Raw genomic sequence first — 280,258 nt, 5'->3', positions numbered from 1 at the left:
TCCAAAGACAAGAGGTAATTTTTTATTTATTTTTTTTTAGAATGCATGACATCTCATAGACTCTGAATGGTAAATTGTATTTTTGATAATTAAGAATGAAAAAAATACCGCAAAATTAAATTGGAATTTGGAAAATTTCAGTATCACAGATTTTAGCAGTAAATTGAAAACGGGGACAGCTTTACTGAAAGGACAATGAAACAAAATATACAATAATTCTAGAAGACAAAATGGAGCAAGCTGCTACCCGGGTTTAAGGTTCATTTTTCAGCTGGACATCACTAAACATGTAGCTAGAGTTACAATAGAAATGCTCAGACTTTAAAGAAAAATGTTGCTCACACTCGGTTGCCACCCAGTTTGACTGTAACCAATTTGAAAAATCAAAATGGAGAACAATTTCCAGATGTGTAAACATCACAGGGACACACCCTGAGTGACCTACTTATGAAGAAATGTGGGTCACACACCACACAGTTCAGATTTATGTGTTTAAAAAAACAAACAAACAAAAAAAAACATTGAATTATTTTCTGTTTTATTCTCTCCAGTTCAGTCATGTAGTACATGATCTTGGCGTAAAATACAAATGCGGCCCATGAATAGAATAGGAGTGACTGGATTTGATCTCCGCTGCTCATTCTCTGAAATGGATTTAGTCCAGAACCTGCTCATTGTCTGCAGTGATTCCTAATGTTCCAAGATTAGCTCTTAAGAAAAGCTGCATGAGAACCATTTTCTTTTGAACCGTCAAACATAATGAGTTCAACAGAAAGGAAGTCGTTTTACACATGGTCTCGCACATCCACTTGACGGTGTAGATGATAAACTGGGAAAATTGCAATTTTCTGCTGTTAACAATAAAATGTTGGTGGCTAACTGGACTGGTCAAAGTGGTGCAAGTGTAGCTACGGCTCCTGATTCAAACACTAATTTTGCTCCTTATCAAGCAAAAATAAACACAACCTCAAATCCTGCTCATCTCTCATTATCTCTTTCCTGGACCGCAAGTGCTGATGTGATTCCCACATGTTAAAAACAAACATAAATAAATAAAAAAATACGTTAGTGCTGAAACAAATCGGACATGCAGTCTAATGTGTTCTGGGGCTGAGAAGAATTTACTTAGAATCTAATTTTCTAAAGAAACAAAAAACACAAACAAACCAATCTAAGAGCTTGTTTGTGGTCTTTGTAAAGTCTGGCTTATCAATTAATCTGTTTAGAGCCTTGTCAGGGAGCAGTTCTTTCCATTCTGCTTTTGTTAATAAACAAGGACATTCCTTCAAATAAGGTTTGACACCAGTCCATCTACAGCCCCCTATGGGGCTGTTAGCACACTTGGTAAAGACATATAATGTAAAAGGCCATAATTGCAATGCAAAAATGTAGATTTTTGGATCGTTATCCTGCTTAAGTACCGAATACTGACCGTGATTCCGTTTTTTTATAAGAAGGTTTTCATCTATTCGCATAAGATGTCCAGGGCACTTGAAAGAAAAACAGGCCTACACCATCACAGGTCCTCTGTTAAATCGTTCCTCATTTGGTTAAAATCTTGTCAATTTGGAGTCAACCCTTCTAACAGTAAATCCAAGATTAAAAGCTGGGTCAGCACTGGTAACGATGCTAAAACCTGTTCCATCAAAAATGCTACTGTGGAAAATCAGGTTGAGTTTGCTGAGGTTTTGTTCTTTGCAATATTAAAATCAGGCAAAGCATATGTACATGAAGGAGGAAATGTGCTTAACCAAACCTTGACGTTTTTTAAAACAGTTAACAGTTTGATTAAACCTGTTCAAAAGGAAAATTATAAACTGCAGCAGAACAATATGGAGATTATAGATTGTGAGCAGTGTGTGGACGTTCTGCAACACACAATTTCTTCCACACAATGTCATTTGCTTCAAGAATTCCCAGAAGGTTAATGAGAATCCTTTAGGTGAGATCGGCTGTCCCCTAAGACAGCCCGGCTGCTTAGTTTGAACATAACCTGCTTCAAAACAGTGTCGATTTCAAGCATAAGCTGCCATGCCTTTGTGCCCTGATGAAAACCGAAGCGCTTTTAAGAGAAACTGGATTTGAAAGCCAAACTCTCTGTGTTGAGCCAATAATCCTGCTTTGTGTCCGAGTCCTCCCGTTCACCCAGGTGCAATGACGTACGCCGACGTATACGTTTCGGCCGTGTTGACTTAGCCTGTAAGAGGAGGACACAGGCGCAGTCAGGCGGAAACACAACGGTGAAGAGGGGAAAGGAAACCAAACACATGTTGAGCTTCTGACAAACACAGGAGCCAGGAGGCGTTTCACAAAATAAGAACAAGGCAAAGAGAATTTGGCAAATGATTAACAAAAAAACAAACTGGAGATTATAGAAGTACAGGAAAGGTCTCATTATTGGGTTTACCAGGTATCCTCTTCTACACACACAGTGGACGTTTTGACCTTAACCATCTGGATGTGTTTTAATTAAATCAATAAAACATCTAGAAAAATCTCATAATTAACTACACCTACAAAACACAGTCCTCTTTGTGCCCTATTGGGATTTTATAAGATCATTTAAAACACAGTAGGACACACTGATGGAGTGGAAGGAAAAGGATGCATTAGCTTCAAAGAAATTAACAAACAAAAATTGTCCCCCAAGAGTCAACGCTTTGTGCAACTACTAATCTCTGCCATTACAGCTGGAAGTGTTAGTGGTGTGCGCCTTCACCAGCTGTGATGAAAACGTAAACCATTCCCACTGCGTAATGCTGCCACCATCTTATTTCACTACAGGGGTAGCTCGCTCAAGGTGATGCACAGCAATAGTTTTCCTCTGCGCCGTCTGAGTCCTCATGACTTTTCTTGTCATTTTTCAACAGAGGCTGGATTTCCCCACTAATAGTTGTCCTCTTAACAGAGAGCTGTAGATTTCCACCTGAGCTGTGGACCTCTGCAGCTCACCCAGTGACACTATACAGGATGTTACTCTGATTATTGTCTATTTCTGCCCAGTTTGTCAGCCTGACAGGCTGATTAGCTCACGGCTCTTCCTGTTCCTGCTGAAGGCCAACACGTGCTTCTGCCTACAGAAACTCCTGCTCTGCTCTCGCTCAGTTGAAGATCGTATGTCATCATCCTTGTCACAGCCTTTAAGCATCGATGGCTGATATCCTCACTGCGCGCCTGACCTCTGACCCTTACCTTTTCCTGCTCCCCGACTGCTCTGATTGTATCTCTGCGTGCGTCATCGACTCCTGCTTCATGTCACCAGATTTATATCTCAGCCATATTGGATTGTTCTGCCTCAATGCCCTTCTCTTTCCCCAACCCGAACTGTTTATCCGACCACTTTACAAAGGATTACGAACAAAGTGACCATTCACTTTCCCATGGTGAAACCAGACCATTGTAGTGGTGGGTAGAAATAAGCAAATCTTGCAACCTGAGTCGCTGTTGTCTGTGGATTCATCGTCCAGTTTCCAACGTAAAGATTTTGCTTCTTTGTGCTGCCATTTCTTGTGAAACAATCCCTGATTTCCAGACACGTCGCTCTCTCAAAACGTAAAGTATTCCAATCCAGTAAGGTTCTGATTCTCAGAAACGGAAAGCTTGGGAAACCACCTCTTTTTGATAGGCTTCACTTCCTGTATGTCTTACGCATCATGAATTGCCCTGTCTCTTTTGCAGAGTCTGACCTAAAAGCTGCCCCGAGAAGCAGTCGCACTTCTTTTCACACATTACCTCAGCTGTTGTCAACAAAGACTGTTTGACATTTTCTCAGTCGTGGCGTCCATTTTGGGTCCAGAACATACTAAGATTTTTACACAACATCTCCGAGGGGATTTGGAGTTGTACCTTTACACAGTTGGCTGATTGAGACGTTCAAAGTCTGGGATATTGCTTCATAATGTAACCCTGCTTTAACCATTTCTGGCGTGTTCTTTGATCTTTATGCTGTTTGAACACCAATGTTCTCCTTCAGACCTTTAAGGTTTGACGGCTTTTAGATGTGTTCCTCGTCCTACACGCTTGAATTAAATGACTCCCTCGCTAGCATGCGGTCAAGATCTACAAAGCCCCGCTAATGAGACAGTATTGGAGCCAGGTGTGCTGAAGCAGAGACGCATCTAAAAGTTGCAGGACTGGAATTCGAGACCACTGCTTTAAGGCCTCCACAGAACAGCTGTGTTAATACTGAGAAAACTGCACTTACTTATTGGACTCCTGGAGGTAATTGATTGCAGTGGATTTTATCTGACTTGTTTGGTTTATATATATATATATATATATATATATATATATATATATATATATATATATAAATAATTCATCTTGCATTTTTCATTTTAGAATGATGTGCAGGTCTGTCACAGAAAATCCCACCTGTTTAGTTAAGCGACTTAATTTACTTAATTTGATCACTGAGGAGATAGAAAGAGAGAGAGAAGTATTCAAAAGTGAAGCATCTTAGAACCAAAATGTGCCTAAACTGTCCAAACAGGAAACGAGATCAAGGAACTGAAACAACTTGTATAGTCCACTGAGGGATCAAACCTGAGACTTTTTAACTCTTTAAAACTTTCACTCACATCCGCTCTCTCCAGTTTACGAGAAACTTGTCATGCAAATATAAAAGGAAAAAGTCCAACAGAATGACCAAATTTGGAGCTTTTGCAACAGATGCATCAAGGTACACCACGAGCTGTGATGTAGGAATAGTTTCTCTGGAGGCTTCTAAGTATAGATTTAACTTTTCCCCTTAAATCAAATTGGAAAATATAAGGAGAAAATTAGTTTTCACAGTGTTGTGCATATCAATCTCAGAAGAGTGTCAGATGTCGTCCTAAACAAGGTGTACAATCATACGATTATTTTTGCTAAGAACATACTTAAAAAGAAAAAATATATATAATGCAATGCTTTGTTTTTTGGAGATTCATGAACAGAAAGCAAAGTATTTCACGCTGCGGTGCTCTGACGCACTCAGGACCGTCGTGACGGAGGTTTCTGAAAGTGATCCGACTATCTGACACTCACTGAAAGAGAACCAACATGTAGTCCAGGATGGAACATAAAGACATCTTTTTCATCAGGTGAAAAAAAACGTATATATGTATATATATATATATATATATATATAAAACCACAGGATGTTACAACAGTCATGAAAGTACTTCTCTATTCTCACAGTATATCACTAATTGTAGCTGTTCTAATTTGTGCAAACTGTTTTCCTGTAGATTGGTGGAAGGAATAAGTTGTTCCACTTTGTTTTCCTGTGTATAAAAAAAAAAATCACATCCTCTAATAATTTTAACACCACCATCAACACTTGGATTTGTTTCTTGTTCAGAGTGAATGGTTCTTATACTGACAGGAAGTGAAAGTTTCTGAGGGAAAACAAATCTATCTTCAGTCCTGTTTGTGTCAGAACATCTTTGAGGAAAAAAAAAACAAACTTTGACCAGATGCAAGAGAATAGCATTTTGCACCAGCACTCAATCAGAACTACCTGCAGGTGCACAAGATGTTCAGGATGGATCTAGAGCCGACATAAGACATTACAGTGACTTAAAACCACCAGACTACTCAGTTTTTTTTAAAGTGTAGTGTCATGATGTTGTTAAAGACAACAATACTTTTGTCTCCATACGCTACTACTGTCTTACATTCAACCTTCATGTCAGTCAGCATCGTGTATTTAGATTTCACACAAACATCAGTTGATCCAGCTGTGTAGTAATGTCAAACAAGCTTTCTGTTTCAGGCTGTTGGATTCAGGGAGAGAACCAGCAGGTGGACTGTGCAGATGCTCCCTCCCACATGACTTGCACAGACGTTAGCAACGTACTAGCAGCGCCATAGCATCTGGGAAACAGTTGAAGGCTTTGCATATACTTTTGAAAGATTTCGCTGTGTTGCAAAAACAATCAACACAGTGAGCTGTGTATCGACAAAAAAAAAAAAAAAAGAAAAAAAGTCCTGATAAATTGTGACGGCATGCTGCTATAACGTTATCTCCTCCCACGCATGAATGCCAGTCACACAGGGTGGACGTACCGGGAGACATTCATTAGCTTTCAGTTTATCCATACTGCGGTGCTTGTTTTTCTTGCGAAACCTTTTGAAGAGGTGAGAGATGGCGCTTCAGCAGAACTTTCCCTGAATTTTGGGCTGCTGTGTGAACAACCTTTGCAAGCTGGTGTCACAGTCAGGAAGTCCCCTGTGAAAGCAGGCCACTTCAAATGGGAAGTGCTGTGTTTTTTTTTTCTTTTTCAGTAAATATTTCATCACTCTGTCTGTATGAGCCAACGGCTGTTTGGTGTTCTGAAAGGAAAACGATTTAGAAGATGTAACATTCTGTCTGTCATGTCTTACATTTTCTGTGCAGCTCAACCACAGAGTGACAACTCGATTCAAAGTCATTTTACTGCGCTTCTCATTAGGGTCATGTGAATCGGCTCATATTTTTTTTATTACTCTGTGCATGCTATAAAACATTCTCCCATGAGGTCATGTATAAATTCAGGCTGGGTAAACTGGCAAGACATGAGACCTAAATCCAGTTGAAACCTGTTTTTCCACACACACAGTGCAATGAGACCCACTCCCTTGTTTTTCTTCCTCTATCTGACATTAAATAAGACTAATAATATTTGGTAACACTTTATTTGAAGGGGTGTGCATAAGACTGACATGACACTGTCATAAACATGACATAACACCTGTCATGAACATAAAGAAGTCTTTATGAATGTTTATGACTGTTGTCATGAAGTGTCATTTGGTAAATAATGACACTTTTAATGCAAAGTTGCTCTAAAAGTTGCATTAAAAGTCCATTAAAAGTGCCAACTTTGCATTAAATTATCATAATTTACAAAATTGTGGAAAGTTGGCACTTTTAATGGACTTTTAATGCAACTTTTAGAGCAACTTTGCATTAAAAGTGTCATTATTTACCGAATGACACTTCATGACAACAGTCATAAACATTCATAAAGACTTCTTTATGTTCATAACAGTGTCATGTCAGTCTTATGCACACCCCTTCAAATAAAGTGTTACCTAATATTCTGTTTTAATCAGTTATGCTAAATGCAGTAATAATAAACAATATATACATTTTTTTTTCTCCAGAATTTACAAGATGGCATATTTAATTCACTGGCGACTCCAAAAACTTTAACTTGATTGCCTTTATTCCTCTTTGAAGCAGACCCGTAAGTATAATTGGTAGGTGTCCTCCAACTTGAAGACCAATTTGTACCCAAGATTCAGTTTTCTGCCTGATCTGTCTCAAGATGATGAGATGAGAAGATGCTGCCACCTCCGTACTTCACATTTGAAGTTTCTTCTTTTATTCCCCTCCAAATGTAGCAATGGTCATGATGACCAAAACGCTTTAATTTTAATTTCACCAGGCTACAGCACACGCCTCCAAAAATGGGTGGCTCTTTCCTCTCTGAGTGGAAATGTTTTTGTTCTGGGACATTTATCTGGGATACGAAACTCGTCTCAAAATGCAAGGTCAGGTGTGCCTCAATTTAGCTCAAGTGTTGTGAATTAACCACTAACAAGCTTAGAACGACATCGTCATCATCTGGGCTGTCCCAAAGTTTTATGCTGAATGCATAGAAAATTGTAAAAATTTAACATCTGATTAGGTGAAAAGATACAACTTCCCCCACTGGTTAAATAAAGTCAACCTAAAGCTTTCTGCATTCAGATATTACGTATCTGCAACAATGCCGCACCTGTATTCTTTGCCTTTGAGTTTTGGCTAAAACAGAAATGGAATGTTTTTTTTTTATTTTTATATTCTATTTATCCTAATATGTATAGTGCAAATACCACCATCAAAGTTGAAACGGAGTCATGGGAAACTGCCATTAAGAAAGAATCTGCTGTTGTCGACAGGAAGCACTGCCAGTATTTATCTGAAACGGCAAAGACGTTTGCAGAACAGAGCGATCTCTGCTGCCCTCTTTTATTTACCTGTTCTGAAACAGCCAAACGACGACGCAGTCCGGGCAAATCAATGACGCTGACCCATGAGCCTTGTTGTTTTTGAACTTTATTAAACCATTTTAATTCCTTTCCCTGAAAATGTGCCTGCTCTCTGATGTATTTCTTCCCTCACTCACCTGTGATGATGGCATCAGATTGAAATAAATCTAAGCGACACACAATGGATCATTTGTTTCTCAGGCAGAAAACAACACAGATTAAATCGGGGAACTGGTGGCCAAGCTTCTGACAGGCCTCACGACGAAATGCTCTCCATGGTGATGACACGTACCCATTTCCTGTCAAATGTTAGTTAGGGTGTGAAAGATGGATGTCTTTCCAGGGAGCCGTCGTTTTTGCCAGATGGACTGGAACCTCACCTGTCCGTCAGGAAAGGAGGTCAGAAAGTTGCAGAAAAGTGGCGCACGCCCTTCCCTCTCAGCCCGAAACTCCCACGGACGAATATATATAAATTTTTTTTCTCGTTATGGTGGTGTTGATGCTATTTATTTAAAAAAATGTAACCTTAGAAAATCAGTTGAGGGTTGCAGAAAAGGTTGGGGCAGAGATTCCTTTATCACAGACAGAGACCCTAAACACACAGTCGTAGCTGCAACAGAAAGCATACGGCCTAGTCAAAGTCCAGATCTAAATCCAATCTGTGACAAAATTTGCAAAAGTTAAACAAATGCAAATTCTTCTTCAAGGCACTGTTTATAACTGCAGTAGATTTATCACCATGCTTGACTAAACGTTACCACATGGTTTGCTTAGAGCCGTCACATTTAAAATGAAAATACTCAAACGTCTTGTTTATTATGTGACAGTTTACTTCTAAAAGGATACAAATGTTATATTTTAAATAAATAATATCAGTAGAAAAATTCTGAAAAACACTTCCTTATAACTCCACATAAATAAAACTAAATTCTCTCTTGTTTCTTCTGTGGCTTATAATTGTTTAATTCTTAATAACATTAGACGGCTGTGCACAGTAAAATGCAAATATCCTCAATAATCGGATTATTGCGCAGCATCAAACGGCACAAAGAAGGAATTAGTGGAGGTCAAAGGTGAGCGGAACGAGGAAGGTGAACGCTGGAAATGGGTTCCTGTGCTCTGTTCTATGTTTTTCTGAAACCGTAACTCGGCAACCGCCTGCAAATGAGGTCTGTACATTTACAAAAGTAATAACTCATCAGCTGCTAAGCATAGATGTGTGATTCAGCGGCGTACTGCAAAACAATAATTATCTAAAATGAACAGGGCAGGAAATGTCTACTGGTCTAAACATAGGGCTAATGTCCAGCTTAGATGGTTAATTTGCATTAACTTCTGAAAGCACAGTGAGATAAAACAGTGCCTGGCACTTATTGTCCAACTCATTTACACAATTATTGAAGAAGCAGGAATAAAAAATAAAAAAATCGGTATAATTAACATAAACTTTAATGATGGAAAATGCAATTAGTTTATTTTTCTAAATGCACTCGACCTCTGAAATCGATCTGTTTTACATGCACATCCTTATTTTCAATTTCCGATAATTGCCTTTGAAACCACCTATAATTTTGTTTTATTCTTTTTTTATGATTCTATCCCGCTGTTTCTTTGTTGTTGTATTTTTATGTTAAGTAAAGCAAGCAAATTTAACTTTATCAGCAGTTTTGGCCATAGAAGGTAAACTATAACCCAACAACACCAGGGGGGCATTTTCAAGGTTCCCTGCAGAATAACCGCCCCGGGAATATTTATCTAGTGTAACGATCAAGGTTTCATTCTTAATTTCCCTGCCATTTGTCCAGTATAAAAATAAACATATCACCACTTTTTATGTTAATTCAAAACAGACATGTATTTTTTTTTTGTGAAGTTTTATTTCTGCAATGCGTCTGAAGCTGAAACGATGACCCCCACACCTCTAGGATAGGAAAGAAGTTTGCAGCTCTAATTCAGTGCAAATTGACTTTTATGCTCTGCAATTATCTCAGCTTTGGCTTTCAGGAGCAACTCTGCCAAGAACAATCTCAGCCACAAACACCTAATACCAAGCAAATAAACAGCAGACGTTTGGTGTGTCTCTATAAATGACCTCTTTTAATTTGTTGCCTGGGGTCTGTGGGAAAACCCAGGTGCCTGGGGGAAACCTGGAATTCTCTGAAGCTCAACTAATCATTTTCCCAGCGAACCGTGTCTGATTGGCGGTTTGTTTAGACAAAGTTTGCTTTGTGCTCCCGCAGGTAGAAGATCGGTGTGTTTTGAAACCTGCGTTGTGCCTCTGGGGACGAAGGATTAAAAAGAAAACATTCTTAAGGTGTTTAAAGAGGAAAATTGATCTACATGTTTTTACAGTTTGAGTTCTTATCTTCGCCTTTTGAAATTAATCTTAGTTGCGGAAAATGAGAAAACAGACACGTGCAGATATAAACACCCTTAAACATTTATTTGAGTTTTAAGTTAGTACCTACGAATTAATCGTTAATAGCATGTGTTAATGAAAATTGGATTCATGATGTGAGTAACAAGGATCCAAATCTGTTATATTGAGAGTTAAAACTTGTTTTTTTTTTCTTTTGAACAAAGAGATCATAAAATGAAATAATTCCAAATTGTGATTTTACTTTTATAAAACGTTTTGAATTTTAAAAAAAAACACTATTTGTTTTTCTACTTCTTGGAGATTTGTTTGTTTGTTTGTTTGTTTGTTTGGGGACAGCTATGTACTTTGTGCATTTTAGTATTTATTATTTCTTGCCAGATACTGAAGAAGAAAAATTAAGTTTTACGTACCCAGAATAGAAGTGGATAGAATTGATGTTTTAAAAGGGAAGTCTGTGTTTGCATTTAGAACTTAAGCAGCTCAAAAAGTTGAAGCCTCTTTTAAAAAATATTGCCCTGCACACTTTTATCCGTCCTGCTAAAGATTTGCAAAACGTCTCAAAATAGATTCAGCTCAGCTTGCAGAAGTTTATTTTCAGACTGAAATCATTCAATCTCCAATTTACATATCTCTCTAAAAAAATAAAATAAAAGTCAATGTGGGGGGGCGGGGGGTTAATGAAAGATGAATGTCTTCCCAAAGAACTGCAGTTTAGGCCAGATGGACAGGAACCTCACACGTCTGTGAGGAAGTGGGTCAAATATTGGCACACACTCTTCCTTTTCTTTACTCAGTTCCAACATAAGTGGAACTGAAAAATGTCTAGGTACATTTTAATAAGTAAGAAATAACTGGATCTATTAAAAAAAAGATTTACATGCCAAAAAGTTGTTTTAGAAGCACGATGCCATTAGCTATATTGCACAACTCTTAATTTGTTAAGATTGCTAAAAGCTACAGTCACTTAAATGGAAACCAGTGTGTTGAGGTTAAGTCAGACAGGCGACATAAACGCTCATTGTTAAGCATAGTGGAGGACCTGTGACTCTTTAATTAAACTAGAATTCAAACTTTTTTTTTTGTTTTTCTGGTCTTCTCTCCCACCTGCAGCACTGGAGCTTTATCACACGACTTTTGCAACTCCATGTTTAAATTTTTCTATCGGTTTGTTTTCATTTTTGTGTGAGAATTGATTATTAGTTCCCATTTGCAATATTACCTACCAAATACAGTCAATTCTGAATAATTGAAATAATTTCAGACCTTGCTGTGATGTGTTTTGACCTTTTATGCACATACAAAAAGGTTTCCGATAAGTAAATATGACTTGTAAGAAATTAGTTTAATATGAATTAATATGACTAATAAGAAAGTAGGACAGATTTTGCTCTCCACCAATACAAACCGGGGAAAACTCAGCAAGACATTGTCACAGCGGTGCAATCTTTTCCCATTTTTGTTACATCCATTATCCAAGTTCACCTGATTTCTCCACAGGACCCAAAATAAAGGTTGCGAAATTCATACAGATGCAAACTTGTCCATTGGGTTGGGCAGATGCAAATAGTTTTCACCTGTTTTTGCATCACGTCTCCAGCTGCCCGCTCTTAACTCACAACGGAAGCAGGTGCAGAAGTGAACAGAGAGATCCAGAATAAAAAAAAAAATCTTTCCTAACGGATAGTTGCAGGTTGACATTGAGGCACTCCTCTAACCTTAACAACAACAAATGACCGTATCAGAGAGGAATCGTGTTCCGGATGGTGTTTCTAAATCAGAGATATGAATCTTGATGATGCATCGCTGCAGATTGTAAGAGACAGTGAGATGATTCATCCTTTAAACTCCTTAAGGAAACACAAACAAGGACTGACTTCAGTTAGATGTAGTTTGTGCAAATATATTGTGCTGATTTTTAATATGACCTCAGAATAAAAATAAAATGTTACGCTTTCTTGATCGTGACTAAAGTGTAGCATGTTATTTAAACATAAACACTGCTTGATAAAAAATAAATAAATAAAAAAAAAGCAATTCACAAAGATTTCAGGCAAACCACTTCCAGGTTTTATAATTTCCCTGTACAATTTTAATTGGAAAGAAATCTAACAAGTTACATTTTCCATGTTTTCCTGAGCTTCAAATTTATCACTAGTTTTTTTTTTTGTTTGTTTTTTTTTTCTTTTTCTGCACAATCCATGTCACCACTTGATTCAGCCTCTGCACTAATGTCACCGTTTGTCATGGCTACATGATCATAACAGTGAGAATGATTTCTAAATCTGAGCTGACAACCCCAGGTTAAAGAGAATATATTAACCCTTGTGTTGTCTTGCGGGGTCAAAAGTGACTCAGTAGCATGTTTAGCTGTACAAAAAAATACCTTAAATTATCTTTTTCCAACTTGAAATTTTATGACTTTTCCTAAATTGACCCCATCTTTAGAAAAAGTGATACTTTGTTTTTGTTTATGCTTCCATTTGGGCTGTACACCAGTAGGGTACAAGGATTGTCTCATGGGTCATTTCTGACCCGTGAATTATAAAACAATTTAAAGAGCAGAAAAAAATGTCAAAGGTCACACAAACAGAATGTAAAGATCGCACGAGGGTTAAGAATAGCAACAAACTAAAATAGATAATAGTATTTGGTACAGATGCTGCTTTGTTAAGTTTTAAACCGCAACGGTTGTATTAGACAATTATTTACAATCATGGTGATGAAATGGAGGAACAAGGCTGTGTGCATCACCAAGGGTTCTCTTTCATTTAGCAGAAAAATCGTTGCTGAAACTGCTGTAGTATTTTGCTTTTCACACCATAAGTCACAGTGTTAACATGCCAAGGGAGTCAAAACAGGTTTCCAGGCTAACAACCCTTGTCTTCATATTGGATTAAGAAAAAAAAAAAAAGACATGCAAGACAAACCTTTATTTGTTCTTTTAGATAAACCATCAATTGTATGAACCCTGCCATTCATTTGGCAATTTATTTTTAATTATTAGGTTAATGCCTGGGGGAGATGAAACTGAAATTCCTGCAGATTTACAAGACTGTCACCACAGCGTCGGTTCCCGGCATTTATCTTAAGGAAGGATCTTCATTCGAGTTCTATTTTAAGGACTTTTGCTTCTGAAGTTGCCTGAAGGAGTTCATGCGAACTTACAAATGACAGCCGGGGTTCGAGTAGAGTAAACAGCTCGGTCAGACGAGGTCAGGTGTTCACATAGCAGGTACCTGCTGAGGCCTGTTGGATTGTGATTAAAGCAAGGTGAGGTTTAACTTCTTCTGGCTGGGTTTGTGTACAGAATAAAAGGCACTGGGGAGGTTTTGGCTCCCTTTTTGGCAATTATATAATCCAACCCTGTCTATAAAAGCTGCACGACGTAAAGTTCTCAATGTTTTCTCAGCGAGCGGCCTAAGGGAAATAGTTTGCCACTGTTCAGACCTGCTTGTTGTGTTAAAACCGCACCTGACTGTTGGGCTGATGAGCGTAATTATAGCCAGAAGTGTCTAGAGGAGCTCTGGTGGAGAGGGAACGTGGGCAGATCCGAATGGCACAACGATGGAAGAGCGAACGCAGAAGGGAGGAAGCCGGAGAGGGCTCGTGTCGGAGATTTCTGTCGCACCCAGGAAGCTGTGACAAATCGGCGAGGCGTCCAAGAAATCTACACGAGCGGGAGGGCGGTGCCACAGGCTAGACTGCTGGGTCTTATCTTTTGAACCCAGCAGTAGCTTGAATGTGGTAGAGATAAAAAGCTGCTGTTTCCGTTCTGAGCGTGCGTTGTCAAGATAGTTATGAACAAGTTAAACCTTCCCTCTTTAGAGGAAATGGTTCCAGTCAGTGAGTCATGATTCAGGAGTTCTCAAATGCCCCAGGGCGTGAGGGTGGCAGAGTAAACGTTGTCCCGTATCCTGACAATTGAGCGTTGTACTTTTGGTGTTTGCTGTGTATCACACGAGTTCATTTTAGCTTAATGTAGGTCACGCAGATTAGGAGACAGAAAGAAAGATTAAATCAGAAACAAGTGCATCACTCAGGATAAGCTCTTAGCAAAGGAGGGAAACAACCCGATCAGAAAATTTGCTCTTTGCTCACAGACGATCAGCAAATGATTGGCCAGAGTGTGGCCGCTGGCACACTGCGCTGTAACTCTTACCGTCATCGTTCTGGTTCTGCTCTGCATCCCCAGAACCAAACATGAAGAGGCAGCATTCAGCTTCTAGGCACCACACATCTGGAACAAACTTCCTGAAAAACTACAAAGATGCCGAAACGCTGAGTTCTTTTAAATCAAGCAACATTTGCTTGATTTTCATGATGGCATTGGACGAAACGTAATTTTTATTGCTTGTTTCATAATCGATTACTGCATGATGTTTTTATGGCGTAAAGCACTTTGAACTGCCCTGTTGCTGAAAGGTGTTACACAAATAAACTTGACATGCCTTGACTGTTAAACTGTCTTACATGTATGATATTAAAATATCGGCTATGAACAAAAACTAAAAGAGGAACTGTGCAAAAAATATCTTCGCATCTACTTGGGACGACTGTGTTTTAATAAGCAACGTCGTTTCGGAGCTGTAAAGTTGAGGATTCGATCCCAGCTTCGCCTCGTCACACGAGCAAGAACCTCAACCCAGGTTGTCTACCAATCTGTGGTTTGAGTGTAATTACCTGGAATTGACACCTGATTTGAGTGATGAGTGTGACTAGAAACATGCCACATAAATTTAGTCCATTTACCATCTGATTTGATATGCTGTAGAATTACCTTTTGTCCTTTGGAGTACGTCTCTACTTTCGTTTCACATTGTTGGTTTTCAAGTTCTGCCACATATTCTCAAATGTTTTTAGCTCTAGACTTTGACGGAGCCACTTTTAACATACACTTTGATCTTTTCCATCTTTTGTAGCCTCTAACAACATCCCTTCAAAACTCCATTCAGCTCCACCAGCTGCCATCAGCTCACCTTAGATAAGAGTCTAAACAGCTTCCCTGTTCTCACTGAAAAAGACCAGCCAACATCTTGTGTGTTTAAACGCAAAAAACAAAATACTAAGGGTGTTTTACTGTGTCCGTTTCCTGTCACACGCACGCACACACACACACACACACACACACACCCCCCCCCCCCACACACACACACACACACACAGCGTTTTAGACGTTGGGCTGTGCTGTGTCCTCTGCTTGGGGGCGGGGGGTGAAAAGTGCAAATGGGACTTGTTGTGACGTTCTCTTAATTTTGACTTTCCTCTTGCCTTTCTCCTGTAAAGGTTAGATTTGTGGAGTTCATGACTCACTTGCCCCGTCAACAGTTTCTCACACCTCAGCTGCAGATCTCTGCAGTTATCACAAGCACTGTGGGTGGTTTAGGCAAACAATCCCCACTAGGGATCCAGTCCCGTATTATTTCCATTTGCAGATGATAAATTAAACAGTGCTCCCTGTGACTGATGTAAGCTTCTTCAGTATCTTGTCCTCCCTGTTAGTAGACCAGGACCTCTAAATTTATATGTGTGAACAAATGACACATGGGTGAGTGTGGAGCGTAAATGGTTGCCCAGAGGTATTAAAGTAACTGGGACTAAATACAAAACACACATCTGGAATAAATGAAAAAATAAATAAATAAACATGCATAATTTTAGTTATTCCACATAGCTATTACTTCGTGTTGGCCTTCCACAAATCCAAATACATTTGTGATTGCAAATGGACGAACGGCAGACAAATGTCATGCGACCCAGAAAGTTTTACAACACGCTTTGAATTATATCCCCGTGCAACTCTTCACTAGTGAGATTCAGACAAGGTAGTAAATTAATAAATCTCATTGTTGCAGCAAGAGCATGAGAAAAATCCAGCAAATTATGATTTATGATAATCCTGACGTTAGGCTAATTAGCTTTTATTTTTGAGTGCTGCAGAGCGCTTTGTGTTGACAGAAACAACCACCTTTTTGCGGTGTCTGTGTTTGCGTCACAACCCAGTGTAATTAGGGTTTCATTAAACGGCGCAAGCAGAACGTGGAGAAGATAAGAAGGAGAGTAAACGCGGCTCCCTGGGTGCATTTGTTCAGGAATTACAACCCCTCAGAACAGAAGGACCTTGGATGAGCCCGTTCCTGGCCTGAATCTCTGGGAGTAGCCGGGGCTCATCGCTCTGCAGAAAGTGCAGCCTTGAATTCTTGCCTTCAGACATCTCGGTGTTTACAGATTTGCTTCTCATCACGTCCCAACTCTCTGGTCCCTGCGCTGATGCAATTTCTAAAATATTTATCGGGGTTACACGTAGAAGACTAGAAGACGTCCCCTTCTCAAGAGTTCCACCTCTAACCCAACATGTTTCAGAGAGTTTTTTTTTTCTTTTCCTTTCATATACTCCTTTCTAATAGCAAGAGAGAGGGTTGCGTGGGAAGTGTGATTAGTTTAACTTTCTCCAGAGCCAACGCGTAAACTGAAGAAAACAGTCATTTATCGGACATGCTTTTGTTGTTGTAGAGTTGTACAACTTGTTCTTCACAAAAACTTATAAAATTTGATTGAAAAGTTGCAGGTACTGACTTGCAAGCACTGGCAAATCACGACTTGCCGTTCAGTGATCTCTTTCCCTTATTTAGAACAATGATCATCTTTAGGTTTTAATAGAAACTCTGAGTCTGTTGGCACCGTGGACCCCGTTTGGGCATAACATGCATAGTCATAAACCGCAACAGTAAAGTAAACAACAAACGTGCAGATCAGTACTTGCAAGAGAGAATCAGTAAACATTATAAATAGAACAAGACACTTGCTAGCATAAATCCTGTCTTGTAGGGTTAAGGTGCAGCTAAAGTTCAACAAGTTTTTTTTTTTTTTCTTTTTTTTTTTATATATATATATAAATAAAAATAGTGTTTTGATTGAGTCCCTGCAGACTCCTCCAGAACCAAGGAATCTGAGGCTTGGTCACATCAGTTGACCTACACATGACCTAGCTGCCTCAAAGTGGACCTGAGTTAAAACTGGAGGGTGATCAACGGCGGGGAGTCGTGGAAGACTCGGCGCTAATGCTTCCCCGGGGAGCGCAGAAATGTTCCTGGTTTTCCCAGGCAGGAGCAAGACTCATTCTCAGTGTTCATTTATCCTCACATGTAGAGTTTGAGGCATCAATGCTAGTTTATTAGACTGTAAACCTCCTGTTATGTTATGTTGTGGGTCAAATTGACCCGTTTTGAAGTTTAAAAATAAAATTTTTTTTAGATGTTTTTTTAAATTAAGTGTTTTTTTTCTGCATGAAACTTTTTCTATTTGTCTTAATAGGTGCACTCTATATAAAAAAAATGTCCAATTTTATTGGTTTCCTTGCAACTATGAGACATATTTCGTCACACACATGCATGCACATGTGCACAAGCCCTCTTTCTCACTATTTTCTTTACTTCACCGGGAAACTGTGAGAAAGCAGGTGTTCATGCAACTTTTGACGGGAACCTTTTCTGTTCCCGTGGACAAACTCCACCCACACTGGGGGGAAAACATAAATACTCTCTGCATGACTCATTTGTATTGATTTTAATCAGTGGGTCAATTTGACCCTCAACAGTATATGTGTCTCAGGTTCAAATATAAAGATCACCCATTGAAAAAAAAAATCAAAATGTAATATAATTTTTTATTTTTTTTTTTTTACAAAAGATCAATTTCAAGGAAAATATTGTTTTGTGTATGTGTGTAGTATTTACATAAAAAAATGTAAATGACATTTTTTATGTCCAAATGAGTAAATTGTCGTCATTGATCCTTTATTTGCGAGAAATAAAAAAACATCATTGCACAAATATTGATTGAAATTGTTAGTACTGGAGTTAGTAATAATCAGACACAAAATTGTTTTGATGGATTTTTTTGGTTTCTGACTCCACGGGTCAAATTGACCCAGGAACATTATTACTGTTCCTCAGAAACGAACATAACAGGAGGGTTGACTCTACTAAACGGATTCCTCGTTCTGACCATGACCTTGGATTCCACAGTGTAAAGGGGACATGTCAATAAATTATTATTTTTTATTCCTTCATCTGAAAAATAAATTGTAATAGAAATGAAAATTAAGCTCTTTGTGAAGAAAATACCTCTGGTTTTGCCCATCTCTGAACATCCAGAAGCACCCAACACACACCACCAGTTTATCAGACATTTAACACACACACACACACACACACACACACTTGCAGGCAAGTGTTAGCCAATTAACAAAATTGCCTAACACTAACTTACATGTTAGCCAATTAACCTAACATGTAAGTTTTTGTGTGGTGGAAGTGAAGCTCAAGAGAAGAGACACAAACTCCACACCGACAGACGCCGGCCAGGATTCAAATCTCCTCGGCTGCGATGTGATGACAATAACAGCGAACTGAATACTTCTTCTCACTTATCACCAGACAGCAGGACTGCAGAGGAGCCAGTCTGCAACCGTCAGCATCAAGCCATGCAAACAATGTCATCTAGACCAAGGTATTTCCAATGAATTCATTCCAGTCTTAGACCAAATTATTCGCTGGACAAATTGAAAAACAAGACATCAGGGAGATGCAAAATAAATGCTATTCTTCAAGGACAGTGCTGCAATTTGCTTTTTTTTGTTGTTGTATTTTTTATGCACTTCTTCCCGTCTTTAGCTGTGCAACCCTGCAAGCACTAAGTACTTATACAGCGCCTTGCAAAAAGTTTTCATAGCCATTTTACTTTCAGATTTGGTCACGATGCAACCACACTCTTTCATGTTTTCACTGGAATTTTATGTTATAGATAAACACGGTGCAGCGTATAACTGCAAAGTCAGAGGGGAAACTACACTATTTTTTGTTTTTTTTGGCCTAGATGCAAAGCATTATGTGCGACGTGAGAAGGAGCTCTGCAAAGCGAGTGTGAACACAGCGTTCCAGTGGTACAACGTGATGCCGGTGCTTTTCTTCACAGAGAAAGGGGGGCTGGTCAGAATGGATGGGGAGAAAAATGGAGCTGGATCTAATGGGCAATTCTGAGAGAAAGTCTGGTGGAAACAAAGAAAGACTTAAGAGGTTCAATTTACAGATGCACAATTACCCTAAAACTAAAGGCAGAGAAGAAAGAGCATTCTTGTGTTACAGCACAACAGGCATGCCGCACTTGTTGTCGGATTTGTATTCGCAAACTTTCGAAATCGCTTTTTTTCTTCCTGCTCTTAATTATACGCAATACTTACTTTGGTGTTTGTCTAAAGTCTCACTAAAACGTCCTGAATTTCCCCACTGTGGGACAATAAAGTATATTTTTATGTCACTCTGAATACATGGAGTTTTATGGTTGTGATGCGTCAAAACATTACCAAAAAAAGCTGAAGGCTGTGATGAAGTTTGTAAGGCCCTGAACAGGATGGATGGGTAGATTTCCTTGTTTTTGAAATTAATTAAACGTAGCGGCTTCCTAACAGTCGTCTCACTTGCGCGGCTCCAGTTTCACCCACACAACGAGCAAAAAGGCAAACAATCGGGATGCATTAGCAGCATCACACTGGAGTATCCGTCCAGTTCCAGGAAAGCGGCCAGAAAGGCGAACCATGTGCCATTTTCCCTCTCCTGGGTTCACGTTTGAAGATTTTTGTTGTTTCCCTCTCTCATTCGAAAGTCAATTTGTCTTCTCCGCGACAGGAGAGGAAAACGGATTAACACACGACTACATGGAAATCTAGCTGACCTATGATGCATCGCTCTCCTTTGCCCTGCTCAAAAGTCATTCGGCTTTAACGCGGCTAATTGGTTCGTATAATCTGCCTTCTGAGTCAGAACACACAACCTCCTCCTCCTTCCTGCCTCCAGGGAGGATGAAGATGTTCCCTCCGTGTGTTCTTTTATTTTTGGACATTACTACCAAGACTGGTGATCCTAAAACTATTAACAGTTTTGATATTAGGGCAAAAAAAAAAAAAAAAAAAAAAGTCTTTACGGGAAAATACATAAGAGAAAATAATTTGATACCATCCTGTTATTGATTTTTCCCAAATGTCCAGCTTTTAAGACGTTATTAGCATAATCCAATATCCACGCCACGTAGCAAAAGATTTATAACCCCAGACCTGCATGTGATCGATCAACACAAGCAAGTATACAACAGGAAGTCGGTGGAACATGTATCTTTTTTTTATATCAGTTTTGAACTGAATGTTCTTTAGCTCTAAAACAGCCACACTCGGAGGTGAAAAAAACAAACTGTGAATAGGAAAATTTCAGGTCTCCAACTTCATTTTGTCCTCTACTTTGACTGGGCCGTTCTAACACATGGCTGTGCTTTGATCTAAACCAACCAACAGCAGCAGCTGTGACTTTGTGTTTAAGGTCGCCATTCCTCTCCTAGCCGCTTTCAATCTTTCAATATTTGCATGGAGTTCACTCTGTTTACCGTCATGTTACGTGCGCCGTGTCTATGTGATGTTGGGTGTTAGCTTTTAACGCTGCAGCATGTGGTAAGTTTGTACGTCAGGCTATCCTTTTGTGTGGTGGGAAACTGTGATATTTGGCACATACTGAGCTGGACGTGTTTCATGTTAATGACAACAACAATGAGAATGGGGTTCTTGAGGAAGCAGGGCGAGACTAGCAAAGCATGCGCCACAAAATGCTTCGGTGGTCGGAAACAGGAAATGACACCAGCCGCCTAGGTTACATTTCGACTACCTGCTTACAGACTCTTTCTGCATATGGCATTGCTTTTTTTTAACAAATGCATTGAATACAAGTACAAGTAACCACAAAGCTCGAACATGTTTATTTAAACCCCATCTCCTTTTCTGTTGATGCGTAAAGAACACCGTGTACCTGTAGACAGTAGTCTACTACTAGTTGTGATTCTCAAGAATCTGACTGCTCGCCTCTGGCCCATGCGCAGAAAGAACCTGAGGAGCAGGTTCCCCGGTTGTTCCAGTAACAGCTGCTGCGCTGCCTGACCCAGATACCAGACCCGACTGGCAGAGTGGCTGGGTGGCTGTACAGAACACGCTTGAAACTTTGGTCGCAGTGATGAAGGATGCGGCATGTTTGCTGGTTTTCGCGCTGCACAAATGCGCCACCTCGCTCTGTGTGTGTAGTGATTGTTAGCTGCTGAGTTTTAAAGTTTCAGTTCTCTTCTTTCACACAGCCCGAGTAAGGGAGAACAAATTTGATACACGCCAAAAGCAATCAAGCGTGACGTGTCTTTGCATGTCTAAATACTCCTGATAAAATCCAATGGAATCAAATGGCTTTATACGTCACGAGTTATTAGGGTCATACTAATAAAAGAAAAAAAGAAAATTACGAGAACAAAGTCATGGTATTATGAGAATAAAGACGAAATAACCCTGACTTTGTCGTATTAATTGACTTTCTACAGGAACTGCAGAAATGAACTACTCCGGTAGGTGAACTTTGTGACAGGAAAAGTAATTCACAAACATATTCTTTATGGAAGAGCTACACAAAGAAAACCATAAGAATTTACATATTGCCACAACCCGTGCACGTAGGACGAGCCAGTGTGTAAAAAGAAAGTCTGCTGATGAGAGAAATGCAACTTTTTGGCCTCCGTGCAAAAAGCTAAATGTGTGGCAAAAGAAAAGAAAAATACCCAGCAGGTGATAAATGGTTGTAAAAGCATGATAGTGTGGGTAAGTTTTTAATCAGCATTGAATGGGAAGTTGGTCAGACTTGATGGGAATATGGATGGAGCTGTAAACAGGGCAATAAAGAAATAAAACCTGGTAGACGTTTTACTGCAAAAGATTTGAGAGAGGCGGAGAGATTCACCGTCTAGAAGCACAGCGACCTTAGATATACACCCACATGGTTGGGCTGGATTTTACTTTCTTTTTTTTTTTCCATGAATTTAAAATAGATGTTCACTGAGCTTACACCATTTTGCAATTAAAAGGACGATAAAAACTTTATTCTTAAATCTGGCTGAAGACTTGTAGCTGTAAATGTGGTGAAAAGGTGTCTGTAGATCCTCCATTTATTACTTTCCTTCCACTTCAGAATCCATGGTACCTTAAACTTTATGGTTGTAATAGTTACAAAAAAAAGTGAACAAGTCAAAGGGGAATGAATATTTCTAAAAGTCCCTACTGTTTTCCCTCGTATATTTGGCTAATATGTGACGTTCGATGTTGTCTGGTTCCGGCTGCTGCGTCTCCACACTTTACCCAGCGAACAGCCTCTAACCTGATCAGGCTGAATTACCCCTTTAAAAAAGGCCGAATGAGGGGACATGGTTGTGCCACAGAGGCACAATTAGATTCTGTTTGAAATGTCCCATCTATCCTGGAGGAAACAACATGTTGAGTAAAGCTGCTCTGTAACAGCACTGTTCAGCATCACTTCTGCACTTCTGCTTTATACTATGCCAGTACAAACAAACGAGAGAGAGAGAGAGAGAGAGAGAGAGAGAGAGAGAGAGAGAGAGAGAGAGAGAGAGGTACAGGACAAAAACGCTCATCAGTAATACAGGGAAGCCTTTGGGTGGAAGGATTTCATTTGCTTACGATATTCCTAACTTCCCCTGCCAGTGTAAATATCTAACTTGGTTATGTTTTTATGAGCGATGGCTTAGGGATGTGTAAAGCTGGCAGTACTTGTATTAAAAAAAAAATAAAAAATTGAAAAGAAGCTGCATTAACATCAACATCAAGTCTCAGAAGCCACTTCATTTAGCACAGCCGTTAAAACTAAAAGCACATCGGTCGATCACACGTCAACAACTCAAAGCACATACGCTTCTAATGGCGTTAAAGACGTCTTGATGAAAAAACAAAGCATCAGAATGTGGTTGAAACAGGATATGTGTGACGTTAGACACCTCAGCCTAATACGATAGCCATGGTTATTTTTGCCAGACTTGCTGCTCTGCGAATTTCAGAAACTGCTGATCAACAGCCCTCCATGCACAGAGATAACTCTGGCTTCAGTGAGTCTTATTGATTTCAGAGGTTAGGGCGGATTGTGCGGTGACAGAGAGGCGTACGTACCTCAAATAACCACGTTTCAGAATACCATCTCTGAATGCAGAGATGGGCTGCAGCAGCAGAAGTCCACACCATGGGCCACTGCTGACGACGAGAAGCAGAAAACTGAGGCGACAATTAAAGCAAGCTCAGTAAAACCGGACAATAGAGAGGAAAAAGTGTCCCAGTGAGTTTTGATTTAACCCTGACGGCAGGATCATACGACATAAAAAAATAATCGTGTTTTGGACTGTTGGAGGAAGCTGGAGTACCCAGACAGACGCCATAGATTTGAACGTAGGACCTGTTTGCTGCAAGGCAGCAGCAATATAAACTGCACTGATATATTTAATATTATGGTCAACATGTTTTTTATTTTTTTTAATTCTGATAACAGAAGATACACTGTTGAGAAACCCAAGCCATCTTCGGTTTTATAAATGGGACGGCTCCCACTCCTTCCTCGTGTGCCACAAAACCTCAGAGAGGTCAGAGGAAGTGGCACCTCTGCGTAGCTTCTGTATAATACGAGATACGTTTCCTGGGCAGGTCACAGATCAAAACCCCAGCTTTGTTGTTGTGTACAAACAATAACATCCTATCCCAGAACGTCACATTTACAGTACGTCAATGCAGCAGAATCATCCTGGGTCATTCAATGCGGCTCGATTCAGCCGTTATCATCCTGACTTCCTGTCAACTTCTCAGACGAGTGCATAGGTGTCAGCTGCTGTTTCTGAGGAAAACAGAACGGAGCGCGTCATGAGACGTTCATTAATGCCATGTCGTGTTTTTGCGAGATATGCATGTGTGCTCCGTCAAATAAAATAAGTATTTAAACATCGCTGCTTGTGATAAACTCTCAGAAAGCTGTTTGTGATAACTATCGTCAAAATGTTTTTCAGCAGCTTTGTGGTCTTGAGGTGACTCAACTGGTTTCTGCACAGGATGCAAGCAGCGGGTGAGATGAGTTCTTACCAGGAGGATAAAGGTTCTTGTGACGCATTTTAAGCCCACTTGTTATTGATTACAATGCTTAAAAAAAACACACAAAAAAAACACAGAAATTCTAGATTATTTTTAACATTTTCTTTAACGACGTTTGCGTCGCTAACGGCCATGCTACCAATTTCCATCGCCGTATGATCACGCAATATCGAAATGCAGTGTAGAGTTCAGTTTTGGTCGGCTGGTTGTATTCCACTGATGGAAAATGAAGATCTGAAGATCTTCCCCTTTTGATTGGTGGCTCATTTTAGCCTGCTGTCGGCCAGAGGGCAGCAGCTTGTCTCATTGGAAGAACAGAAATCTATTAGAATCCAACAGGACATTTTTATCGGCATCCACGGAAACCGTAATATATCAAGATCATCTTGATTAGAAGTGCTGACAAAACTGTCAAACGTTGATGTGATGGGTGGATAGTTCTAGATCAAACTGGGGTCATTCTCAGATCATCAGGTCTATGACACATATGTGACCTTATGACTTTCAAACTGAGGAAGCCTGACGCACGAGAGGTGAAACTTCTTCAGCAACCAAACACAAAGAGGCGAATCTACTCTGAGTGGAACAGCAACAAAGAGGATTCCTGAAGAACTCAATCTAAAGCCTGATCATGGTGAAAAGTGTCGACACAACTAAAGATTTAACAATAAAGAGGGGGTTGTGTAGAAATGAATAAAATAAAATAAAATAAAATAAATTACACTACCCATTTTCCTGCAAGTGGGAGTTCAATATGTAGCAGCTGCTGCTCTCCAAAAATTAATCATCTATGACCAAATTGCTAAAAAAGAAAAAAAAAGGTTGCAGTGACACACAGAAGTGTTTTTAAATAAGTATGACTGATGCTTCAATACATTTTTTAGTTGGAAAGAAAGTATGTTTGGTGGTGGCATCATGGTTCTGACTGGTTTGTTGTGTCCTGATCAGTTTATATTCTAATTATATTTCTATTTTAATTTTAAAAAATCATCAACCCATCAGCCTAACATCCTAAATGCTGCCATCTTATGCTGCGCTGCTCCTATGAGCTTAAACTCATTCGTGATAATCTGATCGGAGAAAGAAAACACATTGCAGTTTTCTATGCAGTCGGTCCAGAGCCTAAGAGCAAATGCCGCATTCTTTTGGCAAGCACAAATATGTAGCAACAGACTCCTTCAATGTATCATTAGCCGGGGGGGAATTATTTCCTGTAAACGGTTACACCAGGGACTAGTTTTGTTTTTTTGTTAGAGTTATGACAAAACTCTTAATGAACAATAAAGCACCAATTCATGTGTAGAGGAGGAACTGTTGCAATGAAATAGTGGACTTCTGAAGATGCATGGTGGTGCAGTTTTTGTTTTTCTATGCAACATATGAATGTTACACGCAGGAGTGGCTTCTCTCTAGGTACTCCAACTTCCTCAGAAACACGCATGTTAGATCATTTGACGTTGAGGTGTGCGTGTGTGTCTGTGCGTTTACAATTGTTCTCCCTAAGGGCATGTACTGTAGAATATCACGTGACAAACTACAAAGGTATTTTTGGTGCACAACTATTTGTGCCTTGTGACAAGACGCAGATACTTGTGCCTTGTAACACAGGGGCAAGACTGGATTTTTGAAAGACTGAACAAATTTCAAAACTCCTATCGGATTGATTTCCTCTGACTTCAACTTCACAATTTACAAGGCAAGAATACCTTCATAGTAGACTACCACAAAGTAAAACGTTTGTTTTACATTTGTCTTTGACAGATACATTTTGTGTTTTGTATTTTGTTACAAGGCACAAATACTTTTGCAGCACATAGATGTGACATATAGAACAGCATTTGTGATTTGCATCAACAGTTTTGCGTAGCTGCATTCAGTGACTTGTGTCTCTCCATTAGATTTAGGTCTGGACTTTGACTAGGCCACAAGGATAAGTTTTAATCTGCACCATTCTATTGCCATTTTGGCTGTACGTTTGGGGTTACTGTCCAACCGGTGGGGGAATATACTGTGTCACCATGGTGACGGTGTGTACTTTTATTTTTTTTTCTCCACACATAGCATTTTGCGTCTAGTATAAAAAGTGTGTTTTTGTCTACAATGAAGACTTTCAGTCATCACCATTAAAAGTAGCAATCCACTTTTAACAAAAGAAACTTTTTAACCAAAACATTTATTATGATTAAGTTGCTTTTGGATTATTTACTTGAGAGTAAAAATAAATAAATTGGTACAGACACCAACTGTGATTATGTAAAATTAAGCTTGTTCTCCTGGGAACCTGACTGCACACACTTCTCCAATCACTGAGTGATACTGAATCTTATCAGTTGTCTTTTTTTTGCTGATTTGATGCATTTCGGAGGAGAGAGGGGGTGTGTTTACTTAGAAAGATGTTACAAATGCTCAAGCTTCATGCTTAGGAAATCTCTCCAATGCAAGTAGGTTGTGTGACGCAAGAATAGCAGCTCCACTGACGAAATAGGAACCCGTCATTTATTTTATGATCTATTCCTTGTAACTAACACCGAGTGCCAAAACGACCTGTGCAACAAACATCAGCTGACTCAGAAGAAGCTACTTCAGAAAAGCAAATTTGTGGTACATCTAGACAAGAAGATTAGGCTTGTTGTTGCAATGGGATATATAATTAGAAACAAAACAATTTACTTTAGGAAGCCTGAAGCAGCACCAATCTGAAGGAAGTCGGAGGTCTACAGAGATGTCAGCTGCTGATAACCTGGCCTCAGACATGTGCAGATCCTGGGTGGAGGGAAGGTCAGCCCCGACGATGCTCTTTGGAGGCCTCATTGCTCGTTGCAGACAAAACCTGTCCTGTTTTGTGGATGAAACCACACAGTGATGGACGTGCACAGAATAAAGGCATTGTAGGAGATGACCAGAAGATGCTGGGGAAGATTGAAACACAGACTCTGCCCGGCCTGCAGGGACAGAACAAACACTACTAATTTGTTTGCAGAAATGTTTAATTGAGTCAATCCAATCCAGTCTTACGGACTCATTTACAATCAAGATAATTCATTTCAGTGCATCCCCATATAATACAATCTCGTGAAATTTAGTTTATAATAATAAAAAATTGGAAATCCAATTTCTGGTGCAATGAGAGATTGACTTTCCATCAGTCCTTCATCCTAGACAAGTATGTGACGACAGTGGAAGCGAACATCCAGTTGTTAATAGAACCCTGTTCAGCTGGCCTCATAAAACATAAAAAACATCCCTATTATTCTACGCTTTCTTTGTTCACCCTGTTGCCAACTCGTCAGCCAGGAAAGTCACTTTTCGCTCTCCCCAAAGGAGCTGGATGACCAAATGAGACGGCTGCTAATGAGACGGGCCACAACATCTTTGCCAGCAGTAAATTGTCTTAAACATTCCACTTGTTCCGACTTTAATTGGTCAATATTTAGAAGCGTGGTCAACACGGACTGGACAGCTTCATTCACTTCCTCCGCAGCCATTGCCAAACTACAACCATAGACAGACTGAAATTATGAAACAATGTAGAAAATCAACAACATTGCTAATAACTCCTTCTGCTTTCTGACTGGCACGGACGAAAGTTTTCCTGAGAAATCAAGCTCAATGGGGGAAAATCTAGACAAAGCACTGAAGAGAGATGAGAATCGAGCAGAACTGTGTGGGAAGGCAAAAAGGCCGTACTGCCATCTTCCACAATTCACTGGGATATGCACTGGAAAAGGGAGTTTTGTAGGACGTTATTTATATGCAATTAAAATGATTTATCTTTTAATCAAGCTCGTTAGTTTTTAAATCTAATTTTCAATATTTGTCAAATTGCAACAACGTTAAATATTTTATTTCGGTAACATTTCCTCCCTAGCAATCCTGCTCTTCTCTTTAACACAATATATATATATATATATATATATATATATATATATATATATATATATATATATAAAACACATTGACCCACAGCCACTGCCTTATGCTCTTTCTGTGCAAAACGACTGAACAGGTGTACCTAATAAAGTGACCAGTGAGTGCTATACTAAGATAATTCTGTTTTAAGAAATTTTCAAATATTTTGCACTTTCAATTAAATTTAATTTGGAAAGTTTTACCATTTGTGTCTAAAGTTTAAGTCAAAATAAAATAGAATGGTTTGAACGGCTGTTTAATTTAGATCAGTTATTTTTTTTTAAAAATCTATCAAATTGTAGCTAGTTTTTTTTTCTTTTTTTTTTTGAGTATGTACAATTTCACAATTATTTGTAATTTTCTCAATTAATTTTTCCATACCCCTTACACTGACATAATTTCGACAAGGAAATAAGATTTAATGTACACTATTAAATGGATGATCAGATGCTATTTTTAGTTCTAACAGTTTATGTCGACGGTGAAATACAGGTCAACCGTAAGATAAATTGCCTGTTATTTCCAACAAAGCGCGGTCTTATTGTAATGTTTCAACCTCGAAAACTATTCAGGAAAGGGAAAAGGCTTTATAGCTCCTTCCCACCTCTGATTTTATTTGTTTAATTAAAAAAAAGCAAGCTGTTCTGCTTTAAGCCACTACTGTCCCGACCGCTTGGTGTGTGTCAACTGAAAAGTGATTATGGTCGTAAATGCAGCAAAAAAGAGGATATGAAACTGGGAGCTGCGAGTCACACTGCGCCTCCTCGCCTGCGCGCCCTGGACGCCCACATTGACAACAACCCAGACCTGTATAGGAGGAGCTGCCGTTCAAACTCAGACTTCCCTGTCAAGTTTGTGGGTGTGATGAGGACGTGAAGGTGCAAGACTCCAGACATTAGACCAAACTCTCTCTCTCGCTCATGAGTTCTTGTTTTTCCCTGGTTTTAAAAAAAAATGGAGGTATGATGCCGTGCGTAAAAGTGAACGGACGGTGGACACAATGGATTCGTTGTTCAGCAATGAAGAAGACGCATTGATGGAAAGTGTCTGTCCTTCGGAACCGAGAGGAGAATGTCTGCTGTGAACGAGTCGCTCGCAGGAATGAACGCCACGGCGGAAGAGACGCCTTCTCGGTCGCTCACCATCCCGGCGATCATGTTTGTAATCGGGGTGATCGGGAATGTCATCGCCATCGTAGTCCTGCGCCTGTCGCGGAAGGAGCAGAAGGAAACGACCTTCTATACTCTGGTGTGCGGGCTGGCGGTGACAGACCTCCTGGGCACCCTGCTGGCCAGCCCCGTCACCCTCTTCATCTACGTGAACAACAACTCGCTGGAGGGAAAGCTGTGCCAGTACTCGGGCTTCATCCTGCTCTACTTCTTCTTGGTGCAACTCAGCATCGTGTTCACCATGTCCGTGGAAAGGTTCCTGGCAATAAATCATGCCTACTTTTACAACGAGTTCGTCAACCAGAGACTGGCCGCGCTGACGCTCTTCGCCGTGTACGTGTCGTGCCTCGTGTTCTGCGCGCTGCCCGTCGCCGGGATCGGGGAGGTGAAGGTCCAGGAGCCGAAGTCGTGGTGCTTCATCGACTGGCAGAGCAACAAGACCACGGTGGGAACTTTCAACCTGATCTACGCGGGAGTGAACTCGGTGATTGTGCTGGCCACGGTCTTCTGCAACGTGATGGTGTGCGGGGCGCTGATCCTGATGCACAGGCGCTTCATCCGCCGCACCTCGCTGGGCACGGACCCGCGGCGCATCGCGGAGCTGCGACGCCGGCGGAACTTCAGGCGCTTAGCCGGAGTGGAGATTCAGATGGTGGTTGTGCTCATCGGAACCTCCGCCGTGGTCCTCATCTGCTCGATACCTTTAGTTGTAAGTATGGGGGTGAGATCATAGCATAAACTTTGCTGCTTTTGGGTATGAGCGCGCGCGCCAGAGCTGTCACAGGTTCTACAATGTAAGAAAGCATCGGAATTAAACAAAATACGGTTTTATTGGCATTAAAAGTAAACAGAAACTGAAATGTATGTGACAACCGCGGACTCTCAGAACTTTGTGTTCTTATTTGAGATCTTTGTGGGCAGATGAGGCATGTCTCTGAAGCACGTGTGGTTACGCACGCGCTCTTTCCTTTCAGTTGGTAAACCTTCTGTTGGTTTTCTGGCCGCATATCTATTAAAATGGGGGCGTAAGTCTTACGAGTTGGCAGCTTTCTGAAGCACAGGACCCCCCTCTAAAGCTGCAACGTGTGGCGGCTATTGATGTGAGAATATGACCAAACGCCCAGGGCTGCACTGCAGAGGGGGCAGAAGGAATAGGATACTTATATATATAAAAAAGGTACTTGTCATTATCATTGCCACTTTGCATCTTCACACAGTGTCAGAAAATAGTATTGTGCAAATATATTGCTGCATAAACCCTGTACCTAAAGAAGCTGAAAACACACGCACACAAAAAAAAAATATCTGCAGAAAAAGTTATCTAAAAAAAATAAAATATTTTCAGCATGTATTTATTTATTTGCCTATTTATTTCTGCCTTCATTTTTAAGCATTTTGACCTCATCAGTCCTAATCAGAACTTTAAATTTGTCATGCATTTTGCATTACTTACTTAAAAAATATATACTTTTTTGTAATTACAGCATCCTGTATTTTTTTTTAAAGAAACAAACTAAAAATGATGAAGGGCAGAATGAGTTATTTGTGTGGATTGTTTATTTAGAGCTATTGTTTCCAATAATAGAAAACTAAGGGGCTTTTTTTTAGGCCTCCTGCATTAGCTCTGATTCAACTGCATGATTAAATGTGTAACTTAAAGAGTAAATAAGTGTCCAACAATGTGATGGCTAAATTAAATTATATCTAAATTATATTGTTTGATTGTGATTTGGGTTTAAAAGAAAGTTTTAAAATCTCTATCTGATTAGCATTAACACAGGCTAAAAATACTATTAAAAATTAAAAAGTGGCTAGAAGGACAGAAATGAGCCAAGGGAGTCTCAAACGAGTTAAACATGTAAAATCTGAGGTGAAATTTCCTATATGTTGCAAAGAAATAAGACTGTCATGTTAAGAACTGAGACATTTGTGCCTCTGGCTTTAATGAATGAGTGTTGGTTAGACTCATGGGAAGCAACAGCCAAAGGCTTGTTTTTGATGACAGTGAGAACGGCTCTTGTTGGCCCATTTCCATTTAGACCCCACTGTGATCTCACTGAATTTGCCATCAGTAAGGAGTCATTAAGAATTTGCTCATTCCATGGCATTAATGTGCAATGCTTTACAATAACAGGATTTACAGTCCTGAGAACTTCTCACGTTGTGTCAACAATCTTTTCAGTCTTTTAATGGGAATTTATGTGAGGTGGGACAGTAGTGACTCATTTCCAGTGAGCGGTGTGGCACGGGTTGGTGCAGTTTGGTGTGTTTACCAAAAAGCCTAACTTTACGTCACACTAGTGCGACACGTCCTTTTGTCACAAGCAGTCACGTTTTCGTGTCCCCCAAATCAATGGACTAGGATCTCCACCCTAACAGGACTTGTCACCTGACCGGGGAGCCCCCCGAGAACGGTGCTGCTTTGTGGAAATCAGTCAAGGCATTTTGAATACAACCAGATCCATTTAAGTCAAAGTCCAGGCCAGATTCAGTTGAGGTGCAAAGGCGATACTTAAACGTTGATGTCTGCAGATGCTCTCCATCAGATTAACTGAATTTGAACTGAATGAGCATGAATTTGTCTCTACATCTGTAAAGCTCATCTTACCCCGAAGGACTCGCAGCTGGAAGGGAAAGGTATAGCAGTGGTCTCAAGCTGAAGTCACCTTTCATATGTGCCCGACACATATGAAAGCTTGAATTAAATGGTAAAACTGGCTCACTGGCATGCAGTCAAGCTCTATAGAGCTCTGCTAATGAGCTAGTATTGGAGCCAGGTGTGCTGAATCGGAGAGACATCTAAAGGTTAAAGGACACCGGCCCTAGAGGTCTGCAGTTTGAGACCTCCTCTGCACAGTGCATTGAGTCAGTGCTATCGTAAGCAAATCCCGAGTACACTTTTCAGATTTAGTTTTCAAAAACCAAAACAAATAAACGCACACACACAGAAAAAAAACATGCCCTTTGCTTTTAATTCCACACTTTCCATCATGCAAAATCTAATCTAAAAAGTTCAAAGATGTGAGCCGGGTTTGGGGAGTGAGATGCACCTCTGTAGTTTGGAATACTGCCTTTTAAAACTAATTTATTTCTGTCTTCTATCATCAGCTGAGGATCTTCGAAAACCAGCTGTTCTCAAACCAAACGTCGCAGACCTCTGGGCTGAACAAGGACCTCATAGCCATCCGCATGGCCTCCGTGAACCCCATCCTGGACCCTTGGTTCTACATTCTCCTGAAAAAGACGGTGGTTCTCAAAGTCCTGGAGAAGATCAAGTGCCTGTTCTGCAAAATGGGCGGACGGGGACGGCGGGGAGGAGGACGCTTTCGTTGTGCGGATGGCGCCCTCTCCTCCTCCATCATCTCGCGGGACTCCCCTTCACTGATATCCCGTGAGCCGGGAGAAAGAGTCAGCACCCTACGGACCGTCCTGTACCCGAGTGACGGGAATGCGCTGGGGCTGGCCTCGTTTAAGCCCGGGTCCGAGGACGGGTCCGAGGACGGCTCCTGTCCGGCGGCTGCACAGACGTTGCAGCGTACGCAGGAGGAGCCGCAGCCTCAGACGGGGCTAGAGGACGACGAGGCATGTACTGCGCCTAGTGACCTTCCAATCTGTCCCAAGGACACGGCTCTGCACGTGACCCTCGCAGACAATACTGCAAACACGCAGGAAAAATGCATATAACCTTCGTCATGACCTCGGTGTATTATCAACGTATTACTTCTCAGTATTGACTCCTCCGCCGCAATTTATTCAAATCACCGCAGTTGTAACGTACAAATCCACGGATGTCACCGAGGAGCTCTTCTGTTGCACTTTGAAGACTTTCGAACCACTGCTCAGCCATCATGAATGACAGGCAATGACTGTATAGCATCAATGTTAAAAATGTGAACAGCGTGTTAAATTATTTAAAGTATGAAAATGTATGCTAATGTCTTCTCTGTGAGAAGGTTTCAATACTTCTGTGTCATTTTGCATTTCCAAAAGATGAATACGCTTATAGTGTGTTTGGATTTTTTTTTTTGTTTTATGTCTTGACACTTGCAAACAGGTTGTATTATTTCAAAGTGCATCCCTGACATTGCCAGATATATAGTATTTTCTCTGCATTTCATACCAAAAGGCAGCTATACTGTGGTTTCTTTTCCATGGTAAATACACTAGAAGATGACTAAAAAAAGACCTTAATGTGACAATTATTTTATAACATTATTCATTTGCTTATTGTAGCGCAGTACTTTGAAAGAGTCCTATCTTATTTCGGCTTAACGTAAAGTGCAGGGCGTCCCGTCTAATTTGACTGAGTGCTGATGTTAAGAAAGGGGATTAAAAAACACAAGACATCCAGTATCCTGACAGGTAACATTGTTTTTGAACACTATTCTCTTTGTGCTGCTAAAAACATTATTTTGATAAAGGTCCAGATGCACCTGTTTTTCATTGAACAAACGTCATAATGTGCTGAACTCCTCAAATGAAAATAAAAAAAGAATTGAATTCTTAAGAATGTTGCTTTAATCGCATTATTCACAACAAAAAAAACAAAAAAAAAACTGGAGCAACAAGAAGAACTATCCCTTTTTTTCCCCTTTGCTGAAGATAAAGAATAATCCAGAAGAAATCTATTTACATTAATCTCATCCGTCTCACATTAGTGGTAAACTCATCCTATCCAGTCCAGTGAGCAATCGCTGATATCTTCACAGAATATAGATAGAGGTTAACGTCCGCAGGATTTTTCCTACTCAGATTACTTAGAAATGCAATCGGCTGTGCTGGTTATCAGTTTAAAGGGTGTTGGATACAAATGTTCAGCAAACTCCTCAATAAGAATAACAGCTGAAACCAGATGTTCACAGACACCCCAAAAAAAGACACAGCCATTTTTCTGACTGTTCCGTTGGGATTTACCAAAGTAGCTTGTGGTTGCGAAATACCAAAAAAAAAAAAAATAGAGAGATTCTTTAATATTTTTATTACTTTCCTCAAAGTCAGAAGTTCATGAACACCGAGCTTAATACGACTTTAAAAAATTAGTAAACCCTCATGAAGAAGAGTGTTATTGTTCACAGTGAAAGGCCACTCAGACAGAAAGAAGCCATTACTCATGAAAAATACCATTTGCAAATGGATTCAGTGACTAAGGCCTTCATTTCTGGAGACATGTCCCATGGTAGATTGAACTATTGGGCAATAAAAACCTTTGACACAGTTAAGTTATTAATAACTGAGGTGCGTCTGTTATGGTCCGCCCTTTATAAATGATGATTACTCCAGCATATTTCCATACTGATGGGGTTTCTAAAGATAAATTAAACAAATCAGACAATGGAAATGATTTCACCACACTGCAGCCACCTGCTGAACCTCAGCTGGTGTGATTTATTTCCGACATGAGAAAATGACAGAAACAGACATAAATATACAACTAAACAAACAAAAGTAAAGCAAGGCAACACTCAAAATAGTCCAGCAACAACAAAAACCGAATAACATGTTCGAAAGGGACTAGGAAGAAGAATATACTTGTCATTTTTCCTACTCATTGCCCTTAAATAAACAATCAAATCCCCCTCAGAATGTTTTATATATAGTATTTGCATATTTTCTTATACGTATCGCAAATGAGGGAACAAATGATCTGTGAAAACACCTGGTGATGGACAAAGCCCCTCATTCCTGTACTCTGTGAAAACTACTGTCTCTTCAACTACAATGAACTCTGCTTGAGATCTACAGCCAACCACTTCCAAAAATAATTTCTGGATATTTCCAGGAAGGAGCTTTCTTATGACTTGGTACATAAATTGTGCTGTTTGAGAATGAACCAGGACAGGAAAATTTAATGTTTTTGATTTTTGAAAAAAAGTTGACTTTATATGTTCTTTGTAGCTGGTGTTATTATCTGGTATGTCTCCTTTTTTTTGTGTAATATTGATCCAGTGATCGAGTTGCAAAAGTATCGCCGCAAAAACCTCTCCACAGCAAATGAAATACCAGTAAAACCAGTGAACAGCAGAGGACGTGGAGTGATTTGTGCTCCAGGATGTTTCTCACCTTACTGACAACTGAGATGCTCCTTGATAGTTTATTGGTTTTAACTGGGGTTTACTGAAAGAAACCAGTTTCCGCAAACTCTTTCCATTTCCACACTTTGAATATCCATCTTGTACCCACCACCAGGACTTCGGTTCGGCTTAAATTTGATAATAATCTGCTTCTACCAAACCACCTCTTACGTCTTGAACCAGCACATTTCTGAGGTGATCGTCAGCAGTAGCTCATGTGAATCTCTGAAGGCAAACGAACAGCCACATCTGTTCTGAATCTGGTTCCACTCAGAGTATGAATGACTGGGTAATGAATTACCAATTGAGGAAAAGTGTTCACTTAACGCCTCTGCAATTAATGACGGTCTACTAACCATTTTGTTATTTATCTTAATATGAAGTAAAAGTACACAGAATACCTGTGCAAGAAAATCCACACTCCCCTTTAAGAAATGGTCTTCATTAGTGTTTTCCTTTGTCAGCAGGATCATTTTTAAAATGTGCAACACATGTTATCCCCTTCACCTCTTCCCATAACAGCAGTAATGACCAAAGCACTTAAAACAGAGCTGTTCAGATGGAACCAGCAGACGGCTCTACGACCTCGCTCACCTGTGGATGGATTGCTTCTTCAACAACCCCTAAACCCCCGTCTCCACCGTCCCCCCACGAAGATTTCCAGGTCCAACATGGCCTCCGTCCAGAGCCTTCAGGGAGCGGTTAAATGTCCCCGCTGAGGACGAGTGCTCTTTATTGGAAGCTGCGACCTCAGACTGAGAGATCTGTCCAGGCTGTAAAGTCTCTCCACAGACAGGAAGCTGTGATTGACAAATGGCTGAAGGAAGATTTTAGCAGATGAAAAAACGATCCCTCTTGGAAACTTGCATTGTTTTCTCACCTCATCAGACCTGGTTAGTCATACACTTAAGAAAAAAAAAGCTGGTTTAGACATTTAAAGCTCTAAAACCAGCTGACATTTAGGAGAATGAGTTAAAAAAAAGCATTGTGGATGGGACTTTTAGCAGATGCAGATGGGTACTTAAACAGAATAAATTTCTTGATCTGGATCTTCTGCTGGCCTCTCAATACTTTGTGTCTGTATTTCCTGCTTCACTGTATCCTATCTTTTGCGTAATCTTGGGCGCCCTGACGTGAGTTCAAACGGCAATACTTGGACCATAAACTGCATTCTGTGGTGAATCGGACAAAGAGAGATGGGCTTAAATAGGGTTTCCAGTAATCCTAAAACTTTTATCAGGGACTTTTATGAGTTTTCCATACATGTATTTTACCTCCATTCATGCCTAACACTAAAAACTGAAAAACACTTCCCAGAAAAAGATTTAGTATTTCTCATAAGCATATGTTTTACAGGATCTGTAACTGATTTTCAGTTCAAAGCAGATGGTTAGAGGTGTGCTCAATTCGTACTCCCGTGCGCCATCCTAATAACGACAGTGAAGAAGCTGCCCTGTTTATATATATATATATATATATATATATATATATATATATATATATATAAAAAGCTAATAAACAACCATGAGTTATCTGAGAGCTCAGGTTTCTTCTGTCCACTTCCCTGGTACGATCAGTCATGTACTCACAAAACCCCTCATCTTTAACATCTTCGTTTACGTTAAGTGGGGAATCTCGTATTTGATTATTCACAAAGTGTTCTGTGCTGCTTTTAACATCTTTGTTCGTTTACTCTCCACATGTGGGGGTTCTTTAAGAGCATTTTGCCTTTTAAAACCTCTTCTTTTAGATTTTATCTTCCGCATTTTCACACCCACAACATGTTACATGTTCTCTTTTCTAAATCTGATTCACTCTGTTTGACTCATCATCAGGTCTTCTGCCTTCCCAGCAGGGATTGTTGGATGTTTTGCCTATCTGGGTTTTGAATGCATCTCTCTCTCTTTACTTTGCTCTATGTGTTTTCTACATTATTACTCTCAGGGTTCCTACAAGGCAGGCTTTATGGTAAAGAGAATGGGAGACTGATGGAGAACAAGGAAGACACAAAGAACGGGCGGAACGGCAGTGAAAGGAAAAGGGTAAGAAAGCAAGACACAACAAGTTGGTTTATTTAACACCGTTCTTACACAAGGCAATTGAAATTGGATTACAAGACATCAAAGGAAAGACAAAATTAAGCATAGATGCATTGTATGAAAGAAAGGGATGTTACAAGACAGAAGATAAAGGCGTGACAAGGAATAATATGTACAAGAAGGAAAGACACAGGAAGGAAGCAAGAAAAAGAAGAAAACACCATCTAGACAATGGAGCAGGGGAACAAAGTCTGGAAAGACAAATATTTTTCCAAACTGGAAGAGACTTCAACACCAGATTTTTCCAGATCACGTAGGAAGTCTGTACCGTCTTCCACCACAGACTGTCTGCATCCTGAAAGCTTCACTAGCAAGCAGCTCAAATAATTTTAGCGCTCTCGAGACATCCACTCACACATTTGAACTAGGACATTCTTACACATGAACACACATCTGCACACAGAGACATATGCAGACCACGAATATAGATGACACATCGGTATTACATGCAGCTCGGCGCCACTTATTTCACTGCAAGATCTTAAAATAACAGCTGCACCTACAACATAATTAGGAGTAATTTTACGACAAAGATATTTTTGGTGATTTCTTTTTTTACTCCCTTTCACGTTATAATTTATTCTTTATATCATTGGGAATTTGCTACAACAGCTATGGATCCGGTCTCAGCGTAAAAGAAACTCCCACTTCTGTCTGTTTGTTGTGCTTTCGCAGTAATTCTGTCAATCCAAGCAAACGTACGTGTTCAGGTCATCCACAGCAAAGAAGAATGGAAAGAAGGGAGCCATCATAGACTGAACCTAGTTTAGAAACACAGGTGGGCACGGCAAATCTGAGGAAGAATGCGTTTGGGTTGGATGACACCATTTCTGACCTGCATGCAAAAGACTGTAAGTGAAGGAAGATTAAACTCACCATTGATACTGTGAGACACAGTAGTGGGAGTATCATGCTGTGGGGTTGTTTCTGCACAGCGGGGAGAGGGAAGCTAGTCCGAGTTAGCTGGAGCTAAATTAAAGGATAGTTCTGTGGTTCAGCTAACAAAATCTGCACATCTAGTGACACATAAAGACAATTACAAAGACGGCCTTTTATTACCTGGAGAACATTTGCGGGGTTAAAGGACTAATGCCCCAGCAAAACGTAGAGAAACTCACAAATACGTTTGTCTTTAGGTGTATTGATTCCTGCAACAGTATCTTCACAGGTCTGCCTAAATAAAAAATCAATCCTCCAGGTGCTGCTGCTTACGTTCTCACTGAAACTAGGAAGATAGAGCACATCAACCCATTACTAAAATATTTACACTGCCTCCCTGTAGCTCAGAGAACCACAAAGCATTCCGTTTTTATGTTCCACCAATCTGGAACAAACTTCTGGAAAACTGCAAAAAAGCCAGAACCCTGAGTTCCTTTAAATCAGGGCTACAACGCCTCCTTTGATTCACAATAACCGGAATTTACTGCTTTATTCACTTGATGATTTTGATGATGGCATTTGACAAAATGTAATGCTTTTTGTTGACTTGTAATCGACATGCATCATACAGTGGCCCCCAGCTGTTCACAGGGGTCAGGGGTCATGGCCGCCTGCGAATAGCTCAAATGTCTGAATACTTGAGACTTCCTTCACTTTCTAACATCACAAAAACAAAGCAAGGTTCTATATTGCAAAACATCACATCTACAAACCCTGTAAAGTATCATTTGAAATCTAGCATGTTTTTCACTCTGAAAAGGGGAGACAAAAAGCTTCAAAACGGTCAATAGGCTGATCCGTTTTGCGTGAAATGCCAAACTGCCCATCAGCTGACTTGTCGGTTTGATGAAACATCCTTGGGTGTCAACCGTCCAGAAAGCCTCCCGTCTCATTTGCGTGAAAAAAGTCTGAAAAAGCCGAGCCACTGCTAAACGCCCCCCAAAAGACGAGCAGAAAGTAAAACGAGTCCCATCTGAAGAGCACTGAAAACGACTTGAATTATTTATGCTCATTATCAGATGGGAGAGTGGAATCACCGCAAAGAGGAGCAGGAGAGGAGTTTATTACCATTAATCAACAGGGATATCTATCACACATCACACTACGCCTTTAAATGCTCGACTGGCTGACTCAGACCTCAACATCTGTGCTCGGCAAAAACAACACGGAGAAAAAAAACGAACCTGTTATCGGCCATGTGGCGTCTTCTTTCAGTTGACCTCGGCCCTGTGGGACGCGTTTTGGATTAGTCTGACAACCACGTAAGTCAGCAAACACACACGCTGTAGGTATGTCTTCAAACTGAGTGATGATCAAGATCGTGTCAGTGAATATTGAGCTGTTCACTTTTTTTCCCTTTCTGAGCCACAGTTTTTGACATGACCTGAACCCAAACTGTGGAGCAAAACTTTGAAGATTTTTTTTTTTTTGGGTGTGTGCTGTATTATTTGTCATAAAAAAAAAAGAATTCGTTTTCCAATCTTAATTCATCATATTTAATTATGTTTACACATCACTGCGTTTTCCAAATCCAGATTTGATGAAAGAACTTGGATGTTTTACCGTTTGTTGTTTTTTGCGAATCAATCAAGATCAACAACATTTGTTGAAGTTTTTATTTTTTTGACAAAAAAAAAAACATTGTTGCAGAACCTTTTCAAGTTCTACAGCAACTTTTCTTTCAATTTGAGATCTGGGCTTAGGCCACTCCAGAATGTCCATCTTATTGTCTTCTGTGTAGCTTTAGCTGGATGCGTTGGGTCGCCGTCTTGCTGGAAAATAAATGTTCTCCAAAGCCGTCGCTCCCTCGTTGCTCAGTTTCACCCCGACTTACCACTGCTAGCACCAGTTGGCTGGGCCTCTGTTGAATTAGGTCATTCACTTTAAAGGAAGTGACTATGTATTCAATCACATATTTGTGTTACGTATCTGTTGTAATTTGGTAGAAATCTATTTGTTTTATTATGATTGATAGGGAAAAGCAATGAAAGGGTAAATTACATTTTGTAGAAACTGTACAAAGCTGTGAAAGAAAAACTACAAAACCTCTTAAAATATTAAAGGATTGGTTTAATGTTAAAACTTAATTTGTTCACTTGACACTTGGAACAGAAAGGAACAGCCTAGCATGTGCTCACAATGACAACCCATTTCCATTTAGAAGCAAAAGCTGACAGTTTCATACAGAAAAGTATTTCTGTTTGCGTTCAGATTAGTAAAAAAAAAACACAAAAAAAACTTTTACTGTGTGTGAAAGTAGATAAAACACGTCGAAGTAACGAAACACACCACAATAATAACAAATTTCAAAATAAAACAAACTGGTTGTCTTTTATAACTGCAGCGCCTCACGAAGGTAATTATACCCACTGAACATTTACACATTTTGTCACATTAAAACCAGAAACTTCAACGTATTTTTCTGGAATTTTATGTGATATGGAAGTGGAAGGAAAACAGTACAAGGTTTCAAATTACTTGCACAGATAAGAATGTGAACTTCAGTGCAACCATTTGCCTTTAGGCCTTCTCTACTTGATACAGTCTAGCCGTACTAGGAAAATACTCTAGTGACCCCAAAACATCACGATGACCAAGGAACGTAACAAATATAACTGAAGTTGGTTTATTATAAAAAAATCTCAAGGTTTGAACGCTTTACTGTTTAAGCTAACATGATATGAGCTGACAGGCTGGGAAAGGAGAACTATAATCACAGAGAAGCAGATGAGACCTTTGGTAACTCTGGAGGAGCAGCAGAGATTCAAAAGTAAGGTGGGGTAATCTGTCAAAGGAACATCCGTTTCTCTACCAGGGATCTCCAACCCTGAAAAAAACAAGATCATAAGCTCAAATCTGGTAGACCTACAGCCTAAAAGATTGGCAGCAAGGTAAGCTGAATGCAAATGCATGCCACGCGTTTCACATTTTTAATCGTAGAAACATTGAAAAACAGATAAATTTCCTTCTGCTGATGCTCTGTTCTGGTCCGCCATATCAAATACATTAACAGGTCTGTTGTAATAATGTGACAAATTGTGAGATGCTTTAAGGGGTATGAAAACTTTACCAAGGCACCGAATACTTGAGCATCTGGATCCATTCTGCATGAATGGGAGCAGTGGCCTCTAGCTGAACACTGAACCGACTTTCACTGACTGGAACGCGACTCCCAGGCTGATCTTTCCACGTTCGTTTCCAGCCCCGTGAGTCACAACAGATATAAAAACTTAACGTTCACGTTTAACTATAATTGATGGTAAAGAGGTGGGATAGTTAAATATAAAGAGTTGCAACAACTAGGTCTTCTGTGATCTTTGTGTCTAATATTAAATTTACGCTTTGCACGGGATAATCAGTTCAATGTGAGAGCAGTTCAGAGTCCTCTCACTTTAACAAACTGCTCGCTTGCTGGCGTGTCCGTACCCCGCGATCCCTCTTCCCCGCTCACGACGTTTCGTACGTTCCCCTCAGCGTCTATCACCACCGTGGTCCTCCGCAGCTCCTCGTACTGCGTCTGCCTGTCAGCGACCGCCACGCAGGCTGCTAGCACTTCATCGGACTCAAAGTCATAGTCCTGCTCCAGCTCGGGGGCGTTGAGGATCTGCTTTCTGGTCTCCTCCTCCTGTCTGATCTTCTCCTTGGTGGCCAGCTGCTGCTTCTGTAAGGTCCAAGCCCATTTCAGGTCGTCCTGCCAAAGGCTGCGCTCGGAGGGACACAGGTGGATGGCGATCTGGAAAGACCTCACAGCCTGCGGAGAGAGAGCCGACAGGAGGAAGGTTTTGAGGAAGCAGTGGAAAATGTGAAACGCGAAGGGCAATCGTTCAGGAAATGAGCCGGAAGTCTTTTGAGATGTGTGTTCACACAAGAGAAACATGCAGCATGTCTGGGATTACGATCCTAACCTTCTTACCCTTGACAGCTGTAGTTTGTTATGAAGCTAGATCAATATCTCTTTGCCGAGTCGCAACTGGAAGACTGCGTTGAAACACAATGGCAAGCGTCTCTAGTCGTTCACACAACCAGGCGCCTGCCTTGATAAATGACCATTTGATCCCCACGAAATGGTCAAATCGATTTCATCCGACACGCCAATAAAGTTGACTGATGGTCTTAACAAATCAACTCTGATAAATATCAGAGGCCTGTCGAGCATCTCCAAAAGCTAAGGGCCTGGAAAATAAGGTGAAACTCAGCAGAGTTTAGCTCCTTAAATCAGCTGCTGAGGCTCTGACTGAGCTCCGAGAAGCCTGAAGGAAAGTTTTGGGATGCATTTTTGGACTTAAAATGAAGATTAAAAGAAACGATATGTTAGCATTTTCAATCATTTTACAGAAGAAAGAAGATGGAAATTAGCCATCCGACATATTTATACGTAACTGTTTATTAATAAGTTCAGTATTTTGTTTTCAGATGGGCTTTCCTTTTCTTAAAAGAACAGTAAAGACAATCAGTCATTCACATATTAAACTGGCGTCGGCATCAAATGTCACAGATTTTTCAGAAGCCTCAAGGAGAATCTAGGACCTTACATTTTACTCTTTGATTTCTCAAACTGAAAACATTTTTGAATCCAATTTGTCTCACGACAGACAGAGGCTACAGGCTCAAAATAATAAAACATAACAGCTCTGTTGACTACGGTTTCCTGCTGTCTGATAAAAGTCTTGCTCTTTCACAGGCAAAATGCACAGCATTCATGTCTGGATGTAGCAAATACAGTTGCCTTTTAAATACTTTCTTGCTTTTTTTCTTTCTTTAATTTTTAAATATCTAATTATGATTCAAAACAGTTGAGTTTGAGTTTTCTGAAGCGATTAGATATCATGCTTTCAATGGCTGGAAACGTATTGGATTTTTGAGTTTCCGTGTGTCATCTCAGAATGCTATTTAGCAAATTATCCTGAGATGAATCACTAAATATACATATGCAAGATGACACTGGGGCTGCTAATCATCTTATTAGAGATCCCCATTTAAAACACAAAGCTTTAATTAAATAAGTTAGCTGTGGTTAAGTAGAAGCAGCTCCGACATCGGGGAACACACCGATTTACTCGGCTTCACAGCTTTTTATTTTACCAACGTAAAACTCCTGAGCGGTTAAAAGAAACTCAAATCGATGTGAAACAGAAATGAACAGAGAAATAAAAGCTGCAGAATTTGCAGGAATAAATTCTTCAGGTGTATGAACTTGGATGTTATAACTCACACTGATGTGCAAAAATTATTTTTCACACTGCCATAGTAACTGTTGTTAGGGGGCAACGTATCTAGCAGGTTAGCACACCAGCGTACCGCATAGGAAAAGATTAGGTTTAATTGTAGGTTGCAATTAAAAATACTTTTCGAAAAAAAAAACAAAAAAAACAGGTCAATAAATTTAACCCTGAATAGCCATCAAGAGAAAACAGACCATAAATGCCAACATTTTGTTGACGTGTTGTTTTATTTATTTATTTTTGCATAGTTTATTTACCCTGAATTGAGTTTACTGGAAAGTAAAAGCAATAACAGAACAGTCAATTAAAGTAAAAAAAACCAACAAAAAAACAAGATCATCTGAATTGCCAAACAGGCGCAGCCTGAACATGTTGGTAAACCCAATGTTCTAAAACACGACAGAACAAGTTGTTCTAAAAATAGACATTTGTTCTGTCCTACCAAAAGGGCTTCATTATGCGAGGAGGTGTGTCTATATTTAGTTTTGTTTGAGCCTAAGTAACTTTCAACACTTCCCATTGTTGTTTTCCTGGCTGTCGGACAGGTCTCCCGCTCCAAGGCAAGCATGAGCGAAAATAACCTGAAGGGGATTTTATTTTTTTCGTCTTAAACCGAGGCCGCTCGGCTGCCGGGAGGGTGGCAATAAAGTGGCTGTGATCCACAGGTTTCACACACGCAAGTCACGGCGCGTTCCGAGGCAATTTAGTCGATCGTCTCGGCCGCAGGCACCTGGGTGCGCTTCATCAGATCAGAGGATGGAAGCTTACAAAAAAGAAACAAACTAGGACATAGATATTTAATGTGTTACAGAGTACCATCCAACGCCGGTTTTGATCTCAAAGTTGTTTTTTCAATATAAACACAAATTTCAGATATTAGCAAAACATCCACAAATATGGAATCAGCAAATACTGAGATGGATGGTTTAATGGACAGATGGACAGAATAATGGATAGAATAAAGTCTTGAACTGCATATTTTCCTTCTTCACGCTTTGTGAAACCTTTGGAAAATAAATTACAGACTTTTCCGAAGTGCTTCAAACCGCAGAGGAAACCTGCAGCTTTTCAGTTCAAGATAACAAAATAAGAGGTGAACGGCGGACCAAATGAACATTTCAACCCAGATCATGGGTGTAATTCAGATCCATACTGGTGTGTTACGACAGGGAAAAGGCCTGAAGCTGTGAAATGCAAATGCTTTTGTTTAATGCGGCAAAGAAATTTCCCCGAAAGCTGCGACTTAGAAAACAACTTGCATGCCTGAATGAAGTCGTATTCCTTTACAATTTCCGAGATCCTTATCACAAAACATTATTTCTTGGAAGCCCGGAAGCTATTTAATTAAAAAAAAAAAGAAAAAAAAAAAAGATCAAGTTTGAACAAATTAAAGTTTTTTTAACTAGTGTTTCTCAATTTAAAACATAGCTCCTACTGCAAATCTTTTAACAACATTTCTAGATATTCACTTGGCAGAAGCGATTAAAAAAGGTGCATCAGTTGTTGCCTTCTTAAACCAAACCGTTCACCCTCTGAAGGGACCATCGTTACTCACCAGGTCCACCTCTCCCAGGTTGAGCTGTGCCCGGCCCAGAGTCTGCCAGCCCTCCCACCACAGCGGCCTGAACTTCACGGCCATCTCTGCTGCCTTCACAGCAGGAAACACTTCATGCAGGATGGTCAGCACCTGCAGAGGAAACACGCATGGAACAAAAAGAAAGACTGCATCCATGCTTCTGCGTATGCAACGTCATTGAGAAAATACCAATCCGCACGTAGGACAAGACATCAAAACTCTGATGGCGTCTAGTTGCAGGAGATTTTACTTTGAGGTGTCGATTAAATACTGAAACATTCTTACGTCTTCACCTCTGAAAGGATCATTAATTGTTCGTGTTACAAACAGTGTGAAAATCACAAGACAAGCGAAAACGATTAGGCGTGAGATGGCATTTGAGATTGTTTTTCAGGTCTTATTTTAGCATGGCAAGCTTTTACGAAGGCTGGTGGTGAGGTTTTCCACAGGCTGCCAATATTTCCAAATCTAGCATGTTTTATTACACCCAGAAGTTGAAAGCTCCAAAGAAGAAAACAAAGTAACTCTGTAGTAAAAAGAAAAGTAATAAAAATCAGCCTCTCTGCTGAAAAGCACTTCTTTCTCTCGCTCTCACAGCCTGAGATGCGCAGAGATGTCTGTCGTAGAAAACTGTTTTCCTTTCACTGTGCTCTTCCTCTGAGGGAAAATCTGAACGCTTAACTGATACTGAAAATAGCTGACTCAGCAACGTCATCTACACAAAAGAGTCTTGTTGTCAGCCCGACTTGGTGGCACTGAGTGTCGGGCGTTTACTGACTGCAGAGATTTACAATCAATTGACCAGAAAACGTTGAAGCATCATATGCATCCCTTCAAACTGCTACATGACTTTAATAAAGTCAAACGGTACGTTTCTGGGAATGTTCGATGTCAATCAACCAATCAATCAAGTTTATTTGTACAGCACATTTCAGCATCATGGCAGCTCAAAGTGCGTTACATCATAAAGACATAAAAATCAACAATCGAAACATTACATTCTTCCGTCATTACACATCAAAATGTTGGTTAGTGTTTCATTTACCACGGTCCAAAAGCAATTCTGAACAGATGGGATTTTAGTATTGATTTAAAGGCACTAAGTGTTTCAGCTGTTTTACAGTTTTCTGGACGTTTGTTCCAGATTTGTGGTGCATAGAAGCTGAATGCTGCTTCTCTTCGTTTGGTTCTGGTTCTGGGGATGCAGAGCAGAACCAGATCCAGAAGACCTGAGAGGTCTGGAAGGTTGACATGACAACAGCAGATCTTTAATGTATTGTGGCTCCTAAGCCGTTCAGTGATATATAAACTAAGAGTATTTTGAAGTCTATTCTCTGAGCTTCAGGGAGCTGGTGTAGGGACTTTAGAACCGGTGTGATGCTCTCTAACTTCCTGGTTTTAGTCAGGATGACAGCAGCAGCGTTATGGATCAGCTGCAGCTGGAGGATTGATTATTTTTTAAGGCAGACCTGTGAAGACGCTATTGCAGTAATCAATGCAACTAATGCGACATTAGTCCTCTAATCCTGAAAATGTTCTTCAGGTGACAGAAGGCTGGCTTTGTAATCGTCTTTATGTGGCTCTGAAGGTTCAGGTCAGTGTCCATCATGACACTCAGATTTCTGATCGCTGGTTTCCATCTGTAATAACTGAAGCATTGACTCTAGATCGCTCCTCGTTAGGTCCTAAAATAATAACTTCAATTTTGTTTCTGTTCAGCTGGAGAAAGTTATCTGTGCTAAGCATTTTGGATGTTAACATCTAATGAAATAAATGTATTCATAAGTATTTTTAAAAGCATGCTCCATTTTACAAATCTGCAATAAAATATAGCATAAATCAATATGTGATTTAAAATTTTAGGCATCAAAGTCAGGTGAATTTTCTCCATCTGCCATAATAGGAAGGGGTCAATATTCAGTTTCTTTATAAAGTTTCAATAAAAGGTAAAACCTTCGCAAAAATTTATTTGCAAAAATGTTAGTTTTTGTCATTTCAATATAAAGCAAATGGCTCCATACCTAGAGCCTATATAAGGTTTACAATTAACCACATGTTCATAAGGAGCAGTGTGCAAAGCAGCAGCGCCGTCATGGGCTTTAAATTTCTTCCTGGAGTTAACTTACATCTCCCCTGACCCGCGCTCACACGTATCATTGTTGAAGTGAACTCGTTCCCCCTCCTCAATCTCTTAAACGCTACTGTGGTGTGAGCTTACCAGCTAGATTTCTGTCTGTGATATATTAACCATACAGTTCTTGATTGAGGAGTGGGGGGGGAAGCACCCCTCTTTCAAACCAGAGGTTTTACATATCCTGACAGCACTGATCCATCCGATACTTCGTAGGTTCTGAAGCAATTCACTCTCGAGTGTACAGGGCCGTGACACGGATTTTACACAGCCGTTATTTATGAGACAACGATGAAACCAAAGTGCAAAAGCTGTGTTTGAAAAACTAACTGCAACCTATAATTTAGCAGCTTGTAAAATAAACTTTAGCAGCAATGAGCCGAAATTTTGTGAGGCCTTGTCGGTGTCTGTCACCCCAGAGGGATGGCGTCCCCCCGGCTTCTTTGCAACACCACTTCAGTTCACCGAGTTCATGCAGACTTCTTAACATCCCACTACAAGCGTCTCGATCATACTTGACAGGGCCACTGCACCAACTACATCATTTTCTTTAAAAGGAGCAAGCTGGCTCAACCAACAAGTCAACTCCAGTGACTACAAGCTGCCCTACAAACGAGGCCAGTTATATTTCACCAAAACTATATTATCTCCAATGCTAAATTACTTCATGCTACTAAGTAGCGGCGGGTTCCACTGTATGATGGAAACACATAAGACGAGGAGGTGAAAGCTGTACAGATGATAGCAGCTTTAGACGTGCAGGAAGCCGGATGTGTTGGGCACAATACAGATTAAACTGAACAGACACAAAGCATTGAAAGGAAGAAGAATAAGAAGAAGAGCGTCAGCATCATCAAGCACGTCGTCTGAGCAACGGTGCAGATCTGAGGTATGTCGGCTTATCTTCGTTTCATGGATGTAGAAGCATCAAGTAGTGGAATAACTAACCGGCGCTGCGCACAACACGCATAGAAACGCTGAAACAATCAAAGTAACCTGAGGTCGGTGTGTGTGTGTGTGTGTGTGTGTGCGTGTGTGTGTGTGTGTAAACTTGTCATGGCTTGAGACGAAAAAAAACCCCACAAAAACTGTTTGGGGTAGAGTTTCTCCAGGCCTGGTCCACTAATGATTTCCTTCTCAAATTTCCTGTAATGGATAATATTATATTAGGCATGGAATACTCAACGTGATGAGAATGACTACGGTTACAAGGAGAGGGTTTATTGTGTTAGCCTATATTGTGTTAGTTATAGTAAATGGATAAATAACGGGAAGAGGCCCATTTTGCCCGACTGCATCCTCCAACTTCAAGTCTGTTCTGCTGAGTTCAGAAATGATTTTCTTTGTTTCCTGAACACGAGCGAGAGATTAAAACCAGAAATTAAATCATAGACGCTAAAGTGCAAACACAAACAGACAGAGAAAAAGAAGAAGAAGAAGAAGAAGGAGAAGGAAAAGAAGCAAAAACATGGAAACGGATTCAGTATAGATTAGTCTGGCAGAGTGGTGTCAGAATCGGGTTCAATCTCCAGCTGATGACACAAAATGGACAAGTTTCTAAAAGCGTTTTCACTACTGGCTTGGTGACGATTAGAGGTGAAAGTTCACAAATGATGAGAGAAAATGTGGCTCTTACTGTGGCTTGTGAGAACAGTCATACCACTCGACTCTTTACATGTCGAATAACGACGAAAATATTCAACATTTTATCTTTGGATTCTATGTGAAAGACCAACATGTAGTGATAATTGTGAAGTGGAAGAAACTGACCTCTGACTAAGAAGGATGGCCATGCATGAAAGGCAGTTTGTTAGACTGCATTTTATTTATGGGTATCATATTAAGTTGAATGCCATTGTTTTCAGATTTTTACTTGTTAAAAAAAAGAGATAGCAACCTTTTAGAGCCACAAAAGGAACACTACCCTTTAAAACCAGAGTATAGAAATACCTATTTTAAAAAGGTATTTGCTAAAGAACCATAGTTTTATTTTTTATTTCTAGGTTTTAAGAGGAAAAAAACCCCCGAAGAATTAACTTATTTTCCTGAATTCCTCCCAGTTTGTGATCCAATGATAAAACTAATAGTGCAGGAATACCAAGATGTATTCCTGCACTATTAGTGCTGAAGAATGGCTAAAGATGGTGGTGGCAGCATTATGCTGTGGGAATGCTTTTCCTCAGCAGGAATAAAGAAGCTGGTCACAGTTAACAAGGAAACAGGTGCAGCTAAAAACATTCTGGCTAGAAAGTGCACAGGACTTTACACGGGGTTGATGTGTAAACCTGAACATGCAGCCAGAGATGCAGTGGAACGGTTTAGATTGGAGCACATTCAAGAGTTTGATGTGCAGAGACCTGCAGCGTTAGCCACAGATAAAGTTGGTTCAAAGCAGTATTGACTCAGGGCAGCTGGATACAAATGCAAACCACATTTTTCAGGCTTTCAATAGAAAAAAAAAGGGAAAAAAAAAAGAATCATTTTGCTTTCACTTCCCAATTATACTCTTCATTGTTTAGCTCTGACATATACACTAATTTAAGTACATAAAAGCTTATCAATGGGACGTGACAAAACCCTCATGAATGCAGCAGCAGGGAAATGACTGAGAAACCAGTAAGTTGGTAAATATATACCTGAGACTTCATTTCGTACAGCGGAGAGCTGTCTGGAGTCAGCTGAATAGCCTCATCCCACTTCTTTATGGCCTCCCAGTGCCTAAAAAAAACAACACACACACTCATCTCTATGATTCCTTACAACCATGACTGTCCTACACTAATAAGACACTTTTAACTGAATCAGCACGGCTTTGTTTTACTGTCTCAGCTCAAAGATTGTATATACGTTATGTAACTAAAACACAGTTTGCTTTGTGGATATAATGAGGAGATTTGCGCTGATCATTTCTGCAAACAGACATTTGTGAAACACATCTGAGTCATGCTTCAATTGAATTTGATCCTCTCCCCACAGCAGATCTTTTTTATTATTATTATTATTTTCTGAGTCCCATTTATGTCTTGGTTTCAGTTAAGTAAGGATTTCCAAGAGCTCATTGCTTAATTGAAACATAAGTAGATTTTTTTTTTTTTTTTTAATAGGTCAAACGTTTCCCAGAACAATCTGCGTTGTGCAACACCTGTCCATCGGCCTGACAGAGTGGCAGAGGTAACAAAGGCTGCGAAGGCTTAAACAAACAGACAGGTTTCTGCAGTTTAAAACAGGCTGCAAATCAGAGTCTGCGAGGTAGCAGGGTTGACGACCGCTTGAGAATAACCACTAAAATGTAAACAGGATTTTCATAAATTTGGCAACTCCCGATCCAGTCCGGATCCAGGCGGCTGTCACCACGGGTTTCAGCCGTTTTGCATACGTTCGTTTTCACAGCACAGGTTTACTTTTCGACCGCACCGAATCGACATGTCCAATCTGTGAAAAGCGTCACTTCAGGGTCAATATTGACTCGAAACAAGTTTCCCCAAACAGGGGAAACAAAGACTGAGGTGGAGTCATTAGTTTGGCCTTCTCGCTGTCGTGTCAGCAGCTTTCACCGCTTAAAACGAGACGGATGACCCGAAAAATCCGAAAGCAATTAAGACCACACAATGAGGCAATTAACATCGATCAGGTGAAACAATATCTTCATAAATCATTTGAGTGGATTTATTGGGAAGAGAGCTGAGTGAGGAGCTAGAAACTGAGGGAGAGCAGAAACCTTTGTTGCATGAAGGAAAGGAGGAAATTAAGCAATGTAGCACATGAGGCAAGGAACAAAAAAAAAAAAAGCTTTTCATAATGAATTTGATATTTTTATCAGTCAAAAGTAGATTACAGAGAGGAGGCACTAATTCTCATTTCATTTACAGATGTAAACAAAAGTTTGGAAAAAAAAAAAGACAGGAGCTTTGCAGCTCGTCTAAATACAGAAAACCGTAGAGAAATAGGAAGTTGTGACAATTCAACACACAACAATCCAAAGGAAAAAAAAAAAGAAAAAAAAAGAAGAAGCTCTCCCCTCACATGATGAGTCGTACGAGGGTTACTAGTGTCAAAGGTTTGGAGGAGTTAAAAAAGTTTCTTTCACAACCTGAATGTCGCCAAATTTGGCTTTTGTAGAAGCAAAAACCAGTCAGACATTTGGACACAACTTCCCCTTCAGCTGAATGAGGGAGGCGACATCTCTCCTTTTCAGATAAGGCTATTTTAAACCTGTAATTAGCAAGCTATGAGTTGCCAAGGAGTTAAAAAAAAGTTTAGGAATAAATTAGAATGCATTACAAATGTGTTTACAAAAATAAATAATTGCTTCAAAATGTATAAAACGCATACAGTTAAGGTAAAAAAAAAAAGAGTTATGCTCTTGTATTGTACAAGCAAAATTATTTACGTTGAACAAAAACAGCTTGTTTCTGTTAACAAATGAGGGAGGTTCACTCAAAAGAATAAAAAAGAAAATAAATAAATAATATCTGTAATATACTTGCTTCCACTTCGCTTGGTAAAAGCGTCTGGACCCTCAGCGAATGAGAAACAATTGGCTGCTGGAAGCATGTTGAAGTTTTAAACGATTTGATTTGGTTTTAACCAATCACTAAAGTCTGACTGTAATTCGCCAGCTCCATCACGAAGGAAGCCACGCTATGAAGCTTACCGGAAATCATATGTGCTGTAAAACACCCCGTGGGGAGTAAGGGCCACGGCATCTTTGACAGCAATAACATGTCTGAAACATTCCTCTGCTTCCGACTTTAGTTGCTCAATATTTAAAAGCGTTGCCGACACGCTTTTAAATCTTATCTGATTATTTATCTTCAGGGATGTGCTGCTGGTCTTTGAGGCCAGAAGGCCACCAATGGCATAACCGACTCAGAAAAAAAAAATACATGTTGATATAATAAATATTAATTAATCAATACATTCAAATATAATATTGAAAAGATCAAATTAATTATTGAATTCATTAAATGTTAAAATAATACAGAATTGTAACATATTCCTGTATCGACTCACCCATCAGTACCAGCTAGCAAGGCTCAAACTGTTACAGACAAGGTGATTGGTCCGTATTTGAGTTGCTGTGCAGATTAACCAACCACACCTCAAACCTCACCCTTATTTTATAACACCTATCAAATGTAAACATGTTTATCTGACAAACCTTTTTGTGATGAGTGGTGGCCTTCATTGCCCCAGACAACAACCCTGCAGACAAGCTGCTTTTTGACAACTTTTTTAAAAACATCTTTCTAATAACGTGCCACAATGAAAGCCTTGTGTTTTTACTGATTACGATGAAGTCAGAAAACAAGTGAACAGAAAGGCAAATATAACTCAAAAAACCTGAGGATGACATCAGAAATACCGAATAAAAATACCACAGGATGAAAGCCAAAGATTTTTGGCAAACTGTGAGAAAGTCTAATGATAATAATAATAATAAAAAAATGACGTAAAACATTAATAGCAGGATATTAGGCTGTAAATATGTTTCTTTTTCACAGCAGGGTGCAGCAGCTGACACTCTGAGTGTAAATTATGGTGCACTCAACAAATAAAAAGTAACGGCCGGTGTAAGACACCCACATCCAATCTAGATAAATATTAACTATTAACTGGTAGTAAAAGCACATAAAAATAACTACAGAAAGATTCCCAGAGGCTCAGATCAGACACAAGGCCCAAGGAGCTCCCTGATTACACCAGAAACATTCAAACCTCTGTAATAAGAAACTCCCGTCAGAGGTCAATGTTGCTGGAGACGAAAATGCACCGTCACCAACATCCCCGAACAGACACAACCTCAAATCTCTAAGCAGCCATTAGGCAGCACCAAGCATCATTTCCAAGCAAAATCCACTTTCTCTGGGCAAACGTGATTACAGGCAGCAACTGAAGGCCACAACATCACGTCCTCTGCGCTAACAGGGTTTGCACAAAGCAACTGTTCTTTTTGACTGAAAATGGCCAATGGGTATAATATGATAGAGGCACAATAAAGATCAAGAGGCCTCTGAACTTGGCCCTCCAAAGTAATGCAAAGATACCAAGTGCATCAGTTTTCCAGGAAAAACAAAAAATAACTGCATTTTCCCCACTCCATTATTGTTACAACACAAATTTTACAATGACATCAGGTGATAGAATCAAGTTTCACAGAAAGGTTTTTAAATCTCCCCCAGGCTTGATCAGCAGGCTGTTTTATGTCCTTTGCTTTTAAAGTTTATGGTTAGTAAAATAAGAGCCATGTTAGCTGTGTACAATACTGCCCTCTGCTGGACAAATGGCAACAGCACGCCGTTCTGCCCAAATTTAGATTTTTATTTAATTGTTTGCCTCTTTTGTTTGGGGCGGTAAGCAAAACGTATGCAACTAAAAATGTTTCTTGATTCATTTTACTTTAACAGAAGACTGCTACGGTCGTATTTCAGGCCATCCTCACACAATCAATCAGACATGTGCATGCATAACCTTCTTAAAAACACATTTAAAGGATTGCAATATTGCACCATGTGATTTGCATCAATATTTCTATCTGTGTGACGCTTTTAAAGCAGTCAGTAAGGTGCCACATTGACAGGGTGCGAATGCATCAGGTGCTCTCACCTGCCCTCCTCAGCCAACAGGGTCCCCTCCTCTTTCAGCCTCTTGCTCTTTGCGGCACAGTCCTCCAGCAGGATCTCCCTCTTCCGCTTGATGGCGTGCAGCCAGTCCACCTCTTCATCCTGACCCGCCTCACCATCACCTTCCGTTCGCTCGTCCTCAGTCTCAAACTGCTGCACCACAGACTTTGACACCTTCTCGCCAATCTTCCTCTTCCAGCCAAATGAGGCCATCCTGAAAGACAATACTTTTATTCTGAAATGCTAGTAAAGAAGCTAATAAGTTGATGTTACAATCAACAAGGTGGCTGATATGCACAACGTGTTTCAACTGTTTTCAAGTGGTAAATACTGGTTTATTTAATTACAATGTGAAACATGTCGTGAGGACTAATTTGATCAAAAAGCTTTTAGCTAGCGTTAGCATTAATAGCCTAGCTGCTATGTTATAGTTCCGACACAAAAGACATTAGCTTCGCAAAACACTTTATTCTGACTGAGCATTAATGAAAATAGAGCCACTAGAGTGATGTTCAAACATTTATAGGAGCTATGCACACACATACATTTACAGCTGTCCCGCATATATAAACTAATGCGCAAAACCTAGCTGTCGGCCATTGTTTTTAACCTTTAATGGTGCTTTCAATGTACATTGAAGAACCAGAATCTTAGACATTTCGCCATCATTTTACAAGATCAAAAAATATATAATTATTTCCCATGTTTCTATTTATAAACAACTCTTAACAAAATAACTTTCCCTACTCTATTTTGAGTACAAAGATACTTTCACGTGAAGAAACCTTAAATAGATGCGTCAGAACCATGAACTTAAGGTGGTTTTTCGTTTTCCCCGTAAATGCAGCATCACCCGGAAGGTGTTTACAGGTTATTTCAAAATAAAAGCAACCTGTAAATTTAAAGGTAACAATCAGTACTTCTGAAAATGCTTCAAATTTAAATATTTTTACAATATCTTCCGTATATTTACAGTTCATTAATTTAATATATTGTTCCTTTTATATGTTTTAGAGAAACTTTACACTTTTTCCCACTGTAACATTTCTGAAAGATAATTTATTCATATGAAAGTCTGAATAAGAGCTATAAAATTTTATAGAAACTATCAAACCTAATCTAGTTGCCATTATAGAACCATTCATTCAGAATAGCTACTTAAAATGAGAAACAAAAACACTTCCAAACAACAGAATGCAATTTATTAGCAGTTTATTAGCCAGTTGTGTATACAAATGATTCAACACTTTCCATTTAGATTTACACTGTTCAATCTGGTAGGGACTCCCTTCACACCAAACAAAAATAGAGCAATATATTGAAGAGATTCAACCAGACTGCATTGAACAGTCTTCTAGGACACTTTCCATAATCTCTCAAAGAGTTACTGTTTTTTGCACACATTCATCTTTCCTACAAAACCCATCATGTAAGGCATGACAAGTTTTGATAATCTAGACTTTCAAGAAACCCTTTAAAAATAAGTACTATTTTAAACCATGTCTACAACACTATAAACTGTCTTTGCCCTTTTTTTTCAGCCTGTGGTTTAAAAACTGAGACATCAAGATCAAATATGAACTGACTAGTTTTGGGTGGAAACCTTTCATACACCATGAGAGAACATGATCACAATTATTGACACACTTTGCAATTTTAGTCATGATCTGAACTTATTTCCAAGTTGTTAAAAGCTAAACACCAGTAACCGGTGACTTTCTGAAAGGGGTGACTTTAAAAAAAAAACAAAAAAAACCCACAAAATCAAACTGGAGGTCAGACTTTTATTCGTTTTGTAAGAAAGTATTAAGTTTTTCCAAAACCAGTTTAAATGTGTACTACTGATGTAAGACTAACATAAGCCGTGGACATCGATCTTTAAAAACTGCAAAAGGTGCCAATATTTCTGACCAGCACTGGAATAAAATTTCAAGCATTAAAAACTGATGAACAGTACTAATAAGGATAAGGCAGCCAAACAATTACCACTCACAACTTTTAAGACTGAACAGGAAATGGAATGAGATGTGTTCTATTTAAAGACATACCTGTGACTTTAAGTCTGCAAGCTTAGTGTCCAGACAAACCTTATCAAATATAAATCTGTCACACGTTTACCATCTTAGGAAAAACGTTTCATCCTTAACAACTTACAGTACCAAATAAATTCAAGTGAAGTCTGGAATAAAATGCCAAATTTAAAAGGAATGTGAGAGCAATTCAAAAATAAAAATCTGAAGGAAAAAAAAATGTATATGTATTCACCGACAAACTTTCCACATATCGGCTGTTACTGCTACTACTTGTTTAAAATTAGGCCTTGAGGTCTGTATACATGACTGATTGGCATTTATGAAATGAATGTAGGCCAAAGGCATTTCACTCAGTAATCATACTTATATCCTATACTTTATCCCAAAACATAAAAACTCCAAAATCAATTTGTCCATCTAATACATGAACATTTAAAATGATATATTTCTAGATTTGTGTGTCATAGCAAAACACCTCTTAAATTGGAAAAGCAAGCTAGTTATCTAGAAAAACAATCAAGTATCAGAATAATTGTGATTGAGGGCAACAAAACTGACAAAGACCTAAAAACAGTAAAAAAGAAAGGAATATATATTCATATATGTCTAATATCCAGCAATAGAATTTAATGAAAGAAAAAAAAATCAAATTCTATTACAACCAAAACCTCCTCCACTTAATGCATTGATAAATATGTTCACGCCTTTATATATATAAAAATGCAGGGGGACAAACAACTTCAAACAATTGTTTTTTTGTTTTGTTTTTTTACAAAGAGGACAAGATCATGAACATTTAAGTATTTGACAGAAACAAGAAAACCCTACATACATCTGATGAAGCATCCTTTTTTTTGTCCCTGACACACTGCAGACATCAAGGGTCACTGCACGTTTTGGGGTCCAACTGAAAGCGATGGGCATGGAAAATAGTGCAGTGCCCCGATACATCTGCAATGCCTCTCTGATCCCTACTAAGAAAAGAAATAAAAAATACAAGCAGCAGAAAATTAAAGAAAGTTGTGCAAAAGTGCTTCCTGCCTCCTATGACTGCCACTCAATTTTTAGCCCCCCGTCCCCCTACAACCCGTGGCTTCCTCCTCTGCAGGCCAAAAAAAAAAAAACGAGATTTTGTTCTCTGTACTGAAACGTGCGCCTTACAGGCTATAAGTACAGACCGTTCAGTGTAATTACTTTCGCATATAGTTGTACTTGGGATGTGGGCATCTGTTATTAGGACTGACTTGGAAATTCAAAGGCCCCCCTCTTCTTACCCGCCCCTCTGAAATGTTCTGTCCTAGTTAAGTAGCACGTGATTCCTCTTTCTTCAACTCCTACAGACCCAGTCAGCTCGGTATACCTCCCGCTACAGCTCAGGGAAGGCCAACCTGCGTCAGTGCCATGGAACAATCACTTCATCCTCAGCCTGGATAAAGTGAGCCATGAATCGGTTGCATGCTTATTGCTATAAAGACACTCAGAGAGAAAAAAGGCTAGCGATGATTGTTTTGCAAGCTATCGTGCAAGTAGTTTAATAAGATTTGCGCACATCTCAAAGAACTCGATGGTGTGGCTCCCCGGTCGGGGGGCGGGCGTGCTGTCCGCGCCACCTGACGAGTCGACGGACGAGGTCAGAGAGGAACCTAGGGAGCCTTCGGCGGTCTTGGTGGGCTGCACAGTGCTGGAGGTGGCCGAAACGTCTGCTCCCTCTGCGTCGCTCTTTACTGTGGTGCGGTGGTTGCCCACGGACCCAGAGCGGAGAGGGGTAGCAGTTCCAGATTTAGTCTCCAGCATGTCATCTGATCGGCACAAGAAAGGCTAAGTTTAACAAGGAAAAAACGACAAACACTGACAAACACACACGATAAAAGATTTAAACTATTCTCCTGAGAGATTAACAGCACTGACTAGCAAGGGTGCAACAAAATCAGCAACTGGGAAATACTGATTAGGATTTATTACAGACATTCTGTCATAAAACGCATACTGTGAGGTTTGTAAAATCTTCTTTTGTGACAAAGAAATAGGGGGAATCTTTGGTTGAATCCCACAGGACACTCCCTACCACTAGCAACCCCCTCCCTCCATCCATTGGCATTTCATTCAGGAAGTGGTTCACATGCTTTACTGAGAAATAAAGCATTCCTCCAAACAGCATGATCAGTTCTCACTAATCTCTATTACATAAATATATATGCCCATATGAGTTGCATAAACAGTCCTGCAGCAAATATTTTTTGTTTTGCTGGGACAAAAAGATGACTTCAAATAAACCCAGTTGACAAAGTACATGGATTTTTGTCAATGTTATACCAATACACCAACACAAACATATAGTATGTGTTTAATTGTCTTAAAATAACAGACTGTAATGAGAATACTAATCTTGAAACATGTTTGGAGTACACTGATGTGTGGTCTGACGGCAAACATACCGAAGTATTCAAATCTTTATAAACTTAGTATAATCATGTTTCACTGGGTTTTCATTTGGTTTCAGGATATTTTCTTTGCATATATCTTAACAGAAATTAGTTTCTTTTTTGCTTGTTAAGAAAAAAAATGGCATTCAGGCTTAGTTTTCCAGAAAAAGTTCTAGTGAATCTGGATTTATAGGTATCACTCTAATAACCAGCATTTGCATTCAGTTTAGACCCTACATCTTTTGCAATAACCAACAATTTATATTTTTAAGCTGCAAGAGCAAGATTCTTCAGTCTTTTGCAAGAGGTCAGCTTTTATCATCCCCTAGTGGTTTTCTAGCATCCTTTGATGGCAATCAAAGGCACTAAATCTCACAAGAGGTTCCCTTGTAAAAATCCAAGCAAGACCGACCACACATAACTTTATAAAATTTGCCCTTTGCTTTCAAAACATTAAGCTTTCACAACATGTTTTTTTTGGCACGATCTACAATTGGACATTGCCAACACATCAGGTCAGCCAGGGTCAAATTTTAGCCTCGTCCCCTTTGAACAGCACGTCTGTGGCGTTTCAAACTGCCCACAAAAACACTCCTAACATTTTCGTTTGAAGTCGTTGCCAAGTCCATACAGACAACCAAAAGCCCTCGTTTTTCAGTCAATCATTAATGACGTCTACACTAGAGCAGCGAATTGCAGGACACGAGTCAGATAAACAACCCAAATATATACAGCTCAGGTTTTGCTAAGATAGCTAGGTCAACATAAATATGCCATTAATGTGCTATATTTTTATTAACAAAAAGCAGAGTTAATTAGCTCAATAAAACAAACATTTAAAGAACAAACACAGGGATGAGTACTTTTAAACCATTTTCCATAGAAGTGCAGCAGATCTTAAAGGGTTAATGAGTAAGGAAATGCTTTAACATGGGCGTTAAAGGTCAAAAATACAAAGTTTCTTTCCATTTCTTTTAATTGAGGTTAATTGTTTGCATCTGTGTTCACAATTACAAAAAATTATTTTCTAATGACTGAATTAAACATCTCGTCCGATGCGTGCCATCTAGTTGAATTAATTAAAGACAAAGCGAATGGTGCAGTGAGATCCACAGCAGCGGGTGAAAAGTAGAGAATGTTGTGAAGTAAAGTGGAAGTTTAAGTGCTTTTATTTTGAAGAACATAACGCGTTTAGTTCTTCAAAATAAGAAGTTTATTTTTTTTTACTGACCCAAAGACAGATTCTTTACCAAGTTCAGTTTTTCAAATATGCATTTGTTCACCATCATTCAGACACAGCTAAAAAAAGAAACCCTGACCATTATGAACCCATATTAGCTCGATGTCTGCAAATGTTCCTGGCTCAGAAATGAAAAGCACCCATTTGCTGCAGAGCACATCTATGTTGCCCTGTCTGACTGGTGATCAGTGGACAACTGATACCTCTATTGAAACGAGACTGTTTGTCAGACTCAAGTCTAAAACCTCGAGTCCAAGTCAAATGTCAAGCATTCAGAGTGTAAATATATACCCAATTTCAAACCAATTTTTATGCCTCGTTGCTGCGACTTGAGAAAACATATCTGACTCATCAATAAGTCCACAAGCTGATGGCTAGTGTAAGTGGGCCCTTGTGTTTCCAGATTGGCGTAAAAATTTGGCCATCTTCTTCACAGGAACAGACAGTCTTACAAAATGCAGCTTTAGGTTGAGACATCTTTAGGTTTGTGCGGAAGACTGAATGAGGTCTAACACAAACTAATACCGTCCTAATATGCAGAACTGAGTGGAAGAACTTACCATCTATGCTACGAAAGTCAAGGAGGTAGGTTCTGCTGTCCACCTGGTAGAGTTGAAGGCTCATCTTGGTTTGCATTCCTGTGATAGGATTCTTCCTCCTCACACGCAGATAATATGGATTAACAACCTAGAAAGAGCACGAAATTAAATACTGTAAACACACAATAAGGCAGAAGCGGTTTATTAAAAACTGCTAACGTTGGACGTTTTTCCCCCTTACCTTCCACTCGTAATCCAGCTGTTTCATTGCACGGCACACTTCGGTCATAATGTCGTTGGGTCTGCTCTGACTGCGGATCCCCAGGTGCCACTTGGCTCTCCGTACGCCTTGGTGCTTGGACTTCTGGGGGTTCAGTTCGTCCAGTGTGTGGCGAGACCTCGGAGGAGGCTCCGCCACGAAGATGGGTAAACGCTCGGGGTGGGGCTTGATGATTCCAGCCACGTCGTCCAGAAAATTGTCGGGCGGGCTCGAGGCCAAGTAGAAATCCTTGGCCTCGCTCATGATGCGCCGATTGTCGATGATTAGGTGGTAGGCCACCGCTAACGGGTCCTGGTGGTTGCGGCTGTAAATGCAGGAGAGAACCTCTTCCTCGGTGCACTCGAACTTCTCACAAACTTCTTTCAAGGCCTCGTCATCAATCATGTTGTTGCTGTAGGAGGGGTCCTCAGGAAACAAGTACTTTGGCAGATCTTGTTTGAACCAATCGTCCTCACTATAGTGGCAAAATGAACAGACCGAGGGGTTGAGACGTGCTAAAGATGTCGTCTTTATAATCCAAAACAGAACAAAGGCAATAATGATATTGTATTTTTGGCTTACCGGATCTCTTTAATAGTTGCCCTTTTCATTGGGTCCACTTGCAGCATGTGTTTAAGGAGGCTTACTACTGAGGGGTTCAGATACTGCGGCGTGAAAAAGATCCCATCGCAGATCTTTTTAAAGAGCGTTGGCACATGGTCGTCATCGAAGGGGAGCGTCCCACACAATAACGCATACAGAATGACACCACTACTCCATATATCCACCTCCGGACCGGCGTATAACCTGAGGACAGGTGTAAAAAAAATATATATATATGCAAGACTCAAAGCAAAGTTTGACTTTCAGGGCTAATTTTCCACTTGAGAACTGGTTCGTTACCTTCCTGAGATGACCTCTGGAGCAGCATAGTTTGGAGAACCGCAACTCGTTCTCAGGAACTCTCCGTCTGACATCATGTTTGACAGACCTGCACAGAATGTTGAATTGTTAATGCATTAAAAGGTTTGGTGTCATGTTAGAATCACAAACCTCAATTGGAGATAGATCAATGCATTATATATTTTTTTTACAAATAAAAAAAATGAAAAGGACAACAAGTCCCCCTCTCTACATTTCTCTTCCAGCAGGCTCAGGGGAGCTGACCAGAGTTTGTGGGAAAATAAAGTTAACAGTTATAATGTGAAACATTTCAAAGGAAATTCAAAGGCACATCTGCAGTTAATTTTGCAATATTCAAATTTACTCAAGGATCCACAAGCTATTCATCATGTCTCTCAGAATAATAACAAAAAAAACCCCAGCAACCTTCAATCTTCACCTTTTAGTGCCACTTGTTCTTCTTCATGGTGTTATGAACATAAAAGACAGTAATGCTATGGCTCTGTTTGCCAAACAAACAGCAGTAGTAAAAAGTTCCCGGAGTTTATTTGACCTCATTGTTACAACTCATGGTCAGGCTGCCTACAAGGAGAGAAAATCTCCTATCGCTGGCAGCAAGAGTAAATCTGAGTCATAGATAAAACAAATGCAATAACAAAGTAAAGCTGGTGTAAGTTGAAGGTCGAGCTTGGGAGTATTTCCTGTGACAAAGAGGAATTCACCTTCCTCCATTACATATTCAGAACTTTTCTAACTATAACTTCACATTTACTCTCACTGTGCACTGACGTTCTCTTTTCTAGGATCAGGCAACATATTAGCCAATTTTCTGGTAAACAAGCCAGAGCTGCTAATAACTGGAAAGCCTGCACTATTATTCTATTTCAGCATTCATGACTGTTCCTATACTAACACATATCAAACAATGCCTGCTCTTAAAAACATCACGCCAGAAAATGCTTGCAGAGCAACCTGAACCCTCACTGGCTATCCTTTTACTATAACGACAACGGCGCCTCTTATCCAAGCCTGCCAGGTGAAGTGAAGCGTACATACCGAAATCTGCGATCTTTGCATTCATGTGCGCATCGAGCAGCACGTTCTCAGGTTTGAGGTCTCTGTGCACCACCATGTGCCGGTGGCAGTAATCTACCGCTGATATGATCTGCTGGAACAGTCGCCGACTCTCCTTCTCTTCCAACTGATGGATCAGAAATGACCCGTTAGCGTTCACACAGGCCAATCAACGTAAAACACGAGAAGTTGATCTACAACTCTTAGATCGTCTTCTGTATTGTCATGTCTTACCTTTCCATTTTTGCAGATGTAATCGAAGAGCTCTCCACCTGAGACGTACTCCATGACCATGAAGATATCTGTAGGGGTGCTAATAACTTGATACCTGCAACAACAGTAACGAAAAAGATTAAAATCACATGAGTTATTGACAGCTGAGGAGCAGAACTGACTCAAAACAGCTCAGATGGCAGGAACTTCATTTCATATCGTGCCAAAGAAGAATCAGTCAGACATGAATATTTGACTTGGCGTGTCAAAATACGGCTACAACTGAGTTTGAGCAATAAAATGTTAGGGAAATTGTAAGATGAAAGCATTTAAATCTAATCCATCATGTTTAATATGTTTTAGGCGCACCTTTTCTTGCATTTTAAGGATGCAATCAGTTACAGCTTAATGGGAGATCAAAGCTTGTAAGATTGTTAAGTGAGAACCAGCACCTGGTTTGTGTCCGGTTTGCAAACACACACACACACACACACACAGTGTTGTACTGATCTATAACCCCGTGGTATGTCACCTTTAGCTCATTTCTAAGTAGAAGCTGTGCTGAATTCACAGAAAATGCTCTGAACTTTGATGCTGTTTAATCGTAAAAACATCATTAAAAACCAAAAGGCTTTAATAGCAGAAGCAACAAAACCCTTAACGACTTTAATGTGGAATTTGCATTCAAAGCAAAAACAAACAAAACAAAACAGCATAAACAAATGTCCTTTCTGATATGACATATGATATCAATTATTGAAGCATGTCACATTTGATATTCCCTCCTAACACGACATTCTGCAGCTGTCTCGATTCATACAGAAACAAACTTTTCTAAACTTATTCTGAGCTCTAGAGCAGTTTGCTGAAGGCCGATATAACGTTTGTATTTTTCTTCTCTGTTTTGATACGACTCATTGATAATTTGCCATGCAACACATTTCAGTTCAGTTCCAGTTAATTATGTGGACGATATTTACAGAAGGCATTCGCCCTGCTTCACAAAAGTGGTACTTTGTTCTAAATGCTGCAAAAATGAATGAGAGTTAAGTGTCTTGGAAAGCAGGGGATATCTGATCATCTCGGATGGCTAAGAACAAGAAAATAGGTTGTGATTTTTAACAAGTGGCCTTGGAAATTGCATAGCTAGCTGGAGTTGTGGGTAGCAAATAAAAAAAAAATCATAAAAAGTTTACAAACAACAGAAATCAAGAGTTAAGCTTGGTTAACAACTCCTGATCTGATTTGAAAACGCCTTGATTAGAATCATGAGCCGAAGCATTATATTTAGCTTACATGTTTTTGTAATTCAAACTTTTTTAAAATCTCTGATCTGAATTTTGTTTTGTATAAGTGGCTGAATGCTGGTGCCGTTTCTATGTCAACCAGAACATCCGAATCCTTTGTGTTTAAATAGAAGGTAACTGGGAACAAGGGAAGAAATGTGTTTGCCTCCCATCTAAGCCCTTAGCTTAGCTGGCTTAAGTGAGTTGCTTAGAGCTGGTGCTCCTCTTCCTCATGCAATCCTACTAAAGTGGATGAAGGAGGACACATTTCAGGTGGCTTCTATAGCTGATTTCTTTGAAAGATACCCCTCACATTCAACAGATATTAAGCAACTAAATGTGCTTCTTTTTCAATCAGAGTATGTTTACATATCAGTCTGACACTTTCTTCTTATAGAGCTGCACAATCTAGTGCAATTCAATAGTTATCACAGTCTTAATGTGTACAATGTTACATTTGCACAGGAAAGACTGGACACAACATTTGATTGGATATTATATTTCAGGTGATTTAAAATCTGCCTGACAATATTTGGCAGATTGGATTAACTTTTATTTAACAATAAAAATGCACTTTTATGTTTTTCTCATATCATGCATCTCCAAGTCTGAAGCTCCTCATTAATCTGAACAATCCAAAAGGAGAATGTCAACGGAGAAATGACACCAAAATAAATTTTATTAAAGCTCAATGCACTGTACTTAGGTTTACCTAGTTAGCAAAACATGCCCTTTTTCTATCTGATTTATTTCCTCTGGCCAAAGATATGCCTGTATAAAAATTGCCACCATGATTGTTGATTTAAAATACTAAAAAAATAAAAATAGAAAAAAAATCAACAGATTTTTCAGCTGGTTTTTTACAAGCAATAATTATAATATGAAATAATTATAGGTTGACTTAATCTGCAATAAAATGCCAGTCCCAAATATTATGACATTACAGGTAAATTACAGAAACCAACATGTAAACAGCAGCATAGCACCTGTACACTTCACCACATATTTTAATGTGGCAGTGTTATGCATTTTTCAGTCACATTTTATAGCACTATCAAGTAACTATGTCACGTTCAGTTGTTATACAAATACTGTATAGATAAAACATGATTTGAAAGAAATTTTATTTTGCAATTTCACAACTTGAATATTAGTTGTATAATGATTTGTGTGTTATTCATCAAAACCCCCTTATCAAATCACACAACTTTTCTCCACATCCCTCTGAGAACAATGCAGCAGCTTTACCCTCCTGATTCTGTTCATGAACCTGCTGGTCTTAACCTCAGAGGAAGGCAATTCAAAACATCTCCTGTCTTAAATGGGCAGTGAATACAACCATTGAAATAAAAAAAAATATATATATAGAAATTTAAAGAGTATGGGGAAACAATTTATTTTAAAAAAACATTCAATTGTTCTTCTGGAAGCCCATTTCCACCTGGAAAGAAAAAACAAAAGCCCAACAGGAAGTTTTCAGGTCATCGTTATGAAAATGAAAGTCAGAATTTTGTGTTTTAAAGTCATAGTTACAATTTTTCTTCTGGTAATTATAAGTTCAAAACTTGTAATATTGAGATTTACTCTTGCAATTATGTCTTCAAAACTCATGATTAGGATATCCTCTTGTGTTTTTATTTATTTGTTCCCTTTTTGGCGGAAATGGGCTTCCATACATTTGTCATAGTACTACTGTGTTGCACTGCTGCATTTGCTCTGAGACTAAACAGGCCACACCACAGAGTTTGTTCCATTTGCTTCTGCCCTCTGGAAAAGATGACATCTCTCTCTCTCTCCCTCTCTCCCTCTCTCGCTCGCTCTCGGATCCCACACACAAAGTTTACATTCTTGTGCATGCATGACATGGAGCCGATATTCAAGACATTTGCCACACCCAACATGGAAAGATGACAGCTATTTTCAGTGAGTCATATTACAGTCGCTGTCGGAGCCGACTGTCACACTCGTGTTGCAAAGGGTACTGCGGTTTCATAAGGGAGTGAGCCCAATGAACCTCTTGGAATAGACTATTCAATAATCTATTTTATTCAGCAATCTGCTGCTACATGCAGCAGTGATACTCTGTTACTGAAAGGAGCACTGATCTAAATACATTGAAGGAAATTGCTGCAGTACTTCCTGCCTGATGGGTAATTGTCTGCAGGCTACAGTTAGAGGGTTAGTAAATAGAGCACAAGGAGGTACAAATGTTGTGAAGAACTTCACAAATAATTTCAAGCAAGGCAAGCAATGTGGTAACTGGCTCAAAAAGCAGCTCTTCGGTGGGTAAGTATTTCAGGACAAAGAGGTCACACGGCTGGGGTCGTTGATAATGCACTTTTTGCTCATTAAAATGCACAACAAGAAGGGGGAGGGGAAAGCGCAACGCAGACAGAGAGCGCTGATGGAAAGGGACACGGGGTCAGATGATATCACCCTGATGGATGCATCCTGGAACGCACCATTTCGAAAGTCTGGAAATAGTTCAGTGGGTGGCATTAATGTGGCGGCGGGGGGGATTACGCGGCGGTGAGTGGGTGTGTAATCTAGGACTTACAGTTTAATTATGTGAGGGTGCCTGAAAAGCTTGAGGTTCTGGATCTCCCGGCGGATTTTTCCCACCACGTCCAAGCTGCGGATCTTCTGCCTGTTCAAGATTTTCACAGCCACTTGGTGCTTGGTCAGCTCATGTTGGCCCACTGCGCAACGAGCAAATAACAGAGGGAGATTAGAATTGAAATCAGAAAGCAAGAGCACATGAATAACTTAATAAGAAAATAATTTCAAAACATTAAACAATAGTTTAAAAAAAAGTTAAAATCTTCTTTTTGTGTTTAAAGACGTGCAACTTGTTTTATTTAAATGCAGCAGACAGAGATCAATTGTTTATTTGAACTCATCCCCGCAATCCACACAAGGAATCAAAGTTCAAAGTTTACAGCCTTTTAAAAGCCAACTTCTGCGCCGCTCCTCAAAGTCGTATTTTGTTTCTTCTTGACCTCGACTCTTTAAGCCTGAGGTTTGTTGTGGCATTTTGCTTGGATCGGATTTACTGCTACTAACACATGCACACATTTTATTGCACTGTCATCTGCAACACATTGCAAATGTCAAAGTAGAAAGTATTAACTTGGATACGCAAATATCTCAATGGGGAATTTAGTGAAAAAATGTTCTTGCTTAATCAGTTGCTGCTAGAGGATTATTCCAATACGACAGCAAACAAAAAAAAAATTACATTTCAATAACTGATCACATAGTGGAACAACAGAGCAGTTTAGCCGTGCTGACAAAATGTTTAGAGATACAAAGAGGAAATGCCAGGTCAACTTTGCCAGCCGTGATAAGAGACTGAGGAGTTGTAAACTTAAAAATCCCTGCTTTTCTGATCAGCAAATACCACAGCGCTTTAATTTCTACCGAAGTAAAGTGATCAAGAGCTGATTTCAGAAGTTGCAAGGAAAGGCTGAAAGTATTGCAGCAAAGTTGCTTGGTTTTTGGTCGTTTGAGCTTTTGTTCTCAGCCCCTCATAAAACATGTGGCAGACTATTTATAACTCTTTTTGTAACATTGTATAAACAAAGCAGGCATTCTGAAACCATTTTACAACAACTACCACCCAAGTAAACAGGCCATTTCACACAAACCTTGATCACAAAATCCAATATGCCTGTCACATATTTGTTATCAAACAACAGACGCAGTAATAAAAGATTTATTTGTACTCCGGACAGCAATTCTATAACACTCTGTGCAACTTTGTAAGTGAACATCCTTCTTTACTGCTTAAATCTGAATACCATTCACACAGGGCGGCAGCTCCAATGCACTAACACCGTGTTTTCCTTTCATCAGCTACAGGAACTGGGGTACCAGGGAGATGAGTCACTGAAAATTAACTGACTATAAACAGACCAGCTGTTTGTTGCTGGTGATAGGTCCAGGTTTATAATGTGTGTCGGGGGGAGGAAGCACAAATTACAGCTAACAAATCCCACCTCTGTCCAAACTGAGTAGGTAACCTCTGTTAATGACCTTAGCTACTACTTGGGTAGTTCTCTGAAAACACTAGGGCGAACATTTAACTGGTTTTGGCCGACTCCCTCTCCAAACGCACCTGGAAGCGTGAACATTTCCTCAGCCGTAAAGGTCAGCTGAAGTTAGCAGTGTCACAAGAGTAATTTTAATGTTTGCAAACAGGAAAAGGGAGACGAATCAATAGCAGTCATGAAGATTTACTTCAGTCCCAACAGCGACTTGTGGATCACTGGGTTAGCTAACAGCGCTATTACACTTACTAAAACTATTGTGTCAGAAATAATTGAGAAGTCTTGCTAGCTCTGTTGAATCATTCAGTTGCTTTACCCCAATATGTGGCGTTTCTCACAAAGTAGTTAAAGCTAGAACATGACAACATATGCGCTACATTTCCGATTTGGCGACAGTTTAGCTCGCTAGCAGGCTAAGTTAGCGGCTAAGCTAAAAGCCTCCATCTTTCAGTCGCCAGGACGCAGAGACGGCAACACATACGAGACATACCTTTAACCTTCCCAAAAGTCCCGACTCCAAGCGTATCACCGAGAATGTAATGTCCGATTTTAACTCTTCCCTCGTGTTTCTGTTTCTCCGTCGCCATCTTCCCGCAGTGGCCTTTCTGCGGGGTTAGCTTGCTGCAGGCAGACACGGACCGAACTCTGTGTGCGTCTCTCGAGCGGCTCCGAATCCGCTCCCCGACGCACGGAGGACAGAGATCCACCCCGGCACGCGCATGATTCGTCAAAGCCCGTAGGCGTGGTACAGTGTTGCCTTCACTGCACGCACAAAACTCCGAAATTTCAGTTACATATTCGAACCTGAAAAATCCTTTTATTAAGTATCAGAATAAATAAATAAATAAATAAATAAATAAATAAATAAATAAATAAATAGTTGATTTAGTGTTTTCAAGATAGAAAACTTGACAAAAAAGTGTGACTACTTCTGACACACGTTTTGTGACCAAATAGCCCGGTTTTAACCCTTCTGCCAGTGATGGTATCTACAACTTCTTTACATAACTGTACAGCTTTAAAAGACAAGGAACAAAGAAATATAAACAACTATTAAAATATTTATAAGTTAAAATTAGTCTAAAACCAGTTTTAAAAAAGTAGAAAATAAAACTTCATACATCAATGCTCATAAAAACTCCATTAAAATGACTAAGGTCATGCAACACAGCATAAGAAATTTCACTTGCAAATCAAGATAGGTTAAACCAGTTGTCTCCCAAATACAGACATGAAGGATTCAAATAAGACCTATGCATCCTGTATCTTTCTACATACTTATCTAAGCAAGTTATCCATTCCTGTTTTTCAACTCACACTGTCTATTTATCTGCCTGTTGATCTGAAAACAAATTTAGCTCAGATATGCATCAGATGTACATAATGAGGAAGTCAACATTTGTTTGTCCCAAAACAAAACAATCCTTGTTTACATTGATAGTGTGCAGGCGCTCAGCCAGCTCTTATAATAACGGAGAAGGCAAACTCTGCTGGCACATAAATGTAGATCTACAATTCATTTTGTGCAAACTCTATATAGACGGACAAACATTTGAGAAATGAACCACGTGCAGCCATTTAATTAGTAATCATATTTTATTAGTTTGTTGTGTTTTCTCTAATCTAATTTTGAACTCAAAACATTACATGTCAATATTGTTTACTGAGACAACTGTCATTAATTAAAATATGGAGATGTAGAAAAACATTTATAAAGAAATGAGAGCCGGAAGAAAGCTAAGTCCAGCTTGAGTTTTCCAATATTCCAGAAATGCTCCTAAAACAGAAATCTACCATCTCATGGAGGTAGAAGCTTACCCTAATATTGAGGTTGTGCTTTCTGGAGGGCAAATATGTTTCCCTTATCTAAGTTTTAACTTCTCTGCAGATCATATTTTCTGTTCACATCAAATGCAGCAGAAGGATTTTTAGGTTTTGATCAAGGTGTAAGCAAAAACAAACAAGGGTTCTGAGTAAATAAGTTCAGAGGCATGAAGGTTAGACGATGATCAGGATTTATTGACCAATAAAATGAGACGTTATCAGAACCTGAGCCGAGGTGGACAGGAAACTAATCCTCCGTTCTTCTAGGTACTATTGGATGTATCTAAATCAAGTCACACGATGAGACAATGATCCCAACAGGACTGATCCTGGTTCTGATCCCCAAAGCTGACCTCCACAAGCAGAACCAGAGTACAATCCTTTACAGATTCACTGTCCTGCCCCAATGAAGAAGACAACGAGAAGGAAACCAAAGAAATGCATCGATGCAGATCAGCTGGAGCCATCGGAGACACAAGCAGCTGCAGCTTAAAGGAGGGAACCAGAACTAGCTGGAATGAATCGGGGAACAGGTTTTACAAGCTCAAACAGGAAGCTTAACTGAACTCTGACTCCAGTCAGTTGGTGATGAAAAAAAAAATAAAGTAGAGCCTAAAATGACAATAGGTACCACTGGTAAATAACTTTAGAAAGCATGAAGTTAGAACCTGAACACAGAAACCTCCTGCTAACGAGTGGGATGTCTCCGCAGAGAAATGAATCTAAATCACCTTGGCATTCGGTTTAGAAGCACATTCTTTGCTCTATGAGAACAAAATAACCGCACAGCCATTTTTTATTCTTATCCTTATAACTCCAGCACATAATTCATGTCCTTTCTAAGGATTTAACATTTTTTATATTCTTCTAAATTCAGTGTTGCACAATATAGTAAGTTGGGAAATCTGTATTGGTTAAATCTCATTCCCAAAGGAAGAAATTTCACCATATTATAGATCTGACTGTGGATTTCTCCTTTTGAATACTCTGCCAAAACAGATAAGTAAGGTGGAAAAATATATTTAATTGTTATTTTCTCTTTTACATTGTCGCAATGATTGCTTGGAGATTAAACTGAAACTGACAGAAATTGTTTTAATTGCACAGCGCAAATAACAGGTCCTACATTTTGGTAGCACCGTGATTCGGTGGAGGGTTAAAGGCTGTAGCATAAAGTAAAAATTACAAGTGCTGCATTCAAATTTACCCGGCTTTAGAGACACAAGTCATGTATGCTTTGTAAACGCAGGCTTATTCTCTTCAAAAGCTCGTGACAAAACCCCAGTTCCACACAGCATTTTTGTTCCTGGAATTATGTTGCCGCCAGTGCAGAGCTTTTTGAAAAGCAGGAGCATGTGGACATGAGTCCACCTGCACATATACTTTGGATGTCAGCCTTATGACTCGAAGAGCAGCAAAGAGACATTCTGTTGAAAGTTATTTTCTCCTTTGAAGCCTCCTTGAACGTCGAGAATTTTTTTTTTTTTTCCAAGAAAAGTGAGCTACGGCTTCACAGAAACATCCTAACATCCTGATCCAATTTCCAGGATGACGGAGCACATTGTCCCCAGGCAAAAGTGCTACTTAAGTAGCTCAGCCATTATTAGACTGAGATTGTGAGCGTTTTGCCAGGAAATTTTGCACATCACAGCTGCTTTAAAAAAAAAACGGTGGTCACTTCAAATACAAGGCGAGAAATAGTGACTTCCAAGACTTAATCTAGCAAGAAAAATGAGCTCTAGAAAATAGAATAAGTTCCAAAGAGGCAGAACGAACACTGTAAATAGTTTACACTTAAATAGTGGCCCATTGAGAAAACTCCACGTAGTGTACTGTATAAAATGACAGCATTTATGTTCTCGGACAGCTTACGGCTATGCCACTCTAAACACGCCCGATCTCGTCTGAACTCGGAAGCATAGCAGAGTCGGGTTCCGGTTAGTACTTGGATGGGAGAAAACCTGGGAATAACAGGTGCTGTAAGCATTTTTTCCAGCAGAGGGCGCTGACGCATTATTTTCCCCTTTCACCAAATTAGGATTTAGACCTTTTTGTCCCGATCAATGGGCACAGCTGCTACTTTCAAGTGGATTGCCTTGAATTTCTTCATTTGCCTTTTTTGTGTGGCCGCTCACAAAATTTTGGAGTAGGTTAGTCACAATTCTTAACCAGCCTCATCTCTGACTTTGCCTGTACTTATAGTGTTCTCCAAATACACTTGAGAACACTTGTGTTTGTTGGATACACCGCAAGAAAATATGTTCTGCACAGCATATATGCAAGAACCAGAAGCACAATGATGATTTTGTCAATTACCATCACATTAAAGTTTTTAATGCAATTTACTCTAAGTTCTATATATTGGAAGTACATATTCTCTCATTATAATAGAAATAAGTCAAAGTATCAAATCAATTCAATCATATAGTCAAATTTGATTCCCTTTCAAATAGATTTTAGGTATAAGACAATGGAATCAAATTTAGTCCATAACGTCAACCATCTAAGAGAAATCTAGGTAATTGCATCAAATATTTGTGCATTAAAAGCTTTAATGTACATTAAAAGATTTAATGTACAAAGAATATTTTTTAAAGGGTGAAAAATGTAAGTTATAGGCAGGAATAGCTCAGCTAGGCTGAACTTTTGCTGTACAGCTAAACAGAGAAATGCAAGGCGAGGGTTAACCCTAACCCATCCAATAAGAGATCAAAGTTGTAATCACATCTATTTAGGTTGTGAATTTGTGAGCCTCCTCAACTTTCTATCGTTAATTATAACTATCAACTATAACTTAGAGCGATGTAAGGGCCTAGAACTGCTGTTTATTTCAGTGCAAACATTGCAATTTAAAATCCTTTCACACCACTGTCAATTTTTCTGACCTTACTGTGTGAGTTTCTGGACATATTTAGATGTTTAGAGATGAAAGCCATTTTGTTCTTTTTATTAAAATGTGGTGTATCAATCCAATAAGCTAGTTAGATCCGCCGCCATCAAGAGATCCCATTGTTCCAATTCAGACCCAGCTCATCTCTTTGGCCATTTCACGTTTTCTATGACCTCTGGTTGCACCTGGTTTCTTTCTGTTAGCAATTTGCAATACATTTTCCTCATTGTGTATATTGTTACCACTAATGCTTGTCCTCAATGCTGTCTTTGTGGTTTCATTGCCAGAATTTATCATATGCAACACATTTATTTAAAGGTGGCCGTCTTTGAACCAACTATGATCACTGCTAAAGTTGAACAGAAAAAAACAAAAAACAAAATTACATAAGAGTGCACAGTTGTTGTTTTCATTCTAAGTGGGATGTAAGAGGTGCAGCAGTGATTTGCTACCAGATTGACTAAACATCGCAGAAGAAGTCCTGTGATAAAGGAAGTAGCTTGGTTCTTTAGAGCCACGAAGGCAGTCGGCCAAGTTTTAAATTGAAATTGAAGGTGAACCGGGAGCCAGTGCAGGCAGACGGCACTGGAATTATGAGCTCTTTTCTGTACTGCTCAGCATCCTCGCAGTCACATTTTAAACCACCTGCAGGTGAGTTACTGGAGAATGGGCGAGGCCTTAAGTGCGTAATAACTTAAAACGTAATAAACCGGAATGCAACAAAAGCGTGAATTATGAGAGGAATCATCAACTTCTGGAGGTCACGACCTGACAACAAACCGCTAAACAGCCGAGCATTAGGGGGGTTCAGAGCCTTGTGAATGTATTCATACCTCTTGTCACATTTCTTGTATAGGGACGGTGCTATCAGCGTGCTGCTCTGTGCTCGTCTTAATGCAGACCACAAAAGTTGAATCATGGCCCCGTCTGACCAGAACACTTTCTGGTCCACATCTTTATGTCCCTCAAAACTTCAAACTTCTAATAGCTCTTAGTTCAAAATGTATATTTTAGTGGCACGCTTGGATAAGGGGCAGACATGTCAGGTATTCCTTTGTCTCCATGATGCTATTTATTTACTAATCTACTCTAAGAAACCTCTGAGGCACTCAGAACATACTGGGATTAAATTACTCTGGCATTAACTGGCTGATTCCTAAAGGCAACTTGTTGGACTGGACATGTTTAGGATTTTCAGAGTAAAAGGACTCAAAATCCAGGTGCACACCACATTTCAGATATTGTTTATAAAAAGAAATACTGACAGATTCAGTTGTAAAGTTATTTGTTGATTTACAACATTTTCTGGACTGACCCTTCGAGAGTCTCAAGATAAAGATTAGCGTCTGCCAAATTCAAAGACGATGAGCGGTCAAAATATCAATAACATGAACAAAGGTAGGTAGTAATCATAAAAGGATTTAATGCCAGGACACTTTTTTGCATTTGTTATGCAGAAGGATAAATGCAACTTTCAATACGCCATTTTAAAAAATAAAAAGAAACAAGTTAATTAAAAACACAACTGCTTCATTATCTTTGGACAGTTATCCGCCTCCTTTATGAGTCATTTTCAGTGTACGTCTGCTAGGGGTATGAATAATTTTGAGCTAATAGTAACAGTCCAGCAAAAGTTTGTGTTGGTCAGTGATGCAAAATTCTGATAACAATGCATTGATAAAGCTGAAAGTTTGATTGCTTTTGCAAAGCAGTTTTTCTGTTATCACCCATCATCCACACAAAATCGATGCTTTTGCTTGGAGAGTCCAGCAGATGGCAGTGTCCATGCATGGCTTTTAAAAACAGGCAAAGGTGTCACAGACCTTCCTTGAGCATAATGTTTGTACACATAAATAATTTAAAGATATCAATCTGGTTTTAATTGTTAAAAAGGGCTGATATTATGCATAGATGGTGATATTTTGGAAATCGCTGATGATTAATCAGCTGATGATCAAAAAACTCAATAAATCTTGTTTAAAAAGTTGAAAACAAAGAGCAAAATACTAAGATTATGAAAAAAAAGAAGAGCTTAACAATAGAAATGAACTAATAACGTTCAAAACATTTAAAATACTAATTCCATAAAACTTATTGGATAAATTTGAGTCCAACATTCACCTTAAGGCAATTGCTATTTACAGGACTGCTTTTTTTCCCCCAACCCTTTCTCACAGTGTCTTGTTATTTTCTCATCCACAGTGGCTCTATAAGCCTCTGACAGTTTATTACATGCAACAGTGGTTATCATTTTAATTACAGAGGTGCTTAATATAATCCTGGTAGGCCCGCCTGTTAGCAGGCTTGTTAGAGTCCTGCTTATTATCCTCCATGCTGTTCCACACCCCAGCAACTGTTCTCCCAAATGAGAGGCAGCGTAAACGGCCCTTACATACCATCCAGAATATAAAGAAGACTGAAACCAATTTAAGGGACTATTCGCAGCTGGTGATGTTCACACAAAGACATTTATTGCTTAATCACTCACACACATTGAAGGAAAATTGCGTAAAAGAAAAAATAAATTTAAAGCATACCAGTGAATCAGGCTAGAGGGACATTTTGTTGTATGGTAAAATAAAAATATGCAATACGCAGCTTGACATTTTGCTGAAAACACTTTAGTTTTACACTTGCTGTTACAAAACTGCCAAAAATGCATAAAGTCTCACTATCAAAGCTATCAAATGTGAAAATTAAAGGGGTACTGCACAACTGTTTGTGTTGCATTTGCTAAAAAAGTGGGGTTGTGGTCAGTTTCAGAAGAAGTCAGAATCTGGAGTACAAAATAGATACAAAGTTTGTTAGAAGCAATGAAACCACCAAAACCCACTGGGCAATTTTAGCAACGTCCATATTGTATCTGCAACCCTTCAGCATGTGAAAGTTGTTCATTTTATTGTAAATTGCCAAAGAAAGCGCCCTTTGAATAAAGCGACAGTCATTAATATTACCTTCCTTCTTCACACAGCAGCATCTATTGTCAATTTATACTTGAAAACAAATAAAATGCATTTTAGAAGTCAAAATTTGGACTTGGAAAGTCCTATCCAACCACAAGATGAGATTCAAAATGGCTGTTACCATTGTGAATGTTGCAAGAATCAACATGTGGTCCACATGGTTACGCTGCAAAACATGTTATCGGCTTGTATTGCTAACTGTGAGGGGCCTAGCCACTGGGGTCCGCACTTAGCGAGTCCCACTGACTTTTCCACTTTAACTACAACATCCTGACCCGTGTGACAAATTGCAGGTAGCAGAATAAGGCAAAAACAACTGACAAGTAGTGAAAAATCTGCATGAACCCATCTACAATCAGAAAAACTTCAAGAACACTGAGATAAACGAGAGTAGGAGATGTTAGCAGCACCACCAATCTTGTTTGTGTGGAGAAAAATGACAAAAAAACCCACAACATAAATGAGTTTGAAAATAGGAGTTAACTCCAGCTAGCTAAAATGGCTAAAAACATACATCTACTACTCACATCCTGCTCCACACATCCCCAAGTTGAAAAAAATAATAAGCAATGCAAGAACTTAACAAGCCAGTGTATGAAGAAACTTTAATTCCTTTGGTGTCTGCAAACAATGCACATCTTAACATTAAAATAATGTGACACTCCTAAAAGACTAAAAACAAATCGTGTGTAAACCCTGTTATGAGTGAAGGTACCAAATTCACAATAGTTTTGCGGGATATTGATAAGATAATGGGCGGATAGATACAGAGGCACAAATTACAGAAAATGTTTTACAAAAAGTAACAAATTGAAAGGTTGATAAAATAGAAGGGAGACAGACAAACCACACACTTACAGTGAAATAGAAAACAAGGGTTAATAAGCAAAGGACAAAAATTAACACTGTAAATATAATTTGCTCGTGAATACAAAGCAATCACTTATCATTAATACTATCATACCTAATAAACATAAATTCAAAATTTCCTGGAATTACAAAGCTAAAAGTGTTTCTACATGAAAGCATGTGTGCTCTTCCTCCTTTCTGGAATGGCTAAAGCCTTACAGTATCTGCAGGTTGAGGCACTTGGAAAGAACGTGATTGTACTTTATGTAGCAATTTTTTTTAATTTTATTTTTTTGTGTGTGCATTTGTTCTGCTTTGTGTGCCCGTATGTGAAACGGTGTCCAAAAAGAGCAGCGGCTTAAAACCTCATGATCTGAAACTGGATAAAACTGGCTGGTCTTCAAGCCACGCGCCGAAACCCAAACTCTTCCAGTTAAGATTAATCTCTTTCTGCTCATCTCACCAACAACTGTGAGGGAATTTTCAAAAAGGAAAAGGTCGTAGCACCTTGGGTCTGATGATCAGGGCCGCTGTTGTCTGGCGCTGCATGGAGCGAACCTCCATGCAGCGCCGCTGAGGACGGTGGGGAAAACGCATTGTAAAAACTGCTTCCAGAAGTCACCCAATCTTTCATTGTTAAATATGATTTTCTCAAATTAAGCAAAAAAAAAAAAAAAAAATATTAACAATAAAGATGGAGATGCAACTTTTATATAATTATGAGTGTTCCCTTAAAAATACAACCACAAAACGTTTAGTAAAAAAAAAATTAACTTATCAGTTGGATTACATACACAACTGTCACTGCTACATTTGATTTAAAGGGAAAACAAAACATGAATATTCACAGTCAAACATCTTTTAGTGAGTTTTAGGCTCGGTCTTCCAAATGACAGAAACCTTGCACACACCACTTGTTCACAAAACATCATCCTTGATCCCTGGTTTCACAATAATACAATTATTCCATGATGTTCCACACAGCCACAAAAAAGTCCCTCTGCTCTGCAGTCTGGAGACTGACATCAAAGTTCAAGGCAGGCTAGTGATGTCCCGTTTAGGAGGGGGTCCGTCTGGCTTGCAGGGGCTGCTGTTGGCTTTATCTTCAAAAAGCAAAACTCTGATGGGGACAAAGAAAGATACAAAAAAATGGATGAAACAGAAAGTAGAAAATACAAAACGTTTTTCATTGTATCTCTGAGATGCATTGGAGATTATGAGACTTGTGTCAAAGGTTTTCAAGTCCTCTATTTGCAGACATTTTTGTACTTTGCCAAGTCTGGAAAACAAATATATTTCCATTTTTTTCCCAGACTGTATCTTAACATTGAGATTGACGATGACAAAAAATAAATAAATAAGAACATTTGCTGAAATAACCATATTTTGTCCTTTTACATCACGTGCTACATTTTCCCAAAAAATTCTTAAAAGTCAAACAACTTGGAACCAAAAATGAGGCATGGCCACTGCTCAACAAATAAAATACAACAAATCAAAAGTTCTAATTTTCTTGCTGCAAAAAAATAAAATAAATTAATAAATAAAAAACTTTTCAAATACAAAAATCAGTCAATGTAAATAAATGCAATTTTAAAATGGATTTATGGAAATCTACAGTTACGGCTCACGTGGTGACAAGTGAAAGTAATAAAGGGAAACCTAGAACAACAAAGAGGATAGCACAACACAACAGAGAAAAGGACCTGACATGAGCTATTTAGAGTGAATGCTTGCCTTTAATTTCCTCTTCTGGAAAACTTGGCAAAGCCCCACTAATCCCAGAAGGATCACTGATCCAAACGAGCAAAGCGACACTACTTTCACTTGTCTGCTTTCTTTCTCCTGTCAACACTTACTGACAGCATCTCTGCTCTCCAGGACAGCAGGATGCTAAAACAGATGCACAGATGTGTTAATAGCGTACAAACAATCCAAAGCTTAAAAAAAAATAAAAAAAAACAAATCCAACATAATCACCTGCTGTTATCAAACTGTAGTAACTCATTGTCCTTTGCCCTAATGTTAACTAAGCACTATTGTTGAGTCTGCCCACAATTGTTTTCCTCTAACGGGAACTAAATCATCTGCTGTTCTCACAAATGCTTTGAAGAAAACCCCCAAAAACATTCTGCTATAAATTTGTACCCTCAGCTTCGCCCTCAAACTTCCTCCCTTAAAAGATTAAAACAACATGACAAAAGAAAGGCTTTGTAAACAATCGCTCTTATCAGCAACTCCAGTGGACTGCAGGCTGTTTAAAGAGCACGCATTAAAAATGAGTGCACACAAAAAGTGGTACAGCATTTTTCTGGCAAATAGACCCTGTTAAAGCTCAGGTTTGACCTGGTATTAATTTAGGTCAGGCTGCTATTTTTAAGGCAAAATGTATTTACTAGTTTACCATTTTTCCCTCTTACAAACAGCACAAATAAACAGGATTTCTGGAAAGCAGAGCTTATCTTGCTAGGATACACAGGAGAGGAAAATAGAAGCAGGAAGAAATGAGACTTTTATAAATAGCATGCTGTGGGATTCGGCGGGATTATGGGATACACTCCCAAATAAAAAAAAGAAAGAAAGAAAAACCAAACAGTTGAAGGCAAAGTAGGAAAAGTTTTGCATTCTGATAGATGTTTTTGGGATTATGAGATTAGTCTGGGTTCTGGGGTCCAGTCAGCTTACTGACATGCAGCAGCCATTCTGGCTCTGGTTTGGCATGGCTGACCCAGCACACAGCTGCTTTAAAAGGCTTAAACCAGCTATATTAACCCATTTAAAAACACAGCAAAAAAGGATCCAACGAGTTTCTGATTTTTTTTTTTTCCCCTCAGCTTTTATGCGACTGTCAGCAGTTAATCAGCCTAGACTCAGTTACATAAGCCTCTAATCGCAGCTAAAACTAAGGGTGTTGACTGTGGATAGGCTTTCCAAATGGGTTTTGTTGCCATGGTGACTGATAGCAAGTAGGTAGTGACATCACTGCTCATCATGACTGATCCCCCCGGCCCCCTGCAGATGGATGAAGCAGGTAAATGTCAACACTGACCTTGTCCTCAGACATAACGCACACTGTTCATCAGTAGGTTAATCACAGCTTGCAGAGAAGCACAAGTAGTTCTTTTCACAACTAATTCACACGATCACTCACAGTTTAAGCACAGCGGATCGCTTGCCCAGCATCATCTTGACAAAGTCCCTGTAGTTGATGGTGTTGCTGCTGCCGCCGGTCACTTCAACGATCATCTTCTTCAGCTCCAAGTGGGTCTTGGGCACTCCCAGCTTCTCCATCATCCGCTTCAGCCCCATCAAATCTGAGAAGGTGGTGAAGGAAATAATTACATTTGCTGAAGGTCTTTTGCCATCAGTGGATGTTATGTTAATGAAATGTCAAACAAACTGACTCAAACTGATAAAACCAGTGTTTTATACAATTGAAGGAAAAAGAAATTGTGCTTTTTTTTTTTTTTTTTTAGGGTAGTGCTGGACAATAAATTGTCCCAATAATTATTGCGATAAATTATAATATTGTTGTGCTTGGACTATTTTCGAGTACCACATTGATATTGGCAAAATAATGCTCTAAAAAGTATCAGGACTGTAACAGACTCATACATTAGGAACAATTAAAAAGTTGAGTAAAGCTTCACCATTGACATTAAGTAGGACTAATGAGTGTAATTAATTAGTCTAATCCTACACCAAGAATGAAAAAGTATTTAGAATAAACTTTCCGATGACAAATGAGTTGAGATGTTTAAAAAATAAAAAAAGCCAATGGTGTAAAACTACATGGAAAGCAACACAATTCTTCAAGTCTTTCTAGAAGAAGCAGCTGGCTGCTGAGACATGCCATCCCAGATCAGCAGCTGCGAACGACAGTCACCTCTCCGAAATCTGGGTTTACCGCAGCAGTAGACGTGGACAGGAAAAACAAAACTCAAGTTAGAACTACGATGTCAGTGTCTGCAGACAAGCTGGAAGCTCTCAACACCTGTTCACCTCACATCTGCTATGGGCCGAGTGAAGGAGTCTCACTTTACATCGAGGACACAACCGTGACACATGAGCCTGTCTGAGGCCAAACAGTGCACACACAAACATGTAGTATTAATTACTGTTCCTTTCTGTCAACACTGCACTTTGGTCAGCCAAGCTGACAATTGTTATGCGAGGGCGGCAGGTGTTTTACAGCTGGTTATTACTCACCGATCTCTCCTTCATCATTCAGGTCAAACTCAGCATATTTATCTGCAAAACAAACACACATGGAGGGATTTTTACTTACAGTGGGAGTTCAATCTCACCTCACATTCCACATCCTGTAGTACAAACAACAATAACTCAGCTGGCATTTGACTACTCAGCAAAATTCTTGACACACACTGTCCACGGGCCACACTCTTAAGACTCTGCTGACGGTGAACATCTCGAAGTGAGAGCCGTGAGCAGATGACAACAACAGGAGTTTGGGGAGCTTAAGTACTAAAAAAATAGTTTAAAAAGTGCTTAAACTTCAAAAGCAATCGGGATGGGGAATATGTGTGGGCAAAAATTCAATACCAATTATCCTAACGTTTGTATTTTTGGAGTTTGGAAGAATGCTGGAGTAACGTGGGGGAACACATGCATGCTCCGGGAGAACATGTCAGCTCCCTGCAGAAACACCCTGATTGGTATTTAATCCAGCATCTTCATGCAGCCCTGCAACAGAGCTAGAAGATAATACAACTTTTTAAAAAACTAATGCTAAATTCCATTAGCTTTGAAAGAATCGATGTTTGCAAATTAAATTAATGTAAAAATTGTCCAACGGGAAAACATCTTTACCGTTGTGACGATATCTATTATGATTAACCAACATAGTTTTCTTTCATCACACCACCACTGTTTGTGAGCTTTAGCGTCTCAGCCGATGAAAATATTGATCCACCGTAGAAATGGAGTGAAAGTCCATTCAACAGACCAGATATATTATTGTTTAGGAATTTGAACGTACAGCACTAAATGTTGTATTCAAAGAGTCATTTGCGATTCTGATGTCGCACACACTGATATTGTGATGACGTTTCAGTATATTGTGCAGCTCTACTTAGAAACTTAGAAGTTGTTGGTCATAGTTTCTTTAGTTAAAGGTATTTGGAGTTAAATAGTATATTTTTAACTACGTTTGCATCGCCTCAAAACATCACATTTAACACTCCAGGAAGGAGGCAGTTCTGTGTTTCTTCCCTCTTTCCACTTCCCTAGAAGACCCCTTTGGTCAGATTACTCTTGCTATTTCTGTCCCACAATAGGCGCTCTGTGTGTGTGTTGGAAGAGAGAGAGCGTTGGGGGTGCTGTGTTAACTGTGTGAATCGTTGGGGAAGAGGGACAGGACAATGCCAACCCTGTTCATAAACCCTCAGGAGGGGGCCTCCACGCACACACATGACGTTTTGAGAGGACCACTTGTTGTAGTGCAGCCTGTTGATCATCTGCAGCCTCAGAAAGGGGCTCAACTCAACACAACTCAAGCCTTCAGTTGTTGCTCCTTTCTGGGTTCCTAAAGCAACTATTGGAACAAAATGACTAATGTGATGCAATGACTTTACTTTTCGCTCATTTGAACGGTTTGTGTCACTGAGGTGTACTTTGATTAGTGAGTTTACTCCTGGCCACGTTTATAACCAACTGTTATCTGAAGAAGCTTTCCATTTTATAGAGGCTTGCTGATAAAATAGCTGAAGCGGACGACAACACAGGAGATCATTTGTGCCATTTTGGCCTGCTGACAAAGAATGTTTCCCATGCCTTCATAAGACTGGCGGACAATGGCCGAGGAACCAGATGGAGCTGCAATAATGGCATCTTTTCATCTAAAACATAGTTTGAATTCCAATCACTATCTTTATTTTTTGGGATATTTGAGACTGGTAAACAGACAATTATATGTCCACTGAATGTAGTATATTTCTTATGAACTGTGATTATAGAGTAAGCAGAAGTTTTCTCAAAAATCTACACATAAATCTTGGGTGAACAGATTAGGAAAGTTCATCAGTAGAGGTTTAAAACCTTAAGTCCACATTTGGGATGTACATAGGTTATGGGATCACGGTACAAGTACATGGTACAAGTTCAAACCTGGGACTTATTTTTCTTCCTATAAAAATAATAAGCTGAAAAATGTATTTGATTTGTGGTTTGCTGATGACTAGTCAAGCGTGTGTCTTTCACCCAATGGCCACTGGAAATAGGCACCAGTTCACCCTTTAAGACTTTTACCAGATAACTAGGTATAGATAATGAATGGATCTTCCTATTCCAGTTAACTTGGGATCAAGTTAATTTAACCTAATAACCTCAACCAAATTGAAAACACACAGTAACTAGAAAACACCAGCACCTCGTTCTTGGCAGGTCTCATTGGGAGTGAAATTTTAAAGGCAATGAGACATTTACCCATGTGTAGAAATTAGGGATATAAAATAAAGGACACTGTTTGCCTTGCAGCAATAGGAATGTGGGTTTGAATCTTTTTTTAAAATAAAGTTAGGATGTTTTCCCCATATAACATGTAAGCATGGGTTTCTTGCAGGTACTCCAGGATCACCTCCATGGTCCAAAAAAACCTTGTTAGGTTAACCAACTTCTGTAAATTGCCATCTGAGTGTGCGTGCACAATATTTATTTGTGCTGCCCTGGTGACCCATGTAAAGCCCAGTGACTGCTGGAGATAGGTACCAGACTTAAAAATAAGCAGGTGGGTATTCAAGCTTCTGTACATCATTAATGTTAGTAATTTTTGCATTGCTGTGGTGTGGAGAGGCCCGCATCTACGAGTTCTCACAGGGCTAAACAAAACCCCATAAAAACATCTGTGCAGTGTCATGTTACTGCATGTACTGACAAATGAGCTTAGTGTGAATACAGTTTCCGTTACAACCCTCCTGATTAGAATATACGTACACAAACATTATGATTTAATGCCAAAAGGGCACTTTTGGCATTAAAAAGAAGTTTGTCGTGTCAAAAACCTGGTAAAATATTTTACGACAAAATAAATAAATAAATAAATAAAAGTGAACAATTATGCATGCAAATGATCAGGAGAAACCCAGTGCAGATTTAATGTGTAAGCTTCAAAGTGGCAAAGATGTGAACTGATGGAAATTTACTGGTTGCCAATAGCTGTCAGGGTGTTGACCTTTGGGTCACTGGGACAGTATGGAAAAGAGGAGGAAGGGGAAAAAAACAAAAAGAGCAACCTCCCAGGACCTGGGTGCTGTTTATATGTCACTGCTCCATTTCCTCCAGCAGGCCTGCACTCTAAGTAGGACACTGCGGCATGTTTCCCCATTTCCAGAACTTATTAAGTTAAATAGCCAGATGTCACTCTCTCATGAAAATTACAACCAGAACTTGCATTGAGCAAAGATGGGGGGGGGGAGCACCAGATGCATAAATGTGTAGTGGAGGAGTGGGATGGTGCTTGCGAATCATGCAACTTTGTTTCTGTAATTAGGTAGCAGCAATGTTTTCTCTGTTCCCAGGAGCTCAGAGTTTGCTCAGCAAGGTTCTGAATATTGAAACAACAAGCGGAGGAACGCCCCGGCACATTCCTCTCAGCCCACTGAGAACTTCGCCCGGCAAATCTTTTTGGAAATCACAGCAGTCCGTCTTTCCCACAGAGAGAAGCAAAAATGCTCATGACCAAAGGGGCCGACGCAGACCGCGCAGCGACTAAACAACTGCTGAAGGCACGACAGCAACAAGAAGAAAAGCACACTTCCTCAAAGGGACAATCAGGCTGGTAGATACTGGGACAGCTGACGTGAGGAGTGGATTTACTCACTTTTTAAGCTTTCCAGTTTCTCTGCCAGGCCTTCTTCATCCCTGTATTTCTGGTCTTCCAGGTATTCCTGAGAAAGATGAAGAGGTGATAAAACTCAAGGAAAATTGGGGATGGGCGACACACATAAAAAGTTTTTGCATGTTACGATGAAACTGAAACACCTCAATACCGTTATGACAGCTTTCTTTAAGTTACCAGGCTCTCACAAATTGCATTGATCTAATTGTATCTTATCTCACGGTGCTCTTTTTCCTGGCTTGTCACCACTTCATTACTGGGGCACCTCATGAGGGAGTAGGAGTGCCTGAAGGGAGCCATTCTAATAAAATGATAATGGTGCAATATGCTGTGCGGGAGTCATCCACCACCGCGAACACAGAGCAGGGAAGACAGAGCGAGTCTGTTTTTCTGCATTGACCTCCGTGCGACTTTGAAGCTTGCAATCAAAGAGGATAACCATCGCAACTGGATGGTTATCAGTGCAGACTGACTCAGCTGACTGCAGCCCTCCCACAGGAAAGTCCTCTCGCAGACAGGAGCATGAAAACGCATCTCGACAAGTTCAGTGCCTGCACATCACATCGTGAAATCTCTTTTGAGGCCAACAATGCCTCACATGAGTCAAAACAAAAAATATTGTACTTCTTCTTTCTCAAGATCCTTATTGAGAGCTCGCTCTAGATTTCCCCTCGTCAAGGTTTTCTACAAATTCTGCACTTCTAGAGTTTTCCTGCAGCTTTTGCAGCATTCTGGAGGACAGAATGCATGTTTTCCGTTTCACAGGTTTTCTTTTAAGCATCAGAAGCAACTTTTATCAGAATCCCTCCAATCTGCGTTTTTCTAAATGCACACAAACCCATTCAACACATTAGAATATTACTGATTATTAAGTGAATTTATTTTAGTAACTATCGACAAGTCAAACACATTATATAGATTAATTAGACTGGGTGATATTTTTACACCTTTATTTCTCAATCACAGTGATTTTTTTTTTGCTAACAGCTGATGAAAACAAAATTAAAATCAGAATAATCCATCAGGAAAAAAAAAATCTTCAAAATGAAAATGCGGGCTTAATAAAAAGTGTGATTAATATTTACTTAAAGGTTATTTTAAAAGATATTTTTAATATAACAAACAAGACTTGTCAGGGTGCATATTCTAATTCAATGAATATTTTAACCTCATACTCTACAAGTTTCTTAAAAGAGCGTGTTTTGCTGTCAAACAGTCTCTCTTCTAAGTTGAGAATGTTATTCTGGAGTGTACATAGTGTGCAACAATTTGAGCCTGTGTGTACTTTAATTTCAGTATAAATACAGCAGCTCATAAACATGTGGATCATGAAGACTGTTACACAACCCAGACAGTTGAGGGAGACGTTTATAACAAGGCGAGGTTATAAAACAACAATAAAAAAAAGTTAATTATCTAGAGAAGCAGTCAAGAGTACAATGGTAATTGGAGGAGCAGCAGAGATACGTAGCTCAGGTGGGAGAATATGTCAAAATGACTAAGTTATGCATTCACAAATGGGGGTTTTATTGGAAGTGCCAGTCATGAAAGAACAATATTTTTTGCAGTTTTGCACAGGCCAAGTAGGGGACAAGAAAGTCATGTGGAAGAACGAACTCTGGTCAAATGGGTCACAAATGCATCAGAATTTTTCACTCTTTTTGGACAAGGTGCCTAATAACAGAAAACCAAGTGCACGTAATCTTAAACACGCCATCACCGTTCTGAAACATGATCAACAGCATCATACTGTGGGGAAGCTTTTCTTCAGATATGATGGACAAGCTGGTCAGAGTTGACAGGAAGGAGGATGGAGCTAAAAACAAGGCGACACTGGAAGGAAACCAGTTTGGCGACGGCAGATTTCAGATTAGGTTGGAGGCCTGCCTTCCAGCAGAACATACAGCAAAACCTGCCAAGGGGTGGTTGAGATCAGAGCATCTTATTGTGTCTGGATAAAACCTAGACCGACCAAAATCAAGTTGATAATCTGTATTGATGTTGACAGACACTTTATGAAACCTGCAGGAGATTGAGGCAGTTTTCCAAGGAAGAACAGAAAACATTTCAGAGTTAGGTGTGCAAATCTAGAGGGATACCCAACAAAGTGTTGCAGCTGTAAATATAGCAAAAGCTATCATTTAGAGGATTTGAGGACATAGCTTGTACATAAATAAAAAAAAAAAGCACGCATCCTTTTCTTCTTTGTGTTGGTCTACAACATAAAACATAGATTTTTTTTTTCTGGTTGAAACAAAGAGTATGAATACTTTTGGATGGCACTGTAAATATCCTAATACATTTGTCCTTCTGCACCGTAAAATGAAACAGATACAGAGCAAAAGTCAATGATTCGCACACGGTTTTGCGGTATTATCAGATCCCGAAGAACCATTGGGCACGCTGGGGTCACCTCACCTCCCATTTCTCTAATTACCAAACAAAGAGCGCGTTATCTTTAGATAACGGGAACAAGGAGTGCCATGCAGTAAAGTGTAACAAGCTGCAGCGACTGTTTTCCACGCGGCTGCTGCAGCGGTGAGCTGATAACAGGCGGCAGGCAAGGGTGTATAAAGGAGGGACGCACAGATTATGGGAAAATCTGGTTAATCTGAGGGGCCACTGCAGATATCTGACGAGAACAGGCCTCGGCGGGAAACAAAGAGCCCATTCGGACACCTGTTCCACCATAATGGGAAGGAGGGAGAAGGCAGAGCAGCTACAACAGATCGATGCGGTCGGGTCAGAGGGAAACAGTTCCCAAAGGCATTCATGTGCGAAGGTATGCGGTCATTCAACAAGTGCCAAGACACTACAAGGTGGCAATAAATCAATAAAAAATGAATTACTGTTAGTGCAGCGGCCAGCTACACTCAAATATGAACTATGTTTCAGGAATTCATCTATCATAGGGGCGGAGAAGAGGCTCCTCTGCCGGGAATCCTCAGCAAGCCGCCGGGGCTGCTGCACGTTCAAAAACAAGGCCAATGCCAAGTCAAGTGTACACGACCTCATTAACTCAGATGCTGTTAGAGAGGCTCGCAGAAAGACTACACTCCTACCTTATTTATTTCCTCCAGTTTCTGCCTCTGCTGCTCCTTCAACAGACCAAAAGCTTTCCCACCTAAAAACAAACAGAAGGTTAAGGTTATTCCAACGATAAATGCAATAATGCCGCCTCTAGCTAGTCTTGAATTGGAGCCAGTCGGCCTGCGACGCTTTATTGTAAAGACTCAAAGCTTTAGCTAATGGTAGACAACCGAAATATATATATAAATATATATAATTATTCCGAGTCGCTTTTCTTCTTTACCTTGCATGTTTTTATTTGAAGGCATCCTGGAATTTATTGCTGAGGTTCAGAGAGAGAGAAAACACTAAGATATCCGGGCCAGCAGGCTGCCGCAACTGTACGCAGGAGTATTATTCCTATTTAAAGATTGGGCTCAATGGGCCACTCTGCACCGGCGTCAAGTGTGACGCAATCATAAACACAACATCCGGCCGGGTTTTTCAAAATAAAGTAGTAATTATTAATAATAAACTAATAGTTAACTAATAATTCTAATTACACTTAAGAAACATTCATTCTTATCATTTATTAATAAAAAGGTTGCATAAGCAGGTTGTTTTTATTTTTAGAAAACAACATAGAAATAGTATAACAGTTTATAATTAAATTATTGGTTAATAATCCTTTTTTTTTCATAATATAGCAACCTTTTCTTCCTACTCTTTGAACATACCACCCACTTCTTGTTTAGATGTGATTGCCATTATGGAATACCAGTATAAGACGAGTAGCACCATTCTCAAAGTGAACTAAGGGGAAAAAAAAAAAACATAACTCCCCTTTCACATAAACATATAACAGAAAGTACACTTGGCCACCACTCTCTATACACAAAAATGAAGTGTAAATAACATCAATTCACATTCTACAAGATACAATTACCTAAACCTAAACTGGAGAGGCAAGAAAAATGATTATGTCATAGAATAATGCATATATTTGAAATATGAACTATAAAACCCTACTACTATCAGATATTGATTAATAGTAGTTGTAAGAGCTCTATTTAGGCCTTTAGTCAGACTCAAACTATATATTATAGTTTCATTAAAAAAACTCCAAGGTTTTCTTCTATCTTTGTGAGCCACCCACAACACTATGTTAAATAAATAACCAGAAATGTTTTTTTTTAATCCAATTGACCTTATAAAGTCCACACACGTTCTCTCCTGTCAAAATAAGCGGAAGTCAACCTTTATTTTGAAAGTAACAACATCTAATTTCCGGTTTTATTGTACAGAAACCTGTCCTCAGGCTGGAACTGATGCTGAAGTAGTAAATCAGGGCATTTTACGCTTATCACGCTGGCGCTCGCCATCATGTGGAGCATGATAAAACTGCATAAATTAAGGGCGTCACCTATTCATGACAAAGATAAATGAAAAAGAAGGCAGACTTTAAGAATGAAATTAAGTGAACAGGACAAGTATTAAACCTGCTTTCTTTATATTTAAATAAAATAAAAAATCTCTAGATCAAACCCCTCCGTTATACTTTTAACCGTTTAGTACATTGAAATATTTTGCAAATAAAAACATAATTTCTGTTGCATTGGAGATTTAATATACTTTTATAATTTTACAACTACAATTATAACTTAGTTTATAATTAGTTTTACATTAAGTAAAACTCAATGTAAAACTAATGTACATTTTATTCCTTGAAGTAAAATTTATATCCATGGACTCACAATATGCCGTACAATGATGTTATACTGTGATTTTAATTCAGCTCAATTGAAAAAATAAATATTTTATTATTTCCCCCAAACTCTTTCTAAGCTTTTGAAATAACAGATCATAATGTCATGGAAATGTAATGCCTTCACAAATTTTTTCCATGTCAGATGACTCACTTCATGTTCTTCTGGGGAAAAACAAAAACAAGAGGAAAAAAAACAGTAATGGAAAGACTGGAATGTCTTAAATATACCTGACATGGAAAAAGGTTAAAGATACTATAGATAATTAAAATATAACAAACAAACAAACAAGAAAATACAGGTCTTACAGGTTTATGGAAAAACTGAAACTCCTTACAGCTATGCCTCTTTAAAAAAAAGTACTTGCTGTGTTGCACAATGCTCAACTGAAAAAGGAAGTAAATCAGAGTGAAGTATATTAATCAAATTTCCTCTTGTCGAAAATTTAAAGGAGCAATGAGTCGTACAGTAATCTTAAGGTGTCCATGTCATAGGCACTCAATCACTGTGCTCATTAACTGGAACACCTCGCAGGGGAACAAATGGGACTGAAGGGAGCTACTGCAATTAAACCGCCACTGACGCAATGGAAAACCATTTTTCTGAGTCATAGCCAGCAATTCTTTGCAATAATAAAATATTACTCAACTTTAACCCCTTACATTTATAGAAGAGGTGAAATGACATCCATCCTTGTCATAAATAAAGAAAAGAAATAAAGGATCTATTCTAACTGCATGTGTCATAAAGAAGTGCATGGCAGGGCCTCAATCACCCAGAGAAAAACAATATGGTAAGCAGATGTGATTAAGTATATTCATGTATACTTGCATGAAATCTGGTTGCTTCAGTCCAGATTGTGCTAAGACACATTTCCCCCCCATGATGAAAAGTCCAAGGCTATTTAAAATTTCCAATTTATTTACAAACACTTCCATAAATTCAACTGGGATTAGAAAATTTCCATTATTTTGCAACCCTGTAAGTAGCTAAAAACGTCCAAAATCTCACTGCAGTGCCCCACAAAGTCACAAAGTTGTCTTTTGTCCTTAACTTTTGCACATTTCGGCACGTTGCAGAGACAGAAACCACTCAGGAATCTGACCTTTCAGCCACATTTTTAAACCACTCACCAAGATTTTGAGAGACCGACTTCATAATGAGTCAAGATTAGGCTAAATTAACCTTTTTATCGAACATCCTGAGCTTTTCAGCTTGCTAGCATTTATGACATCAGAATGTTATGATCAAAAAACTGCTTGTTTGAATGTCTGGGAATAAGTGACAAACTCTTAATGCAGATGTTCTTATTCTGCCACTTCAGAGTAAGAGTCTTAAATAAAGGGATAAACTCTCTGTTGCCAATTTAACTTTGGTGGGTAAGAAACAGCACAGAGACAACCCCATTCCTGCTTTATTTTCTACTTGTATTTCCAAGTAAACATAATTCAATTGCACATGGACTGAATTTGGTATGTTAGCAGGTGGTTTTGTTAAATCTAAGATAGGAGGAGTTTGGGCAGACCTGTTGGGGGACTTATGAAAATTTCTGGGGACTTCAGCCTTGCAGCTTGAGTTATTTTATTTTACTGTGAGGCCTGCAGCTTTGTTCCTAGAACTGATTGTTCCTCCAGGTTAGTGCCGTGGGACAGTGGATTGGGTTCTGTTTTAGTGAAACTCTGGATCAGCCCCGGGATTTACAGTACACATCAACAAGCTTAGAAACATTTTCTTTGAATTTTGCTTCTAAGTAAACTATACCACCAAATGTTTGTGCTCTAGTGGCACCCCATTCTTATTCCACAGGAGTTAATAGGATGTTGGTCCTGGCCAGTCAAGTTCTTCTATACCATCCTTTCTCATTTATGTATTCAAGGACCTTGCTTCACGCACGGATGCACAGCGATGTTGAAGAAGCCATCCGCAAACTATCCCACAAAGTTGGGTGCGTGGAACAGAACCCACTAAGAAAACAGTCTTACACCACAATTTCTTCTGCAGCCAACTTCACATGTTACTGAGAGGAGTTAGGCAAGTAGAAAGTACACATCTCTACTATTTTAGGATCCACTGGAGGCAAGCTTCATGCTACTGCAGCCAACACTTTGCACTGATGATGTTTAGCTTGGATGCTTCTGCTTAGTCATGAAAATCCAGTCCAGGAACTTCTGTAGAGACAGACTGCATATGTAGGAGCTGGATGTTATTAACCTGTGGAGATGGGAATGATTGGAAAACAAGCACTTTATCTGGAGTGGTGAGTTGTTGTTGTTGTTGTTTTTTTTTTAAATAAGTCAATAAGTGGATTTCATAAAAATGAAATCCACTTGAAAGTCTTTCTCTTTTGATTGTCTAATATTCTATTACTTTTGACAAAATGTTCCACTTCTTTTTCTTTGTTTTATTCTGTAAGACACTTAACTGCAAGTCTGAATATTTTAGTCATAAACTGGTTCTAAATCTCAGTCAATGATGTTTTTTTTTGTTTTTTTAAACACATCTGATAACTTCAGAAAAGGCTCAATGTTTAAATTGGGCTCTCAACTTTAAGTGGCCAACGCTGGTAAAAAAAAACAACAAAAAAAACACAAAAAACAAATGTGAAGCTGTAGCTGCAGAACAAGGTGAGGTAAACACAAATTCATTCTGCACCTTTCAGATTTCTATGAGTAAAAAGTTGCTCCAAATATGTCCTATCACAGACAGTCTCAAGAAAATACACTAAAGTGTTGTGGACGTTTTTCTTGTTTGTTTTTCAAAGGAATTACTTCCTGTTTAGTCTCTCTCATGTTTACTTCTCTTTCATGTTTGGCGCACTCTCTGCTGCTTCAGTCTGGAACAAAGGCTGGACTGAAAACACAAAACATGACAGCTGACATTTTCTGAAAGACATTCAGAAAGGCTGGAGAACTATCGACCACAATTAAATGGATGCCGTTGATAGCTCTGGATCACAAGGACTGTCGAATCCTTGGAGGTGAGGTATAAAGAAATTAGTCATCTCTCCATTTATCTGTCTATTCTGTTTTTTTTTTCTCTCTCTCTCTCTCTACGTGCTTTGCTGATTTCAAGTGATGGGATGGGATCTTTATTCCAGCAATCACTGAGGAGGAATTAGGAAAACGCCTGGAACTTGATATTTTGAAATCAGGGATAACAAATCAATGCACTTTGAAGCTTTGCTCAAGTTCATGTTCCAATTCTTTCATTATTTTTTAATGCCACACAGTCAAAACTGCTCAATAAAACAATCAATTTTGATGGTAAATGTTAGATGCAGCGGTGTAAAAATAACACACAACAAATAATTTGCAGTATGACAAATGAGGATGTCAAAAATATTGGTAAACTAAATACAGCCTTATTAAATAAACATGCAACATCACCATCAGTGTTAAATATGTCAGCTTTTTTTTAATGCAGCTGCTTTCAAACATGTATTTTCAAACAAACCTTATGCTTGTTAAAATAGAATACAGATCAGGAATGTTTTTAAGGTGCAGATATGGGCCATTTTGCCATATTAGCCTTTTGCAATAAGTTTGATTTGTGCCACTACTTTGCAGTTCCAGAGCATGTTTGTTATGTTTACACTCAGACATTTAGAAGTAGCACAGTTCCACCAGACTCATTTGGAGAAAGTGGTTTTTCTTATAGTAATTCAAGACACATTTTTATCCCAACCTGACCGCAATCACTACGGTTTCCTCAAATTTGCCTTTTTCTAAGTGACGAGGTGTGCATATTTAAAACACTGCAAACGCATAACATTTTACCAAGTATTTTTGGTCTAGTTTCTAGTGCAAATATCTTATTGCACGTGAACTGCTTGTTCCAGCGGCAGATCATTTCACTTATAACAAGAGATTTCTGGAAAAATGTCTCGAAATAATCTGCCAGAGGAACTAGTACTCTCTCAATGTTAGGGAATTACTTACTTAAAACGAGCTCTTATATCTTACTAAAAAGTTACTTGTCAGTTAGCTTTCTTATTTCAAGTACCAAGACATTTACACAAGAAACTAGACCAGAAATACCTTGTACATAAGATTTTGTGTTTTCACAGTATATGCGTTTTTCTTTTGCAGTTATAGCTGCATGTATTTCAGGCTATGTTGCTCTCTCTTTTGCATACGTAGAGACAAAAGTTTCGTCTGTTCTGTTATGGTTAGTCACGTTGGATGGAGACAATCTGTGATCAACTTTCAAGTTTTTGCCATAAATTCCAAGCTGGACTTTGACTGTTCCATCCCAACATATTGATTAAAATACTGCTGTATTGATCTAAATGCTTCCTGTTTTAGGATTTTCAAAGTCTCCATCAGGTAGCACGTGTCCATGCTAAAGAAATAGATCCCCACAGCATGATGCTGACACTAAATTTCACTATGGGGATATTATGCTCAAGGTGATGTATGAAGTTTCATTTTTTTGTTTTGTTTTGTTTTTTTTCCAACTGTACCCCCAACCCAAACTGACCTGACGGCGGTTAGCTGAGCAGGATTTCATGTTGGGGTTTAAGAGCAAAAAAGGACGGATATAAACGCATACCATTTCATTTTGAATTTTCTAAATCTTTTTGAAAAGAAATGCTTTGTTTCGGATTATGTACAATTACAAAATCAGACACCGGCATTTGTGGCTGTAGCAAAACTAAACGTGAAACAGTTTCAGGGAAACGTCTTTGCGAGGCATTGTGTGCTCGCCATTAGTGCGACTGCAACTGAAGGAAAAAGTGGCACGAAAGACAAAGTGCACCGTTACTGCTTCACGCAGGCCAACCAGGGAGTCACTTTGTGCAGTTTATCACGCTACTTTGTGTTTTACTCGAGGACACGCCGTCTACATTCAGCACTTATTTGCATAAAAATGTTTGCTTGTGTTTAACAGTAGCAGAGACTAAACGGCGCTACATTAATCTGGGAGACGACGCTGGAAACTTCGCATCTGCTGTTTCTAAATTCATTAATTCCATGTTAGATCACAGAGCTGCCTGGGTTTAAATAAATGATGACCCTGGCAAGGCCACGGGCTGGTGCTAAATCGGATAGACTGCAAACACTTTCACGTTGTAATAAGACGCTTCGCCAAACGTTACAAAGCTTTTGTCATATCTGTTGTATGTGCACAACTCTTTGATATCGTTTTAACATAATTCTGAACATACATGTTCTTTTTTTTTTTTTTTTTTTTAAATACAAACTGTGTTGTGAATTAATTAGCTTATTCTTATGTATGGCAATGGGTCCAGTGATGCAAACTGTTACCATTTGTTTATTTGCTAATGACAGAAATGTGGTTGCTAGAGGTGGACAAAGATTATTTGGATGTGGTTGCACTGGCTGGAAAAACATCCTTAAAACGTCACATCAAAAGCAAAACATGGTGAATTTTTATTTTTTTTGAAGCACACATATATTGTCGTGTCTGTTTGCATAAAGGGGTCTTAACTGCCTTTGAGTGATTTCAGACATTTCAGTGACAATGTACAAAAGCTTTCTGCTTTACTTGAAGCCAAGTAAACATGGACTCAACCAGTGAAGAATGAGACGCCATCGATTTATAAAACCAACATTAAGGTTTTATCCCAGTTGAATCATGAAAAACACAGAACACGGCTCACAGTTTGACAGACACGCTAACCGAGACATAGCATAGAGGGAAGACCGTTTCACAATACACAGCACACATTCCTGACCAAAATTTTGACTTCAAATCAGTCAAAGATTTCTGAAAGGATTTGAAATGGCCATATTAATAAGGTCATAAAAGCTAAGTAGATAAGAAAATCCCCTATTTCCAGGGTGCAAAAACCTGATCTGAAATCCCACTTTTACCTCGTCATCGTGCTTTCGAGGGATTTCAACTGCAACATTTCTAAACTAAAACATCCTTAGCGAGAAAGCTGTGAAGATCAGACGCCGTTTGCTGTTTTTTTTTGTTGTTTTTTTTCTCTTCCATGAAATCGCCAGTCCACCCGATGCATCTGCTGGGTCAAAGAGTCAGAGGCTCCAGAAGGTGAGAGCCGTGAAAAATAAGACAGAGCTCTCACTGTGTGTTCAGCGAACAGGCAGTTTAAAGAGAACAGACACATTGAACCTGACAGGCAGGTTTTTGTTGTTGTTTTTCTTTTTTGGTGAACACTTAAAAGAAAGTTGTTCTTTTTTTTCATTTATTATTCCTGTTTTAGAAGAAACAGAAAAAGAAAATTCTGCCCTGTTGTCTGCAGGTTCATGTCATTTGAGAGCGAAACGTGGGACGGGTGAAAGGAGGTGGAATATATCAGCAGAAATTACCTTTTGGACCTCAGTAAAAACAATTCTACATAAAGAGGAGGTTTTAAAGGAACTGGGTCAAGAGTTAAGGGTTAATTGCTTCCTTGGAGGGTGCTTATGAATGACTGCAAGCACTTGAGCTGCTACATTTTAACACTTGGGGCATAACAGCAGCAAGTTACTGACAGACTTATAGTGTCATTATTATGATTTTTTTTTTTATTGACCTTTATTTATTTATTTAAGTATTACGCTTGTGGAAAACTGAGCTGTTAAATCAGCATCATAAATTAAAGCATCCCAGCAAGCCTGTGGCAAGAGATTCCGACGTAGATGGATGGAATTGGGGAAAAAAAAAACAAAAAAAAAACTGGGATTTATGCCACCACAAGAGGGCAGCATTGATTTACCGCTGTTCTACCCAGACCATTTCTACTGGCTGCATTTGAAATTAAAGAGATGGTAATCGAAAGTCCATCCAAATCATATTAGTCTTTGGGGAGCACAAACATGACTTAGTTTCTTCCTCTTATCTATCACGCGAGAAAATCAAGCAGATTAGCCCGAATGGACGCTTAAGGATCAAAACAAAGCAAGGTTCAAATGTTCAGGGAGGTTCAAAGGTCCAAACAGAAGTCAGGCATACACGTGTTTGTCATGATGATTGCGATGTGGGGCTACATGTGTGAGTCTCGTCTTATTCGTCTGTCCGGTGTATGTTTTGCTTGGATCAAAGACTCTTTTTCACGCTGAGAGGAATGTCAGCCAAACCAGCCGAGGTTCTTTCTAAACTCCAAACGATTATCCACATCCGTTTTATCATAATGCGACTGGACTGAATGGAAACGGGGTGGAAAATAAGAATAGCCTTTTCCCAGCAATGTCTGAAACAGTGCATTAAAATAAAAGAAAAGAAAAGATTAGTTCCAACTCCATTTCAAGAGTGTCTTTGATCATCTTAAATTGATGATTCACAACTTTAGAGCTATAGGCTATAAAACAATGGGAGCCATTCGCAAAGCTATTTCGGAGACTACACGTTCTAATTGTCAACAAGTAGCATTTGCTTCAACTGAAACATTTCCATCATTTGTTGATGCAAACAATTTGACATTATGCTTGGTTTCTATTGAGCGGAGTAGCAAATGGTGCAGCATTGGGAGGTTGCTGTTGCTAATATTCATGACCTGACTCGTGATTTACAGCATCGATCATGATTCACTGAAATCTGCCCCTCCCTGACTCAAAAATTCTCAAATCCGTGTCTATTTTGTTCCATCCATCCCATCCATCCATCCAATCCATCCATCCATCCATCCATCCATCCATCCATCCATCCATCCATCCATCCATCCATCCATCCATCCATCCATCCATCCATCCAACCATCCATCCATCCATCCATCCATCCATCCATCCATCCATCCATCCATCCATCCATCCATCCATCCATCCATCCAACCATCCATCCATCCATCCATTCATCCAACCATCCATCGAGCCAACGCAACAGTTGATATAGCAGCCTCTAATAACCCCATTATGTCAGCTGTTAAATAATAATTGTTTATTCTGCATCGACATCATTATTTATGTCTCCCCTTCCTGCCTCAGAGAACTAATGTTTCTGCCTCTGTGTGACAGGATTTCCCACATGGGAAATGTCTATGTGGGTGTTCTCTGCGCCTGGCCATGATAGAAACATAAAATGTTTGACAAATGCAAGGCTGCTGTTGCCACATCGCATTACATTTACACGTTTGCTACACACATTTATGAATGCTCTGACAAATGAGGACCATTAGGTAGGAGCAGCAGATGGGAGCCGAGGGTTGAACAGTAAAATTTGTCATCCTCTCAAAGAACCTCATCCTTTTTGATTGTGTTTTGGTCACTTCCCCCCAAAAGCACGACTCACTCTGCAGCGTGTGCACGCGTCAGGATCCGGTCCAATTATACGCCGTCAACCCTAAGATCTTCTACCAAAACGTGTGAATAAACAAGCATGTTTGTTGAGCTGCCTCCTGGTCTGACGCTGAAGCAGGTGCGTGATCCCAGGTGACCCTGCGAGCAACATGGGCTCCCGTAAGGGACGCCAGAGAGAAAATGGAATCAAGCGAGGAGTGAGTAAAGTGAAGCGTGCCCAGAATGATCAAAGAGGGGCGGAGGGCAGCTCGTGTTGGGAGTGGGCAAAGAAACTGGGGCTCAGAAATGAAACGAATGATGACTCGGGCAGCATTTGAGAGGACGCAGAGGCTAAATCTGCAACACATTTTTCTGGAATAACTTATTTGTGATCTGCATTATCCACGCTTTTCTAATGTTATAATTATAACATCCAACCAGGAGCAAGATGAAGATGGGATAATCTGTACTAAGCGACAGCTCAGCCTAACCTTGTGCATTTGCTTTATTTAAGTTTCTCAAAACCACAACCAGAAGCATAAAACATGGGCAATGTTTTATAATCGAATTTTATTCATTTATTTATTTAGTTTTTTTTTTGGTATATTCTCCTCAAAGTCCTAGAATGCAATGTCAATATGTTTATTAAAGAGAATATATTAACTAACACGGAGAAATTGCTACGTTGCCATTTGTGGGAAAAGGTTATATGTAATCAATTACTGTCAGAATTGTTTATAAGATACACGCCAACCTGGTTACAGAAGATAACACGGTATTGATAATTCAACTCTTCACCAACTTTGACAATAATTATATTACATAATTCAAACATTTGGCTGTCTTCATATATTTCTGGTAGAACTTATTTTAGTTTCTATTAGTTGTTTTTTTTTTGTTGGTTTTTTGCTAATGAATAAAATCAACACTTGCAGAATTCCACAAGGATCAATTCAATCATGAAGTTTATAGTGTACCAGAAAATCCAGCAGGTTCTCAATTTGTGACCTCAAATTCACCTGGACTTGTTTTATGCAGAAGGATCCAAAAGCTCAGCAGCAACTCCATCACTGAAAAAAAAAAAAATCTCTGAATGTTTTGGACTGGCCTTGTTTAAGTCTAGACTTGAATCAGAATTGCTGTGGCATAACAGCACACATGCTCAAAAAACCTTCAACATGGCTAAATTAAACAATTCCCCAAGGGAGAATAAGATAAAAGATTCTCAAGTGTTGCATACAAATCTGAACTGAAGGTCTAACAAGCTGGTTGTTGCTTTGCTTTAATTCTTACTTTTTTATTTTTATGATGCTTTTTTTTTTTTTTGCTTAGTTAGAAGAGTTTGCTTTTTTTTTTCTCTCTATGTCAGTAGAACTTTTCATCTGATATTTCTCTCCAAGTAGGCGCTTCTCAATGTCAGACAGACCAAGAGTCTGACTCCTGAATGCAGCTGAAGTGGAGCACAATCAACATTTGTGCTATCGATATCAGAGGAGCTGTCATGGTCACAGCCTTTTAAAATATCTCAAGAAAGCTGAACTCTTCTGTGGAGTTCCTGCAAACTTTCACAAAGAGAAGCTGGATTTCAGAAACTAGCAAGGGAAAGACCTCACTGGAGCAGAGAGAACAGCTGCTGACTAACTTTAGAGGTGCAATAAGTATGGAGAAGACTGCAAATTCATCTAATGTGGCATATAAAAAATGCATTTTCACAGTGTGGTAGGTTTTATAGTGTTTTTTGGGGAGATATTTTGAAATGTTAGTTAAAATGTCATTCTGTCTCAATTGCATCAAATGAGGAAAAAACCTGAAGGATTTACTCTTTTGAATATAAATGTCCACATTTGCAGTTTACAAGATAAAACCAACATTTGACCGAATGCAGAGTACAGCAAATTAAAAGACACATAGACTCATGTCTTGAGTATTAAAAAACATTGTTTTTTTCTCAAAATAGAAAACTAAAAATATGTGTGTGTTTTTATGTATAAGACCTATGTATATAAGACATAGGCTCATGTCTTAAGTACTAAATATGAAAAAAAAAAACATTTTTGATTCTTTTTTTATTTCAAAAACTGATTTTTTTTTTTTTTTTTCAAACCAGCAAACTAAGTCAGTGTTTTATTTTGTTATCATGGAGGTAAAACAGATTTTCTTTTGTTAACAGGCTGTTGCTAAGGTAGGTTTCATGGTTAAACTTTTATTTCACCAGGCAAAGTATTAAGAACAATTTCTTATTCACACGGTAACAAAAGATTCATTTACACGGACGGTTTTTAAACTTTACTAGATAAAACAATTGTTGTTGCACTGTAGAACAGGCTTGATATTTTTAACCTGATTTCTCTCAGAGCATCCCAATAGTGTGTAGTATTGGCCATTTCTTGCTACCCAGAGATGATAATTTATTAACTAAATGCTAAAAGCACTTTAAAGGAATATTTGCTCATATAGCAAATTGACACTCATAAGTGGATGCCTACACAGCCTTCCAAGCACAGAGCAGCGCAAAGCTGCATTGTATGCAGCCAATACCAAGCATCAGATGACGGGAAGCAACAATTGCACCTGTCTGTCCGGGAAGTTGGTTTTTCAAAGCACTCATGTCTGTGGAGAATCACACGCTGGGCGAAAGTGCCGACAGATACTTTCTTTCTTTCTTTTTTTTTTTTCCCCTGAATGAATAATCTCCTCTCCCTCAAGCCTCTAGTTACTCCTCAGTAGTGAAATCTGTTTTGGAAAGGCTTTCTGAGTGGGTAGCGTAAGCATTCAGGTGTCAGCGCTATACACTTTCGCTGTGTGAAGTTTGAGAGCATGTAGGGATTAGTGGGAAGAGGTGTTTGAAGTGGGTATTACCCTTTTTATTCACCTCGTAGGTATCTTTTCTTTCATTGCCTAGTGCACCAGGGGCAGCCGGAGAGAGTGGCGTGTCGGAGCGCAGCAGTGTGGGAGAGAAAAGGGCCGAGGCAGAGCCTTTCATTCTGGCACCTTATTGGAAACGAGTGATAACTCACTTTTCATTACGTAGATGCTATTGCTTTTTGTATGCAGTAAACAAAGGGGTTTAGGATGTGACAAGAAAGCAAGATAGTGTGGATTCTTGTGGATTCAAGAAGAAACCAAGTAATTTATGGGGATAAAAAAAAAAAAAAAAAAACGAGGGATATTAGAGACTTTGTACCAAAACTCCATGTGTTTCTCATCAGTTTAATCCCTTTGCTGTTATATTAAATGTGATTTTTACTGTGTAAGATCTGCTGAGTTAAGAACAGTTTGGTTTGATTGGCTAATTTGGGCTTCAGCTGTATTATTTCAACCATTTTTAAAAATTTTTTATGAATAAATAGTTTTCCTCTACATTTAAAAAAAACAACAAATAACAAACACATGCCATTCATTGGCAATAGAGATCAATTAACTATTAAAAAGATCAAAATTAAGCAGAAAACGAACCTGACACTGTCAAACTAGTGGTAGATTTACTGCTACCAGCAAGTTCGACAAAAGTCACGTTACTCGACTAATTCGACATAGAAAATGTATGAGTTTATGCATATGACACCTAAAGCCCCAGTTATTACAACCAATGCTATTCAGCCTGAAATTCAAAGAAAACACAGACATAGACATAAGTAACTCCAAACAGGTCAGGTTTGATTATTCTTAAGGTGGATCAGGTGTAGGCGATCACAACCACACATAAATTGCTGTGCAAAAGTACACATCGTAATGGAACGATGGCAGCTTTGACTCTGATGTAGGATATCATCAACAGAAGGATTCAGAAGGAACCTCATTTTCAAAGGTCATACTGCCTCAGGTTGCCCAGAGTGATCCTCCTGCAGCTCTGCGCAGACCTGGCAGAAGCCATACATTACCAATGGCAGTTCAAGTTCTCATTACGCTGGGATTCCTTACACCCAGAGCATTTCAGCGGGAAATGACTGACAGGTCGGGAATATCTCCGTCATTCATACATTGCCCAGATGCATAACCCTAACACTGCAGCTGAGTCGACAGAAGTGAAACTGCAATTTAATTTAATGACCGGAGATGCCGACTGCACCACCTGTAAGTGAATGCTCTTCTGTGAATAGGAAAGAAATGTCAGCTTTGTGATTGTGCAACTTATAAGTGATGAAAAAATGTAGCTGGCAAATGTTAGCCTGGTTCAACACAGGATTTCTTGAAACTATGGAGACTCTCTTTAAATTCTGGCTGAAAACAAACATTTCCACTTTGAGCAATGCCTCCGAGTAAAATTTCACTTTCTAAAATTTGTTTTAGTTTTATTTTGCCTTCGATGGTAAGTGCTTTGCTTCTAATGTTATTGCTTTTATTTTCTGTAAGGTAACCTTGTGTGCAATGAAAGGCACTTTGTAAATGTACTACATTATTATTAGCAGTCGGAAACAGACTACAAGCAGGGGCTGCTACCTTTCAGACACGTGATGGGAGCCTTCCGGGTATTTACATACATTTAGGGGCGATCGAGTCACTTGAAACGCACGTGCAGCTGCGCCCAATTCACTGCAAATCCGGATTTACAAAGGTAGCGTGCAAATGAGATGCCTACGCACGGTTTTAAGCATCTGAATTTTTTGCGTGCCATGTTTTAGAATTTCTCCCTGCTGCAAAGCAACATCCAGAGCTCTGACAAACATTTCTCACCCACTCTTATGAGTTCCTCTTTCAATAAGAGGGGTGGAGCACCAACAGGTGCCGTCGGTTATACATAGATTAGCCTAAAACACCTGGAATGACAGGTTAAACTTTCATATTTTTGGATGTGAGGTTCTTTGAAGATGTCATCAATAACAGTTTTCTTACCTGCAGCAATCAGGCATCATCACTGTGAGTTTGCAGAAAAAGTAAATTAATCTTCAGAGCTGCAACAGATTAAGAGATATGTACTCCTACCACTTTTCCACTTTTCCACGGTGGAAAAGTGTAGAACCACTCCACTGGGGTCAAGCTGAGGTCAAGTCAAAGTTTGTTTACTCAGGACATTCACAACAATCCCAACAGCACAGGTAGATAAACAATAAAACAGAAAATGAAATTAGGTTTGGTAAAAGTAATAAGACAATTAAAAATTGGCAGAAAACGCAAAAGACGTCATTTCAGCTATGTCGATTTGCCCAGAAAAAGAAATAAAAAAAACAACAACCTTGAATCAGTTAGCTATTTAAAAATACTCATTAAAAAAACAAAATCCTGCAGTTACATAAGTGTCCATAAGTAAAATCATTTCAGAAAAAAGAATCAGTTTTACCATTTCTTATTTCAAGTAGAAGTTGTTCAGAAAAGACTGGTCAGGTTGTGGTGTAGCTCCTGATGTGTATGTGGGAAAAAAAAATTGACTTTGTTCTGGTCTCATATTTCAAACAAACTGGGTTTCAATTTCAGACCAACTATTTGGTTGAAATTTCCCAATTTCTTGGGTTGAAGAAATCACCCAACAGTGTTCGGTGGATATGTAGGTTTTGACACTTTAGACGTCCATTAACGAGCGCTAAACTCCACACCAGAATCTTATTTTACCTATAAAGAGAAACACTCATTAAATCTACACCTGCCTCAAAATTGTGTCACTTGGGAATTTATGTCACACTTCGTTTATGTGTTCACTTTTTTAAGATATGGACTAATATTGTCTGAAATAAAGGTGCATAGTGAAATTCCTGCGATTTCTTTTGGAAACACTGCATTCGAAAACACCCGACAGAAAATCCCCTTGTAGTCCTTCGTGAAAGTGCCGGGAAACCTTGAGGTGATTCTGTGAGTCTTTGATGTCAGCACAAACTGGAAATTTCTTCTGACTTCAAAGGCTGACTTCAGTAAAAAAAAAAAAAAAAAAAAAAAAAGAATTACTGACATACATGTGGTCTGCAATAATAATAAAAAAAGAACTGTTTGTGGGTTTACCTATAAAATGCAAGTAAAAGTTGTGAAGTGAGAATATGTTTTTTTAATTTACACTCTGAGATATGTACATGTTTACATTGTGAGAGAGAAAATTACATTTGATAGGGATATTTATACTACAAACTACTATGCATAATCATACAGTGTAAGCATACAGAACAATCAGCATTTGTTTGCAGCTCTGATAAAGATTTTAGATGCAAATTATCTAGAAATAAATTTCCAGTATAACCCTAAAGATGGAATGAAGTTGTTCCCCCACCTTCTTCAAATCAAATGAAATTCGTGTCAAACATTTGTGCAGAAAATATTTTTATTTGTGCCTCTACACTATTTTAAAAGACAATAATAAATATTTCCAGAGGTCATAGGTCAAGCAGCCCAGCCCACATTTACAAAATCCAACTAATTTAATTTCAAATCGACTAGATAGAACAAGACAGTCCCATCAGACGAAGAAACCGTCACAAAAGAGTCACCAGCTTTAGCAGGTGGTGAGAAAAAAAATTCAGTTTTTGATGGACAAACTTCTGCCTTGTTTTCAATGGGTTCTTTCACACAGCAGCATCATGAAAACGGCAAAGAAAAGCTGCTCAATGGGCTGCTTCTGTCTTTATGCATCACCAGTCAGCCGACAATATGCAAGAGCTTCCAAACATCAAGGTGCAAAGCCAAAGAAGCCGGACAAATAAAGTCATCAGGGTTTATATTGAACAATATACAGACATTATACAAGCAACAGAAAACATCATTTTATTTCATTGACTATTTCCCATTGAAAACTTTTCAACCTTCTGAATTAGCATTTTTTTTGTTTTTTTTTTTTGTTCCTTGATCTAATTTCTCCTTCATTCAGTTTTCACATTGGGTCACTGAATTCATGTGGTCCTATTTATTATAAATATAAAATGAATGGAAAAAAAATATGGCTACTGAAAAAAAAGTTGCTTGCGTTGTAGCTAACATTTTCCATTCACTGAAATGAAATTTTTAATCTGGGGTGAATTTCACGTCAGTGAAAATTGATCTTTAGAATTACTCTCCTTGTGATTTTGCTTCTATCTTGAATTACGATAATCTTGCACTTGCTACTCTCCAGCAACCAACAAAGAGAACAAACCAGAAACTATCGCTTGATGCACACGACAGCCGTAATGAACTAGTTTGCCCTTCCAAAGAAAACCAATAACAAACAGAGTCCCTCTCTGCTACATGGTCAGGTCAGTGGGGTTTCATATTTTTAAGGTTAAGATCTTTACAGTCGAAATGAAACACTTTTTTTTTTCCCTGCTCCCCCCCAGGGGGGTTGAGTTATTCAGACCCTACAAAATCCCCCAACAACAATAGTTCAGCCAATAATTGCTGGATAACATAAAGTGCACTTATCTGCCCAGAAGAAAAACAACACAACCCAGCTTCAGTTTCTCTTCCTCTCAATTTACTGCTTTCTTTCCAACTGAATCTGCAGTCCATCGCTGTTTATGAGCCGACTTAATCTTTGGCAGCGTGCAAGTCACTAAACTGTATTGCGGTTTGAGGACTGGATGCACACTTACGTACTTGCCTTCACGGTGGCTTTCTGGACATAATGTTTAACTTTTTTATGAGGCTGAAAAAACAAAATTCTTCCAGCACCGAAACGGTTCTAGGTAAAACCGAGAAGTTTTGCAAACACCGTTTCTAACTCTTGAAAACTCCGAAACATTTATTTCACTCCGACACAGAATTTCTGGCGACGACAGATAGCGAGTTTGAAAGGACAGTAGCCATTTTTCACTTATCTCTTTTATGGGGCAGTCGGCAGTAAAACAATGAACAAGCACTTCTCGGTATGTCTGATAACCCTCTGAGCACCGAGGACTCTTTTGTGCCATACGGATGTTTGACTTCTTTTGATTCATTACCATACTCTCGCGGTGCGGCACCACAAGCACGTGATGAGATTTGACTCCCTATTTATAAAGATAATCAACTCAGGGCAGTTTTTTTTTTTCTTTTTTCCATTTCTCTCTGCTCATCTCCTGCGGAGCGCCACTTCATTTCAAGAAAAAAAAAAAAATTTATATTCACACCCATGGGACCTATTTTTCCAAAAGTCTCATATTTCTTATCTTTGTTTTGCTAGCGATGCTCAGCTGCAGAGTCACTCAGGATTTCTGTATCTGAGGAGCGTTGTTCTACAATGTAGCAGGAATTAGTACAAAAGTGTAACTTCCTGCTATTTAGATATAGATAAACAATTTGAAACAGCTGCCCCACATATGGAGGAATTGTCTTTGAATGCTGTTTTAATAAAAAAAATGTTCTATGCATTTCATACAAGATCTGTAAAAGACAGTAGATTTATGGCACAATTAGGGTATATACGTATGTATGTGTAATAATTTTGTTTTGCCATTCTACTTCAAAAAATCATTTTATTATTAGATTTTACCAAACATTGGAGTCAAAACCTTTATACATTTTCTTTACCTTGTATTACTTAATGATTGTTAACTTTTGTTTAACAAACTTGATGCATGCAGCAGAAAAAGAAATGTTTTTGAAAAGTACTACTTCTTTCTTATGCATTTAATTCAACAACCTGCACACTTAAAGCAACTCTTTGCAAATTGAAATATTTTGTCTGGATTACTTTATTAAATCCTCTTTCATTAGTGTTTCTTTTGTATGGAACTATCCTGAAGAACCTGACCAAATGTAAAACAGTTCCAACTGCTTTCACATTACCGGACTCGCACTGAGATGCAGCTGTTTTAAATGTTTTTTTTTTCTTCTCTCCCCACTCGGTAACAAGACCACTTTCATTTTATAAGCTGTTATTTTGGGGAAAAAAAAAACATGTTCTTACTTTAGTATGAATGCACACGGGTACTTATGCCTCCCATTTGTTGGGTACCTTTTTAACCTAAAACGCGTCTAAAGTAATAAGCATATCCAAAACACGAGCCTTTCTGTGATGAATGTCACAGCCTGCAGCAAGATAGGGGTGGTTTGAATTTATTTTAGCTCAGAAAGCGTTCTTAGCGGAAACTAAAAAGGAGCCATTCCACCTCCGAGTATTTTTAAACCTCAAATCGCTTTCATGAAAGTGACTCTCTTCGAAGAACAATTACATTTGGATGACGGCTTTTAAGAAAGAGGCAGTGTGGGGGGGGTTCTTGCTTCCAGTGACATCCCAACATCCCTTAAATTTGGCTGAAAAACCCTCCAGAGCTACAGAGGAAGGCGTTTAAAAATAAACAGAAAAAGATGCGAGAAGACGGGAACAAGTGATAAACGATACGAGGCGCGCAGCTGGGATCAATCTTTCATGAGGAAGCCTGGTAGGGTCAGATCTGACGTCTGATTACAACCCTTTTCTGAAACGTTGCAACGCTTGGTTTCATTTTCTTCAATCAAAGCTGAAATACTATTACTATTATCCATACCGCAAAACTGAATAGAAACTTGAAGCTGGAATAAGGGTTCTTGACTCAGTAACTGGAGTTTTTGCACCGCTGCACTTTGAGGTGAGGAAGTGGATAAACAGTCTACGACGTAGAAGGCCTTCAGCACACCAAAAGCTACATACGTCTCAGACGTGTCGCTTTTCAATCGGCGCCGAGACAAAAAGTGTTTTTAAGCAGACAGCGTTTTGTTTGCTCCGTTAAATCGTTGTGGATGCAGTGCAGCTGTGGCTCTCAAACTGCTGTGGGGGCTCAGACTCCATCCATAATTAAAAACATCATAACGTGGTGAATTTTCAATCAATGCTACATGTTTATTTATGATGCTGGGTACAGCAACAAAAATGCAAAAACACGCAGTTTTGTAAAATGCTGTTACTTTTTTTTTTTAAGTGAATAATCACCCTGATTTTTACATTTTTTTTTAAGTATTCATGAAATAAAACATCCCGTCTTTTCACAATGTACTAATTTCAATCAACCCAAATGAGGACCAATTGCTTTTCTCTAATCAGCACAACAAATACATCTTTTGTATTAGACTCCAGCTCTTTTTTGCTTTAAAATACCGTCTAGTTCGGAATGTGCTTAGGTACTAATAATTGCCAATTGTTCTTCAAACCTGTAATAGTTGTGTTTTGCATTCAGGAGAGGAAGGAACATGGAGCTTTCTGTTGGAGACTCAATGAAACACAGTAAGATGTTCACACTGAAACAGTCTCAGCAGCAACAATAAAGTCTGGCTGTCAAAACGTATGAAACAAAGATGGAAAAAAGAAAAAAAAAAACAGAAAAATCATGATATGTACTTACAGCTCAAATTGAACAAAAACATTTAATTAAACTGGATTTTAAAAATGAATTCAGTCAAGTTGAAAATATATATACATTTTGGATTTTCTTGTCATGTGGTCCCACGTGTGCTTAGAAAGAAATCCTTTCATTCGGACAAAATTTTCTGGTTTTATTTGCCACTCAACTTTTTTTTTTCCTCCTGTTTTTTCCTCTTAAAAGTTCCAAGGCCATCGAGCCAGTTTGAAATAAAATGATTTAGTGCTTTTGGTATTTGTAAAAGGCATGTCAGAGACTTCAGACTGAGCGTACCTCACCTGTCTGGCTCATTAGATTACAGGAACAATCAGGGGCGCAACCTCGCATGTCCAAAAACTATTATGGAAATGAATATTATTTAATTGCCTATAAGCTCAAAAAGCTGCTCTTGAATTTTGCTCACCACTTGGGTATTGTCATAATAACTTAAAATATTATTTCAGATTGTACCGAAATCTGGTTTCTGCAAACATCGGTGCTCCAGGTACACAAACTGAATCCAAACTGAAAAATAAATAAATAAATAAAGATTTATTTTTTCCTTCATCCTTCACACGTGCTTTAGGCAGCCATTATGAATCTGGATTCCCCCAGGAGACTCATTTCTGCACAGTATGCTTTGTTTACCACAAGCTATGTTGTGTACTTGTTTTTGATACGCTGACTGACGCTCGTTTCTTTTTAAAACGTTCATTCTCCGTGGAACTACACACACTCTCGCTCGCTCTTATCAGCACAGCTTCTGTTAGAGCTCAACAATTTTCGGCAGGATTTAAAGCTTCTTCTGTTTCACTGTGAAAGGCAGGAAACATAAGCAATGTTGCACATGGTGGGATTGTAAATGAGGTTGCAATTATTTCATCATCCAGTCGCCCTCCACCCCCACCCAAAAAGAAAAAAAGGAGGAAAAAAAAAAAACAACAACAAAGCAAAACAAGCCTTTCTTCAAAGAAGTAGCTCGAGTGCTTCCACTTGTTGCGATGTGAGAACGGCTCCGTTGACTGTCTCGTCACGCCACAATCTGACTTCATTAAAAGAGACTATTGACTGGGTAAGTTGTGGAAGAAAGAGTGATTATATTTGTATCATTCTGAAGATGATCGTATTTATGTCTTTCACAGGTTCAGGCTTCTCGCGTACAGAAACATCTGGCACAGATTTAGCGCCGCAGATGATAATTAAATGTTTGGAACGGCACAGCGTGCGTTCCATGGGAGGTGATTGTGCCGTTTTAGAAAACGTAACATGTTTTTCCTTTTTCTTTTTTTTTTCTTATGCACTGTCATGTGGAAGATGAGGTGTAGCAGGAGTCAGAATAATCTTCTTCTTGTGCTAAAATACTTATCTTCATATGTTAATGCTAATATGAAGGCACAGACATGACAGCAAACCCTCCCCCCACCCCAAGATATACGAGTAAAATCTTTTTGTTTTCTTTTTTAAAGTAAGGACCATGACCTGACATTTTTGTCTTGCTGTTATGAGCTTGCTTAATCTGCGCGCCCTACTTAAGGCTCACATTCAGAGCTGCTCTGCGACTGCTACACACTAAAGCAAATAAAAGGGATGCAGAGGGCAGCTCTTGAATTTTGTTTTGTCAGACAGTCCATGAGGCATTGCAGGGTAGAAGGTTTAAAAGTAATGATGCTGCAAGATGGCAGAGGTGCAACATGCAAAGTGTCCCTGAAGTGGGATGAGTGGCAAACTAGAGGGGTTGGGGGGGTGGGTGTCCGAAAGCATCTTTGATGCTCAGGATTTAAACTCAGGCCTGCATGGGCAACGTCAAGCCTCGGCATTTAGAGGGGGGGCAAAAAGTTTTAAACGTGCATTGTTCATCTCTCTAGCGATCTTTCCTTATCCCAGGATTATCCAGAATACGGCAGTCGCCCTTTCATGCATAAAGTGATCACTCTAGACAGCTAATCAAAAGCCTCTTTCTTGTCTATGTGAGAGGGTGCAGTATAGAGTATAGCTATGTTTCAGACCAAGAAATTGTAATCAGACAAAGACAGTCTGAGTAAATACAGAAAGCAGGTCAAATTATGATTGTGTTTAGTAAAAGAGGGGGGAAAAAAACTATCCTAACCTCTCTGCCCTAAACCTAATAACTGGGCAGGCTACAGTTTTCCATCAGGTCAGTGTGAACGATATATTTGCTGTTTGTTACTGAAATTTCTGGCCAGCAGCGGAAAATTTATGAAATTATAAAATGGTCTGTTATGTGGCCGTATTATACAACACATTTTTATGTAAGTTCCACTCGGCCTGGCATCATTTGTCACGTCCATCCTTATTTTTCAGTCTAGTTACAGGCTATTTACCTGAATTGCAAGTTAAAAAAAAAAAAAACAAATGAAAAAGAAACTGTTTTATATTTTATACCTAAAGATAATTGAAAACACTTCACCCTGAAAAGATCCTGAGTTTATTATAATTCATGCATGGAAGAGTTAAAATTGTGCCTGGCACCACGGACCATAACATAAAGACCAATATAAATGTAGATGAAGTTTACGTCAGGAATTATTAAATCCTCCTCTGAAAAGAACCAGTTTCCATTTGGCTCCCCACTTCATGAGCAGAGGGACCCAGTTCCCACATTAGGGCAGCACTCTGACTCAGATCAACGTTTCTAGAGGAGATCAGTTTTAGCCACATAGGTTTGCTCGCTTCAAAACAGAAATGCATTTCCTCCCCCCCAGATGACTGAATATGCAGCTTTCATTGTATAGACATAACCAAAAAAAAATAAAAAAATAAAGATGTACAAGACAGGGTTTGCCACCAGCAGCTATAGCCATATACTGAACTCCAAAGCTGACACAAACTGCGTGTAAAGCTTTAACCTTCTTCTGCCTGAGGAGGAACATTTGAAGATGCATTACATGTGAAGAAGCTTTGGGGAAACTCAGTAACTGAGGAAAAAGAAAAAAAAAAAAAAGAAGTGGGATCAGAGTGAAGCGAAACTTCTGATGCTCCCGTCTCTCTTCTTGAATCTTCGTGGAACAATAGCAAACTCTGATTCTCTGTGACAAACACGCCGGCTTTTTGCTCTGCCATTAAAGACTCCAATAAACGCACGCTGGCGCAAATGGTGCGAAATAATGCAAGCTCATGCAAATTAACCTTTTCTTTTTATCTAAAGAAGAGGATGTCAGCCTGATAGGTCGGCAGATGGGAATAAATGATCAGAAAATTTACTAAACAATTCCATTATTGTATGAAAATTGCAGTAAATATTGGGCTTTATTGACTGAGAATGTGAGCAGGTCTAAATTAGAAAACAATCCTGTAATGTTAGGACAGTCAGGTACCAAATACCACATAATCACTGTCTCACTGAGCTAAAATAAAGTCGCTGCTTCCCTTTCACTGTTTTGACATATTAAAAATAATTGACTTTCCAGTAAATAGTGGAAAAAGCAGCAATCAAGGCCTGTTCAGGTTGGAGTTTGCTTTCACAGGTGCTTTTGGTGATTTAGCTCTAAAATCCTAGAAACCTTCATCCTGGTCTTCTGCTCCTTCCCAAGATTCTCTCTCAAATTTGAGTCTGGTCTCTTGTGGGGGCCAGTACCAAAATAGCAGCGCTACTTCCAGTGTTAGTCAAATTAAAAGATCATTTCAAACCCAAATCTGGTATAATCTGGGATTTAACTGAATAACTAAAAACCGTCCAGCAGAAAGAATGAAATACTAGTGCGTACATGACATGTACAGAAAAAAAACACCACAGTGGATAAACGTGTCTAAATATTTAACACAACTATGCCGAGTTCAGAATGGCATGACCTTTACTTTGACGTTCCACTTCAAAAGGTAAACCATCAGAAGGCTCATATGTTCACATGCACCTCTTATCAAACGGAAACTTCCCATCGGATGACCGGCGGTCCAGCTTCGAGTCTCATTAGTTCCGGTGGAAATAACATGCTCTTTCATGTCTTCTCTACAATTATTGTGAAACTTTGTAAAGCCAGTGGCTCAGATTCTAGACCCAGACCCAAAGAGGTGGATTACAGAGGTGTTCGCACTTATTAGCTTCCCTCTTAAAGATGGCTTTGAGCTAGACTTCATGTGCTCATAACTCGAGAGATCGCGTCAAGAAAATAGCTACTGATGTAAACTTGTCCATATCTGCAGTCAGAACAATAATTGAAAAGTTCAAAAACAGCCGGAGCTGGGACAGAAGAGGATCACAGTTTGTATTGCCAACATAAAAAAAACAAAACAATAAAGGGCAAGAAAAGGGTGGGAAATGACATCTTACTGTTTGGAAACAGCAGCATTTTTTTATATTAAAATGATGCTACAGGAATAAACGAGTCACTTATCTGAAGGATTTTTACACAACTTAACCGGGACTGCCAAAATAGTTTGAAGGCTGCTGGATGTATTATTACAGAGCTTTGACCTTCAGTCGGCTCTGATTCTGGCGATGCGAATGTCCAACCATGACCGAGTTGTTCCCGTCCACTGCAGAGCACATTTATTAAAAGGATCCGGGAGCAGTAACCGGGCGTTAGCATTGTCTCATCGTCCGTCTGCAGCAGAAGCGGGGAGCCTTTACAGTCCAACAAGCACAATGTTTTTTAGGTTAGATTCTACAATGTGGTTTTTATATGAGAAGATGTAACTAAGCTAATATACAAAACAAACAAACAAAAAAACTCCACATCAATGTTTTTACAGACAGAGTTTATTAAGTTTTTCTTGATATGTGGGATGTGCTATTTTACACATTTCTTCAGCTAAAATCATCCCGTCTCATGATGTCACACAGTGTACTCTTTGGTCCATTAACAATAGATACATTGAGCTGAAGTAGCATTTCAAGTATGTTTTATAGTGGATTTTGTTTTCCTACTGGCAGGCCTAAAATACTGAAAATATACTTCTGATTATTTAAAAACTTCATACATTTTCTATTGAGATCATAACACATCAACCCTTCATAAATAAAGTACAATGAACCATCAATTTATGAACAGGCACGGGCTTGTTACCAGAATCAAGGCAGATTAAGCTTTAAATGGTTAAAAACAGACATTCTGCAGGTCACATCGCTTTTACAGGAAATGGAAAAAAAAGTTTGGGACTGAACAGAAATTTCTGCTTGTGATGAACAGGGTCAGTAATGGGGCGGGGAGGTGGACTGAAGGGGTGTCCATCACTGTTAGGAAGGAAATATAGTTTCAAACTTACATTTTGCAAGTTGGGATTACGAGTTTGAGCTGTTAATGTCATAAACTATAACGTTTGAAATCGATAATATTCTTCCCGACAAGCTTTTGAAGACTTCTATTCTATATCTTTATTTGTGTCAGTGTTGCAACAAATTACTAAGTCTTTTAGATAATTTATTTTATGAAATTTAACTTTTACATTGTTCCATTAGGAGCGATTTTGACAAAATCCTATGAACGTATTATGCAGCTGAAGAATCGTAAGCGCACGCCTGTATCTGGAGTCTAAAGTTGAATCCTTTAATATGAGATATAGAGATGTGTTGTCAGCGTGACATCCTGGTGGATCTAAGTTCAACGTTCTTATTTTGAAATAAGCAAGGAAGTAATTTACAAACTACCCAGTTTTATTGGGAGTCTAAACAACACTTCTAAATATGCTATAAGCATTTTGGTTTGTTGGTACCAACAAGAAACAGTTAAACGATGACGGACAAAATAAGGGCAACTCGGACGCATGGTGAGAATACCACCACTGGAAAGAAGTTAGCTGCTAACGATGCTAATGTTGTCATACCCTGTGTAGCTCCCGAAGGGTGCAAAACCAAAGGCACATGTCCCAGTTTTTAATCAGATAAAACCAAAGACAGCTACCAATGCCCTACACTTACATTTTTTCAAGAAAGTATATGATTTTTACAGTAGTTTTCATTAGTTAATACACAAAATTGAGCTCTTTAAATGACTTCCCTTTCCATTTAGACCAATATAAGACTAAATCTTTCATATGGGAACAAGTCAAATATGGATTTAATTATGCTCAGAGTTTATGTGCATCTACTGCAGGACATATCGTCAGGGATTATCATTAGATCATGGTGAGCCATTATTTTTTATTTTTCTATAAGTATGGTAAGACTGGCCCAGGCCTGTTCATTAGCTATGTCACTTAAGGAAAGTTTTGAAGAGATTGCTCAAACAGCTTGGTCACAGGGAGCCGTCCATACTCACCGTCCGTGACCCCCAGGACACAAGGCAACTTGACAACTTGATAGTGACTCAGTAAAAAGAGGAAAACAAAAACAGGCAGGTAGGCACCATGAGAATACCCAAAAAGCCAGGCTGCGTGCCGATGAAGCCTGACCTGAATACCGTCGAGGCCAAGATGACTAATTGTTAATTAAGGCGCGGTGATGAAAGGAGAGCTGAAGTGTAAATGAATGTGTCAGTCTGAAGGAGCCCTCAGACACACCTTTTTACCCCCGAAAGGAAAGTCAGCAGTATTCCAAAACTTGTGGGTGTTCTCGGGGGGCCGGCTGGTTGATGTTGTTCGCAGGGAAATTGAAATTCTGATAATGTTGGTGGTGAAAAAAAAAAAAAAAAAGAAAAAAACAGAAGAAATTGGAAAATTGAAGGGAGAGAGTGAGAAAGAAAAAAACATCAAGATGAAGGAGGGGGATCAGGTATGAATCACTGGAGACAGAGGAGAGCTCGGAGGCATTTGGCTAAACTGTCTATGTCTTCGCTCAATGATGGGAAAATGAATTGTAGCTTAGGGCAAAAAAAAAAAAAAAAAAAAAAAAAGGAAAATCTGAGAAGATATCGGTGAGTTTTGAAGCTGAAAAAAAGAAGAAGAAAAGACTCCAGCTCCTTTTATTAAAAACATTGTCCCAGACTTTTTCTGATGTTTGGTTGCTTTTTTTTTTTTTGATGTTGCAATCCCAACCATCTCCCATTTCTAGGCTTTACCTTCTCCCAAGGCCTGGGCGCAGGACTGAGGCAGGTTGGAGGCAATGTCCCTGAGACTCTCTCTCTCCTCCCTTATCTCCTGGATGTCCTGCTCGATGAGGGACAGGCGGCTCTGCTGTTCTCTGGCAGCAGAGTGCAGCTTCTGGATCTTGGAGCCCAGCGCCGGGCTCTCCACGCTCCCACGCAGCATGCTCAGGCGGCGCTCCGTTTCGTTTAGGATTCGATGAAACCGCTCCAGAGGCACGCTCCCGTCTGGCGAAAAAACACACGGGAGACAGAATAGATGGAAAACGTGGAAATCAGAGGAGGATTTTTTTCTTTGTTCACTGATGGACTCCCTGCATTAAAGATTCAAATGGTGCGCGAGTCTGCATGATGACCTAATTACAGTGATTTGGTCGTTATCCTCCCAGGCATGTTAACATGCTGACGATAAAGTGCCAAGTCCTGGGCTTTCTAGCTAATTCTACAACTTGGCATATGCGTTGCTGTGGAAAAAGCATTGGCGATTTACAGATTTCTTCTGCGTTAGCCTTTTTAATATGACTAAATGTTTCAGATTCTAAAACAAATCTTACTTTAAGATCAAGATTAAATACAAAAAAATTGATCAGAATCAGAACCAGCTTTTTTTGACTGATATTAAATACACATACAAGGAATATGACGCACTCAGCGTACAACATAGAAATATAAGAATATTAAAGGAAACAAAGTAAGGTAAAGGAATATTACGTTGTTGTTGTTGATTTTTATTTTTTTTAATCAATTGATAAAGGAGCAAATCTACCAAAACCAAACTGGAAGTGTGCAAAAAAAGCAACCCACCCACTTTCTCAAATCATATGTTCACTCAGGTTCACCCCATAAATTTGAGTTGATTTCACTTTTCTCATCAGGCTTGAGAACAGTAGAATCAAGAAATCACCTAACTAGAACCTTTCTGACAACATGAAGTAGGCTAAAGGACCCCAAAACAGCAGCAGCTCAACCCCCATCAAAGACAATTCAAGAACACACAAGAGGTAAAGTCAGTGGCACCGTTCAGTCTGGAAACGGAGATATTTCTAAAGGGAAATGCATTTTCTGCAATAACAGAGCAATGTTTCCTCTTTCCAAGCACTGAAAGAACTCAATGATGCCATTCTCTTCTTGCATCTCTAGTTTGGCGGTTCCTGCAGGTTGTTCCTGACTATATACTCTGCTGAATCCTTAAATATAAAGTAGCTGTGCTGCACTGGGATAGAAATATCAAGACATCTTGTTATTTTTAAGTATGCAATGTCCTTGGCAGCAAGAACGTAGCTGTTTTTCCTCACAGTAAAATAACCAGTTTCTTGGCTCTTGTTCGGTATGCATTGGCCTTTAGGCTTCGGGACTCCAGCAAACCTCAGTAAGAGCCTGTTATCCACAAATGGATGAAATATGGAACAGTGGTGAGGCTTCCCATGCCTGGCCAGAAACTAAAATTACACCAAAAGTGCATCAACAACTTTTGGTGTTGATGCACTTTAGGGTTTTTTCGTCATAAAAATCCTAAAAATTTAAAGGACTAGTTAAGGCCAGTAAGTCAACAATAACAAAAGATAATTGGTACACAGCATCGAAGATGGGAGACTTTAACATTTTCTCTGAAACTTAAAAATCATTGTATTGGTGCCTAAGGCACTTGGGTGAATATGTAGAACCTTTTGGAAAATCTCCTTTTTCATCTAGTGTAAAACTAATACGGTGTTTTAGAAAAAAGATAATCATATACAAGTTTGCTCTAGCGACACTGTTGATGTGACAGACTTACCTATTTTGCTGATTAGTTCACTTAGCGTAACAGAATATGCCTCTAACTGGAGTTTAGCTGCTTCCATGTCATTCTTTATGCTGGAAAGTGACACTTCAGGCTGGACAGAAGAACATAAAATGATCACACTTTTTTTAAAATCTTAAACAAAGGAGGAGATCAGTATGCAGAGATCTAGATAGGAACTAAACTGCAACTTGGAGGAAGACATTTTCCTGCCAAAATGCTCACCAGTTTAGAGTTAATGGGCAAAAAACAGAAAAAGGTCCAGAAAGCAAATTACATCTCCAAGCAGCTTTAAAACCCAGTTTAATTACATCTCATACGACATCTCTTCCTCAATGCTTTCTAAAGTTCAACTTGAGTTTTAGTCAATGTTTGTCTTGTCTTGGTTCCTTAAAAGTGATGTAACAACACATCAAGATGACAAGGTGGAACGATATACGACACTGCTTTCCAATAAACCACATCTTATCGATTTATTTTGGATTTGTTGGTTTGTTTTTATCTTGTGTAAAGCACTTTGTGTTGCCACAAAAATACCAAAGACCGGAAACAATTGCAATCATGGTTTTAAAAACTCCTTATGAATTATAATATTCTCAACTTGCCCAGACTTTGACTGGGCCATTATAACAGATGAATGAAGAAATGAAGATACTTTGTTTGATGGCCTCTCTTTGGCCACTTGACATGAAATGGACAGATATGGAAAGACATTTGCTGTATTTTTCTGGACGTTTACTTAAACTTACCTCTGATGGGACCATGGATTTTGCTTTCTCTGTTAGTAATTCTTGTTCTGACAACTTGTTTAAAGCAGAGTCTATTTGTGAGTTAAGGTGAGAAGCTGCAGTCCTGCTATGCTTGGCTTGGGTCAGAATGGCTTTGGATCCCTGCAAACAAGATGCATAAGATGTCTGTAAGGACAAGTTCAGAGTTTTAAGCCTAATGTTTCTACACCACTGCTGATTAAACTGCACTTAGGTGGAGTTTTCATATTGTAATTTGACTTCATAATTTAATATTATGAAAATCTCTAGTCCCAGGCAGGTGGAGGGAAACTTTGAAAACAAAATAAATGTCAATACCACCCAACTAAACAAGGCAACCCTCCACTCCAAACAAATCACAACAAACAGGCCCAAATTTAGAGGTTAAATGTGTTCAAGTGTTAAAATCAGCTAAATTATTTCAGTCTAAACTAGTCAGTTGGAAAACGAACAAAACAAGCCCATACCTTTGCCACATCCTGCGCCATTTGCTCTGCCTCCTTTGTGATGTTCCTAGTGAGGCTGGCGTTTTCCCTCGCAGGATCCAGCATCTTCTCAATTTGCCTGACCTTCTTCCTGACCTCCGAAAGGATCTTTTCGTCCTGGGGTCTTTGCTTCTTTAACGCCGTCTTCGTCTGAGCCTGCCGGCGAGGCCACTCTTTCACCATGTCTGCAGATGTGAGAATCGACACGGGAAGACAAGATGTTCTTAACTCAACGCGGTGTAGATTCGAGGTGGTCGTCGTCTTTCGGCCGAGGACCCATCGTTTTCTTCAAGATCTTATTCCGGTTGTCTGATCAGAGAACTATCCTCTAATGTTCATTTGATTCATGTTTAATGTTTCAGCCAAAAAAAAAGAATGATTGTAAAAATTAGAAAAAAAAAAAAAAAAGCTTTCCACTTCATTATACTTTCCAAGTGATATGCAAATACGCTCAGCTGTGGACAGGCTTTACATCTTGTTAGCTTGATATTTGACTTTTTAATTTAAGATGAATAATTCTTGAACATTTCATGAAGAAACAGTCTTACTTTCTACTTCTCTGTGGATGGTGATGATGTCTGACTCCACTTCTTTCCCCAGCACCACTGATGTCAAAGCAGAAGCTTTTGCCTCCTGAACATTACCTTGCAGCTGCACAAAGTGAGCAAAAAAAAAAAAAAAGGAAACTAAATTGTGAAACAAAACCTAAACATGACACAAAATCTCCCCACGAGTCATGTTGATAAAACCTACTCAAATTAAGCTCTAGTTTGCAAGACAGCTGAGGTTTTCGTCTTTGCCAAAACACCAATTGTAAAAATTGTTCAAAGCAAAGTTTATGAGATGTGTCATATGCTGAATTAGCAATAAAAAACAAAGAGAAAACATGCTAATGTTAGCCTGTAGCATTAATTGTCATGCACATATTATAGCACTCCTACACCCCTGCAGTATGCAGAAGTTTGCAGATGACGTGTGGTCAGACTAAAAGGAGGAGTGACAGGAAGTACAAGGACAAAGTGGAGCTGCTTTCCGATTGGTGCAGAGTCAAGGACCTGCAAAAAGAGGTGGATATCGAGTTTAAGTAGCAGAAAATAGACATCCCACAGAGCTCTGCTGTTTGGGAATGGAAAGTGAAAGACAACCTAACCTAGAGGACAAGTACCAAGTGGCTGTGGAAGAAGGTGAAGCTCACACAAGTCTTCTCAAACTTACTCCAGAGTGTGCACTGGCTGACTTTCTGGGTGAATGAGATCAGAAGCTGAATAGTCCCAAATAATGTGAGTTTATTTAAGACTAGTTTAAAGTGTCACATCAGAGATCACTTCCCTCCATAAATTAAAAATATCTGTTTTTAGCAAGAGAAACAGACACTGCTTTGTGCTTAGAGTCAACCTAATCAAGCTAAATCAAATTTTTCACCCTTACAAGCAAAATATTGGAATCCAACTTATTTTATGAGGTTGGCCAATAACTTTCACATTCAAAAGAAAAAAAAAAACAACAACACATACTTACCATTTTTATTGCATCTACTTCTTCGAGGTTTTTCAAGACTGTCTGCTTTACTGACTCCATCTCCTTGCTAATGTTACTGATGAGATTTTCTTTGGTCTGAATTTCTTGGTCCAGCTCTTCTGTCCGTTTTAAAATGTCCTCACTCATCTGCACAGACAGAAACAACGCAGATAAGTGTACGTTTATTTGGAGATAAAATAACCAACCCGTTTTTCTCAAGAGGTCACATTATCCCACACCTGTGTTGTTACATTTGAAATCTACAACACAAGAAAATCTGAACCCGAGTGTTTTCAGTTTGCAGTATTTTGTTTGCTTGGAGATGCTAAAGAGGTTTGCCGCCCCCCCGTCTGGAATAATGCGCACCCTTTGAGCCGCGGCCTCTGCCAAAAATATTCTCTTCTTTGCCAGCGTGGTGATCTTTGCATGCCAAATGTTAAATCAAGCAGAAAACTTAAATTACTTCCTGGTGGTCGCCTGCCTCCTCCGACCAGTCAAGTGTGAGTTTACACCCGTCTCTCCTACCGCAGCTGAACTATAATGAGCTTCAGCCTTTGTGAAACTGGCCATTGTATAAATCAATATGCTAATACAAGTTTCAGCGAAATCATCAGAAACATATTTGCTATATTCGTTTCTGTATCCAGTTTAATTTGATTTTTATTGTAGTTTATTATTAAAACTGCTATTTTTTTTGCCATTATCAGCCTAGGTGCTTAGGTTCTTTACTAACCAAAAAAAAAAATATATGCATAATTACAATTCTCTGTATGTGCCAATAACAATAATTCACCCACTTGTTATATAAAAAAATGTTACCTTTCACACAATGTTCTTTATGAATTTTCCCATGAAATATTTTGACTTCTGGAAGAATTTTGCTTGTTTTTCCAGACATTTGTATGCAAAGTCCCACTACAAAGTGAATGCATCAGTAACTGCTATGCTTCTGAGTTTTCTATATCTTCACCAAAGAACAATACTGCCACCACCACCATTTTTGGGGTAACGGCACCCAGATGTCCAGTTCCAGTCCTCGATGTCCTGCATGTTTTAGATGGATCTCTGCTCCAACACAGCTGATTCAAATCATCCAACTATTCCCTCTGCGTATTGCAAAGCTCTGCGGAGAAAGTTCTTCCATTTCAACAGTATATCAGTGCAGTTAGCCTGAATGCGTCTTTTATGCATTCCACCCATGTGGCCGTATAATCACACACACATCAGTCAACAAACAAACACTACAAATTCTAGGGCGTCTTGACTGACCTGTGCAGGGGAGTTGTCCGGATGTGTTTGGTTGAAGTCCGTTTGGTTCGTGTCTGATGCTGCTCTGGCATCCAACAGAGTCAGCTGATGCAAGGATGATGTGAAGTTACCCAGGGCAAGCTTGAAAGAGGCATCTTCTTCCACCAGGGCCAGATGTTCGGCTACAGTAACATTTAGCAGCGCGGTGAGGTTTTCCTTCTGCTGCTGCATTCGGGTTATTCTGGCATGAGTGCAGGAGGGAAGGACGGCAGGTTAGTCACAAATAAGGCAGTAAAGCTAAAATGAGCTAGAATCAGGATGCACTGCATTCATTTGATGTGGGGAAATACTAAGCGATGTGCCGCGGGATTGTCAGTGCCCCGTATTCACTGGGAGAATTCAGGAGCTTTCACCGCAACATTTTGACACGGAAACCCTGTGCCTTTATTGATACCGACGATGAGGAAACTCCGCTCGCGATTCACGTGTAAAGAGGAGTAAGGCGAGATTGACGCTGCGGAAAGAACGCACGATGAATAACGAAAGGTGTTGGACGCAGTGCAGGGGATGTTGACGTGGTCATTTTTTATCATCTTCAAAGCTGTAATTACATCTGATCTGTTTTGCCTCAAAAGAGCAGGTATACGCAAATAGAGCAGGGCTGCTAAGCATGCGTTGCCCCAGAAATGAATTAAAATGTTTGGCAGAGTGCAGGAATCTTGTAACATTCAGAACAGGTTGGGGCTTTTCACATGGCTGCATAGTTTTATGTCTGAGCAAAAAACAATGCAGTTCGGTTTCATTAAACCATAAAATCTGTGGAAAAGTTAATGACTTTCATTTTTAGCAAAAAGCATAATGACAACATTTAACGCTTTATGCAAAGAAAATCAAGTTGCAGTGGTCAACGCAACATAAGTTAAATAAAATACAACAGAGCTGTGCTGTAAAGTAATTGTTTGATAAAATCATATCAAGTTTGTAGCATCCTTTGTCACTTAACTACTTTAATGTTTGGATCACCCTGTTCTGAGCGAAGAAAACCCCCCAATAAAAACAAACAAATACAGTGTGTTAAGCCTGTAAACAATGATAGTAAGGTCAAACATCATTTAGAACGCCTTTAAATTGACTACATTACATCCAGTAATAACATGCATGCTAACCCCAGTGTCACATGTCTTTAATTTAAATCGTAAAGCTTTCGCAAGAGGAACTGGAAACTGCAGCAGTCTTGGTTTAATCAAAGAGATTTTTTTTTTTTTACTGCAAAATACATACACACATTTCAACCATAGAAAATTGTTTTTCTTCGTTGGACACGCACAGAGTGATTTTCTGCAAATACGTCAAAATATGATCGGATTAAAATCAAGCTTTTGATATTCATGTTTACCATTTAATGAGGTTTAGACCAGGGTTGGGTTTTTATGATTTCTGTATAAGAAAAAAAAAAACATTCCCTATCAGCCAAACAGAATATCTTATCTCCTGATTTTATGTCATAATAACATTATTTCTATACATGCAACTTTGATTGCACTTAATTAATTTGAGTCGGCATGTGTGACAAATGCTCTGGGCTTGTGTGACTCTTTATTGCGGAACATTAAAACACAGAAGAAAAACGTTCCTGTTCCTGTGTTTTGCAAATTCATTGTTGCTTCCCGACCTGTATTAAAATCTAGACTTTTATCATATCGAAACCTGGCTCCAAAACTTTTATTCTTCTATTTACTTCCAAGACGCTTTTGATAAAACTGCAGGTGTTTCTTTAGGGGAAAAACAACAACAAAAACCAGTACCTCCAGTTTTCTAATAGTTTTTGTTTCTAATCTTAAAAGCTGCACCAAAGGAAACTTCAGGACTAGATTGCATTTAAAATGCGTAGAACCTAATTGATGAAAACAAAATGTTACACTGTTTTGCAATTTAGGACTAATATCATTACAACACATTGACATTTTATAGCAGTAGCATGATCAAACACAACCTTTTCATCTAACATTTGACTACATTTAGATATAAAAGCACCAATGGCAGAATTAATAGCATTTTTAATGATTTTTATAAACAATGCATGCAAAACATTTCCTTTTTATTAGTAATCCACCATTCGTAATTACTGTGGTGGTCACACTACATGCAGGCTCATTTATTTTAGCTACACTTCAAAATTGGGGAAAGAACATGTCATTCAAAAGTCATCAATACCTTGATAAGTCAAGAAATGATGAGATGAAAAATGCAACTCATCTAAACTTGCCCATGTCTACAACCATTAGGACTGCAACAAACAAATCAGGAAGAGCACCAACAATGAAGAGGGTGTGATAAGAAGTTAGAAATTTAGCTTTCTCTGGGAAAATTCTTTAGTGTGAAATTATATTACTGAGATCATTCATTTTCAGGCAACACAACCAACAACAACAATCTGAAACAAATAAAGTAATTCTACTCATAACTGGTTTCTCCAAAAATAAGCAAAGCACATGGAAACCTTGGCATTCATGTTTTAATGGAAAATGAAAATAAAACAATGGAAAAGTTGTGTTTTTTGCTCATCTAGAGTTACCTTAGTGATTCCTGTTCAGTGATTCTGAAAAGCAAGAAACCCAAATGCTTTGAAGCAAAACGTAGTGAAAGAAGTAGGTATGAGATACATCCCAAATAATGTTTATTATTTTATTATTATTATTTGACAATCCCCTTATTCAATATCCTAACTACTATCAGTATGTTTAAAATTAGCCGAGACAAAATTAAGACTTTTAAAAGAAATATGAATTATATAAATCTTTCTCCACATTAAATCATTATGAAAACATTCCAATGTGCAAAGCACTAGATTTGTTCACAGCAACTGCATGAAAACACAGTTTTTAATTGGTTTAAACATTTTTTAATACAATCATGCTTCACAATTCGGGCTCGGCGAGGCAGAGACCTGAAGGTCTATTTTTAGAAACAGATTGAACACTTTGGTTCTTTTCTGGTTCGATAGCTTCCAAACAATAAAACGCCTCTGCTAAAGTATCAACACATGGGGAAATATGTGTGGGAAAAGCAATTTAATGGTGCCCATCTGTGCTAAAACTGCTCACTTTGCATCCTATAAAGTGCCTCTCACACACACACACACGTGGTGATGTGCAGCACCGCTCCAGCGATGAACAGAACTCTCCCGAATCAAGCTGACTCCCGTTAGGAGGGGGGTAATCAATTTTGAGCTCCTCGCTTCTTTGCTCTCATCATGGCCACCGGAGGGCTTTTTGCATCATTCTGTCTGGTGTTCGGGATAATCCTCAGAGCAATCACATGCTAGGAGATGCAGTGAGCGTGCTGCAAATCCAAGAAAGCAATAGGCTTACAGCGGAGAGAAGCTGTCCCCCCTGTGACTAAATGTCTTACTCCTAAACTCCAGCGTGCTTTTAAAAAAATAAAAAATAAATTAAAGATTGCAGTGAAAGAGAGGGCTTTGGGCGATAATGCAAGGATAGGTACAACTTTGTTGGAAATACAGTGCAAAAGCCGAAAAAATCCAGAGAGCTGAGCGGCTTGTTGGGTTAATAAGTAATGACTGTGTTATGTGACCAACTTAAGCATTCTCCCTGCTTGTGTTTCCTTTTCATGCTTGTGGGTGTGTGTATGTGTGTGTGTGTGTGTGTGTGTGTGCGCGTGTGCGAGAGTTAATTTGGTTGTTTTTTGCTCACTGCTCTTTCAGATTCCTGGTGTACTCCTCTGTGGAGTTGTCCTGCAGTAGATCCATCAGGAAGCTGAAAGCCTGCGTTGACTCACGCACCGCCCTGCTGGCTACGGCCTCAATGTGGTCCGCCGTTTCTCTGTGACTGCAAAGGAAAAGAAAATAAATAAATAAAAGGAAAGAAAGAAAGGTGGACAAAGTGAAAAGAGAAGGGAGAAAAAAAAAAGCATGCAGCGTAGAATAATAGACCATTACGACTGCCTGAGGTGAGGTGAAATAGATTTGAGCATTGATGCTTTCCCCCCACCCCACACACTGGATCTCCTGGCCAGGTTTCTGGAACAGGCATATAATAGAGCTGCGAGCTCCGAGTGGTCGAGAGCATCGACTCGCTGCGGCATGACCGCACTGTGAGCGACAAGCACGAAAAAGCAGCCGAGCAGAGATCCGCAGATTACTGGAACAGACTCCGCTTTTAATTGACCGCTGAAAGCCCATTGAACAGACTTACCTTTTCATTAGGACCTGGGAGTCGTTGACCATTATGCTCCATTTGTTGGGCGCTGACATGGCTTCAAAAGAAATGATCTGTGAAAACGATAGGGAGGGAAGGCAGCACAGTGAGTGGGAGGTTTGGCTTTAAACCACGTTTTACTCTAATTTTATCATTTCAACAAAAGGAAAGAAAGTCTCGGGTTTCCTAGATAACTTTTTGCATCGAGCCTGTCTGTTTAAATACACACTAACCCGACACCGTGTTATGTCATAGTGTTATGGCATGTTCACATTCTGTTTAACAATTATGCCAATCAAATGAGAGCGGCCCATTAGATTTGATCATCTAGACGTTACGAAGATGGAGTGCTGAAGTCTAAAACAGTTCAGAAAATGTAAGAAAAGAAGATTTAGGTGGTTCTGAATTTAGTATTGTTGCTACTGCAAGAAGAGCTGGTTTGTCTGATTCAGAAACTGCTGCCCTGCTGTAAGGTAAGGTAAGGTAATTTCATTTATACAGCACATTTTCAGCAACAAGGCAATTCAAAGTGCTTTGCATGAATTATACAGAAAAACAACAAAACAACAAACCAAATGAAATAGCAAAAGAAGAAAAATGATGAAAAAAATAAGTATTCTGTGACTTATAAACTAGTAGACGTCTCTGGATTCTTGTTCTGATAATGTTGATTTAAGGTAGTGAGTAGTTTCTCTAGATAAGCTAATAAGAGTTTCTCTGGATTCTACGTTTGTTGCAATTCCTGAATATATAAACTAGATGCTCCTGTTATAAGAATAATTACTCCATAATCTATAAGCTAGAAGAAGTTTCTCTGGACAATAATAAACCAATTGTTGGTCTAAAGTAATAAAAGTGTTGGTTCTCTATAGATTGTCCTAAATGTTGATCTAAGGTAATGAGTAGCTTCTCTAGATGAGTTTCTCTGGATTCTAAGTTTGTTCTAATTTTTCAAGTATATAAACTAAAATCGTATTTTGGGTTAACTGAGAATGGAGTAAAAAACAAAAGAGATCTTATCTAATAAGATGTCAGAGGAGAATCTGCAGACTGATTTGACATGACTGGGAAGTGTACCTCAAATAACATCTCAAATTACATCTTTGGTGTGTGGCTTTTCGAAAGCCCAACACATTGAACCTTGAAGAAAATGAGCTACAGCAGAAAGACAATAACTTCCAGCAGGATGTCGTCATCTCAAACTAGCTTCTTGAGCTTGGCAATGAGTTCTTTGCATTGCAGAGCGCCAATTGGATGTGCAAACAAGAAGTCTGCAGGAACAGAGAGATGCTATCATTTCAATATAGAATCAGATGAGTGTTACAAAACGCCGCTGAATTTGTGCCACAGAGAACGAAGGCGGCTCTATGAAGGGAATAGGACGCAAGCCGGTACAAGTTGGGTGTACCTAATTAAATGGCCGGTAAATGCATGTCATTAAAAATGACGTACGTATCCACTGAAGTGTTGTCCCACAAAAAATTATGTCCACACGGCTGAATGCAGAGTCCGTTACCGAGTGACACCCAATTTGGAGGAATGCAAACAAACCGAGCGAACCGCAATTAACGCTGCTCAATTCTTTGCTCCTTTTGGAAGACTGCCTGTCGATTGATTATTAACCAAACAGCTGCTGCAAGTGATGGGAGCTACAGAGTTCCAGTTTGTCTGTGCAAGCACAAAGACGATCAGAAAGGAGGAAATTGCACTTTGGCTAGAAAAAGCTCACTGATCACTCTGAAGTCTAAATAAGAGGACAGGCGGATCCATAAAAGCTTCCTGCAAGCCCCGGGCTCACAATGAAAGGCCACCAAATGTGAAAAGAACACGTTGTTAATTTAGGAATCCATTAAAGACCGGTTAAATCTTTGCTTTTGGAGAAAGTAGTTTGCCATTTAGGTGCGTGGGACAGAGGTCTATTGTTTGTTAACCCGAAGCGTTCCATAATCATAAAAGGGTCTAGAATTTGTCGCATGTAACCTCGGCGTGTTTGCAAAGCTCCAGTCTGATGTTAAACTGCACTAATCAGTATGACTCGGAATATTTTGAGCCTTTTATTGATTTATTTCATCTATCCTGCTTTGATGGTGCACTGATAATATAAGACTTAATTAATTAATGAAAAAAAAATGGGTGAACAAACATTATTAAGGCTTTTCTCAGGCTAAAATCAGGTATACAGAATAAAATATATAGATACGCCCTCACTAATAGTTGGATAAATGTCTCTCAGGAAGATGAAGAGAAGTAATTTTTGGAGCCATTAACAAGGTCTGGTTAATAGCCATTATAAACCGAAATGGTCAGATCTAAATTGGTTGGTTTTCCAAAATGTACCACAATCTTTAAATAGGGGTTATGTTTGGACCAAAGAAAATGGCGAGTGTTAGCCTGCTTAATCCACTAAAAAAAAAAAAAAAGTGTTTGTTTGAGGTCGTCTTTTTGTTGGAACACCATCTGCTTTCACCATCTAGCTTTTGACATCTAATCTTTCAGTCAGATGGTTGAAACATAGACGTGGTTTGACAATTATCCCAAACACCCATAAATGGCTTGAATTAAGCTTCCTGAATGGTTTTCCAAAGTTACAAAAATAAACTCATTATTGATTTGTGGACTTTGTAAGTGGATCAGTGCAAACATACCAACTAACTTAGGTGAACTCTACCAGTTTTGCCATGTGCTTGAAATGCAACTTAACGGGAGACATCCATCAGAATATCAGTAAAGGAGTGTGTATATAATTATGTAAGATTAATGCTATAATATGCACCCAACTTGTTTTCAAAAATATATTACAGTTTTATGTCATTTGATTATTTCCTTCAAAAAACATAAAAAGGGAGCAAAAATAATTTAACATTTAGACTATTTTTGACCAGAAATATCTACTGTGTAACTTTTGTTATCACCACTATTTATATGTAAATGTATAAAGCTAGAGATAAGACTCATCACCTATTAGGGATTTGATCAGATATAGCTAAAAAAACAAACAAACAAAACAAACAAACAAAAAAAACAACCAAAATCATATCTAGCAAAATGACAGACGCTCATTTTGAAAAACACTCATTTCGTCCCTCTTGGTCATGTATGATCTTTAATGTTTTTATTCCAGTTTAAATTTGGCACTCTCTCTAAAGTGTACATCGTGTCTTTAAGCAATTTAGAGCTACTTCTGCAGTTAATCTGTTGCATCCATCCTAGATCCTAAACCCCCGCCGAGTGTGTACACACCTTGTTCCACAGAGGGTTTCGTTCCGTTTCCTGTTTGTCTCCTCATATATACACTCTTCACTTACTGCCATAAATCTCAAAGAAAGAATGAATCTCTCTAAGAGGACTCTTATCCAGTCACCTGCTGTGAACTGCTAGCACATCTTGGATTTCGGACCCATCTTCCACCTCGTGAGAAGTGGTTTAGAAACTATTACTCGTCCTCTGAGACCTCTGCCAGACGGGCTTTTGTTGACGGGACTTTTTTTATTTTTTTTTATTTTGCTGTTTGTATTCCAGCATTTTTTTTTTTATGTTTTAAAAATTGATGAAGTTGCTTTTCTCTCAGTGAACAAAGCTTGATGTATTGATTTTCTGATGCCACACTCAATTTCGGTCTGCCTGATCGTGCTTTGGATACAACTGAGGGCAATGCAGCCTTTAGAAACTGTCAATACACCTGTAATAGGACGGAGGAGTCCCGGCTTTGTGTGGAATAACGATAGAACTTCAGACATTTTCACTTAAATCTGGCACCATGTACATATACATGTATTTTTTTATATATAGAGACCAATGCATCCTTTTAGTTTTTGCTAAAAAAAAAAAAAAAAAAAAGGAAAACCTTACCCGAGTAAGATAATCCAATCTTTGGTCTTTGCCAGTGCTAAAAGGTAGCCTCTCTATTTTTTTCTTAGTTTGTTTTCTCTTTGCACACTCTTTGTTTTGCTTTTTCACCAATTTATACTTTTGCAGTTTTGGTCTTTTTGTAGCTCACAAAAAGACCAAATTTTTGACCTGCAATCTGCTGAAGGAGATTTCTTATAGACCGTCTAATTTGTTCTTTAGCAGCTGCTTTGGCAACACATTAAAAGTAATTATCTAATATCTACTAATGATCTGTTTTAAGGAAATGTGCCAAGAAGACCATAACATTTTAATGTCAATGAGGTATATGGATACATTTAATTAAATGAGAATTAGTATTTTTCAGGTTATTCCCATAATTTATTTAAAAAAAAAAAAAATAATAATAATAAAAAACCTTCCATAACCAACATCACAAGCATCTAGTACATAGGTGCAAAATGGTTAACACAACATGGATGTAGATTAGCACCAGATGTGAGCAGGAAGTGGGGGTATGACTCAGCAAATGGGTGAACTGACCCGGATGATTTCCATTCATCCCAGTGTTAATAGTGCAGAGATAGATCATGAATTGTTTTAGTTTAGCCTTTTCATGCATGAATTATTAAAGCTTCACATCAGATCTCAGCCCCCAGTGTTGTCAATTTTCCCTAGAAACTAAATGCAAGCAATTCAATACAAGCATTAACTCTTTTAAACGGGACTTTTATGAATAAATGCTATTTACGACAACAGAGTGGAAGGGTGGGGCAGCAAGTCAATAGTTACGTCTATATACTCCACCCATGGTGACGCAGCTGTTTCCTCAGCATTACAAATTGCTGATACTGGGCATGTGTGTCACCCACCACATTGTCCAGGTCCAGCGTTGCCTGCTTCAGCTGATCCCCGGAGGCCTTGATCATCAGCAGGATTTTGGTGAAGGTTCGACACGCTCCTGTGCTTCCCTCATCCTTCCTCCCATCCTTCCCCTCGTCCTCAACTTCCTCCTCTGTCATGCTGATGCTGCAGTTCAAAGCGAATGTAATGCCGTGGAGCTGAGCTGAAAGTGCGCCTGCTGAAGCTTCCAGCAAGGAAAATTGTTTTATGAAGGCCTCCCGTGCCTCTGGAAGAACAAAGCAAATAAAAACCGCATTAAGTCTTTCATGGATTATTTCACAGAGAATGTTATTCTTCCCGTACTCTGTGTAGCTTGCAACTATCTTGCTCTCTAAACTCTCATTTATCGGGGTAATTCGTGCAAGGACTCTCATCCTTCCTGCCTATCCGCTAGAGAGGAGACGGGGGGGGGAAGCATGTGGGAGTCTGTCCAAATTCCAACACCTCTGTCACACTCGCTTTGTAGTTTATGAGGATAATCTGGCTGGCTGTTAAAGCAAGTAATTAGGGGGTGAGTCCAATCAGTACAATATGTGTCGGTTGTTGCTTCATTCTATCTTTGTCTTATGAATTGAAACTAAATAAGTGTGTGTCCCAGCATGGGTTGTTTTGGTGCCCACATAGAGCCCGTGGCTCCCACATGCTCATTATATTACTATCAGGCCACCCAGCGTCTTAAAGAGCATGGCTGGAATGTGTGGCGTGGGCGTTAGGATTTGTTCAACAACTGTTATCAGGATTGCAACTATAATCATTATAAACTAGGGATTAGAGATGCACGTTCTGTCATATCAATAGGGATTAAGTTAGTCACATGGTGCCTTGTTTTATATTGTTATGCTTTGTCTCCATTTGGCCTGTGCAGCTGAGCCTGTAAGCCTTGTTCCCCTCGAAAGATAATGAGGATATATCAGCATTGTGCTAAAGTAATTGGGAGAGGTCGGGTATTGTTGCCTGCTTCCTGATTTAATCGCTTTGTTGTGCCTCGTGTGCAACGCCGTTGCGGCGTGGCGAGGGGGGGGGGGGGGGATGCGCGGCGGAAAGCCGGGGGTGGCGTCACGTCATCAGACGTCTCGGCCTCGCTCCCCGACTGCCTTCGCGCTCGTATGGTTATCGTCTCCCGAGCAGGAATGCGCCGCATCAGGCACAAAGGGGAACAGGCTAGAGTCGTGTTTCACAAGGCGAATGCCTTCATGTGTCTCGAGAAGTGATGGACAAAAGAGGGTGAGAAGGAGGATAGAGAGAGAAAGAGAGACGGTGAGGGGGGCATCAAAAGAAGCGAGAAATTATCTCTTGCTTTCTTGCTGTTGTACCTTGGAAGGCCAGAAAATCCTCCAGTGCGTTGGGAAAAGTATCTTCCCTCTGGTGCTCCCCTTCGTAAAGCCCCGTCGTGGCGTACTTCAGTGGGTGGTGGCGCTTCCCAAATCTGCCTCGGCAATCAAAGTGAGCCAGCAGCTTGTCCAAATCCCGAAGACGAGTCTGAAGCTTTTCGGCCTGTAACAACATCATGATTTTAAAAGAATCGGAGGGAAAGCAGGCTTTTTTGTTTAAAAAAGAAAAAAGGCGTGAAAATTAAAATAATGTGGCTCTAAAATATCTGTATTCATTTATTCAGATGCAAAGATTGAGATGTGTCTTCAATTCTTAGTACACCAACACATGAAAATGTAGTATTTCAACAAAAGCAATGAATAAATGAATATCAACAACACGATAAGGGATGGAAAAGCGTCTTCCTATCTGGATCCTCTCGCTGTTCTGTGTGCCATAGGCAGAGGAGGAAAGCATTGCGAGAGATAAGTAGATTAGACTTTGAGAGAATAAAAATCAGGTCTGAAAGTGAAATGAAAGGGACGTGATTGGTCCTGGCAGTTAAACAGTCACAGGTTTATTAAACGTTTGTGTGATTGCACGTCTTTTTAAGGGGGAAGGTGTGCCTTAAGTTCCCCACAAGACCTATTTGATTACTGGCTGTGCTTTCTGCTAGTTAGTAACCAAAGTGTCTGCCAAAAAAAAAAAAAAAGAGTCTTCAGATTTGACTCTTGGCTCTAGATAACTCTTATTTTCTGGGTTTGATCATCTTTTCAATAAATACGAAGGAAAGCGTTGAAAGAAAGCTCATAAGAACTCCCGGTTGATGTTTGTGAAAAGTCACGCAGGGGTCACGGCAAATACATAGAAAACAGACCAAAACTGAAGTATTTGACCCACAGCGAGACGCCACATGTTGCTGACAGTCCATCTAATACAGAACACCATCATTATGGTGAAGCATGGTGGTGGCAGCGTGGATGGTTTACTGAGAGTTAGGGCTGATGAGTGGATTGATAGAGCGGAAACGTAGGAAACTTGATGGAAACCCTTTGAGAGGTTGATATTAGCTTGACATCGATCTCGAACATATGGCCTGAACTACAGCACGATATGTTAGATCAAAGCATATTGATCTAACATATTACAGCGAATCATTGCTCCTCAAAGCATTGATTATTTAACGATTCTAATCACTAGTTTGCGATGACCTAATATGAAACTCTTAAAACACGGTTGTTGGTTTTTGACAAGAAATGAAAATGTTCTCGGGGTACGAAGGATTTTGCAAGGCCGAGATGTTACTCTATTTCTGCGTTTTATGTTTTATCCAAAGGGGGGAAAAAAGAAAAAAAAAAGTCAGCACCAAGATAAGAGGGCGACCGGTGGGAGGGGGGTGGGATGTTAGAGGACAGGAAGAGTAATTGCAAGAGTTCAAAGAAGACAAGGGTTGGGATGTTCACTGAATTGCTAACACTGTGGAAGCCACCGCATGCATTCGCACAGGAACGATGCTGGTCCGTCGAGGACGTCCAGCCACTTCTGCAAGGGGGGAAAGAATAAGCGCAGGAAATAAAGGCAGAACATGTCAAGAGGTATTGGATTCTCCTCAGAAGGGAAATCCTGGAGCACCGAACGCGGAATGCAACAGATCCAAAGGGACAGAAAGGAGCGCAGGAGATCATTAGGGCAAATGTCCCCTTTCTATTTCATTGCACATCCACTGTATAGCTGCAATCTCCAAAATACAAAGGAGCCACACGGCTGTCAGGAAGGTCTGCAAAGGCGGCGTGCTCCGGGGGAATGTGATATTTAGAGGGAAGAATTGCACCTCGTGAAAGCAAGAAGGCAAGAAACGCCATGTAAGTGTGAAACCTATTTATATACATCAGTGCGGCAACCAAGTGTTTAAGACAAAATCGAAAACCCAAAATGAGACATTAGGAAAAATGGAGATAGATGAAGCAAACAAACATGCACGGCACGGGGAGAGAAATCAGGTAATTTACAGTAGAATTTGGTAATGCCAAGCCTTTTTTTAATCCCACAGTGGGGAAATTCACTTGTTACAGCAGAACAGTAGCTAAATATGCCCCAATGTATATGAAAATATCTGGAAAGTCAATATAAACAACTATGCACCAACAAAATGCTTTATTAAAATAAATATAAACTAAATAGATACTGAATATGTTCTGTTGCATGGAGATTCCACAACTTTACAGAGCTCACATGAAGTTAAAATAAAGAGCACATGCTATTTGTTGCATGTGAAAAAGTGAAAAGTCACTGAAAACAGTTACGCTAATGAACCTAACAGTCATGTTTTCAACCTGTGGGAAGAAGTCAGAGTACATGGAGAGAACCTGCACAGAAACTCTGGCAGAACATGTAAGCGCCATGCAGACAGAACCCAGGCCTGGATCTGAACCCTTTCCATTAAAACCGCATTTGAAATTCACTACATTCCTTCAGCAGAGTGATCAGCACAGAAAGGATCCTTCAACTACAGATACTCACATGTTCTTTGACGAGGCCGTAGCAAACCGGACACTCCTCACACTGGTGAGTGGCTCGGTCATAGAAATAATTCAGCTCACATTTGTCGCACTTGTGACCCACGAAGCCGCGGCGACACTGGCAGGTGCCATCGCCGCGACACTGCATGGAAGTGGAGCCCATCGGGTCACAGTTACAGGCTGGACGAAGCGGGTTTAGATGAGAAGGGGAGTCGGGAGGCGAGGGTAAACAATTTACGAGTTAGAGAAAGCTTTCAAGTGTGATCTGTATTGAACATATTAGACAAGGGCATAGGGGGCAGCTGCAGTGCCTGATGTAAGGTAGCGTACCTCTGCAGCCTTGTGAGGAGAATCCAAAAAAGCCCACACGGCAGGAGCCGCACAGGGTCCCCTCCACTCCCGCGCGACACAAGCACTCCCCCGTGGCTGGATGGCAGGCCATCGACAGCGAGCCGACCGGGTTACATTTACACCTGGTGAAGGCAGGACGATATCTCAATGGCGGGCTCAGTGCATAATCTCTCATACAGACCTTCTCTCAGATGCGGTGGGAATCCATTTACCTTTCGCATCCAATGCCAGGCTGAAGGTCGAAGAAGCCGACTTCACAGTGGCTGCAATCTCGCCCGGTCACATGAGCGAGGCAACGGCAATTTCCTGTCGCGGGGTGGCATTCGTCGACAGGCCCCGAGGTTCCCGCAGCGCTGCAGCGACATGCTGGGGAAGAACAAATAAAGCATTTTAATTGTTAACGTAAAGATAATGTTATATTGTTGACAGCTTAAATCTGCGTGCGTCTCATTTTCGTATGGGATAAGTTATTAGTTTTATCTGATTTGAGTGCTGGAGGGAGAATTAGATAAAATGACAGACAGGAGCATGGAAATTCAAGCATCCCTCTGCAACATTGTTCTGCCGGATAAATTCAACTGGGGATTACAGGTAGGAGAAAAATAGGAAAAAGGAATATGAAAGTGGAAGAATGAACACCTCTACTGTGGCACTTTGGGTCGTTTCCTGCCTTTGTAACTTTATTTAAAGTTCAGTCACTGATTTTCTCTTTTTTACCTTTTAACAATTCAAGGACTTTTTTTTTTAAGTGATCCAACTCTGAGCCATTTGCTCATCTCATTTGAAACTTTTGCCTTTTTTGTAACCTGGAAAAAAAAAAAGTGTGCACCCACACCCATACACCCAAAGTGAACGCTTCAAATAGATATTCCTGCATTCCTGTCGAGAGAAATACCTGAATCCCAGCACCACTGATTATATAAGAAGTAAAACTTTATAAACCTTCTAATGCAGTGTGATGGGAACTTCTTTTTCTTGAGGAGTTGTGGGGTAAAAAAAATCAGCTAACAGACATGTTCAAAAGTCTTAATTTATGACAAAATTCTTCTCAGTTTTCTTTAAAACATTTAGAAACTGAGTTTGTGAGGACTTTGATATCTCTCACGGTTCTACACCAGGCACACTCACAGTTGTAACTTTGTGCATCCCTGTGGATAGTTGTAAGTTCATTTACCATAAATCTGCAACATGGACAGGATTTCAGGTATTTTTGCAAGGGCAGTATGAAACGGTTTGCGGATTTTTCTCTGAACCACTCAAAGTCAGAACTATACACACATAACACAAAAAATATATGTATAAATGTATTTTGTCAAGTTGCAGGGAAACTACTTGTTCTTTATAGCCACAAACAAAGTTGAATATTTGACCAATTGTACAATTAAAACCACATAGCTTGTTTAAACGGGTTGGTTATAAGGCACAGAGTCAACCTTTAGAAAGGTATGCACTGAGATGAAAATTTGGGGCAATATCCAATATTAATATTGCCTATTTATGTCTATTTTATTTATGTTTTACTGCCCTTTCAACACTTTGAAAAAAAAACAACCGACCTGCTGACTTCACCACTGGTTCTCTGCTCTCTTCCCCATAATCCTGTGCTGCATCACTATCACTGTCACATGATCAAACAAACACCTTGTGACCAACATCCTTCCCCAGAAAAAAAAATTTGCAGAAAGATGGAAAGAAATATTAGTTGGTAATATTGGCCCAGTTGAATTGATCAAACTGACACTCTTGTATTAAATACGACTAATATTGGCCGATTTAGATGTTAGTGCCGATGCATATCACGCATTCCTACAGGATATGCTGTTGCAAAACAAATCGGGAACTACTAAAGCTTACGCCTGAGATCCTGGAACATCAGCGTGATTGTCCACGCTGTCCATTGTTCATTGTAAGTTTAGCATCACAACATACTGAGTCGGTGTCAACTAAGAAAGAACTCCCTGCTCCAAACTGCTCCAAGCATGACTGAAATTTTTCCACATAAAAAAGTTTAATCTTTTCTGGAGAAGTCAAGACAAGGATTGATGCGTTTGCCTAAGTCCAAACTTTGAATGTAGTCGGATGTTCCATCAATCTAATGATCTCAACCAAGCAAGTTTTGGAATAACTGATACCATATTTCTGGAATGACCAAGCTTCAGCAGTTTTCTAAGGGCTCGTTTTTCATAAATTCCTGCAGGGGGATGTATGTTTTTGAGAGTATGCATATGATTTTGATCCTGTGTGCATTGGAGTACACCTGCTATTTTCACATCTATTCTATTTCACATTTGTTTTCTAAATTATCTTAAAATTTGAAGTCAATTCTAAGAAAAGAAGGGATTCGAAAGGCAAATTAATAATTTTATATATGATAAGTGTGTGTAAACTTGTAATTGGCACTCTTCTGTTAAAAAAAAAGAAAAACTCTTCACATATTAAATAATTAAAAGAAATCATTTTTTAAAATGTTTTCTTAGTGACTCACGTCTGCACTTCTGTCTGGCCGTTTGGTTCAGGGCGTCGCCATAAAAACCCTGCTTGCAGCGCTGGCACTGGTCGCCCTCTGTGTGCCCGAGGCACTTCAGGCATCGCCCGGTGAAGTGGTCACAGACTCCCACGGCGTTGACATCCACATTTCCGTTGCAGGTGCACCTTGCGCAGGGGCGAGCCGTCCCCGACGTTCCCAGGGGGTCGCCGTAGTAGCCATCTTCACATATCTGACAGCGCACGCCTGCACACGCACAACGAGAGGCAAAGGAGGTGAGAGAGGGACTTTGATGGCAGCGCTGGAGGTCATTTTCGTGTAACATTAGACTATGTTCTAATTAAATTAAATCCGCTGATTAAATGTGCCTGAATCACAGGTGGCCCTCTGCGGTGACGGGAAAAGCAAATGAACCGACTTAAAAAATGACAGTCTTCTCGGCAACAAGCCGATTTGTGGAGACGTGGTTTGAATCTTGTCACCAAGCTCCTTGTTTACTTTGTCGACTGTCCGTGCGCATCATCTTAAATTGCAGGAATCTCCTGTCACCTGTCTGTCCTGCAGGGCAGCTGGTGCAGACCACCTGTCCGGTCTCTGCAATCTGGGCGCAGCTGCTGAGGCCCGGGCAGGGGCAGGCCTGACAATCACCACGAGTGCCAATCAAAGCGTTGCCATAGTAACCATCCAGGCAGCGCTCACAGGTCGTCCCACCGGTGAAATCCAAGCACTCGCACACCCCTGTAACACAAAGAGGAGTTGCACGTTTGTATCACACAGGAACACCTGCTCATAAATTACCAGAAAATGTTTTTTTTAGTCCCCCTCTCCATGCCAGCAGAGGGCGCTGTGTCTCTGGCCAAAAAAGCAAACAGTACAGTCCATATTCTGCTTTAGAAAAAGGAAAATAAATAAATAAATCATTCCCTACAGCACACCATGGAGAGCAGAAGACAACTAAATTCACCCCGACTATAATTGCTTTGGGAAATATGTGAGCCAAATGCAGTCCGAAAGACCTTCAAGAAGCAAAGCAATTCCCCCACCATGAGGGGGGAGATTACCAATTCTATGATGTCCAAAGAACAAACTGTTGTTTTGAAATTCAGTAGAAAAAAAAGAAGAAAAAAAAATCAGCTTTCAGCTATAAACGACTTTAAATGTACAACATGTGTTGATTTACACTTGCATACACATCGAAGCCCCAGATGCATCCTATTCAATTTACAGAGCGATTTTTTTTTTCCTGTCGACCTGCTACATTTTAAATCTATTAAGCTACACCAGCCGCTGAGTGATACAGCATGACGCAGACCTGCCAGGATATCCACAGCAGCGATTCGATGCGAGTGTAGTGTAGAAAGATGCGCCGGATGGTCGGGCTGTGCAAACTTCTGTGGCTGTTCGGTGACCCACAGTGGCCCAGCATCCGAGCCCCTAATCAGGCCCACAAACGCGCTTAAAGCCAACTGTGGGTAATGACCTAGTTGAGTTGAAGCAGTAAAGATTCGCTATGACAAGAAAGAGACTACTTTTCTGCAAGCTGTAAAAACTTATTTCTAAGGTTACCATTTATATTAATATAATGTTTTGCAAGGTATTTATAGCTCTTGAACTTTTTAACCATATGTTACATAACAATCAGAGACAGATTTTAATGTGGGCAAGGTGGCTCATCACTCAGGACAGCACAGTCTTGAACTTTTGTCAAGACTGTTCTGAATCACTAGAAAAAAAGAACAGTTCATTTCACCTGACAAATATCCATTTGCATATTTTGCATATTAATTGAGTGAATCACAGGTATAACATTTCTACAAATGGGTGATTTATTGCAACAGACTGCATGATGCCTGCATGTTGCTGCTGCAGACTGCTAGATTCAAGTGGCTACAAAAGTGCAACACTTTGCAAGACGTTCTGCTGTATTTCACCTAATTTACTGTGACTTTGTGCATTAGACTGACGCATTCATTGTCCGTACCTGCAGTAAACGCAATTGAAAATCTGTGACAAAATTATTAATCTTCCATTCAACGTGATTGACGTTGAGCTATTTTGCACAGGAAAAACTGAAAGAAATTTCAGTCCTTAGTTGTGTAAAGCCGGTAATCTCCCAAAGGATTTAGTGGTATCAGAGCGGATTAATCCAAAATGCATCTGTCCAGATTTTTGTTTGGGAAAATGTTTGGAAACTTGTGTCGATTTTCTTCTGCTTACAATAACTTCTGTGCGAACTGCTTCGTGTTGGTCGGTCACAAACATTTGCTTGGGAGGGACGGCGAGCTGCTGTAGCGAAAGCATCATTTCATTCTGTTTGCACACACAAAATGTTTGAAAGCAGAGGACATAAAATAGCTGGAATGAGCTCTAAAATTTAATAACCTGTCAAATGACTTTGCCACACATTGATAGCAGTAATTGAGTTTTGATTCTCTAAAGAATGTGCCAATAAGATTGCGGTGCATTGCAAATAATCTGTAGCTGTGTGACTTAACTGGGGTCTCATTAAAGTTTCTCATCATTACCCCCCGTTGCCCACTGTGTGCATAGGTGAGACGCTCTTTGCTGTGGATTTTCAAGTCAGCTCACGTCACCGTTGAAACTCTCTTCTCTTGTTTGAGGTCGCTGCTGTCGCTACACGGAGCTAAATTAAAAGTCAAACGTTTAAGACGGAATAATGCCTGAAAAGCTAAAAATGATCCCACATCTACGACGGAGGGACCAACAATTATCCGTTCGCCTCTTCAAGTGCCCGGCTTCTGGCTAGAAATTATTAGTCTTTTGATGAGGTGAGCTGCATAATAAATAACATTCAAGCGTAAAATGCCAGCACTTTGAAGCCGGTATTTAGCAATAACGATTGTTCCCAGCACAAAGAAAGTGAGTCTTTCTTGAATTTCATAAGGCATACAATGACAGTGGTGGCGTGCACTGTCAATCCCCAATGAGCCATAGTAAATTTAATGGCAGCAGAAATGTGCTGACTTTACTGTGTGTGAAGATGACTGAGTGCGATATGAGGCAGCAGAGCCACCGAGGGCCTCCTCGATGCCATTATCATTCCACAGGCTCCTCGGAAAAGCTAACGCCATGCATCACAAAATGTCGCTGAATTGCCGGATGCCTCCTCGCGCTGTATTTCCCCATCGCCATGCAAACCGCCTTCCTTTCGTAATGTCTCCGAAGAATAATTTTATTAATGAATCAATGAGCATTCATTTAGTGCTAATGAATTGGGATTTCTTTGAATCTCCCTTCGGAAGCACCACATTATGAATCCTCACATTATGAATCCTCACATTATGAATCCCGGTATTCTCCTCGCGCCCCCTCTCCTGTCTTGTGCTCTTTCCGTTTCAGCCGCACGTGAGCGCGCTCTGCTCCTCTGCCTGAACTCCGCTCATCCATTCTGTGATGGGGAAAACGATATTTCCGCGTAGGAAACAAGCGAGCTGAAGTTTTGCTCAGGAGCCATCTTCACATACAGATCACACTTCCAAAGAGCTTCCTTTTCTTCCCACATAGCCTCTTTCTTACCTGCACACCTTCCCCCTGTTGAGCTCTGGCTACATAAATCCACACCCATTTCATTAATTAAGTGTCTTACAAGAGGATACACTAGAATGCGAGACTGAGTGATGGCTTTAGACAAGACATAAAGCTATACTAGAGCACATACAGGGTCAGTCGCATATAAAAGCAAAACTGAAAGTTTACATACGCTCTATAGCAAGAGATACACATTTTTTTATTGTCATTGTCTGACTTTAAATCAGCCTAAACTCATCCTGTTTTATGTCAGGTAGAATTAATAATAATAAAAAAAATGATGCTACTGCCTGGTAAGATAGTGATAACTCCTTTACAGCTGGAAAAAGACTAACTTTTAGAGACATGAGATGAGGTCTGATGAAACTAAAGCTCAAGTGTCAGACCATAATGACCATTGTCATTACCCCCAGCTAGCAATGGGTAAATGCTCAATAATAAATGCCCTCTACTTGCACAGCACTTTATCAAGTCCAGAGGACTTCAAAGCGAGTTACGCTACATTCAGTCATTCCCACTGATGGCGGTAAGTTGCTACATCGTAGCCACAGCTGCCCTGGGGCGGTCTAACAGAATCGAGGCTGCTGTGCCTCGGGCCCTCTGATCACCACCAGCAGGCAAGGTGGGTTGAGAACTTCGCCTAAGGACACACCGAGACAGACGAAGCAGGGGGTTCGACTTGCAACAGGACAAACTCCTAGTAAACTTGAGTAAACACCATTCCATTCCAATTGTGAAGTACAGAAGTGGTAAGATCATGTTATGGGGCTGTTTTGCTGTAGGATAGATCACATGATGGGGAAAATGAGTGTCAGCAAATATCGGAGCCACATGTTGCGACGGCAACCAGGAAGTTGAAGCTCATGGCTAAATGGGACTTTCGAATGGACAATGACTCTTAGCAAGCAGGCCATTGAGTTGCTATGTGGCTTACGGTCAACAGGGTCAATATTTTTGGAGTTTCTATCACAAAACTCAGATCAATAAAAAAAAATTTGGGGCAGAGCTGATAAGGTCTGTACAAACAAGATGGCCTGCAGACCAGTTGAACCCTTTCTGTCAGGAGGAATGGGTCAAATTTACAGCGAACTACTGCGAGAAATATGCAGTATGTGTATACTTCTGTCTTCAGTCGTGGGGTACAATACATTATCAATCTTCTGGACTTTTAGAGTGCATTTTTAAATGATATTAGCTTCACAATACCACCTCCCTTACAAAAGTATGTGATTACTGTTTTGATTTCTAGCAGTAGGACTTTCTTCTCGTCTTTCAAAGTGGAGCTTTGGACAATTTGTTGTTTAACAGTTTTATTTGACATTTGAGAAGAAATTGTTACTGGGGCAGAGAGTATACATCGTGGCGCTGCTGTGTACCCTGTAAAAATGATTTCGGCTATGCCTCCAGCGATACAAACAGGCAAAGACACACAGACTCAGCATATCTCTCAGCTCCCTGGGTTGGTTCATGCTAGACGATCATTCAGTTTTTCTCTCACTCAAAGAGCCATAAGTGACTTCTCAAAAGATAGCCGTTATCAGTGTTTGCGATGGCTTATAATGGCTTTAACACCAGACAGAGGAAGTAGAGTGAGGGGAGAGGAAGAAGGAGAAATGTGCTTTTGTTTAAGAGAGGATCACAGGTCTCATCTTTTGGTTTTCCTCTAAAATTGTCAGATGTATTTTCTGAAACAAATCGGCGCACGTCACTCTGCACCATCTTGGGAGGTTGTTCAGGGAAAAATAGGCATCATGTGGGGCTTTTGATAAACGCGTCATATGGGTTCAAAGCAACGCCTGACGACGTTGAGTCATGAGAATGATTTACGCATTTTTTTTCCCCATTTTGCCCCAATGACACGAATGCTTAGAAGAAATAAAAAAAAGGAAGGGGAAAAAAAAGAGTTGTAAATATGATTACTTTTTCCCTCCATTTCCTTTGCAGTATCATGTAAGAAAATGGCACCACGGACTGTAAGCTGTAAACTATAAGCTATTCCAGCTCTCATCTTCTGTATCCCTCCATAAACAGTAAAAAAAGCTGCAGGCCAATAAAATCTATTTACCGATGCATGGGAACAGGCTGTTTTAATGAAGGAAAGGAGGAAATAAATCAGAAAAAGAGATGCAGAAAAAGGAAATTTGGCATGCCTCCCTGGAGGCTCAAGGGCAAAAGGCCGGGTTTAATCTGCTGCTGAACTGTTTCACGGCACTGCTGCTGTCAGATTTAACACAAATATTCTGCGATTGCACATGCGGCTCCTCATTGAGCTCTAAACGGACTGCTGAGGAGAACAGGGGGGGAGGCTGCTGAAAAAAATAACCTAGCCAAAAAAACAAAACAAAAAAACAAACAAAAAAAACACATAGGGCAGTATGTTTTGTTCAAGCCGATACATAATGTGTGAAATACAGATGACAGGGGAAATCTGTTTTGTCATAGTGTGACTGTGGAAAATAAATGCATCAATTCCTGTTTTGTGTATAGAGGCTGTCGGCCAAATTATTACAGTCAAGGCCCCCGGGTATCAGGCAGGGGAGAGCTGGCAGCGGTGGCTGTAGCTCATGTTGTCTCGCTAAATCTCTGGGTCAGCTAGTTCTTAAAGGAGGGCGTTGTAAATGATGCATTTTGGTCTAATTAAACGGTAACTCCCTCATGATGCTGTTCAAACAAGTCGCAGATACGCAGACTGCGTTTAATAATTCTGATGCATTCTTCAACTTAACTACAAGCATGGGAGTCTAAAACGTTTAACATGTCACTTAGTAGCTACAGAGTGCAGTTTTATTCTTTGTGATCTTTCTGGATTTAGCAACAAATTTCTCCAAAACGACACTGGAGTCTTCAGAGCATCACACGTTTGTTTTCTCTGACGCCTCGTTTTCAGTTTCATTTCCACTAGAATTAAACTCGGAGGCATGAAGAGAAATTATCAGCCCTCACATAACTATTAATTAGTTAATTGTGGAGAATCAACTTAATCAGTGTCACTTCAAGGCTAAACTCTCTAAATGGAGGATCTGTTAAGAGGTTATAAGTTGCTAGTATCTTACTTGCTGCAGATGAATCTTTCCATGGCTTCAATGTGGAGATTAGTTTTTGACTAAGCAATCAGAGGTAGGCAAAAAAAAAAAAATAAATAAATAAATCAGATCTTTGTTCTGTTAAAGCAACTTGAATATCAAAAACATCATAGCTTTTCACACATATGTGATCTATTTTAACTTCTGTTACATTTGCGGATTATTTTCACATTAGATTGGGGTGCGCAGTGAAACCTAATCCATTTAAAAACCAAAGAGCTTCTTATCCATACCAGGATTAAAAAAAAATGTTTTGTATGAACTGCTTTGACCCTTTTGCTATGGAAGTTGCTGTTAATTTTTAGAAATTCACTTTGGTCTAAACTTTGTTCTTAATAGCTGTTAGCTGGAAACCTAATCTCCATTGGTTTCTAGTGGTTAAGAATGGGATGAATCAGCCGTAAAAACTAAGTTCTTTCTTGCCTTTTATAAAGCCCAAAGAAACTTAGGTAACTGTTTCAATAACATCTAATTTCCCTGTGGGGTTAATCCTTATAGAGATATATTGCACTAACATAAATCCAATGTTCTGATTCCATTCTTAAACATCCTTATCCTTAAAATTTGGATTCAGACATTCACAGATATTTGTGTTCAGACTATGGTACCTAAATATCTGCTCTGATGCTTCTGAAGCAAGTAAAAAAACAGGTATTTTTGTTGTTTCTTCTATTGCATAACAGCACGTGGTTGTTTTTGGTCTCTGACATTTGCGCAAGGCCAAATTTTTGAATAATGTTGAGTTATTTTGCATAGCTAAATGTCACACCCACTGCAATATGTCAGCAGAAGTCAGAACACCGAAGTCCTCCTTAGTTTATCCTGGCTTTGCAGAGGAAAATGGATCACTGGAGGCTCCTATTGCAAACATATATTCAAGTCTAGGTTGTAAAGGCCATCACACAACATGTCTTACACAGTGACGCTTGTAAACAACGGCCTACTTGTTCATCGGCATACATATTTGAATGTTCAGCTGAAATATGAAACATTCAGAGGCAGTGCTTTCCAACAAAAAGGAACTATTTGGAGCAAAACGGGGAAAACGAGTGCGAGCAACTCTCGAAACGCTGCTGAAATGCCATCTCAAGTCCTCAAAGCTCATTAGTCTAAAAAGTCTTGGGGACAAACTTGAGTCAGAAGAGTTCATGCACAGTGAAGCTGGCTCTGGCACCAGTTTATTCAGCCTTTAATCTCTCTGGTGGGCCGTGTTTGTTCAAGGCTTAGCCCTTAAGATGCCAAGGCTGCATCAGTGTGGGATATGAGGAGCGACAGTGAGGGTAAAATGAAGCGAGAAAGAGCAGAAAAACAGACAGATGTAGTCAGTCTGCATTGAATCTCCCCATGTAATTTCTATTGCTGATCCCATTCGCCACGCTTTACTTATCTCCTCTCAACCAGCGCTCTATTTCGCACAAAAATAAACAGCCAGATAAACAATGCACGCACTCCGTCTGCCTGTCGTGGCTTGCAGTCACACTGTCAAAGATTGCTGATCTGAAAAGGTTCTGACCTTTCTCTTGACGCAATTAGTTTAGACAAGGAAAACTTTACACAACGAGCCCAAGAAGTCGTCAGAATGAAGGATAATTTGGACGTCTTCAAACTTGAAAAGAGATACTCAGTCGGCTGCACAAAGCCGTTTACGCTCTCCAACTTATAAAAGACGTGGAGTCAAGATCCCTGCGAATGGGAACTGCATTCCGAAAATAGTTCCTTAAATGTAATCTTAAATTCAATGCAGCAGGATCACGGAGAACAAAAACGGTGTCGCAGACCATAGACACTCAACCAAAGAACCATGTTATTGGCTTAAACAGAGAAGCTGTGACGCTGCATCCTGGCACTCAATATCCAGCAGTGTGCTGGGAACGTCACGTGTTTCATTTGTTTAAGTGATTAATGAGCACTCGCATGCAGGGTACGCTGCAGAGAAAATTGAGTGTCTCTGTTCTATCTATACAATCATCTCTTCCCCCTCTCCAAAACCCACTCTTGGATTTGTGAATTATGGCCTATGCCCAATTTTATGGATGGGTTATGTGCAATTACTACGGCGTACATGCTGTGCAGAGGCATATCTAGCCCATCCTAAAATCAGCACTGTACATGTGCATTTGATCGTGCGTCGCTCTTTTGAATCTAAGGGACATATGTTTGACTTCATCCACCCCACAGCGCCGGAGCTCGGCCGAGATCGCAATCTGCTTGTTCCACAACAAATATTAACATTTCCAATCTGTTGTGTTACACTACAGCAAATAGAACCGACACAACCCAGAGAGTGTTAATAAATCATGATTATGAAGCACCATTGGCGGTTTTCCCCGGCAGCCGGTGAATAAACTCCATCCCAGCTTTTGTCTGTGGGCCCGCCCTGCAGGATGATACGAGCCGTTAGGTAATTATACAGCAATTAGGATTCTGATAGAAGAAACAGCAGGTTGGTCCTCCCGCCTGGTGACAAATGATGAACAGGGGTATCTAATCAACTTTCCTTGATAGCTCTCCCCTTGACCCGAACTTATAGATTCGTGGAGAGCTCGCGCAGTTTGTTTACTTCCTGCTTAATTTCTTATAAGAAAGCCAGTGGGCTGTCAGAACATGACATGCAACTCTAATCGTCGTTTTGAAAAAAGAAAGGCTAATTTTAACTGGCTTCCTTTCCTCTGACAGGCAGCTTATGCCGTTCAACACAAGATACCAAAGGACATAAGGCATGTTTGATGCCTGACTCAGAGGACACCATGTTCCATATTCAACTCTCATTCGTCATTCACACAGCACTGAGGGCAGGCGAATATTCAAACATCCCAAAAAAAACAATATGTGTGTGAACACGACAATAATTCCTTAGACTCTGTGATGAAGAATGTGTTTTTCTCCAGTTCAAAACAGCAACAATGTGTATCCAGGGAACATTGGAAGCTAAAATGCACTTTTTTTAAAATACAATTTTTATTTATAAAGCACTTTTTTTTTTTTTAGCAACAGGGCAGTTCATATTGTTATTCTATATAATAATATGACTACCTGTCCAAGGATGTATTGGCTCCCCCTTTGCTGCCAACAGAACTCAGTAAAGTAAATTGTGGAGTAAAGCAAATTGTGTGGGCACCACTAGACTTCTGAAAGTCTGTCGTGGCATCTGGCAACATGTTTGCAGCAAATATTTCATGTTCTACATGGATCAGACCTATTTGTCCAGTGATTTTCAAAAACGGCTAATGGGATTGGGAACGGGCGAGTTTGTCAACTCCTTAAACTAGTTCAACTCCTTAAGCTGTTCCTTAATCACTTGCTTATTTGCCGGGAACATTGTTCAGTTCAGTTCTACTCAAACTTACTTTATGAATCTTGAAGTGGAGCTGAATGTTGTTGAAACTCAATCAGTCAGACTTTCTTTAGAGTCACTGTAGTTTATAATGGGTGCTGGCAGGAGGATTCTCCTGCAGTGTTCTGTATTAAAGCCTTTGACTGTGTTGTGGTAAAACCGTCTACTCCAGCAGATGAAGAAAGAAAAAAATAAACTCTCTACAACAGGCGTATATATTGTTGCTGTCTGAGCTTCCAGGGGTCAGCATGCGCTCAAGTAGTCTACAGCTCTGCACCCGTATGTGCTGAGAAATGCAAAGAACTAAGCATTTTGACACCTGTCTATCAGAACAAGAATTCATGTCTTTAGTAAGTTCATCTACAGTAGCTTGTCTGTTACATGGGTCAGCCTTTGTTACCCACATGCATCCACAAAACTTGACTGCCTCCAGCTCTCCCCATTTAGCTCCTTGGAAAATTTTTTAAAAGATATTAACCCCAGATCAGGAATACCCCAGAGGAGCTGCGGCTTTACAGACAAGCTCATCCAGTCATCTCCACATCCCAATAAAACTCACTCTAATCCATAAATTTGGGTGTTGCGGTGGCGCAGGGATAAAGCATGACACGCGTGTGGCGGCTCTAGCCCTCGACAGGTTCGAGTCCTGGCCAGATAACTGTTGCTACACTTCACACTCCTTTCTTATAACCCACTTTCCTGTCTGGTAGCTGCTATATAAAGGCCACTAGAGCAGAGAATACGTAAAAGAGAAAAATCTATACATTTTAAAAGCAAGGCCACTTGAACCGTGAGAACACAGAGTGTTTATCGCTGCCCAATAAATTCCACTCACTAAGAGGGGCCATGATAAAGAGATAAAGTCTCTTTTTCACTTCACCTGTCAGTGGTCATAATGTTATACCTGATTGTTGTGCAATTCAAAAGAAATCTCAAGCAATGTTTGGACTTTTTCCTGTTATCTTTACAGGTGTGGTCAGATGCTTACATGGTTATTTAAGTCTCTATTTATAATTTGTCATAACTTGTAAATAAAAATTTTTTTTAAAAAAGCAGTATGTTGTATTATGATTCATCCATCCATCCATTTTCTTTACACCCTTGTCCCTCAGTGGGGTCGGGCTATTATCATCCAATGAAGGAAAAAAAGAAAGGTTCATACAAATTATCAAGACCCAAAATGACATTCATGCAGATTATAGGTTAATCCAAACATGAGTTTTATTTATTTATACATTTACTTTGAACATGATAGAAATATAATATCACACACATGAACCAGGAGTGCAAAAGGCACATATTTTTGTACAGCCATCATCTTAACATGCTTGAAAAGGAGTAGGAAGAAGTAACAAACTTATGAATTCCTACCTCATAAACTCATACAATATCTTCAGATTATTAAATCAAATAAAAGTTTTTTGAAAATAAACTGTCCCGTCCAATAATTTTACAAAATAACAGCATGTAAGCATTTGGATTGCTGTTTCTTCCATTCATTTTCACTTTGCAACCTCAGCTTTTTTTTTTTTTTAGTCTCTTCTAAATTTTTTTAGACAGTTTATCCTTCACATTTGATTTTGCCAGGTTAATCAAAAACAAAAATGCTGTTGATTTTGTTAAAATTACCCTAACCTTCAAAACATCTAAATTACCGTTCATTCGCTCTGCTACCAGAAGAAAAAGAAATGAACCATTCAGATTTCCCACATTGTGAAATATAGTGTGAGTGCGAATCATTAAAATAGGGACACTGGTGAGTTCGGAAATGACTTAAGAGGTGAAAAATTACACAGTCCGTTCTTACCAAATGTGACGGACAAAGCTTTCAGTGCCTCTGGATAACCAGACCAGACTGAACCAGACCAGAGAGGCTGCAACATCACATCGTGAGCCGACGTTACATCGAAACGTATGAAAACACACCATCTGCACACCGTGCCATCTACCTTTCATTTGTGAATCTCAGTTCTGTTCAGCACAGAAGTTCAGGATACAGGTAGAAGATGGCTAAAAGAAAGATCAGAAGCTGCTGCCACGAATGAAACCGTTGACAAAAAAACCAAAATATCAGACCTGACCAGCACGTGAGACATTATGCTCACCAATATGAGCATAAACTACTACATACAAAAGTTTTATTTGTCATGTTTATACAAGATGCAACTCTTCGGCCCTCATTTGAATGCATGTTAAATGAAATAGCCAGTCTCCAATACTCCTTCAGGTCTCTCAGCCTTGCTCTTTGGGTGCTTGGTCATTAGTTTGCATGAAGGGTTTTAGGGAAGGCTTTCATTTTCATCTTGCTTGTGCAGCCCAACAATCCTGCCATGTTCAGACACTGGACGTTTTGAATTTGCCATCAGTCACATAAGCATCTGAATACCTGACTAGAAATAACATGAAAGTCGGAGCAATGTTTATATTTTGAAATTATAGGTTCATGTTCTTTTGAGCTTTTAGCAAAAGATGTTTTTTGATTCCTGATTTTTCTTTTTGCAACTGGCTGCTGCACTAAAGCTAATTATAATCCATATTTCCTTTCTCTGTATTATGATTTTGATGAGAGTGTTTTCCAGTTGGGGTTTTCAACTCTAGTCCTGGATATCGACTGTCCTGCAGGTTTACATACGTACCTGGTCCAACACAGCTGAATCACATTATTGAGTTACCTTTTCAGCACGCCACCCACATTTGGCGAAGGCCTGCTATCGAGCTATTCATTTGATTCAGGTGTGTTGGATCAGGGTTGCATCTGAAACCTCCTGTGGTGGACCTCTGATATACGCCATAGTTCTGTGTTGCTTTCAGCTCATTTTTAAACCTGGCAAGTTCTGTTACAAAAATGATAAAAAGCTTTAATTTTAGTCTAATTAAACACAAAGAATACTGAAAGAACAATAAAATGTACTCAGATTTTACGTGTAAACTGTACCAAGAACGGCCCATGAAACAGTTCTGACAACTCCGTCTAGAGACGGTTCAGACAAAAACTGACAGTGAAAAAAACTGTAACACAAAGGAAATATGCCTTTCAAAGACGGGAAGACATAAAGGCTTTGGAAGCTTGTGAGAGCGCTGCACAGAAGGAAGCCAAGGACGCCCAAAACAAAGTCAAGGTGACTGGGGAGAACAGGTGCAGTCAAAAGGATGTAGAATACAGCAAGACACACATAGGTAGTCTGATGAACAGACACAATCAGAGTGTCTATGCGCGAAAGACGGAGAGAGAAAGAGAGGGGGACATCGAGATCGAGAAGAGACCGAAGATACACAAGAAATCTGCAAGCAATTTAGACGTCATTAGCCAAGAGGTGGCTAACAAGTCTAATTAGGGGAGAGTCAGGCAGCCAGTGATACCAGACTTGCTTCCAGACCTCGGTCGTATTAAACCTGCACACAGGGCCACACGCAAGACACAGTCCCTCCGCCAGAGCCGTGCAACATCCCTTAACTGGGTCAGATCTCTGAGACTTTAAGCAGGAGGGCAGAAGGGGGGCAGGGGGTGAGATGGCTATGAGGAGAAGTGGAAGATTGAGGGAAGATAAAAGCTGGAGGGTGGGACCTCGGAAAGGGTGGTTGTCTGCTCAAGTGAGATGGAGAGGGTCGTTTGGGGCTGAAAGAGTGATAAAGCGAGGGAACGGAAAGATGTACAGATGTATAAATAACCGTACGGAGGTTGGCTTGTTTACAAAGCCAACAGCTGTTGTTTTACTTCCGTCATTTACGGGGCATCGCATTTAAGGGTGAAAAAGAAAGACACCACTGCTGCTGATATTATCGCCTATAAACATGCCAGGTACGTAAAAAACCCAGATTCCTAGTGCTTCTGTTGTCCTCGCGGAGATTAGCATGTGTGAAATCAGATTATTGCTGTACTGCTGTAGCTTTTCAGCTCCTGATTTGAGTGATAGCTCGCACAAGCTCCTGGGGGACGACTGAGTTACATTTCTTTAAAGCGATGATGCCCGACTGTCAGAGAAACGCATTAGTAAAACAGTTTGCTTTCTTTCTTCCCACTCACTCTAAGCAGCAGAGAAATAAAATCTTGCATTAGTGTGACGATCTGACATCTCATGTAACAGTTTAAAAAAAAAAAAAAAAGGTTTCATCTTGTACCTAACTTAGATCAGCATTTAATTTAAAAAAAACTGCACCGCTCTCCTCTGTTTCACGAAGCCACAAAGCCATATTGAGCACCGACTTTTGATCGTCTGGGCTTTGGATTCGGCCTGTAAAAGAGCTTGTTTTCGTCCAGGCTCCAGTAAGTTGCAAAGCAATCTAAAGTTAAAGAGAAAAGTTGACGCTACGGCTCCCATGGAATATAACGGTTTCTGAAAACACACAGAAGTGCTGGTTCTGATTTACTTTTCCTCTCAAAAGACCACTTCAGGGGTGGTATAGAGAATTGAAGTGGCAGATCACAAACAAAAAGGCAGAAGCTAATGCTGTGAAAGCTCATATATTCTGACTTTTACGTCCTCGCGGGACGCCGGCTCCAAAATATGCTGAATTGTGTGTCTTAAATAATCCATCTTGTGTGTGTGTGTGTGTGTGTGTGCGTGTGCGTGCATGTGTGTGTGTGTGTGTGATGTTGCAAAGCACACCGCGGATATGGGTGATACGATGAAAATGCAACACCATGTTCTTCATCTTTTCATTTTATTACATTGAGGGACAGACCTCTGATGTTAAGAGTCTATATTGATTAAGTTATCAGTTTCAATGTTATTTAGAGCTGAAGTGTCCAGGCTAGCTCCAGCTTGATGGAGGGAAAAATCTGTCACATTACCACAATTGACTTTTTTTTTTTTTTTATTGTTTGAAAAGTGACTTGTTTTCAATATATCCAAGACATTACTCTGTAGAACTTCCTTTTTTACTTTTGTGATACGTCTCACCCAGATTTGCACATCTGGCTCTGTCAGATAGGATATAGTTCGTCTGTAAACATCAGGTTTCTGACAGCATTTAGATCTGAACTCTGGTGATGCGCTCTGGGTTTATGTGCAGTGTTAGTTGTCAGTCATGCACAGTGTGGGCCCCCCAAAAATCAATCAAACACCTACATCAGTAGCAGAACACAAGGTGTTCCAAGAAAACATTGGTGGGTGGGATCACTGTTGGTTTTGCACAAAATAAGTGCAAGCCAGAGAAATTGCAACACACCGTTACAAGTTCACCAAAAACTAAGTCCATCAAAAGTTCTCTAAAATGAAGATTTGCTCTTCAAATATGCCGTTTTCGATGTGGGTTTCGCTTCATTGAAAGCCGGCATTATTCGTACCATTATGGTGAAAACCCTTCTGATTTCTACATAATGCAGCCACTGCAAAAAGTAAGTAAATAAAAAAAGAAACAGTCTGCCACAGACACTGTAGCTGTTGCCTAAAACCTCTATCTATTGACAGCTCCGAGTAAGAGGAAACAATTGTCTCTTTTTATTTTCCCCATTTGTGTCTGCTTTGTTTGTGACCATTTTAAAAAATATAAACAAGTGTTAAACGTTCTTACACTTTTTGAACTTAAAATGAACATGCACCATTTGCTTCGTGAGTGAGGTTAAGATTAAGTGTGACATTTCGGGATGTTCCTTGGTGATAATGTTAGTGGACATGGGCCATGCTGGCTAAGCAGTGTAAATAAACTAATGTAAACACATCACCCGGTGGAAAACTTAATGTTTGGACTCATTTGTAAATCAGGGTTTGCTGAAAAGTCCTTTACTTGGTGAAGGTGTACACCATCAAAACTCCACTCTCTGGAACATATTGGGAGTTTCATAGCCTAAGCTGTGCTTCCCTAAGCCTACTAAAAACATATTCACCCATTGACTTCAGACAATATTCAGCTGATTTTTGGGCTGTGGAGCCCTCCTCACACTCATCGACAGCATCGCATTATGTCAAAACGGTTCTGGAACGGGCTCATGATTTTAATACTTTAGACGTTCTGTGAGGCTTTCCTCTTTCCACTGGAGGCACCGAAACAGAAATATTGCTGATTGGTTGTCAGCGAAGCGGTGGCAGAGTGAGGATGCCGTCATTAAATTTTGAGAAATTTATCAACTGAAAACATAAACTGTGCAGTGAACAGATGGTCAGACACAAAATATGAAGCCAGTGAGGAAGATCATTGCTAAGCAACACCTTTGGTCAATGACAGCTTCATCTTTTATAATGACCTTCATCACTTTGCAATTACAGCATAAACTTACCATTTGCACAAACGGTTTTCCCTGCGCTATTACTGATAAAGCAGCTTGCAATGCAATACATTAAAGGCAGTGGTTATGTTACAACATAACCACTGCCTTTAATGTATTGCATTGGGATTTTATGTGATAGATTAAAACAAACTTACGCAAAATCGGAAAGTGGGAAAGAAATTATAGTTTTCAGTTTTTTAAATTAATAAACCTCTGAAAATGTGCTTTAACATGTAATTATGTGAACCCCGAAGGCCAACTATAAGGCCTTGTAGTCGCTATTGGACTCAGGTTTGAACTTTGACTCTTCCATTTCTTTTCACAGGAGTATGTTTAAACACAAGTACTGCAGCCTTGCTGTTTTGTTAAGGGTTGCTGTTCTGCTTGAAGAAAAACTTCCATCCTGATCTCGAGTATTTTTCCAGAATCGGAACTGTTTTTGTTGCTCTGCTAAAAGAAATAAAAACAAAGCCTGTTGCCATGCGTCATGTTTTGCAATGTATTTTACGCTACTCGATGTATTACAATGTTCCAATTCACATTGCAATAGGTTATGTTGTACAGCTTTACGGTAATGACTCTCCATATTCGCTTTGAAATTTCAGCTGACAAGGTAAGAGTTGAGGATTTAGATGTAATTTCCTCTGGGTGTCCAGTCGTTTCTTGATCTCTAGACATCCATTCAAATCACCAATTAAATTCCAGGGCAAAAAATAAATAAAATAATTGCTCAAAAGCACGGATGAAAATCTGCTTTGCCAGCTTCTTCGTCAAAGTTCCATCGGGTTTGTGCTTCCTGCCGCTGCAGATGGTTTTTGTCCTGTAAACTCATGCAACAAGCACCAGAAATGCAGGACAAAGCAAAGTGTCAACTGTGTGACAGCGGTTGTTATGGAAGCGTTGCTCGGTCAAATTGTTGAATAATAATTTTTCTAGTGATGCTTCTGAGGCTGGACGAGCTGCTGAGCATGGCGTTCCCTCCAATTTTACCAACAGAACCGAGCTGCTTTTTCTATCAAATTCAGTTTGTGAAGAGGAGCGGATTTTATCCAAAGGTTGTGCAACGCTCATTTAATGGTTGTCTAGATATTAACATACCTAGACATGATAGTAAAAGGTACAAATCAAGACGATATTGTGTGAAATGTCGCCACAGTTTGTCAGAGGCATAAAGCAACACGCATTGATAAATGAGAAACATGTAAGACGGTCTTATTTTGTCTTAGTTCACATCTAAATAGTGTTTCTTTTCATTTAGGACTCATGATGCTTCAGGTTCGACATAAAATTTAGGTGAAAAAAAAACAAAAAACAACTAAACAAATTCGGCACCAGAATTACAATAAATTAGCTATGTTCATACACAATATAAGAAATATATTGCTTTAATGGTTCGGTGAGCATTTCTAAACATAAAAATCGACTTTTCACCTGTTTCTGGATGACATGTTCCATGCTGGTGGCAGCGGCACGGCACGCATGTGGAGAAAGGCCCTCTGCCGGGGTCTTCTCTGGTGAATCCCGGGGCGCACCGCTCGCAAAACTCGCCCGCAAAGCCTCGAGGACATGAGCAAGCTTCCACCCACGGAGCGGGAGCACTGGCTGGACTGAAGGAGCTGGAAGCGGAGGTCAGGGTTACCCCCGCAAGCTGTGATGTGTCTGGAGAGGGAGGAGGAGGAAAGTGGGTTGGGATTACTCATAAACAAATGCCCGTTGCATTGGTAGCTGTAACTGGTAAGTAAATTAATCATTGTTTTTTTTGGGGGGGGGTTCAGAAGGACAATCAAGTTTGCGCAGTACGTGCCTCTATGTGGGATTCTGTTTGAAACGCTAAGCCCATGTTTCTGCATTGTGTCACGTTGTGTTTATTAGGATTTTATGTGACAAGCTAATCCAAAAATAATTTAGAACTGTGAGGAAAAATTGCACATTGTTTTTCAAAAATGTGCTTAAACAAAGAAACTCATGGTGTGCCGGTTACTTTTTATAAAACAAACGCTACCAATTGCCTTCAATTGTTGCCTAATTACTAATTTGCAAACATGTGTAATTTTTCTCCCACTTCATAATTATGCACCGCTTTGTTTTTTATTAGTTCCTTCTTAGAGCAGTCCTTCCATTTCCTCAATCCGTGTTGTTCACACACAAAAATATGCAGAAAAAAAAAAAACCCAGATTCATCCTCCCACATGTGACTGGACGCCACACCTAATTCTCTCTCCAGCGCAAGCACACATATGCCTGCGTGAGCCCACACACATAAAGTCATTTAGTTGATCTTTGATATTGCAAATGGGGAAAAAAAAAAAAAAAAAGGTGCTTCGGCAGAGAGTGACATGAGAAAAAAGAGACGGGAGACCATGTGGAGGAATGTCAAACATGGAGGTCTCTCTGGAGGTTTCGACATCCCTCTCTCTCCTCTCATGAATAGTGATGGGGGCAGGCCGTCCCGCACTGAAACCAGCGCAACCCCGCTTTGGTCTCGGAGTAGCAGCCACAAAATTGCTTTTGGTCCTCTCGTGTCCGTTTCTGCGTTTCCTCTCCCCATCGCCGTGATTAAACACATAACTGGATGGTCTACGTAGACAGATATCAAGCACGAATGAGATGCCGCATAATGATCAGTGAGAGGTGAGAAATGTGCGAGTGCTGGAGTAGGAGGACGGACCCGGGATTTTAACAAGCCGCGATCCCGCCGCTCTTTCAACGGTGATGAAACCCACTTCATTTGCACCTCAGAGGGATAACAAGTACGCGAGCCTGTCCTCCTCCCAATCCCCCGATGTGCCTTAGCCTTCACCCTCTGCTCTCCACTCGCTCCCCATGTCTCTTAGCTCATTCAGCACCGGGGATATCTGCAATTAAAACAGTTGTCAGGCACCAAAGTCTATATTTTATGTTAATTGAAAGCTTTTCATTTGTAGTCGCGCTGCGCCGGTTTGTCTCCATCAATCCGTTATTTCAAAGAAGCCTTGTCAAAGCTGTCAGGATTTTTACTTGACATTAAAAGGCTCGCTGCAACCTGGCGGACTGTTAAGGTTACCTGAACGTTAAGCCATTAAACCAGTGATTTCTCTTAAACATTCAATATAGCCACACGCTGACAGGGCCTTACTTTAGTTATAGAGAATATAAAGCGACTAAGAGATTTCTGTTTTAGGACGAGCCGCTTTTTTCCCCCCCTTTTTTATTTTTGTCGAGAGAATTTCAAAAAGCCAAATCTGACAGGAGATTTCAAGTCTCTCCTCAAAGCCTGTGGCAACGAGACATATTTGGGACTGCTTAAGAATGACTAAGACAAATCAATATCCAAGTTTTTCCCCACTGTACAGTACAAGAGAGAAGGCAAACAGTTTTATGGAATATGCATGGCTTGTGACTCTGTTTGTTTGTGCACAAACTTCTGCAGCACTGTTTGTATGCGTGTAGGAAGTACGCAGGAGTGGGTGTTGTGATGCCTGCTTGGAACAACTAATTAAAATGGTGCAAGTAAGTGTGAGCAAGCTGGTAGCTTGGGCCAGCTGTTCTTTTCTTCTTGCTGCTCTAATCCGCCATAGCGTCTCTTAGATCCTGCTTGCTCATTACAACACACTATCAGGAAGACACGTCACGTCGAGAGGAAAAAAAAAAAAAGGAGATGGATGTCAAGAACATGTGATAAAGGAGTGGATAATACGTTTCTTGCTTTTCCGGAAAGGCAGGTATTTCAAAGCCAAGCTGCTCTCTGAGCACAGTGGCGACGTCATGGAAGCTCCCTTTGGTGTTACATCTTTATTTGTTCTACATTTCTTTTTCCAAACAGAACCTTTCTATGCAGAAGTGGCATAATCGTAGTCAGTTTGGTGCCACATATTCAGACTCCTCCAGCATGTCTTCTCTTTTTTTTTTATGTCTTACTGGTGTTTGCACTTGTCACTTTTTGCTCTACACAGCGAGTAGCCCTTCCTGATGCTATACCATTTCCAACAGGTTTCTCAGCTTTTCTTGATTACTTGTGTTTGCATTAAAGACGTTTTGAAACACACTATACATGCAGGCAGTATTGTCAGCAAAAAAGTAGTGTGTTGCCAAAAAAGCAGTGTGCTGAGAGAAAGAAGTGGAAGAAAGATAAAGCACCATAACAATCAAACATTGCAGGCCTTTCCTGCAGAGAAATTTAGCAGAAGGTCAAGGCATCCGTGAGTGCAGTCTACCGTCAGAATCAAAAGGGATGTAGAAACTGGGAGAAAGTATTGGCAGGAAGTCCGGTATCAGACGGAAAGCCACAAGAGTGTCCGAAGAAAAACTTCTGTGCATCAACAACTGAGGAGAATCAAAGAAATACAGCTCCAGGCACTCTTGAGTCGTGGCAGCATTCTCTCAGTTTGAACTGTAAAGAGACGGCCTCAAGCTGCAGTGAGAAACTCATTGCTAAGATATCAGAAAGAAAAAAAAAATGATATGCTTGACTGGGCGATGAAGCATCACCACTGCACCACTTAAGATTGATTGTTGCGATGGATTCTTCTCAAAATTAAAAAGTGTGATTCAGCCAGCCGGATTTTTGCTCACTGTAAAGTTGGCTAAAGAATTTACGCAGCGACAAACATGGAGGACGAAGCAGAATAGTTTGTGATGGTTTGCTGGATCCAGCATCGGTGACCAGACCAGAGTAAAAGGCGCCCTGAACCAAATTGGCTACTTTTGCTCTCTGTTCCTTCTGTTGTTTGTCAGCAAATATAAGTTAAAGTTATACCAGATGTACCATGGGGGGGGGAAAACAAGAAAATTGTTGTTAGTTTGAAATCACGGACCAACCAGAAAACTCAACCAGACTTAAAACCTGGTGAGTTGGTTAGTGATGATTGGACATGAGAGTGAAAGCGAAGCAACCGACAAGTGACAGACATTAACAGGAACTTTTGCAACATAGTTTGTCAAATATTTGACATTCAATGTAGAAAAAAAACACCACAAGTCTGTTCAGCTGTCAGCGACTAATTTGATGAGTCAAACATTTGAAAACATTTTACTTTATAAAATGAGTTCCATTAATATATTTTTTACTGCAGTTTTTCCATTTTATTTCAGGTTTTGGTTTTGGACCCAATGATACGACTCAAAAGACAATCATTCCTGATGTGCGTTAAACTTCTGAATATGAAGAAAGTAAAAAGAAAATACTAATTATCGACAAGTATTCTAGCAGTTAGCAAATAAAAATAATTTTGGTCATCCTAACTGACCTAAAAGACATTTGGTTTGATTTAACTTTAGACAACAACAAAAAGCGTCTCTTTATCCAGTAAACGTAAATATCTGGTCTAAACTATAACTCACTAAGTTATTGTGTCTAATACAGTGATCTTACGACCCTTACAAACAGAAATGCCCACTTACAGTTGTGTCCCCCAGCATTGCTGATTTTCAGAGCCGTCAGGTTGTGAAGGAGGCGCTGGAACTCGAAGGCAGACAGGTGAGGCCTGAACCTCGCCTCGTATTCATGGAGCCTGTGAAACGAGCAGACAGGCGACATCGGTTACTGTATATTTGTACAACACATGCACAAGCTGTGATTAAACACCTGAACGGATGCACAGTAGCAGCACAGTCGTAGCACACAACGGAGGCAATTTGCTTTGCACGTTTCATTTATCGCTTTCACGACGACACGGATAGAAAATCCTCAGCTATCTCTATGAGATTCTCTTTGTTTCAGCTATGTGCTATATAAAGCACAACTAGCAGATGTACAGGGAGCACCAGGAAAAAAAAATGTAAATGTGCTGACTACAACATATATTCAGGGTCTTGATCACTGAGCTTTGCCATCTGCTGAAAGATGTTCTGCAAAGCCCAGCAGCACAGCTGACATCTGCCTGTTTTACTCCCCGAGTCTTGCATCAGTTCCATCTCGATGACAGGTGCTGCATCAGCTCCTCAGAGCTGATCTCAAAATGTAAAAAAATAAATAAATAAAAAAAAAAAACTCATTTATTTTCCATAGCTATAAGAAAGCAAACCTGTCTATTTTAAGCCATTTGTTTGCTAAATCTGAGGATACCTTAAAAAAAAAAGGATAACCAATGATGGTTAGTATCGTGTTACTAGTTTCTGTAATTCCATTATTAGTTTCAAAGTGATGAGTAAAGTAAAGGAACACCACTGCAACAAAAAGTAATCAGACTATTGCATTATGAAATTGTTTTTTTTTAGTTGTGAACGTCGTATGACAGCCAGGTATGATCAGTGGTAACTAGATCAACAATAGATAACACCGAGCGTGGGAAAGAGCAGAGTTAATGCTTGGAAGTACGTCATAGGCATGTCTGCATTTATTCAGCGCAGCTACTCACAGTGGGTAGCGCATGGAGAAATTTGGCTCCACTAAGAGCCTCAATATTTTCTAAAAATATTACTCAAGTAAGAGCAGTAAAACTATTCCTACGTTTTCTTAAAAAGTTACTTGTGTAAATGTGACTCGTTATCCACGTTTTAGAGTGAGTAACAAGCAAAAACAGAACTGTAAGTGTGCACTGCGGATATCTTTTTTTAATGTAAAATATTTAAATAAAGCACAGCGTGTGATTGAGGCATACACATGGTGTAAATTTTCACACTTAAAAGCTCTCACCGCTAATTCAGAGACATTTGAGTGATGTAAAATGAGAAACAGATTTCCGTGTTAAATTTTTAAGCGGCAACAGCTTATGGAGATAATCTAAAGACATGTGCAAAATAACTTGATTTACATGCTTTTGTATTTTATTTTTTTTTTAAATCCACTGTAATTGTAGCTTTTAACACTTTGAGTCCAAAGTATTTGCTGCAGAACACAAACTGCATGAAACAAAAAAAGCAGACTGAAATCGAAAACAAGAACCGTGCAAATGAAGACAAGAAAAGAGTTAAAACTTCATCAGCCAAGAATTTTACGTTGGTTTAAAATGGCCTCCGTTTCATTTGGTCAGTTGTTCTCAGCAAGACGGCACTTCATTTTCAAAATGCTTTATTTTGTGCATGGCCTCGTTCTCATCACTTGTAGTTACAGCACACACGTGTGTGTGTGTGTAGGTGTGTGTGTGTTTGGCTGTCCACAGTCTCTTGACGCGGCCGGTCGTCGTTCCTTACCCTGACGTGTAGGGACAGTAATAAAGAGAGGCAATTACAAACTGGGCCTCAAAGCCACGGTAATGGAGCTGGGCAGGCAGTGATAAGCAGAGTGCGCATGAAAGTGAACAAACTCCCGATGATGCTTTCCCCTATGGAGTGTCACTGTCCCTTTTAATCAGCGGCGAGGCGAGCACAGAGAGCCAAACGGTAATTGAGGCAGTTCTATAGAGGATCATAAGCAGAAAAAAAATAAATAAATAAAAACTAAGATGGAAGCAGACACAGAAACCCCCTCAGAAGCATCCGGAGGACGATGTTGTCAGACTGAGATGCGAGTGAGAAACCATAAGATCCGAAAACACAAACACGTCGATGACTGTGGAGTGAAAACGCCTTCATATTTGCATAAATATACCACTGGTGTGAAAACGTTGACAGCAAAGAAAGGACTCCATTTCATTTGCACTGATGATCGCTGTTAAACTTTGAACAATGGGAACATGAGGCAAAAATGTTATAAATAATAAATAAGTAAAACTCTTCACTCTCCTATTCGCTATATTTCAATTTGTGATGCGTGTTTTTGAATTTCCAGCACCACCAGCCAACAGCCAGTGGTAATTCATAGACATGCACCAAGTATTTGCTGCAACATGCCACATAAATAATGATCACCAGGATAAAACTGAATACATGGTTAAATCTGAAGTAATGGACTGCATGATTTTCATCCTTTTGGCTGGAAACCTGTTGTGATTAACATCATTTGTCTTCATAAAGTCGATCCTTTTATTTATTTATTTATTTTGCTTTGTATTCTATCCACACACTCAAACGTGAATTGCAGGTGTAACTGGACCACAGCCTTAGGTGTCCAATAAGAACATTATCCATAATGAGATAATATTTCAAATGATATTTGGCTGTAAAGTGGCAGATTATCACATGCACAAATAATCCAGAAGCGTCCACTTGCAGGTATTGAGGTACTTTACGTTACTATTGCATCTTACTGTGGAGTGTACAATAATTTAATGAAGCACCAAAATAAACTGTACCGATTCATTTACTAAAAGGTTATGTATATGAATTAGCATTTTATGATCTATTAATATGTGGTAGATAATGTTATCCATCAGTAAAATAGAAAGCAACAAAAAGCACTCATTTTTATTGCCAGCATGTTCTCCTCTTCTATCAAATATACATATTTATGATTTCCTGGATTTGACTGAAATCCATTTTATCCAAGACATTTTCACAATCGGCCAAGAAAAATGAATATTTTTGGTAGTTTCTATGAAATTATGAAACGGTAAACAAAATATTTAATATTCTCTTTACTTGGAAAAGCTGTGCTCCAAACACCAAAGACTTTAGGTTTCACTATATCCAAAATAAATATGCTTTTTAACGATGTCTTGTAGATTTCCTGTGATTTTTGTTAATGCGTTTCCTCATCTTGGAAAAATATACACTTCCCCCTCGCCTTTTGTAAGCATTTTTGTTTATGTTTTGTAAATATTGCCTAACATAATCCTTAATCAAATTTGTAGATTTTCAAAAAAATAAACTAGCCACGATGAAGTTCCTTCTCTGCTTCATGGACTGCGATTCCTGCTGCAAAGAGGCTTGCGGTTCTCTTAGACATCTATAAACGTAATTTCCTGAAAGCCCTTTGGAATCTACAACAGCAAAGAGCTGATTAGTACCGACTTAATAAAGCAGTTTGTAAAGAATAGGCTTATTTTTTCCAGCCGCTTCAGGCGCAGACGTATATTTATATGCTACGAACGTGCACTCGCGCTACCAGAAAGGCAATAAAAACTCCCACACCCACTCAATTCAAGTGAAGAGAAAATGAACAAAGAACATGAGAGAGAGATGAGTAGATACTACGTTTTAAAAAACAGCATTCACCTCCTCCTCTCATCAATTCACCTCACATGAATCCCTGAGCATCCATATATTCCTCAGCCATCTGATTCTAAAATGATCTCTGCATCAGGTGGGAACACAAAGCCACTTTACAGGTTATCACATTTACCATCCATGAATGCAGATGCTGCCAGTCAGGAGAGAGATGAGGAGTGTTTGTGTGCGTGCGCGTGTGTGTGTGTGTGTGTGTGTGCGTGTGTTTGTGTGTGCTCAAACTCATGTTTATTTATGCCTCCCTCCTCGTGCTTTTTATCAAAACACTCAGAAACACATATTTCCATTTTCAAAACATGATTAATTTTAATGCCTGTGTTCCATCTGATTTCAGGGAATCAAAAATGCAAAAAAAAAATATTAAAAAAATCTCAAATAAATAAACAAACCTGTGCATGACACAAAAAAATAAAAGGGAAATTAGGAAAATACAACAACAAAACCGTGCATCATCGTGGTGGTAAACGAAAAGCTGAAAGTGAAGATGAGCAGCAACTTTCTTGGGAAAAGTTTAATGGCATGCTGTCTTGACGCTTTGGGTGATTTTCAGAGGGAGAGGCAGTGTGTTCCTTTAGCCAGGGCTCTGGGAGGAGAGGGAGCAGTCATTACTGGTGCAAAGACACCACACTCAGGCTAGGAAATATTGGAAGTGACATAAAGTCTAACTGGGATCCCCTTGAGAAACTGGGTCCCTCTGATGGCCGAAGAAACTGTATGTCTTTTTAGGTTTGAGGTCTTTCGCTGAAGCTTTTTCCCCACTGCTTCTAAATACTGTATAATTACACACACCAACCAAACAGCAGATAAATCAAGAGGCATACTCTGATGATTTGTAGGGCCATGTAAAAGAAAATCTATCACTTTAAAGAACGTTGTGTTAAAAAATGATCAAGGATAACGGGCAATATTAAAACCACAAACCTATTAGTAGCAGAATATTGCTGAAAAATGAAAACATGGCGATAAATGTGCAAAATGGAGAAGAATTAGTAACATATTAACTGTATGTCAATTCTGCTTTCCACTAACTCAGTTTCACAGCATTAGGGATTGACAAAACAGTATTTCTCATCAATGGAATAAGTGATTTCATAAGACTAATTTATCTGAACTGATTATGAATAATTGATTATGAACTACCAATGCACCCTGCCGTGCCGTGCAAAAGTAATTTCTTCATATTTTGATAAAACAAGGAGAGTATCTCATAAATGCAAAACTTATCAAGTGATGACATTCATTTAAACTGACAAGCTGGGCATGGACATATTTTATTTTTTTTTGCAAAACAAATGTGAAGAAATGCATTATTTTTCTCCTACTATCCAATTATGCATTTCCAAATACAACATGCCGACGTTTGCTGTTAAAATGTGAAAAGAAAAGTTAAAAAGCATGAAAATACACAGTTTATAAATTGCAAATACCTCCTGAAATATCTGACACAGGAACGGCCCGTGTTCCTTTTCTCGTCCTGGTATATCAAGTCTCTCTGCATCTCTTCTTCACCACATAATGGCAGCTGAACTGGACATTTCTGCCTTTACCAAAAAATAAAAAAAAATAAAAAAAATAGGAAAACTATTTCAACAAGGCTGACAATTCTCCTGTCAAGTTCTGTTTTTAACAACTACAAACACCATCGTAGGTGCAGGGCTCCTGTCTGAACTGCCAACAATCACCGTGGGATTCTTGAGAACCATCTACACCGCGCAGCCTTCATTACGACCCTCGAGCTGAAACAGCGGGTTTCTGCGTTGCAACATTCATCAATCAGCCGTTTCCTTGTTCGAGATTCTGTCCGGCTTCCTTCTACCCGCTGTAACCATCGCCCACCTAACAGCAGCACAGCTTTCTCCTCACGAAACAAAAACTACACACTCATCACGCTGGGAGGTTTGGTAGCTTTTCCTCAGATTTCCACACACTTTAACATGTTTTTTTTCTGGCGTGTTTTTCGGCAGCCAACAGGTAGCTGTCCATTATTAGAGACTTCAAGAAGAGGGATCCCAGAGGCATTAGGGGGCTACATAGGACTGTTTCTATCCAGCAGACTGAAACGTCGTCTGCCAGGCACAAAGAAAATATTACACCGCTGCATAACAAAGGCCCTATCCATGTGGACTCTTCAGTTCTGTTAAACAATTTGCTGTGTCTTTGCTTTGTTTCAAATAAAGCCTAAAAAGAAAAAAAATAAAATAAAGAAAATTAAATCCTCGATTAGGGAGTAAAATGATGCACGGAAGGTTAAGCTGGTCCAAGGCTGCTGAGGAGGACAATTAGGACAACACATAGGAGACAAATTGCAGCAAACAGCGTGAAGGAGGCGCAGAGTGGGATGAGAAGGATTACGGGGCGGCGCGTCTCCCAGTCGAGTGGAGGAAAAAGAAACAAAAACAGAGCGAATAACTTGAGCCTGTATTTGGAAGAGGCTCACATTGTGGGGGACCGGACCACCTGCACCCACTCGGCAAGGTCGACAGGCCTAATGAGATCTCTCTGCGACTGATTAGCCAGCCGGTCCCCCACAGGCTGTCACGCCGGGGCTCACCTCTTCAGCACCGCTCCGCCTCGGTGTGCCAGCCGCTTCTACCTCCGCGCTGACCGCTTTATCCCGAGAGGGGCCGACGGGGAGCCTTGTTAGATGGAAAGACAGCACGAGGAGAGCGGCAGGAAGTCTGATGTGAGATGAAGGAGCCAATAAAATAAAAATGTTCGGCAAAGAAAGTAACCGATTCGCAAGTTCACACACACACACACACACACGCAAACATGAAGGTCAACGGAGGACTGGACTTATTTGAGAGAAGATAAATATCTGAATTATTCGAAAGAGGCCATTTCCTTACAAATATTGACTTATTGGTTATGTCAAAGTATAACAACTTAACATTAATTGCTTTTTATATAAAAATATCCCACAAGAATGGATTTTTACAATACTTTAAAAATAAAATATAATTATGTTTTAGCAAGGTATATCCCCATATAATACAATTTTCATCCCTCAATCAAATAAGAGTATGAAAACTGTGGAGACTGGGTGAAGTTCCTGATTCTCTTCAGGATTTGGATCTTGTTTTCATTTGTATCATGATAAGCTACAAGGGGCTTCAAAAATCTACAAACTTCTGTTACAAAGCCAAAAAATACAATGAAAACAAGACCACGATAAATTATTTGAAGTATTCCCACCAAAATAATGTAATATTTAACTTGATGCAAAAACAAAACATAAAATCATTGTGATTTAATTCAGCATTTCTGTACTCCTATGGTAGGACTCTCCATCCCACATCTTGATTTATTTGTATTTGTCCACTCTTCCTCGTCTGTCAGATCCTCTGGTCCACAAATTATCTGTCAAGTTTAGTTCTGGACTGTGGCGATTACAAAACTTATAGTCCATGGGCCAGACCATTTTTTTGTCCGTTTCAGGGTGGCAAAGTCTATCAATATTTTTTGAAAAGATACATGTCTCTAGTTAATATTTTGGTATGATAGCCCTTCCAAAATGGTAGCTGAGTCATAGTTATCATCTCATGAAGTAAACAAACCCTTTGGAAAAATTCTGTATTTTGGGACTGCTGTATCTCTGGTTTAGGGTCATGGTATGGGCATTTGTCAAAGGTCTGTAATGTAATATTTGGTATCATCTTAAAGGGGACACTCTTGACTTTCATTTAAGCCATGTTTTGAGTTTCTCTGACCAACACAGAGGTCATTAGAGGTCGTTAAACCAAAATTATTACACATTTTTCCACATCTTTTGACCAAACTAGATACACTTCTTTCATCCCATCGGTATCCAGGGACATCAGGGACACAAGAGTTAATGACTAAAATACTCAACAAACTCTAAGGAGTCAGAAAATGTATGATATGCCTACACTGTCTGTCTATGGGAGGCGATTATGAGCTGTAATTTGAAGTTACAGACTTGGGCTATAACCTTAACTGGTGTATATGTTGGGGGTTTGTTTAGCGTGTCACTCATGTCTAGTTTGTTAGTTATAAAAAAGTTAATCAGTAATAGTAGAAATTTACACTTACATAGACTTTAGGATGCTGTATTGGCCTATTTATCAGATTTTGTGAGTTTTTCCATCATGGGCTACACAATAGTAGCCCAGGATGGCCACATAGAGACATGGCAGAATGAGAGAGGAGACCACCCACATTAAATGACAAATACTGAGGTAAAATAATAAAAAATGATTATTTTCAGACGCTTAGCCTACTATTGACAGCATAATTCAGATCATTATATTACATTTCTGCCAACAGATGATAACCTTAGGCATATCGGTACCATCTACATTATGCTTGCTGAGGATGTTGATTTCAATCAGGCCCACAAATGAGTTTGTTAAAAAATAAAATCAGGAAGATGTAACCATTTAGATTCAGCATGTAACTTTTATTTAAAAATCTATGTATTTATTAAAACTATTACTATGTTGTCCTGAGACCCTCCTCCTGGTTCTGCTTGATTGTTTCAATTTAGCCCTGCGAGAAGGCAGACGGGCTTGATTTTTCTTCACAGATTATTTGTCTCAGCATACTGTGACAACATGGTGACAGTTTCAACAAATATATAACTTTTTTTTTTCCCTAAAATGTACATACTGCAGCATCGAACTGCCTTTGTTTGGATGCTGTTCCTACCCTCTGATAGCTACACAATTTAGCTGAATAGTCTTACTCTGTACTTTCAATTTCTACTTGTCTGGAGCAAAGTTTAGTGCTGGTTTACAGTTACAGACCTGGAAATATTGTTGACTTTTTGTATTTATTTTTTCAGATGACACATAGCTATTAACAGTAAATTAGAATGTTCACCATTTGAGTACCATTAATCCATTTGGAAATAATCCAGTGTGTGTTTGTAAATAAGGATACTAAGATACCTGCAGGAACCAAAGGTTTCATTTTAAAAGCCAGAGCTGCTACCAGATACTATCTCACCTCAGAAAACAGACTTCAGTATCTCAGGTAACTTAAGGTGCTTTTCTACTAGCAAGTCGCGCACTAACCAGTTAGTGTGTAGTTCGGTTCTACCCCTGGTAGTGAGTTTTTCCATTACCCGCTCTATTCCTCACTATTGTGGGAGGGCCTTTAGCACAGCAATTGATCAATTCTCCGCAGAGGTTTGCAGTGACACTCAGCCATGGAGAACCTCAAGATTATGGTTCAGATGGACTCAAAGATATTTCATTCAGTTTTATAGAAATTTATTGCTGGCCCAAAGATAATGATAAAGGCTTCGATCAGCTGATTATTTTGCGATATATGAAATCGCTTTGGTCCCTACCCTGATTGGTCCGGCTAGTACTACACTTGAAGTAGATATGGAAATCTGAGAACAACCAGCCAGAGCCGCGCTGGATCTGCTAAAGGAAAATGAATCTGGTCGAGGCAGACTGAGGCCAAACCAGTTAGAGGCAGGCTGGTAGAAAAGCACCTTTAGGAACATGACAGACAACGAGCCCACAGAAAGTGTGAGACATTATGGCCTACAGAAGCCTGGGATAGAGATGGACAGATATTCCTTTGTAGAACTTATGGAGAAAAGATGGGTAAACGCTCTAAGTCAGCCTCAGTCAGACATAGTCGGTCTTTTCACCAGATTCATTGTATCACTAAACATAGTCAGTGATTTGCTGTAAGCTCATCATGCTGGAGAGGAAGCTTATATAAAGTTCAGAACAGGTCATTTAGAAAAATACTTACCAAAAACCACTTTCCATGACACAATAAAAACATTCCTAAGCTTCAAAAATAGTGGGCTCACTCTTTTACACCACTGTTTTAGCTATCTAACAAAAGGAAAGAAAACAGACTGAAATATTTTTGAGTGCATCATAATAGTTTAACAAAGAAGAGACCTTCATTTAAAAAGTCTTTGGTCATCCACTAGATCAATGGCCTTTTCTCATGTTCATAATAACTCTAGCAAGTTTCCTCTTGCAAGAGAGTTGGAAGAATCAGTTGATGTTGAATAATAGTCTCGATGGATCATTGGTGGAATGAAAGTTGTTCAAAAACTAAAAGTTGATGGCAAGACTTATTATAATAAGAATAGTGATATCATTTTATACCTACGTAAGGATGCTGGATGTGGATTACAGCTCAGCTTTTAACTCCAACTCCTGACAAGTTGGTGGAGAGGCTAGAGTCCCTGGTACTAGGACCAGGACTGTGCTGGTGGATCAGGGATTTTTAAACCAACAGACCCCAGCATGTCCAGATCAACTCCCTTACCTTCTCCGCGGTCACACTCAGCACAGGTATGCCCCAAGGCTGTGTCCTCAGCCCCTTTACTTCCAATTTACCCACGACTGCAAAGTCACCCAGAATAATATCGTCTTGTTCAAAAATGCGGATGACATACAGAAGAGGTTCAAAGGCTAATAACATGGTAAACCAATGGTGAAGGGAGAATTCCCTTACCTTGAATACCAAGAAGACAAAGGAAATAATCCTCAACTTCAGGACAAAGAGGACAATCCATCCAGGGCTGAGCATAGATGGTGAGCAAGTAGAAAGGGTCAGTAGTTTCAAATTTCTGGGAGTCTACATCTCAAAGGATTTCAACTGGACCTTTAAAACCAAATACCTCTTTAAAAAAATCCCAGCAGAGCTTCATTTTTTTCTGAGAACCCTAGGGCAGTGTCGTCTGTCCAAGAAGCTGATGACCAGATTCTGTCACTGACTTACTGCTGTACAGTGTAGGTACAGCAGTACCTACACTGTACAGCCCTGTACTATCTTGCAATGTACAGCAGCAGACAAAGTCACCGCTCTACTCCAGTTTTCCTGGGACATTAAGTTGCTTCTCTACCATTTGCATATTTAGAAGCATGAGCATTAGGTTGATTGACAGCGCTAAAAGAACAACCAGTCAAAAACACCCAGACAGGAGGAGGGTCTTAGCACTGTCAATCAACCTCATGTTTATGCTTCTAAATATGCTAATGGTGGAGAAGCAACTTAATGTTCCAGGAAAACCAGGGTAGAGCAGCACCTATATGAGGATGACTGACAGTGCTAAGACCCTCTTCCCGCTCTGATTGGTTGTGTCTGACAGAGCAGAATATTTGTTCAGATGACAGCAGGTCCAGAGGGAGAAGGCAGAGGAGCTAATTCTTTACACAGATTATCCATCTTATATTCTCAGGACATAGTGATCATTTCAATTAAGTAAAAAATATATTTTTTAATAAACGTTACATACTGCAGCTTTATGTAGAGAGCAGGAGACAGTCATGCTGAAGATCCTAAGGGAGTTTTTATATATTAAAAACTGAACTGACTGGACATACAAATTAATTGACTTAAAGTTATACATTTACATATTTTTCCTTTTAAATATTTATTTTTATTTGACTATAAACTTTTATACTTTGAGCAATTTTTCACTTTTTTATTGGCAATTCTGTTACTCAAGGCAATACATTTTAATGTCAGCATATGATGACGATAAAGTTCTTTGTCTTTCTGTCTGACTATGGTCTGCCTATCTACATAGCCAGCTAGTTGGTACAGGTTTATGTCCTCACATCTAATAGTCTAATAGCCTACTATCTTGCTATGTATGTGAGGACCCCCAGCATCAGGAACAGTTGGGTAGCATGCAAGCTACCTGATGTGCAAACAGGCTGAAGAGCTCAGAAATGTGCAAGCTCTAATGTTGCACCAAGACTGCTTTGAAATATAAGACTGCATGCTGGTAAGGTAGTTCAGCCAATTAATTTAGGTGTGTATAACAAGGGACACATCTAAAAGTTGCAGGACTCTGGCCCTTGAGGAATGCAGTTTGAGACCACTGCCTTAGTCTGTTGAGTATTGCAGTTGTTAACTTCCTCTCAGGTACAGCTGGGTTAAAAGAAATGTGGTAGTAAATGAATAGCAGACAAACAAAGGCTGTTCAATGCTGCTGGTCACCTGAAGCTTTCTGTAGCTTTCGGTGTACTTTCAAATATGCTCCTTAGTTGCATCTTTTTGTGGTTGGTACTGCCTCTAGTGGTGTGGGGGTGGTAACAAAACTAATATAATTACATTACTAAATCAGAATACCACAAAGTCTTTATTATTTATTATTATTTTTTCATTCTCTTAAGAATGTAGAGCTAATTAAATGATATAAATGAGACCCTAAAGTGGTTCCAGTTTCTCTCGATGGCCAACCTGTTGAAACTGTGGCAAATTTTAAATACCTTGGGTCGTTCCTGGACAGTCAGCTCAACTTTGCTGAAAACACTGACTATATTTTGAAGAACTGTTGTCAGAGACTCTACCTTTCAAGAAGACTTGGTGATCTTGGAGTGAATTTGGAAAAAAAATCATTTTATTTGTCACAAAAGAAGGGTTTGGTGAATGCGCATATGAATCTGATGGGTTTGGTAACTCAAAAAAGGTTAAGAACCACTGGCCTAAGGTTAGCATCTGTTGGCAGAAATGTAATATAATGATCTGAATTATGCTGTCAATAGTAGGCTAAGCGTCTGAAAATAATCATTTTTTATTATTTTACCTCAGTATTTGTCATTTAATGTGGGTGGTCTCCTCTCTCATTCTGCCATGTCTCTATGTGGCCATCCTGGGCTACTATTGTGTAGCCCATGATGGAAAAACTCACAAAATCTGATAAATAGGCCAATACAGCATCCTAAAGTCTATGTAAGTGTAAATTTCTACTATTACTGATTAACTTTTTTATAACTAACAAACTAGACATGAGTGACACGCTAAACAAACCCCCAACATATACACCAGTTAAGGTTATAGCCCAAGTCTGTAACTTCAAATTACAGCTCATAATCGCCTCCCATAGACAGACAGTGTAGGCATATCATACATTTTCTGACTCCTTAGAGTTTGTTGAGTATTTTAGTCATTAACTCTTGTGTCCCTGATGTCCCTGGATACCGATGGGATGAAAGAAGTGTATCTAGTTTGGTCAAAAGATGTGGAAAAATGTGTAATAATTTTGGTTTAACGACCTCTAATGACCTCTGTGTTGGTCAGAGAAACTCAAAACATGGCTTAAATGAAAGTCAAGAGTGTCCCCTTTAAGATGATACCAAATATTACATTACAGACCTTTGACAAATGCCCATACCATGACCCTAAACCAGAGATACAGCAGTCCCAAAATACAGAATTTTTCCAAAGGGTTTGTTTACTTCATGAGATGATAACTATGACTCAGCTACCATTTTGGAAGGGCTATCATACCAAAATATTAACTAGAGACATGTATCTTTTCAAAAAATATTGATAGACTTTGCCACCCTGAAACGGACAAAAATGTCAAATTTTGGCCTCTGGCCCATGGACTATTAGCTCTTCCCTTCTAATCTATTTTCAGCTTCAACTTTCTACCAGGCACCCAATGGGCTTTGGATTAAATCCGTAGCATTTCAATCCGTCTCCACCTAAGTAGGGAACTCCAGATTCATCTGAAGAACAGCAGCGGCAGATCATAACGCAGACACATCCACATTTCACTCCTTAAATAGTGTCCTTGCTGTTTTTTTTCTTCTTTAACTTCTCGCCGGCTCATTGTTTTCTGTGGTGTGTTTGACGCCACCGTCTGACTGGGAGCAGTACTGCAGTCAGAGTGCAGCACACGGACATCCTCGGAGAGTCCTGGAGGAGTTTTAGTGGGCTGGCACAGATGATGAATTTTATGTCACACAGGGTTCGCAGTGAACGGGCAGTAGAGCAGACTGAGAGGCACGAACTAGGCCTTTTAGCATCCTGGAGACTCAGCCTAAATTTAATAACCTGAAACCAGACATCTGTTCCAAAGAGTTTTGAAAACGTTTTCTTTTTTTTTTTTTTTCTTTTTTTTTTTTTTAAGAACTTCCAAATAAAATATTGTATTAACCAATTTTGTTGGTTGTAAATACGGAGACACTCTTTATTACAGCTAGAAAACTGAAAATGACATGGATTGTGATGTAAGGCATAAATATAGAAAGGTTGCTACTTTTATAACGACTTCATTTTAACATTCTGCAAAATGCTCCATGCAATTAGGGAATATTAGTCAGAAAAGAGACCGCAGATGATGTTTCCAAATCACAAAGATGGTACTGCAACAAGAAGACATCAGAAAAGAAAATCCTCTCTTTTTCTGCATCATGACAAACGTGCTTGATTTTGATTGTTGCCGTCTTAATCACAACATCCACCCTGTGATTATCGCAGCGTTCTCACAGGTCCTGGTCCTGCATATTCGACAGGTGGGAATTCATTAAGATGCCAAATATTTGCCTCAGACTGACTGAACACAACATGTTTATAAATTCTCTCTGAATTTATATATAGACATGCAATTTTTTTTTTTTTTTTTTTTTTTTTGCAAAATGTGATCTGATGGCTGCTGAACCAAGTATCTGTCTAAACGTAGGAGGATACTTTATGCATTATGCAGTAAGAGAGTGAGTGAAACCACTCGGTTATGTGGAGCTGCAGCTGTTAAAAGCAAAGTGTTGCTGTGGGTCAGAGACGCTTTAACTTAGACGCATAAAAATACGGATAAAATGTTTAATTCAAAATCCAAACTACTGAATTAAAAACCAACAGATAAATAAACCGAGTCAAATCCTACAGATACCAGAAAGAGTAGCAACAAATAGCTAATCACACCCATCTTAATGAATCCTCTCTTATGACACATTTGTAATATGTTTGCCAACGAGGAGGAAGGTCGCTCAGTGTAAGGTAACATGAAAACATGGAACAAGATAATAAACAGCAGAGAACAATGAGTCACATTTCTGGTAAACACAAGTATTCACCTGGAATAGTTTCATGTATGTAATACAAAAATACAAACCCCCCCCCCCCAAAAAAAAAAACATTGTTTTGCTATGTGCATATCTTATCTTTATTATCATTGATTTTTTTTCCCCCTATTTACTGAGGAGTATTGAAATACAATTTGCCACTTTACCTGTAAGAAACCACCAATCCTTCAGAGGCGGAACACTGAGATTATAAAGTTTAAGTAAAATACATATATGCGTTTCAAACAAGATATTTATATACCCTGTATATAACACAACATGGAATTTTTTTGTCTCACTGTCTGATATTAAATCAGACACTTTCCCTTTAAACAAGGAAGCAGTATGTTTGAGATGTTACCTAAAAATACATCTAGAGATGCGTCTCCAATTTCCAATAATGTTATTTATCACAAACTTAAAAGCCATGACAAGATTATCTAGCCTTCCTGGAATTTCTTAAAGGTGTAGTAATCAGTAATCAGTGCATTTAAACTTCTGAAAAGAATATAGAAACTATCATCTGTCTCCCATTACTTTGGCATCTTAGCAAACCTACATAATTATCATTATCCTAACTCATCTGAAACAGGAAAGGCTTGGCATTATCTGAAGTCAGGTACTATAAATATGTGCTACGTGATTCACAGCAGAGATTTGCTCTGTTTTTAATTGTCTTCTTACATTTTTGTCACTTTTAAATGGTTGAAGTCATCAAACAAATTCTAATATCAGCCAAAAATACATTCTGACTCATTCAAAAGTGGTTTCCTTTAGAACATTGTCTCGCTGCATGACCCAAGCGCCGGGCAAATACATTTTCACAAAGGGTCGGTTTGGTTTGGCTTTTTGCACAGCCACCTACAACTTCTGCTTGTGACCTCATATACTCTGAGGACTCTTTAATTTACACCCTTCAGTTGAAAATGTATCCGTATGTTAAAACTGTTACATCATTAATCACATCTCCTTTCCAATGATTAGTCTGGTGTGACTGTGGCTCTCGTTCTGCATTGTCCTTGGACTTCCAATGCCTCCGCTAGAGGCATAGCATGTATAAATGGATATGTGCTGCAGCTCTGTACCTGGCAGGTCTACATGACAGCCAGCAGATGAAGGAGCCGGCTCATTACCACATTTTCACCCTGGCATTCAGCTGGGGTTGTGACAGCAATGTCAATGTGGGTGAATACTAATCCTAACGTGTTTTGTCCTAAAAGGCCCCTGTTCTGTGGGCGCGCTAAATATAATGTCGCAGAGAACAACCCAGACAACAGGGGGAGGCGCACAGACACGGAGAACAAACAAACATCCTAACATCCGGGCTATGGATTTTGTGTTTCCCTGAGACAAAAAAAAAAAAATAAAAAATCGAATACAGCGGTAGCTTAAAAAAAACAACGCAGCTGCAAACTGACAGCCTGACGCCCGCCTGCTCCTACCTGACAGCGAAGGAGCGCCGTGGGGTGAGGCCGGGGTCGACGTCTGGCAGCGGCTGGTAGGAAAGGTCTGCTGACAGGGCAGTTCCAGATCCTTGGAGCAGCAGTGTGACACGGTCAGGGAGCAGCTCAGAGGTTTCAGAGGTGAAGGTGATGGAGAGGAGCTGGCCGTAGCTGTTGACTTTGTGACCCAGGAATTTCTCTGGTTGGAAGGAAAGCACAGGATGGACGTCAGGAAGTAGAGTCGAGTGAGTTTTGCAATTAAAGTCCGAGACGGCCTGCTCAAGTATAAACACAGATTTGTGTACAAGCTCGTTGTGGTGAGAGCCGACAGAGGATATAACCAACAAAGTCCACCTGCAAGTCATTTTTATCACAGTATTAATCTAGCCGTTCCGTAAACAAAGCATTGTGGAGGCAAAGGAAAAAACCAGACACACAGATGTGGGAAAGATTGAAGAAGGGTTATGTTATAAAACAATATGAGTTTTTCATGGAGAACTATTCATAATCTAAAAATCACCAAGACGTTGCCATCATCCACTTACACTGACGAGTCAGGAAATAAAAGCAATAATTCGGAGATGCAGTTATGAGGCACATGGTAACTCTAAAGGAGCTGCAGAAATCTATCGACAGGACGACTATCAGTCACATCCCAAATTTGGCATTCATGGAAAAAAAAAAAAAAAAAGGAGGCCATTATTGAAAATCTTTTCAAATCTTTGATTTCCAAGAAAGTATTTCCTATTTTTTTTGTGTGTTAATGCATCACAAGCTTCCATTATTACATTTCCAGATGAGTTTGGCGTTGCCAAAATCTGGTTTTATAGCTGGTTTCACTTTATGCAAAATGACCAAAGTTATTACAACTTGGCAGATACCAAGTCAACAGCTGCTACGATATAATTGTTGCCATTTAGTGGTCTGGTTAGATGAGGCTAAAACTGAACAGCTTGAACAAAGTCCTTTGCAAGGTGAGAATATTTCACTTGACGTCACTCAGAACAAACCATCCAACATCCCGTGAACCAGGGTGGTGGCAGCATCAAGGCATGGGCGTGACAGAGAAGCTGCTCAGAGTCGATGGACAATAAAGGATGTTGACTACAGAGGGATTCTGACAGGAAGCCCATAGGAGACCTTTTTGTGAGACGGTAAATCCTAAACACATAAACAGAGTCACGACAGAATGTTTTATATCTCTAATTATACTGAAACGTGGGGTAAGCGTTTCCGAGAAGCTGAATCCATTTACATGGCACACTTTTTTTGGAAATATTTAGAATTCTTTCTGGTCATCGCTACAATTATAAACTATTTTAATGTTGTTATATTTTTTGCTTTTGTTGCTTTTGAGTGCTTTTGGAAGGCTCAGCCTTTGACCAGATGTTTTGGCTTTTTTGCTCATAAAATGAGAAACCCTGCTTATTAAGCTCACATGAAGAACCTGTGTAATTACACATTAGCACATTTTTTGCTGGGCTACAATAAATTAAAGACACTCTCAGACATTTCTACCACAAGACACCAATTTCCCACACTTAAAGCAGTCTAAACACAGAGCAGCAGAGTTTTTTTTTTGTTTTTTTTTTCTGTCTGAGTCTGAGGAACGTAGCCTAAATCCCCCTCAGTTAAACATGTAAACAGTTTACTGAAAGTCTTGCATCAGTCACGGCATGACTGATCTGGTTTTCAAAGAAAATAAAGTAAAAAAAAAAAAAAAAAAGCAAGATTACTTCCTGGATTCTTTTTTTTTTTTTCTTTTATTATTTTACAAATTCAAAATAAAATGCAAAAGCTTCCAAGACATGTGTTGTTGTCACATTGAGTTGTAAGTCGGCTGTCAGACTTGTCAACACCCCTGCTGGCAAGTATGACAGGGTGTGAATGCTATTCGTTGGGAGCTCATAGCTATTCTGTTGTTGTTTGAAGGATTTCATTCTTTTTTTTTTCCCATCCAAAAGGCTTTTAGTGCTGACAGATTCTAAGGAATTTGACATATTCATCTTCACCTTTATTCCATTCTTCTATCACTCACATGTCGCGCTCGTCTAAAGCATGAATAATCCACCTCCGTGCTTAACAGCTGGTGACATGTACTCTAATGTAAGCGTTTATGTAAACATCAGCACTGCACATATTAGTCGTAGTCTACAATCCTCCAGGGTCCCCAAAAATGATGTCACTTCCCATAATTGGTGCATCAAAATGTTTCACATTCTAATCTAATTAAAATTTAGCTTTACGGTGAAAAGAAATGTGTTAAACATCGCCTTTAAATCAGAGTGATTCAATGCTTTTGTCATTATGTAGGTGACGTAAACTGAATATCTTTGTAATTAATTTTAAGATCAAATAAACCTTGAGCATCTACCCTCAATAAGCTTAGAATGACTCTTGTGACAAAAACAAAAGTCTTAAAAAGAAAGTATGACTCCCCACTAATAAGCTACCGTCACCGTTAGCAATTTTCAGTAATAATATAAACGCATTTATGCTTAAAAAGTATAAACCCCAAAAGTTATTTGAATAAAGACTGATGACCAACAATTATGACTTCATAGCTTTGTAAAAGCATGGCAGTGTCCACATCATGACATGGCAGATCTTTTTTCAAGAAGTGAAGGGGACGTAAATTACAGCGCAGTCCTTGAACAAAATTCACTTGAACACGATTCACCTCCTGCAACGCTCGAGCGTACACACAGTAGACAAAGCATTCTGATGTGTTAAAATACATCCGAAATACTGTGCCACAATCTGCTTTCATTGATTAGAAAGTGCGACAAAAATTTCTCAGCACTAAGCCCGGGTCAAAATATTTCAATAGAGCTCCGTGAGAGGTGTTGTGTGAGTGGTTGGAAGTTCGGTGGGGTGTTTTTCTCAGAAATGCACTTGAAAAGCAATGTTGACGTTTCGCTCCGACTAGTCCGCTTCCACTATCCGGCTTTTGCATCTGCAGGAGACGTGGATACTTTGAGGAATGTTTATCTGATGCGGCGAGGAATTATGTACATTTGTCCAGTTCGTCACTAAAGAGCTACTATAATATTTACACTGCTAAATGGCGAAAAACTCCTGTAAGGAAACTGCAATGTCATCATACACGGAGTAGGCTGTCTGCAGAAAAATGCGGGGCTCTCTCCATGATCATTTCGTAAGATGTAACAAACATATTTCTGACCTCACATTTTGGTAAATGTTATCAAAACCTTTACTTTTTTCAGTTTAAGTTCATCTGTAGTACATCTGATAATAAAATATGCTTGTTAAAAGTATCCCTTGCTTATATCAAGAATACAATTTTTTAAACAAACGTTTTTTTCCTTTCGCAAAAGACGACTTCACATTCAAGTCATTTTCACCGCATCTTTTATTTGCTCTTAAAAAAACAAAAAAAGGTAAAAACGTTCATACAATAACACAATGCTACCGTTCTCTTACCAGATGTGGTTAAGTGAGAGGGAAAAATGACAGGTTGCACGCTTGGTTGCCATCTTGTTTTGGTGCGTAATCGTGTGTGAAGTACATCCTGAGCTCCTCGGGGGCTTAAGAGGGCTTTGGAATTGAGTGGGTGATTTTGCTTGTGAGGGGTCTGTGGCATCATTCAGAGCGATTCAGCCGTCTGATCAGCCAGTATCTGTTCAACCAGGAGTCGGCTTTTATTTTTCGTGCGGTGCCCTTGCGTGCCTCCCCTCCCCCCTCTCATTGGCAGCCACACTGATGAATGTTTTTTTTTTATCTCAACTGCTATTTAAATTGACTTTCTGATACCCTGAAATGAGGCATTTTCCGGCGTTGGTAAAATATTACCGACTGCATAAACAACACGTAGCATCTTATTTTAGTGGAATGCATTATTATGTCAGATTTGTCCTTTCCTCTCTCGGTCTCATATCGTGAATTTCATTTCAAATGAAACATTATGTCCTTCGCACATTGCATTTGAGGCTCTTTACAATAAATCATAACACTATGTCAGCAGAGTGAATGTTATCGCAAGCAACAAAAGTGCCGCAATAACCTTGTTGTATAATTGTACGCGTTTCAATTGAAACTACGTGCAATCACCTTCCGATTTCATTTTTGTATTCCGCCTTATTTTGATCAGACAGCATCCTCACTCGCAGCCTTGTGGGAGTTGCAGAAGTCTCTCCGGATCTATCGGACTGTCAGAACGGCTCCCTTCCTTAACTGCATTCAGCTGAACCCAAAGAGTTTTTCTGTCCAATGTAGCTGTGAATTCTGGCTAGCTCATACCAAAACTGCTTCTTTTATTGATACAGATCTAGCGTTAGGATCAGTAACAGGCTAGTCACTTTTCATCTTCAGTCTTTTCATCTTCAGTCTTCTAGCGTGAAACTAAGTGTCTGGGGTAAAAACTGATTTCTATTTGGAATTGTTCATAATTTCATCCAACTTGTTAAAAAAGTGTCCTTCCATTTGTGGAAAGGTAACACATACAGCATGATGCTGTCGCCACACTTTTACTACTCTGGGTGTGATGTTCTTCTGGTAATATGCTGTGTTGTTCTTGTGCCAGACATGCCATTTGAATTTGAGATCAGAGGCGCTAGTTTTGTTCCAGAGTAACAAATTCTTAAACAATCTAGTGAGATTGTAGGCAGGCCTGGCGCTTGCTTCGGATAAGAACATAAATGTATCCTATAAGTCCAGCTGTAAGTGCACAACAAAGGGGATTGCTGTCACATGGACAACGCAACCAATACTCATCCAAAATTGTCCGCAACGTCTTCAGACGTTTGGCAGCCTCAATGACCAGTTTCAGTTTGATCTGGGGTTTTTTATCAATCTCGCAGACATGTCACGTTTTAGTAATGTCCCTCTGACTCCATGTTTTCTTCAAATACCGATGAGTTTCTTTACTGTGCTGCAGTATGAAAATAGACTAAAAACACTGTCCATTTTTTGATTCTTCTCCTGACTGATAACTTTCTGCAAAGTGATTCTATCCATCCATCCATCTACCCTTTTTTCTTTCCACCTTTTCCCTTTCTAATATCTTCCTTCACACGTAGGGGGTAAAAATAAAAGCTGAGCTTTCCTTTAAGCAAGTAGCAGTGACAGGTTTACTGTGAGGATACATTAATGAGCAGAGCAGAGGACACGATTATTTATATTCATCATCCAACTTTAGGAGCGGGATTTGGAGGAAATGAGAACCAGGCAGTGATTCAATGACGAAGGCTTTTGTTCCATGGGGTAATCGATAGTACTTTCTGTTCAATCCCGTAAGCCATCGCTCATGCCAGACAGACTTCAGATGCAAAGGAAATAGATAATTATTGCTAATCAGACACAAAGGGAGTGGCATGATAAACACCTGCAGTCCAGCCATCGGCATGGAGGACACAGACGGCGTTCTTGCTTCGAGCAAACACGTCTCCGAGGAGTTTGAGATCAATACCAGTTGAAAAGGCTAAACAAATTAAAACAGAAAATCTGTAGCGCAAGAGGGGAAAAAAAGGCTTTCTTATGAAATGCATTTTCAATTAGTGAGACGTTCCTCAGACGGGCTGAGTCACAAATTTACATCTGAAGTAGTTAACCGCGTAGGAATTACAAAAACAAGCAACAGATCGAAACACATTTCCAAGTTTTGTATTTATTTTTTTTTAGTCCCATTTTTTGCAAGTTTAAAACATACAAAAGAAACAAAAAAAAACTAGACATTTTGTTGATAAATTCCATTTTAGCTGTGGCAGCGTCTAAGATGAGTAGAGGAAAAAACATGTTGTTTTAAAAAGGAGTGAATGGTAAAGGATTTTATACGATGGTTTATGCAGAGTATTTATGTGAAAATGAGATCCGTGGTTCTGGAAACCTTTGCATCTTCCCTCCTTTTATTTCTGCCTTTGTTGTGAATAATTACCCTGGATACAGGCCACCACCACCTCTAAATCGCAGGCTGAAATGTGCTCTATATAAAAAAAAACTGACCTGATTTAACCCCAGCCAGAACATCCAGAAAAGTTTGAAAACAACTTTTCATTCCTGATTCCTTATAGAATATTTAGTTATTTTTTTGTTAAAATAATCACATTACAAATGAAACCTCCAGTTCTTTTACTAGAGGTAAGTTATTTGCTCTAACCGCTAATTTTTACCATTGCTTTAAGTAAAAATGTTTTTTTCTTTCAATTTTTTTTTACGGGTTTTGAATCTTTTAATTTATTATTTATATGTGCAATATTTGATGTCTACATACTAAAATTAGTCCATTTTCAAATGTAGGACAAAGGATTTCCAGTTCCCGAATAAGAAACCACCGGAAAAGTGTGGTTTGCATTTTCATCCACCTCTTTTATTCTCAGACCACCAAATGAAATCCACTGCAACCAACTGTGTCCAAAGTTCATTGAACTATTAAGTACTGTGACTTGAACCTCTGCATATTCTCTTTTTTTATTATTTAGACAGAACCGTTGCTGTACAAATATATTAATCACTTACAATTAGCAACATCTAAAATGCATATGGATGAACTTTATCGTTTTGTGTTGGGGAAAAAAGAAAGAGAGAAATTGGAGATGCTGTCAACAACACTCCACGCCAAACCGAACCAAGACACACAGGAGTCTGAAAACACACCACCTCAATTTTAATGCAAGGTGCAAAAACAGTTTAATTATTCCCTGTGATCCATAGAGGCAGCGCTGTCAGCGCATAGGTCTAATTCTCACAATTCACTTGCTTTGGAACTCTAATGCAGAGAGGTGAAATAGCTACAAGGCTTTTAACAATCTCCTCCAGATGCTAATTAAGTCTCATCAGGTGCATAAGTAGCGCCACCTGCTTTTTAAACAATTAAATGTCAGGTGAGTGGTGGGTGTTTTATATTGTATGCTGTTGCTTTATGCACATTGGCAGGATTTATTTGGTTCCATATTGCTGTTCATAGTTTAGGACATTAAAGCAGGAATTAATTAAAACAGCCACACTTCCGCAGTTTCTTTTTTTTTTTTTTTTTTTTTTTTTTTGTAATATTTTCAACATCTATAGAAATTCCTTCCTTGTATTTTTATAAATGTTCAATAAGGCACTAAGTAATTCAAAATATTTTACTTTTTTTGGTTTTAACATTAATGTTAACGTGAAGTTGCACCAATCCTCTGTAAGTGCACGTTACTTTTTTCCTTTTTCAAAATAATACAAAGAAATCAAGCTTGTGGCATTATTTTCCTTTTTCTTTCTTTTTTTCCTTTGCACTCAATCCACATCGAACTGAGGCCAAAACAGGCATGTGGCAAATTGTGATTCTAGGTAGCATTACACCCCCAAGTTTCATGTATTTATATGCATATATTCTGACTCTTCCGTTAACTCGCATTTCTGAAACTCTGTAAAACCGCCTTGTTTTAAAATATGCTCTCTCCAGTGAGTCACTCAGACAAACACCACTCAGGCGACACTCAAAAGCGTAGCCTTTGCCAGCAGAAGATTACTGTTGCTTTAGAGAACAGCCCCAGTAGAGCCACTGATTTTGAGGAACAGACAAGAGGTAATTACCCACATTTGGGGAGTGATACACTGTAATACTGAGTAATGGGAGACTTCCATGTTCACAGAAAATAAAAGTCAACGGTTATTACATCTAAAGTGATTAATTGGGAATGTATATGGCATATACCTTGCATAACTGTGGGTAATGAGCCCAGGAATATAAACATGCGATTAAGCTGGAATTTGCACCTAATGCTCCCTTATGGTTTCAAACACTTGTGTTCAGATGTAGCTTGTAGGTTGTTACAGTGCACGGGTGCCTTTCATTTAATTCTTTTTTTTTTTGTATGTGTTAGCAAAGACAGGACTACCAAAGCACAAGTGCAATATAGCTGCAAAAACAGCACCATTCACAGTGATAAATCATTGCACAGAAAATAAAACATAAACAACCAGTGGATTATTTGTTTAAAATTGTGATCTGGTGCCTATGCATGGCCATGAATTTATATCAATTATTTTAAATAGCATGATAAATTGAAGGAAAATGGCACCTCATGGCTGATAGAGCAGGACAATGTAATCGTCCCCAGTTCTACTTCTGGCCATTTACTGCATGTCTTCCCCTTCAGTCTGTCCTTCAGTCTGTCCTTCAGTCTGTCCCATTTCTAATGAATAAAGTCCAATGGAGCCACAAAAACTGAAGAACATTAAATAAGTGTCATTCCAACTCCAGCTTAGTGTGTGTAAGATGCACAAGAAGCCAAAAGCATATCTGTGACCTGGCAACTCCTCGTCATGACAAATTGATTACACGATCAGTTTAGATAACTAATAAATCATTATTTTCTGTATTTTCAACAAAATCAGGACAAGCTTGAACGTTCTGGTAGCTTTTGCATTTACGTTGCTTTTTAAATACATTTCTCCTCATTCAGATTTCTTCTGTTTTTGCTCATTTGCCACATTAATATGTCTCAGAGTGTCAATAAAATTTCAAATGAAATTGAGGGTTGAAACGATGATTTCACTTATTAGCGCAATAAAGATATTGAAATCAAGCTGACCAAATATGGATAAAGTAATTGTCCTCAAATCCTAATAAATGCTTGCACCACCATTGGCAGCAACAACTGGCATTATGTGGTGCCAGCAACTGGCAACGAGCCTGTACAATTATTGTTTTTTTTTTTTTTTGGTCTATTCTTGTTTGCAAAACAGTTTTAAATTAGATTTGAATGCGGGGCTTTAGACCATGAACAGACTGTTTAAGGTCGTGTCACAGAGTCTCAGTTGTTTTTAATCTAGAGTTTGGCTTTTTTTTTTGTGTGTGTTTGTTTTGGAGTTATTCAGAGGTGGAGTTGGTGCTGTGTTTCAGATCATTTTCCTGCTACACTTGACTTGATGTTCAGACATATTGCTCTAGGGTTTTCTGGTGCAGAGCAGAATTTTTGGTTTATTCTGGCACCATGTTGTCAAACAGGATCTAAATTCGCAGACACATCAGACAGACTGTGAATTTTAGATAAAGCAAGAATATACCACGCGCTTACGTTCTCACTTAGGACAAAAGGCTGGACCTCAGAACATTACTTGTACAAAATCTGAGGGGGGCAAATAATGTTTTCACAACAATGAACATACAACTCATACAAGGCAGTAACTCTTAATGTTTTGGGATTTGCCTCACCACATCCAAGCAGGGTGCAGATGCTTTCATTTTACTTAAACGTACACAAACTGCTGATGAAAAATATCAGCTGTGTCGCCGAGTGCTTCCTTAAAAGTGATCCCTTGGCTACCCAGAAAAGTTTTCAGCCTTTTGCCGTCTGATTTTCAACCAGTTTTCTTTCGCCTCTCAAAGAGATTAGAAGCCTGCTGACTTTGCCGCTGCCGACAGTCTGCCAGGAGCACACCAAGCCGAACTCGCAAGTGATAGATCTCTGCATAACTTTTGGTGAATAGTGGATGAGCTCCCAATCAATCAGAGGATTTAGGCTTCTCTTCACCTCAATTAAATCAGCTCAGTCTGATTAAATCATTGCTGCCTTGCATAAACACGAGTGCCACTGAGGCTCCATCACCGGCTGCCATGGCAACAGTTTGAGGGCGAAGGCTGCGTGGACAAACTGTGAACTTTTAAATATTGCACTAGATAACCTGCGTGTGTACTTTACATAACAGAGAGCCCATCTATCAGGCCATCAATATTTATATACGTTTGTCCGGGGTGTTTTAAACTGCAGTTTCAGGTTTTGAAACCGAGCCTCATAACTGCTTAAAAAAAAAAAAGAAAGACTGGCATGGAGTGAAAAGTGGACAAAACAGGAAGAGTCACTCCAGCAGTTTGGCAGTATTTTAGATATTTAAAACAAAACGATCTAATTAATAATTTGCGATATATTCTTATATCATGATACGTTTTCCCAGCCGTATCGTCCGGCCAAACTCCAGACGTGTTTCTGATGAAGAGATGACAATAAGGAACAATATAAAGCTCAAAAAGTTGATGTAAAATACTAACCCAGCACCCAATCTCCACTTCCAAATAAGATGTAAGTGATGTAAGTGACTTGGAAAATTTGGCAGGCGTTTGGAAATTAAATCAGAATTAGTGAAGATCAGAAGCAGAAGTGCAAAGCTTTGATTAAAAAAAAAAAAGAAATATCAGAAAACAGCCAATTCATTATTTCTTATGAGGGGAGATCGCTTTCTCATCAACAAATATTTGAACAAAGTCAAATTTACTTGCGAGTAAGGTACTTTAAATGAAAACAGGCTGAATATTTATCCATCTCTCACCCATTTACTACAATAGATTTTCTCTTGACTTTCTTATGCGGAAGGTCTTTTTGATTTTGCATGTCTCCAGAAGGCAATGCCACAAGAAAAACTTTACGCGTGCCGGGCTGCAGGTACCCTTTGCAGCAGCTGTGCTTGAATACGAGTGTCAAGAAGCCAAGGGATGTTTATAAAGGGTCTTCTCTTTCTCTCATGAGTTTAGCATAAGGATAACCATATTCTGCTCCGCTCCTTTCTGCTACAGGCAAAGTTCATTAAAATTCTGTCCTTTTCTTCACATTTGTCCTGTTTTCTTTGAGCCCTGCTCCCGCTTCAGGCTCAGCAGGTCGGGTTGTTCTACCGATAGGAAGAAAGATCAACATTACAGGCTTTTCAGCAGATGGCTCCGAGGTCTTGAGACGCTCGGTGTCCCCGTCGGTATGAAGCGCAGCCTTGCCAAGGCAGCCGCAGTCGCTGTCCAGCATATTCAAGTGGCAACCGAAGATCCTGAACGCAGGACAAAAGCAACTGTTTTGTTTGCCAGTAACACTTTCTGGCAGCCACGCTTAAAGTTGCTAAAGAGACTGGAAATCCATCTGTACCAAGTGTTAGGCAGACATTCAGGATAAAACAGGGGGGGGGGGGGGGGGAATATGGCAAGACTTAAGAGTACAAGTTTCTCTAAGTGTAGACACAAAAACACACTCACGACTCTCTGCCTGCATTCATTTATGACGTGTCGGATTTAAACTGAAGCAAAAAAAAAAAAAAAGATCGAGAGGAGGAGGCAATTCACAATGTTTACAAAAATGAAACATCTTCATGTCGAAGGAAAAAGAAGGAGCAATTTTGACATCCCGGCTGGTGTAAGCAACATGTTGGCTTAACTGTCAGGAGGACTCAAAAAAATAATAAAAATAAATAAAAGGTGAGTGCAATTCCGCCTTCCAATTTCCTTTTGCACCGTCTGAAACCCTCCCAATTCTGGCCGACCCTCTTTGTCAAGAACTGTTGAGGAAAAACATCTGCACAGTACTGTCCACTGTTCGGGCAAGGGTTGTTAGTTTTGGAACTGACCAAGCTAAACAGTTTCTTATTTTCCCTGGAAAGCCAGTAGAATTACTGATTATTAAATATGAGCAAGCCCAAGAGAAACTAAAGCAAGAACAAAATAATAACACAAAAAACACTCACTCAATCACAGAATGGCATTTTGTGTGATGCTAGACGCTGTGTTGTCACTCAGAATATCTCCAACGCTTGTGAAGATGCACAGTGGAGGGATTTCAGTGCAAAAATGCAAATTAAAAATAAATAAATAAATAAGAAAACAGCCGGAGCAGAGAGAGGGAAAACTAGAGCCGTTTCCAAAGCAGCTGCCACTTTGGTGTAATCTTTAAAGTGACTCTGCACATGCACAACTATGAAAAAGGCAAGAGAAAATGAGATCATTATTAGCAATGCCACTGTAACAGATGTGTGTATACGTTATGTAGAGAAAAACCATAAACAAGCGCTGCACAAAGTAGATAACCATGCTGTCGCGAAGCTGTTCGTAGGCAGTTGGGATGCTAATCTGTGCAACGTGGCCTTCAGAGACACCAAAGAAGACTGGGAAAATAACGGCAGCCGTAAAAAAGAAAAACATTTCTAACTGCACATGTCCATGTTTATTAATGTTTACTATCTGTCACGGCATATAATTATTCATTTTAGAGTTATATGCACAGATTGACAAATTCAAACTGGCACGTCAGTGACTTAGCAGTGCATTTCTAATAATGTTTGACAAATTATGCCAGACCACCATGCTTTGTCGCAGCCTCTTTCAGCACAGCGCTTCTCATCCGTCTAGAAAAGAAAAAAAAGACGCCCCAAGATGAAGTTGTTCTCTGTGATCACGCATTCTGGGCATTAAAAACCCAGAGACTTCAGGGTTAATGGGATTGCTCCTGTTTTGCTTCTGGCTGAGGTCTGAGTGATGGCCGGAGGGAATCTGAGAAGATGGCCAAAACCGACTTAGCGGAGACAAGAGGAAGTCAAGCCAATTTTCACTTTGTTGGTTCTCCAGCTTTGCCAAGGCATCCAATTCCATCAGGCGTTTGCTGCTGGGGCAGCTGATGAAAAGGGGCTCAAAGTCTGGTAGCTTGGACAGATTATTCTCTTATCTTCTAATGGCTCTGAGAAGAATTTTTTTTATTTTTTTATTTTTTTGGAAGTAATGATATCAGAATAACCATCATATGAACTGCAGCCAAAATGCAGGAGTATGGGGAGGAACAACAAGGATGAGCAAAAGACATTACAAACTATTACATCTTCCAGCTGGAGGGTTTTTTTAAACTTGTATATTGTATCTTTCAACAACATTCACTAAAATAATTTAAAGCATAATCAGTGCATCATAAAGAATAGTAAAATGTCTTAAAATTAATTGGATGTAGAATAAAGCATTAAAATATGTCTTCAGTGGAGATTTAAAATGTTCCAGTGTTTGTACACATCTAATATTTAGAGGCAGATTATTCCAGAGTCTGGACTGTGGCCTAAAAACAAGTCCGTCTCCTCAGGGTTTGAGTGAAAATCTTAGGATGAATAAATAAGATAAGTAACTTTTTAGTGAAGTCTCCAACAGGGGAAAACAACATTAAAATTATCCGAAAAACTGTCATTTGTGCAGATCTCGCTTTTATTTAATTTTATTTATTTCAGTCTGCAGTTTTTGGAGGTGATTGAGCAGACAAGGTGTATTGATACATCCAGCAACCTTAGTTAAAGCATCATATTATTATAAGTAGTTGTTAGCCGATAAAGCAAGCTATTACTGATAGCGCCTTCAATTCAATTAAAAAACTCTCTCTTTAAAAGCTTAACCTGTGGTTTTAAATCATACTAATAAGACAGAAGTGATTTAGTTTTTACAAAATGACTGCTTTTCACTATTGGAAATTTTTCTAGGTAGTTTAATTTGTCTTTCATTAAAGAAGATAAAAAAGGTCTAAGTGGCCTGGTGACTGGCTGTTTGCAGCAACTAGTGGAGAAGTGGCAGTCAAAAACTGAAACCAACATTAAACCGCTATGTTTTGTTCTGGAAACCGGCCTGTGCTCAGTTTCAATGCTACAATGACAACATGCTGAGGTGACAAAGTGTTCAAATTACAAAAATCCACATAAAGTCATTTTTAAGGCCTCTACATTTCTTGCAACTTCAGGAATCGATGACACAGGAAAAACTGCAAAAGCCCAGATTCACCAAACTCCTTGCCACCACACCGCAGCAAAAATCAATTCAAGTTCCACATTTCAAGACAAGCACTTTTTTTTTCATTACACCAAATTATATTCCTCCACTGAGCTTCAAAATATCAATCCAATTTTATGGATTTGTTGATATGTTTTGGTGTTTTGCTTTCTGACTCACCGGGGGCTCTGTAGAAACCAGTGTCTTCCTCATTAAGAGGCAGCAGGTAGACTTCACCTTCCTTCCACAGCAGGGGGTACCTCAGGCCTCCGGAGAACTCTCCCCACCAGCCGTCCTGATCTGTGACCAGAAGGAGTTTTGAAATTCAAAATATTATCCTCCGTTTCAGCGATAATGACATCGTTAACAATTACAGCTGGAAAGGTAACGTTTCTGTACAGATAACTTGAAATTGAAGTTTTGGATATTAAATTGGTCACTTACACACCAAAACTTCAAGACACTCGAGCAACAGCCAGCTGAATTAAACATTCATTTATAGCAAAGAGTATACCACAATAGAAATGTATGTATGAAGCTGGGTGTATGCAGAAATAATTCATCTATGTATGCAGGTTGATTAGCTTTGACATACCTTCAACGAAGTCTGAGGTGATGTCAGTGGCTCTGTAGTGATTGGACGAGTAGCAGGCGAATGAGTGACCAAAGCAGAAACATGGCTGGCAGCCTGCTGGGTGCTCTCTTTGCATGTTGAAAAATCCTGGCTTGCATCTGTAGGTTTCATACACAAATGGACACGCAACCATGTAGTCAAAATAAAACCCAAGATAACCCACCATCTGCTTTCGAGCAGTTTAATGCGTCCCACATTCTCACTGTCCCTTAAGGTTCAGCCGCAGAGACGCCGGCTGATGCGCACTGCGGGGCCGAGGAGGAAAAGGAATAAGTGAGTTCAGCCGCAAGGTCCGCGAGCTCTGACCTATACACAGCTACTGGCATATGGGTGGGACAGGAACACTGCTAAAAATCACCCCTTGCACTAGTCACATTACACAGGAGAGGAACTTGTTCAATGAGCTGTGAAATTCAGTGGAAAGAAAAAAAAAGAAAAGTCAAACAGGGACCACGGTATGATTCAGTGGTCCAGGAGTGGGAGCCGTGGAGCCGTGTGTGTTTCCATTGAAACAATGAGTGTATCAGTTTGATCGTGTGTCCTGGAGGAAAATATAAAAGAGGGAAACGGTTGAGTACACTGTAGTAGTCGGGGAAATAGGCAACAGCAAACAAAATGGGTTAAACTTTTGCCTTCTCTTTCTTCACTTTTTTTTTTTTTTTTTTTTTTCCATTTTGCTGCGCCTGGTTAAAGTGGCGACCTAGCTTCTGAGGATAATTGGTGCAATTCATGTTAGGAAACATTACTTCCCATTATTACAAAAGATGTTTTTTTACAGTTGAAAGCAAAAAAAAAATCATGAGTTGTTCTTCTTATGAGGGACTTAAATAGTTACCTTAGCAACCACAAGGTACATACGCACAAAGGTGACATAAGCAACAAACTTCTCACCCACCTATTGCAGCTCTGCCCCTCCACGCTTGGCTTACAGTAGCAATGCCCGTCCATGGGGGAGCACTGATCCAAACTCCCGCTGGGCTCACACTCACACGGCCTACAGACAAGTGATGTCAAACGGAATATTTTTAATCTGCTTATGAATATATATTTACATAGGAGAACACATATTTCAAAGAATAAAGCATCACATCTGAGAGATTAAAAAAAAACGGCTTTACCTTTCAGTGATTAACCTTCATCGTCATCATATGGAGAAAATAGAAATCTGTGTTTACCAGCGTCTCATTTCGAGAGGGAGTTAACGTCGGGGTTATTGCTGCCATTGACGTTTCTTTGTTTATCTTTTACACAGACAGAAACCCCTGGATTAAAGCCACCGTGTTTAGATGTGTCTGTTCAACACATGAAGTCATTCACAGAGCTACTGCTGTCGTTAACGTAGGGCGCTCCGTTTCTAACGCAAAGGACTCCCTGTATTTAACCGTGTCTTGTTAAGAGATAAAACTAATGATGGCTGTCTTGCAGCCATTAACTATATATTATATGTTCTGTAAACCAGAAAGAACTCCTGGTTGAGTGTTTTATATTTGTTTCAGCCAAGTCTTTGTCCTGCACCGATTCAAGAGATCAGCGTTTAAGTTTCTAAAAGAAGAAACAGACCAGGTGAAAACTGCAACTGTGGAGTTCATGGCACAAAACCACTGCAGACCAAAAAGAATATAGATATTTTATTTTATTTCCCCTCTCCTCCCCACAAGAAACATCTTGTTGAACCCCATGTATGTTGTTTGCAGGCTCTCCCCATGCAGCTCTCTTGGCAATCAATCCAGCTTTTGCCTACAGTCCAAAAACATCCACGTTAGGTTAACTTGTCTTCCTAAATTGCCCTTGGGAGCGGGTGTACCTGTGCATGGTTGTTTACTCTGTGATGAACCTGGCAACCTGTCTACGATGTGCTGTCACCAATAACCCCCTGGCACAGCATTTTGGTAAGACAACATCACACCAACGGTCAAACACAGTGGTGGTGTGATGGACTGGGGTTTGATTTGTTGCTTCATGACCTGGATGACTTGCCCTGATTGATGGAGTGATATTCCCTGGAAGGAGAACATCTGGCCATCAGTTTGTGACCTTAAGTGCAAGCACACTTGGGTTATTTGGCAGAACAGTGATCCAAAGCAGACCAACAAGCCTATGTGTGAAAGCAGCACTGACTAAAATCTGACTGCAGGATGGCTGTGGCATAAACTTAATTGGAGCGTTCACGATCAAAAACCCTTCATCCTGAAAGATTCAAGGGTGATAAGAAGAAAGAATAGAATGTAAGAGAGGAAGTATTTTTTCTCAGCACTATAATCGAATAGAAGATGGACCAGTTTGAAATATAAAGTGCCTTTTGATAACATTTATTGTGAATTGGTGCTACGAAAATAAATTGAAAGGAATTAGATTTAAAGGGACATAGCACATAGTGCTATTTTATAGCATAATAAAGTAACTATGTTAACTTCAGTTGTTAAAAAAATGCTATATATACATCAAATATGACTTGAAAGAAAGTTTACTTAAAATTAGGCCTCCGTCTCTTTAAAAACACTCTCTTTCTGAAACTCCGCCTTCAGGAAGTCATCCACTAACCCTTTAACAACGTTTTATTAGCGTTACACTAAGAAGTAGCTCCTATAATGAGCTGACCAGATGCACAGTTCAATCAGGTGTTTGCTAATTGCTGCTGGCTAGTCTGAAGGAGCTGAGTTGGTGGAGTTGCACGGGAGTGCTGCTTTGTGACATGGAAGCTCGGATGCACGGAAACTGCAGCTCTTCGTAGGAGCTGCACCTTGAAGGTGCCGCTAGGTCCACCCAGGCGTTTTGCACAGCTGAATGGTTGCCATGGGAGATTAAAGGATTTTTCAAACATGCATGAAAAAAAAAAAAAATCAAAGCAATACTTCAAGTATGTGTTTGATGAAGGAATAACATTATAACAAGATGTAAAGCTCAGAAAATGTCAATTTTGCCGATACTTCCCCTTTAATAGAATATACCGGAGTAGTAAGCATGTGTAGTGTCTACATACTGTACATTTGGGGATATTATAGTTAGAATAAAACAACATTCATATGCAAAAATAATTATTATTGTCTATGCTCATTTAAAGGACTGAGATTTCTCCTTCAGAAGGTTCAACAACATTGATGCAGATATTTAAGTTGGAAATTTTATCCAGATACGTCACAGTTACAAAGACGCAGTCTAACAAATCACGTATGAGATTTCTTTACACAACAAACACGATGGAAGAGACAAGCTGTTGAATGAGACATAAAGACTCTCTCGAGTAACTCTGATAAAACTCAAGAGAGAAAGCGTGCGAGTCGACAGTCGCTTGAAATTTGTCCAAATGTGTTTGATTGTGTTCATTGATTGATTCCTTGTGTTTGAGACTGTAACATAGAATCTATTTCAATGAGGTGCCATTATAAATAATTCAATTATCCCAAGGCAAGCTGCCTATACTTGTTTCTGCTCTAGTGGTCCGGGTAATTCACACCTCAGCTAAACAGCCAGAGTTTGCTGCATGAATGACAGTACGCAGTGTGTGTGCGTGAACGCATGCTGCCATAGGCTTATGGACAGTATTCTGACGGACCGTCTCTGCTCTAATGAACGCTCTCTCTTATCTATGACAAATTTGCAGAAACAAATCAAAGTCGGAGAATAAAATTTATCAGAAAGTGGGTAACATAATTTAAAGAATATGTATGTTTTTACAATATACGAACTATAGCTAAACAAATTTGTTTTTTTTTTATACCAATTCTTTTTTGGTTGTGTAAGTTTCTTTATTCCATTTAAAAACAACAACAACAAAAAACAAAAACAAGAATGAACAAGGCCGACACACTACCAGGTTTCAAAGAAGGCCATAAATTCAAAGCTGTAATCCAGTATTTTGCTGCGCTCTTGATTAAAACCAAATAAAAAAAATCTGCTCACTTTGCTTGAATTTATGAAGCATTTACTGCCAACCATAAATGCAATATTGTGAAACAAATGTCCCCTTATTTAATCTTATTACAGCAACTTTGGGAAACCTGCTTTTGAACCCCTAGTCTACAGTGTTATCACAATATCCAGAGTGAGGTGGTAGAAATAATAGTCGATTTAAGCAATCATTGATATTCAATTCAACACTATAATAACTTAGTATTCATCAGGCAGCTACAGTGTATGCAAGGATAGACTTCTCAGGAATTTAAATATGGCAAAACTACTCCTCTGGCACACATGTGCACCATCCTGTACATTAACATGCAGGGTCGCGTGCACGGTTATTTAGTATGAGCTCTTCAAGGTCAGACAAAGTTGAAATGCCCCTTTTATCATGAAAAACGCATGCAGCGGGTCAATGCATCTTCAAGATGCAAGAAAGGTGTGCAGAGAAACTCTAAAATTGGCTTTTAGTGTGCAGAGTCTGAGGTCTAAATGTGGCTCATACCTCAGGAATGAAAGCAACTCTGCCTGTCTTGAAATCAATTGAAACCCTCTGAGCTCATTCTTGTGGCATGCTGGAATTATCAATAACAGAGGCGAGTTCTAACGCAGAGAAACAATATGCGATATGTCAGAGAATGCAGTGCTTGTATAGAGTTTTACTGAAGCGACACTGAAAATATCTGAAGATATCCGTCAGTCTAAGGTCATGTCAATGGATAATTTACAAAAATGGGAACTCGCTACCGCTTTAACACATTTTGGTGAAATTCTGAATTTATGTGAAACACAAAAACAGATCAGAAACAAGTCAACATGCTCCTGTAATTAAACATTCAGCAAATTAAAAGCTTGCTGAAGGATCTTCAGCCTTGCACCGTTTGCCATGTGTCACATCCTAACCTTATTCAGGATGATGAATGTCAAGAATGTCGGTGTTCACAATAGAGGAAAAAAAATAACAATTTAGCAGTGGTAACTGAATGAAGAGTTTGTTTCTATAACCAAGCAAGTTTACGCTAATGTTTTAAGTATATCTTAAGTGTATGCAAAAGACGATGAAAGGATTTCAACCCATGGTTTGTTATAGTCAATGTCCCCCACATGGTGCGTAAATAGTCAATCCATTTATGGAGTTAGATTTGTTTTGTAATTATTGAATGAAAAAAAAAAAAAAGAAAAGAAACATCAAACAAAAAAAGCAGTATTCACCAAAAAAGAAAAAAAAATCATGTCAAACAAAAACAGAGTATTGATCAAAACTTTTGGATTTTCAAAAAAAAAATGTTTCAAACAAAAAATATTTCAATCAAATTGTAAGAATTATTTTAAAAATTGCTTTAAAAACTTTTTTTAATTGAAATCACTAATTTCTGTTTGAAACTTTTATTTTTGTATATCAGAATTTTTTGGTTGACAACCTAAGTTTTGTGGTTGAGATTCTAAGTTTTTTTTTTTTTTTTTTTGAAGCTCCTGTTTTTTGGTTGAACTCAACTTTATTTGGTTGCAAATCTCACATGAACATCCGGGGCGGGACTTAAGGACGAGCAATGTAAGACGTGTTCCGATTGGATAGCGCTGCCTAAAGCGGATGACTCCCTGAGATCTCAGAACTCTGTCCCGAACTGCAGGGCTTCGGTGACGGGACACAGAATGTGAATGGTAAGTAATCTTCACAAAATTACACCGTTTAGCAGCTTCTAAAGTGTCCACCCTGTTTCAAAGAAGAAATCTTACACAGCTTATGACGACAGTCACATATTTTGTCTGCCGCGATCCCCGGTAGCATATTGTGCTAATGTTAGCACTATGTAAAGTTCATAAACTAGGCTTGTGTAATATTCGCCTGTCTTTATGTTGAATTCGTTAACCAGCGCACCTCTCTCGATTGGCATTAAGCGTGGAAAATACCAAATATATCTTGAGGAAATATGTGTTAAAAACTGTTGCGTAATCCTCCCTGTGTGTGTATTAACTAGCACTGAAGCTAAAGTGGGAAAACAGCGGATAGTTGCACCAATGTTATTAGGTCCACGTTAATCTGCGCCACACGTCAAATGACTGTGCAGATTATTTATTTACCAAGCACATAATCAGTGTTGTTGATGAGGGGAGGCAATGTAACTCTTAAATATATATTTTCTTCCAGATGTAAAATGTAAAACTAAGCTGGTATATTTTCACATAATTTCTGTGTTTTTTATTATTTTGTGTGTGTGTGTCTTGTACTTAGTTTTATTTCGAATTAGATGTAATATGCCTTTTGCTGTGTTATATTAAATTAAATTGGTGTTCTCCTAATTCCCCATTCTAGTATGACCAGCAGAGTGCAGCTGAAGCAGGATACGCTTGTAGGTCTTACTGATTCCTCCAGCTGCTAGAGACAATCAGAACATGAGGATGGAGAGACCAGCAAGTGTTGAGTCAGAGAAGGTCAGGTAGGGAAGTAAGTGTTGCTTTTAAGGGCCAGGTGTGTTTGGCTAAATATATTTATACAAGTCAGTTTGTTTATTGGTTTTAAAACTAATGCATGCTTATGTGTTGATAATGATACATTGTAATAAAAATACAAAAATTACCACCAACATCCTGGCAGAAGTAATAAACAAGTTTATATCCGAGCTTTTTTTTTGCATCTGGAACACATAAAAGCGAATTACCAAATTTGCTTTATTCCCTGTTATGTTATTCGGTTATTTCTCCCTTTTTCATCCTCACTGCAGCTGGAGCTGGACTGGAGTTATGTTTGGCTTTGGTGGCTTCTTGGATGGAGACATCAATTAAAACTCTTAAAAAAGACCCAACGTTAACATAACAGGGAATAAAGCAAATTTGGTAATTCGCTTTTAATGTGTTCCAGATGCAAAAAAAAAAAAAAAAAAAAAAACTTGGATATAAACTTATTACTTCTGCCAGGATCCTACCTGGCGCTGGTTAACGAATTCAACATAAAGACAGGCGAATATTACACAAGTCTAGTTTATGAACTTTACATAGTGCTAACATTAGCACAATATGCTACCGGGGATCACGGCAGACAAAATATGTGACTGTCGTCATAAGCTGTGTAAGATTTCTTCTTTGAAACAGGGTGGACACTTTAGTAGCTGCTAAACGGTGTAATTTTGTGAAGATTACTTACCATTCACATTCTGTGTCCCGTCACCGAAGCCCTGCAGTTCGGGACAGAGTTCTGAGATCTCAGGGAGTCATCCGCTTTAGTCAGCGCTAACCAATCGGAACACGTCTTACATTGCTCGTCCTTAAGTCCCGCCCCGGATGTTCATGTGAGATTCGTAACCAAAAAACGTTGAATTCAAGCAAAAAACAGGAGCTTCAAAAATAAAAAAAACTTAGAATCGGAACCAAAAACTTAGGCTGTCAACCAAAAAATTCTGATATACAAAAATAAAAGTTTCAAACAAAATTAATAATTTCAATTATAAAAAAAAGTTTTTAAAGCAAGTTCTTTTGTTTTAAGAAAAATAATTCTGACAATTTGATTGAAATGTTTTGGTTTTTTTTTTGAAAATTTTGTTTTTGAAAATCCAAAAGTTTTAATCACAACTCTATGTTTTTGTTTGGCATGATTTTTTTGTTGTTGTTGAATACTACTTTTTTTGTTCGACGTGACGTTTTTTTTTTTTGATTGATTGAATAATTGTGAAACAAATCTAACTCCATATCCATTGTTCTACATTTTACATTGAGAAACTGCATGCAATTTTAGAACATCTACAATTTATGAGCGCAACAGAGAAGCTTCACAGTCAACTACCACATGAAACACATCTGTGTCAAACAATGATCATAACAGAACCATAGCTTAGTCTTTGGCTAAGCAAGTACTTAATCCAAATCTACACTGCAAATGACTGTAAGAAGGGGAAATTTGAACTCTTTACATGTGTGATGCACTCTAAAATATGTGTTCATAGACTATTGACTTGTGGATTATATATATATATATATATATATATATATATATATATATATATATATATATATATATATATATATATATATATATATTGTTTTTTTTTTGCACACAGCAGGAAACCACTTGACACCTGTTTGTGGTCCAAGTAAACAAAACTTCCTGACTCTAATTTCAACTTCAGCCACACTTCCTACAATCAGAAAGTTGCTGTGCAACTTTCTGATTGTGCATTTCATATCTATATTTGTCTTGTAAAATACTTGGCTCATCAGAATGTCTTAATCCTCTTTTCATAATTTAAATAATCTGTGGGATCAAACTAGCTTTCTTGAACATTAGTATTCGTGACTGTGCGCATTGTTCACCTGCAGCCACCAGGACCCAGAGAGTGGAAGCCAGCCTGACACATGTCGCACTTCTCTCCTGTCACGCCAACTCGACACCGACACCTTCCTTCTCCATCGCACTGCAAACTTAATGAGCCTGCAAGGGAAACAGACAGATCATACAGGAGCATAAAAGAAGGCACTGCCTCGTAAACAGGAAACAGTGGAAGGCACTTTGAAAAGAAAAATCACCCCAATAAAGATTATTGAAAATCACATTAGACGAGTCAATACGTCAATAATACCTTTTCACAATGGGGTTAATGGGATATCTTGTTATCGACTTTCCTTTGACAAACTTCAAACATAATCATAGAAGAGCAGGATGTAATCCATCCGCTGCACCGATATTGTGCGACTTCAGCTAATGGACAAAAGAGACCAGCTGGGGCAGAAAGAGGAGAATAAAGGGAGCCTGATGGAGTCTGTTATAACCTTTGATCAATATAATGGACTCCAACAGCTCAGTGCAATCACCTTACACTATTTATATGCAGGGCAAATCATTTTCGTCTGTGACCTGATGATGGTGGCCGAACCAAAAGTTCCCCATGGCTTAATGAGCAGTGAAGCACTTCCCTGATGATGTCCAGTGACTCGGCTGGATCAAATCACACCTGCACATCTGATTGAAGTCATTCCTTTAATGATCAAGTGATTATAAATCTGATGAGATGTTCAAGGGATTAGATGAGCAATATTTCTTAAACTATAAGGATAAAGAACTGACGCTCTCTAGTAAAGTTGGACAGCTGTAAAATCTATGGGATTAAGCAGGGAATGCGGCATTATTAATATTTTAAAACTCCTGGCCATAACTTTTGTAAACAGTAATACCACTGTGCAATTTTATATGCTGACTTCACTAAATCATTCGATTCTGCAGATTATGAACTTTTATCAAGATGAGTGTTTTCTACACGATTTAGTAAAATCCCTCTGAATTGGTTCATAAAATACTCTCTGTAGGAAACAATGCTTTAGCACCCCTTCAAATAACTAACCAAAGTATTCTCCCCAAAGGATCAATGTTTCCCCCTAATATTATTGTCCAGTTTTAGAAAAGAGTTGGGACAGAAACTAACAGCACAATTAATTGTGTTGAATTTTACTCAACATGCTTTTAAATATTCAACAATTTGCAAGTCGTTTGTTTGGCATTCAACACTGTGTTTCTTTCTTTGAGCTGTCCCCATTTGTTATATTTTATTTTTTTTAGCATTTCTGACAGTAGTCTTGGCTAAAAACTGCTAAGGATTATGTCTACACTTTCATACTGAGCAAGACTCCAAGGCAGAAAGTATCTTAAGGTAAGGCTACATAAAAACTGTGGTATTACTTATATTATAGCACTGAGCCCAGTAGCTAGTCTTTATTTTTCATGAGAGTACTCACGAGAGCGGCAAAATTAGCAGGCAGTGATGGGTTGTAACTGAGATTTAAGGTGCCATATGTGTGGCTTACCATTGATATTGCAGTTGCAGGGCAGACACGCCTCTTCCGGATCCTTCCTGTAGTGATTTTCCTTGCATCGTTCGCAGTGGGGACCATTAGTGTTGTCTCTGCAGCTCACACAGCGCCCCCCGCTGCCGGTGCTCCTGTACTGCTCCATGTCAAACACGCACTCGTCTGATCTCCCGCTGCAGTTGCACTCTGAGTGATGTAAAAAAATAAAAAAAAAGACAGGAAAAGAGAGAAGGCACAAGGTCAAGTGAGGAGAATCAGGGAAAGCATGGAAAGAGAGCCAAAGAAGAAAAGGAGGTTATAAAAGAAACCCATCAGAAATAGATGCAGAGGGAGAGGCACACAGACAGGGAATACAGTATGTGTGAGGGATTATGTGTTCTGGGATTGGATCATAATTTAGAGGCTCGTTGCTAATCTCATTTCACACGGGCCTAATGAGAAGCCAATCGGCTGTCAGGGGGCACTTAGATAACACTAATTCATGTTTATACAAGAGCAAATTACTCAGCTGATAACGCACCATCAAAGCCCTCGTAGCCCTTGTATCAAATCCCTCCTTAGTTTACCAGATACCCTGAGGGGGGACTTAGGTGAAATTGCCCATTTTATTATGAATCCGGCTCTCTGTTGTGCTCAAAATAACCATACGATAACTGTTTCCTTTTAATGAGACGTCTCTGCAGTATTCACCTTACATAATCGGTTTATATAAAACCTAGCATCGCAGCGCTGGGCTTAATGAAATTTATTTTAAGTAGCTGGAAATGTTGTTTAAAAATATTTAGTCAATAAAAATAAGTTGAGTGTTTAAGGGTACACCGCACTTAAACAGTGCCATTACAAGTATCCCGGGCTTTAAATGTCTCACAGAGCACTGCTTAATCCGGAAACTTAGAGAGTGATGGCACAACTGGAAACCAGAGACCCCCACGCCTACCACTACACGTTTTACCTCATTTGGTTGTTAGCGTCACCAAAAAAAGAAAAGAGCAAAACATAATTGTTTTGTCATCAAAACCCTACAAGACCAAGACCAGACATTATTTATATATATATATATATATATATATATATATATATATATATATATATATATATATATATATATATATATATATATATATATATATATTGGACTAGGTAGCCAAAATAATAGCCAAGAACTGACTTGGCTATTACATTACACTTGTCAGATTTTAATTAGTATTCCACGTATCATTTTGTTCACACTTTACAATTACCTTCTCTTTGTTGTTCTGTTACATTAAATATTTAGAAAGTACATTTGGATTTTTGTTGATCTGATTTTTGTTGTTTAAAATTAGAGCTTAATTCTATACATACACCTTGACAGATCCAGTTTAAGTCATAATTCTACTTTGACCTGCTGGGTTTAAACATCAATGTATTTTCTGCCAAATAAATTTGTTTTTGATTGGAAATAGCAGTGGCATCTCTCTAAAGACAGTACAATACTGAACAAAGGGCAACATTTTTGAAAAGAGCTCCTCTGCTTAATTTACATTTTACGCTGCGGTTCACTGAAGTTCTTTGCTGTATCACACTTGTTTAAAATAATGTCTGCGCTCTGCAGATGGTGATAAATCAGGTCTATTATGTCTGCTCACAGTGCACGAAAAGGACAACTACCGCAGCCCGAGAGCGTTTTGGATCAAAACCAGCAAACGACAGCAGACTGGCTAACCATACAGATTCATGCCCATAACGCAGAGTTGACATGGTTGCCTTTTGAATGTAATATGTGCTCTTATCTCACAGCATCTAAGTTTGAAAAAAAATAACTAAAGTTCAAACCACTCTAAAAACGTAGAGTCCTTCTCTTCATTCTCAGTTCTGAAAAGAAAATAATAGGAAAAAGTCCTCATTGTAAAATTTACTGAATGACACAATATACAGCGGCGATACTCAGCTCCTTATTTTTATCCGAGGGATTACCAACGGATTTATACAGTGGAGGAGTTTTCGACCGCCAAGTCCTTCAGAGGACAAACACGAGGAGAGGACTTATGAGGCTAGTTGGCTGCTGTCACCGAGAGAATGAAGCTACCCTGGAGTAAACTCGCCAGTGTCACCGCAGATGGATCACCATATTTAACTTGAAAAAATGTCAGGAGTATGACATTAAGTGAAAGAGGAAATCCCTGAAAAGGATGGTACTTTCATCAAGAATATTTGAGTGTGTATTGCAGCTTAATCATGTCATTAATCCAGTCGTAAAACTTGCCAACTTCATACGAGCGAGGGGACTCCGGCACTGCTAAATTTGTTTTGTTTCTGTAGGAAACCAATGAGAATCATAAGGACGTTATCACTATTGTGAAAGTAAGTCTGTTTTTTTTTTGTTTTTCTTATAAAATAAAGTAAAATAAAAAAGAAATGACAAGTCACTCGAGCTGATGTCCTGTCACAAGATCCTAAAACAGCATCACAGGAGGAGCTTCTGGAACTGATCGATCTTCAGTCTGACTCCATTTTTAAAGAAGTTCATCTCACTTAAACTGAGTGACTTTTACACTTTGCTTAATGAACCCACTTTCCAAACCGGCGGCGGGTGGCTCAGACGATGCGGGTGTTGTTTGGCTCGACCTACGTGTGTGAGCAGACGTGCGGCGTCATAAACGTCAACAAAGCCCATGAAAAATCCAAGTTAACGAACCAACACCTCGGATCTATCCTGAGAACTGCCACAAGAAAACACAACTTCAGCCTTCGACGAACTGGCAAAGAAAAGGGAGCCAACAACACTGTTCCGACTGTGTTATGAAAAAATAACTTTTGGCAAATAATTTGTACCATAGGCCTTGCAGGTGGATGCTTTAGTAACTACTGTAAACCTTTGACATGTCATTGATTTAATAGTTCACACAAACACATTTGCTCCTGGCTCTAATGTCAAATTTTAGAACCCACTGTGATCCGCGAGTCAAAAAGTTTCCCACTCCTGTTCTATTTTGATGTGCAACTACAGAACAGAACTTTAAGCTGTAAATTTTCCAAGATTTAAACTGTACAATTACGGCACAAACTGTTTTTATGAGAAGCATAGGGGTAGATAAACTGTGTCCATCCAAATTATTATCATCCGCCTGAAAATTAAATACAATTAGGCTAAAATGATGATGGTACACAATAAGATTAAGGATTACATTCAAGACTAACAACAGATTGACTTCAGATTTTCCCTCACTTTTTCATTTTAAGTATAGCATCAATTCAAAAGGTGGAGAAATGAAGAAATAAGCATCTCTTTTTAAAAAAAACAAGGACTTCCAGCAGATGGAATAGCCCAAATCCCTTTGGATTCCCTGAGCTAAAAGTATATTTTCAAACACTAAATGCATTTTCCTGACAAATATTGATTCCCCTTGCCATCACGTTTAGAGTCCCACTGGTTATGGCGCAGCCAAATCTGACAAACACTGTCCTCCTCCAACGCAGAAAGTTGCTGCATGAGTCAGGCTCTGATTGGCACTGGTGGGCCGCCAGTGCACAAATTCAGCTGTCTCCACTTGTCACCTCCCATCCACTCTATCTTTATCATTCCAGCCAGTGGTGCTGCTGCCGCTGCAGGTCAGGCAGGCTGACAGCCAGGCGGTGGCACCGTCAACAGCAGCCTGAGCCACTGTCGCATTTCTGCTAGTGTAGACTGCAGAACGTGGCATTTAGTGACATTTTTAGAAATGTAAAGACATCTGCTAAAGACAGGCTTGTGTGAACATATCATACTCTGGGGTTATTAAATAATAGCAGCATGCTAGTTACTATGTTATCTGTGCTAATTTAGGTGTGGTCAAAATGTGCTCTACTTGTAGGCCGAGATCATTTGAAAATGTTACTCATTTCTAAACAAAATGGACAGAATAAATATTACTTCATAGTGAGAAAGTTCTAAGTTGTATTGCTTAATGTCTAGGTTTTGTTTATGTGGTACCATCTAATTTTGATTTGTTACCATCAAGATGCTGAAAGTGGTATTTAACAAACTGCTTAAATAGTTTTCAATCAGACTGCACCATGCTGTGTAGTTTTAGGTGCTACTATTTTGTGCATTAGCTGTCTGTGACATACAGCTGTAGAAAGAAATTAAGAGACCATTTAAAATGATAAGTTTCTCTGATTTTACTCTTTATATGTATGAGTAAAATGAACATTGTTCTTTTATTCTATGAACTACTAATAACATGTTGCTGAAATTCCAAGCAAAAACTTAATATTTGCAGAAAATGAGAAAAGGTCAAAATAACTAAAAAGATGCTTTCAGACCTCAAATAATGCAAAGAAAACAAGTTCATTTTCATTTGGAAACAACAGTACTAATGTTCTAACTCAGAAAGGGTTCAGAAATCAATATTTGGAGGAATAACCAGGAGGTTTTCAGTGGGGTTCAGTAAATTTGACTCTTATTTTTTATTTTTTTCCAGGCTTTGTAAACCCACGTTTTGTATAAAATCCATTAAATCAAATGTAAAATGGCAGTGAAACTTATTCACACGCTATTAGATGAGAGCAGTGTGAGCCTAAACCTTTTCTTCTTCCCATAATTCTGCTTCTTCATAATCCTTTAAAAAAAACAAAAAAAAAAACAAAAAAAAAAACATTCTAACTCCTAAAAGTCTTAATGGCTTGACACCACACACAGCTTCCCTCTTAAGATCTGACAAGGACTCTCGGTTCCACTGCTGAGTTGTTTTCTGACACCTCCAGACTAAAATCAACAGGTGATGGCGTCTTTTCAGAGGCTGATCAATTTAAATCACTGCTAAAAAAACACATTTGTTTTCAATTACTTTCAGGTAGTGAAGTAGGACAACCAGGATAGTTTGATTGAATATAGTTTTGTATTAGTTTTTTTTTTTTTTTTTTACCATACAAATCACTTTGGTGAATTGTAGTTGTTTTCATATTTGCCATATAAATAAAGAGCAAAGGGACATTCAGCTACCCTGTAGATTTAACCTGGCCAGGAACAGCAGACTTACGGAGTCACTAATGACTCACAGGAAGAGAAGTGATATAATGAGTCTTTTTAATTGGGGAAAACCTCCTAAAAGTGAGATGAATGTATTCTTAATAAGTCAATAATCTTTTTTATTGGTCCATTGGATGATGTGTAATTAAGTTGACAGCTGTGACCTATAAAAGTATCCTTAAACATGCAAGAGGGGAAAAATCTGTTAAGGAAAGCTGTTCATAAAGCTGAAGATAACATATGGCATTAAGAGTGTTCCTGCTGTTCCTACAGGATAAATAAAACATTTGTTTGAGCCTAATCTTTTCTATTACTCCCTTCTTACCCGTCATGGGAAGTTTCCTTAGAAAACATGCTGCATAGTTTTTCATATTCATTTGATGGATTTTCTCCAGTTCAAGTGATCTGGCCTTCATTTTGCTACTTTTTCGCTTGCTGAGTTTACACTGCCTTAATTGCTATCTGTATCGTGTTTCATTTTTAGCTTTCACGTCGCCACACTAAGTTACTGTTGAGAACACAGTCAATTATTGGCAGCTTTAACCAACGTGTGTTCAAAGTCTTTGTAATAAAGTGGAGTTACAGAGTCATTGCCTTCCTAATTCGATTTTAATCTCCCTTCACTGCTCAATCCGGATTTTCTCCCATTGAAGTGAATTTCTCTGGAAGAATCTCGACCAGACCAAACACAAGGTGAAGTTATGAACGATGATGGAGATTTTCTTCTTGTTCTTTAAATTAGTATTATTATTGAATTGTGTGGTGCAGCATTTCAGCTGAGCACCTTTTTTTTTGGTGGAGAATTTAGATGGTTGTGCTTCACAGTGCATCGCCACAAACACCATCAAAACATTACATGGATGATATGTTTTAGGGGAACTTACTGCAGGATTCAGGAGACTTGAAAAATCAATACTGAGTTCCTCTAAAGGCACATGGTGGCACTTTGTGTTGGCTTTACTCCTAATCTCCTTCCTGTCTGTGGGATGAAGATGGCTACAAGCTGTACACAGAGTTGAAACAAACCACTACATGCCATTTCCCCAACATTCTTAACCCAAAGACCCCCCACTGAGTTCTCTTTAACTTGCTCGGCCATCTTGACCACATTTTCAGCTCTGCACACCCACAGCCACCTCTTCAGCATGCTGCTCTTTCCTCAATATGAGCCTGCAGACCACACGTTACACACACACATTTGAAGGCACATTCGGTTTTATGCTTCGACATTTTTTATTTCTTATTTTTTCCCACGATGAAGCCGCCACCTCCTCCAACAATACAATTCTGGCTAAAACATCAGAGTTGAAACTTAGAGAAATGAACTCAGGAAAAGTTTAAGCTCTAACAGCATTGGCATAAATTCAGCGTTTCTCAATACCACAACCAAAGTGGGATGCGGGTATTTGCATAACTCAAAATGCTGCGTGGCAAATGTTACAACAAAGAGTAAAAGTTTCCTCACATTTGAAGATGTGTAAAATTGGCAAGGGTTTTATTTTTAAACTATAAACAAAGAGTGGGAGGAATTTAATGTAATTCGTACATTAAAACCCTGCAAATACGGAAACTGCTGCTAAAGGTACGGCAGCTTTTTTGTGCAAGAACAAATATAAAGATTATTTGAGAAACAGAATGGTTGCCCAATATTTATCTTTAAGTTCTGTAAAATTAATGTAAGTATTTTAAGAAAATATAATGTATATATTATGTTTCCATAATGCTTTATAAAGGAACTTGCATTTTGCAGCGTAAACATGAACTTCAGTTTCTGACTGAACCTTTAATCACCTGGGAACTTGTATATTTTTTAAAAGAAAATCTATAAGTATATTCATTACAATGTGAAAGTAATAAAATATGACTGTCCATCACCTTTTCCATATGGTTTTTGAGGCCATAATATTATTATTATTTTTTTGTCTTATGTAACAGTAAATAAAAGGTCTGGTACCATGTAGCAGTTACTGGAGGAAAACCCTTATGAATGAGTCGAGCAGCTCTGTGTGGACGCTGCTGGAAAAAGGCCAAATTAGTCTGAATAAAGTACATGGAGTTTTCATCAGCTGCCAGCTAATACCTAGTATGAGTTGTTGTGGTTTGCAAGTTGGACTATGGTGCAGTTAAGAGGAAGGTGGGGGAAAAAAAACAAACAGAAAATGAAAAATAGTGCTTTTTAGTCAAAGTGAATACTTCACAGAACTGTGAACATTAGATGAGCACCAGCTGTGATGGGTATATTGAATTAAGCACAACTTTTAGCACAAGATTTGTTTACACACCTAGTTAAATTAAAAGACCAACAGTGTTAAAAAAAAACTGACTCAGAAATGGTGCTTTAGGAATTGAGCAAAAGAAAAAAAAATCAGCTGTGAGTACACCTGCAAGCTGCAGATTTACCAATTTAAGCTCTGAGACTATTGATATAAAATGAACTGTGAGAAAATGAACACTCTGCCTCTGATATTCTGATACTAACATGATACTTTATTAGTATTGTAGTGATGTGTTTTCATGCTCATTTTGGTTCAAAATATCTTGACTGGCAGCTTTTCCACATCAGCTCACCTGTGCTCCAGGAGCATACTGGTGGTCTGGTATTTTGGGGAATAATCAAAATGTAGGGGAGTGGAAACACAAAGAACTGATGCTGAGGAAAGTAATAGTAGCGCAACAAGACTATGTTTTGAAAAATGTATCTTAATTTATTGATATCCATGTCTCTGTTTTAGAGGCCTGACTAAAGTTTGGGTTAACAGACATTAGAAGTCGGCTGTGTGAGTAAACACTCATTGATTAAGTGGACTATGGAGAGCCTTCGTCTCTGCAAAAGCACCAGTTTAGTTTGTGAAAAATTGTAGTCCTGACATTAATAAAGCTAAATTATAACCTTGACTAAAAATAGAAATGAAACAGAAGTGATGCGAAGCGTAAAGCAGTAACATATGGTGATATGTAAGGTCAGCAATTTGGCAGGCCAAAGGGCAATCTGTATCCACATTATCATGCGTCTAAATGAGCCTTCTGAGAGTGGTTGTAATCTAATTAAATGTCTTTTTCTCTAGGAAACCCCCATTTCCTCAGCGAGAGGGAAAAACTACTCCTCTGCCTTCACAAAAAAATGTGAGCCAGTACCGCTAATGTTCCTTTGGAGACTTGTACATCAGCAGTTCATACTCCATCTGAATATCTTCAGCAAGTTTTATTTTCTTTTTGCATATCATCCATATGTAGCTGTTGACATTACCTCGATAATGCCGCTTGGGGATCTATTTCAAACAGATTAGTGTGGACGCGCGGCAAGAGAAACAATCTACTTCTGTGGTTTTATCCATCAATATCTTCTTACAGTTCATAATAACCTGTGAAAACACTGTATAATGTAGCTGTAAAAATGCAATGTCATCACAATCAAAGTCAAATATACTGTAAATATGAAGCAGGTTGGTTCTGGACTTTGCTCAAACAAAAACAAAAATATGGCTAAGAGTGAGACTTTTTTTGTCTATATGCTGTTTGATAGAACTTTATATAGTAACAGAATAAAACAAAAAAATTCAATGGCAGGTTTTGGCAAACCTTAATGAAAAACAAAAATAATTAAATACAAAAAAATAAAAACTCTCTACACTTTAGCCCTGAACTAAATATACAGTCATGCCAAATGCAGTCACTGGCAGCATGTTTCATTTCTCATTAGTGGTAAGCTAATGACTAATATCAATTATCAACTCATTAGAGCCTCTATTCTGCATCATCAGTCGGGAGCAGGGCATGATGTAAAAGAGTATTAAAACAAAAAAAAAAAAAAAAAGCTGCCATCTCGTTTTATTTACTAGAGAACTAATGCAAACAACAATGTTATTTTCTCTGCCCAATATATTAATATTTCCGTGGCACAATTGCAGAACAGTAATGGTGCGGGAATCCCTGCAGGCACAATAATTTCTCACTTTTACATTTAATTTGACGGATAAATGAGATGTTGGATCGGTCAAGAAACCTAAAGGTGACGCACGAGCATTTGAGGCGTCATGTTGCACATCAGATTGTTCTACGTAAATGAGACCCCTTTGTGACCCACAATCTGTTGGGTTTTTTTTTCCTTTTTGGGGGCCGTTAGCAAACAAATGGAAGTTTTTCCCATCATTTCCACATTAATATTTTAAATAATTTTGTCTAACATTTCTCTTCAATGGATGGTTAACATCTGCTAATACTGGGATTGGTAATGCATTTAACTGCAGCATGATTAACTTGCTGCATTAAAGAAGTTGTTTGAGGAAGATGTTTTAGCTTTCTTGGCAAATATCGTACTGATGAATAGGAATCTCTTCATTCTGTTATAATATGATCAGTGAAAACGGAAACATTTTGATCTTCATGCCAAAGGCGGAGAACACAACTGAGCATAAATAATTCTGTGCTTTTGCTCTGTCTCTTTTAACTAGTTACAAAGTTAAAGCTAAGGTTAGAGGATATGAAACACTAGGGGACGCCTGAAGTAGCAGAGATAGAGGCTAACAAAGGGATTTACCAACTTTTGTTGGATGCCATTTTGTCTTGCTAACTCCTAAAGGTAGCATGAGAAATGGACCAGCTGTATTTTGGTATTAATAAATGAAATTCATGAATTCAACTTAATGGCTCTTCTTCAACCTCATACATCAAGGACTCAGCATAGAGAACGGATAAATTCTCCACAATACTTACTTTTAATGTGATTTTCTATTTTTAATAAATTTGCAAAAATCTCACTTTTTCCACATTGTCATGACGGGATATTATGTCTAGAGTTTTGAGGAAAGAGATTAATTTAATTGAATTTGGAATAAGGCTACAACATAAAATGTGGAAAAAGTGAAGCACCGTGAATTCTTTACAAATACGCCGAGTTGAAGTTTCATACATCTCATCTTTGTTACACAATGCAAAGAAAAAAAATCTTTAAGATGTAAAGGATCTTATGAAAAAAAGAAAGTCCAAATTGTAAATTGTAGAGTATTACAGAAATAAGGTGGCAAATGGTCTTTTAGTAACTAACTAAGATAATTTAGATTGTTATATTTATTATGGCTGTGTAATAAATATTGACAAGTGGCTGACACGTTGCACCTCACTTGCTTAAACTCATTTATGGTGCTAGCGATTGCCCTCAAACATCCAATTGAAAGGGGAAAAAAAAGTCAATTCCAGCAAATGCTTCTCACCATTGCATTGGCTGATTTATTAAAACAGACAGCACTTTTTTTTTTTTTTTTTTTGGTCCTGAAGAGAAAGCTTCTCAGGTCTGAAAACATCATCCTTTTTTGTAAATCAAATTAGGGGTGGGGGGTGTGTGTGGGAATTGGCCTCGTTTTCTCTCCCATTAAATTGTGTAACAGATATTGCAAACCTTTATCACTCTGTGATCAATCCTAAAGTGATTTAATCTTGGAGTTTTAGAGCCCAAACTGTTGAGAGGTGAAGGAGAAAATCAAGACTTATCGCTCCAATGCCACAAAATATATATCTTTGATTGAAAAACTAAGTGTGCGAAGCCGGTTTAAACTTTTATTTAAAATAATACATGCATAAAGCATGAAAAAAACCCACACAATAAATTAAAGGCATAGTAATTTTAGCAGAGATTTCATACAGTTATGCATTGTAAAAAAAAATTAGTTAACCCTTAAGAAACTATCCTTTTGTATTTCTTTCAATTAAAATGTTTTTCCCCACTAAATCAGTTATTTTACAATTCACTTTTCCTTCCCTGAAATTCTAATTCATTAAAAAATATATTTGTTAAATATTGCATCTAGTTTTCTAGGGTTATCTCTCTCCCTTGACACTAAATTCAGATAAGACATTGATATATCATCAGTTTTTGGTTATTTAATATACTTCTGAGTGTTGCCTAAGATTTTATTAGTCATGCAGCAGCACTTTAACCACAACCCTGCAAAAATAAAAATTAATATACTTAGTAAATTCAGTCTAATTATAAACATTGATTTAAAGGTCTATTGCATTTCAGCTTGATCCTAGTTGTTGAACGTATGCAGACAAGTTATGATTATTATTTAAATTGGTAGAAGGCAGTTTCTATCCTGCTTGACAAGAATGTGAAGACACTGGAAGTGAATCGAGTCGTTAGGTTTGTCGCAATCCTTCACACTGAGATTGATTGGAGCAAAGGAAAGAACATAACCTGGCTTGGTTCTGTTCACTTTAGGTAAGCTAATCCAGACCGTTTAGGCTGTGTGGAAGCATACTTGGGTATAACAAAAATATTGCACAATCTGTTTATTCTTAAAAAAAAGTAAAAAATAGAAAAACTTTGCAACGAACCGTTCGACACGTCGAGTGGTTTCCCGCTTTTCCTCTCCAGAATTATAATTTCGTCAAAAAAAAAAAAAGGGGGGACAGTGCGTTTCACTTATTATTACACTTTATTAAAAATAACTGAAAACAATAAGGGTCAGAATTCATCAACCACACTTTGTACTTGTGATGTGTGGTTGATATGTTTAAATAGCAAATATTTTATCCTCTCAATTTCTATGCTACTTAACAACAACAAGCCGCGATAAACTCAAAACACCCAGACACTTTAATGAAGATTTCAAAGTGGTTGCTGTGCCTTTAAAATTACGAAAACATATTTATATTTGGGAATAGATTTACAAACTGAGGTTCTAATTCTTCGTTATTAAATAGAGGGTTAAGATTGAGCAGAGTTACGAAGGAAGGAGTGCTAGGTAAAACTGCAATAAGACAAATAAATCATAACTTTGAACTATAGTGTCAAACAGTGACGATGTAATGTTTAGAGTTCTACAGTAACAAAAGTTGAAAAATTGCAGCTGCAATAAAAAAGTTAGCTTAACTCTTCTCTTTAAAAAAAAAAAAAAAGTAAAATGTAGAGTGACAAGAAGGCCACCTTACAAAAACAAGAACTATTAAATCACCATTTACTCATCACTGTTAAAGCAGTATTCCGATGAGGCTAAAATAACTTTTAAAATAATGAATTTTTAAGGCGACGTTCAAGAAAATAATTCCCTTTCCTCTAAACAAATGCATATGTCAGCTTCGAAGATGTGATGATGGAATTTAAAGTGTGTCCCCATGGAAAGAGCCTCAGGCTGAACCTATTATAACATCAGGCAAACAATGAATTTTCCAGGGACCCACTGCAAGCTGACAGGCTATAAAGGATTTAATTCTCAGAGGGGAGAATCTTGATGAGAATGATATTCCATTATATCCCAGCACATCTGTACACAGAGTCAACTCTTAGTTCTCACATATTTGCCGACACATTTTTAACATTGCAAACTATAAAGGTGTACAGTTTCATGAACATGCATGCGCTAATTTAATTAAAAACACACAAAAAACACACACATCTCGACATGCCTGTTTCCACAACCTGCTTCTCATAGAGTGACGATACAGAAGTTGCAGACTGTTAATGGGTTTATCCCCTTTTATTATTATTATTATTATTATTATTATTATTATTTATTACTGGGGCTTTTTGTAATAATTTAAACTACTTCAAAAGGACATGCACATGTTTTTATAGTCCTGTAAAGGATTTTAAAAAAAATAGAGTGAAAATATTTTTGATGCTTCTTTAAATCTGAAAGACAGACACATTTCTTTTTGTTATCAACCCAGCCCTAATAACCATGTTTGTGAAGATGAATTCAAACATGTTCCACACATTGAAAAAGCATCAACTCATAAGCAAACCCAAGTTGCAAAGACGGAGATCAAACGCTTCAAATTAATTTATTCCGAATTAATTTTTCAACAAAGACTCTACTACTCTTGTAAAGTCCTGGCTTTGAGGTAGAAGAAGATTTAAAATATTTCAAAGTTCATACTGTTGAAGGGAAAAAAAAAAAAAAAAACAGATTTGTGAAAAATATTAAAGTGGTTGATCTATGAGGTTTTATTTTCTGGACATCCTATGAAGTTCTGCTTTATCTCGATTATGATTCTATTGAACGTCTTTATGGTTTTTTAGCCCTGAAAAGGTCATAAACTTGTTATAAATTGTCCCTTCTGCTAAGCGATTGTAAAGACAATATTGTCTGAAAAACATTCTTGGCTTCTTCTTTATATTGGTTAGATTTGTTTTAAGCAACAGTAATTGGTTGCTGCCTTGAAATGATCAGTGGTTACTTGTTTGTGTGTATAATTACTTTAGTGTTGAGCAATTCAAACTCTGTCTTTTAATGAAAAAAAGAGTGGGCCAAGGTTAAGAATGATCTACTCAGACAACAAAATGTTTAATAATAATAGTTAGAGAGTTAAGTTACCAGTCGTCTTTATGGAAACATTGCAAGTCTTTTTAAAAATTTTTTCATGTGTTGCTGTGTATGTATGTGGACCATGAGTCTGTTGTATGAAGTAGTCAATCAATCAATACATTAAAAACAAAAATTTACTACAAGGCTCTGATCCCTTTAACTTCTCCCTCATTTACAACTACAAACATCAATGTGTGTTTTTTTTTTTTTAGTTTTGTTTAACAGACCAACATATAGTTGATTATTGTGAAATGGAAGGAGTATAAACATGATTCAGTAAAGTCTAGCTTCAATTTGTAATCAGCCATTTTTTTAAAAAATCTACCATTGCTGGTCTTTTGGGCAATTTCTCTCCTGGTTTTGCACGTTTGAACACTAAAATTGCTCCCCGTTCTTCTGTTACAGTCCAATTGGATCGAGAGCATCTGAAAACACCGATTTTCAAATCTTGTTACAGATTTAGGTCTGGACTTTGACTGGGTCATTTTAACACAAATAAGCTTTGATTCCATTGACTATCACCTGCTGGAAGGTGAGCAACTCTGAAGAAAAGCCTCTACACAACATTCTGTACGTAGGGCAAGAAGGTAAATTTTGGTTTCATCTGACCCGAGCACCTTTCATTTTCTTTCATTACTGGGTGACACAGTGCTTTGTAGGTAGAACAAAATAAAGTTTAATTTTAATCTCATTTGACTAGAGTGCACTCTTTCACGTGTTTGCAGGGTTTCTGACATGGCTTGTGGCAAACTATCACTACACTTCTTATAATGACATTTCTTCTTGTAAAGAAGCAATCTCTGCACTTCCTCCATGTATACAACTGTTAAGTGTAGCTATAATCTGTTTCCAGATGACGGATTAAATATTGAGCTTGAAATGTTTGAAGCTTGAAACATTGTTTAATAATCCAATCCTGCCTTAACCATCTCTATAACTATCTCTGACCTGTCTGGCAATTATTTTGGTTTTTGTTTGTTTTCATGATTCTGCTTGCTCACTGATGTTTTCCTTCGCAGAACAAAATGTATTTTCAGAGAAATTGAAATGCCCCCAAATTAACTCTCTTTACTGATCTCTAAGCAACTGGTTGCATTGAAATTTACTTGGAGATATAAAAAGAAAAGATGCAGAAGAATACAAACCATTTTCAGTCATTTACTTTCCACATCATAATTATGCACCACTTTCTGGTCTTTCACAAAAAAAAAAGAAAAAGAAAAACAACCCAGAACACAATACTTTGAAGTTTGAAAAGAGAAAGTGTAAAAGTTCAAGATTTATGACTGTTTTATCATAAGTATTAGTCACATGCATTCTCTCAGTCAGTGAGGCTTAGCACAAATGATAAAAAAATAAACACATTTCATTTAATGACCTATAAATGCACTGGGCAGATTTGAAGCAGAAAGTTTTTCCATCTGTGACAAGAGCTGGGGAGATGACAGGAAAACAGGGCAAACCGGAGTAGGCTGCCAGAAAATGTACTTTGCAGTCACAGTGGATTTTTAACGGAGTATTTCGGTACTGAATTGCAACACAATCAGAGTTCAAAATTGTACTAGTTTTTTTTTGTTGTTTTGTTTGTTTTTGTTTGTTTTTTTGTTTTTTTTGTTTGTTTTTTTGGAGTCACAATCCAATCTGGCGCGCTGGAATTTGCTAACTGCGAAGCTGAAAAGTCTCTCTATCCTTTGGTAGCTGATCACGACCGTTGAGAAACCCCATGGGTTTAACTTATGTTGTACTTATACATATTCCCATTAAGACACGTCTCAGTTTTTTCAGGTTGACTGAAAAAAAAAAAAAAAGGGTTCCAAAGACCTTTAGGTGAATAACACAGCTGACATCTTGCACAGCATTTAAAAGACAACTCTAAGTGTTATGTATAATATTTGTTCCAAGGGAAAACACAGTGAACCAGGGCTGTCACTTCACTTTTATACGGGTGGAGGTTTGAACCTGTCAGCAGGCTCAGCTCCTTTCCTTTGGTCTCCTCCGAAATACCCAAATATATGCAGGTTACGGTAACTGATGTGAACAGGCGAGAGAGTGGTTGTCTGTCTCTGGGTGTCAGCGTTTGACTGGCTGTCAGAATACAGTGTGCCCACTTTCAGCTGGAATAATCTTCAACCACTTGCAGGCCTGTAAGGACGGCTGGGGAAAAGCCAGCAAGTGATGGATGTGCGAAAAAAAAAAATCCAGTTTGAACGGAGGCACGACTGGAAACGCAACTCAGTGGAATGGTGACGTCTGTCTGGTAGCGTGATGCTCTGACACGGGAGCCGAGGCAATAAGTCTCACAGCATTTAAGACCAGACATACTGACTTGTTCCTGTTGCTGGGTGACAAAGATGATCATTTCAATAATCTGGGTGATACATTTGTTGGAGGCAAAGGCCCAGTGACTCAGAGGAAAATGCAACCTTACACCTCAGGTACCTCAGGCTGTACAAGAAATAAATACACTTAAATTTGAAATTACAATCCTCAAAGGTTTTTTTCATACATTTACGTTTGCTTACAGTGGTATATCTTTTTGTTCTTAAAACCTTTTGTGAGATTAAAACGCGCATAAAACACACCCACCACTTTTGATTCAGTTGATTCTGAATGATCAATTAATAAATTGACACAGATCCCTACCTAATATCTTGTACAATGTTGCGAAATTATTACACGTCTTTGTCATTCCAAATCCAGCTCAGTGCTAAAAGATAAATCTACGACTAAACAAAGATGTAGAAAAAAAAAACTATAAAAAAAAAAACATCACCTTAGGCTGGCAAATTATGACAAATTGCTAAATCCTGGATAGAGTCTCGTGATCCAACAGAACCACAATCCCCAAAACATTTCAAAACCGTATATAGAGGAGTGGACAGAACAGGTCACTGAACTTCTCTTTCCAAAGCTTCCACCTCAATACGACTGAAAGTTTGTGTGAATTGGGCCGAGTCCAACTCAAGAAACCAAACAGTTTAAATGAAGATGTCTTTGCATGCTTTTAACTTTTTCTATGCTCTTTCCTAAGGGAAAAAAAATAAATCTAGATGTAAAACAATTACTTTCCTCAGAAATTAAAATATACAGAATATCATATGTTATATTATTTATTGTTTAACATCTTTCAACTGATTTGGAACATAACTCAATTTTTTTACTTGGGTTGAAATGTACATTTTTGAGTATTTGTTGCTTTTGCTCAATGCAGACTTGTTGATCAAAATCCATGAGCTGAAAGGAAAGTGTTTTGTCAAATTAGTTTGCCCAAACAACAAAGAATAAATTATGGCGACTGTTCTTGTGAGGCTAAATTAGTGAGAATGAGCTCTCAGCTGTGCAATTACACAAAGGAATCAGCTTTATGCTATCATATCCTCTCTTGTATCTGACTTGTTCTTAATATATGGCATTGATTAAGTTGGTTGCAGCAGAATATTTAGGACGCCATCTGCGTGGAACTAAGAGTAAGAGTAATTAAAACACGTTTGCTGCTTAATAGAATTCAACAACAACAACAAAAAAACAGAAAAGTAAAGTAAAAAAAAAAACAATTTGGTCGGCACTCTTCTTGATGATTTTCATTCCTCAGCCAATTACATTTCATCCTTGGCAGCACTCAGTAAGAGCTCATGGTTGGGTGAGCCAATCTGGATAAGTCTCTAATTTATGTATATAGAAACACAAATGAGTCTTCCAGCAAACATAGAAAGCACGGAAATGGTGGAAGAATCGATTAGCAATTTACAGGGCCTCGCAAAAGTATTTATTCTTCTTGAACTTTTTTTTTTTTGCATTACAACCACAAACCTAAACGTATGTCATTTAGAAAGTTTCGTGGGACACCGTATGAAGTGAAAGGAAAAGAGAATATTCTTTTCAATAAGTTTTACAAATAAAAATGTGACATGAATTAGTCTAGTACAATTTTTGTAGTTGTGTCCTTGGACAGTTCCAAGTTGCCCATCAGTCTATTAATGTATGGATGTGTTTGTGCGTGTGTGTGTGTTTGTTTGTAATACCTTGTGGGGACGATTTTCCTGACTTATACTACGTTGTGGGGACCAATTGCTCCTTGTGGGGACCGGAGCCTGGTCCCCACAAGGGGAAACCCTGTTTTTGGGTCAGGGGTCAGATTTAGGGCTAAGGTATGAATTGAGTTTTGGTTAGGGTTAGGTATGTGATGGTTAGGGTTAGGAAAAGGGTAAAGGTAAGGTTTAGGCTGTAGAAATGAATGGAAGTCAATGGAAAGTCCCCACAAAGATAGCAACACAAACGTGTGTGTGTGTGTTTGAAATAGCAGCTCAGTGAATACGAGGTGCAGAGTAAAAACTCACCTTTTGTTAGGACTTGATTGTAAGACTGCTATATCTGTTTTATTTCTTTTTCTTTCAGTGATGAAGGGCGAAGCACACTCATAGATTTTAAACAACCCCTGACAACCTGAGCTTGTCACTAGAATTTAACACTGCCCTGTGGATTTTCCAGATGGCTGCACCCAGCGGGTTCATGACAGCACCCCCAGAATCAAGCTACTCACTCAAACACTCGTTGGCGGAGTCCCCAGTGGCCCTAGCCCAAGGTCTGTCCTGGTAAAAGGGGTGACATCTCTGGCAGTCGGTTCCCACTGTGTGATGTTGGCAGGCACACACCAGGCCACCCTGTTCCCCCTCAACACACTCGCTGGCATGGCCGTTGCACTTGCATCTGAAGGGAAACATAAGACACATTTTTACATCTGCAAGTCCGGTCTTTCCTTGTGTTTTCCCCCTCTCTGTCTCTCTCTCTCCCTGCTCATTTATGACACCGTGAACGGATGTGCACACAACGGACGGAGCCGAAGGCGGAGGAAAGCGAGAGGGTATTTCCACCATAAGGAGTTGTCACTTCGCGTTATCCCTCACAGGCAGAAACGTGGTCTGAGATGAGGTGGGGTTTTCATCCCCCCTCAGCGACTGCACTTTTCAACTGTGTTAATGTGCCACTGCTAATATACTCATGCTATCCAAAGGACAAGGACAGAAAGCAACAGGCGTGTGCTGCATGAAACAGCGACTGTTGGCTCACTATTTGCTTTAAAGTGATTTGCAAACATTTAGGAACCTCCCCCTCGATGCTTGAAACAGCCAGGGCTTAAAGCACAATATACCTGAAAGACCTTGGAATATTTTCATGGAGAAAAATCAAAGTCGGGTTTAATTCTGACGCAATCCTAATTTCTTTTGGAGGTGTACTGTAGTGAGAGCGCTGTGGCCACGTCTCAACTTTGGGACACAAGGTCAAATAGGCACCAACACATAGATGTAACACATTGATTAAGACTAAGATTTTAATCAAAGAATAAAATTATTGCATGCTTGTACTTGTCTGAAAATTCAAACAGTTACAATTGCACATGATTACACATTGTACACAGATGTACTTTATTAGACCTCCTCTGCTTAATGACTTCTCATTTGATGTGTCTGATGGATTGTCCCATAAACATAAGATGTCAATGTTGTATTTAAGAAAACGACAAGATTTTTGAGCATAAACTCAGGCTATTTTTTTTATTATCATTATTATTCGAAAATTATTTGCAAAAGTATCAGATAACCTTCACTGGAAGACATAGTCAATCAATTCTTCAGTCTTGTGACAGACTTACTTTTTGTAAAGGTACTAGAGTTTTTTTGATTGGTTAATAGTTTTTGCACTGCTTCACCAAAACCAGCACTGATTTTCCACTACTAGAAACATGACAAAATTCAATTTTGCCTTCATTTAGCACCCACAAAACACTTGTCATTATTTGAGCTGAACTTTTTATTTAATTCATAAATGGAGGATAGTATTGTAATGTTTGCTTACAGATTCTTGATCAACTTATAGTTTGGGGAACTGCGAGTCACGTGAAAATGATGAAAAATAATCATAACACCACGTGTTGAGGGTTATTGTGCAGTGGTAAAATGCATCGTCTTCCCAACTTTACCACCTTTATTTTATTTTTTTCCCTACAGAAAAAGTAGGATGGTTTCTAAAACGTGTAGGTTCTTTTTTTCTCCCCCATTTCTCACTCCAGCAGCGACATGTTCTCTGTGTCACAGGATTTTACAAAAGCCCAAGACGGGATCAGAATGCAACTCCTGCCAGCAGTTTAAACGTGTTTCTTGAGTAACATTTCTCACCTTCTTTTCTACAAAACACAGCCTCGCTAATTGGAGTGAAAATCCGTGCCTCGACTCATTGACCCACAGGACGCGTCTCCGATATGCATCAAGGTTATTGAGGAAAGCAAGCGCACGATGCAGAGAGTTTTCAGATGAGATCTTGGAAAAGGTTTTCGTCGTCGGGTTATTTTGTGGAAGTTCAAGTGACTTGATAAAAATTGCGAGACGTTTTAAAGCCATTTTTAAAATGTATTTCCTCCACTTTTGCCAACGGACAGGTCAATTTCTTGCCAGCTGCGACTTACTTTTTTCTGTATGCATTATTTTCTGGCAGTGTTGCAGGGTTTTGTCAAGTTGCTGCAAGAAGGGGCAGATATTTGTCACTGAGTGGCAACCTCTGCCAAATTTACTCAGCTGTCCTACAATCACATGTCTGCTTGCCTGAGGCTCAGACCCAGTTATTCCAGCATCACTGACAAGACGACGACCAAGTGACTATAAGCTGCCTCCGATCTATACCCCAGAACTCTGCTGAAATTTACATCATGTCTTGCAAAAGTGTTCATACCTGTTGAACTCGTCCACATTTTGTAATGTCACATCTCACACATTTCAATGTGTTTTATTGGGATTTCGTTTGACAGAGCAACACACAGCAGTGCACAATTGTGGAGCGGAAGAAAATAATAGATAGATGTTTTTGCAATGATTTTCTTCTTGCTACTTTTCCATTATGTGAAGTGCAACTCCTGTTCTTTCAACAGAGTCCCCCGCCCCCAACTCAGCAGTGGTTGCCTGTAACTCCTCCACAGTTTCCAATCGCGAGAGAAAATGTGTTGTTCTGTCTCACAATATATATTAGAAAAAATGCCCCTATGTTTTCAGGCTGCAAATGTTGCGTTTTGAGTTTGATCCAAATGCAGTTGAGAGTAGGGCGGAATTAGACTGAATGATGACAAGTTTCTATGGAAAAACAAGGTCAAGAACTTACAGACACCTGCAAACATGGAGACAGGATTAATGAATGCCAAATGCAGGATTCAGTGAGACAGTAATGGAAACAGAGCAGGGTAAAAGTGCAGTGGGGATGGGAGCTTGGCGCAAACAAGGACCAGGTGATCACAATAAATGGGATGAGCTGGGAGCTGAAGGGGAAGTGATGTATTAGAGAGGAACTTCATAAGTGACACTGAAAGCAGCGCTGGAAGACCCAAAGGGATAACCAGTAAAATAATACAAATAAACTGAAAAGAACATCATCAGAACACAAAACTCAAACCCAACACTCAAAGTGTTGGGTTTTTCCTCTTTCTGTGACGCGTCACAGAAAGAGGAAAAATGTGGAAGGGTGTGAATAATTTTACACGTCTTAGATGTAGTTGAACTACATAACTTATATAATTAAACATAACAGAAGAGACGTGGGCTGAAGTTTTACACAATTTCTGCTTATTTTGAGGTTTACTTAGTGAGGGCAATGGGACTGAATTAACCTCCCATTATGGATTAGCCAGTTAAGAGTTTGATCTGCTGACACACGAAGCAGCTGAGGTTACGGACCCTGCTAACACCAGGGCACACGGAGTGCTGTTGTGCAGCCAAGCTTTCAGTCAGAAACTATTTTCTCTGTCCTAGAGGCATCAGCTCACGCACCAGTCTACACTTGGCGGCGGCTGCATTGATGCTCAACTCAAAAAAAAATAAAAATATAATAAAATCACAACAAATCTGTCACAGCATCTAACTCACAGACTTGACACGAGGCAGCAGAGTGTAAAGGCATATGTTCTTCAACACACTGTCCAGATATAAGGCTAACGTGTCGCTCTGCGGTTTGTCCCCCAGGTGTTGCGACGTTGCTAGGTAATTTGTCATGCGGATGCAGTGATCCTAAACATTTATGACAGGTGTCACATCAAGTTTATATTCTCTCTGAAGGCTCCATCTCAACTACTTAATTGTCCACTTCTTCTTTTTTTCTCTTTTTTATGTAGCAACCGTGGTGAAGTGTGGTTTGTGGCGACATGTCCGTTCTCATTAATGTGAGAACGGAAATCCACTTTGGATTTCCACAAATCCAAAGTGGAAGAAGTGTGGAGTGTTTCACTAGTTAAACTTCATCACGAGGTAAACGGACTGGCAGAAAGAGGGAACGTTAAGGTGGTAATTTAACTCGAGACCTTTTTATGGTAAGAACAATTGACAATTAGATTAAAGAAATATTCAGAGAAAACTAACTAAAATACTGGTGCCTCTAACAGATAAAAGTAAGAAACAGCTTTTGCTTATTTAAGTTTAGTTGAGTGCTTAGACACTTTTAGTGAGTTGAGATTTTCAGATTCTCTGGAGGATTAATCTGTTGAGATATTATTGGGATATTATTATAAAATTATCAGTTGGGATATAAATTAAGATATTCTAATATTTTCCATTTCGCTCCACTCTTCAAAAACGGGGCAGACAAGAAAACACACTTTTAAAGTAAGGCAGACGTAGGTTAATCTACATAAATCGAGAGCAGTCTGTACTAAAACAGCCACTCGCATTCATCTGTAAAAATTGTTAAAAACACTTAAAAGAGCTGCAATTTTAGGGGAGTAAAGAAGTTCTCCATATTACAATAACTATATGGGTCTTTGGTCAAAATATAAGGAAATTTTTTGCTTCACCAATTGACGTCTCCTTTCTCAGTCAGGTTACCTCCAAATACACAACATTTGACAGCCAAATACGGGACGATTCCTATTTTAAGGGTCGGGTGGCAACCCTAATGGTCCCTGTTGGCAGTGCTATTCATCATGCAGCTTCAGCCTGGTGAGGAGCTTTCTCACTCGCCTCGTAGTCACACATCTGGTTTTATATTATTTTTAGAGGTGTGCCGATCGATCGGTCACCGATCATAATCGGGCCGATTTTCGTGAAAAAGTGCATGATCGGTGATCGGCGATCATTGTCTCTTTTACCGATACCGATCACCTGCTTCTCATTTCGCAGCCTGCCTGTGCAGCTGGTCTCCTCTTTCCTTCACTCTGCGCAAACGCGCAACAACAAATCCTAAGCGATGTGGAACTATAACGCACTGAGTGAATGGGGAAGTTTGCGTGTTGCGGCGGAAAATTGAAGCAGTCAAAATGCATCAACAGAACGAAGCTAATACGACATATAAACAATGCCATACTTGACGGAGTTTGGCTACATCGAGGCTCACTGCAGTAAAAAAGACATATGGAGGATCAGACAGCAGGTAAAGCAGCGCACTGCTACAAACACTCACCCCGATTAGCATGACAGTCAGAAAGCTAAACAAATAACCCGCAAAATTATTTAAGTCTTCGAGCTGCGATGTCAGACGCTGGTTCTGCTCTCACTGTTGAACCGCTGCTACGCTACAGGTAGTAATATTTCACAGACGGAGCGCCGCTTCTGCTCCACCTGGTAGTGACTCTCACACCGAACCTCTGCTTAAAGCTGCAGCATCTAACTAAAAAAATACATTTTACCTACATATTAAAACTGTCGCTATCCTAACATGAGACAGATAATCTCTAAAAAAAATAATCGATCTCCTCCCTGTTCTGCATAATTACTCCGCTCGGTCAGAAACAGCCACTTAGAACTAGCAGTAATCAGCTAGCCGCCATGCTATCAGGAAGTTTTCATTCAGTAACTCTGGATTGTTTATTGTAATGGAACCTGTTTTTGCCTTTGAATGTTAAGTTTTATACTTGAACTTTTTGGCAATGTTGAGAGGTTTTATTTTGGCTCTTTGCATTATTTAGCCTCTTCAGAGCTTTCATATGTTATCAGTCTGTTAAAGATAGTATTATCAATAGCAGTACAATTTGCACAATGCCTGTTTTGTTTAGTTTTCTTCTTGGAAAAAGTTATTAAAAACAAGTTTTTGTCTAAATTAAGGTGAATTCATGGTTCCTTTTTCCACATAATGTAACCGGTAGTGTTTATGATAAAAAATAAATAAATAATAATTATGTGACCGTATCGGTGATCGGTATCGGTGTATCGGCCCTCATGGGTGATCGGTATCGGTATCGGCAGGAAGAAACCTGATCGGCACATCTCTAATTATTTTATTATTATTTTTAGTATTATTTTTCCGGTTAAACGGTGCACCAAACTATATCAGATGCTTTGTCTACTTAGTAAGCCAAAGTTATTGCGCACAGAGAGCTCTGAGAAAGTCGTCCCTCAAACTTGAGCAACCACAACAGTTTCTGTGATTCTTATTAAAAACTCAAGAGACAAAAAATGGAAGAGCTACGAAAGCCACATTAGCACCATAGAATTCAATCTCCTGTTTGTTGAGCATCTCTGTGCAGTGCCGCGGATTTAACTCATGCAGGGCTGAGTTAAATGGGGCCTTGAGCAGAATTTGACTTAAAAGTCAGTCTTGCTGCTAAAAACATTAGCACTTCTAACAGCTTCTGGGTTAGATTTAGTCAAATCTGGGAGAGGGGGAGTAGTTTAATTGGCCAACATGTAACCCAGGTTAAAATAGCCTCTTCATAAAAACAATAGTAAATTAGATAAATAGGAAATAAATAAATAGGAAAATAAATAGGAAATTAATCGATCTTAAAATTGTTATTCTCTTATTCTGAAGGGTCACATTTATGTGTAACCCACGTGACTAGCTTCAGCCAATCGGGTTGCTACGTTCTCTGACGTGAGAGAAAGCAAGCAGAGAGCGTAAAGCAAGCAGAGAGCGCAGAAGCAAACGGGATTGTGCTGAAAAGAAAAGACAGATAAGAGAAATTGACCACTCGTAGCTGATTTGCTGTCTAAGACGAGTTTGTTCTTTTTATTTCTGGAGAAGGAGCTTTTCCATATTTTTTCTCTCACCCTGACTGCGTTCGGGATCATTTTTTTGTGTTGTGGAACTGGACTTGGTGAGTTGAAAGTGTATTTTGTTTCTTTTGTTTCTTTTTTAAGATAATGTATTTGTTAAACATTTATCTAATTTAAATGGAAAGCTGAAGCGGAGGCTGATCAGCGGAGGCGTTGGCTGTTGCTCTTGGTGCTAACAGCAAGTCAACTGAAAGTCAACAGGAGTAACAGCTGATCCGCTGAAGCTAACAGCTGCTCTTGTCAACAGAAATTCAACGGCTTATGAGCAGAGGAGCTAACTGTTGCTAACTGTCGCTGTTTGTTGGCAACAGGCTTTTTTTTTGTTGTTTTTGTTTTGTTTTCGTTCGGCTGGGATTTGGACTAAGGAGTCTCGGATCATCGCTGAATTGGATCTTCCTAAAGAGTCTCGGATCATCACTGAATTGGATCTTCCTAAAGAGTCTCGGATCATCACTGAATTGGATCTTCCTAAAGAGTCTCGGATCATCACTGAATTGGATCTTTCTAAGGAGAACGAGATGGCGAGCCAACCCGGGAGCTTAATGACCATCAAGTAGGAGCTACGCCTTCTGCTGGACATTGCCAACCTCGCGACTTGGTATGACCTGCCTATGTTGTCGTGCGTATTAGCAGTGGGTCACTGAAACAGAATTAACTGTTGAATCATCGGAAGAAACAAGACATCAATCTGAAGCACAGTTGATCTGTCCTTTCTGAATTGTTCTGCTGTGTTGTTGTTTTGCTGTTATTGTTTTTTTTTTCTTTTAACTCCTTAAGGGAAACACTAAAGAACTAAAAATAGATTAAACAGATTAAAACAAACTGTAAACCAAAATAGATAAATAGTATTAACTAGAACTTAAATAGAACTAAATAGTATTAACTAGAACCTAAATAGAACTATAACCTAGGTAAAAATAAATAGTATCCTTAATTTAGATTTATAAAGTACTCTGAAAGGAACTGGAAACTATTTTTTTTTCTTTTTTTGAATTTATGTCATTGTGTGTTAATTGTGTAACATTGTTGTTGTTTATTCTTTTATTGTTCTTTAAACTAATAATAAGCCGGCTGTTTTAACTTAATTTTCTTTGGTCTGTGGTCATTAATTCAAACTACACTTCTCACTACTCCAGTAGCCGGACCTAGCTCTGGTCTTATTACAAATTTATTAACTGTAAACACATAGCGAGTGTTACAAACACAAAAACAATCAGTTATAATTGCAGTTTACTAATTTGTATTTGTAAACAAACAGAGCTCAAACTCAAAGATTAAACTCACAGAATCAGATTGTTGCTATGATAACAAACCAATCTAACTATGAATATTGTTCTTTGAACTTTAACAAAGTAAACTTGCCAGCTCCTTAAAATCTTACATTTAAATGTTAATTTAATTCTTGTGTTTACATGGGGCTCACCGACCCCACACACATAAAACTTGTCCACATTTGGACTGAGGCAAACGTGGAGACTGAGGCTGACGGGACACGCAACGAAACCCTGGAGGTCAGCCGAGAAACCAAAGGGACTGGCCACAAAGCCCTGGAGGTCAGCCAGGAGACCAAAGGGACTGACCACAAAGCCCTGGAGGTCGGCCGGGGGACGTATAGGACTCGACCCGAAACCCTGGGGGTCAGCCGAGAGACCAAAGGGACTCGACACGAAGCCCTGGAGGTCAGCCCGGAGACCAGCGATCCTTGCTATGAGGCCCTGAAAGCAGGCCGGGAAACCAATAAAACCCACAACAAAGCCCTGGAGGTCAGCCCAGAGACTAGCGTGACTTGCTATAAAGCCCTGGAGGCAGGCCGGGAAACCGACAGGACCCACAATGAAGCCGTGGAGGTCGGCCGAGAGACCAAAAGGACTCACCACAAAGCCCTGGAGGTCAGCTTGGAGACCAACGGGACTCGACACGAAGCCCTGGACGTCAGCTCGGAGACCAGTGAGCCTTGCTATGAGGCCCTGGAAGCAGGCCGGGAAACCGATAGGACCCACAACAAAGCCCTGGAGGTCAGTCAGGAGACCAGTGGGACTCGCCACGAAGCCCTGGAGGTCAGTCAGGAGACCAATGGGACTCACCACGAAGCCCCGGAGGTCAGCCCGGAGACCAATGGGACTCGCCACGAAGCCCTGGAGGTCAGCCTGGAGACCAACGGGACTCGACACGAAGCCCTGGAGGTCAGTCAGGAGACCAATGGGACTCGCCACGAAGCCCTGGAGGTCAGCCTGGAGACCAACGGGACTCGACACGAAGCCCTGGAGGTCAGCCCGGAGACCAATGGGACTCGACACGAAGCCCTGGAGGTCAGCCTGGAGACCAACGGGACTCGACACGAAGCCCTGGAGGTCAGTCAGGAGACCAATGGGACTCGCCACGAAGCCCCGGAGGTCAGCCCGGAGACCAATGGGACTCGCCACGAAGCCCTGGAGGTCAGCCTGGAGACCAACGGGACTCGACACGAAGCCCTGGAGGTCAGCTCGGAGACCAGCGAGTCTGATTGTCTGGTGATGAAGGAGACCTGAGTTCGATGGCGTCAAGTTCTCATAGCACCGCAGTCCTGCGGGCCTCAAGCTCTCCTGCAAACATCTTTCAAGTCATTAGCTCTTCCACCATCAGTCCCCAAGTGTCAAGCTTTGCTGACACTGCAGTCCTGCTGTCCTCAAGCTTTTCTGCCACCGACAATCAAGCATGAAGCTTGGAGCCCTCATGACACTTTTTTATTTAGAAGTACCATGGTTGAACCCAATACCTCAGAGTGTCTCTTTTGTACATTTTCACAAGTGTATTGGTGAGGGCTCCGACCACACGTCTGAATACAGATGGCTGCTCCTGTGGCTGGTCTGTAACCGACTGGCTGTCTTCATGGGTTTCCTCTTCAGATGGCTGCTGGGGCTGCTGCTCCTCTATGTCCCTCAGCCTATTGTTCAGCTGCTCCATTTCAAGCTGTAGTTCGGTCCTTATACGCTCCAAGGCAGTGTTTTGCTGCTCCAAGATGGTGTTTTTCTGCTCCAAGGTGAGGCTTCTCTGCTGCAGGACGCTGCGATTCACCTTCAGGGCGTCGTTTTCCTCCTCCAAGATTTTGTTTTCCTGTCCGAGGATGTCATTTTTCTCCAGCAGGATGTCGGTTTTCTCCAGCAGATTATCATAATCCTCCTCCAGTCCGGTGATATCCTGCTCCAGTTTGGTCATTTCCTCCTCCAGGGCGGCGTTTCTCTGCTCCAGGACGGGGTTTCTCTGCTCCAGGGCGGCGTTTCTCTGCTCCAGGGTGGCGTTTCTCTGCTTCAGGGTGACGTATCTCTGCTCCAGGGTGGCGGTTTTCTGCTCCAGGGTGGTGTTTCTCTGCCCCAGGGCGGCGTTTCTCTTCTCCAGGGTGGAGTTTCTCTGCTCCAGGATCGTGTAATCCTGCTCCACTATAGTGATTCTCAGCTCCAGAGAGTTGTTTATCTGCACTAGGTTGGCATTTACCTCCCCCAGAGTGTTGTCTATCTGCTCCTGGGTGATGTTTGTCTGCTTCAGGGCTGTGTTTCTCTGCTCCAGGGCGGTCTTTTCCTTTTCCAGGGCCTTGTATTTCTCCTCCACTGTGGTGAGTCTCTGCTCCAGGTTGGTGTTTCTATGCTTCAGCCTGTTGTGTGTATACTCCATAGTTATCTTTTCCTGCTTCAAGGTGGTGTTTCTCTGCTCCAGGTCGTAGTTTTTCTGCTCCAGGGCGTCGTTAATCTGCTCCAGGGCGTCGTTAATCTCCTCTAGAGTGTCGTCTATTTGCTCCTGGGTGGTGTTTGTCTGCTCCAGGGCGGTGTTTCTCTGCTCCAGAGTGGTGTTTCTCTGCTTCAGAGCGGTCTTTTTCTTCTCCAGGGCGGTGTGTCTCTGCTCCAGGGTGGTCTTGTCCTCATTTAAAGTTCTGTTTACTGCAAACAGATGTTTAATTTCCTCGTCTTTTTCCTGAAGGAGCTTGTCTTTTTCATGTTCAGTCTGTTCTATGTTCATCTTCAGCTCCTCATTGGATTTAATCAGCGTTTGCCTCTCAATGGACATCTTGCTAACTTCTTTCAGGATGCCTTTGAGTTTTTCTGTCTCTCTCGCTAGGGTCTGTTCTGTTTTCTCAGAAGATGATGCTTCACTGCTCTCACTCATTGTTGATCCTCTTGTCTGGACAAATTTGTTTGTTAGGAATTTACCTTTTATCTTGAAAAGCTTTGACAATACTTGCTCTCCGACTTCTGCAATGGTTATGACCGTGCAGCTTTGTGATGTCACTTTTGTGGAGCAATTCTCTTTGTGACATCAATTTGCGTGATGTCACAAATTGATGTCAATACCTCAGCAGAACAACTAGAAAACTGCTGAAGTTTGAATAAAAACAAACTTTACCGCTGAATGCAGCTCTGCTTAGCTGATGGCCAATGGAGACAGTTCAACTGGTAATATATCACCAAGGCTGAAATCCGCACTTGGGAGACGGCGGCTCTTGAGGACAATGGACTGGACAGCAGGGTGCGAGGACCAACTGTCAAAAGGAAACACTGTGCCCGAAAACAGAAGAAGGGGAAACGGGTGGGCGTGTTGACCCAGCTGATGCCTATGAAGCCACCGATTCCGACTCTTTTTCTGACCAATGTCCGCTCACTGGGAAAGAAAGTGGATTTGTTAGATCTGAGGTTAAGAGTTTCTGCAGAGATGAAGAACTGTGCCATTCTTTGCCTAACGGAAACCTGGCTTAACACCAATATGCTAGACATAGCCTTCCAGATCAACGGTCTTCAGTTATGCAAAGCAGACTGCGACCAACGGTCAGGAAAAACACAGGGAGGAGGACAATGTATGTAAGTGAATGAAGGTAGACTGGTGTACGAACTGTGGCCTGGTTAAAAGCTGTCAGCCATACTATCTGCCTCGGGAGTTTACTGCGGTGTTCATCACCATTGTTTACATTCCGCCGGGTACTAACGGCAACAAAGCATCGAGGAGCTGTATGACACCGTTAGCTCACTGCAGATGAAGCACCTGGAGGCATTGTACGTGGTTGCAGGGGACTTTAACCATGTGAAACTGACGGACACTCTGCTCAGTTTTATTGGCATGTCAGTCTTTAGCGAGATATAATTAATTAAATGCGCTGACACTTCATTGTGCCTCAAACGTACAACGTTGAGTGAAGCTGGCGACCACTGCAAGATGGTGGCCTTATGTCACGTTTGCAACAGCAGGCAGAGATACAGGTTGGATCAGGTTGCAGAGCCCTGTTCTAGCAGATAGAAAGTATGATCCTATCTCAATACAGCAGCTAAAAGTGCAGCACTATAATTTTTAATTAATGGTTAAAATAAAATAGTGAAAGTTAAAAAAAAAATCCACCTCTGAATATTAACAAAATACATTTATTTAGCATAATATCTTCTGTACCCCTGCTGGCCCCCATCTAGAACCGTCCCTGGGCAGAAGGTGTATGTCTGACATTAGTAATACATTAAACGACCACTGAACACTGAATTAACATGTCAAAATTTCTTAATAAAACAAACAGAAAGCCCTAACAAATCTTTTTATAGTAAGAAATATTTATGTATTTACTGTTAATCTCTTAGTGTGATTTGTTCTTTAAATGGCCATTTGTATTATTTTGTCTGATACAACTATACATTAAATAAGCAAGTAATTGATTATCTAATAATCAAACGATGACAGTCAATTAAAACCACAATAAGAAACTTAATCAATCATAGCAAAATGCTCTGTACCATATCAGCCTCAGGAGATGATTCAGGGATGAAGAGATGCTGATGTCTGGTTCTTTAGGTAAGTTGAGGAACTCAAGACCCAGTTCAGTTCCTCAACTGACATCATGCAGCACTGCACACTGCGCCAGGACGAACACATTTGTTTTAATTGCCTGTATTCATCTTCACTAACATTATTCAGCCTGGGATTTGAGTCTTCCCTCTCACGTCTGTACCTTTACGAGAGGTTTTGGTTCCGAGGACGGTGGAGAATCGAGTTGAGGATGTTTTAAAAAAACGCGGTCGATAGCAGCTCACTGCAGCTGCGTAATGTCGGTCTCCAGGCAACCACAAGAGCATCGGTCCGTAGCGTTCTGGGGTTCCTTGAGCTCACACCACGACAATTTAGCTGACCTTAATATTTCCTGTGTTTTATTTTGGTCATTAATGTTACAATTACTTTTGATATATGTGTGATAGGCACGTCTATCGGACATTTATAGAAATACGGAACAAATCGCGTCCTGTATCGGTTCAATACAGGACACAACATTTAACAACCAAATACAGGACTATTCCGTATTTTAAGGGACGGGTGGCAACCCTATTTCTCTCTGCAACAGCTGTGTAATTTTCATGTCATTTGGGGCTAAAATGATTGTTTTACCAGTGATTGTTGCCTCTGATTTCACATATTTTCCATGTGTTTTTTGTTGATTGTTTTACTGTAGCAAATACCTGACTTTTTTTTTTAAATTTTTTTGCTACAAGCGTGTTTAATCTCATGTTTTTTCAATATTTGTTTCCCTTAAAGATTATTGCAAAATAAGTAGAACAACACCTGCTTAAGCTCCAACCTTGATCACCTCTAGAATTGCTGCAGCGACAGGAGATAGTTTTATTTATTTTGTTTTCTTGAAGTCATACCTTTTGGATCCAGTCTAGGAAAACAAAACCATGAAACCTTCCAATATCTGCAATACAATCAAACTATGGTTCAATTCCAGAAGTCTGGCCTGTGTACTTTCTATCTGATCTCAGTTTGCAGAATCCACACTTGCTGGGTCGGTGCAGTCTAAGGTTCCAAAGCAGCTGATGTGACGATAATGGGAAAAAAAAGAAACAAAAAAAAAAAGAAACAAAAACAAAACTATAAAAATAACAAAAGAAAAGAGAAAAACACATTGATAAGACAAGCTAGCACCAACTGACAAACTATTTTTTGTTTTATTACATATAACCTCAGGATTTTACTGGCTGCTCTTTGCACCAACCTGCTGGGATATTGGCTCTGAGAGAGAAGACAGGCAGTCGCCTTGAATGTTCTCCACTTGCTTAACCTTGCTTAGGGAAGAATGATGCATTTCAGATTATTTGGAAATGGCCTAATGATGCTTTACGCAGTGATGGGCAGTCGCTGTAACTTCTCCAGAATCACTGCTATGGCTTTTCCTTTCTGGCATTACTCTAACACACATTTGGAGTACGCTGACCTCTGCCAAACTTCTGCTTTTATAGCTGATGCCCAATTAATCAAGAACATTTTTAGCACCCCTTGGCTGCTTTATACCCTCACTGATAGCAGCAAAGTTACAGCTCCAAATGTGAAACTGCTGGATGTTACTTAAGAAAACCTTTTTTGGCATCTTGGAGGAGAAACCGAAGACTTCCCCAAACCTTCTGAGCACCTTGTAGCAAAGCCCTCCTGAATTTAGATACAGTAGCGACTGTGGGAGCTGATATTACACATCAAATATTACACATTTTTCTCTATAAAGGACATATTTTTTGGTTACCTTGAGACAAAATAATTGCGCTTGTAAAAAACAAAAATAGCAAAGAAATCTGTGCTAATTTTAACTAAATTACCATTCAAAAATTTTATTACATTTTATTCATGCATTCTAAATTCAGCATAGAAAAAAAACTTTACATTCCACCAATAATCAAAGGGGATTTAATAAAACTAAACATATTTTGAAAAGGATGTTTAAAAAAAATGTTGCTTCTCTTACCTCCCACCCACAGAAAAATCAGAGATGGCATAAAAATACGAGCGCAGCACTTTAGGATCCTTAAAAAACTCGTCCCCAAAGGTATTCAGTCTGTCCAAAGAGATGAGCAGGTCAGTGGCTGTCACCCATTCCTGGAAAACAGGAAAAGGAAGAGAAGACGAACATGCCATGAGACAATAAACAAATAAAATCTGACAAGCTGAGGAAGAAAAAAGAAGAAAAAACAAACTAAGGAAGAAAGACACAGACAATAGTAGCAGTGTGTTGTCAAGTATGTTTTTTTTCTTCTTTTTTATGATCAATCCTGAAAGCAGCATATATCCTACAGTTTTTTAAAAAAAAGGGGGCAAAAGAAAGATATGTAAAGTTGGCAGAAAAGAGAGATTAGTCGGAATGAAAAGTTGGTGGATCAAAAGACATGGGTGATGGTGTAACGACGGGGGGGAGAGCAGATGTAATGGGAAGATAATGAGGATGGCAAAGAAAATTGAGCTGATGTTAGAGTGAGAGGGGTGAAAGACGGAGGGGATTAATGGAGATAAAAGTTGAAATATAAAAAAAAAAAAAAAAAACACACAACATTGCCGTTCTACTCTCCTGTAATGGATTGCACTTGGCAGAACCTCCGCTCCGATAAGATTTAAGCTACTGCATCTGAGCCCACTGCAAGGGTAGAGCGGGATGAAGCAACAGCAGGAGAGAGTGAAGGAGGATAATGCAAACAGAGGGAAAGCAAATAGAAAAAAAACAAAAACAATACTGCAATACTGGGGTGGGAGATAAAAGTGACGTCAAGCAAAGAGAATGATGAAAAAAAGCCCATCCAATACCATAAACCTACTTTTAAACAAATAACTGGAGAGATTTTTTTTTTTTTTTTTTGGCTGGTTTGGGACTTTGTGGCGGTCCTCAAACAGCCTGTAAAGCTGTGTGTTTTGAAGCTACTCTCCTGAGACGTCTTTGAAGTGTGGCAGTGGAAGACAAGGAGATTGGAGTGAACGGGCCTCAGACTACAATCGCCTGATGATTTCCTTCATTCTTGTCTTTTCTTCTTTTTTCTTCTTTTTTTTTTTTCCACAGACAATACGGCGCATCTTTGTAGCGACGAAGCCCATCAAATAACACCTTTTTGATAAGATGGGACTTTGCTTATTATAGAATATGAGGCATAAACCGAGCATGCTTTGTACGTTTTCCATGTTTTTTTTTTATTTATTCTTTTTTTTTTTTTTTTTTTGAAGTAAGCCGTGTTCTTAACCATACTGGGAGAAAAAAAAAAAAAAAAGAGAAACATCCCTAAAAATATTTGTGCGGAATAAGTTGACTTAGTTTGACAACCCCAAACTTTTTCGCTGTGTAGCAAGCATGTGGTCAGATGTGACCTTCAAAGTAAGAGATGCTCAACAAAACGGTGCCATTATAGCACCACCACCACATAGAACCATAGATACAAGGCAGGGTCTATGCATGGTGCATGACAAGTGCTAATCCTATTGTACAATTAAGACCAATTGAACCATTCTATGCTTTTATCAATATGTTGTATAATTCTGCTGACTGTTGCCAGGAGTCCTGAGCTTTTCTGTGGTATGTCAAGCATACAGAGATGGTTTTCTTCATACCTTAATTGGAATGAGTTACAATTCAAGCTGGCATTTCTTTCATATTGAAGCAACCTGCCCATTTTCATCTGACCTCTGATGAGAGCAAAGCATTTTTTCTTGGAATAAATTTTGCTTTCGGACCGTCCTCGGTAAGCTTTATCCATTCTGAAGCTCAGTTTCAACTTCAGCTGGTTTTCCTCACCTGACCTACACCTACACACTTGTACACCCAGCTGCCACCTGATTGGCAGATTGATTAATTTTGCTAAAACACTAATTGAGCACGTGTTCCTAACCAAAGAACCTGATTAGAGTTTATCGGATTTTTGGAAATTTACCATGAGGGAATCTTCATCTCGTCCTCTCTGGTACAGATGTTGTGTCACTTCCACGGGATTAAGCATAAAACAAAAAAAAACAAAAAAAAAACAAACAAATGTCTGGATCTTGGTTAACAATTCAAGTCTTCAGTCCTGCACATTAAAACCAATATAAATTTGTTGAAGGGTACAAATGCTGCTTATAGAATGAACATTAAGTAGATTTCCATTTTTGCACCTCCTAATAGCTTCCTTGTAAAACACTGAAGCATTAGTCTTTGTTCAGCAGGCGAAGCAATTTGTAGAAAGCTAAGAAATGAAACAAAGATGACACTTTGGGCCTTCTGGGACCATAATCATGAACATAGTGTGGTTTTTCTCAGCTTAAAATAGCCCGAACAGCAGAAAGAAAATGTTCAGGAGGAAAGTTGATTCTTGGGAGACTTTTTTTTTCCCGATTATCATGACCAGAGAGAGAACACAGAGTTTGGATGTGGCGCCTGCAGTTTGAGAAGAAACTAGTTAACTATCTGTTAGTGTCAAGCAGCTCCTATCAGACTTAATAAAGCTCTCTGTTTAGGTCTTTCTCAAGAGAGAGAGAAAAAAGTGGTGGTTACGTTCAGCAACATTCTGATTATGCAGCAAAACAAAATCCTCTTGTACAAAAGCATTATTTGATTTTCATCTTTATTTCCAGCCAATTTCCTCCACCGAAGGATCCAACTCCAGTTGGAGTGCACTTCTCGGACAGTCCTCCCCTCCTGGCAGTCAGTCAAGGCCTGTCAAGCAGTTGCATGATTGCATAATGTAACAACGGCATCAGGTGATTGAGTGTGGTCACCTGGCATGCTGTTGTTCCAACCTTAACTCCAGCACGTCGTACCTTGTTCACATGCTCTCTGCAGGCTAACAGGATTTGGATGCCGCCTACAGTCATGAGGCAGTGGGAAAGCAGATCCGTCTTTGTCTTGGGTTTTACCAACTTAAGACGGCAAATTTGTATTTATGGCTCGCAACAGCAGGCCTGCGAGGTCGAGCGTGATTTTCCTGTGCTCAGGTTTTGCTTTAGTACTTGTCAAGTATTGGATGACATCAATTTACTCGGCTGAAATCGCAAATGAATTTCATTTAGTCATTCATCCGTTTTCCTAAGTGCGCAGGGAGCTAATGTTTGTCTCCAGTGGCCAAGAGGTGAGAGCTTAGGTATACAACAGACAGGTTTTAAGTCCATCACAGGGTAACACAGCAACAGACAATGTGCTAACTCACATGGGAAGAGAGTGTAAAGCAATCAGATCACCTAACCTGTATGTTTTGTTTGTTTGTTTGTTTTTTCACAATGGAGAAAACTGCATCCACAGTCACACAGGGAGAACGTAAAAACTTCACTTAAGTTCCCAGCTAGGATTCCAACCCAGGACTTTCTTACTTAACCCTTTCATACATAGTGGTCACTACAGTGGACAGCTATTTAACAGTCATTTTCTTCTGCTTCTTGTGGATTTTTATGTTATAAATGCACACAGACCACTGAAGTGGACACTAACATATCATAAAATACACCATCAACTACTGGCCATCAGCTGCAAATGCAAGAAATTATTTTTTGTTAAATCCAATATGGCCGACAGACAAAAAAAAAAAAAAAAAGCATGCCAACCGACCCGGTCCCTCCTTCTACTGTAGACAACTCTTGAGGGTAAAAAAAATATTGTGACATCAGATGACCCCTCAAGAACAATACCGCTGATGTATTTTTGAAATAACAACTTTGTATTTGGAGAACATTACAAATGACCACCTAAAAAATTTTAAATAATAATAATAATTTTAAAAAAATATGCCTTAAGAAAATAATTAAAAAAAAGGTTAAAAAAAATCCTGACACAAAGGATCACAATTCATTAATGAAAGGGTTAAAAGAAACAGTAACAGCTGCTCTATGATCTATTCTGTGACGTCTTCACACTGATATGCAGGTAGCCAAATAAAAAAGCAAGTAGCCATGTAGGTTTCAGGTAATGTAGGTTTAAAGCTTTCCCAAACTGCAGACCGGCATTCAGAATGGTCCTGATGAAAGATTTAATGAAGAACAGAAAACTAAGCAAAAAAAAAAAAAAAAAAAACAGGAACAAGACATAAAGCTGGGAACAGAAAACAGGGACGCAATCAGAAGAAAATACAAACATTTGAAGGAGAATGCAGGCATAGGAAAAAACAGGTGATGGAAAACAGCTGTGGAAGGAAGGAAGCTGGCAGGCGGAGGGAAGGTGAATAATAATGTTCCAGTTTTTAACTGGGAAATTCCAACTTCCCAATCGGAAAAAAAGTTGACTTTGCGTTTCAATATGATTTCTCCTTGCATCAACAGTAGTTGAGATTTGGTGAAAAAATGTTTATTTTACAAGAAACACACATGTAAGAGTGCATCTAAAGTCAGTGTAACATGTCGCACCTTCTATTCTAAAGTGAACAAATTAAAAGTGCGGTTTTCTTGTGGAAAGTAGAAGTTTGTTTTATATTTAATTGCAACGTGACAAATGAAAAAGCAACTTTATGCACTGAAACCTTAGTATGATCAATGAAAAAAAAAAATCAACATGATTCTCTTACCACACTTGCTGGGATATGCATAGAAGTGTTGTGTAAAAACAATGGAATAAAATTAATGGAATTTAAAAAGTGTAATCTTGAAGAGGCATTGAGAAATATCCCTGATTTAATATGAATAGTTCAGATAAACCGAGCAGAGCTTTCTGAAATTAAAAACAAAAACTATTCATGTGTAGTCAGTGTGAAAACATATTATTTCTATCTGCATCTAAATTATTTGGGTTGCTTCTTACTCTATGCAAATCGTCAAGAAACTTCTGTTATCATGAAGCAAAGAGACCTTGACAAAAAATAAATAAATAAATAAAAAATGATGCCTAAACCGCTTAGTGGGATATTTCTTTGTTGTGACGCTATCTTCAAAAATACAAAGGCTCATTCATTTAAAGCGAAGGCTGTAAAGACGTAAAACTCTGGGAAACAGACTTTGTTTCTTAATCTGTTTGTGGTTAATACTGAAAACAATTAAGTTTTTCACCTTTTAATGGAAACAAAAATGGCTCGAGGCCATGACCTGCTATTATGTGTCCCTATTAAATAAATTATTAGCACAAAATCCGTTGCCCACTAATGATATTATGGACCAGATTTATAACTCCGCTAATGAGAGGCAATTCTGGACTGTGGTATTTAACTCGCTTTACTTCAGACCTCCAGTTCTGCGTGTGCAGTAAAAAAAGCGTTTTAAATATATTCCCAACACTAACACACACAGAGAGTAAGTGCAATGCTTCATTTATCATAGAGTATAGAACCATCATTACTGGGAAGGTTTATGCTTGGCGTAACAGTGCTAATTGTGTAATAATTCCAAATATCACTTACTCCAGTAAAAGGAAGCAGTTTCTAAGGGTTAATTAGGAGTCAGCTCATAACTTATTATTAGTGCAAACCACAGCAAAAGCTTAATTAACTTTGATTCCAAGTCCCTTGGAATTTGGGCTCGCAACGCTACGACGATGCTGACATAGGGATAAGCATGGAGAGTGGCAAGGAGCCAGTCCTTTGCTCAAGGCAGCTGCTTCCAAATGGTCAAGTGAGCAGGTTCACATACGTAGACACGGATCAGAGCAAAAGAGTTGGCAGGAGCGCCGCTGCAGAGGATCTCCCTGGGCGTGTGACCTTCGACCATCACCTACAAGTTCTCTCTCTTCTCTCGTGCCTCTCTGCTCCTTTCTCCTTTCCTTCGCCGCTCTTCCTGTTTCCCTTATTTCTACGTCTGCAGGCGGTGACAGGAAGGAGAGCAGTGTCCCTCATTCCAAAGTTAATAACTTTTTAATTTAATTGCTTAAGCTCACTGTGCCCCCAATATGTATTTTTCTTTTTTTTTTCCCCTCCTCTCTCCGGCTCGTCTCATTGTCATTCAGAGTCAGAGCTCGAGTTTTGCCACACAGCTTTTCTTGAGTGAGAACGAGGGTGTGTGTGTGTGTGTGTGTGTGTGTGAAGAGCGCAGGGGGACGGTGTTGTGGCAGTAGCGAGAGACAAACCATTTTAATGGATGACTGAACAAATTAAATTTGAATTCATACGGCGGCTTTCATCTTTTTTTTCCTGATTATTGAAAAAAAAAGAGCATGCTTTACAAACTTGACAACAGAGCTCACTTTGAAGTAAGCCATTTCTTTAGAAGAAAAAAAATAATATGTATTTAAATGACAAGGTGAATGTTGTTTCTTTCAAATAAAATCTCATTTGGCAATAAAATCCTGCAAGTTACATTATAAGTATAACAAAGCACTGGTCTGTACCCTTTTTTTTTTTTGTAGATTGTCACATTTTTTATGTATATCATTATTTATTCTTGTTTTACCTCTCAAAATGAAAATAAAGCTGTTTTTATAAAACACAAAATGTAAAGTCACTATATTGGATATGCTCTATCCAAACTGTGGCGCAGCAGACAAATCTGCAGTGGGATTAAAATGCTAATAAAACAGGCTGGATGCAATTCCTGTTTTAAGCCTGATGAAATATGTATGGCTCTGTACGAGGGATATATGCAGCGGAAATGGCACACTAATATGGCGCATAGAGTAACGGGAAACTTTTTCTGCTCGGTTGACAATCTGCATGTAACAAGTTGCTTTTATTACTTGCCCAAAGCTGTACAGTTTTTCCAGCGCAGATTGTCCTTCTATAGATTTCCTTCGCTATCGTCTGATACGTTTTATTATCAGACAATGCATAAATATAAATTAATATAGAAATTCATGTTGATCATGTTGGCTATTCAAGCCAACATGATCATGTACAAAGGTTCTCAGTCCCACTTGTTAAATCAGGATCATAGTTCGGTTCAGGTTATTTTCGAAAATGGGACAATACACAATGATGAATATTACAAGCAATCATAGCCAAGTGGCTAATTTCCATTTCCAGCCCCATTAGTTAACTGCGATTAATCCCTTGCTTGAGAAGCTGAGTTCATTTTCAGATTTCTCAAAACAAGAAATAATTTCTGAAAGTCTGACAACATGTAGGAAGCTGAAGAATCTCAGAAAGAAATATGTCTCAAGTTAACGACGATGAAGATTATGTAATGCATGTGTAACATTTAGCTATAAATGATACGCTTACGTGCAATGGCTGTTTTTGCAAAGCCGGACCAAACTGTTTTAATTGTAACTTCAGTGAACCACAGTGAGAGTCATTCTTCACCCAAAAAAAAATAAATAAATAAAAATGAGTCAGAAGGAGCGATCAGCCTACCAAATTTACTCCAGATGTCACAATGGAAAGAGTCTGGACAAAAATAGCTTCCAGAGAGAATACAAAGGGTAAAACTACTACTGACCGATCACAACAAAAAGCCCCCAAAACCATTATGATGATGAATTTAGGGAAAATGTTCTGCGTACTGACCAGACGAAAGTGGAAAGCTTTGGAAGGTGTGTGTGCTTCTTACATCTGGCATAAAATTAACACGTTTCAGATAAAAACAAAAGAACACCATAAAAGAGTGACACATGGTGATGGAAATAAGTAACAATGTCTTAGAGTGACTCAGTCACAATCTTTACTTCAATTTTGATTGAGATGCTTTGGTGTGACTTTAAAAAGCTTGAAAACTGTCCAGTGTGGCTGGAATTACAGCAATTCTGCAAGAATAGTGGGCCAAAAATCCTCAGAAGTGATGCAAAAATTTAGCATCGCAACTATTGTCTCCTACGGTGATGAACCATCTGACTGGTGTGTGACAGTTTCATTTGTACATCACATGTAAATCATTTAAAACTTGTTTTTTGTATTTATTCAACTTACATTTCTTTGATATGAACATTTATTTTATGTAAATATGTGTGTGACAAAATAACAAAAACCAATGGAATCTGTAAAACAGCAAATATAAGTCACTCCACTGAATAATTTAGCTAAAAAAAAAACATTTTGTCAAGTCATTTCTTCTGTCAGTGAGATATATCTAATTTGACATAACTCAAATGCGCTGATTTTTTTTCTCTGTTATTCTTTGTATTAGAAATAAAATGGATCCCGCTGCTGTAAATGCCCTTGATTAAATCATTTCATGTCCCTGTTGCTAGGAAACATCAATAATCACAGAAACAAAATGTTACAAATTCGGGAAGTTTTTTTTTTTTTTCTTTTTTTTTTTTTTCAAATCAGTCATTAGTTTGGCTGGGAATGTCAACACAAGTCCAAAATTATGACAAACAGTGATAAACAGAACACGTTTGCTTTGATTACATCCAATATGAAGCAAAATTCTCTGCTGGAGCAACAGCAAACTCTATATCAAAAACAAGCCTAGATTTGTTTTTTGTTTTTTTATGTCAACTTTTGACTAATCACTGATTACAATCATGAGACAATTTTTTTTTCCAACTAAAGTTCTCCTTGCAAAAGAGCAAGGGAGTGTCGGGGAAGTTTAAAGTTCGGGTATTAGTCGTAAAACTCCATAAGGTACAAGGTGTCTTACTTTCTAAAGAAAAGTCAGCTCTTTAAAGTGCCACACGGGGCTTAAAATTATATCATTTTATCCTTCATAATGACTGGTTGGATGTCCTCCAGTAGATACTTAACCATAGCCAGGACTCCCTTTTGCCACCTCTCACCGCACATGAATGCTCGTCTACGACCGGAGTACTCCCAAAGTCCCAGGTTTTAATAAGAAGGCGGGTCTATTTGGAAAATATTTATAAAAGATTGAATAGTGGAAGGACATAAATGTTCTTTGTATTGCATTTTTGTTTTTCACAATCAATTGTATCAATGAAAAAAAACAACTATTTGGACTGAAATTAAACATACAATAGGTGTGGAACAGATCTAAACATCTGATCTCAGGCTTTGAAGGTTGCACCCCTTTCCTTTCAAATGTAGCAATACTTTAGATGGGCTTAATTTGATTTGACAAAAGGTTTTGTCTGCAAAAATGTACGTTTCAAAGTAAATGCTAAGCTGGGTTTTAAATCTTTTTTTTTTAAAGTGATGAATTTTCCCACACAAAAAGATGCAGGTTCACAATTCCCTTCCTCATATGCCCCCCATAGCACACTGACTGGACATGCTTTTACAAAATCAGAATGGTGAAATATTATATTGCAATGCATTTATCACGGGGCGCCTGCCAAACCTAAAATATGTTTAAGACAGCTTCACCGAATCTCTAACTGTCTCCCTTCAAAAACGATACTAAGAGTATTGCAGGCACTAAATAGTGAGGATTTGTGTTGTTTCGCCAGCATAAAGGGGAAAAAAAAAAAGTTTGAATCAAAGCACCTGTAGTATGTAATTTTCTACCTTCTGCGTGTTCAGTTCCTCCTTTCTTTGTACTCCACTCGACGTTCGGGAGAAAGTGTTGTTGTGCAAAGGATATTGTAGAGTGTTCCTCCCAACCCCACTCGACTGAGCCGCCTGTATTAGCACCTCAAGCGAGAACCTGCATCACACAATTAGAGAAGGCTATGCCCCACAGTCTTTATTTTGAAGATTTCCTGCGTAAAAAAAAAAAAAAAAAAGAACTCCTTTGCATCCCAACAGCTTTGATTCTGCTTCAAAGAGGGTAGATTTTCCCCCCCCTCTTTTTTGTTTCTGCTCACTACACCCATATGGCTCAGCACCCTTAAAATAGAGGAGGAATGAGAGATTTAATGAAAGAAATAGAGCAATTGATCTCTGTTATATTGTAATGGGAAAAGAGATCACACTAAATTACTGGGTCCTCTCGTCTTGTTTAAAAGAAAGGCACAGGGGTGAGAGGTGGACTGAAGGAGGATGGTTGTTTGCCAGGTTTGTCCAGAGATTTGCCAACCAATCCATGTATTCTTAGCTCGTATTGATCGCCAGCAGCTTTATAATCAGAAGGTGTACATCGTCCAAAGGATTTAGAAATACTGCCAAAAGTAGCATTAGTGTCAGTTTGAATGCGATTAAAGCTACTATACTGATTACCTTTAAAACAAAGGCCATGATTTTAAAAAAGAAAACTGCTGAAAGCAAAAGAAAAGAAAACCTTGAATCTATGTCGCTCCAGTCCCCATTCAAACTTCTAGTGTACAGACTCAATAACTTGGAATATTAAAAAATATACATTACAAAATGTCAGTAATTCAATGCAAAAATCAAACCATGATTCATTGTACACCGATTTATTTCAAGCAGTTGTTTTTGTTCTTGGCTTTAAGCAAACAAAAACAAAAAACAAAGTAGTTTCTCAGAAAACGTTTTGTAACACCGTTTAAAATGTCTATACTGTTCAACTCCACATTTGCTCTTGAACATTTTTGCTTGGAATAGTAACAATGCAGCGAGGCATGGAAGTGATGAGCATGGGACTGAGGGTATTAAAGAAACTTTAGTTTCAACCTTTAGTTTACAACATACATGATATCGGGGGCACTTTCACTGTAAACATCACAAAAAAATCACAACACAAATATAAAGCAAACTAACAGGATTTCAAGAAGTCATGAAATGTGCATGGGACTTTTGCGAAAAAAAAACATTGTAGCTTTTGTTACTTTCTTTTTGTTTTGTTTACCAAACCACTTTACACAATGCAAAGTACGGTTGGGCAAAGGAAAACATTTGGTGGCGAGCTTTTCTAACATTTTTCATCCAATTTTCTGTTCTGTCTCGTATGACTAATTTGTTTTGCGTAGCTCAGAATTAAGAGTTAAATCAAACCAGACAAGTTAAAGTTTAGGAAAACTGTCTGAAAATCTTGGATCTGAAGCTCTTGCGTTTTGCGAAACATTGCTTACACCTTTTTCCAAAGAGACGCGTTTTCTCCACCTATTCAAATTGTTGAGCCTACTGTCTTCCTTGCATATTTTATAAATCATCAAAACAGCCCTTTCAGGGGAAGAAGATGCACTTCTCTTTGTTAGTCCAAGGTGCATAATTTTCAAAATGAATCCAAGCTGCACACTTTACGACAGGAGAGCGAGTCCAACCCTCTGCTCCCAAACCCATAAGATCTTTTGTGCTACTCCAGTTTTACCAGAGTGCATAGAAATACAGCAAATAGATAAGTGCAGGTTGCACAGTGGCTAATTTGAAGGGATCAATCCGAAAGATACTTGTCTTGAAAACTGAAAGATACTTGTCAATCCGAAAGATACTTGTCTTGAAAACTGAGAGCATACATGTTTTGTGGGTTAGATGTTTAGAGGAGCTTTCAAGCAAAAAAAAAAAAAACACACACACACAAAAAAAAAAAAAAAACCGAAGAAGCATCGGCATAAGAGCTGAGGGAAAGTCATACACACATGGCAGGAGAAAAAAAAAAAAAAAAGATGAGGCATGGAATAATGTGGCAGAGAGAGGAGATTCATGTACTGTTGAGCTAAGAAGCTCTCGCTAAACCGCAGATACATTTATTTTCTTCATTCATTCTCATTTTTATTACTGTCCCAACGGAGGCAAACGAGCAAAATCTCCAGAGCCAAACCCAGTCCTTCCCCTTTCATGCTGCTGTTTGTCACCCTACTGGCTGCAGCCTGCCACACAATGTGCCAAAACCCGTAATGGTACTAAAGATAATCCAATAGTGCTTTTAATTCCAATTTTCACTTGCTGCAGATGCGAGGGAGCTTCACATCAGAGAGCCGAGCAGAAAATGCACCGCTAATCCTGCTGCTCTGCGCAGTTTAGCGTACACTCGAGAGCAGAAGTGGCTTCATCCCTGCTGTCTACCCTTCATCTTTTTCAAGTTTAAATTGGGATCACTGCTAAAAAAAATATATATATATTTCTTTCTACTCAGTGGGAGGTTGCAGGAGGCACAGCCTATTCAAAGTGCCAAGGTTGATGAGAGGGGAGGTATTGTGAAGAAACAGACAGGAAAAGAAAAAAAGTGTTTTGATAGAACAGGAGGTAGATTTAAGGTGAGTTGAGGCATGTCGGCTTAATCCTTTGTCTTTTTTTTTGTTTTGTTTTTTTAAATCCTTTTTATATCAGTGGTGATTTGAGGCATTAATGATTACAGGTAATTCAAAATGAGCACAAAAAAAAAAGGGTTGCAGAACTGTTAATTCGGTAAGAGTCTACCCATAATTCAACACTAAATCTCACTTAAAGTAAGAATCACCTCTTCCTTACAGATCAGATTTCTTCAGTGATTCATTTTCTGTCACATTTAACTCTCACTTTGGAGACCATCAACGTAAAACTGTTCTAACTCTGCCACTTTAGATTTTGAGCACGTTTAAGGCCATGCCACACCATCTCAAATAAAGTCCAGGATTTAACTATGACACTCTAGAACCACTCTAGAAAAATCTTTTCAGCAAATTCATTTATTTATTTCGATGATAACCCCTTGTGATGCAGCATCTCACTCTCAAGCGGCTCCTAACAAAACATAATAACCAATAAAACAAATTGTAATAAGTAAAACCAAAATACAATACAAAACATTTAAACAGAGAAACACCCACCCACACGCACACACACACACTCCATGCTTCCCCCACATCTCATCAGCTAGTATATCAAAAATAAATGAATAAAATATAATGTGTGATACATTCACTCACCGAACAAAACATTGTGTACAAATACAAAGTACGCAGGCATATGAGCACCAGGAGTAAGTCTAGGATAAATGAGTGTTTTGTTCTTTTTGAAAGCTGGAGAAAGATGTTTGACGATAAGTAAGTAAAGATAATTTAAACATTCGGAAAGAGGTGATACATCTAACTGAGGGAGGTGAATTGTTTCAGTCTGAGCTTTAAGCTGAAATACATGACATCCAATTCCTTTACTAATACTTGGTATGAAAAAAAAAAACTGATCAGTATTTCTCAAGCTATAATGTGAACAAAAGGGAATTAAATGCTGTTTTAAATATGGAAGAAAATTATTTTTTTCTGGCCTGGAGAGCTAGGCAGTTTAAAGACTCATACATAAGACAATCATGAGTCCTTCATGAATACTTAAGAATAAATACATAAAGACTATTAAATAGAGTCTTAAAGCTACGTAGCTTCTCTTTTATTACCATAAATAACATCTGCATGATCGGCAGCACCAGTTGTGTGACGGCTCTTTTCCAAACTGGAATGGAAAAACATAAAGAAAAAAATTGACTAAAGTGACTAAGTAACCATATATATTCTTACAAACTGTTCTTAGCTCAGTTCTTAGTTTTTCCTCCCCTTTTTAGCTCTTCGCCCTTCGGGAAGGTTTGGCGCGGGTTATGCTATGCAAGGTTACACTTCATATCCCCCACATATCTTCACTTCCTCTTCCCATTTAATGATGTGGAGGAGGACAGCTTTCTTTTCAGAGGTGCAAGCATAGTCAGACATTTTTTCACACCAAGACATCGGAGAAAGGTCAGACAGAAGAACAAGCCGCTATAATCAATGCTCTGATGGAAGCTCTGCACATGCAAGAGGTCACGGCCAGCGGCTGATCAATGCAGTCAAAAGCTTCTTCTGAAATTAAGCTAACTCGGTTGAAAATGTTCTTTCCTTGGGTTCTGTTGCTATTTTGAAGATGGGGGGGGGACAAAAATAGGGAAAAAGGAAGTGTAAAAAGCAGCAAAATGGGCAGGGGGAGCTGGAGGTTGCCCACATCACCTGAATGAGGTTTTGACAGAGGAAGGGGAACTAAAAAAAAGGCTCTTCTGTCACATCGTTATATTTGCTTCATGTTGTTGTTTATCCATCGTGAGCAGCGTTTTGTGTTATTTGTGAATGTGCCGAGTTTGAATGACATTGAAATCGGACCAGTCCAGCTCGATGTATTTATTTAACATTTTTCGACATTTATAAATAAATATAGCATTTTGCAGCGGTGTCCTCTGCTACTTGATGGATTTCAATAATGTTTTGCTTATTAAACATCTTTTTGTTTTTTGAGAGAAAATAAACTTGTAGTGACAATGTTAATGATTGACTGTTAGGAATTTGGAAGAAGACAACATCAATACATACAAGACTGTTTTCATTATTTAAATGTGAAAACAATCCATTTTCCATCCATAAGTGTTTCACTTGTAAGTGTCGGCTGGGCAGTAGTTGCTGACATAACATAGTGAAGCCCAGTCTGATCAGCTAAATCTGTAACACGATCCATTTCTATAATAATTTGCTAATGAATGACCATGACCCAAAACCTCGACAGACTGCTCCTCTCTCCACTGTTTCATCTGAAGAACACCACCGGCATTTTCCTCCAGACAACAGAAACACAGTTCAGTTTTCTCAGACTTTCTAATGGTATGTATAAAACGATAAACGCATCGCTGTCTTGTTAAGACCTGCTTATCTTAGTTGGCACCGTTCCACCAAACACAGACCAGCAGGACAAGCCATTCGAAGGTCATACAATTGGCTACTGACGAATAATTACATCTACCATAAGCCAGTCTGAACTTTAGGTGATACTCGACTCGTCCGACAACCGCCAAAGTACTTCAAACCATCAACTGACATTGTGATATGATCTGTGTTATGCTTCGGCATTGTTAGTGGTTTTCTCAGGAGTCTGGTGGCTGTAAACAGAAAATCCCTTTGCCTCCCAAGATCCAACGTGATATCACAACCCGCTTTCTCGAGACTGTACAAGGATGTAGTCGGAAAGCAGCTTCGATTATCTATTTGGTAGATTTGAGCAAACTTGACAAGCACATTCCAGACACATTTAAGATTCACATTTGTTTCTGCTCACCTTAGCTGAGCTCACAACTTCAAAAACTCTTCTTTTTTTTTTTCTGAGTACTTTTTACTCCCTTTCCTTTTTCTTTCACCGTTGAACATATACCTTTAAAGCAAATTTATGAACTCCCAGGTTTCACATCATCTTCTTTGCTCAACTGGAACCTTTTCAACTCACACAGATGTTAAAGAAACTTCAAAAGCTGCCTCGGCGAATGTGTCTTGAAATTCTGCATCTGACCAAAAATCTGCTGGCTGCAGAATATGACTAATTCATTTATTTATTTATTTTTGTGTGCACTGTTAATGAGAACGTGTTTATGTTATATAACTTGCTTCGCTTAGTTTGAGTGATTCTTACTTTTTGAAGGAGCCTGGTCAAATTTTTTGATTTAGCCTTTCTTTCTTGTATTCAAGCAGATCAGAGACCTGCTCATGCTGCCGTGCGTCAGTATTTTAACTAAGAAGTAAAAATAGTCACAAATATAGGCAGCAAACATCAAAGCACATCAGACTTTTTCAGTTTAAGTAGCAAAGTACTTCACGGGCATGAATAGATGTATGCATGAATACTCACAGTCTTTTAAAAAAAAAAAAAAAAAAAAAAAAAAGGCGGGGAGACTGCTGTAAGTGCTTTATTTAGTCACTTTTAGCCATGCTTTACATTGCCCACCCCTTTCAGATTCAACCTCAAGAGGCGGCCATTAATTCAGCACAACACTCTCAAGGCTTCATCAATGTTAATCAGAACTAAACATAACGTTAGCTTTACTCCGACTCCTTTGAAAAGACTAAAAGCCATGCATACACAAGCATGGCTGCAGGATGTTTGTCTGTGTAAAAATGTGTACAGATGAGCAGATTTAGAGGCAACAAGTTTAGAATGTTCTGAATAACATTTGAAGAAGTGCATTAGAATATCACGTGCAACGATTCAGTCATTTGATTAAAGTTTAAACTTTAATCCAAACAAGGGAAGAAAGTATTGATTATTGAAATGATTGATATTCTTTAAATGTGAGAGGTTCAACACAAACTAAAACAATATGGGAAGCCCACATTTTGATGGCATAATATTGTTAGCTGCTAAAAGGAAAACCTCAAACACACTGCATTCTTCTGTGACATTATAGAAAAAAATTATAATAATACAAAAAATAGCCTCCATAAGTCTGGCTCATCCTTGGGCACACCTTGCAGGAACCATGAATTTGCTATGTTAATCGGGTCACATCTTACACTCTAGTCATATGTAAAGCAAAGACAAAAGAGTGTAATTTTTATACTGCGAGTAAGCATCTTTCTTTAACTTTCTATATTCAAAGGAAAATACGTGCTCAGCCAGAATATGAAGTGTCTGCTCACCTGCAAGGCCAGGCTTTGGTCAAAGTTGTAGGCGCTGGGCCGACCTTCCAGGGTAGAAAAAGCCACATTTCCTCCAGTGAGAGGGGAGATATCACTGAACTCGTCTGTACACACTGCGGTCCTTTCATCTTCTCCGGGGCGAATGTAACCTTTGGTGTTCCTCCTATACGTCTTCCCGCATGACGCGCTGTAATACTGGTAAGGCAGCCAGGGTCCATCCTTCTCTGTACGCTTGTATATGGCAAAGCTCTCCGGGCGGCTGGTGTGGAACTTCAAGCGTATGTATGTTATCTCAAAGGCTTTGCCTGTGGAAAACAAACAAAAAAACAGAAGAACATGATCACTTTTCAATGAAATCAGAACAATCAGTATAGTTTCCTGCTTATTTGGTAGATTTGTGGGGGGGGGGTTTCTACAGTTAGGTGTTTGATTAGTCAACACTTTGGAGTTACAGTTCAGGGCCAAAGAGCAAAGGAAAAAAAACTATTTGGAGTAAACAATTACCTTTTAAATATTACAATAATTGAGCAAATGAATAATAAAATGGATTCACAAAATTTTGCTACATTGGCATTTTTACTATTTTGGAGCAATTGCTAAGCATAATCTCTCGCGCTGCTAGAAGACCATCCTTAAATTAACAGGTTTGTTTTTTTTCCTTCAGATTAGTTCAGTTTTCTTTTCCTTCAGTTCTGTGGAATAAACACCAGCATTGATTCATCCTAATACTCTATTATTGCTGTAGAAAACTTGGGAAACAACCTTCAAATGAAAAAAATAAAATCACGTCAAGGGAGACACGGCAATATGAAAACACTCAGAAATAAGAGGATTGACTGGGCAGACACAAACTGAAATCACATTGAGACCAGGCAGAGGGGTAACTTGCGGAAACTCTCTTAACGGGCTTCTTTGGAGCACGCCTGGGTGTTTTCATCTACATCGTTAGATACTAAGCTCTGCACACTGACGGAGGGGACGCCGTCCGCTGCTGCAGCCGTAATGACATCTGTTGCTGTACTCCGCCAAATCGGAACTTGGCACACTCGCGTCTCGTCTTTCTAGAAACCTTTAATGGTATCTTTCGACTTGGAGCTCTGAGATCATTTAGCTTTCATTTATTTCCCCGCATGAGGTGAGCTCAACCCTGCTGTGGCAGAAAGAAAAAAAAAGAGGAAAAGAAAACCACAGCAGATGAAATAAATGCTGGATATCTGTGATGGCAAGCAGAGTAATTGCAATGGATATTTGCATGTTACTGTGGTTATCGCTTAGCCGTTCTTGTTTAAAGTTTGTGATCTAACGTAGCCATTTGCTGCTATGAAAAAGAGCGTGCATTTGTCGGTTTGCACAGGCATAGAAGTGAAAGGTTGCAGTTACTGAAAGCTATTTAAAATCTGCTTTTCTCGACCCTGGTGGCCAAACCCGCCTCCTCAAAAAGAGGCCAAACAGGCTGTTAACACTTTCTCCACACATTAAAAAAAGAATATCTCACCAAGATGATAAAAAGAAAAAGAAATGGTGTATTTAACTTCATCATACACTACTTCTATCCTGCCATAAGTGGGTCTGTGATAGCTGGAGATATGAGCCAACTCTCTGGTGGCCCTGCAGAGATAAGTGGGTAGCGAAATAAATGGAGGATCGTAATTAACATGCTGGATATTAAAGCAAGTACTTCCTGAACACTTATTTACTCCTCCTAAGCCACACCAGTAGGTAGACGCAGCATTCCAAGACAAACATTGAGGACAAGCTGGAATGAAAAGTTTGAAAGACATGCAGGTGTCTCTTAACACATGTTTTCAAAAATGATCTAGCAGGAAATTAGTCTTGTTTCATGGTGTTTACACAACGCCTGCTTCTCCGTGGAAGTGCTTAAAAACACCCACTGTGATAATAAGACTTTTCAGTCTAAAGCGGTTTGGAGAATTACCATTATATTTCCAGACAAGCACTGATGAAGGTAGTGCAATCTAAAAAAAAAATAAAAAATAAAACTGCAATTGCCATAACGTGATACTAATATTTATTATAATCTACCAGCAGTTTCCTAACCATTTTCTTTTCCCTTATCACAATCCCCTCCACTTTCTGTTAGCTCATTTCAGCCACTAAAAAAAATTAACAAGTGTGGGCATCAGGGGTGGTGAAAGCCTGTCACGCCAAAAATAGTATTGGCACACAGAGCGTGAATGCATCACATTTGAGATGCAATATCCTACCAAATACTGCATCCAAGCCGACCTTTGCAAATGCGATATTATGCACGTTGACACTGCAGTGATGACTGCGGTTTGACATACTGTGCAGGTTCAACACTGACAAAACAAGACACACCAGAAGACAGCTTGTTGTATGACCAATGTAAGATTCTGAAATCCCATCCCTGCACAGAGGAATGAAAGAAAAGTGATTAAAGATCCAAAAACGGCAAAAAAGCTGAAACCTTGAACATTGATACAGAAATACATCCAAGTTAAGTTGGGACTTTAGCAAATTGACAATGACTATAAAGAGTAAAGGGTTAATAATAAGTAACATAATTAGCCCCTCTGTTTGACCTGTTCTGAGTCAAACACAGTTGCACTTGTCTGCCCCGACTCAGACTAAACCCTCTTGAGTACGGGAAATCTGTCTGAAATCTGTTTATTATTTGACCTAAAGTTTTGTGTTACCAAACAAGCTGGCTGGGTGGATTTATCAACTCACGCCAAATGCAAAGTCTAATCAAACAACTTGCTTTTACTTGTGGATGCACGTCACAGATGTAAGCCCCGCGATCTAGCTGTGAAAGCGCCATGCCCCGACGCGGCAGACTTCTTTTTATCAATGCTTTAAATCAGAGACAGGATGTTGCTTTTCTTTGACGTTCCTAAAATGAGAACCAGCTGTAGACATCAATGTGCTCTGATAGAATGTGTGTTTGTGTGGGTCTCTCTCTCTCAACAAGTCTTTGTGGGAAAAACCTGACCCCAATTCCTTACCAGCAAAGCAGAATTTTCTCCCACCCCCTGCACCCCCACTTCTCCTTCCTCATTATGTTTTGTTTACTCCCCCTGAAGCTGCCCTAATCCTGCACCCCTCCCACCCCCTGCCACCACCTCTTTTTTCCCCACTCTCTCTCCATGTCTTCACAGACCCACTCTGACCTGTCTGCTGCATGTGCCTCTGCATCCTGCTGCTCTGTTTATCATCCCAACATTTGCCTGTATTCCCCTCACAGAGATCTTATTTTGTTTGGACAGGCGAAGGAAAACAGTAAGGAGATGGCACCCCCCACCAGCAGCCCAGATGGACTACAAAAGGATGCCACACACATAATTCAGAGATATTGAGTTACGTGATGTTATGCGTTCCGAAAACCGAATCAGAATCCGTTTAAGGCGGAAACGTCAAAGGCGGCGAGTTTAGTGGAGCACATGCTTGGTCGGAGCAAAAGGTCAATTTAGTCTATAGGAGACAGACATGTGGGTGTTGGAATTGTTTGAATAACAAACTCTCAAGGCAAGGAGGATTCTTTTGTAGCTGCAGCAATGTCCAGTCTCTCTTTGGAACAAAAACAACGCTATAAACAGTGTCTCTAAACACGGCCAGACATCTGCTTGCTATTGAAAATCAATAGTCTTCCTATGATGGAGGCACTTCTTACTTTTCAGGACACGTGATGCAAGCATTTGTGGTCAGAGCGCTGACATTTTCACAGTCTACAACCATGTTGTTGCTTTGAAGTGCAGCTGTTTGACAGCTTCGGTTGTTCATCCTGCGGCAAACGCAGGAAGACATTTTGAAATATAAAGAAAGTTTATAATTCTGAGCAGAAGTAACCATTCCTAACAAACATATAAGATGGGGGCTGTGTGCAATTAAGGCTTTGCACAATAATAATTGTGATTTTCAAGGTAAATGAGATTCAAGTTGATCTTGGCGCCCTTGCAAAGAGGTGTCCCCAAGTCTGCAGAGCTTCACTGCATTTTGACATTAACAATAGTTGTCCAACTCAACTGGACATGAGGTCCAGATGAGTTGGACCTCATGCTTGTCGTGCTTCTACTACATGTTTTTCTTCCAATCATCCAGGTTGTTGCATTGTTCAAGATGTCATTGAGAGAAATGGAAACGGTGCGACAGAACTGCAAATTTATCATGCCATGGAAATCCAACATTAGACGTGTATGGAGTCAAACCTGAATTAGCTAATTAACTGCACACACCTGCAAAAGTTTCATGAGCTGCCATTTGGTCTCTGCTTTCTCAAGTCCACACTCAATACCGTCACCAATAAATACTAGAACACGTCATGCTTCCTTCTGCTGTCAGGCTTTATGGAGATGCCAATTTCATTTTCCAGCAGGACTTTGAAGCTGCCCAAACTGCCAAAGGTACCAAAGGCTGGTTTGGTTACCACAGTGTTATTGTGCTTGATTGGCCAGCAAACTTCCCTGACCTGAACCCCATTGTTGGGGTTCCATCGAGATGAAGATGAGAGACACCAGACCCAATGACAAAGATGACCCTATGGGTGCCATCTAAGCAACCTGGGCTTTGATTACACCTCAACAGAACAATATTGATGCAAGGATGCCCAACCAAGTACTAACTGCATAAAAATGAACTTGTCAGAACCCAGATTTAAAAAAATAAAATAAAATACAGATTTTAGTTGAACTTATGAAATATATAAATTTTGGGATTTATTGTCTGTAAGCCATAATCATAAAAAAATACAATTCATGTAGGCTTGAAATATTTTCTGTCTTCTTTTATTAAATTTAAGATAAATGTATGAGTTTTGCTTTCTGATATTCTAATTTTCTAAGCTTTACCTGTATTATTGAGCTGGACAGCCTGTAGTCTAAGATGAAAACTCAGTATGCAACCTGACAGTGACCCACACCTTGTTCCTTTTGCCTCAGGATAGAAAACATCATGCCCAAACAATATATGGATGAGCAGCCAGTCCTACTTCGGGAAGCATATCTGAAAATTGTATTTCCTCTGGAACTAATTCGCTCTTGAAGCAGTTTGCGTTGACCTAAAATAAATGAAATTTAAAATCATGTTTACTGTGCTAATATTCGTAAAGGAAATACTCATTGTAGCAGCACATTTGTGTTTTAACTAACAGATTTGGACGTCTATATCTAATAATCACAACAACAAGGCATGTCACTAACCTAAATAAAAAGAGACAACATTTATTCCCACTGATAGTTTTTTTTTATTATTACGTTAAATTGGTTTCTAAAATACCTTCTAATGAACACTACACTAACAGACTGTCAGATATAAACTGATTAACTCCAAAAAATTGTCATGTTCCAAAAATATATGGTCTAGTATAGTAATGATCCTTCAAAGAAAGCAGGGGGTGGGGGGGAAGCACATCAAGTACCTATAAATACTCTTCTATCAATCCTTAGTGACTTCTCTGATGAACTCTGTAGGTTAATTTGACACAAGCATCTTGCGCTGGTAGCAGCCTGCCAGTGGCAGAAATGCCAATGCTCACCTCTATTGATTACTCAGCAAATGGAAGGCCAAGGTGTAGGTGTGTTTGGCCTGTGAGCGCTTTGTTTTTCTGAGTCTGTTTATTTGCTGGACTGTTCATTGGCAGGATCCACCCACCACTGACAAGTCAGCTTCATGAGCTGGGGAATAGGTGATGGTGACTATCAGAGGAAAACTTTGTAAAATGAACTTAAACCAAAATGACAAAAACTAAGCATCGACCTGGCACTCTTTAGGTGTGCTACTAGTTTTGGAATATGGTGCTGATTTAGAGGGATATTCCAGTAGTCCCTACTAATGTGTAGGGACTACTACACATTAGTAGTTTGTTTCAATTTGTAGAAAAGTAGTAATTACATTTTGGAAAGGTCAGCTTAGAGCCCCAGATTTCTCTTGATGAGAGATTGCTGTAATCACACATGGAAATGAGAGAATAAAATTAATTTACAGAAGGCTTTACAAAAATTTTTTGCATCATAGACCATTACATTTAGGCTAAAGTTTTAACGTTGGTTAGCTAATGATTTAAGCAGCTTTCCACAGCTTGGTATTGTGACTGGAATGTCATTGGATGAAACATGATTAATACAAAAAAAGGACAAAGAAACTTGCAATACAAATGGACACATTGCACAAGTTTATTATTACTAGCAGAATTAATTGAGCAGTAAAGTGGTCTTTAGTTTCATACTTGCAATTTTGCCAACGCAATGAGAATGACAGTGCAACACCCTACCTATTGATCTACTCCTCCATTTCTCCTGCATCTGTGAACAAGACCCCAAGATAATTAAGCCCTGTTTACACGCAGTCGCTCTTCAGTAAAACAGAAATGTTTTTAATGGGATTCAGCTGTACGTCTGTCGGAGTGTCTCACACCGGAACATTTTGAAACCAGGACTAAGAGTGTCATTTTTTGGGAATGCCACCAGATGCGAAGACTACTGGGATTTTCTTATGCATGCGCTACATAACCTGTTCAGTTTAACAACGTCTGATAAGAAATGCGTTTAATGAGCTCTTGGTTCATTGGAAACTTGGTGAATTGTTTCCTAAATAAGGTGGAAGCTGAGGGTTATATTCGAAAGCTTGTTTAGATGACATGCACCATATAGTGACAAGTACAGAGGATTCAAGTTATGTGTGGTCTTGTCTAAACGTATTGTAATAATTTTCCATAGTCAACATATGAAAATAGCAGCAGTTTCCAGACAGCAATCTCATGTAAATGTAGTTGTGAATTCCTCCTCCTGGGACATTGCTGGAAAAGGCACTCTACTGTTTTCCACCTGAAGACCATGGTCTCAGATTTGAAGGTGCTGATTGTCATCCTGACTGCTTCACACCCAACTGCAAACTCTTCTAATGAAAGCTAGACATCATGGTCCAATGAAGCCGACAGAACCACATCTGCAAAAAGTTGATAACAGATCCTAAGGCTGCCAAGACACATCCCTTCAATATCTTGTCTGCACCTAGAAGTTATGTCCATAAAAGGTTATGAACAGAATCAATGACAAAAGGCAACCTTCCCTGTTCCAGTTGAAGAAAAGCATCCCGACTGTATGGTGCCTTCATAATTGAGCATGTTCCACTTTAACCATTAGCATAAATCATTCTGCTGAATTGCAAACAGGTGGACTTAAGTTACCCATTATATTTAAGTTATTTCTAATAGCAATTAGTTGCTTTGGCATTTATTTGGGGTTGTGAGAAAATAAGTGCTTCATTGCAAATGCATGTTATGTTATTCAGAATGATTCCTCCCAGAAAAATTAGGAAACCCGTAATTTTTCTCCCACTGCTCAATAATTTTCACTTGTGTTGATCAATAATGGTCAAATTTTGACTTAAAATCTTGTAAAATTACAATGTAAAAAAAAAAAGCTCAAGGGATTGGAATTATGTTGCAAGACAAGCTGAAATCAGTGAACCGGATGAGTGCTTGACCCAAATTGGGTTGTTTTTAATCTCGCAGGTTTTATAGAGTGTAAGGAACGTTTCCTGAAAGTGATGGAAAAAAATTTGCATAAATTGAAATGACAGTGGACTTACTTTGGATGTCCCAGGCTATGGAAAAAAATGACTTTGGCTGAGGGGAGGTAATGACATTTCTTTCCCTCAAACATGTAGCTTATGAATTCCAAATGCATTTTATGGAATGGGATGGCTAGCATTAATTTGTTCCCTTCCAGTCATCAAGACCTGTTTAAACCACTTTTGAAGGACTTCAGGGGAAAAAAAAAATGTATATTGTAAAAGCACAGATAGTTGTATCTGCTAGATTGTGGCAAATCATACAGCAGACATGCTTAAGGCTTCAAGTTTGATCAGATTTGTCCCCGAAGTTCTCATCATCTCTTTGGGACCAACACCTTTGCTCAGTTTGAAATGTGGTCTGAATGAAGACCACATGAATCAAGGGTCATTCATGTTTTATTTTCCACGCTGCTGTCTTTGATAATCTGCCATGAATCCAACAGATTTCTCCTTTGATAAAAGGGATTTCAAGTCTAGCCCATGTCTGGACGCGAGATTGTTTATATGGAGATGAGTCTAAACTAAATTGTGCAAATCGTCTGTTGTTCAGAACATCTGTTTTAAATTGTCCATCTCCCTCCCTTTCCCCCCATGGGCATGCAGAACACAAAATAATGCTTTTCAAAGAAAGGAAAAGTGAAAAGTTAATGGCATGTCAAGTTGAGAATATATGGAAAAAAAAAAAAAAGAAAAATCAGGCAACATTCTTTTCACTGGGAAACCCCCCAAATATAATCTGCCGAGCACTTTTAATGATAAAAGACATTATATACTGTAGGCAGTCATTCTGCTGAATCAGACCACAAACACCATAACCTGAGGAAAGCATGACTACTAAATATCAGATTGTGCAGTTGCTCTTACCAAGGTGAAGGGTAAGGTTGACAGAATTGGGGTACTGGATGCCATAGTACATGGACTGGCTTTGCCACCATGTGGGCTCCTCATTCCTGTTAAAGTCTGTCAGGAGGCTGGCGTTGTGGTTCAGCTCAGGGTCTGATGCATCACAGTAGTGACACGAGCGCGTTGAGCCGGTCTGCATGCAGTAGTCCTCGGGTGGAGAACCACACACGTTTGACACCACCACGGTGCGATTGAAGGCAACGTTCTCAAATTTGGGCATGCAACGGCTGGAGGCCCACTTCTCATCATAGCAGGTGTCCATTGCGGCCCAAACCGGACAGCAGTGGAATAGGAGGTGAGAAAAGACAAGAGCCAGCATAGGAAAACTCAAAGCGAAAGCTGCAGCCATGTCTATGACTGCTTTGAACTTTTGCACTCACACTTCAGTTTTGAAGTTGCAAACGCAAAGATCCAAACTTCATGTGGGAAAAGTAATCCAACATCAAGAGAATGAGTCCAATCCAAAGTCCTCTTTGTCTGCTTTCTATGTTTTTCCTCTGCCAGGTCTCCAACATGTGTTTTCCTTCTGTAGAGTGGAATGAAGTTTATGCAAGGACCCCCTTACTTTAGGAGCAGGCTGGAGACAGAGGAGGGACGGGGGTGGGGGCTGATAGATTCAAAAAAACCTTTAAAACTTCTCCCCCTGCTGGGTAATTTGAAAACTACACCGCCTAGAGATTTAACTGAGCCAAGCTGATTTATGTCTAGAAAAGAGACTTTGTCAACTCTGGGCTTTGAGGTGTTGCATAGCAAAGCACCGCTCCTCGACTCTTATAGAGACACACACCTCAGTGATTGGAGAATAGTACTTGACACTTGGCCAAGCAGCAGGACAATACTGGCAAACGTAATTACAGCAATTCAGAAGTGGAAAATTAGCGGTTCTGATACAGTTGGGAATATTTCACCAGGCACAGATCATCTCTTATCCAGGAAAAGTGATATGCCTTGCAAAAAAAAAAAAAACAGATCTTAATTCACCACAAACCTCACACATTTTTTTTCTTTGTGGATGTTATTTGATAGACTAACAAAATGTCTAAAATTGCTTCTGTATTTCCAACACATTAGCTTTTTAATTCAGTTTCAGAATCATCCTGCGTTTGGCTTTTCCCCCCCCCCCATCAACTCTGATGAACTTCCTGCCCCTGCTGAAGAAAAGAACCCCAGTTCCAAAACATGATGCTTGAGTTTCCTGGTATTGTCAGAGTGTTGTGTAGGGTTCACTTACATGGACTGGTAGTTACCTATACTCACATTTGATATTAGAGAGCTAAATCTCCAGAACATGAAAAGGCTAGTCTTCAGATTATCTGCTCCACTGCATGTCTGAAGCCTTCATCAATGTCCAGTTGCAGCCACGGTATGAGCTACATGTATTTTGGCAGGGAGAGAGATAATTCAAGATGATGCTGTGGGCAGATTTTCCTAAAACAATTAGCAGAATTAGCCATGGCAGCAAGAACTTGACATTGTACTAAATATTGAATATTGACTCACTTTTTTTTTCCAGACCTTTACATCTAATGAAACCAGACGCATTATGGTTGGAAATACATTAATAATGTGATTTAGACATCATAAAGAATGAAGTATTGTCCTGAGCAATGGCATTACACACTTTCACAACAGTAATTATGTGACGAAAATAGTTTAAACACGGCAAAAGTAGATCAGATGATTTTTCATATAGTTACATATGGGGAGATGCTATAATGAGTCCAAAACAAACAAAAAACAAATGGAAATCTTTCCTTTGCACACCAATCAGATTTTTTATGACTTAGTTGCGTTTGTACTGAATAGTAATCTGCCCAACAAAATGTGAGTAACTGACTACATTGAACTACTATCTGATTCACATCAGTCTGTTAGATTCACTTGTGGTTTCTAATATACTGCAAATAGAGATTTGGGAAATAATGCAAACTTTGTGTCTGTGTCTCATGCGTTTTATTATACTTTTAATAAAATTACTCACAGTGGGTAGAGTATCCAGAAGTAAGAGTTACATGGTAAAACTCCAAGTTTTTTTGTTTTTTTTTCAAAAAGTTACTCAAGTAGTGGAACTGAGTAAAACTAAATAGTTTGTATACATTTCTGCTGATACCAACATGAAAACCCCACAATAATACAACTAACAGCTGTGTGTGACTAATTTTTGCCCTGTGGTTACTTTTTTTAATTGTTAAAAATTATTGCAGTTCTTTAACCAATTGCATGTCGTAGGTTATTTTGCATTTTGCTTTCAAATTTTGGTTTACAATAGGTGATAGGTGACATCAGGCTTGACTACAGCACATTTCTACACCTTCAAACGTTGAGGTTTTTTCTCCCTTTCCACACGCTGCGCGTATTGATGCTGCTCTGCTGGTAAATTGATTAAGATGTTCCATCTGTTTGCTTGTGATTTGGCTGTTTGCATGTGTTTAAGCTGCGGTAAGTGGAGCTCACTTGACTACCGCAGGTAGAAGAAAGAAGGACAGGTAGAGTGCGCAGATGCATTTAGATGCCGTGCATTTATGATCCCAGTGGGATTTACTGCAAAGTCTTTCCCATATCTCCTTGTGATTGCTTTGAGTTATTGCGGCTCTGTCAGCACTCAGACAGGGACATTGTAAAGAGGACGGCATCAATTTGCAATGAAATCCTCTTCTGGATTTCGGTAAGAGCATGCTGGGCTTCAAATCTGTTCAGCTGTAAGTGGATCAGCCATCATGATGAACAATCTAAGCGATTTTTTTCATTCCTCTGGTAGAGAGGATTCGGCATTTCATCAATGGAGACAATAGTATTCATAATGCTTAAAGGAGGTATGTATTTTCAAGGAACACAGTGCCATCTTAGAGCAAAATCAAGTGATTATGTTACTTTCAGTTGTAAAAAAAAAATGCTTTATACATCAAAAATCAAAGAAATAAGACTTGGCATCATAGCCACATCTGATGCCTCGAAATTGGCCCCTGATTTTTTTTAAGAATCTTGTTCTAATTCCAACACACTCCCTTCAGCAATCATTCTTAGGAATGGTTTCCACAAGCGTAGACACAGCTGGCCATTGGCGCTCCATGGTGTGGCTTTGGGTAAGTAGGCGGTGCATTGTATAAATAAGGCTTCCCTTAATGGCTGACAAGAGATTCAAAGTTCAAAGCAATACAACAGGTATGCATTTCATGAGAGATTGACATGACATCATATAAAGCTTTAAAAAAAAAGTCAATTTTGCATAACACCCCTTTTACATTTAAATTATCCAACTTGCCATGTTACAACCACAGCAGCATATTCTTTAGGGTCATATTTGATACAACAAAAAAATAAGTGAAGCATAATAGCAAAGATTTTTCAAATTTCTGCCACAAATAAATTTTGAACAGTGTGGAGCGCATTTGTATCCACCCAGGTAGTCTGATGCCTCTAGATATAACTCAGTGCAATCAATTTCCAACAGAAGTTACCCAATTTGTAAATAAAGTCCAACTCTGTGTAAGCTCTGCCTCAGAGGTTTACTGGAGAACACAGATGAACAAATAGCATTATGAAGACAAATGAAAGCAAAAAAAAAAAAACCCAAAAGGAATAAGGTTCAGAAACATATCCCTCACTTTAACTATTAGAGCACTTTTCCGTCCCGTCTACTGATTAAAAAGTAATGACAGCTGCAAACCTCCCACACTAACCTGCCATGTTCGAGACAGAGAAATCAGGACAGCTCCTTTTTTATCCACAGCAGCTCATTGCTGGCATGCAGACACCCTGACCACATCCACTGGTGGAAACCTGTAGCCCAGTAGAAAGTCACAAAAACACTCTTTCCGTCTTTCCGTCTTCACAAGGACTCTGCCTTGACTTCCATCCATTTAATCATTAATCTCTACAGTCTAACCCTGATCCTACACCTAAACTAAACACAATTCACACTGTAGTCCTAAACCATGTGAATGAGCTGAGTAAAAGCACACACACACACACATCCAAAGCTGGCGGAACCCCGGCCCTTGAGAACTAGAGCTGGACACCCATGCTTTAGATCAAAGCGCATTCACATCTTAGAATATCCCAGTCAAAGCCTAAATCCAACTGAAATTCTGCAGCAATACTTGAAAACTGATGTTCACAAAGATTCTTCTTTCAGTCTGAGACTGAGCTACTTTGCAGACACATTTTGCATAAAAAGCCAGCAGAATTTGCAGAAATTTGCAGAAATATGAATTTCTGCAAATTGCAGACTTTGCTAGGCTCAAAGTACAATGCTTGTTGCACTTTTCTGATTCAGGTCAGTTGAAAATAAAGTAGTTTCATTCAGTTCAGTTTTGTGTTGGTTGGTGATATGTAATTCTACTAAAATAGGATAACGTTTGGGAGTGTAGAATGACAAAATGTGAAAAAAGGTAAAAACACTTCTCGTGCAATGGCATGAGAACAAGTTAATCTTACATTTAGACCTTGTCAAAGCAGATCAGATAGAAGCATAATACAGAACAAAATGGGAAAATTTGATGAGTTAGGCTATGTAGGTCTTTTGAATCAGGATGACACTTCAAATTTATTTGCCGAGAACTAGGTTTCTGACTCTACCTGACACATACAATTTTCTGGAGAGTCAAAGTCTGACACGCACAAAAAGAAAATCCTGTCAACTGAGGAAGTCTTATCCTCTCCTTCAAAACTGTAGGGAGCATTTGGATTGGGTGAATAAAGTCAGCATGTGGCCTGCTGGAACTTAGTGTAAAGTCTGCAAAAGGCTTTAGGGTGTACCATTGTGGGGACCGCCTACTGTTTCTGTAACCCTTCAGACAAGTCCTCCTCGTGCTTTCCCTGTGTTACAGGAATATAAGTGGAAGATAGACCAGAGATCTAATGCACAAAGCTCCGTTTGTCAGTTTTGTTCAAACTGTTTAAAAGTTAAAATGTCAAATACAAAACAGCAGGACATAAATATACATTGTTTACACGTGTTTTGCTTTTTGTCTGCGTGCGGATGACAGTTTTACTCTGTGGAGTCTGTGCCTTTTCCTTCTGGAAATACCCATTCTTGTCACTTTTCTTTTAGCAGAAAAATGATACACATCACAGTGTCATGATGTAAAGTGATACATCTCCGTTTAGGGCATTTAACAAAACAGCTATCATTTGCAGCCATCTGGCTGTTCCTGGCGAGTTCAGGCCTCAGTTTGCTCTGTGTTTACCAGAGCACAGCCAGCTCTTTTTGAAAGGCTGCCTATGCGGCTAATCAAACAAAATGTCTGACTGTCATAGCATGTTGGTCCCATTCTTCTCAAAAATCAAAAACTGTATATCAGCCGCCTATTCATTTCAACTGGAGCCTGTTAAAAATGAGATTATTACCAGTCTATGAGATTTTATCTCATGCGTTTTTGTTCTTCGTTTTCATGCCACATTTCAAACTCCCCTTTCGTTTCTCACACACTCCAGTCCTTTTCTCCCCAGTGCGTCACCCCTCTCGCTCTCCTCTCCCTTCTCGCACTGCCACTGATCCTTTAGGCCCCACCTGCCACCTACTCCTTTTATGCTTCAGATTGGTGCAACTGGCTGTCATGATATGAGGCTTGTTGCACAGACACTAGCAGGTTCGGTCCCCTTTTTATGATGACACAGTGTTGCGGCGATAAGCTACGCTTTCAAATAGTGATTTGATGTCACAGCTGTCAGCGCTTCACTTAGCAATGCAGGCGGCGGCTGCCACAGCCCTGCAGGGAATGCGGTATCTGACAAACTAATGAGCGATGCACAACGGCCCTATCTTCCCCAAAAAATTCCCAGGTGCTGCACACCTTTATAAAAAAGAAAAAAAGGCCTTTCGAGCTTGATGTTACTCTTTTGCATTTATGTGTATGAGCTCCGTATGCATAAGGACGCGCTTTGGTCACAGCACAAGAGTGCAGAGAATTGCGACGGATCAAATGCTTGTAAGAGTGTAAGTAGATAATTTTCATTGTTGAATTGGAAGGAATGCAAAACATAATATGTATACACACTTGGTATGTATATATTATGGGGAGAATCTATTGATAGTTCTAAGGAACTGGTCTTATTTTCTTCAGTGTAACCCATTCAGATATGCTAACACTGTACCATATTGTGTTAATGCTTGAGGAAGACTTAGTGGTAAAACCTTTTCTTTCAATTGTTGTTTAGTGTTTTTGTGTTTGGCTGTGTTTCTTTAGTTGAAGTTATTGGAGGATCTTTTACAATTAGGTGTTTGCATAAATATGGACCCCCTTTAAAAGGATTGACCCCGTCGACTCATACTTCTATCATGGAAAAAAGAGGCACCTCCCTCCTATAAATAATGGATTAAGGACTTGCTTTCAAATCTCAAAGTTGAACAACTGAGATATGCTGTGCAGGGTTCTGCGGACAAATTTTACAAAGTATGGCGGCCATTCTTGTGTCACATTGAGGGACTTCCAGCCAATCAGTCAATCCAGCATGAAACTAACTAAGTCAACCTTCCCTTTTTTTTTTTTTTTTTTTTTTTTATGTTCTGTAACGGATGTGTGGATTTGAATGTTTGGGTTAGTAATCTACTTTGTTGAAAACCAATAAAAATATTCAAATATATAAAAGGATTGACCTAACTCGACAGAGATCCAGTGGTAGTCTAATATTGTATGGGACAAAGATCAGTTCATTATAGTGTATGTGTCAAGTGACTGTAGTAAAATGACACAGGTGTCTGGAAGGTCTATTCACCGACTTATCAGTATTCCTGACTACCAAGAATACACATGAAAAAATTGGAGAAAATGTTATTTGAGTACTGAACATCCGCTGGAGTTCAGTTAAATCCATTATCAAGAAATAGAAGGAATGTGGCTCATGTCTACCTATGAAGGAGTTGCAAGCTTCAGCAAGATGGGAAAGACTCTGCATACAACAACTGTTGCCTGGGTTCTTCACCAGCCACCAAAGATTCACAGGACAGTGGTAATGAGAAAGCTGAAGAAAACCGATATCAAGGCTAGTCTAGAGTTTCCCAATTGGCATGTGGAAGGTAAAGGTAGAAGGCAAAAAGTATAGAGAAATCCTGGAGAGCAACTTGTTTCCATCTGCAACTACAGCTTCAGACATTTATTTTCCAGCGAGACAACGACCCGAAGAATCCAGCTAAAGCTACACAGAAATGCTTTGACACACCAGGTTCGGTTGGAAAGACTTACAGTGACGTTAACTCTGACGACTAGCATTTTCTCTGTGCAAACACACACAGGGATTTGTTTTGTTGTGCTATAAGCTGGAGCGGTAGCGTTGGAAAATGTCAAACTGTAAAAAAAAAAAAAAAAGATTGAAAATAACCATGGTGTGATAACATTGGGAGATGTTGTCACAAACTTAAAAAAGTTTAAAAACAACCATAATTGTCTCATTTCTTCCTGGTTCTCTGGTAGTTTTTCTACTTCTCTAAAACAAAATCTTTATTTTCCTCCAGCGGTGCTTGTCTGTGGCTGGCTGTATTTAACAAGCTCTAAACCTTTTCACTGTAAATCTACCATTACTGGAGCATGTGGCAGAATTTCCAATTTTGTATGCTGGATGTCCCTCAGTGCTCAGTGGGATTTTTATTTATTTTTTATTTACTTTTTCTTTTTCCACTGAAGTTCTTGAATTCACACCATTTTGATGCATTTGACTGTGCAGAAAGCAGGACACCAAAAATATGTGGCAAGCACAATTTACTTTTTCGCTTTAGTGTAAATTCGGTCTAAATGAAGAATAAAGAATATTTTCAGTGCTTTGAATTGACATTTATTTTTTCCTTTTTAGGTTGTTGCTGGTTTATCCTTTGTTTTACACTTGACTCATTGATTTCGGCTAAAATGGAGGCTGAAGCAGGCCTTTAGGTCCTGGGCTTGGCTTGTGTGGCAGAAGATGGCGATGGGACTTTGTGAGGTTGAGAGCAAGAAAATAAATACAAATATTAAAAATGAACTTTTTGATTACCTTTTTAAAGAAGTCCTAGAATCAAGAATCAAAAATTATATTAGGATAATTTCATTATGAAAAAAAAATATCAGTATTGTTACCAGTTCCACTAATTCTGATGGTAACGGTAAAAGAATAATACATTTTGTTCTGAGGTGAAAGTTCCTATTCAAGAGGCATTTTCATATTTTTGCCAAAAATTACAAACAAATAACAAAAAACAAAACAAAAACAAAAACCCACACAAAACATTGGGGAAACAGCAACAAATTTGAACATTTAACACTATTATTACTGGATAAAAGTCAGTGGTAGCTACAAAGTATATAGAGAAGCAGTATTTGTGCTGCTTGTAGCAGAAGGTTTCCTAAAAAGAGGAACAGCAGAGCTGCAGTAATTTTCTGATACGAGGAAAACTATTGTCGAAGTAATGTTTTAATATTGTAAGTGACTACCTTAGCCCTAAATGTTTAGAAAATATACAGTGTGGAAGCTGCAGTACAGTTTTTACATTGTCATTAGGAAGGAAAGTTTTAATATATGACTGCTTTACATATTTTTGATGCAAATTGTAGCAATGTTATTAACATGGCAGCCCTCTGAAGGAAAACATAGAGTTGTTATGAGTAAAAATAAATTACAACTTCTTCTGAGAATTTTTACTGATTCAGGAGGCCCAGAAGTGGACAGAGAACTTGTGAGAAACCAGGGATTTTACACTGAGGAACACTGTGTCCGAGTTGTTGTTTAGCTGTCGGAAATGAGTTTGCAGCTTCGTCCTTCTTGCTTTTAAATCTTTTATAGATCTATTATATTTTTGCTGCATTAAAAATTGCCCACTTTAAGTTTGTGCGGCAAGGAGGACCACATTTTCATATCTCTCACTCCACCCATCTTCTATCCGACAGCTTTTTATTCATAACATCCCTACGTTTAGTAATTAGTTGACTGTTGATTAAAAAGGGCTTTAGAGAGAAAGAAGAGAGGCAGCAATTACCCAACATATTAATCCCCTTCAATAGCTTCATTAGAATGCTCCACGCATGCTGCCTTCAATTTTTACATTTAAATTTGACTCTGAAATTTTTACACTGCAATTTGCACTTTTAATTTGCTCCTCCCATAATTGGACATAGTTGCTTTGTGTTTGAGTTGGTTTGCAAGTGGAGCCAATGTTCTGCCCTCCCATTTAGGACACTGAGTAGAGAGCTTGAAAAGTTTCAATACAAGAGAAAAATAAACTTTTTTTTTTTTTTTTATATGGAAATCCACAAATGCCAAAGCACAAATATCATAAAATGCTGAAGCCAAAAACAGAAAAAGAGCAAATGGGCACAGTATGTTCTAAATTTATAATCACTTCTTGAGTTTTTTTGGCATGTCACATAATAACAAACTTGATAATATTTCATTGCATGTTTTGCACCAACACAATAGTCCATAAAAGTCCATGATATTGTTTCGTGATTTATCTGTTTTCCAAAGAAACACCGCAAATCACATCATGGAGATGTTCAAACATTTACTTGAACATGGACAAAGATGGATGATAGACGTGGGAAAAGAGCATTAATCAGAGGAACAAACAGGAAACCCATGGTGATTCTGGATGTGCTACACAGATCGAGGCTGGAAATCTTGTTGACAGGAAAACTGTGAAACCTGAACTCCACGAATCGGTCCCAAAAGAAGCTCTGATTACGATTTGTCACAAGTACCATAACTGAGGAAGATAAAGCAAACATGTGGAAGAAAATGTTGTGGATAGAAACAAAATTAAATCTTTTTGCCTATATGGGAACTATCGTGTTTAAAGAGAAACAATCCCAAACACAGTATGCCACCATAAAACATGGAGGTGGCAGCATTGTGCATTCTTTACCAGCATATTAAAGTTTGTTTTATTTGTGACAAAATGTGAAAAATTTGAAGGTGAAGTTGAAAAGTTGATACTTTTTCAAGAACATCTATTTATAATAGTTGTGTTATGTAACCTTGATTCTGATATTTTGAAATGTGGATATTGCAGAAGCTCCTTGAGCGTAGAGCATCTTTAGATGTTTTAAGAAAGGACCAAAGAGCTTTTTTCATTGTAGCTGTATGACTTTGTAATATAGGTCTTAGAAAACATTGTGCAATATGGTAAACACAATGACAAGCATTACAGATATTCTCTACACTGTCAGGATTCAGTGTGATTTGATGTTTTCAGGCCGGTCCATATAACATATGGAGCTAATATGTAAGCTAAACTCAGAGCCATTTTTGTTTTGCTCCCCATCACAGAAAAGCAGCACCTGACATGACTCTGATGATTTTCCTTCAGTGGACCAAATTTCTAAAGCTGCCTGAAGGTAAATTTACTGGAACACCATATCTAGTTTCTCTGTTAATCTTGTATCTTTTATATATATATTTTTTGACAAGCTCAGAAATTATTTTGAAGAACTTCCAAACATTTCTCTTAGAGTTGTGTCTGTATTACTGAAGTTGCCTTTGTAAAAATCAATTTGGCAATTAGTCTGATGAGCATTTGAGCAGCGACTTAGGTCTCTAGATCCTATGCCCTTCACTAAGGTGTTTAGGGGTGATACTCTGTCACTTGGTTTGGAATATCTGACAACCCATTATTAAACAGTTCCAGTAAAAAGTTGCACTCAAATTGGGCATAAGTTTAATATTGATTTTGGGCTCATATTTTTTTATTTGAACAATTTTCTTCAGGGTGAAATAATTATGAACCAAAAAATCCCTCACAACAACAAGGGAAAAAAAACCCTAAGATAGACAGTAAAACCATACATTGAGTTGACAATGTCTTTAACTAATCCCACTTCCTTCCGTTAAAATGTTTCATAACTTGTGTATTTTGTAGTGAACAAGCCTCTAGTATAATTTTGTCTCTTTGCAGAATAGGTTGTCAGAACCTTCTGCGACCCGGCAAGGAAAAGTGTGTTCAGATAATGGAAGGCTGAAATGAGTGGACTTTCAGAAATGAATTAGATTTTAAAGCATAGACTCTAAACTTTTTCAAAGTCTTGGAGGCCTTAGAGAAACTGTTAATGAATCTTCATGTTAGCCTCCATAATCCATTCAAACATCGGTTTTGAATTCAGGGCAATTTTCTCACTGGGAAACCTAATTTGAAGTGAAATTAAGAGACCTGGAGGATGTAATATGTCTTATTTCATGTGCTTACAATGAACCTACACCACTGTCAGTGACAAAAAACCCCCCAAAGAATTGCAATGTACTTTTGTATGTAGACTATATCAAAGTCAGGTCAGTGTCAGTAAAATAAGTAGCTTAAATTAATAATTTTTTAGCATGCATAATTTTGATTCTGTGTGGATTAAAGAAGTTCTTTGTCGCACTGTCTGTGCCCTCACATAGAAGGAATGATAAATCATTGAAAACTGCATAGTTATTATTCTATCTGTTATATATAGTTATATGAATATTTTCAGAGAAACTGGCCTTTTACCCTGTTGGGAACCAGTCATGACGGACTGCACTACAGACAGGGAACAAAGAGACTTGCATAAAAACTATTAATTGCAGAATCCACTTCGTCAAGCCACTTTCAGTTTCTAGGAGAACAGGGTGAGTTTCACCGAGTGAATATGTGACATCAGGCTCCAACAAAAACTCTTTTTCCATCCCGTATCCCGCAAGGGCTACATAGTGGAGACAAGCGTGTGAGACCCCTTCTGCACTGGCAGAGAAGTGAGGTACTACGTCTTCAAAGGAACCCCTGGATCCAAAGTAAATATTCAGTCTACCGCCTGGGTAATCGTTGACTGTATTCTGGCCGAAGAATAAGCTTTGACCTGGCTTATTTGAAATTCTGCAGACAGAGTCTTTGAATAATAGATTCCCTAAAACGGCACGCTGTCTCCGAGTCCGTCACTGAACCAACATGGCCCCGCCGTTCTGAGCGAGGGAGGCCGGCTTCACACACACACTGCCTTCCTCCAATCGCTTCTGTTGCCACTGTCCTGCCTCAAGTGTAGGACGTTATCCCCTAGCCAAGTGGCTCTCACAGCTGTGTGTCTCCACGGTCCTTTGTTCTTCAGAACGACTAAAGTCCAGGCAGAGATAAACGAACCTGTTCAGTTTTAAAGGTATTTTTCCTGTCCTCTCTTCTCAGTAAACTAACTACCTATATGTACAGTATTTAATCTTTCATCTACTGTAGATAATACCTATGTCTCGATAGGTAGGTATTCAATAACTGAGACTGAAAACTATTTGGATATTGTTTCCTGGTGATCAGGTGGTGCCCTGGTTTCATAATTTTGATCTAAATTACTATTTTTTTTGTTAACAATTGCCTTTGGTATTCAGTTATATATATATATATATATATATATATATATATATATATATATATATATATATATTTGTAGCAAAACCAAAGCTATTGTTGCTCAACACATGTAACAACCACCATAACCCTTTTCAAGTCCAAGTTGCCAGAATTGCTCTGCTTTGCTTTGTGTTCCTGTTCTCCATCGCTGCTTCTTGTGCTTATTTAAGTTTGTTTTCTTGCCCTGTGGTATTCTGTCGAGTTCATCTGATGCGAGGACATTGAAGCTCTTTTTATATCCAACTTTTCGTAGTTGCCATCAATATTTTGTAATTTCTAATTTGTGTTGTTTTGCTGATGGGAGGGTTTTTGCTCGTAGCAGTTGAGCTCCTGTCATAGGTCTGACACCTCAAGGTGTTTTGGTTTGACAGCGCCCCACTAATTAGCTGTTGTTCACTTTAGTAGGTGAGAGCTTAGGGTGATGCTGGTGTCTGGGCTTGTGATCTGTCATCTGTCTCCTCCTTTGTGCTGCATTCTTCTTCATGGATCCAACATGGATCTTTAAGTCGGGGTGACAACTTCAGTGCCCCCTTAGCCTCTACGACTGTTGTCCTTCGGCTACGTTTCATACTTGTGAGATTATTTTCAACAACATTTTAAAACAATTATTTCAAATAAACCATTGATGTGTGAAAGATCCTGAGGGCCTTTGTGGTTTGTGAATACATTAATAAAATACATAATATAAGTAATATTCCTTAGGCAAATATCAATGTCAAATTTTTGAATTGTTTTAGAAGGAATCTTGAAAACATGGCAGCTCTTGCAGAATTATAATAAGAGCAAAATACAAAAATATAGACACAGAACATGTGAAGAGTTAAATGTGGGCATTTTAAAACCAAGACTAAATTAAATAAAATTAGATCTTGAAACAGTTAAAAAAAACAACAACAAATCGCCCACAGACCAAAATAATACTGTCTGCAAACAAAAGACAAGAGTTTTTGACTACACCAAACTGCCAAGGTGTTCAAAAACTACAAGGAAACAATGAAATGCCATAAGACCACAGATTTGGACATTTCCTTTTGAATTAGATTTAAAAATGTAGTGGTGTTTCTAATTCACACAACACAATGTTGATGCTGTATTAATATGAAGTGACACAGAAGCCCATTTCGCTAAGGCACTTTTGGAAAACGAAGATAAAAGAACATAGAGTTTGTGTGTTGGTCTTTATAAGTCAGAAAGTATTAACTAGAAATTAGTTAAATTGGTTGGTGAACATCTGAAGAGGCAGCACCAAATCACTATTGATGACCTTACAGTAAAAATAAAGTCACTGTAATATGTTGAAAACTATAAAATGTTATTTCCCATTCAACTCATGACATTCACACACACACACCATCTACCTATCTATCCAGATATTCAGAGGAGGCTGGGGCGGGACCGCGGGACCGGCCTTGGAGGGCAGAATATGACTTCAAGGATCCAAAGCCTTTATCGTGTCTTGATGAGAAGTGGAGAAGGCAAACACCCTCCTGTAAAGATTATATAGTAGGCTACTCCAGTCATTGTTGACTCATGGTTGCCAAAAACCTTCCAAGATTTTAGTGACATATTTAGTGTAAAATATTGAATAAAATGTTCTGCTACATCACTGGCTTTATTTTCACTCTTACATTTAACTTTATGACACACAAAATTACAAGTGGATCGTCCATATTGTCTCCAAGAGTATTCTGGGTGAAGCTCGTCACCAGTCGTCCACCAAAGTCATCAGACACTTGGCAACAGATAGCAAACTAGCCAGAGCATTTTTACAGATTAAGTTAACAGGAGTGGAGCTCCATGGAGCGGCAAAGTGAAAACGATGGAAAAAAGAGAGCAAGGAAAAGCCAAAAACTGGACTCATATTTTGTTCCTCGCTCTGGAGATGAACCGGACTGTTTTGTTGGCAGCGATTCAGACCCGCCAAAACTGCCAGCCCCGCGAAGGAGCAGGACTGGTTACAGGTAGCTAGCAACTCTGACATTATTCACAAAGTGTAAATTAACTGTCGACTGATTGTAAATTGTATCAGCCCAGCCGCCTACCTTACATCCCCTTTTCTCTGTGTCGGTGGTACAGCGATGATGTCAGGGACTGAAGGCCGAGTTATAGTCGCGCTTTTGACAGTTCGGGTTGAGCGCGTTTTTGAACCAAGACAGCAGTATGGCGTTTATAGTTAAGGTTTACATTGGAGCCTCCTGGAAGACCATCTTCCAGATCGTCTAATTTGTGTGAACGGCGGCGCGCGCGCGGTATGCGTCGAGTTACAAATGCTGCGACACGCTGCGCATGCGGCGCGTGCCTCTGTGAGTCCTCTTCAACGCGAGCTGCTGCGTGCTCGGTTCAACTCATCAACAATAAACCTAGCTTCAGCAGTTGCTAGCTGCTCCAGGCTCCGAGTTGAAATTGATAGTGTCTAAATGATCCGATCGCTCTCTGTGGTTCTGAACTGATTTGAATTTGTATTGTTTCATCATTAGTGACCACGTAGCCTGATGTTTCTGTTGTTCTCTTGGTTTATTGTACTTCATGTCTGATGGATTTCAGAATGACATAGTCGCTTTCTGTGGTGGTGAAACTTGTTAGCCCCGCCCGGCTGGATTAAGCAAGAGTCCTTTGGATAACATCTTAGAGGGCTTTAAGTTAGCCCTGCAAAAAAGAATGTGTTATCAGGGAGGAACCACATCATAAATTAACTCTGGCACACAGGTCGTGTTTCAAATGAGCAGGCAGCGAGGAGACATCTCAAGTCATCTCCCTCAGAGAGACACTAAAACTTAAGGACAAACAAACTAACAACACAATACTAACAAAAATCGCAATTTAATTAGTAGAATACCATTTAGTTAAAATTAACAGTCTAATTTGTAGTTTTATATTAACAACTACATGGAGTCTCTAACCTAGGCCAAATGTAATATCAGTTAGTTAAATATAATCAAAACTAGCATAACATTAATTAGAAAATGTTTATAATGAATGGGTTTATATTGAAAATGCTCAGATATATTCTATAAGTGTTTTATTCTTGAAATCTGCGCTTTGATCTAAGAGGATGCAAAAGTTCTGAACAACTTTGCATACCAGGCTTTATGTCAATTTAAAATTACTGCACTGATCTGTATTTGTAGGAATTTGCCCGAAAAGGAAATAAAATAGGTTTAAGACAGGTTAGCTTTTGGTTGAACACTGGTGGAAGACTAGAGGCTTTGTTCCAACCAGGAATTAGGAGTAACATCACATTTCAAACTGGCATGAGAAGAGCTTGCTCTAAATGACCCTTGCTCTCCCTTGTCTAGATAGAGAAGAGCCTTAGCCCTGAAATTAAACAGGTCTCAGAAGGTAATAAAATTGCCCAAACTGAGTAATTAAACAATTTGATTTGCAGGAACGTTCTGTCGTCAATGTGAGTCTGAGGGAACCGATCTCTCCATTAGCCAGATCTATAGAGCTCTTTTAAGTGTTTTCTAGACTAAATCAAAACTGCACAGGCTGGTTTGATCCAACACTGCACGTATGCATTATTTAGACACAAATACTTACAGCAACACACGCTGACAGCAGGACCCGGTCATTAATTTAATGGCTAATCCTCCTCAGATGAACTGGAAGGGAAATGTGGGTGCTTATGTTTAGTCTTTGTAAATTTGACCTCACTGGGACGTGACCAAATCCTTTAAAAACATCCCGAACACACGCACACACACGCAAACACACGCACACACACACACACACACACACACACCTGTGCATCAACTTCCCTCCATTTTTTTTCCTCCTTCTTTCACTGCCTTTCACTATGTGAAAACTACATGTCAGTACACGCAGGCTTGAGGATGCATGTATGCGAATACATGCATCCGGATACAAACAAAAGGTACACTATCACAGGCCAGGCTGGTACCTTGAGGACAGAAAAGGTTCTGCTTAATGGAGTTGGTGATACATCCGTTGGGCGTTCTGCTCGTTTAAAAGTCAGTGAAGAGCAGACAGGAAGCAGGTTGAGAGGACGTGAGAATACTGAAAGGCAAGAGCCAAGAAAAAAAAAAAACGCCACAAAGGGACAGGACATATGGGTGAAACAGAAAAGGTGGGGGGAGTGTGACAAATAGGTGCAAATAGCAACATTAATCCTACATCAGGGCTATCACTGAAGGGGGGGATGTGTACGTGCAAACAAGGCCAAACAGGTGCCTCGAATAATGTGCAGAGCTCCCTGAGCCTATCCAGGACACAGTTGTTTCCTTCTTTTTTTTTAGCATTTTATCTATATTAACTATATTACAATGTCAACATTGCAGGGTTAAGGTTTACTACCAAAGCTTTCAACCCTAAATGTACAAAGAGCTAGAATTTGGAAGCACAATTTTATTTCAGAGAAGGAATGATTAAAACTCTAAAATCAGATAAATCTTAAATTCATACTGTTTTTCTTGATTTTTTTAAATAAATGTGAGGTATTCTGTACAGATCAAATGGATATCACAACTCTGATTTCTGAGAACAATTTTTAGTATTTTGGCCTTGAATCAGAGTTCGGGTAACATAAAATACAATATTTGTTACTTTGGTCATAGAAACGAAATAGGCTTAATGTTTGAACATAATTCTGATAGGCCAATTAATTGGTTAGTAAGTAGGACACATAAATTCAATGTTTTATAAAAGCCTATGAGTTAACCAAGAACTTGTTCATGGAGAATAGAGAAAGAAAAATAGTTTTTTTGTGGAAATATGTCATTAATAACCAGGAGGTAAAAAAATGACCTTCCTACATAATTTTACAGCTTTTGAAGACATTTTTAGCTGTGTACTAGATGCCAGATGTCAGACTTTGAAACATCTTTTTCTTTTTTTTAGCCAAAGATATGACTGCCATATTCTAAGTCAGGGGTCCCCAAGCTACGGCCCGCGGGCCGGATCTGGCCCGCCACGTCATTTGGTCCGGCCCCCTGAACAATGCCGGATCCGGCCCGCCTCCTCATACCAGAGTATTCAGTGTTTTTTTTTTTTTTCCATATATTGTATTTTCTGGTTTATATGTGGATTTTTCTTCAACCACCAGGGGGGTTCTTGAGTAGATGTGAAACTAACTTTCCCTCAATGGAATATATACTAGTCAGTCCCAGTCACCGTTTCACTCACGGTTTTTTCCATTTGCATTCTGGGTAAAAATCTATCTAAAAGCGCGAATGTGACATTCTCTGGTTCCTTAATGCACAGTTATCTGAACTTTTTAGTGGAAATCGTTTATCAGCTAATAGCTTTTTTTTATTGACATCTTCAACCCTTATCTCAGTGTAGTAGCTGTGATCACTACTGAGGCTAAGAGCTCTGATGTCCAGGCACTAATTTTCTTCTTTTCCTCAGATATCAACCAACCTCATTTTTCTTTTTCTTTCCTCTGAGTTTTGCTCTCTATGAGCCATGATCCATAAGGATTTGCTCTATTCTTACGTGTAATCTCCTCTTACCTTTTCTCATTGCATTTCGTATAAACAATATAAATGTACAACTTTACAGTGTTTTGTAAGTATTCTGTAAAGAAAAAAAAATAGGTGCTTTATTTCTTGTGAATAGCTTTGATGTGATAGTGCATGCAGATTTTTCTGCATGTTTTTCAGTGTAATTACACATCACAAGGCTGCACTTTTTTTTTTTGCCGATGACCCAATGTGTGGATATTTATAGAGATGTGCAACTGAGTGCAGGGAAGTTCTTGTTTGATAAGACTGATTTTTCAGACAAATTAACAAGCTCTGCATTTAACTAAAATAAGACTATTTCAATGCTAAAGCCAGTCTCAGGCAGCCTACTGCACTCAAATGAAGTCGTGCCATGTACAACACACACACATGATGCGTGCAATTTATACGCTCATAAAATAAGAAAATTCCAATGACGAAATATACAAAATAAAATTTAAGATTTATGGACTTGGCGTTCACACTGCATCAATTAAAAATGGGACATTTAGGGCATAATTTTCAAAGTTCTTTAACTCTTAAATTAAACTACCTGTATCTCATACATTCACTTTCACAAAAAATAAATAAATAAATAAATAAAAAAATTACCTCTATTATCTTTTCAACCAAGGAGTACTCATGTGATACAAAACAGAAGAATTAGGATTTTTATCCCAATGGAAAACAATGCAATTATGCTTCAGCCTTTGGGTCCCAGTACCGCTGTTGCCAGGCAACTGGGTCTGAACAATTGATACCGACAGACAATAAAATGGCTGATTCGATTGATAGATTGTATTAACAGAAAAAAAAATAAAATGTGCTTAGATGAATTAGGCTCGACAGTTACAGTGACCTTCGAATGCAGGGGTAGGATAATGTGGCGATAATGTGGCATATCTAAAAAAAAGTGACCAAGACCAATATGAGGCAAAATTATAGAGTTGCAAAGCATACACAGGTAGTTTTCATTTCACAAACACTAAGCAGAGCAAAAAATATGTAGCTTTATCTTTGAACACATGCTTTGAAAGTATGAATGGGGAAAAATATAAAGAGCAGAAAAATCTGTGTTGTGGATGTGATCAGTGACAAGGGTTATACCAGGAAAACAGCTGCCTCAACATGAAGCAAAGGGAATGTACTGAGTTGTAGTAAGAAGATTATCAGTTTTGTTTTGCTTTTTTTTTTTTTTTTTAGAATTTTTTGACATTGAAATGGTAGGTTCCCTACTGGGGCTGAAGTGATGCCAAAATGGTGTTATTTTATATTTTGAACCTTGTAAACACTTCTGCAGTGAGCATGTGCCTGCGCCAACAACAAACACCACAACAGCCCCAGTAAGCCAGCTGTGCTGAGTGAAGATAAGAGGATAAACTTTGGTGCCAGGCTTCAGTGTATGAAAAGTTCAAGGAGCAATAATAAGACTTAGGTGCAACCTACAGTGAGTGGAGACTTTCAGTGTGTCTGTCCAGGCCATGTTAGGAATTTTATATATGTTCAAATGTCTTTTTGTGAACATTTTAAAATACTTTGCGTGTTCTTTTTTTTTTGTTTTTTTTACAGAAGTGATGTAATTATTTACCCAGTGTCATGATTTGTGGAGTGAGTGGTGAGGTAAGACGCAGGCAGGCCAGGATGAAGATGAAAATGATGTTTTTTAATGACAATCCACAGACACAGAACGACGGCAGAACAGACACGACGGCACAGTGAAACAGGCTGGTGACACACAACGAGGATCCGACAAGAGACAAAGACAACAGGTGGGAATAAATACACTAGGAGGGTAATCAAAGAAACGAGACACAGCTGGGACCAATCAACAGGGAAGACACAGAGACTCACAGGGGAACAGACTAATAAACACAGAAAAACCTCAAAATAAATACAGAAAACAGATCACAACTCCCAGAGCCCAACTGGGAGGAGACCAAGTCAAGCCTTCAGTGAGTTTTCTATTGCTTATTAGTTAGTCAATGGGAGATGAATGACCCACTTGTGTTGTGCTCAACATAAGCACCGTAGTAACTGATTTCAATTAAGTATGGAGAGCATTTCATCCACTGTAACTCAATATCTATAATACCTTTACAAAGAATGTTCAACTCCAAACCTCATGGTCAAATGAATGGTCCGGTGTCCCATCCTTGGGACTTTGCTGCATATCTTTTCCCCTTCTTTCTTTACCAACATCTTGTCTAAATACTGCAAATAAGGGCCACGACAATATTTTAAAAGATGTTAATATTAAAATTTTTAATACATTTTTTGTGACCTCAATATCCTCTTATTAGATGCTCCTGGACTGGCACAGATAACAGAAACTACCAACGGACAAAAGGCGCATCTATGTCACAATTTGACCTTGAACTAAATGTCAATGTCCTTTATTCACTAAGCAATTCAGAGATTTCCCACTTGAATTTTTTGAAAAGGTTTTATTGCCTCTAGTGGCCTTTATTTGATAGTGAAATGACAAAAAATTGGGTAATGAGAGAAGGGGGAAGACATGCAGCAAGGGTCACCAGGTCGGGAATTGAACCTGCAACAGCCGTGTTGAGGACTAAGGCCTCCATGTGGGTTGTGCTTAACGCCTTTGCCACCACAGCACCCCACCCACACTTAAATATTTTAAAGTGACTATATCTGATTAAGCTCAACTTCCAGTCCCTTGTTTGATTTTATTTTGGCTGCATCCATAGCGTTAGCCAGGTGGCCATGCTGCCATGACCTTGTAAAGGGTCATGGTCTCTTTTTGTGTGCAAGTCTTGGAAAGCAGTAATACAAGTCATATGCATTATTTTAGAGTGAACATGAACCTTGGTTTTCCCTAGGAAGTTAACTGTTTTCTGCTCTTGTTTGTGGCATTCACAGTGAAAGACTGTAGTGACTGCAGCAACTGTCTGAATGATGTTGCCTGCTCTGCGCGTTGTGCTTGGATACCTCTTGAAAGCTGTTCATGTGGGACAGTAAAACTTTTTCAGGAACTTTTTTTTCATGGGGAATATAGACCTGCATTAAAAATGTGACAAGCCGAAACAGCAACAAGACAAAAATTTAGCAGTATCTGCCACTTCAGCAAACTTCTTCACATGAAAAACATCAGCAGATTCAAGTTTATATAATATAAATGCCTGTATGTGTGTCACCAGGTAACTTTTAAAATATATTGTCCTATAAAGAATATATTTTTTTGTTGTTTAATGAACATATTTAATATTGTGTGGCAAGGGTCACCAGGTCACTATGCCAAATCATAGTGTCCTACACAAAATGTGAAATATCTGTTGCTGTGAACTGCAAACTTGTCAAAAAGCGAGGTTTTGGGGCTCTTTTGTTCCCTCAAGACCATAACTGATGACTCATACATTTTGTCCTCTACCAGAAAATCTTGCAGGTGAATGTCCAGTCATCGAAACAGGACTTGAACCTAAGCACACTTTAACTATGCAGGAGGACAACATCTAAAGCCGCCTCTAAAATCTCCCCAAAAAACTAAAAAAAAAACCCTTTGAATCCAGTTCAGATGATGTGTAACATTAAACACACTGTTCATACTCAAAAACCCTCCATTCCTCAGTTGTCACAAATCGTTGATGTCAGTTTTTGCTAGCGTTGGCACAACCAGTTATTCGATTTAGAAGAGAAATCATTTTTTCGCAGATGGCCAGATTGGGTTGGATAACTTTCCCCATAATGAATTAAATCATCCTTTGAAAACTGCCTTCTTGAATTTATTCAAGTAATCTCTTCTGATATTAAACCTTGTTTGATGATCCGAGTCATTAAATGTGACAAAAAAAGCAAAAAAAAAAAAAAAGAGGAAATTGGTAAGGGGGCAAATAGTTTTTCACACCACTGTACTTGGCCTTGACTTCATTATTGCACAGATAAGATTAGCTTGGAACTTGGTATCGGGAGCGTGAAATATTAATTCCCTCAATTTTGTTTCAGGGGAAAAAAAAATCATGTTCAGGCACTTCCTGTAGTTTTTTTTCCCCCTTACTTTTACTCAACCACACAGGAGGATATGCAGCAGATACTGTACATGTAGCTGAGATGAGTTTCCCGTTTTAAGTAGTCTCTAAGCACTAAACTATTTTTCAACAATAATGCAAAATTCTAAGTTTTCCTTTGTCCCCTTTACATGAAAAAGATGACCACGTTAGTATAAAAAAGTAGCTGCGTGTGTGATAAAAAAAAAAGAACAAATACATGGTGAATGATGATTCAGAGGATCCAGTTACAACTGTTTCTGGGGGAGGCAGAGGAGCAAAAGCTCTTAACACAAGCCTGTTCGAACCTAAATTGTTTCAACACGTGTTTAAGAGCGCAAGAAAACGGGATGGGTGTCATCTATGGAACAACTTGTAATATTTTAACAGAAAAATGTGTCATTTGTGGGTGCAGGTTATGATCACATACCTAAAAAAATCATGGTAGGCGTTTATAATAGAAAGGCTGCTCTGTTTAGGACACAAGTACATTTGACTTTAGTTTTTAGTTTTTAAGTCGGCTACATTTTAATGGGGTTGGGGTTTAACACATACGCTATAAAACATTATGAGCAGGAGGTGAAATAACTATGCAGCATTTTGTCTGAAGCTTACTCACTGCATATAGGAGTTTAAGACCATTTATACCACAGCAGGTACGGAAAACCACAAATGCAAAAATTCAGTCATAGAAATCTGTTGTTAATCTCTTCATGTTAATTAAATAATACATATTACTTACTAAGTATTTAATCATTATTTCAGCATGAGTCATGCAGAACTCATCTGATCGTTTCCATAGCAACGATCAGAAGCAAGAACTTGCCCCAGAAGTCCAGTCTCTCAGGATGATGAGAACGACTGGTTTTGGAAAGGTTTTTCAACAGATGCCAAGGAACGAACGGACTCAGCTGGGGAGGTTTGTTCTCAACAACCAACGGATGTCTGTGGGACCACAGACTTGGATGTGACTGAGATCTCACAAGACAGTACTGAGGACGATGGTACTGTCTTTGGGCAAACTGACCCAGCTGGGGAAGTTTGCTCAAAGTTGATGGAACATCTTGAGCTTGAGAGTACAACTGCAGATTTATCTGCAGCCAAAACTTTCTCTGAATTGACAGCGAAAGCTTTGGCTGCATCGGTTCCCTCTCTGGCTTTGCTAGAGAATACATCTCTGAAAGGCACAATTACAAATATCTTTGATGTACCAAGTTTCCCGGACGGGGAACGTATCTCAGAGGAAAATGGAGCTGTTAATTTGTCCAAGAAAAGGTCTCTAAATGGTAGGGTCACCATTATTTTTGAGGTTCATTCTTCCCCGGACGGGTACATCAAGTCAGAGGGTTGGCTCTGACATCCCAGATATAGGGAGGACAGAAGCTGCAGGATATGGACAAGCGGGCATGGGAAATGAGGAGAACTACTCTCCAATGAACTAAAAAATAGTTGGGTGAATGCCACGTTCCAGAGTGTCCTGAACCTGAGCGTCACCAGGAGATGTCTCGCTCAGGAAAGGGTTTTTCTGGAGGCGTCATCCATCTCATGCTGTGCTAGTCTCATCCACGCAGCTGTCAGACATCCAGACAAACATTTTTCTCAAATGGACATCTCCCCAGTTCTGTTGGAGCTGAGGGAGAAAAATTTGCCATCGGACGTGGGAAAGGACTAAGTCATAAAATGTTTGCTGGAGTCTGTTTTGGTCTGGTTGGGTTCATTTGGCGGGGACACAGAGAGTTGTATAATGCCAACTCTTGCTCAACCTGTGAAACCAACTTCCTCGAGCTCCTGTGCAATGACCACCTGGTTGCCCTTCCATCGGCAACATTTCCAACCAACGTAGTTTCACTTTTTAGCGGTTGGATTTGGGGGGGGGCAAACGCTGTTGTTCAGGCTGCAGGTCAGCCTTACAGAATAAACACTGCCTGTGCTGGTGTTTTTTCTACAAAGGCAGACCAGGACACACCAAGTGATTCCCAATCAGACCATGGATATGCCTGCAGAATGTGAATGTGTAAAGAAGCGGTACCATCTGTTCTCCGTCATCTGTGGGGGTTGAGAGCCGACCCACTTCTACACGTACTTGATGCAAGAAGAACAAACAGGGAAGGCAGATGACGAACATGTCTTCACTGCAGACAGCCACTGCAGTAAAGACATGAATGAAAAGGGATTCATTTACATCTATGTGAAATTAAGAAATGGCGGGAAATGTCGAGAAAACACACCTGATGTCACGGTTTCTCCAGCCCCTCCTCTCAAAAATCATCAAGGTGTTTTTGGAAAGGACCTAAAAAATAACTAATTCAGAAGATAAAAAACTTGCAGAAGAGATAATGTTACGATCCGTGTTTCTGTGTGTTTATTTTTGAGTTTTTCTGTGTAGTCCTGTTCCCTGTGAGTCTGTCTCTGCGTCTTCCCGTTGATTGTTTCCCAGGTGTGTCTCATTCCCTTAATTACCCCGTGTGTATTTAAACCCACCTGTTGTCTGTGTTCCTGGTCGGGTCCTTGTCTAACTGTCTTACGAATGTCTAGTTGTTTGTCTAATGTAGTCCGCACCCTCCAGTAAAACTGCCAAGTCCTGGTTTGTGCTTGCTCCCGTTCAGTCCGTATAGTCTGTTGCTACCGGCATTTAGCTGCGTGCTTGTTTCTGCCGTGCTGCCTTTCCTGGACTGTGTACCGAGCATTATCATCATTAAACTCTTCTCACTCATCATCTTACCTGGGTCTCGGCGTCATCTCCTCACCACCAACCACACGCTTCATGACAGATAATTATTGACTATTTTGAGACTGGAGAAATCTGACTGGGACTGAACATGTATCCTAATGTGTTCAGTTAAATAAATTTATATGTGATTAATGGGTAAAAAGATTTCACAGGTTTCCCGTTTGCAGGTTTCTCTCTGGCTTCCTGCCAGTCTGAAATCACGACTGTTTAGTTAATTGGTCTCTAAATTCCCCTTAGGTGTAATTAAAACATTTCTTTTCTTCTTTTTTAATAAAAAGGTTGCCTTGGTTTGAATCCCTGCCTGGGTTCTTCTGTCTTCATGGGGTTTGCATGTTCTCCAAGTGCATTATTGGGTTCTCTCCAGGTTCTCCGTCTTCCTCCCAGAGTCCAAAAAGATGACTGTTGGTTTAATTGGCTTTTCTAGTTGGCCTTTGTCCCATATCTCCTCCCATCTCTTTTGATTAAAAGTAGTTTTGGCCACTAGTGCAAAACTACATTAAGCTTTATATACATAGTAACAACATGAGTACATTGCACAGCAGCATTTTCAGGTTATGAATCTCAACTTTTAAAAAATTTATTAAAAAAAAAAACAGAATAAAATGGGAAAGTCCACGCCACCAGTTTGGCTGCATTTCATATACTTAAAACAAAAAACTATTGACTGATATGAAACATATTTTATGTAAGAAATTGACACATTCAGCAGATTTTTCATTTGACAACTTAAGCCTTTTTTAATCAATTTCTAACATTTTCGTTAGATATACTAATTAACGTGTTCACGTCAGTCTTAAAAGTAGAAGTTTAGCATGAAAATGGCATAAAAGCCAACATAATCAACTTTATGCAGCGTGGTTGCAGAGTTGTTTGTGGCCGTCAGATTTATTTTGCTTTCACCCCTGACTGTAACTCTTTCGTTTGGGGTTAAAGTTGGCCTGTCATACACCAACCGTTGACTGACAAAAACTTGAGTATCGTGGCTAATAACGTTAGGAGGAGGAGTAGCTTTTTGCATTGTATTTTTGGAATATCCGAAGCTCACCGGCGTAAGCTAAAAGAACCCTGCAGATTTTGCACGGTCATGGTAGTGTCTGCTGGATATGTGTGATGCAAAGTGAAATGCCATGCACCATCTCACCTTTTACATTTTTTCTTTTACACAATCTGGCTTCCCTCACCACCTCATGTATGCTGTCAGCTGAAAATGTTCATGTTGGCAGGAGATTAGTTTTACATGTGCACATGTGTGAAGAAGAGTTTCATAGATTCCAAATTATATCTCCGAAAAGTGTAATTTGAAATAATAATAAAACTATGGTATTTTTGGAGTTATGATATGCATTTTAAATTTCAAGGGGAATGCTTCAAACATTACTGATGGGCAAATGATCTATTTTATTCAGTAACAGAAATGTACACCTTCAGTGTGCAGTAAATATAATCCCTATATGAATAAATGCTTTCACTTGTTTCGCTTCTAAATGTTTTTTTTAAATTATTATTTTTTAGAAAAATGTGCAAAATATCATATCTGAGGGGGTCATGGAAATCATTTGAATCTATTTTTCTGCAGCAGGGATACATTTTAAACATGCAGGATAGTGGGCTCTGGGGAGCAGGGCTTTTGGAGCACCACTTTGTGGTATCCTGCCAAGATTTTGAGAAGTTTTTGCAGCCTTGCGTTTTGTTTTGATTTATTTAAACTCTGGTAGACTTCACGTTCCTGTCTGCCTGAGTGGATTTGATTCTTTGCCCAGCCTAAACTGGCAGTAAGATGATAATCTCAGATGCATTATGTGTGCATTTTATAATAAGGTTTTCAAATAGTTTATTACGCCTTGCTCGAAAAGCCTTCGAAGTCTCTTAATATTCAGATCATGACAATGAGCGTAAATG

The 280,258-nt window shown here is 39.2% G+C and overlaps 6 protein-coding genes across 6 annotated transcripts; 1 reads left to right on the top strand and 5 right to left on the bottom strand.

The window, feature by feature from the left end:
• Positions 1-29,141: 29,141 nt before the first annotated feature.
• ptger4b (prostaglandin E receptor 4 (subtype EP4) b) lies at positions 29,142-33,962 on the top strand. The gene is made up of 2 exons (XM_014997990.2): positions 29,142-30,161; positions 32,561-33,962. The coding sequence occupies exons 1-2, from the start codon at positions 29,355-29,357 to the stop codon at positions 33,134-33,136; spliced, it is 1,383 nt and encodes a 460-aa protein (XP_014853476.2). The 5' UTR covers positions 29,142-29,354; the 3' UTR covers positions 33,137-33,962.
• Positions 33,963-40,610: 6,648 nt separating this feature from the next.
• On the bottom strand, positions 40,611-54,758 carry ttc33 (tetratricopeptide repeat domain 33). Its single transcript, XM_014997988.2, has 5 exons — positions 54,659-54,758; positions 54,097-54,327; positions 50,127-50,208; positions 45,339-45,470; positions 40,611-42,312 (listed from the first exon to the last, which is right to left on the bottom strand). Coding segments are annotated over exons 1-5 (822 nt in total). The 5' UTR covers positions 54,661-54,758; the 3' UTR covers positions 40,611-41,937.
• Positions 54,759-55,308: 550 nt separating this feature from the next.
• Positions 55,309-68,845, bottom strand: prkaa1 (protein kinase, AMP-activated, alpha 1 catalytic subunit). Its single transcript, XM_014997987.2, has 9 exons — positions 68,623-68,845; positions 66,641-66,782; positions 62,819-62,912; positions 62,567-62,711; positions 61,511-61,598; positions 61,190-61,414; positions 60,590-61,082; positions 60,370-60,496; positions 55,309-57,945 (listed from the first exon to the last, which is right to left on the bottom strand). Exons 1-9 carry the CDS (start codon positions 68,717-68,719, stop codon positions 57,662-57,664), a joined length of 1,695 nt encoding a protein of 564 aa, XP_014853473.2. The 5' UTR covers positions 68,720-68,845; the 3' UTR covers positions 55,309-57,661.
• A 7,552-nt stretch (positions 68,846-76,397) lies between these two features.
• Positions 76,398-87,981, bottom strand: aif1l (allograft inflammatory factor 1 like). Its single transcript, XM_015002909.2, has 6 exons — positions 87,827-87,981; positions 87,576-87,637; positions 84,496-84,562; positions 80,868-80,909; positions 79,810-79,972; positions 76,398-77,778 (listed from the first exon to the last, which is right to left on the bottom strand). Exons 1-6 carry the CDS (start codon positions 87,849-87,851, stop codon positions 77,691-77,693), a joined length of 447 nt encoding a protein of 148 aa, XP_014858395.1. The 5' UTR covers positions 87,852-87,981; the 3' UTR covers positions 76,398-77,690.
• Positions 87,982-112,357: 24,376 nt separating this feature from the next.
• lamc3 (laminin, gamma 3) lies at positions 112,358-254,368 on the bottom strand. Its single transcript, XM_088010845.1, has 28 exons — positions 253,811-254,368; positions 245,396-245,700; positions 229,367-229,497; positions 215,151-215,317; positions 197,312-197,500; positions 195,827-195,944; positions 188,520-188,618; positions 187,586-187,722; positions 187,171-187,290; positions 173,505-173,703; positions 157,619-157,728; positions 153,671-153,898; positions 136,615-136,803; positions 136,066-136,311; positions 133,793-133,946; positions 133,560-133,702; positions 133,231-133,409; positions 130,713-130,893; positions 129,369-129,625; positions 124,648-124,724; positions 124,147-124,281; positions 120,455-120,674; positions 119,186-119,332; positions 118,216-118,318; positions 117,650-117,852; positions 117,165-117,305; positions 116,410-116,509; positions 112,358-114,863 (listed from the first exon to the last, which is right to left on the bottom strand). The coding sequence occupies exons 1-28, from the start codon at positions 254,196-254,198 to the stop codon at positions 114,601-114,603; spliced, it is 4,929 nt and encodes a 1,642-aa protein (XP_087866971.1). The 5' UTR covers positions 254,199-254,368; the 3' UTR covers positions 112,358-114,600.
• On the bottom strand, positions 217,753-225,768 carry LOC148155967 (uncharacterized). The gene is made up of 3 exons (XM_088011316.1): positions 224,455-225,768; positions 222,994-224,213; positions 217,753-217,762 (listed from the first exon to the last, which is right to left on the bottom strand). Exons 1-3 carry the CDS (start codon positions 225,766-225,768, stop codon positions 217,753-217,755), a joined length of 2,544 nt encoding a protein of 847 aa, XP_087867442.1.
• Positions 254,369-280,258: the final 25,890 nt, after the last annotated feature.

The sequence above is a fragment of the Poecilia mexicana genome, unplaced genomic scaffold (genome assembly GCF_051168715.1).
Source record: "Poecilia mexicana isolate PSO_F unplaced genomic scaffold, ASM5116871v1 scaffold_12, whole genome shotgun sequence".
NCBI classification, from domain to species: Eukaryota; Metazoa; Chordata; class Actinopteri; order Cyprinodontiformes; family Poeciliidae; genus Poecilia; species Poecilia mexicana.
The sequence above is the reverse complement of the archived record's forward strand: the minus strand, read 5'-3'. Positions and strand labels throughout refer to the sequence as shown.

Bases quoted from the DNA above. Each gene is read 5' to 3' on its own strand.
- LOC148155967 (XM_088011316.1), bottom strand. From the start codon at position 225,768: ATGAGTGAGAGCAGTGAAGCATCATCTTCTGAGAAAACAGAACAGACC. The intron at 224,214-224,454 runs GTATTCAGACGT...AGATGTTTGCAG, and splicing joins AGCCACAGGAGCAGCCATCT to GAGAGCTTGAGGCCCGCAGG.
- lamc3 (XM_088010845.1), bottom strand. From the start codon at position 254,198: ATGGCTGCAGCTTTCGCTTTGAGTTTTCCTATGCTGGCTCTTGTCTTT. The intron at 229,498-245,395 runs GTGAGCAGACAC...CCTGTTTTCCAG, and splicing joins ACCAAAGCCTGGCCTTGCAG to GAATGGGTGACAGCCACTGA. The intron at 124,282-124,647 runs GTAAGTCTGTTC...TTTCCTTTGCAG, and splicing joins TCCCAGGTCCTAATGAAAAG to TCACAGAGAAACGGCGGACC.
- prkaa1 (XM_014997987.2), bottom strand. From the start codon at position 68,719: ATGGCGACGGAGAAACAGAAACACGAGGGAAGAGTTAAAATCGGACAT. The intron at 60,497-60,589 runs GTAAGGGGGAAA...TGCTCTTTCTAG, and splicing joins AGCTGGATTACGAGTGGAAG to GTTGTTAATCCATATTATCT. The intron at 57,946-60,369 runs GTAAGTTCTTCC...TGTGCCGATCAG, and splicing joins TGACTTTCGTAGCATAGATG to ATGACATGCTGGAGACTAAA.
- ttc33 (XM_014997988.2), bottom strand. The intron at 45,471-50,126 runs GTATATATTTAC...TTTCCTCTGCAG, and splicing joins TGTACGAAATGAAGTCTCAG to GTGCTGACCATCCTGCATGA. The intron at 42,313-45,338 runs GTGAGTAACGAT...CTCTCTCCGCAG, and splicing joins ACCTGGGAGAGGTGGACCTG to GCTGTGAGGTCTTTCCAGAT.
- ptger4b (XM_014997990.2), top strand. From the start codon at position 29,355: ATGTCTGCTGTGAACGAGTCGCTCGCAGGAATGAACGCCACGGCGGAA. The intron at 30,162-32,560 runs GTAAGTATGGGG...TTCTATCATCAG, and splicing joins TCTGCTCGATACCTTTAGTT to CTGAGGATCTTCGAAAACCA.
- aif1l (XM_015002909.2), bottom strand. From the start codon at position 87,851: ATGCCTTCAAATAAAAACATGCAAG. The intron at 80,910-84,495 runs GTGAGTAAATCC...TTTGTTTTGCAG, and splicing joins GAAACTGGAAAGCTTAAAAA to ATAAATATGCTGAGTTTGAC. The intron at 79,973-80,867 runs GTGAGTAATAAC...CCACCTTCTCAG, and splicing joins GAATGATGAAGGAGAGATCG to ATTTGATGGGGCTGAAGCGG.